Source organism: Lepidothrix coronata, unplaced genomic scaffold, assembly GCF_001604755.1.
Source record: "Lepidothrix coronata isolate B3197 unplaced genomic scaffold, Lepidothrix_coronata-1.0 Scaffold7, whole genome shotgun sequence".
In the NCBI taxonomy this organism is placed as follows: domain Eukaryota; kingdom Metazoa; phylum Chordata; class Aves; order Passeriformes; family Pipridae; genus Lepidothrix; species Lepidothrix coronata.
In genome coordinates, this window is record NW_016690187.1 from 8,893,305 (window position 1) to 9,181,662 (window position 288,358).

The window sequence follows — 288,358 nt, forward strand, 5'->3', positions numbered from 1 at the left end:
TTTCTGACCCGAAGGGGCAAAGGCAATGCAAAGAGGTCCTTGATCACTGAGCTGAGAATTGTAACCCCGGCCTGGCAGAAACTGGACCTGGATGGTGTCCTTTGATGTGTTTTATTATAAATCGAAAACAAAGCTTACTTCTGCCCAACACCCCGCGCGGGTGCATTCCTGCGCAGCCCCCGGGCCGCCCGGCGGGGAGGAGAGCCGGGTCCAGCCGCCCGGCCCGCTCTGTGTGTTACCGCCGCCCGAGCGCGTCCCCCGCGCCCACTCCCCTCCTCTGCCCGCCGGGAAACCTGCCCCCCCGGGCCGGGAGGAGAGGCACCTTGCCGGGATGCTTTTGGCCGGGAAGATTCCGGAGCGGCTCTCGGGGAAGGTGCGGTCGGCAGCGGGGATGCGAGGTGCCTCTCCCGGGTGGCTCCCTTCCCTCGGCCCGCGGAACGGACCGCCGGGCTCCCGCCGCCGCCCCGGGGCACAGGCGGTGTCGGCGCTGCCCGGCCGCTTTTGTGCAACAGTGGCGCGGAGGAGGTGGGACGCGGTTATTAGTATTCACGGCAGATGTATTTTCTTTAACGCAACGTCTTTATTCCAGTTGGTGGCCGACAGCAGAATCCGTTTCCCGATGTTATTTGCATTCCCTGTTTTATGGAGGATTAAAATATTTGTATTCATCCAATCTGTACTGGGCAGAGTAAATTAACTTTTTTCCCTCCCCCCTCCTCTTTTTTTTTTAATAACACAATTATCTCATTTAACAATTTGCCTTTTAAAAAAAATACTGTGACTGTTAGGTTGGTGGTCAGGAGACAAAGGGAGGGAAAATAATTTTCATTTCAATAATTGCCTTCTGGTCAATTTAACTGTGCCTTATTTTGAAAGAGCCTGTCTAAATGAGATTCCTGTCCCAAATGTGTTCCCAGGCCTTAGCCCAGCCTTTAATTATTCCTGAGTTTTTTTTCTTCAGAATAAGACGCTGCACTGAGTAATCACAAAGAAGTCAGAGAGCATCCTTGAACCTTTTCAATAGCAGAGCCACTGATATTCAAATAACATGCAAGGACCATTTGACTGCATGGGGACATAAGCATTTCCAATTCACTATTTGCATAGATCAACTGTCTTTGAAAAGGAAAGGAGCAGTTGTCTTCCATAACATTAAAAAGCCTAGTTATCAAATCAAGTGCTTAGTTTGGGGCTTTTAAAACGTTTACATTTTATCTTAGGTTGCCCTTTACCGTTTGACATGCAAATTTGGTGCAGTTAATTTGGACAATTAAAAGGATCTTCAAGGGAGCTTTGTCACCGAGAATATTCGGAGTTTTCCCCGTGGACCAGCTGAGATAAAGTTGGCCAGAACAAATGATGTCTAGGAGATTAATTAGATATTTGATAAGACATGAATCCCTAATAAGGGAATACAAGGCACAGGGGGCTGCTGTGTGCTCTAAGTCAAAATTAATAACATTTAACAAGATTTTCATTTAGGCATGAAATGTCTTTTCCGGAGTATTGACTCTAGCGATTTATTCCCCCGAGATCACCTCCCAGCCTAGGCAGCCTTGTGGCGCTAAAGGTTTTTTAAATTAAATAAATAGTTCCTCAGTACAGTTCCCGTCACTCGATTTTGGGGATGGTTTCGCCAAAGACACTTAGGTTTTGGCGTGGTTCCTGGCTGGTGTAGCGGGGCTCGGACTCCGTTTAAATTTGTTTGGGTTTGGTTTTTTTTTTATTGTTGTTGTTTTTTTTTTTTTAAGAAACTAAACCTAAGGAGGTTTGAAAAGAGCGAGCAGAGAGGTTCGGCGCGCCTGGCTCGGGGGCCGGTCCCTTCCCCTCCCGGCTATCATTGCTGGCTGCATTTTTAATCACAGTGACTGTAAAGAGGATGGGAAGGGGGTACGAGGGCTCCCACTAAAAACCTGACCCCTGCAAGGACTGGGCGGGGGAAAGGAGGGGGCACGAAGAAGAACAAACCCGTGAGTATATTGTTCAGAGTCCTTTAATAATACCAAAATGAAAATATGTCAAGATTTTTTCCATACAGATAAACGCATTTAATTTCTTTAAGAGACCTTAACTTACGTGTGTTTGAGTGAAGTGTTAACTCAACATTTTAAATATCTTTTACATATATACTGACTTCCACAAAGTGCATCAGAAATTTAAAATAAAAAAAAATAATCAAAACCCCAAAACCTCCCTGAATTTCAGGAATTCACCAATTAAAAAAAAAAATCCCCCAAACCCCTTATCAGATCAACATTTACAAGAAAAATAAGGGAACACGATCTGGTTTTCTTTTTTTTTTCTTCTTTTTTGAACCCTATTTATACAGATGTTTATGAGATACAGAGGGATCGTCTCGGAGTTGCAGCTGGATTTCTCACCTTAAGCCTCTCTTAGGATGCTTGCCTTCCAATAGAAAGAGAAAAGGGAAGCGGAAGAAAGTGTCACTCGGTACCTACTGGCCGGGCGGGACGGGGGCCGCGTCTCTCCGGCACCGCCGTCCGCCGGCCCGGCCCGGCCCGGCCCTGCCCGCTGCGGCCCGGGGCGCTGTCGGCGGCGGGGCGGCTCGTGTCCCTCCGGCCGGCGCGGGGCTCAGTCCGGGCGGCTCCGGCGGCTCTGCCCTAGGAGTCGCCGGGCCCCGCGGTAGGTTCCTTGCCCGGTCCGCGGGCGGCGGCGCCCACCCCCTCGTGCAGGATGAGGTCGGGGGACTCGGAGCGCGGCGTCTCCAGGTTGCTGGCGTCCGTGTCGCTGTCGCTGCCCTTTTTGCCCCCGCCGCCCCCGTTGTGCGTTTTAATGTGTTTGCTCAGGTGGTCGCTGCGCATGAAGCGCTTATTGCAGACGGGGCAGGCAAAGCGCTTCTCGCCCGTGTGAGTCCGCAGGTGCCGCTGCAGCTCGTCGGAGCGGGTGAATCGCTTCCCGCAGAAGAGCCAGTTGCAGACGAAGGGCCGCTCGCCCGTGTGCCAGCGCAGGTGCGCCTTCAGGTGCGAGGTCTTGCCGTACACCTTTCCGCAGCCGGGGATGTGGCAGCTGTGCAGCCCCTTGCGCCGCAGGCTGGCCCCCGCCGGCCCGAGCCGCTCGGCCTCCTGGCAGTTGGGGCAGTCGCAGGTGGCGCGGCCCGAGTAGCGGCGGGCGGAGCGGGCCGAGCCGCCCCCGGCGGCGGCGGCGGCGGCGCCCGAGATCATGGCGCTGGCTGCCGCCACCGCCGCGCTGGAGTCCGTGTAGGAGGGCAGCACGGGCTTGAAGCCCTCCTGGGTGAGCAGGTGCTGGCTGGTGGAGAGCAGGTGCGAGGCGGCCGTGGAGCCCAGGCCGGTGGAGCTGAAGGCGGAGTGGGTGAGGGAGCTGAAGTCGGGGTTGTAGGTGCCCAGTTGGGAGTGCAGCGAGGCCTGGGGGGCGCCCGAGTGCAGCGAGCTCTGCAGCCCCCCCGCCGGGTTCTGCACCTCCAGCCAGGAGCCTGGGTTGGTGTGCACATCCCACCAGGAGGAGGCCGCCCCGTTGGCCACTTCGCCCGCCGAGAGCGTGGAGTGGAAGCCCGACTTGTACCAGGACTCGTAGGGGTGCGCCATGCCCACCCGCGGGTAGAGGCTCTCGGCCGCCGAGCTGTGCACTTTGGAGATGAAGGCCGACTGCCCGCCGGGCTCCTGCGGGGACACGCCCGCCGCCGCGGCTGAGTTGGAGAAGAGGCCGCCGTAGTCGCTGCTGAAGGCCGAGGAAGTGGGCGAGGTGGAAGCCAGGCAGAAGGCGCTGTTGGCGGTGCCCGTGCTGCTGGCCAGTCCATTGGAGCCCCTGCTCGTGGCCACCGTGAAGCCCGAGAGGCTGGAGCCGAGGTTGCAGCTGGAGGTGGAGCGTTTCCAGGGGTGGAAGCCCCCTTTGGCGAAGGCGCTGGACTCGGGCAGGGTGGTCAGGGGACTGGTGTTGCCGATCTTGTTGCAGGTGGCGGCCAGCATGGCCAGGGGAGTCGTTCCAAATCTCGGCTCTTCCTGCGGGAGAGACAAAGCCGGCCCGTCAGCCTAACCCCTGCTGCCTCGCCAGGCTCCCGCGGGGACGCGGCAGCGCGGGTAGAACCGCGGCGCAAAGAGCGGTACCGCGGAAAAGTTTTCTCTTATTTTGGAGGAAGGCTCAGCCCTGCCCCGCTCGGCATAACTCGTTTTCAGCCGGGGACCGGTCTCGGCGCCCGAGGGGTTTTTACATCGGAAGCGGATCCCGACGGGCACGAGCGACACGCGTGTTCCGAGAGGGCTGTTCGAGCTTACTACCGTTAAACCAAAAATCCCGTGGGAACGAAATGCGGCGTCTCCTCGAGCAATCGTACAGGAGAGACGGAAAAACGAGATGGCAGCAAGGCGAGCGGTGTGCGGAGCCTTCTGACCGTCGCCACGCGCAACGCCGGGCTGGCGAAAATCTTTGGAAATCAACCGTAGTTCGAGTTATAAAAAACAAACCCAAAAACAACAAACCAACAAACAAAAAACCCAAACCAAAACAAAAGAAAGCAGAAGCAGCACGGCTTCTCTCCGGCCCAGCGAGTTTTCAGACTAAACTCTTTGGTAACGACCCGATGGGCTGCCCGCAGTGAAATCCCCCGAGGCGGGCCGGGATCACCTCCCATCCTCGCGGTTTGTGCGAGGGGCAGCCACAACGCGGCGGCGGCAACGGCAGTTTTTCCAGGGGGAAGCCGAGAGGAAGCGCGCGATGCGACTTACCCCGAGGATAGACGTAGCCATAGCACGTCCGTGGGCTGGGCGGTGGGGCGGAGGGGACGGCGCTCGGTGTGCGCCCCGCGCTGCCCGGCGGCACTAAGGACACTCCGGCGCGGCGGGGCCAAACTCTGCCTAAGTGCGGGCAGCGCCCGCTTTGAAGTACCGCTGGCGGCGGCGCTCGCCCAATGAGGGCGCGGGCGGAGCGGCCCGGAGCGGCCCGGCAGCCAATCAGGCTGCGCGGAGGTGCCGGCGCCGGGGCGCGGGGCGCGTGCCAGTGAGCGCGTGGGGAGAAAACTCCCCGGCCCGGCCGCGCCGCAATTCCCGCCCGCCCCGCGCCGCGCTCCCGCCGGGCACGCACCGACAGCCGCGGGGGCAGCGGTCGGGAGCGGGGTCAGCGCCGGCGGAGGGCTGGTGTCACGCCCGACGCCGCTCCGACGCCGCCTGTAAACTGTGCAGGAGGTGTCATATCCCCCGCTGCCGGTGCGGTCACCTGCGATCCTCGCGGCCAGTAGACCATACCTACCTCGCTTTTATTCAACAGGCCCTCTGCCTCCTTTTTCAGGCCGTTTGGAAGCTGTCCGTGTTGGATACGAATAACCTCACAGCGCCTAATGACATTTTGTGAAAACACGTTAATTTTTTGGTTTTTCTTTGCTAAATGCTAGAAGTGATTTCCGCCACAACGTATTTCTTACTTTCTTTGCAAAAGGAACCGAGAAGGCTTTTTAGTTATATAAAGCGCCAAAAAAATCCAAAGGCAGGGACCGACAGGCATCCCTTTGCTCTTGTACTGGGGCGGGAGAGAGGACAAGGGGCATATGACATCCTGTCGCTTAAGAGAGAGGATATTATTTTACAGAGTAATCGCCAGCAAAACACTTTGAAAGTCAAATTCGCAGCCGGCAGCACGTTTTTCAAGCCTCATATACTCCTGTGGAAGCAGTGCTGCTAATGGGAGAAGGCTTGCTCCCTCCTAGCAGTGCTAGGGCGCTGCTGGAATAAGCCTCCCCAGCACTTGCCTGTGGCCTCTGCACTGTGCACACTCCACACGCCCAGTGAGCGACAGAGACTTTACCTGCTCTCTGCATGTGCGAAATGTAAGTCCAAACCTCGGCTCCTCAATGTCTTGGAAGCTAGTCCCTTTGATTTGTAATTATTTGAGGCTTCTTAAGTAATTGGCTAGAACCTGCCCGTACTGTGCCTGCGGAAGATCAATAGGCGTGCAACTTTTCATCATTGCAGTCGTCTCTGTGAGGATGGGAATAGGAGTTTTTCCCTCTCCTTTCTGCAGTCCCCAGTGCAGCTGGGTACAATTCTGAACCAGAAATATGATGAGTGCGTTCAAGCAACGCCGGGCCCTTGCTCTGCATTTGAGTCAATATTTCCTTCTTCTCGGTGCCGCCTCAGCCATCCAGTATAAAACCACCGAGCAGATGCAAAATAGGCATCGCTGTGGAACAAAATGGAGAAACCGGGAAATTGAGGGGATTTCGCTTTTCTTTACGTGTTTTTATATTTTTTTGTATGTGTGTGCTTAAATAAGGCGGGCATTGCAATTTATTTTACATTGTGTTATGCAATCTGCAGGACGCCTGCCACGCTAGGGAAGGATGCCCCTGGAGATTATCTTTTATTTAAACGTCTAAGGCTATTTTCAAAGGGCGCTCGCCTTTTTGTCGCCACGTATTAAACAGAGTCGGGGCAGTAGGAGGAAATACTGTTCTGCGCTTAATTCTTTCCACATTGACTCGCAGCCGGCGCAGGGGTCCGGGGAGTGCATGGTAAACCCTTCCTCCGAAAGGTCTGCCCCGAGCAGATCCTGAGCGGCGGCTGGGACCCAGGGGGGCTGTAGCGCTCGGCGGGTGGAGGCGGCGGAAAGGCGGTGGCGGGGGGAGCGACATAACCCCCGCAGGCGAGGCGAGGAGTCCGACAGGGGCACCCGGGAGCCATCGCCCAACAGGTGACTCCTTCCTTCCCTCCTTCCCTCCTTCCTTCTTTCCTTCCTCCTTTCCTCCGGGGGGAAACCCGCTCCTTCCCTTCCCAGGAGCCTTCCGTGGTGGTCGTCAAGTAGCAGCGCGGCGCTTCTGGCCAACCCCAGGGCGGCGGGGGGAGAGGGTCTTTCCTCTTATCTTGGGGAAAGTCATCAATAAAATACGTCTGGAAGGCAGATCGAGAGAGTGACGTTTAAAAATGTTGCCTCTACATCAGCGAGTAAAGGCATCCGCTGCCCGCTTGCGCTCCCACACCAAAGTAGGGATTCTGCTGTGCTTGAAGGCAGGCGGGCGGCTCTGCCTGCCGCACATCCATCTCCTCGCCCCTTTGTAGTCGGAAAAGTAACTAAAACCCGCAGGAACGAGGCAGGCGGTGGAAAGGCTGAGGGAATGGCGGCGGAAGGGGTAACGCTGCTAAAATCTTTAGGGGGTCAAGTATTTTCTGACAGATTTTTTCATGCTCCAAAAATCGAGTTTTTAAACAAAGATCAATGTGTTATGCTAAAGTGTTGAGCTGACTGTTAAAACATTTGGGGGGATAATGACAATGTAACAAAGGCCTGGTTTGGAGTGAATCATCACCCTTTTAAAAGTTAAAGCAATTTTCAGGAGAATAGCTTTCAGCAAATGCTTTACATTATTCAAAACGGCCAAATAATGCTCTATTATAAAGCCTGAATGCTGCCAGTCAGCCCATAAGTGCAATTTGTGCAAAGGCTCGGTGCCTTATCTCCACTTCTTTATAAAGAGGTGAATATAAAACAATTTCTTCCAAACCCAGACAGAGAGCACGAAAATTGCTTCCCTTTCTGCAATCAGGGCAATTTAACTGGAGTGCAATTAGCACTATTAAATGTCGATTCTGCATAAACAAATCTGACTAAGAAGCGAAAGTGGGGTGAGAACCTCACATAAACTGAAACTGATTTTTTAAAATTATGTATCCGGGTCCTTTACAATTGATCCGTGACGTTTTCATCTCGGAATATATTTACATCATAAATACATTACAGTTAAATCAACATAAATCTTAGGAAAAAATCTCAATATGAATACTAATAAAGAATAGCCTAATTAAATGCAACAGTTCACTTCCTTTGAACAATATTGTTTCCCATCTTCTCTCTACGCGTGTCTTTTGATCTGTGCAACTACTAAAGTTGCTGTCTTTAGGAGGTAGAGCTGGGAAACAATTCGTTCATTAAAGATGGCTGGGAAGCTCCTGGGTTTATATTCAAGAACATCAGATGAAATGACTCTTCTGTTCAAACAGAGCTTGGGAAAAGAGCTGCCAAATATTTTCCAAATAAATCGATTTATTAGCAGTTAAATGTAAGGTTGCCGTACAATTTTTCCTGAATCCTAGGACGGGCATGGAGTTTTGCTCATGGATGTTACGGGTGGGAAAGGGGCAAACCCTTCCAAGTTCAAGAAAGCAGCCTCATTTTCTGTCAAACAGAAGGGACGTGGGCAGGAAACACGCAAACTGCTCATTGCCGAGATAAATAATTGCGTCCTGCCAGATTTTTTTTTTTTTGTCAACAGGACTTCCGTGCGAAACCCCCTCCCCCCCCCAATTACACTCTTCATTTACATGATCTAGAAACCACCATTGATTATCAGAGCAATGCAGAGGGGTACCTGGTGATAAATTAATAACTTCAGTTAAGGCTTCCCCACTATATTCTGCCCAGGACTAGACATTAAAAGGGGGAAGGATATATAGACAGTGTTAAAATACAGACCGTGGTGCCTGTTGAGTCCACTGAATTCTTTCTGCTATAGAGTTTTTCATTTGTGAGTAAAGATGAAGTGCAGCTTTTGATTAGAAGGAAATCTTTTATAGTTAATAAAAAGAGAATGAGCACTGGGATCAAATTGATCATGGAAATTAAATTAAAATTATGGCACTCTCCCACAATTTCTGCTTGATCTTTCATAAGATGTCTGTTACATGGTGCACTCCCCTCTCCTCCTGCCCCCAGCACACCGAGCCCCGAGGTGGAGCACCAGGCTGGGCTTTCATCTTCTCCTCGATCTTTAAGGTGACACTATTTAAGAGTAGCAGGGAGACCCATATTACCCTGCATTTGAGAAATCTGCATGATAGTTTTAGAAATCTGTCGCCTACTGAACGCAGTCAAAAGCGTGTCTGTGGAACTAATTCTCTTCCGCTAAATTTATTTGGACCGTGTATTTTAAAGCTCCCTTGTTCTGTTTATCTCAGCCGGAGACACGTTAACAATTCAAGGGAAGACTAGTGTCAAAGGAAGGAAGGTGACTGCAGACTGGATGATGATTTTAATTACTACAATTATTGGGAGATTATTCAACAGCATCATAGATTTGTTTTCTGCCTTGGTAGGAAAGTCTGAGGAACGTTGTGCGAGGAGTATTGTACGAGGATTTTATCTCTTGGTTCACATGCTCTCCAATGCTGTTATGATACATGGGTTAGGCATGACAAGCTCAGACTGCAGCAGGCTGGAAATTCAGTCAGTGCTAGCGTTCAGAAAGCTTTCTTAAAATGCAGGTGTTTCTAAATAGAAGGAGTTTAATTAGTAAACGCTGGGACCCAACGTTTATAGAGCGGAAAACCGCCTTTCCGCACAAGTCCATTAAAGCGGCTCTGCTGACTCGGTAATGAGGTGTGTGCGGTGAGCAGGGAAGCGGCGGCCGGGACGGCGGGCTCGGCGGTCCCTGCCAGCGCCCAGCCCGCCCCGGCCGCCCCCGGCCCGCCCGGCTCCTGCGCCCCGCGGCTCCCCCGGCGGCGCCAGTCGGGGCGCGGGAAGCGGCGGCACCGGGCGGGCGGGCAGGGGAACGGGCGGGTGCCTCACCGGAGCAACCTCATCCCGGAGAAGTCCTGTCCCCGCGTTTCCCATGGCATCCCGCTTCTGGTACCCTCCTAGCTTTTTATACCACGTTTTTAGCCAGGCGTGACTCAGAATGTTGGTTGTGATTAAGCAAGCTGTCTATCTGCAGATAGAGATATGTGGCAGCGTAATAGGCAGGATGATTGACATTACAAAGTTCTCTTCGGTCCACAATGACCAATAAATCCTCCTGCAGCTTTCGCCCGTTAATGAACTGCTGTTTTGGCAGAGGAAAATACGCTGGATCCCCCATTCTGATGTTCTCCACTCTCACCCTGTCCTGGGATTAGGGCGAGGAAAGACGGGGAACCGTTCATTGTGCTCTTTCTGTGTTCTGTAATTACTAGAACTCAAGCTTAAGGTGAATTTCAGCTCAGATCATGAACCATTTCACGTTCAAATGCAAGCTTGCAATACTTTCCTAGTGGCAATTAGGAGCCTATTACAAGCCATTAGATTGATCAATGTACCTTAAACAATGTGAATGATTTATATGGCAAAGAAAAAAACCTTCTTACATCCATTGTACTGTTCCAGCGACCAAACCGGCCCTATGTCTCCATTCATCACACCTTTAAACAACAAAAGTGACTTATTTAGAAAACTTACATGCAAAGAAACAGGCTCAATTCCTTCCTCTGGTAGGGCATCTGAGTTTTATCTGTCTTTATTGTCAAGAAATGTAGGGTGGAAGAATTCAGGCTTGTGGGAGAGGAAGGGAGGGGAGCATTTGCTGGTTTCCAAATGGATTAATTCACCTTGTACCTGAAAGAAGGAAACAAAGAGATCTATGACTGCTTCCTAAACAAGACACTAATCTGCTGTGCATATGCAATGCAAGGAGGAAAGCTGTGGCTTACACATAGGTGCAACAAAGTGCTGGTTAGCTTTTTGTAGCCTTTTAATGACATTGTGGACACAGAACCATGCATGAGCCCCTGGAAGTTCCAAGACCACTGTGGAGCGGAGAGCTGGCTGGGATGTGCCAGCTGATGGAGGAACAGGCTGTGTGCAGTCTTCTACACCATGGATGATTATTCTAACCACTCTACAACGAAGAAACTACAAAATAGCAGCTGCTATGAAAGCTGAAGCTGCTACCCTGTAGGCCTTGGGTCTGTCTTTGTTAGCCTTCTTTCAGAAGACCCAGGGAAACTCTCACGCCTGCGTAATTCCTCCCAGCTCCTGGCAACCTCAAAGTAAAGGTCTGGGAGAGGCTGGTGACTTTGTGCTTGCCAATAATTTATTAGGGGTACAGAGATTCAGGTCAGAAGGAATGGGACCATGATTTGCCATTCATTCAATGGACAGCCTCTGTTTCTTGCATTTTCCTTACCTTTTTGCTAACATTATTCACCTTGCTACTTAGCACTGCAAAATTATTCTCAATAGCTACCAAGTGACTGAATGAATCTTTGGCTTAGTGTTAAACAGTTCTGACATGCTCAAAATTAAAACTGCTGAGAAACAAAACGCCACACATATGAGCTAAGCCATTCTTTAAAATGTGACTTTGATGGGACCAGTGTAAATGGTAACAGTGTTTGTTAGAAAAAAAGCCAAAACATCTGTAAGTCTTGGTTCAGCTGGAAATTTATTTTGGAATATCACACAAGAGAGAATGTTATTAATTTAAGGTACCAACTATCATTTGTGTTTTAGCAACAGTCTGGTCTCTGGAAATTGCTGCAGAGCTTGTCAAAAGTCACCATTTTATCACATAATTTTCTGCGAGGAGGTAAGCATTCAGTGCATCAATATCGGTACAAAGAAGAGAAACAAGGGATGCTGTCAAGTCCTGGTTACAACCCTTTTGTTACAAAACATAGATACAGCCCTTGCTGCTTTTCCAAGTTGTCTACATGGGATTGATACTATTCACTTCTTTGGTTATTACTTCCTTAATAGAAAGGGGTTAGTAAAACACTTCTACAATGTAAAACCGAAAGATAGTTGCAATAGGAATAGGAGGTGTCCTCCCCCTTCCCTTCAGAAGATCCCACAATGCGAAGTTTCTGTTGAATCTGTCACATACTAAACCCAGTTCTTCCTTTTCTCGTAGACCCTGCGCCATCAAGAGCTTAACCCACAGAATCAGCAGTGTGTCCTGCTTACCTTAAACTTGCTCCTTATCATGGAGGAGACATCAAAGAAGAATAAAAGATGTGGAGGCCTCTTTCAAAGGTTTTGTAGAGATGGTCCATTTAGTCACATTGTGCTTTAAAGTCTTTTTCCTTTACGAGAGCTTTGTATTTGTCACTTTGCCTAGGAGAATTGCCAGGCCAGCCTGCTCAGGACATGTTTTGGCCTTTCTCTACTTTTAAGTATCGCTATAAAAACTGTCTACTTGAAGGGATTTCTGCAGTCCTTAACCTACACATGTACAAAAGCAGCCTATGCTTCCTAATATACTGCTTCGGTACCTTACGTTCCATCTGGGTTGCATTGCTCTTTGATTATCTATCTTCTTATTATGATCAAGTGAACTTTTACTAATCTCCACATTTATTGTTAAGGTAAATAGATGCTGCTTTTAATCAGTATGGAGGGCCACACCAATGCAGTTCGAAGTAACTTAAGTCAACTGTAAAGGGTTCAATGTGTGTATAATTACAGAGGACATAAGCTATTCACTCCAGTCTAATTCAGTGTCTCTTTAGAGACAGACCTCTTCCTTTTCCCTGGTCCCACTCTCACCTCCTTTGCTCTCTGCTGCTCTGCAAAGCCAGCAAGAAGAATACAGTGGAGGCCAAGCAAGCAACAGCGCTCCTGAACCTCAGGCTGGATTAATTTAGTGGATTGAAACTCCTAGGTGAGTATAAGCATACGGGTACAATGTAACACCTTCTTCCAACAAAAAAGATTGATTGCATCTTAGCCTTGGTATTAAATGTGCTATTATCAGAAGAAGCTGTAATAATGCATACAGTCACTTCAAAAGCAAGCAGGTTTCCTTTGCGAGCATACTTATTATTTCAATAGTACTTGAGAACTATTTTAATAGTGGCCAGGTTGTTGCTTACTAAAATATATCTGAATTGCCTATGTATATATCAAGGTATTTTTTCTTAATTTTAGTTTGAATTATTCCTGAAGTTCTCATTAAATTTACCATTTGTAAAGGACAGATTAAATGAAAATGGCTTTTAGAAAAATAGAGCTGGAAATTATTTTGGCCTTTGTGACCTGGAAGAGGTGATAATTTGCAGCAGCACTAGGTACTGGACATATCTGACATTTTAGGTATTCCCTCACAGTTTCAGGCCTTTGTACAGATGAACTCCACCTGGGACAACTCAGCAGTCAACTTTTTGCTACCTTAATGTAAATGAGAAGACTACAGCTGTCTTAAGCAATCTAGGTGGACACCACAACAGAAAATGAAATTTGGGCAAGGGCAGAGCTAAGAAAAGGAATGTCTATTATCCACAATAATGCTTCTAAGATTTTCTAAACAGCTATTACCTGTGTCTGTCCATAATTGTCCTTGTTACAGTAACAGTGCAGTCTTTCTTTCTGAACAGTTACAGAAATCTCTCTCCACTGACTTTTCCATATGTAAACAACCTATACAGCATTTTCTAATGTAAAACAAATGCGGTAAGTAGGTCCCACATTAAAGAATCACTTTGAGTGGAATGTCTGAAATGCTCAAGGGATTTTGGGGGGGGTGTTCAGAAAATACCACCACTTGCATTCAGTTTCTAAATGCATTCCCATATATGCAGATGAGTGTCAGTAGGACCTATACAGCACATTGTTGCTGAATTTGGATTGTCACTGAGAACCCATAACTCACTTTCTCTTTTGCAAAACGATGCAAAATAAGCTGTAGTGGATTTTTGTTATCTGATATTTCTCATGGCTTTTATTGCACATGAACATAGCTAAATTGTAATATTGACACTAAAAATATTTGTCTCTTTGGAAAACAACATGACTGCAAAATTCCCAGTTACAGCAAAACAACTAGAAGCCAAAATTTGTATCACTCCACCCCTGCATTTGTAATCTTTATAGATAAACCATGTTAGTTACTTTAATTGAAATTGGATGAATGAATGAAAAGGGCAGACCATTAAACATCTCAGGGGGATTGAAAGCAGTGAAACAAAATGCAAGTTTCACATTTTTAAAATCTCATCTCCATATTAAGAAATTGGATGTTCACAATTCCTATGCGGTACTTAACACAGTTTAACTTGATCCTCCATTTTGGATTTTGGAGGACATTTAGCAAAGCTCCAAGGTTTGTTCAGCCTGAGACAAGTACCACAAAAATGTGTGCTGTTTGTCTCGTTTTTTGTACACATCATGGCTGAAAGCACAGGTCTAAGAGGAGGAGCTGGCGGTGTCCTCCAGCTCTTTCGTATTATCACTGTACATGTGATATGTAAGATCAAGTAGCCAGACCTTTCAGTCATTACCCAAGTTGTTATGCTGTAACTTCAAAAGAAGCTTTATCTGAGTGAGGACTACATGCTCCTATTCAAAGTAAAATACAGAAGTTAGTGCACTAGAACCTTGTGCTTATTCAGAGAAATTTTTCCAAAAAGGTGTAATGTACAAAATACAATTGCAGGCTTTGGAAAGGTATGTTGCATGCTGCTTTAACTCCTAAGACTGTTTGGGAACCTTGTTTTCCCAGCGTTTGGGAGGGCGCTGATTCCAGACCATCAAGATGTGACATGGCATTTTTCCACGGAGTAGCTGTGGTACCCACAAATTGACTAGCCACATTCCATGAAGCATGAGGAGCACAGGAACACCTCTTTGTGCCAGAAGTGCGTGCTGGAAATGCCACAAAATATGGTTTATTGCCATGTGAGGGAGTGACTCAGCCTATATAAAACTGGATGTTCTAGTGATGTGCAAAAATCTGCAGTATCTGGAATTTTGCAGCTCCAAGACTGAAATGTTACAAACACCAATTATTTGCAGATGGTGTCTTACCTAAGCATGCATACTCACACTTGTGACTGCATAAGGAAGAGGGAGGGGATCTCTGTAAATAAACTGCTTAAAAAGAAAACCAAATAGTCAAACCAGCAGCTTGGTAGTTGGATATTAGATTGCCTTTTGTTACAGTATTTTTCAAATAGCTGTTACCATAACAACATAACATATTTTTTCTTTAATTTTTTTTAGCTGTTTGGAAAAAAAAATTCTTGCCAGAATTCTTCCATAATAGCTTCCATTAATAGCAGTGTCTTCTGTTGAGGAGGCCAGTGCTGATGTCTCCTGCTGTCACAAGTCACTCACAAATCTAGCAGATGTTTTGTTTGCTAAGGCAAATTTGAGCTTTATAGAACACATTGTGGTTTTTTTATCCATCCCCAAAGAGCAAGTATCAGTTAGGATGAGATTCCAAACTGATCATTTGCTAGGAGACAAGATGCATGATACCTGTCAACAGAATGTGACCCACCCTGGAAAAACTATCTCAGATTGAACTGTAAAAATTCGCCTTTAACATAGTGATAGCGTACCAAGCACCAAGAGACAGACCTTGGAGACGTGGATATAATAAGAACAAAAAGAAAAAAGAAAAGGAGAAGGAGGGAGAAAGGAGGTGTAAAGCCTTTAAGAGGTCAATATTTTTCTTCTATTCTATAGCACATATTTTACTAAACTCTTAAGGTAAATGCTGTAGATGAGAGTGGTTTATTACTATCAAACAAAAGTTACTGTAAAAACAGTTGGAAAAAGTGAAAGAAAAGGAATTCACTTTAAATATTGATGCTGCCCCAGAAACACTGACGATTTTATTTTGGATTCAAGTAATTTGCACAACTAAGAAATACCACTTTTCCAGGCCTTCCATACACCTGAATGTGGCAAATATGTCCAGATTATTATATTTAATAATTTGCCTGCTACTAACATCTTTTTTTCTGGAAACAAAGACAGAACTATTTATTTTTGCAAGGCTTATTTTATAATCACGTTTTATAATTTTATAATCAGCTAGGACCATGTTTTAGTGTAAGTTGTTTGATTTTTTTTTAAGCACTTGATGCAAAATAAGGGAAGGTTTAATGAAATACTTGCATATTATATAAAATTTCTCAGAGAAGAAGAAAATGTTATTTCTATGTTGATTACCTGGATCGAAATGACTAGCAGCCAGCCAGCCCATATGGCATTTTAGGGGAGGTGTGTAACTGCATACATCCATATGTGGGCATATGTGTGCCCATGTTTTCTTTATGCTAGCTAAAAAGAATATTTTAAAATCTTTAAAAGGAAGAAGCATTGCTAAACAGTGTACTTTAATTTCTATACTCTTTTACATAAATTTACATTCACAAGACTAGTTTAAATTCATTCCAGATAGGATATTCCACATTTGTACAAGTGTAAATGACATTGAAAAATGAAGTGGTTATCTGGTCAGAAGGCTTCAGTGAGACTACTGCCCTAAGATCAAATCTTCTGTTTAGTTTGTGAAGGTATCGACCATTTCAGTGAACATGAAAACAGCAGTGTTGCAAACAGCATCGCAAACCCTGTTGCTCTACTTAAAATTCAAAATAGAATGATTTTTTTCCTGTGTAGTTCAGATCTTTTTTCCAATGTGTAGCTGAAAATATTTCTCTAAGTAAATTGATTTCCCCCCACATTACAGTGTATTTGAAAGCGTACATGCATTGATGCATTTCCTCCTTTAAGAATGTTAATTCCACTTTTAAGAATGCAGCAGGTCCAGCGTTAGTCTGTCTGTTAGAGTTTCTGGTTTAGCAGAAGAGCTGTGTTGGGGTTTATCTAACAGTCCTTGATCACACATCATTTGACATAAAAAGGTGAAAGTGGTACTTTCACCTTTTCAAATTGCAGATACCTGCAATTTGATTGATAATGTTAAGAATGTTCATCTACACACTGTCCACTAGATTTTGTTTGCTGCAGTAAAGTTACTCAGCCTGTTTCATACAGGCAACAAACCTGAAGTTTTGAAACGGAGTGACAAGTACTACATGCTCCACTTTTATGCTCCATATTGGTTGTTTGTGCATGTAAAAAGTGTTAATGAGATGCATTAAATTTAATAACAACTCAAATCTCTTGCACTTACACCACTCTGCTGTAACTAGGATTGAGAAAACAAGCTTTAAACAAAAAGAGCTTTCATACCCTGCTGCAGGAGTGTGACCAGTCATGGTAGGTTGCTCCTGGACTCATAACTACTGAGGGGACTTTTGAAATGGGCACTATTTGAACTTCCGAGCATGGTCTATAATCTTGCTTAATAATTATATCAACTGTGACAGTTTAATTCACTGTAGGTATCCAAAACTATTCCTGAAATTAATAATAGGCATGCTTTATAGCTTATGCATGTCAAAAGTTATAAGACAAGTCTCATCATGGAATGTAACTATTTTAACATGACTTTTTAAATAGTCCAACAATTTAAAACAATTACATAACATTTTTTCCTTCCAATTTTTAAAACAAAAAATGTTTCATTGCATTTATAGGGTAGAATATAGTTAAGTGACCTCTACAAAAAACTTCCTCTTTGAAGTGTTCTCTGAAGAGAGCTTCAAGGCAGCTGAGTGTCTCAGATTGTGATTTTGTAAGGTTTTGATGCTAGAAAATTGTTTAACAAACAGCTCCAAAATATTGAGATTTTGATTAATAACACACAGTGCCATGGTATTTAAGTAATATAAAGTTTGAAATCTAACATGTGGCAGAATAGTATGTGTTCCACATGGTTAGGAGAATAGCAACGGGGGCATACCAATATCTGAGCAGGAGGGCAATCATTATACAGAGCCAATTAAGCTGTTTAGGAATATATTAAACTGTTGTCTCTACTTGCGCCAAAACTTTTCCACTAAATTTGTGGTTGAAAAGGATTCTTCTTTAGCAGCATAAGGAGTTGGGATTGCTATTAAAAGGATTCTTCTTCAGCAGCATAGGGAGTTTGGGTTGCTATTTCTTTGTTCTTCAAATGTCCACATTGTGTATGACTCTGCAGAACCCTGGATTTGGTTAACATTGACTTCTCCGCAGAGAACAGTCTGGGAATATTAGCCAAATTTATTAATGCAGTAATATATGAATAATACTAAGGTAACTCAGGGAAGCGTGTTGAGAGTAACTGTCTTGAAAAGCAATGCTCACACTGAAATCACTCATAGGGCCTCAGAACCTTTGACTGTAGTTAAACTCCTACATAATTACATAATCTTCTCAAATGCTGAAACTTTACTCATGAAAGAGTACTCTGCCAAAAGAGGTTTTACTCTGTCTAAGGAAGCAAAATACTACTGTATTTAGAGTCTTTCCAATGACAGGACTTGAACTAACATTAAGAGACATTGTACTGGCCTACACTGAAAGGGTTCATTTAAAAATCCCACCTCATTTATACTCTAATTACTACTAGATTAGGATCACATCTGATCCCATAGTAATTATATATTAGCTGTATATATTAGCTCTAGGGTGAGATCTGATGTTTGCATACAAGTATTTATTTTATTAAGTGAAAAGGAGAAAAGACCTACCCAACTATAGCATTATACATCTATACCTCATTTGCATATCTATCTTTTAAATTCCAAAGCAGAAAAAACTTGTAACTTTGATTTCTATTTTGGGATAAGCCAAAGAGCAAAAGAAAAAAGCCGAAAGCATTGATTTAAAAAAAAAAATAATGACAGAAGCAAAATGAAAACTAATGTACTACTTGATGTGAATACATTAATATGTGAATATGTAAGTTGCCATTTAACATGCCAATGCAATGCTGTAATTGTCCAGACATAAGACTGTCAGAAGATGAGGTGTACCTGTAATTCTTACCTATGTCAACATTGTTTTTTGGTTGTTTATACTTGTTGAAAGTAGTATGGAGCCACAGAGTTGTGTACAATGGAAAAAATTCATAACCTGCATTTCTGAGCAGTTTCAGATTTGATCTGTCAGTTTGAAGAAAATACTTCTATGTCCAGTTCTCCATTAGTGATGGGATGTGGTTGCAGTATGAATATGTTTTCAGCAGTGCACTATCTAAAATGGACGTTGAAACTAAAATTATTCTGTCTTCACATCAAAGTAGACATGAATCTTAAAAACGTGAAGAGCTCATTCAGCAAGCCCTACTAATTGTATATAGCCTGCATTTGCAAATTGTTTAATTGTGGATTGGTATTAGTAAATCTGAAGGATTATTTTGCAGTTGTTGGAATAAACACTAAAATTAGTCACCGTTTAATCTATTTCAAAAGGGTCGAAGCTAAATGTTACAAAAACAAAATGTAAATAACAAATAAAAGCCTTATAATCAAATGTCTTGATACCTAACCAAATTACTATCTATTGACTGGGATCTAGCTTCAGAATCAATTACAGAACTTCTTCTTTAGTGTTCATTCACCCCACCACAGAGCTAATTTAATAAAGATTTTAAAAGAACATTTTTATAAGCAGAAATGTGAGAAATTTTTGTGATTTAGGGTTTTGAGACTATAGATTACCATCTTTAATCTCAGATAAACAAAAGTCTCTCAAGCTTCTTAAGGCACAAATATATTTTAGTCCATATCCGTGAGAAAAATTATTCAGGGTTTTTTAAATCAGGAGATTTTTTTTTTTTCCAGATGGTTTCCCTGGGTGAATTTCCAATCTCTAGATGCACATACCTACCACAGCTCACAGTCTACTGCGATTTCAAATTTCAGAGCTAAGAAGGCTGATATTTCTTCAGTCAGTAATGCTGAAAGGTACATACTGAAACAGGGGGAAAGAAGGAAAGATCTCAAAATATTAAAATATCAAGTATTTTCAAAGGGCTTAACTCTTGCAGCCTCCAGAAATTCCAGAAATTTGAAACTGCAGTAGTGAAGTTGCTGACAAAATGCTTTTTACTAGTGACCTCTTTGTCAAGTCTGAGGTGGCCTTGTTGTTGTTATAGTTTCATCTTTTCAGAAAGGCTAGTCTGTGAGATACTGCAGCATCAGTTTTTCATCTGACTGATTGTTGATTTAACTGAGGAGGCTTCACAACCAAATCCTCACGGTGTGTGAGTTACAGAGCTGGCTCCAGGCAGGTTAAAGTTAAGCTATTTGTATCCATGTCACTTTGGACGTGTCTTGTTTTATGAGCAATTAAAAAAATAGGTCATGTTTTGTACTCTGGAAACATTGCTGTTTGTGGTTCTCTCAAAATTTAAACATTTTGCATGCCTCAGACCACTTGCAGGGTAAATGGAGTCCCCTGCTGAGCAGCTAATAGGGGAACTCACACTTTCAAGAAAAGTGTGTCTAATAGCAGGGGATTACTATAAATCTCCTGGTTTGATGTACACCCTCACTTAAATGTTATGGGAGTGGCTTCAGTATCCTGCAGCTTCTGCATCGCACTTGTACCTGCAGCCAGGCATATTTGTAAATTTATTGAAGGCTGACATTTTTAAAGAGGAGTTATCAACTCTCCTTAGAGATGCAAAAAAATAAAAAAATTAAGTAATCAGTTTATCTTTCTTCCCTCCTTTAAAATGCTACTTGTTCTTATTATTTTTGAGTTGAAGTCACAACTTTGGTCGATTTTCGAGTTCTATGATGGTTGTACATTGACTGCATATATATTTTTTTGACCTTAAAAAAAGAAAAGACGCAAAACTACTTTTGAAATTATTTTATAAACTATCTCAGTGCATTGCATATAATACTATGTTGTGTACTAGATAAAATTGATATGAAATTGACCTCTGAAGTAAGAGAAAAGTCCAAGCAGAAAATAATTTATTTTGTACATCTAATGATAGCGTTTGTTGATGGCATACTCTTGGACATAGCATCTCTCAGGCAGTGTTTGTGATTCACAGACTGCTCGGACCTTTGGATTATTTCTAAAGAAATCTGGGGAAATTTTCTGAGAAACTGAGTTCATCCACAGAACATCACTTGTGCAATTAATGGTTTTCACTAATTTTGTAGTTTCCTGAAACACTAGAGAAACGTTCTGGATTTTCTTTTCTAGGCCAGAGACCTCTTGAGCTTTGTCTGTTCCCCAAAAGGCCCTGCTTGAGTATTTCTAAGACAGCTTGATGTTGCTCAGCTGGGCAGAAGGCATTCAAGCAGGTGCTAAGTGTTACAAGGCTAGATAAGTGGCCAGTTCACGTTTTTAATTGCCTTATTTCTCTCCTAGCTTTGGCAAGTGGATGCTGCATTATGGCTACTCTGTTCATGCTTTCAGGTACAGACTGGGGAGGTGGCTGGGATTTGTATATGATCTATACAGACAATGTGTTCTTTTTAACAAGTGCTTTACTAAATCTGGCTATTAAAGATATTTTTGTGGCTAGCACAGTTGTTGAGCTTCATAAGTTCAGCTTCAATGCTGTGGAGGTCATCTACGCCCTCAAGTTATCGCAGCAGTGAGGTGAATACTGGCACTAGTGACCATCATCTCTTTCCTGAATGAATGCTGTTCTTAGGCATTTTGTGCTTCACAGTACACCTCTCCAGAGAAGTGGGAATCTTAAGCTCAAAAGAATCCTGAGGCAAATGGTATTTCAGTCTCATCTAATTTCATTGATGCACCAAGTACTGAACAAAAAGACCCCCAGAAATAACAGAAAAAATAATAGGAGAGACTTGAGATCACCTTTGGCCTGAATCAATAGGAGTTCTTACCCTGCCTTGCAGATAACATGAGTTTGCAAATGTTGTTGCTGCTGTTGCTAATTCCCCTGAATATATGACCCGTGAGATTGAAAGTGAAGTGATAGGATATTTCCTGTGTTGCCAGATGGGAACAACTCAAAAATATGCAGAAGATATAGGCAGAATATCATTACTAGTTTCTTATAAGGAAACGTGAGTTGCTAAGTGTATTGAGGCTTGTGTTGGGTGGACTTTCAATGACTCAGAATCTTCCTTGATTGTTGTATGCCTTTAAAAGTAGCCCATGTTTCTGCTCAGGTCATGCAGAAATTATTAGCCAACATGAAAAGTATCACGGATAATTGCTGTGAAAAGGGTTAACTTTATCTTGATGTGAAGTCATCTGGATTTTTATCTAGTGAAACAAGGCATGAACATATGAGCTCCAATTTTTATTCTAAAGTATATTTTCTAACTGCTATTTTTTATACTGTGAATATTTTTATTTTCTGTGTGTTTTAATTATTGTTTTGGTTTGAGAACAAGACATAGCCTGGCTCTTTGCATAACAAAATTAAGAACATCATGAGTCTGCTGAATCAGAGAAAACAACTTGGATACATTAAAACCTTTTATAACTCTTTTTTTTCTGTAATATGTATTGACGTTGATAGGGACAGTAGCCACATACTACTTTTGCCAGTACTGCTCTGAAACAAAGAATGATTAGGACTGGAACTTGCAGATTCAGAATATGCAGGTATGTTTCTCTAAGAGTTAAGAGAAGCAGTCATTCAAGTTATTATTTAATGATGGACTGAAACTTGCATTTGAGAAATGACTTCATAACTTACCCCAGATAAAATGAATAGAGAAATACCTTTACCCGGAAGTTAAAAAAATAGTAATGTTGTTCTCAACCATCTACTTAAAAAAAATTGGGTATAAATTGACATAAATTGATTATTGAAGCAGAGATATCACTAAAACTGACTGATTGTATTAAGTCTTCTCCCACTTTGTGCTGCAAACCAATCTCATCTTCTCATTAGAATGATTGGACACAGCCCTGTAATTGAGTGGAGATTTCTTTTCCAGAGTCTGTTAATGTTTCAGATGTGTTTGTCAGGCCATACACCAGTTAGACTTTAACATTAGCCAAAAATAATGACAGTTCATTGTTACTGAACTAACATAACACAGTTATTCAAACTTGGCCACCTACCTCCGCATTCCTGTCTACAAAACACTGTGAGGGAAGAAAATTGGAGTGGGATCATAATTTGGCAGATACATATCATAAATTAGCGATCTTCCCAAGGCTTTTCACTGAACCAGCAGTGCAGCTAAAATAGCTGTCACTGAGGCACCAAGCTCACACTGTAAGGGAATGTAGTAAGAAGAAATCATTAATAAAAGCATTATCAAACAGTCATTGATTCTTTGGAAGATTAACCGAATGGGATATAAAAGCATTCTCAGCTGTATGTTTCAGGCTAAATCAAGGCACCAAGGTAAGGAGCATCAATTACTGAAAGCTGCTTGGGTCAGGACCCCGAATGAAGTGTAAAAGCCTGACAACCTTTTCCCACTTGCCCAAGACCTTGGCTGCCTGTGCTCAGGGCAGGACTGTCACCTGGGATCAAATGCTGTGAATCGACCTGTGAGAGAGTGTCTCATTGGGAGCTTGTTTTCTGTGCTTGAGAGCTGTGTTTACACTGAGGTGTGAGGTTGTAGGTGTGCCTGCCCCTAGTTCTGTGACCTTTGTTGATGATCATGTGACCCAATCTACTTTTACTTGGCTACCTAGCTTGACCACAGACGTGTTTTGTCACTACTGACTTTTCTAGCAATTAATGGACTTCTGGCTAATTCTGGTTACCATTGCCAAACCTGCTTTGCTCTTTTTGCTCAGATATTGTGGGGAAGCTGTTCCCACTGGCCTTGCTGCCACGCTGTGTGCGTGAGTGGAATTTTGTGGGTGTCTCACCTGCACACCAACTGCCCTGGTGTGAAGGGGGCAGTGTCTCCAGCCCCTGGACAGTGAGCTGGAGCCACTAACTGGTGCATTTCACATTTCACATCTTTAGAGAACTTCAAGGAATTTGGCTACTTGTAATTCAAATGGAAAAAACCAGGACACAAACGAACCAGGTTTTCTCTAATTAAAACCACAAGACCCATTTATTTTGGTGGGAAAGACTGTAGGCAATTGTAAATGTCATTATAAATGTTTTTTTAAACAAGGGTTTACTTCTGCAAGCCGTTCCAGATCTTTAAGACCTTTAGGCTTTCCATCTGTCCTTCAGAATGAAACATTAATGACTATAATTTAACAGAGTATGTTAAAAAAAATGTTAATGCTGAAGTCATTGACATACTTGGTTAGTATTTTTTAACTAACTTTTTTCCCCCTTTACAACTACTGAAGCACTTTGTGGACTAAGTTACTGTGCCACTACTATCAAGTAAGGTAGAAAACATTTTATCATATTTTGATCCCTATTTTTACCCCAACTTATATTATGGCATATTTAAGATTTCCATTGTTCAAACTGGTGAACTGATGTTATTCCTTGAGATTTTAACTTTAAATGTTTCCACAGTTTTGGTTTCCATCATGGATTTGACACAACTCAAATGTAACTAATTAGTACTGAAGTACAACTTTTCATTTATCACATTTTTGCGGATAGATTTTTAAAACATTTATTCTGATTACTTGTTTATTATGATATGCTGCTTCAAATTAAAATGTTGACTTGTTTTAATAAGGATTCTGAAATCTATTCATACATCCTGCATGTAAAAGGCCTAACAAGAATCCTGTTAGTTCCATAACATAGTGGTATTGCTGTGAACATCACAAAGTGATTATGTTTTCGCCATTTTATACAAAGATGTGCAGTGCTAATACTTATTCCTCAATTTCAATATCTTTTTGGAACCACTATTCTGAGAAGTAGATAATGTTAGAAAGAAAGAAAATTATTAATGCAGAGCAGCATAGTCATCAATAGCCTGCAAAATACACTTTAAAAATCAAGCTTTTACAAACATGCCACAGACTCTACTGTAGCACTGTATGCTCCAAAAGCTGCAGATATATTTTAGAAAACACTGATGAAGCCATTACTGCTTCATCCATTTGTTCATAGTATGTATCATTATTCAAGAAATTTAAGAACAGTAATGATGGAAAATCACACAGAAAGAAAAGGAACATGGACTTTGCCAGAAACAAGGGCTACATTTTTATTCAAGAGGCCCATAATGATGGAAAATCACAATGAAAGGCAGAGATGAAACAGGGATCCCATAAAGGACCGACACACCACAGTGGCACAAGTAGTAGAACCGTCATAGCAAGTGGATAAAAATAAAGAAAACAAAATTAACTAGAGAAGAGCTGGAATCAGGGATGAAGCAGAAAACAGAAACAAATCACAGTAAATGCTGAAGATTAATTTCAAAGAATCTGCTGAGAATGAGTGCAGAGACAAGTTCCATCAATATTAATGAAGCTGAAATAGAACTCCAAACGACCATGAGTATAAAATGGCACACAAAGCATTTTCTTTTAAATAGATTGGAGATTAGATCATAAGACCTTCCCAAAAATGATCAGAATATACACAAAATATGTTATTATGGAAAAAAATTGATAAACAATCACAACATAATTAATATGTATATAGTTCTTTTTTAATATTTATCAGCATGTACATTTATTATAAAAGAATGGATCATAGATGAGATACTCAGGAAAGTAAGAGGAGAAGAGTATTTTTTCATGTCCAATGTTCTACAAATATCTTAAAGGGATCTTGTATAACTTCAGGTACCCATCTTTGACTTTTTTTATTTTAAGCAGTTTAAAAAAGCTAGACACCTCAAATCGTTAATAATATGGTCTCCTCTAGGTTCATATAATGTGCAAAGAAATAATATTGCCCACCCTGAAGTGAAAAAAGAATATATATTATCTATAAGTTGGCAGTCAGAGCTCTGTGCAGTCAGGAAATAAACTTTTCTTCCCAAATTACTTCAGCTACCCACTTGCATTAGACAGGCATGACTACAGGCTATGGACCTTTCAGAGATTCTCATATTCTTGACATTAAAAATTTTTGACAACTGGATTCACTTCTTGTCAGATAGCCTATGGTTAGAAACAAGGTGTCACACTTTAAGAACCTGACTTCTAAAATAGACCAACACAAATATGTAATTTCTCAGATGATGTTGTCAGGCTTTCTGGAAATTGTAACTGGCATGGCAAATGTCCTAAGACCTCCCTTACTGAGAAAGCAGAGCGAGTCAGTACCTTTTCCAATAAAGTCTGCTCTTCCCTATGGAAGTTCATTGTGACAGGCAAAATTTCGGTGTCACAAGGAAAGAGATACAATCCATCTGTTTCACTTATGTAAAAAATTAAACTATTAAAGGTTTTTTCATCTGACATGAGAGTGGTCACATGTCTTTCTTCTCGTAGCAGGTCACTGATGTTATTTCAGTGCCTTCCCCCAGCTGGTCAGCAGTAGTTCTTCTCCACTTCAGGGTTCTCAATGCACTTGCTGCAAATGCACTAACCTTTCTTTTACATTGTAGTAAAGATGTGAGGGTCTAAGTAAAGCTATTGAGAGGAATAAAAATACTTTGTAAGCCAAAGCTTTGGTTTAAAAGGGAGACTGGGATATAAAATATTGGCATAAGTGTATAAAAAGATGTAGATTAGATTTGGCAGAAAAATACTTATTTGCAATAGGCCATGCTCTTGCATTTCTTCAGCTGGACAGGAATTTTACATAGTGGCAACCAGGAGTTAAACTCTGGCTGAAAATCCCTCTGCAGAATTTATTTGGGTTTTGAAACCCTTGTTAGTGAAATCTGTATCCAAGCATTCATGCTATTAAGTCAAACTTTGGTTGTACCCACAAAAAATATTAGGGTTGTGAGACAACAGAATTTCTATGATCACGTTTTATTTCTTAACATGGTCATAATAATCTTTACCGCTTGATAAGTAACTTCTCAGTGTTTGGTAATAGGATTTCATTGTCTTTCCATAATTCCTCTGCAGAGCATGCACAGTTTTGTCCTGCTGTGTGTGCATCCTCCAGCCCAGCAACTAGCAGGGCAGGACAGTGATCTCTTCCTGTTACTGACATGAATGTAATTCTCCTTTAGGAAAACAGGGCATGGGATACAATGGGAAGCTGACTGCTAGTAGGTTTATATCAGCTGCACTGGTACCTGAACAGTTGTCTTGCACCCACCATCATCTGGCAACAACTATGACGAGGTACCCGTAGAGATGACTGCCAGGGTCTCTGCAATGGCTGTGGACTCTTGGTTTATGCTGGCACCACCAACAGTGTTCATTTACAAGTTGTTTCCTAAGTTACAAAATGTCAAATCCCACATTTGCAGATGAGAGTACTGCACAGTCGAGAACAGAAAGTTATGAACAACTTTGTAAGTAAATTATGGAAAAAACATTGGTGTTGAGTGAAGCTTTGCTGAGCTTCTAAGCTCTTCTGAATAGAGAATTACAAAGTTACAAAGCAGCAAAGAGGTCCTCTCCTGAATGCACAAGTGAGGCATAATTGCATTGTGACTCTTTCTTATAAATAAGAACACTACCATGAAATTAAAGAAAAATAATGTATATGTGATCCAAGTTTTAAATTGATTTTTTATTGGATTTTTATAATATAGTAGCTGAGTTACAAGGAAAAAATGATTGAATTCTTATTATAACCACAAGCATGCAATATCAGCAGTACGCTAGTAGTATTTATGTGTAAATACTACTGAAGGCTGAAGCCTTCTACAAAAGAAATCTCCATTGTATTTACAGAGGTCACTGTAATCCTAACGTAGAACAGAAACTGTCATCCTACCTTCTCTAGGGGTATGGTGCTACCACAGCGTTTCTGAATTGGTCTGCGGTATACAACCATCTGCTCATCCTAAACAACATACCTTCAGGAGGCAAAACTAGTTGATTGCTGTTGTAAACTCTTGAAATTTTCATATGCAATCCCATCTCGAAGGTGTAGTCTGTATCCCTGTTACCACCTTTCTACATGTACAGGTGTGAGCGCTTTGGGGCTTTAATGAATAACCCCAGAGGACATGTCACAGCCCCTTTCTGTGTACTGCACCAGGCTCCACATCCAACCATATATGCAATTTTTGCGAGAACTTTGGATGACCTGGTAAAGGTTGCAGATTTTCCAGAGTGTAAAGAATTCTTTGCTATTTTGCAAATGGTGTCCTAACTATTTCCCATGAGTAACTCTTTTTCTCAACTGCTAGAAATGTAGATGAATATTACTGAGTTTTATCTGAACTCTTCATGTTATAAAATACATTACAACCTGAAGTTATAAAGTAAAATAAATACAATATAGATAAAATTTAAAACACTTCCGGAATTGCTGCATGATGTACTTCAGTATTTTGTTTGGTTTTCATTTTACAGTCATTTTGCACATATGTAATATATAAAACATATAGTTATCACTTATGTAGTATATTAAGAAGCTCATCTTGTTCTTCCATCAAAATACAATGTATCTTATCAGGCTAGAATATAACTGTTCAGCCTGCATTAGGCCCAGAATGAGGTTTATGGTCTTTTTCCTGAGATGACGTTTTTGAGTTCAATTATCCAAATCTCTCAATACAGTTTTCTACTGTGTTCAATATATGAAGTCATTGTATCTATCCTAAAAATGTTACAAACATTGTTGTGCCCTAGAAGAGAAAGATGAAATGTCTTTGAAAGCTAGCAAGAGGCTGCTATTCTTGTGTAGACATTTAACTGCAACCAGTCAATAATCTAGACTAAATGCCAAATATTATGTTATTTTAGCTTTCTAAGTTGTAACTTCAAACTTGCACCTCGCACAAAATGGTAGAGGTTAGAGCAAATTATGGAAAAGTTTATTTTCCCTAAGGTTTCCTTCTTGCAGGTATCTCCCAGGCTGCTGAACATGCCCTAAGATTATAGAAAACAGATTCAAGAATAAGTCCTTCAGTGGGTTTATTCCTAGTCAGCATTCTTGCGGGGTGGCCTATGGTGGGTTCTTTTTGGCTTGATTTTTGTTTTTGCTAATAGGTATACAGGTATATCCCAAATTCAGAGACAGAACTCTCCCTATTTGTAGATTAGAGAATCTTCTTCCATGTTCAGTAATACCCTTCAAGGCACAAGAAGTATTTAATACTGATGTTCCTTTCTCAAACTTAGTTGTTCAACGATTAAGCATCCTGATTAATCCACAATTAAGTGCTATCATTCACAGCACTAAAAAAAAATGAAATCTAACCCTTTTTCTTAGACTATTACCATTTATTTTCTTTTAACAGTTCTTTCATGTCTTACGGTTTAATTTGTAGAAAAAAAATGATCATGCTAGAATGGTCCTAACTGCCTGGAAGCCTAGAAAAAGCCTAGTATTGCTCACCTCATGATTATTCCCAATTTAAGTTTTTTTTCTCTGTTTTTATTATTATTAATCATAAAAATATTTTTATTTTATATTGGGACTCTCATTTTGCTAAGCTACTGAAATATTCAAAGTAGACCTGTAACTTTTGAACTAAAATTTCATTAATTCACACGTTATTTCTCCTACTCTAGAACCTCTCTCTTCTTGGCTTTCTCTCTCGTCCTATGAGCTAATCTCTTTCACTATTCTCACTATGAACTTCTCAGTATGCGTTATGTCTGTTAGTGACATTGTCCACATTAAAGTTACGAAATTCAGCTGATATTTCCAGACTCATGATCTAGAAATATTAATAATATGTGGCAGATCAGACTGTCCTGATCTTTTAGACTGACAAAGTCTGGGGTATTGCAGAAAGGGGTGAGAGATGCTTTATGCCACCATAGCAATCCTGACCAATTTGGGGCAGCATTAACATCATTAACAATCATTAACTGGTCTTAAAATAAGGACAGTTACCAGAATACCAAAGCATGAAAATGACTAAGTATAAAATGCAAAGAATGAATTTAAGTGTATGAAGAATGGAATAAGGTTAAATTCTCTATGAAACTGCCTGAATCCGCAGTTAAAAGGAAAACCACATAATATTTAAAAATATTGTATTCGAGCACAGTTCAGCTGGGTGATGACTACCTTTAAACTTCACAGAGCTCGATGAACACCATTTAGTTTAGACCTGCCCTTGAATACTGTTTCTTTTTAGCACTGAGTGTATTTATTACTGGGAGTCATCCAGTGCCCTCCAAGTGGCAGAGACCCAGGTAATTCAGAGTGGTGGTGTGCAAAAGCAGCTCTGTTTTTGTCACCCCCTGGGTTGCACTGAACATTGCCTGGTCACAGCAAGGATCTTTATTCTTTCAGTTCTACAGAACCACTTATTTTTGCAGTTAACAGTGACTCTGCTGTAAATATATGTTCTGGGCAGCAAAAAGCAAAGAGTATGTTGGTGGCAGAAACAACAAAGTGTTTGTTTTATTACTGTCCCTTAAACATTGTTTTTAATCAGGTAGAGTTGCTCCAGGGCTCTTTGACTTCTGCACGTGTTCCAGCTGTACAATAAGCTGTATTTGTGCAGTACTTCTGTGTTGGAGAGTTGACATTGAGATGATTGCTCTCTAGATGTTTTTTTTTTTTTCCCATTAAGCTTATAAAACACATTTTAAATGTAATATGGTCAAGGTTATTATGGTTTAAACTACGTATGCCAGTTTAAAATGAGGTCTTCACCATTATGACAGATTTGGATAGAAATATTCAGCCAAGTAAGGCAAACCTTGACTTTAAAAGCAACTCAAAATCAAAAGCATGTAAGATGAAGTGTTACATTGCCAAGAGTCGATTTCTACCTGAAGGAATCAAATGCTTTGAAGTCCTGTATCTGTATTTAGTGAAGTGGCCATGTTAACAGTAAACTGGATATAGAGACTGGAGGGAGGGCAGGAGGGGTGGGCATTATTACAGTATGTTGTATGAAGAGCATAAATTAAAAACTTATATTCAAACTTGCAAATTTTTGCACACACAGCATTGACTTTGGTACCATATGTAGTCTTATTGAAGTACAGCAACAAAAGCAGTCAGGATCTTAATTTTGTTTGTCTTCCAGAGTTCAGCTGTTTCCCCCAAAAGCTAAAATCAGAATTATACCTATTGTAGACTCTATTATTTGTGTATACACACACATACTTCTTAATGTATCGAACTGCTTGTGTCTGTATTGTGCTTATGAACTGGTAAGCAAAAAAAGTTAGACTTGATCAGCTGCCAGATAAATACCAACTTTCCAGTCACACAAAAATATTCAGCAGAGTTAAATATTTTTATTTTAAGAAGACAGTCAAAAAGTTTATCTTCTGAGAGCTATCATGCCTAGACTGGACAACAACATTGTCTGACAAAATGTTAGGATGGTGAAAAAATTAATAAACAGAAAAGCTTCCCAAAAATAGTCTTTCAGACAGTTTGTGATCTTATTAATAGAGCTAATCCATCCCTTACTGTTGCTGTGAAACAGTTTTGCATAACCCTACTTTCAGGACAAGTATGGATAAAAGTGTCTTGAACTTCAGAAGGGTGGAAAATTAGGATGTGTTTATTCCATTCCTGAAAAGGAAACTAAATTTGATTAGTGAAGTTTGTAATTTAGGGATGTGAAGGATGCAGGAGCTGCTCTGCATTTATTTATAAATAATTTTTGTTAATTTCAATATTTCTGAATGTTTGGTGTAGTAATACATTAGCTTTATTCAACAGTGAAGTAAGTGTATATTAATCTGAATTAGATGGTTGATATTCTTTTTTTCTCCTCTTAAATGTGTAGTGATAGATCTTAAGACAGTAGAAAGACCACATAAGCATATTACCAGCAAGAACTGATTGTTATTATCACTGTACTAATAGTACTAATACTATGCTAACAGACACAGCATTCTCTTCCTCAACATTATTGTTGCAAAAATCTCATGTCACTGAATAAAAAAGTTGTAATAGCCATTTTTTATGTATAATATCAAATTAGGGTTAGTAAAAGTATCCTTTCTTAAAAAAAAAAAAAAAAAAAAAAAAGAAGGATTTAAATAAATGCTCAAAATTATATTCCTTTTATTGTGATAGAGATGATATATAATCTGATGATACTCTCACCTTGACTCCTTCACTCTGGTGTTTTTCAAGTTTTGAGAATTTTATCTTATGGACTTAAAATAGGACATGCTATAAGAACAGTTTTTACTGTCTTCTCTCCTTCAATTTTCTTAGCAGGCAACACTTGATGGTGCTTGTCTTTAATGGTTCAGAGAGGCAGAACCTGAGTTAAAGAAAATGTCTAGTTTTTTTTAAGAGTCCCAGTCTCACTTCTGTAACATTCCAAAATTAACTTTTATATATTCTAAATGTTTCATCTGTTCTTAATGAAATCTCTATTTTATTCCTAGATTATTTTATTAATTTGAGACGTAGATAGTTATAAATAAATCCCAATGTGTTTATAATGGTCTCCTCTTGACCATCTTTATAAATATCTAGATAATCATAAACAAAAATCTAGTGGTGGGTCCAACTACCAGCGCTCTTTTGAATCCCAAAAGCATATGGATGCCTAGGGAGCTTCTCTGGGCACTGGGTATTTCACCTTTCCAGTGCTTCCTGCTCTGGCGCAGGATTGTTAGGTTGGGAAACAGAAGACCAGGACACTAATCTAGAGAAGAGGAGGCTCAGGGGTGACCTTACAGCTTTTTACAAGTACGTGAAAGAAGGTTGTAGCCAGGTGGGGGTCGGTCTCTTCTCGCAGGCAAAGAGTGCCAAGAGGTTATAGCCTTCAGCTGCACTAGGATTTGGGTTGGACATTACGACAAACTTCTTCACAGAAAGGGTGATTAGACATTGGAACGGGCTGCCTAAGGTGGTGGAGTCACCGTCCCTCTAGGTGTTTAAGGAAAGGCTGGACACGGCACCGAATGCCATGGTCTGGTTGACAACGTGGTGTTCGGTCATAGGTTGGACTCGATGATCTCAGAGGTCTTTTGCAACCTCCTTGATTCTGCGATTTGTGCCCGCGTCCCTGCTCGCAGCCGAGAGCGTTACTCTTTGTGCCTCACCGCCTGCCCGCACGTCCCCATTTCCGCACGGGGGCCGTGAGGAGGCCGGGCCGGCGCGGGGGCCGCAGGGGGCGGGGCGGGAGCGCTCCCTCGGCGCCGCCCCCGGCGCGACCTTTCCCCTCGCGCCGCTCCCGGCCAATGGCCGCGCGTGGCACCGCCCCTTCCGCCGGCGTGTCCGCGTGCGAGGGTCCACGGGCGCCTCTGCTGCGCGGCGGGGCCGGGCCGGGCCGAGGTGAGCGGGACCGTCCGCCCCGCCCGGCACTGCCGCCGGGACCCCCGGCACCGCCGCGCCCCCGCCCGGCACTGCAACGCGGGCGTCTCCGCGCGGCCTTCTGGAGGCGGAGGCCCCGGCTGGGCCGCCGCGCCGGGAGGGGACGGGGCGGGGAGGGTGCGCGGGGGTGTCGCGGGGAGCTCAGCGTGCCTTGCTCTGTGCTTTCAGATGCCCCCGAAGAAGGGAGGCGATGGGGTCAAGTCGCACCCGATCATCGGACGGTTCGGGACGTCCCTGAAGATCGGGATCGTCGGGCTGCCGAACGTGGGGTAGGTGGTGGCGGGGAGCGGGCAGCGGGGTCCCGGGTTTGCCCCTCGCCGGGCAGAGCGACCTGACACGGTCTCTAGGTGAAGGCGGGTGGGGATACGAGCTGAGAGACACAGTCCGAGTCTTACTGTTCGGTGATAGACTTCCATCTTTAGCTGGAGCTGCTTACAGGTGGAGCCATGTGAAACAGGTAGCAAGAGACAGGTATGCACAAGTCTGGACAAGATAATAGTCAAGGATTCAAAGAAAGGACAAGTCTTAGCAATTGCTGACTTTTATAAAACACTGTGTGTTTTGCACTTCCTTGCTTCTACTGTTGTGTGTGTGTAATGTATATTTTCATGCAAATACATAGGAACACGTGCCTGCAAGTTTCTTTTATGTTTGGGGATGATGTGCACAGGAATGGATTAATTATTCATAAGTGTCATTAACAGTGAAGAGAACTTCCTTTCTTGAAACTTCTTCAGAGTTTGTAATGAAACATGTTGTGTAAATGACAGTTTGGGAGAGATGATGGAAGGTGAATCCTTGATTCTGTCATGATTCTCAGCTGTAGTTGTTATAACTCCTCGGAGGAGCTATACTTGTAAAGGATGATGAATTGATTACTCCGAGAATATAAACGTGTAATTTTTTGGTATTAATTCATACATCGTATTTACTAAGAGAAGTTTTCAGCATTCTCAAAGCTTTAAATCTTTAAAAAATTAGAAGAAAAGCCTTTGTGCCATGTCTCGAAGCCATGAGCATTGCTTTCTTGTCTTTTCATCATCATTTATTTTATTTTTCAGGTAGATGCAGGTAAGATTCACTCCATAAAGGAAATAATTAGGAGTAACACTGTACAGCATGTGAATGGGGATAAATAGCATTTGCGGTTATGTTTTGGTGTAACTTTTAAAGAAAATTGTGACTTTTGTGCATGTCGGCCATATGCAGGGCAGCACTCAGTTTTTTTCTTCCCAGTGGCTGAGAAGTTGTGTGCAACAAAAAAACCCCAGCAAACAAATAAAAACCCACAACAACCTGAATATTTATGGTAGAAGATTTGGGAGTTGATAAAGAACGTTCTCTGAGCAATAACTCAAGAATTGCTCTCTTTTGGTGTAATAAATGCCAGCTAGCAAAGTAATCTGCTACTTGGTTTAAGGGAAAGTGTTCTTTTTTCCTGATAGAGCACTTGTAGGCTTTTCCCACTGATATTTAACAAGGATGAAAAAGGTTTGGTCAGGTAGAACTGTATCTTCATATGCAAAAACAGTTACTTGTAATTGATTAACTGTTGTGGTTTGCTTTCTGTGCCCCTTTTTTCTCTTTTTTGATTGTTGACTTTTATTGCTTAGATACTGAAACTGTGTTACTATGTAGATAAATCTAAAGAAACAATGCACTTGTGGAAAGAGCTGGTGAGTCATGGCAAAACTAGTTCAAAAATTAATTTAAAGCATTCTTATGGGTGTCTCACTTTGTACTTGAGGAAAATGAAAAATGGTCTCAGTAGGGCTGTGCATTGCTTGAGACTTATATTTGCTAATAGGAATGTGCAATTTCGTTACTTGAGGGAATTTTGAAGGGTAGGAAAGAGAGGCAAACATCATTGGGTTTCAGTGAGACACTCCAGATACATATTTAAGAATGTCTTCTGCTAGAGTCAGGGGAGTGGTCACTGTCACTGAAGTAAAGGGAAAGCTCAGTATTACTTTCAAGTTGGAATAAGATGTGTTTTTATCCAGTCCTTTTAAATGCTTCTAAATTGGACTTCTTCAAGAATGTGTGTGTTTCGTTTATAGGAAATCAACATTTTTCAATGTGTTAACTAAGAGTCAAGCAGCAGCAGAAAATTTCCCTTTCTGTACTATTGATCCAAATGAGAGTCGAGTACCTGTGCCAGATGACAGATTTGACTTCCTATGCCAGTATCACAAACCTCCAAGGTAACTCAAATTCTTAACATTTTTCTTCAGTTAAGCAGCTAAAGTAGTACTGTGGAACTAAAAGTTTTCATAAAAGTTTAGTACAACTGTAATATCTTTAAGTTTTTACTAACATCTGTTTTAGAATGTGAAATTACGTGTGTACCTGGATTTTACCTTTCCCATGCCCCCAGTATGACTTTTGTTGTATGAGAATGATAAATGTGGGAGCTGCTAGTTACTGCTCAGCACCGTTTGGTGCTTGGTGTTCCTGTCTTTGAAGCTGGGTGCTCCCAGGTGACTTGAGGGATTCTGAAGAGATTTGGAAAATGAACAGTAGTGGACATACCTAACATGTCATGCTGTTGCTAATTTCTAAGATTTCCACCATGTATTTTGTATCATTTGGAATATTGTATATGCCGTAGGTAGCCAATACCTGTCAACATCCCTGCATCCTCATCCTCAGTCATTTGACAGTAAGATTTATGGGCAGCCTTTTTTGCCTGTGACTTTTCTCCCATTTTAATAGGCTCTGCTACTTGTTACTTGATATATTCAGGGATATTCCTACATTATGTCTCTTCTGATTCTATCATTATTCTAGGAGTGTATTAATTTTGTCCCATCAATTTTTTCTGCTGTTCACTGTTTCTGTAATCTGCTCTATATATTCAGTGTGGGAATTTTTTTTTTCTTTAACAGCAAAATTTAAGGTGCTTTCAGAAAACATACTTTAATAAGGATTTGTGAGTCATTAATTTTAGTTTGCAATTACTTGCAGAGGTATCTTGAATAAAGTGATTGTACATAAACAATAGGGCAAACTAGTGTGTATGTCTGTGCATTTGTTCAGCACCTGGGCCTCAACTTTAGAGCCAGGTCACACCCACAATTAAAAAGAAGATTGATCAGTTGCTAATGAAAAAATCTATATGCTGACACTTAATTTTCAGGTCCAAACAAGCTACTTCTGTCTGTAATTATTGTGCACTTTTTAAATACTGCATTGATACAAAGCTGTTTGCTAATGTGGATTGTTATAACATGTTATCTTGCTTTTCCTGCTCAAGTCAACATTAAGCATACTTGTTATTGCATGGATCACAAAAACTAAACTGCTGAATTAGAGACAAAACTTTCAGGCTGTTGATTGTGCAGAGATAATGGTGTGGTCTTTAAGTTTTGTTGACAAATCTCTTCTAAAGTATAGTATTAGTACCACTCTGACCACTTCAATAATCTCTTTTTCTTCTCACTTAAATATAAATGGCTGTTTCTGAATTACTAATTGAAGTGGCAAAGAGATTGTTACCTCTCCCTCACCTGCCTTAGGCCATCTCACCTTACAAGGACAGATGTAAAGATTGTGAATACTTGTATGTGTGTTCTCAGACTTGCAAATTCCCTCCCTTGCTCTTTTCTTCCTCTCTCTCATCACTCTTAAATATTGATGAAAATAGTACATTTGCTGAATCTGTATTCATTTGATAATGAGCTGGATAATCAGCTTTCATTTGAATGCTTTTTGGCAGTATTTGGTACTTATTTGCCTTTTGCAACCGGACTTGTCTATCTCGCGTTGGCCTTTTTAGCCACCAGTGCTCTTGCAGCAAATGTGGGTAAAGTCCTTCCCAAATCTTCGTTCGCGAAGCCAAGCCATGATTCTGGGACTTACAGTCAATGAGTGTGGGTATTAGTGGATAGTTATAGCTCCTGAGGTCACTTGTGCTGCTTATATGAGTTTAATATTTCACTGTAACAGTAATAAAGCAGTGATAGCGATAATTCAGTAGCACAGTAGCCTGAGGTAACTTACTGGGTTGTTTGGGCTTGTCTGCCTGAGACTAACTCAGGAAAAGAAGGCTACAGTCACAAAGATATGCTACTGAATTGTAATTTAAATGTCTTAATTTCTCTGTATAGTCTTGATTTTGTTCTTCATCTTTATGTAACACGTCCTATGTTAATTTTGTGCTTGTTTGGATTAGTAGACGTAATCCATCTGTGCACGCAGAATGTTTTATAAACAGTGAATTCTCTTTAAATTAGACTCTTGTCTAGCCTCAAGATTTTGTCTTTCAAAATCTAAAGCATTCAGGTTTTTATTTTCCATGTGTTGCACTTAGTCTTCACATAACTGCAGACATTATTGGGGAGGGGAAGGGATGACTTTGTTTTAACTAAAATAATGTACGACAGGCCAAAGTGATCGTGTGTTGGTGCCTGCTGTGAGCCAGTGGAGGGAAGAGCAGGAGAGGGCTGGGCTGGCAGCTGCTGACTGTCACACTGAACTGAGATTGCTGCTGCTACAGCGAGACTGACTATTGCCAAGGATGTTGCTGGTATGAGTTAGGGGCTGTTCTGCCATTGGAGGAAGAGTTAGACTCTTCAGGTGCTGTTTATTGCTTGAAGATCCATTCCTCTCTCCAAAGGAAGAGAGCATCAGCTTGGTTGGGACTGATGTGCTACTTGCTAGCCAGTGTGAAAGCTGGTATTACTTGATTGGAAATGGAAATGTTTGTAAATAAAGTCATGTAGGCAACAATTTAGAGACTATTATGCACAGTTAAAATCTGTACTTATTAGATTAAAATACAGTGCCAGAACTTGTAACCTGTGCATTTTTTATTTCTGCAGCAGTTGGATGTATATGATGTATATATATATGACTGTTGACAGTAGATAAGTTCAGTGATATAAACTGTACACAGAAGGTGGGCTCCAAGAACTTCCAGTAAAAAATGCTATGTCGTTACCAAATTATATAGTTGAGCAACTTTCTTAGAGCTTTAATGTTATCTGTTGCTTGCTTTTTGGTGTGAATGAAATTGTGGATATTACAAAAAAGAAGAAAATCTGCTAAAACCAATTCTTAATGCTTGTTATTTTAAGGTCTTTGTTTATATTATGTTACTAATTTAATGTATATATTTATTTGTTTGTGTTATATTTATTGCAATATTCAGTGAAAACTCATATTTGTTACATTGTGCCTAGCTTTTTCAGAAAGGAGACTGCTAGTTTTTTATTTTGTTGTCCTCCTACCCCTGTTCCCCCAACACAGGTACTTTCAGGCAGGGTTTGACAGACTAATGATTGGATTAGTTCCAGTTTACTAATTGGAAAGAGAATATTTTCTTTAAACTGATTCACTTCAGCAGGAACTAAAGCAGAAAGTGTATTTTCCCCTTCCCCCCAACTAATTTATGAATCCTAAGTAGGTATCAGAGGCTGAGATTTGTTAATTCTAAAATGGAAAAGAGGTGTTTTTCATCTGAACAGGTAACTCCTGCAATGAAAATTGTGACATGGAAGCCAGAAACACTTGATCTATTATCTGCAGTTAATATTTTATGGGACATTGTGTCTCAGAGAATAAAAGAACTGAGTGTAGTACATCTAAAGAAATTTTATTAATTCAATAAAATCTTTAATAAAGTTATTTTCTTACATTTTTTTGTTCTAAATTTAATTCAGATGCTACTTAATCACGTTAAAGTTCGACATACTTACCCTAAAAAGTATTTCTAACTCATGTAATTTGAACAAGTGATTTGTGGCATAACTTGAAAGCCTCTGACTATATGTACCCACTGGGCTTGGCCCATATGGACCTGCCTACTGCCAACAGCTGTAGTGTGCTGTGCCTGACCAGGATATGTACCTCAAGGCATTTGATTCAAGCCTGAGAATGATTTTGACTGAGAGGGTGAAGGAAACTGCATCGTCCTCTTTAGTTTATTTTGTGCCCCAGATAAACTCCTCACTGCAAATATTTGCATTCTTTCTTCCTTCCTTACCTTAAGCTACATGATTAACTAAAAGAAGTACTCAGGAAGAAGCACTGTAAGCCCAGGCTAACTAATCTACAACCTGGCTGTAAATAGTTATATCTGAAGGACTGTATTGGCTGATAGTAATCCACTTGCATGAAAACATTAGTAAAAAAGGTGATTTTGAAGTCTGTGTTTCTACTTCCTCCCTTAGTTAAAATCAAATGAGATTATAAGCAGAAATGAGTAAAGTGAGAAAGGATGAACGAAACTGCTTTAAAACTGTCAATATTTGTTTCATTCCTTGTTTGCACCTGTAAGTGGGTGAGTTGTCTTGCACATACGTGTTCACAAAACACAAAGCTTATTGCACCCACAGACGTTTCTATTTCACTTAGTCTGTTTTTAATCTATCTTGGATGTGCTTTTCAAACTTAAATTTTAAAGCAGTCCTGGTTATCTCAAAGGAGGATAATACGTAAATTGCAACTACCCCTCTTCAACTCCAGCACTGCCCATTATACTTCAGGATCTCTGTTCTTTTTTTCAGCAGATTGCTTTGGTTTGTTCTGGTGCATTGTAGGCTGATAAAAAGTCATGCATTCAGATCTTTAGTGATCAAGCGATGGTTATTGAACTAAATCTGAGTAATTTCCATTGCTGTCTAGGTCCTGAAAGTCCTCTGCAATATTAAAGTTCCCTTCAGCTCACTGTAGGATAGGACTATCATTATATGACAGCATACTCAGATACTTGATAAAGTTTTAAAGTCAGAATTATTAATCAGTTGCTGGAAAACATTATGTAGAGATGAGATCAGCAGTGGGACTTAATCTAGATTTAAGAAGAGCATATATGTAAATGGAAACTACCTGTAATTCCAGAGTGAGACACCAATAACTTAGCTGGATGTAACTAACATATCAGCATCTGTAAGCACATCCAAGCAATCCCATTTTTTACTGAAAACGACTGAAACTTGGCACGTATATCCTGTTGTTAATGTTCTTCCTTTGGTGTCACTGAATTTGCCTGCTCTTCAGTTGGTTCTGAGCCTGTGTAAATCAGCTGGGCTGCGATGTATGTTCTAGCATTGCAGATTTGCCAGCAGTTCATGAAAGACCTTAAGTACTGGTGACTCAAGCCATCTTTTCTGCCTGATGGGAGAAGGCAAAATTTCATTAGTTGTATTTTGTTGGTGTAATAACTTACTGAATAGGTGTTTGATATATACAGGACACCGACTATGTATTGTAGTCCACATTGAATCTCTTACCTTTTTGTGATTCGTATAAGCGCAATTTAATTAGCAGATTTTTCACTTCTGGTTCATGTGCCATTAGGTTCAAGTCTTGTTTGTCAGTACCATGGATAAAATGCTATTAATGAAATCATTCTTGCATAGAAATGATCAGGGTTCATCTGCAATACCTAGTTCTTCAGAAGCAGATTCCTTTAATTGCCCAGTGAGGGATTTTGCTTACATTGGTCAAAACTGCTTGCAAGATTGATTGCAGAAGCTGTAAGCGGGAATACAGTCTCCTGGAAGAGGGAGGGTTTTTGAACTGTTCATTTCTGTTTGGAAATGAGCCAAAAATAGCAGTGAGGACATACTGAAAGTTCAATGGCTCTCTAAGAGTTTATCACAATATACATGTTCTCATATGTTGCTACTTTTACTTCAGGTCATTTATGAGCTCTTAACAGATGACTCCTACTTAAGTTGTATGAATTTTCACGAAAGAAGAATAATTTCTTTTCTAACAGATTTGACATAGATGCTTTTAAAGGCGGAAGAGCCTATGCTGGAATTAGGAGATGAGTAGCACATCTGGCTTTACCAAAGAGAAAGGGAAGCTGGACATTATACTGTAGTACTGAAGAATCTGGCCTTTTTGGTATGTGGGATCTATAGGATTAGGTAGAGTTTGAGTTGAGGGAAAGTTCTTGAACTATTAAAGACATGAGTAAGAAGTATGTTATGAGTATTATCATCTAGGCTTACTGGAAAACTGCTGCACTTTGAATTTACTTGAAGCTGTCATGTGGCTTTCCAGGGTCTTGTGGTGGATGTGAGGTTTAAGTAAACTGTAGCAAATGCTGCAGAGAAACTAATGGGGTTTTGTTTGCACTGGTGAAGAGAGATTGTGGAAACCTAGAAGTGTAAAAGCCCAGGGAGAGAAACAGCAATTACTACAAAGCAATTACTAGTGGAAACAAATAAATAAATGTATGCCTCTTCCCCTCAAATTTTAGAAAAACAATACTCACAACAAATTAGAGATACCATATATGTGTGCATTTTAGAAGCAAATAGGTAACTGACTGCATTGTACCATTCAGAACTGCTGTACTGGACAACAGGTCAGGTAAAGAAACTCCTCTTGCCTGTTTAAATAACTGTTTTGGACTGAAGTTTGAAGTGAAATTTGAAACCAAGTTGGTGAAAAATAGGCCTCATCCCCTGTAAAATGTGTAACCCTATGGATGGTGTAAGCCTCTTATTCCTGAATGAAAACTGTAACCACTGAACTACAAAACTACAAAACTGAACTTGGTCTGGCCCAGCGAGTCTTTGTGCTCTTTACTGCACCGTCACTTATACAGTGAAGGTAGGACACTAACACAAAGCCACTGTTGCTGTCTAAGTGAGGTAAAAAATCCTTGCTCAAGGATTACACCTGTGATTAAAATACAGAGATACTTCTGAATTTGGTGTTCTGTTTCATACTATTCATACAATTACTATAAATTCCTGTGACATGCTTTATGGTAGGTTGGTGTTGCACTGATTTGTACAAATGATCTGCTGATGCCACCTGTTCCTGATGATCATTTGAGGCTCAGTGACATTATGCTAATGCTGACTAACGAATCTTAAGAAATGGAAATTAATTTGTTTAGAGAAGGAGGAAAAAAGAAAATAGAACAATCCAGTTAAGTCTTCAATAACCGTATTTGAGGTATACAATACTTTCCCGCCATTGCGTGCAGTGTTTTCTCTTTATTTAGTTTCATGATGTTTACTGTTTGTCCTTCGGAGTACAGGAAGGTGTGACCAGCTTGTGCCTTTGTCTGCTTTTCTCGGTATTCATCTTTCTATGATGAAACAGATATTTAGACCTAGGAGTGGGGATAGTATTAATTTGCTTGGAATGTTAGCTTTGTGGTACCCGAAGTGAAGGTGAGAAAACGTCCTGGAAACCCAGATACTTCAAAGGTCTCTTGCTTGTATTAGTCAACTGTGAAATGAATGTACCGTGGTTTCTTCCCATTGTCTAGCAAATGAGGTTGAATCTGGTGATGGAGTGGTCATCTGCATATGAAGGTATCTGCCTTGCTCTAATGTGGCATCTTTGTAGTGAAAGTGTGAATTGTTCTGATGGCTGGTCAGGAAGTTAATCCTACCAGAAAGGTGAGAGGGGAACATACAACATTTCTAACACCACCTCTGTTTTTCTTAAAACAGTTTAAATGACAATGGAGAAGTGCTTTAAAGAGCGGTATTTTTCTGTCTTGCTTTTGAGTTAGTTATATGTCAAAAAGCAAGGAGTTCTAACAAGTCTGACTGGGAAGTGGCTGCTGTTTCTTCTGAAGTATGTCAGCTTTGTGTTCCTATCAGGCAAAAGGAGTTACTGGCTTTTGTCTTCAGAATGTGAGTCGTTCTTGATCGTACCTTAGAGGAGGATTTGTTGTTTCTTAGTTTGTGTACTGGTAGTTAAAAAAAAAAAAAGGTAGTTCTCTAAGAAAACCATAGTGGGACAAAAATGAGAAATTTGCAAAATTGGTTTATTTCAGAATGTTCTTATATTACTGTTCTTTCTACTGCATTCCACAGCATTAACATGCAGCACATGATATTTGTCTTCCCAAGGATGGGCCCTTCTTTTCATGGGCCTAGTGAAGTTTAAAGCTAAAAGTCAGCATATTGTACTGATTTATTGTACTTGGATTTAAGTAACTTGTGCTACATTGTAAATATTTTCATGTGTATTTTTTCAAAATCACCCTTCAGGGTATTCATGCTTCTTTCTGAGCACATCACAAAGGTATTAGCGGCAGGAAACATGTCATTAAATTCCTAATTTATTACACCTGACAGGTTTAGTGATACTTTGAACTTCAACTTGGTAAAAAAAAATTTTGTATTTTGTCTTGTGATCTGGTATTGTGAAATTATTTTACTTGGAAGAGATTATATGTCTTGGGAAGTATTAGAGCAAGACTGAAAACAAAACTTTTAGATTACCACTCTTCCAGAAATAATTGGTGTTCCATATTAAGACAGATTCTAGTGGATCATCTCTTCCCATATTAGGGAGTTCATTTGAAGTGAGGAGGTGCACCTGCTGGTATTAAACCATGTGTTGTGCTATTTGCAGTCCAGTGGAAGTGGGATAGCACCAAGAAAAAAAAGTTGGAAATGTGCTTTTTTTCAACCTAAGCCAGTTGCTCTGAGCAGAGACATTGATCTATAGATTTCCGTAACTACTTTTTTTTCTCTCTGGGCCATAGCTGTCATACCAGGCACTGGGATAAGAAGAGTTGTTTTCTGATGCCAGTGGATTTTCCTGCTCTTACAGATTCGACAACAGTCATGCCATCAAATATTTCAATATTTGAAAAAAACAAATGTATTTATCAGCAAGTTGTCACACTAAAAAAAGTAAAGCTCAGTTTGGGCTGTGGACAGGAAAGACTTCAGAAGTGTAATGCTGCTCAGAGAAGGTTTTTGTATAGGGCTGTTTAGGAGGTTACTGGCTAGGTCATCCCTAGCCCTCATTCCCATCTTAGTGGTTGCTTCTGTCTCTGAGCAGCACTGCAAAGGCAGGTGTTTGGAAAAGACATCTTAAGGTAGACCATAGAATTTATATCTTTAAATTTGAATCTCATGTTGAAGACACTCACTATAAAACAGAACACTCACCATAAAACCTGACACTCACTGCTTTACAAATTGGCACTGTGTGCTCCTGCAGGCTGCAGAGCACAGGTCACACCCTTCACATCGGTGTGTGTATTTATGGTGGTATTGTCATTTGTGTAGACCATGTGAAGGTGCTTTTAGTCAACACCTTTTCACAAAGTTTTAGCGTGTTTTTTGTTTGTTTTTTTTTTTTTCCCTGACTGAGCTGGATTTTGAGAAGTAATTTGGTTTAGAGTATACATGAAAAAATGAATGCCTGTTAAGGTATTTGCTAATTTTAAAACAACTTGAGAATTTGCAGAGGAAAAAGGTTTGTAGTTTATAAATTTCTATATGCATTTTCCATTAGTTTAAAAACTTTTTTCCATTTTTGTGTCAGGTAATTCGAACTTCATGACTATTGTGTTGTTGCTGTATAAAATGTCATGTGGACATGTCTGCTTAACCCTTTGCTGTTCACTGTGATGGAAAACATTGCAGCTGTTTACATTATAATACAAGCTTCATCTTAACTTGTTTTCTGCTTTGATCACTGCTAGTTTTAATCACCACTGTATTAAAAAAATGCCCTTGTCTTCTTAGAAAGTTGCATAACTTACAGAACTGAATGGTAACCTTAGAGGTGTGTGATAGCAGAGTGCAATGGCCATTTGTATGTCTCATCCCTTTGGTGCTGTGAAAATTGTGCCTCACACATTATAGACTTCATGCCTGCTGAACCAAGCTTGTTGATTATTGTATAGTTGTCTGTATAGTTCCAAAAAACTAGTTTACTTGCTTCAAAATTAGTTTACTTAATTTTACATAAGTATTTACAGAGAAATTAGAGAAGGGTTAGAGTTATAAGGGAGGGGGGGATTTTGTAATACGTTCCATAGTGTGATGTTTAACTTGTTCTAGAAAAAAGAAATGTTGGATTTTCACGTTCTGAATTTATTTCTGTGCCAAAAAATTTTTACTAATATGCTTCAGTAATGAAACTTTTGACTTTCATATTTCAGCAAAATTCCAGCATTTCTGAATGTGGTGGATATTGCTGGCCTTGTGAAAGGAGCCCACACTGGACAAGGCTTAGGAAATTCCTTCTTGTCTCACATTAACGCCTGTGATGGGATCTTTCATCTGATGCGTATGTAAACTTATTTATCTGTTTTCTCTAGCATAAGGACAGCATTGTTGTACTCTAATAACTGTAGAGCACATATCCATTACAATTTTAACCTTTACCTTTCAATTGGGTTTTTCCAACCAAGATGATTCTCATCCTCTGCTATATAATATGTATGCCTTTCTTCATAAGCATTGACTGAAGACTTAAAAAGGAACTGGGTTTTTTGAAATCTGGAGTAATTGTTTGTTATTTTCTTCTGCCAGTAGTGCAGGGCAGTTTATTTAGTTTCTTAAAGGAGGAAGAATGGAATGTGATAATAAAAGGATGAAATGGAAGTAGAAAATGAAAATAGGGGGTTAGTAGCAGATTCTGTGATTCTGTTCCTCACAGGGCAAGCCTCACTTCTGTCCTTTTCCTGATGTCTGTGTGACTTGTATTGAGTCTTAAACACCCCCTTACACGTCCTTCTCCATGTGAATTCTGAACATTTCTCAGTTACACCAAAGGTTTTGATTCCCTTTAGTCACCTATTACCACAGTGTAGAACTGGCCTTCAGAGTCATATTAACAGCAATTACAACCTTGGACTTAAAATCTCATTGAAAGTGTATGTTGGTTTGCAAAATATACTTTGAGTATTGGAAAAGGTTTCTGGTCAGAAAATATCAAGCCTCATGTTTCTGCAGATTTGAGGAAACTGGACACCTTTGTTGTTGTCTTTTTGGTTGGTCACTGTGCAGGGGGTAAAGAAACAATAGAACAAAATAAACCAAAAAGGCAGAAATACTTTTTATTTGGTGATTGGTGCAAAAAATTCTTTGGGCAGGGTGTTTCTAAAACGAAATCAATACTAATATAGTAATACATCAGTCTAGTTTAAATATTTGTAACTACCCAAGAACGATTCCTACAATAACACTAGAAAAAGGGGGAGGTGAAGATGAGTTTCCCCGAATACGCCCTGTCCTGGGATTGATACTGTTTTGCCAGATATGATAAACTTTTATACTTGCTCTGTTTTGATACTTGTATCATAAATGCATGTTAAGGAACAGATTGATACAATAGCCATTGGAGAAGATGGTTCTTAATCTATATGTTGAATAATCCTAAGCATTTGGTTCAGGTAGCTGTTATAAGGGATAACACCATTTGTATTTTTCATTGGGGATTGCAAGAGGAATGAAGTTATTGTTGTGGGTGTTGATTGCCTAATAAACACAAATCTCTTTCAAAATACTACTTAGGGATAATAATAATAATAATAAAGCTGATGCAAAATTTTATGCTTGAGAGATATAAAATTACTTTTTGTTTCCCCCTGTGAAATGCATAGTAGTTCTACTTTCCCCAGAATACTAAAAAAATGAAGATTTGATACTAAAAATAGTAACAGTCCTCTGGTAAATAATTTTTTAAAAAAAGAATCTATTAGTTAAACAACACAAACTCTAGGTAAAACCTAGAACTCACTGAAGTTTTCAACACGCCATGGTAACTTATAATATAAAAGTGTATAAACCTTTTTAATATGCTGTAATGTTTTTACACCCATCCACCCGTCAGAATATTTTCAATGAGTCTATGTCATGTCTGGAGCTTGCATGGTTTCTGTTTGATTATAGAAACTACCTAAGCTGCTTTTGTAAGTCCTTAAACTTTCCAGATCCTGAGAGGATGAAGCTCCTTTGTTGCCTTTTACCAGGGTTTGGTCCAAGTTCTTAATGAACTGTGTATCTTTGGGAACCAGTGCCCTGAAAGCAGTTGTCAGTTTTCAGCCTGGCAGGTAGGCAATAAATACTGAACCTCTACAGCCACATAAAACTGACTTAAATGGGTTACCAAGGCAGGCTGCTCCTATGCAAGGAGAATAAGCAGTGGGCTGGAAGGTGAGGCTTTTATACCAGCAAGCCGGAAAGGAGGTGTTGCTGAAGAGGAAGAGAAGATGACAATGATAACATGTTTGTAAGAAGAGCTGTACTAGGAAGTGATCTGGAGACTCTGCATTTTCAAAGCATGAAAAATTTAGTGTTTGTTTTCACTAAGGTTTTGATTAGATCTGAATAAATTTTCACCTTTGAGCACCGGAAGTGTTGCTCCCTGTCTTTATGTTGTTGTGATATGTACTTCTGCTGCCCATGGTGATGGCCAGCATGGGAGCAGAGTCCTTTGGAGAACTGGTCTTTTTCTTGTTGATGAATGCCAGGCAGGAAGTCAGAAGCAGGTCATTGTGGGATTTGTGCTGTAAACTTCAAGGTCTGCATGCCTGAGTTTATTGAAGAAGGGCTTGTTTGACTTAGCTTTGTTCTGTTGGTATTTTTGCAGAAAGAGTTTGAAAATTAACTCACATTGTATTAATTAAGGTAACGATAGGCAAGGAAGTGGCTTGCTAGGAATGGAGAGCTTTTGTTGAGTATGAGCCAAACTTTGGATATCTCATCAAAGGTATTTTATAGTCTTAGGCTAAAGGTTTTGATCCTGTTTTCTTTATTCGTTGAGGATGTGTCGAACTGTGTTTTCTTTAGGACAGAAGGTTTATTTGTGTTTATTTAGCTGCCATAACAGAATACACTGTTGCTACCTCTATGGATGGCTTTTGAAGAAACCTGTTACCTATCAGTTTATCCACTACAGAGCACACAGGTGAGCTGCAGCTGTAGTACTTTCAAAGTAATTATAGTTATGTTTTTGTTGGAACTGTGGAAGTTCTGTGTGGTGTCTACCCAAACTGTTTTTTGCATGACATAAAGCTGAGGAGAAATGAAAACTGTTTCCGTGTGGCAAATTCTCTACTTTCCTTACTTCATTTAGAAAAAGACAGTAATTCCACCTTGAAATGGCTGTGTATTTTCAGCCTTCAAATTTCCTTATCCCATGTAGACTGTACTTTCTCTGACAGACATGGTATTCATTAAATCAATAAAAACATTGTTTTTATGTCTAACCTGTATTTTAATATATGCAAAGAAGTAGGCAACATCTGTGAAAACAGCACATGGTAGGGTAATAGGAAAAGTAAAAGGAGAGGTAAGTTTGTGTTGAGCACTGCTGTATTTTTGTACGTGATTAGTAACAATATGAAGCAGATTCTCTTACCTCAGCAAGCAAGGTGGTTAAGTTTTCATATACAGAATAAAGCAGTCCATTTTTGGGGTTTGATACCTCCTGTATATTTTTTCTATTAAAGTGCACAAACTGAAAATTATTTACTGATATTTAAACTAAACCATTTGATTTCCATACGCTTAAAAAGAAAAATTTCAGATGTTATCCCAGTTTCTTTGGGGTAGGGGTGTAATTTACTTTTGGCCAAATCCAGTTATCAAAACCTCAGAAAGATATACTTCCTTACTTATTGGCTGAGTGAAGGGGGAATTTAATTTTAAAGTGGTTGTGTGTCCTGGATAGTGGTGTCTACAGCATTAGTACCATAGTAACCTGATATGTGCTTTAAGGTAGTTACAGCTTTGTTCATCTTCCAAGTTTCACTGTTTAATTTGAAACATTTTTGACAGTTCTGTTTTCTGTGTTTCAGGTGTATTACAGTTTTTACTGAGGCAGCAATGTTTTTGTGGTTACAGAAGGGAGGCTATTTGAAGGTTCTGATAGTGTTTTTTCCAAATTTCATGGCTTTAACCACCTCTCAACTTTTATGGCAGATCAGTCACAAGTACTTGTAGAAAATTACTTTCTTTGTATGGTGGACTATAAATGGCAAGCTTGTTACAAGTGTAAATTTACAAATTGCTCCTAAACAATGCTTCAGTGAAGAAAATGGTAGATGTCAGTATTTAGTCCCTGCTATATAGCTCTTTCAAGCTTTTAAATGTACTGGGTGTTAAACAGCCAGAGCTCTTCATGTTTTTGAGTTTCTCTTCCCGCTGATATCCTGCAGTCCTAGTTTTCTAGAAAATATGTTCCACATTTTTTTCTCTTATTTTTAGTTTCTTTAATGAAATCCAGTCTTTTCAAAGTTACAGAAATGGGGAAGACATTTGTCTGTAAAAGTACGTTGCTATCAAATGCTTCTTTTCAATTAATAAAAAACCATGGGGGTTGGATGCCCAATGTTAGGAGTAGGGCAGGCAACAGTGGGTTTTGTGGAAGAACTTGAGAGCTCATCTGTGTGCCATCAGCTGGTGTCCCAGTCCTGTAGAGGGACATACGAGCCGCCTGTGCTGATGTGGTGCTGGGGGAGTGCGGCAGGTAGGGGTGGGAAGCTCCTGCTCTGCCTGGAAGTGCTCTGACTTTACAGCAGAGGAGCTGCAGCTGCCTTTTAGGAGCAGGATGGGGAGTTTGGTAACTGATAATCTGTGAAATCTTGTTCTTTGTGATAAGAGTGAAAGAACGATGAAGCTAGGTAAACATCCCCTGCGGTCTTATAGAAGTGACTGGTGTGACCAGTGTGAATTGGTTCCTAGAAAGCCTTAATTGTGCTTACTCCAGTTTTATGTCTGTTAAAACTGGAAATGTTTAGTATGCTCCCTGGTTCTGTTCCTTCGGGGTTTTAGGTAACTTCTAAACCTGTTTGCCATTATTGAAGGCTTTGATAGATATGAATCACGTCAGCTGAGCGTAGTTTATTCTTGTTTGAAATAAGCACTAATCAAAACTGAGTTTGACAATATTTGTACTGATTTTTGCTCAGCATTTAAAATCAAGTTAACTTGATTATTTTTTTATCAGCATGAGGATTAATGGTAACTCGCAGTAATACTGCCAGTGTTTTGATTTGCCTGTAAAAATCAAAGATGTGATAACAAAGTTATTTAACTGAATAAGATACATCCTCTTTTTTGACCTAATTTTTTGACTTTCTATAAAAATGTGTGTATTTTCTATATAAAAATACTAATCATTCTGTAGCTTTTATGTAGCTGAGGCATGATGCATTTTTTCCCCCGTGTTCTCTAAGAAGAAATCATTGCTTCTCCTGGAATCTGACTGCTACAGAGAGGAGGCGTGTGAGGATATCACTTAGCCACACTCCACTACACTAGCATTTCAGTGAGCAAAGTATGAGTTACACCTCATCCCTTCAGCATGTGTGTTCCATGCATTGGGAATCACAGTGGCTCTGTTTATGCAGCTGTAACTTGGCTATGTCACTGCTAATATCTGAAACTGGTTTTTCATTTTTACAGTGTGTCAAAAGTCACCTTGAAATGATGTAAACATAGCTGTCTTACAAATATTTATTGTCTTCGACGTATTTTGGTTCAATTTTTTGAAGATGGTTTGTTTTTGGTGTATTTTACTAAATGTAATTACCACTTGTTAAAAAAGGGTTGCTCATTTACAATACAAACCTTTCACTGCTAAGCTAACAGTTTAAAAATAGTTTGCACATATTAAACTTGTTACTGTTATGCAGTCAAGATGTATTGCTGTATGCTATCGAGTAGGTGATCGTTCTTACTGAGATTTTCTCTTCCTTCTTATTTGTTGTTAGAGTAACTAAATTAAAGCTTAATAAAATATTTGGAGTGGCTCACAGTTCAGCTAAACTTTTTAGCTGGCTTTCAGTTACTTCTCTATATTAAATGAAGGGTTTCAAATTAAAGTGGTAGTTGTGGCTGTGTATTAACCTGATGGTTGGGGTTTTTTGTTTGTTTATGGGTTTGTTTGTTTGTTTGTTGTAAAATATTGTATAGTGTTTTAATTCTGAGAAAAGGTTTTGCATGGGAGATATTTGTGATCAAAAAGTTGTGAAAATGGCATTCCTCTACTCTTTTTAGCAAAGTTATCACCGAAAGTGAAATAGTTTATGTTAGAAAGACTATTTTTGCATTGTATGTTGCAATTTCAGAATATCAGGTCACAGAAAAAACCCAAACCCTTTGCAACCCTCTTGATACTGTACCACGTTCTGTGTGGTAAAACAGGACTGGGAACAGTGCCTTCTCAAAGGCGATGAAGTTAAGTTCTGAAGCAAACAACATTACAGAGAGAAATTCTATATATGTACAAGTCTTCATTCCCCCTCTAGATAATGTGAAGTAATGAAAAGGAGACTGAGGGGAGACCTCATCGCAGTCTACAACTTCCTCATGAGAGGGAGAGGAGGGGCAGGCACTGATCTCTTCTCTGTGGTGACCAGTGACAGACAGAACCTGAGGGAATGGCTTGGGGTTGTGTCAGGGGAGGTTTGGGTTGGATATTAGAAAAAGTTTCTTCACCCAGAGGCTGTTTGGGCACTGGAACAGGCTCCCCAGGGAAGTGGTCACAGCACCAAACCTGACAGAGTTCAAGAAGGGTTTGGATGATACTCTCAGGCACCTGGTGTGACTCTTGGGGATGTCCTGTGTAGGGCCAGAAGCTAAATGATCCTTGTGGGTCCCTTCCAACTCAGCAGATTGTGTGATTCTGTGAAAAGGAAGCATGTTTGAATAAAAACTTTTTTTTTTCCTTTTTTTTTTTTATTTGGACACAGAATTTGGTTTGAGGCAAAAAACCCTCTAAATCCACAAAGTGCCCAATAAAGAAGGGATTTGAAGGGTAAATGATTCATGGAAGACAGATTTTCAAGAAGTACTGCCTTTACACAAGATTTATTGCAGGGAAATGCAGTTGTCATTAGTGTCAGGTACTAGCCTTAAGCCATCTTGGAGAGCTAGTGCTGTTGTCTTTTTCATGTGCCTATTCTTCAATACAATAATATAGGAAGAGACCTATGATGAAGGTTGATGCTCAAAAGCAGTTGTCTGCTGATGTAGTCTATTTTGTAGAAGCACCTGAAGAGCAGAAAAGAACCTTCTGTGTGCTTTGCATAGTAGTACGTTATTGTCCAAAATGCTGATAGTGGAATCAAAGGACCAGAATGGGATTCTTGTGAATCTTCTGACATGTGGTTTGAACTAGTACTACCTTGAAACCTAAACCTGCAAGAGAGAGGGAGACATTTTGTACACCAGCATCCTGTTTGATAGATCACTGCCAGTGCAGGATCAACTAACTTAGTTTGACCAGCTGTAAAAAACTTTTAACTAATCAGATTTTTCACGTAGGCAAGAAGATAATTACTGGAAGGGCAATAACCTCCTAAGCTGAACGATTGCAGAAGAACTTTGCAAGACCTGTCGTTCTTGAGCATAATATTAGTGTGTTTGAGATCTAGGAAATCACGTTGTAAAATCACCCTCATCTTCTATTGTGTTGCTGGTGTTTCTTTCCTTTTGGTGTGCGTATATTGACAAAATTTGTGAGTTTGTGCCTCAGAGCTGTTTGCAGTGTGCTGCTTGTGGCTTTGTTTCCCACAGAGGAGTGAATTTGTTTTCCTGGGCATGTGGGTGCACATTGCGGAAAAGGTGCTGGAAAATTGTCATCACTCTAGGGAGTTAGCCTTTGTATGTATCGAACAGTAAATTACATCGCCAGGCTGAGTGAAAGTGATACCTGAGCTTTAATCCATACTCCTCTAAGGCCGGGTAACTACAGTTTAAAGCACAAAAAAACCTCATGTAAGAGTTTAAATAGGCTTTATTTTCAAATTTCTCACAAGTAGTTGTTGTTCTGAAGGCTGAATAAGCCTCTCCGAATATATGGATATTAGGAGCAAAAATTTATACATTGCAGATTAGTACAGTTTTAATCCCTGATAATTAAATAAATGTCTCTCAAAGATATACTTTACTTCTTCAGAAAGGATGAGAGCTGTGAATGTTCAAACATTTTGTAACTAATTAAACACTCCAAAGTTTGTTTTGTGTTGAGGTTGCCTCTTGATGTCACTAGTTGAATTTTGATTGTATAGTACCTATGAGGTTTCATTTCAGTCTCAAATATTGTAAAGTCTGTAATTTTAGTTAATTACTTATTGAGAAGGAAAACTCTTGTTCTTGCATTCTTCTCTAGCCATTATTGAAGTTTGATAATACTAGCATTGTTAGTCTCACGCTAATTGAAGTTACAGTGGATTTTGGAGGCCTCTTTGTCATTCATCTTTAGCATAATACCCTGTGCTTCTCTCTGTCCAGTTTCTTTTTTGTATCAGAACAGATGAAAACATAAAAATTTCTTGTCTAAAGGCCACCACCCTTGCTGGAGTAGCAGCATCTAATGCCATTCTATTTATAGATGGAACTTGTTAAGTTTCCTCAGCAGGGACTTAAAGCTATGACCTCGTGGGCCAGAAACAGGAGAGCTGCCTACTGAGCTACAAGGGCAATCTCTCAATTCTAAAGAATACATAGAAAATTTCTAATATACTGTACTGTGAGTCATAAAGTACTTGACCAGTAAACCCCCCCCCCCCCAAGAATAAAGACTAGGCAGGCTATCTTTACTGAGTCATTGTTATTATTTGACCTACAACTACTTTTATTATAGTTCTGCATGTGATTTGGAAGTGTATAATTGCTATTTGGGCAATACAGACGAGTTTTTCTCTGTAATACTTTAAAGAAATTGTCAATGTGTGATGGTGTTGGGGAGTTCAGAGGACTGTTTCTGAAATAGATGTTTGAGTGGGAGTCTTTACTGATGGTATAGAGTATCCTGGCTTTTTAAAGGTGATGATAGGCTGTTCCATGGACTTTCTCAAAAGCTTGAAGGGAAAAATACTACAGATGGATTTTGGTTTTTTGGCATTTGTTTGGTTGGTTGGTTTGGTTTTGGTTTTTGGTTTGCTTATATGAAATGTGAAAGCCTGTTTTCCTTTGGTCGGAGGAAGGCTACCTCAGAAAAGGTAAAATAACAGTTCTTTGCCAGACTATAGGAACAGAAAAAGGTAAGTGACTGATCGTTTCACTTTAATTAGCTGCAGTGATTGTATCAAAAAGCTGAGTGGTCTGTAAACTGAGAATGTTTTAGCATCCCTTTCAGAAAGTGGCTTTCTCAAAAGTGCATTCCTCAAATGATATAGGGACTTAATTGCTTTTTGTTATGGGTTTTTGGTTTTTGTTTTTGATACAGAGTCTTAAGGAAAACTTTAAATAGGTCCCTAGAAGCACTTCCAATTTAAACAAAGATGGCTATGCTTCCTAATAGGCTGGGCATGGGCCTGTGCTGGATTTGTAGACAGCAGTAGAAGTTAAGCGTTGGTGCTCAGGGCTCTTTGTTGCTCCACAGTTGAGTATGGCAAGCAGATGTGCGAGTGGGTCAGTATCAAATGAGCTGATGTAATTATTTCTGAGGCTGATGTGACTTCGTATTAAAATAGACAAGGAGCAGTTGCAGAAGTGATTGTGATGCATCATCTGTGGGAGTGGTGGTGTCCAGGTGATGGAGGAACCAATGCTTTGGCTCCTGCTAGAGGTACAAGTAGTGTAGTGTAGCTTTTAGTGCCTTGAGGCGAGGAACCAAGTTACTCTGAAAATTTTTCTCTTTGTCTCTTTAGATAGGAACCAAAGTCTAAGAATTTAAGGAAAAAACCTGGAAAGATAGTAATCTAGTTGAAGAAGGGATAATATATGTTTGAAGTGGCTATGCAGAAGAGCAGAGCTCTTTGGTGCTGGTTTATTTTATTAAAAAGAACTTTGCCATGTGATGGTTTTTTGTTCAGTTTGTATTCCGTTAATGTTTGCATACATTATTGGATGTATGTTCTTTGTATTTACGTTTATAGTAAGCTTTATACTTGCAAGTTATTTTGAATGCACTTTATCTTCTACGAGGTCTTCTGGCCCTCAAAATATATGAATTAAATTCTCCCTAATTATCTGGGTTTGTTGTATTGGTATTTCCGTGGTGTATGTATGTGATTGCTGTGTACTGAACAGTGGAGCAAATACTGCAAATGAAAACCAGGAGGAACCTGGCTTTGGGTTTCTTATTCTGGCTGTAAGTTACTTATCCTAGATAAACTAAATAGGGCTCCTAGGTTAGCTAAGATATGCTGTTGTAAGACTTAATTGAAATATACCTCCTTTTTTTTGTGTGTCAAGCAAATCTGTCTGAGATCCTTGGGGTGTCAGTTTAGAGTTCCTTCCTTTTTCTTTGCCTATGAGAGTCTATGAGACTGTTTAATAAACTAACAGAACACCCTCTGGTTCACTTTTCTTTCAGAATTGCTATTTATTGGAGGAGGCCTGGTTTCCACAATGACCAAAATGCCATTTTCTAGAAAAATAGGTGTCCCTTTCCAAGTCAATACTTTGTACCAGACTCGTACACTGAATAAGAATGTCTTTTGAGAGCTGAAGCAGCTCTGCACTCCGACACCTTTTCTCTTCTATATGCTGCCACTTTCTCCTGTGCTGTTGGAATTGATTGTGGAACCACGTAGTAAGAGGGCTTTTGGTTTTTAAAAATAACCATATTCTTCTGGCTGGGTTATTTTAAAAATAGGTCATTTCTCTAACCAGATTTAACATGTAATGCAGCAAACAATCATGCTGTTCTAGCTGAGGGAGCATTAAGCTGAGATTGGTAAGTTGAAAAACATTTGTAAAGAGCACAGGTAAATAGGAAATACGTGATGCCAATGGCATCCTTTTTTTTTCATACTTTTTTTTCTTTCCAAGTCTACAAGACATAGAGATGTTTTTGTTCAAACCTTGCATGTTGTCCACTGGAGAATGAAGAAATCTGACTTTCTGATGACTGTTATTTATGCTGAGATGTTAGTGAAATGCAGGGTTTGTTTGCAGATATGCCTCTATGCTGTTATAATGCTAAAGTATAGATGTGCAAATCTGCTGACTTCTTTTGGTGAGCCTTTAACAAAGATAGTTGTGATGTTTTCAATATACTTTCCAAACTTCCTTTTCCATCCTGATGAAGCCCGGCTTCACATTGGCTGAAGATGAAGTTTTGCTTTTCTATTTGGGTTTACAGGTGATCATGTACTAATCAGTTATCAAAGCATCTGCATCCCAGCAGAAATTCTCATGGTCTGTTTTTTTTCTGTTTGGAACTTCTCTTGCATTTGCTCCTCTCAGGTTTCTCCCTGATATTTTTCAGTGTATTTCAGGACGTATTTTTATCCTGAAATCTTGTGTGGAAGAACAGAATTAGCATTGGGATGGATTTAAGTGCTGGATGTTTATGTCAGCAGTAGTTGGTAGAGCTGCTTTGAAAACTGTTGTTTTAGTTTTGATGCCAAGGAGTCTCTAGCCTCAAGCAACACCCTGAAGCCTCAGTGCCTGGAGGCAATTAGCAAAATACATGAGTTATCAGGCCAACCATTTGTTCTTGTGAAATACCTCGGAAATGCTATTTTTGATTCTTATTTTGAGTTTTGCAGTTAAAGTAGGGCTTCATCTGGTGTTGATAAAACAACAAGAAGATTCTTTAGAACCTCAGTGTTTATCATTATATATGTAATTAATTTTCTGAGTATTCAGGTATTATGTGGTTAATTTCTTTTCTGTTAAAGTTAATTTAAAAGACTTTCATTACAAAATCAAACACTCTCTCTGCTTCCTTCTCTCTGCCTTCATTTCCACCCCCCAGCCCCATCATACAGGTTTTTCTTCCAATAAGATTGATGGCAGATAAGCTTCTGTGCCTCAAGCTCACTTTACTAGTTAAACTTTTAAAGTATGTTTAAGCACAGATTGGGGTTTCACTACGTACCTAGATAGCTGTTACTGAGATATCAATTCCATGATGCTTATTGAATATTTTTATGCACCCAGCTTTGGTAATTTGATGTGAAAATTGATGTCTCAAAACTAAATAGCAGTAGGAATGGGAAGTCAAGTGTGTGAAAGAGTTGCAAAAGCAGGGAAGTGTAGAACTACAGGAGTGTAGGCTACCTGAGAGGGATTGCTTGCTTTCAGAGAAAATACAGAAAGAAGCAGAGGGAATCTGAAAGATAGGCATGTTAAGACTCTGGGTTGGGCTGTTCTGAAGTCTCATAAAGCAGAAAAATTAATCCAGTGAACATCACCATAGAAATTGTGTGTATGAGTATATATGTGTAGTGTACAAGACAAGAAATATTGATGTGTCATATATTTTAATTTTTAGGGATGACATGGTAAAATTACCATGCAGAGGAAACAGTCTGATATCTTGGTGAGTTTAATCTGTCCAAACCAGCAAACACTAAAATGTTTTGATCATTAGCAGATGATTATTTCATAGTTTAATCACAAGGCAGAATATAAAGCTGTCTTTGGTATGCTTACTGCATTTTTGTCTTCTCAACTTATCTTCCAATTTTTTAAATATGTAACTAAACCAGTCAATATCATTCTAGGTTATTTTGTTTAATTTTTAAATTTTTAATCTGGATTATCTGTGTGTTTATGGTTTCTTTTATTTTGCTTGTAAGTCTCTTGCACTTAAATGCAAATGTGAAGTATTTTCCTGGATTCATTGTAGCGTAGAGTTTTAATTATTTTTTTCTTTTATAACTCTCTGTGTGCTTAAAGAAAATAAAACTATTCACTAGATTGTGCAGTATTTAGGAAAAAACCCTGTCGTTTCTGTAATGCCACTCTTGGCCCAAAACTACATTAAGTAACAACTGAAGCACATCACTTTCAATTGGTTTCAAGACATGAAAACAGAAATTTCCTTACTACGGTGCTAAAATATTCAGCTGTTGTTCGAGATGGATATAGAAAAGACAGTCAGCAAAAAAATATAAAACTTCTTGTCTTAAATTGATTTAATTTATGTATCACAAGGTACTGTTTAAATATTGAGTGCTTTGTGCAATTACAAAACATTGTGAGTGTAGGCAGAGCTCAAGTCAATGGGATCCAGAACCTTACCTCAGTTTCTGCTTTTAGCAAAATAATGGATAATTTTCCCTGAGCCATAGTTCATCTTTGTAGTTTGTATGTTGAGCTTTTATTTGTAGAGATTGTTTAGTCATTATGATAAAACATATTATAAAAATTTTGATAATGAAGAGTTAAAAAGCTCTCAGTGTTTTCTTTTTATAAGCCACCTGTTGCCTTAGATGCATAACTGTATGAATTCGAACAAAGTGCTCATCACTTGTCAGCCATCGGTGGCAGCATAAAAATTACTTGTGGTGCTTGCTTTGCAAGAAGTTCTTTTGTGTTTGTGACATCAGCTTTGTTTTCTACAATTAAAGTATTACACGCTAGAATAATCTAAATTGCAACCACTAAATGGTGATGTAGTTCTTTTTTCATAGAGCTGAATTTGTTTACTGGTTGCGTACAGCTATTGACTACTGTTTAACATGACATGTCCCTTTTGCCTAGAACAATCTTTGGAAAAGGTGTTTTTTTGTGTCCTGTTCTTGTCTCCCACCCCCTCCATTCCTCCTCCCTTTTCCATTATGGAAAGCTTTTCTTGTACTTTTTTTAACAAGTAGATAAAAATACATGTTAGGCTTCAGTATTTTTTTTTTCACCTAGCAAATTAATGGCACATGATGATATTGCCACAGAGAAAAAAGCCTTGCAGTGGAGTGATCTGGACTGCAGGAGATGTTTTGTTCCATAAGAACACATTTTGACATGAACAGAATAGTTTTTGTTTGCATGGTTTAAAATAAAACCCCAAACCAAACCCGTTTTTCTGACTCTGACCCTACTGTACTAGTGACTGTACAGATACCTACTGAATGGCTTTCTCTGTTGGAAATACCTTAGCTGTGATGTTCTGTTCCTCTCTTATGGCTTTATTTTGAAGTCTTTCCACTTCAAAGTGAATGGGAAGAATTTGCATGTGATTGGGTTATGATTTCTTAGTATTGTTTTCCTTGTGTTAAAGCTATTCAGTGCTATAGAAATTTGTGGAAAATCTGCTGTCCCCTCCTCAAATTCTGTAGTATTGAATAGAGGGTGATTTTTGTGGAAAGTTCAATTAAGCGGGTACAATTAGTATAGTTTTTTGTATGTTGATTAAGTACACAATAGGCCTGGGGTTTTTTCACATAACCTTAGGAAGGGCATAACTTCTATTCAGAATTTCCGTATACTTAAAGTTATGTGAGATATAGTTCCCATTTGAAGAAATTAGACTATAACCAAGCTACAATATTGCTGATTTTTATATTAAATTGCTCTGTTTTTATGAAGAATATAAGACGACTGTAATTCTGTATTAATTTGCATGCAGGAGGTACTGACTCTACTGAATCTGTGATAAAATCTCTGTGGCTGCAGACTAGTCCTGGAGCACTGAAGGCTGCCTTTAGCAGTCACCCCCCCCTCCTTGGGCCAGAAGAAGGAGAGTTAGAGGTTATGCTCTCCTTGAGACATGAGCATATAAATTCAACTTTGCTATTCTTTCATGTTGATCTAGTAACTTACCCTTATGATGAATACTGCAAGTTAGAGATTTAGATAAAGTCAAAAGTAGCTTACAGTCAAATAATGACTACAGCACTGTTCCAACAGTAATCCTGTAGGGATTGGGATGTGAAAAGAATACAAATGCAAGCTAAAGACTATGTAAAAATTGTATTAAAAAAATGCAGCTGTACTCATACAGTCTCTTCTCATACAGTGGCTTTGATAAGAATATGATTATGTTTAAACTGATAAACCATTAACAGCATTCAGTTTCCTAAGGTATTTTTATTGTTCAAACATCATTTTAAGCTGCTAACTGGTAAATTGCTGATTCTTGCTCTTATCCTTTCACATGTGTTCCTGTTGTCATTTTTCATGGAATGTGTATATAAGCAAGTAGGGAGAGAGAACAAAAGTGATCTTTTATAAAGTACTTCTATATCCTTTCCAAGGGTGCAGTTCTTTTATTTACTCATACTGTGTTTGTGATTCAAATTCCATGAATTGCAGTCAAGTTCTGCTTAGTGTAAATAAAGATGGCTTGGTCTGAACCTAAACTAATCGGTATATATTTATAAAAAACCCCAAAATAAATACCCTCCCCTCTTCTGTATTGCTTATATTTGCAGAGTGACATTAATGTGACTGTGCCACATAGAATGAATAATATAGTGTATGAGTTAATTGATCATTTATAAATACAAATTCTTCTTGGGAGAAGGGGGTGGAGAATGTTTCCTTGTAGTTGGTTTGTCCCATGCTGAAATAAAAAACCAACTTGTTTAAATTTAATTTTTCCCTCTCTCTATGTTTTTACTGGGAGTGGTTTTGTGTGTTAATGAATGTAGTTGCACTCTTTGAGTAAGTAATTGTGGGATTCTGTTGTGTGCATATATTTCCCTTTATGGAGAAGTGTTGCAGTGTCATTTTTGGACTTGCTTTAGCCATTATTGGAGCTGGAGAGTGCAGTGTGAATACACCCAGCACAGCAAAGGTACCGCCAGTTGAATTGGCTACTCAGCTTTTCAGTTGTCTTGCTCACTAAACCTCAGTAGGGTTTCAGTTATTAACAGAAGAAAACATTCAGAATATTTAATAAATTCTTTTTAATGAAACCCTATACTTTTTTAGAAAGTGCTAGATATTAGTAAGTTTTCATTTTCCTCCCATATTATGTGTGTAATGTTGTCATGCTAAGATATTTTGACTGCTGCATTTGAGCGTTTTTGTTGAATAATATGATGGACTTCAAAAGGTAAATACATCGTAATTTCAATTTTCCTAATCAGTCATCGTTTCGGACAAGTATGTCATAGCTTTTCCTAGTCTTGCTGTAGATACGAATGTGCAGCTTGCTGTTTAATGGATAAAGGAAACAATTAAGTCAAAGAGCATGTCCAGGTGCATGTACTGGTAGGGTCTGGTTGTGTACACGGTGGTTCTCATATTTGTGCCCCGTGGATGTGTCTGTACCCCCGAGTGAGGGGGATTCTCTTACGGCGCAAAAGCCTGTTCTGTCTGCCCTGAACCTCGGCCTTGCTGCTGCAGGCTCTGGACGGCTTCCTTGGTTTCATCTCTGTTTTCCTGTGTCGGGAACACGTTGGGCCATGTTTGGGAGAGAGGACGTGGGATTCTCGGGAGGGGTCATGCCGGGAGCCCGCAGAGGTGAGAGGTGCTACCTGCCTGGAAAGTGCTTTCAAGCTTCCCGGGCCGCCTGCATGCAGACAGGTTGATGCAGACCACCATCATTTCCAGCTTGTCACAGTCACACAAGGAGTTCTTACTTCTTCATGTCCCTTCATCTGGTTCTCATAAGCAAAATCCAAATTCCCTCCCTGCTGGAGAGAAATGCTGCCTTTGTCAGCTAAAAACCTCAAGTTACACTTTTCTCTCATCTCTTTCTGTTTATGGATTTTTTTTTTCAGAATGTGTCTGCACGTGGTTTCCTAGCTTGAGGTCTTTTGCCTTCTTACTTTTTGTTTTCTTGCTCCGTAACAGCAGGGTGATGTTGGTTAACAGGATTTTGTATGTCAGTGGTGCTATTTACTGGAATGCTGTTAATTTACTGTACTAGAGCACAGAAAAGATGAGAAACAATGATTTGTTTGCAGTTTCACAGAGCTAAAAGCTTCTTGACTGGAAAGATAACTTTGGGACCACTGCAGCTATAAGACAATTGTTTTAAATTGAAATGTTAAATTTGGTGGAATTTGATAAGTTCTCACAAAGCAATTTCAAATCTCACCCACAAAATCAGTTGGAAGTTACATTTGTTTTTTTCCGTGTTTTAAACTTTGCCTTAGAGAACAAATAACTGTTCATTGTTTCAGAACATGCATAATTATGTGGAAGTGCATTAATTCTGTATTGTACAAACACTGCATAGAAATATTTCCACGTAACTAGGATGAAATATTCAGCATATTTGAGAAGAAAGAACCTTTTGGAAATCTTTGGTAAGGGGAAATATTACTTGTATGATTTATTTTGAACACATAAATCAGTCTCATATATCATATACCATCAGCTTTAATATCTTGATGGAGCGAGTAGATGGGTAAGCTGGGCTTGTGGCTGCAGTGTTGGGGAGAAGGGCAGATGGAGCTGCATCTGAGAGAAAGGCAGCGTCTTCCTGTGGAATGCAGGCAGGCTGTAACTGCCTCTCTTGGGAGGAGGGGATATTGTAATATTATCAGCAATGTTGTGTTGAAAATTGAAAACAAGTAACTAAAAGCATGTTGTAAAGAAACAGATGATTCAGACGACTCAGAGAACATTTTTTAATGTTAGTAATCAGCAAACCACAGAGAAGAATTAACTTGTGATCAGAGTTCTGATTTTTCACCAGAATGGAAAGCCTAGTCAAGGGTAATCCATCTTCTGTTCACTGAACATGTTTCTTCTTAGCTATACTGCTTACCAGTTTATTTAAATAAAAAGATTTTATATGTGTGTGTACTGTTAAATAAATGCTGGAACAGAAACTTAACAGCTTTATAGCTTTTTGGAAGCTTCTCTTTTCTTCAGTAGTATCTCATAAAATTTCAGAAAATTTTCTTAAAAATAAATAGTTTGAAAAATAAGCATTCAGTTAACATTGTTTAGCTGAAAGTAAAATGCACCCTGTTTTCATTATTTTCATACCATTGCAGCAGCTATGCTTTCTTCAATTTGTTTTTTTTGTTAGCGGTAAAAGTGTCTTGTTTGTTTGTGGTGTGTTTCTAACCTTTTTCAAGTTTATGCATTGTATTTTCATAAGCTATGAACATCAGGGTTTTCTTGCCCAATGAAAAAGAAAGAATCTTGAATGGGTAACATTTTCATTCTGTGTTATGTGACACAGATTTTTTTTTTTTAAATCCCTGATCCAATTCAGATTAGAACATTACATTATGTAAAAAGTACATATAGTATTCTTTATCAGGGTTGTTACAAAAAAGGAAAAATTAAACCGTGAACTGTATCTTTATAACAAAGTTAAACTGGTTTGGAATCATAAGGTTACTGAAAAACAGGGTATAACTCTTAAGAGATCTTCTTTTCTGTCAGATTCTCCTCCTTGAACTAGCAGGTGACATGAAGTCTGCTAGGACAGTTCTGGCCTCTGGCTTGCTCCTGTTGGCTCTTTTCTGTGGGCAAATGGTGAGCAGGCTGTAAGTTGAGTGAAACTTCCTGAAGGGGTAGTGGTGTTTGACTTGCTATTCTGGGGAGCATCTATAGCAGTAGTGTTAGAGGCATCTATGTAAATGCTTCAATATTGAATATGCCTTTTTCATGTGCTTTGAAATTTGGGTGGGTTTTTTGCCATCTTTCATCTGTTATGAAGAAGTTTAAGTATTGTGGTTCCGCATCTACTGAGAGTCTACTAGTTTCAGGAACCCTAGAATAATTCTGTCTTTTTTTTATGAGAATGATAGCCTCTTCAGGATAGATGAGGTCCAAGACAAATACTACATGATAGCTTTAGGGTAAAAATTGCAAGGAACCTTGCTACAATAATTGGATGAAAGTATTTTTATAGATTTAAGTGCTGATGGACAAGGACTTGCTTCAGAGACTTGAAAAATTGCCAGAAGCATTATGGCCAGCATGGTCCTTTTCTTTTGGAGAGTTTATTTGAGTGTTTTGAGATGGAGAGGGTCTTCATTCTGTCTAAGTGACTTTTAGGCTTATTTTATCAGGAAAATAAGACCAGTTTCAAACCAAACCTTGAACAAAAGATGTGTGCTGGAATTAGTGATCAACATTGTCTGTTTCAGTGTTTTCTGAAGTGTCTCACAACCATGAGTTTGGCAGTTTGTATCACAACCTATTAAAAAAGTTGTGGTAGTAGTGATGTTTAAGAAGGCAATGGTCAAATGAAGGATGATAACATGAGTATTGATTATTTTTCATTCTGAAATGTTTAAGATGCTAAAAGGCAATTCCTGGTGACCTGCTTGACTTTGCTGCATGACACAAGTGTTCATGCTGACATTCATATGTAGAGAACTTTGAGAATTTAAGTGTACCTTTATTTAAATTAAAGAAAACAACCTTCAGAGGTGTACATACCATTGCCAGCTTACAGTGACTAGGAAACTAAGGCAATACCACGGAGACAGGCAGTCCAACATCCATTCGATGTTGGCCATGTGGTTTTGTTTATGTGCTGTCCTGTGCCTGTATGTGAGGACAAAATTAATTGTGGTTGTGTGCCAAACTTTATGGTAGGCCTGATCTTGTTTACTACTAACCAACAACTACTTTGCAGCTTTAATCCTTGCGTTTACCCATCTAGTAACCGTGAAACTGTGGGGAAAGCTACTACGCCTTCATATGCACTGTGTTTGGAAAACTTAGAATAGAAGGCAAGTAACACAAAATAAGTCCTGATGTTGAAAAATTATGTTAACTAATAAAGGTATATAAGAACAGACAAGAATATATAGAAGCTGGTAAATAATGTTGTGATACAAACAGGGGGGAAAAATATCAGAATATATTTTCATATGAAAGTGTTGGTCTCTTTAGAGACTACTTCTTAGAGCTGTGTGCGCGCACACAGTTTTACCAAGCAGGCCTTTTTGGGTGTTATTGTTAATACAGATGTAAAATACAAAATATGATGTAACAAATACAAGGTGGATTTAAAAATAGCGTGTAGAGGTAAAATACTGTAAAATGTAAATGTAAAATTTGAATTTAATTGCAAACCAGAACATAATTATCTAAAGAAGTACACTGCTGGACTGGGGTTGCAAACCAGTGCATTTTGAAGAACACAGCGGCGGTCTTGGCAGCTGTGCCTTAACTCTTCAGCCCAGGGTGCCATTGTCACAGCTCGAGTTAGTCTCTGCTGCTTCTCCCTAGCTGCAGTCAGGTGCAGTGGTGATGCCAAAATACATCTTACTGCCATGAAAAAATAGTGAAACTGTATCAGTTCTTTAATTCTGCATGAATAAGGATAATCAGGGGTTGGGTGTGTTTGCAAATGGTGAGCTGTCCTGAGGGGTGAAACAGTTTGTGTTAATGGTCCTTGCCCTACGTGAACCATGTAGGGTAATCCCTAAATGGCTTACCTAACCCTGTGTAACTTGCATTGATGTTTTTAATTCATGAATTAAATGTAATTTAATTTCAAATTCCTAAGTTGAAAAGGTTTGTAACAAACTCTTCCTCATGTTACAGTACTTTATAACATCTTTGTCTTTTTCTAGCATTAAGAAAAGTGTTTCTGTAATGTTAATTAGCTAGTAACTGCTGTTTTCAGTGTGCTTTAATTACCGTATGTTGCTTGATTATATGTTATGAAATAAACTTAAGGTTATTCTAGATTGTTAAACGGTGAGCTAATATATAACTACTGTGCTTAGGATGAGGTTTCTCAGATACTGCAGTGGGGATATTGGGAAGAGGAAAAGCTGAAAGTGCAGTCTTATTCTTAGTATATGAAGACAATTTTAAGAATTGCCTCCCAGATTTTAAAATTACTATTTATAAGAAATATCTGATAAAATACCATGAAAATACTTTGAATCATAACTGTGCATCATCATAGAATAGATTGTAAAGATGTAACTCTTGAATGATTTGCATATGTGTTACTAATAAGCATCCTTTGCTGACAATCTGATTGTACAATGCAAGATAGTTACCATTGACTATTACTAAAGAATTTTTTTAAAGTGCTCCTATGCAAATTACATTTAGCAGTAGCTACACTGCCAAACTACATGAGCGTAGTTCTTTCTGCACATGTAAGCAGAGTATTACTGTAGTGACAGCTGTACTTTTTAATGAACAAGATGTTTAAATAACTTAGTACTCGTGGGCAGTTTTGTTTTCCATTTCAGCTAGAAAAAGTGCTACATGAAAGGCTGTACATAGTGGTTATATTTACTAAACAGACAAAAAGAAGTGAAGCTTTATAGATGACTTGAAACTTCTGATAACAAAGATATTTGATTGCTTCCATATTAAAATAAAAAAGTTGAAACTTTTTTTGACTAGAATTTTGAGTATTTTAAAATGTATCCTGTAACTTCTTCGTCTCCTTTAAAAAGATATTTGCAGTAGTATTTATACTGGCTATTAATTTAACCAATCTAGCACTGGAAACTGCTCAGAATTTTAATAATATTCACATATAATTGCCATAATGTCTGGTCTTTGCAGGAGATGGTACTTTGCATACTCGAGGGTTTTTCTATGGTGTTTCTTTCTCAGATTGCTAGAATAAAATCCATATTTGTTTCAGTCGATTTTACATAGAAAAAACCAGTTTACATTTTCAATTGATGCATAACTTTGCCATTTGCTTTGCTGTAAAATTCTAGCTTCATCCTTAGTTAGACTTTGTGGTTAGTGTTCACATACTTCCCCTCCGATCTTCAAGTACAGTGTAAGCTGATCACAAACTAACTTTGCAAATGGCACAACATATACGAAGATGAATCCTGTATTGTGCCAGTTTATTCCCCCAAAGATTTTCATCATCATTTCTTTTACAGAAAAAAAAATGTTTTCAGAATTATTTTGCCAAAATATTAACTCTTGGTATTCCACCAGTCAACAAATTATTATATTCAAGATCTTTTAGTTTTGTGGGCCTTTTTAATATGTTTCTAGTTTTTTAACAGTTTTTCTTTGAAGTAAAGATATGGCTCAACAGTGTTGATACCTAAGAGGGTAAGGTCAGCTGGGGGGGTTGGTTGTTTTTTCCCCTGTAGCCTAATAAAATGTGGCATTTTAAGTGCTGTAGAGAGGGTTTCAATTGTAGCCACTCTCTCAGTTAAGTAACTACTTACAGACACTGAAGATGCATTTTTTTCATTCAAAGAAAGTAAAACAAGTAAGCGTTCCTTCCTCTACAAATGTTACAAAATGTAACATACGCCTTGATTTCCCTTATTTCACTATTCATAGTGGACACTGGGGATTTGGTACAGGAGGGGCCTCCTGTTGTTCCTTTTAAGTTTGATGCATTTTACAGCAGTTGTTTTAAGTATCAAAGTCTTATTGTCTACTTATAAATGGTAATTTCATTTTTTTTTTAAAGTAAACTTACTGCTGATTTAGTTAGATACTATTAGTGGCATTTTTGTATGGAAAGTTGGAAGTGTATTCTTTAGTTGCCCAATAACTATATTAATAACACAGCAGTGTATAGCTGAGACTTTAAAACATTTTAATTTAACTTGTGTTTAAGGTTTATAGATATGAATGAATCAGCCTTGGCTTTTAGGTGAAAATATTTTCAAATTTAAAGCTTTTGTGCCCCTGATGGGATTATGTCAGTGGTTGACTGAAAAACTTAGGAGAAGGGAAATGTTTCTTTAACTCCAAACAGAGGGAATTGAGTTGGGAATTTTGAACAGAGAGGGGAACACCCCCCCCAACTTTAAATACCCTTCTGGTTATGATTATCATGAAACTGAGCTTTGCTTCAAGATTTTAGCCAATGCTATGTTTTCATAATTTAATTGGTATCTATTTTCTGAGAAGTAAGTGATTTGGCTTTCTTAGAAGATGCCTTTAGCAAACTGGATCTGTTGATAAGTAACTCATTTGCAGCATTATTGTACTGACTCGTGAGAAGTTTAATTGCAGTTTGCTTCCATCATTTTTCTTGACAGCTGTTGGAAATAATGTGGTAGATTTGGATTTATACTGACTTTCAAGAAGCAGATATTTGTTCAAAAGCAGTCGGGGAGTGCAAAGATCCATACCAATATTCAGAATTCATATTTCCCTTGAATGGAAGGTTGTGATAAAATGGTACATGGTGTGTTTTCATTGCCTGTTGAAAGACTTTCATGCAGTTAAAATAAGCATTTTGATGGTGGTTGAATTAAGAGTTTTTGTCAGTCTCTTCTCATCATGGATGATTAGACTAAAACGTCTGCTTGTCTTGACTTGAGATCACCACAGCTTCAGATAACATGCTTTGTGATTGAAGGTCGAAATATTTTGAATTCTAATAGGCTGCCAGATGAATTGCTTGAAATAGACTGTAAAATTTCAAGGCTTCCTTTTCCATCTGCTGTGAAAAGAACCATTGGGAATGGTTGAGCTTGATGATCATAGAATTACGGGATGGTGATTCTAAAACCCTCAAAGGGAAGTTGCTATGGAGATCTAGTTCCAAACTGTGAAATGATTCACCTCTGAAAGGCTTCAGGGTCTGAGAAGCTGAACACATCATTGTTCAGGTGGTCATTGGTTAGGAAATTGCTGGTGCCTGTGTAATCAGCACTCCTGTGGTAGTTAACGATCTAAAAAGGTTTGTTCTGAATGATGTGGGACAACAGCAATGTGCATAAGATGGCTTCTCTCAATCATAGTTTGCTCAGCCTGGTGCTTGTAAAAATACAGTGAGCTAAATGGCAGAGAAACGAACTGCTTCATTGAGGAGGTCTTTTAAAAACAAAATTCTTTTTTGTGATGGATTTGACATCTAAAGTAAAAGGAGAACTGTTTCAGCTTAAAAAGCTGTGGTTAGATGTTGCAAAAGTATCATATTTATATATTTATTTTGCAAAGAGAAGAACAGTGGGGCTGCGTATTTCTATTTGCTTGCAGGCTAAAGGAGTCATACAGTTGGAAATGAAGATTTCTACTCAGTCACACCTCGGGAACATAATGAAGTAACCTTGATATGTTCATATTGCCCTTTTCCCCTCCCCCTCAATATTAGGACCTACAAGAGACTCTGCTTTGGCCATCATGGAAAAAACCCACCCTGTGCATATTCAGGATTCAGGTTAATCAAAGCATATGTTTTCTTTCTTAGTTTCTAATTTATTTGCATGTTTTCAGGATAGGAAAAGGGAATAACTGGCCAGTGTTTGCATAGATGCTTAAAACAATGCATTTTGTCATCTGTTGCTAAAATTTGCCAGCAGATTGTTAAATTACTTGGAAACTCCAACATACACACAATTATTTAATGTACTTTTTTAAGGTAGGCAGAAGACATTTGCTCAGTGTACAAGTAGTAAGTGACTATAGCTATCTGTACCTTATTCAACATAAAACATTTGCTTGACCATATGAGATTCAAATAAAGAAGTTTGCATATCTGTTTAGTGTCATCCTTGTCACAACCCCTTAACACAGTCTCTTAATGGGTTTTAGTAAAGAAGATGCCAGTGGCTACTAGATGGTGCCAGATAGTTACAGAACACAACTGACATGTTCCAGGATGTAGTTGCCGTTAAACTAAAACGTAACTGAAAAGAAAAGCAAATGTTGAAAGGCTAGGGATTACTTTACTGAAACAATATACAAAATGAGTTCTTTACGTCCTATGTAATGGGCCAGCCAATCTATAGCAAGCAATGTATTATTTTTTTGTTGGGATGTTGCTTTTATCATTATAAGGAAGAGACTAAAATTCAAAGTAAAATATTAGTATTGAGTTTTATCTAGTTAACTGTTATATTAAGATTTGAACATCAAACAGGAAATACTGCAGACCCTTGTTATCAAGTCTAGCATCTCAGATAAGATGCAAATTATATATTACCTTTTGGTTTCAGTATTTCAGATTCTGTTCTGAAAAGATCATTTGATATTTCTTGTGATTCCAAGCCTGTACTGTTATGTGAGGTCCTAAGAGCTGTGACATCACCTTTAATTTGTTGAAAAGTAAACATGGCATGTGAAAAATATAAGCTCTTAACCAGCTTGTGATACATTTTAAAAATTATTATTATGAGGATTTTTATTAGTAGAAACCTATAGGCAGCACCTGTGTAAAATTTGAGTTGATTTGCAAAGGATAAACGTGAATGAATCGTATTGCTACTTTTGCATTACGTGTGTGTATTACGTTATGAATGCGGGCCAGAATGTCCAGAGGGAAGGCTTTATGATGAGACACATTTTTATAAGATAAATTTACTGAGAGGCATTTTGCTTTTTTTTTTTAAAGCTATTTTATTCACTTAGCAACACAGCACTTCATTACAAACTCACCTAGGGCATATGCGTACCTAATGGCACTGATAAAACAATTTCTGCTGATTTAAGTCTTCGTCAACTCTCATTTTTGTTACACGTTGGCTGGTCTTCTCTCAAGTATGTTTACTCCTCCATATCTCCACTGTGCAATGAAATAGATCCTCAAAAGGAGAAACATTCAGATATGGAGAAAAAGGTTCTTTGGTAACATGTGATGGACAGAATTTATAACTTGTTATAAATACCCTTCTTCTAAGTACTGTCTTAATCTCTTGGTAAACAATGACTGACTATAAACATAGATATTTTTTTTTCCCTACTCTGGCAAATTCTATAATCCATTTTTTCTAGCATTTTTGTAAGGCACTGCAAGAAGTCTGACAGTTTTGTAGTGCACTTGTTTTATTGTAACAAAAATATCATTTTAAGTTTTGTAATATTTGGGAACTGCTTAGATAACTAACTTCCTGTAGCTGAAGACTTGTCATTACTGAGTTTTGTCTAGGTATTTATATAGCTTAAGTTATTGCTTTAAATGTTTTTGAAGAGAAGTTGCTGTATTGGAATAATTTTGTAGCCTTTATTGCAGGTTCCAGGAGGGTTGTAGTTTTGCATTCTGTGCTGAATTGAACTGCTCATTCTCTGTTCATTATTTTGCAAAGACTGATAACTCTTCAAGTTGTTGAAGAATGCAGAACAGGAAATTGAGTTATCTCTGCACAAGAGCCAGAGTGGGCTCAGCAAATTTAATGTCTCGGACTTTGTTGCAGCACTGGGTATCCAGAGTGGTTCAATAGGAGTACAGTTGTAGTGACTGCTAAGTAGTGCTGTTCTAGACCCAATAAAACTTCAGAGCTCAAGTGGGTTTTTTTATATTTCTGTATCTCTGATGTAATAAATCTGTGATCCAGATAAATTGTCCACGAATAATTAAAATGTTTCCCGTATATTTGGTCATTCAAGGCCAGACAGAACTGCCCTGAGGGTTTCTGCTGATGGCTGCTAGTTGCTATACATGATCTCTGGGTATACATTGTCTTAAAAACACAGTTATTGCTAGCAATTGTGTTTTGTTATGGTGACCCTCAGAGATTCCAGTTAAGACTGACACCATAGAGCTTGGCACTGAGTATTCCTAAAGAGAAGACCTGGATGACTGACCTTTATAAAAAAGGGGTAAAATGCAGCACAGAGATTTGGTGTTGGTGGAAGTAGTATGAATGCAGATAGAGGCTTATTTCTACTTTCCAAACAGTTTCTGCTTGGGAACCGTGTTTTAGTACAGTGTAAATGCTGTCAGATTTGCAGGTACATGAGTTCCAGACCACTTCTGAGTAGGAAAATTGTCTGGATACGTGGTACGCAGAGGCATGTTAAAAGTTATCCACTGATATTTGTGGCCAGACCTTCCTGTGTGCAGTGTTCTTCATGCAGGTGGTGCTGCTGTGGAGCACTCGCCAGGGAGGGTGAGTGGAGGCTCCACCTTGTTCCTGTTTGCTTCTCTTTTCATCACTTCCTCACAAAGGAAGGTTTTCAGTCATTAGAACAGAAAGTAACATAAAATAGAGCATGACTGAGCTCAGGGTGACAAGAGCACTTGTCAGTGAAGCAAATGTTCACATTCTTCAGCCTTTTTGGCTTTTGAACATTTTGTGGTGGTCCAGGCTAGGTTCCAAATTTGCCCCTTCTTCTTCCAATTAACACAGTTGTAGTTTGGAAAAATTGGAACAGAGAGACTATTTTTTTCCTAAGGAATTCTTATTTTAAATGATTTATATGGTATGTCAGCCATCTCAAAAAGTTTTACATTGAGTGCTGCCCTTCCTAGTGTCTTCTAAAAGTGAGTCTGAGCGAATTACCGTGTACTGTGATACTGGGTAATGTGTGTTGCAAGAAGGGAAATTAAAGAGTGTGTCCCAAGCACTGTTTGGTGGCCAGTGCAGTGAGAATATTTAAAATACATGATCAAGGGCAGTCAGAGCAAGCCCTTGGCAAATGGAGGCACGAAGGGCTCAAAGATTTATTCCTTCAGCTGTCAAATAATGTCCTTTACTCAGTATGACCAACTTAATAGCAAATCTCAGCAGGTAGAAGGTTTTGCCTGCAGAGTGTTGACTACATCCCAGTGGTGCCAGGATGAAAGAGCAATGGCAAGTAAACACATTTTACATTTGAAATAAATCACTAATATTTGTCAGACAGACTCAAGAGTAAGAGCTCTGGAGCAGGATTTTACAGATAAGCTCATTGGAATGACTGTCCTGGTAACAACTTTTCTCTGTTAAAACTGCTTCCATCAGGAACTGGATTGTAGTTTCTTCTGCCGACTCTCATGTCCTGAAGTGAATCGCTTTGCCTCAGTGTTTCCCGAGGAGGTTATAATTCTCATCTCTGACCTTGCGCAGTACTCGCTTGACGAGTACTTTTATGCAAATGTAAATTCTTTGTATGCCTAAGAAGTTGATACCACAGTCATTTAGAGTCCTGTATTGCTGCTCCATGCTCTCATTGTGTGTCTGCCGGTGCAGAAATGGACATGCCCTTTTTCGTCAAATACTCCCAATAGGTTTGATAGTGAAAGGACTGCCATTCAGCTGCTATTTCAGACTTTTGGGGAGTGGTGCTTGATTTGCTCTCTCCTGACTGGTGTGGTATTAGGGCTCAGCAGGGTAAATGTAGCTGCTTATCTTTTATATAGGTAAGTAATGAATTAAGTCCTAATACTGCACCAGTCAAGAGAGCCCAAAGCAGCTGCTTTTACCGTCCTGTGTCTGTATAGCCATATGGTACACATAAACTGTAATGTTGTGTTCAAAGTCATTAATGTTGCAACTAATACTCTGAACTGGGTTTTTGTTGCTAAAAATCAGCTAAACTTGAGAATAAAAGCAAGTGTTTTAAATGGGAATTAAATTTTTTTCTTATATTTTTATGGTGCGGGTAAAACAAAATAATTATTGCCGAAGTGACTGCTTGCATTTAAAATAAATTTATACATATTATTTAAAAAAAAATCTAGTTAACTTTAAAATATGTAAGTTTTCTTGTCATTTAGGGTTCTGTGAAGCTGATCATCAAGAGGGTTGCAAATCATTGGCGGTTTCTATTTTCAGAGTTCCACATCCCAGAGTAATTTGCTTTAATTTCACCCAATTTAACCTATACTTCACACCATCACCATTCAGCTTTAATAGCTATGTTCTATGCATAAGAAAAGCAGATAAATGTCCACAATTAGACTGTGAGTGATTACAACTAGTTAGGGCTTTATGAAGACAAAACTTAAGGGGCTGTAGCACAAAACAAAGCCACAAAAGATGTCTGAAAAAATTCTTTCTTCAGAAGTCAAGGTTTACTACAGCATTTTATTTAATGTTTTTGTACTTGATTTTGCTTATGTTGAAGATGTAGGCAGGTGCACCTTCTTCAACTGAAAATTACTCTGCTTAAAGAATATTAGGTTTGTGTTACAGGTGATTAATTTCACTTGAAATTAGCTTGCAAGGGAAAACATGCTAAACCTACTTTATTTGTTGGTTCTTTGTTAACACGTGCTACATTTAAGAAGCTGTAAAATGTTGACTCTGATGGTATTATTTTGTCTTTCTAATCATAAATATGCGTAGTAAAATGTGCTACCATCAAAGTTTAGTACATTCTGTAATGTTAAATGTACCTGTACCTCAGTCAGAAATAGCAGTATCTTTTACTGTTTAAATCTTCAGAATACTGATGATAGCATGTCAAGCCAGTCTAAGTATAGATATTATTTGTAATTTAATGGTTTTTTGACACTTGTATTCTTGTTTTTTGATAGCTCAAAGAAATACCTTGCTTCTAGCTCCCCACCCAACTTACCATATTTTATTTCTTTTTGTTCTCTTCCCCATTCCGACCAGTAAGTGGCCAGATAAATATTATTGCTCTTCTATTTCAGGGCTTATAGCAGGGTGTGTACGTGTATTGTGATGTGCCGTATCAGTCTGAGATGAGCAGCTCTTTTTGATAACAGTCATTGACTGTATGCGGGAGAGGAAGTACAAGTATCAGTTATTCTCTAGGTCTGTTTTTTAGTAGTGTTATTAAACATTCCCTTAGAGCTTGTTGACAAAAAATGCTGGTCATTACCCTAAATACTGATGGGAGTTTCAGCTTGTGATGCAGTTCAGATTCTCATCAAATTGTAAAATATCCTTCTTAATTATGGCATAACATTTACCAATGCAGTTGCTTATCTTTTGTGAATGAATGCAAGATGCCAAAATGCTGTTATGTGGAGCTTAATATTAGCTAGATATTTGGTTCCATTTAACTTTAAAGGTTAACTGTAATTAGAGAAATGAAGTGACTGATATATCAAATATAAATTAATTTGAAGATATTAATTAATTTCCATAATTGCAATTAGGAGCAGAATAAGATAAGTTCAGTAGCAGTATTTTGATTTGGATTTTAGCATCTCGGTGGCAGCTCGGAGCAGCTAGAAACGATAAGGTTTAGGCTATAGGCAGCTTCTTTTTCTGTCAACTAGTTTTATATGCTATATCATAAAACTTCCAGTCCAATCAGCAACTACATTTAAATACTGCAAATTGTGGCAGCAAAACAATAATTCTGCTGATTAGCCCCTTTCCATTTCTTGTAAGTGAACTGTTTATGCTGTTGAGTACCTTTTGAAAAAAGAAAAAGCCAAAACAGCCTTGATTAGTCAAGGAGTAATTGGATGACTTGATTTTAGCAAGAGAATGAATTGGTTGATGATAGCCTGTAACTAAGTGTAGTGGTTCTGTTCAGATGAATACATAACATACAGTCATCAGATCTTGACAGGTATAACATAAGCAATGCAAAAATTTCTGGAAGCTGAGAGGTAAATTTTGTCAAAGAATTTTGAAGCTGATTCTTGAAAGAAATGGAAAGAAAAGTGCATGCCATTAGATGATGCCGTTTAAAATGTGGCATTTGTTACTGCTGTGCTGTATACATATTTATGTGCTATTACTTTTGCATGTGAAGAACAGATCTAGTCTGTGTGTCCTGGCTGCCATCAAGTCCTGACAAACACACAGTTCCTCCACTTAATTGGGGAAAAACTAGAGTCAGGTTACACATCTTCTCCAGCCCTTTGTTCTGTTTTCTGCATCTTTTTTTATCTAGTGTCATTTGAAAGCAAAGTGCAGAACTGGCTATTGCTGCATTACGTCTTTAATGCCATTTTAAAAATAATTTTGGGCCCACCACACTTGGACCCAAACAGCCCAGATAAAGTTCTCAGCCAAAGATAAATCCTTCCCTGAAACTGAAGAATATTTCAAGTTCGAACACACTGGCAACAGAAGAGGGAGCTGGATGTGGCAGTGATAATTTCCAAGCTCGTAATGTCTAGTAACTTCAGATTAAATCATTATTTTGAGGCTGTTAGATTGCAAAAATGAATTCTGCTCCTGTATTATGGTTTACTATTTTCCTGTCTAAATACTTGCATTGTTTTAATAGCAGTATCTGGATGCTACTAAAACATTATGGGAATTTACCACAGCAGATGTTTACTTACAGTGAGACTGATGTTTCTAACTCTGTAATCTTTCTTCTTTTACACTAACGTGTCAGGGTTGTGTCTTTAAAGCTGGAGTGCAAATCCATGAACATGTTATGGGAGATTATTTGAAAAAATACTTACAGCTAGGATACTTAAAATATAAAAGACGTGGTTTCTGTTCAGCTTCCTTTTGACAAGTTTCTGATAACATTATGGTTTACCTCTGGTGAGATACCCAAGACACCAGGGAAGTTATAATCAGATTTTTAGATAATGAAGTTACTTATTAGGGTCTCCCAGTTGACCTTCCTGTATTGCTGTATGATTAGCTTAGTTGTTGACAAACAGATGCTTCCTTGGGGAGATTCTTGAGTAAGTCTATTTTATGTATGTATTTTTCTCTCCCCATGTGGTAAATTGATTCCTTTTCTCTCTTACACTAGTATACCATAGTTTCCTGTAGTAGAAAGAGGGCTATTTTGGAGCACAGGCAGTATAACTTAAGGAAGCAGTCAAAAGGAAGGTAATGTGGCTTGGGGTAATGTGTGAGAAATGCGGAGTCCTTCTGTTTTAAAATCAAATGCAATTATGAAGACACAGGAAGAACAATGGATTTTCATTATATTAATTGGGGAAGGTCATTGTCCATAGGTCATACTGCCTTGAAAACACAGTGGTATGGTTAGTTTTGGAGATGTTAATATTAAATTTATTTTTTAATAAATAAAGTGGCTAGTTAAAAAAGTTTGTTAGTTGAAATTCCAAAATATCAAAACATCTTCTTTTAAAGACAAATTTTTTATCACAACTTTGAAAAAAGTGATTTTTTAAATGAAGACTTTGAAAGGTAGACCACAGAGCTCAACAGTCAGTAGCCTGGCAGGTGTGAGTGTGCTGCAGAGGATAGTGTGTGAACAAGCTTCTAACCTTGGGAAAGGTCCCTCCTATTTACAGAAGTTGAACTCTCATTATGTTGATAAGAAGACAGACATGTTGTGTTTGAGGTTCACCAAATTTAAACACAACTCATCACCAGAATATGCTTTACCTCTGGCAGGTTACCATGTTTGTCCTCTCTGTTCTTCTGCAACTATTCCATTCTAGTCCTTTGCTTCCCCACCTGGATGCCCTGTTAGGATAATTTTGGGGAACCTTTGCTCCATCATTTTTCTAACAAGCTCTCTCAAGCTGTAATCAGCTTGAGATCACAACAAGACTGCCAGATGTCTTTTTCTCCTTCTCCCCATTATTTTTTTCATTGATTCTGTTGTAATCAGAGATCAGTATCAGACAAGCAAATATAAGGATTTCTTTGTCAATGTTTAGTTTTCATTTTCCCTCTTCAATGTCTGTAAACTAACCGGTATTCTTTTTTTTGCCTGATACCCAATATAATCTTACCTGTTCTTTCAGAAAATTGAAATTCTCATTTGTTTGCTGTGATCTTGCATCTCAAGACCTACCTCCTGTCTTCCCTGTTTCTTCCATTTCAGCAGTTTTTAGTTTCAACAGGCTGCTTTTCTACATAGTGCTAGATGTCAACTGCTTAGATGACTACTTACACAGTGTTCATGGCCTGTGTCCGCCTTGTGCATCTTGTTCATTGTACAGCTATTGCACTGTCTTTAACTGGACAGTGATGTCATTCTTAGTCCCCCATTTGTTATATTTTAAAATAGAGCTTTCTGTTTTGCTGCTGTATATGCTGGAGGGAAAGTGGGATTATCATGCCATCTTGCCTAGTGAAAGAGAGTTAAAGGCCTTGCTTGACAGAGGAATTCTGTGCAAAGGCAGAGAGACAAAGTAATAATAGCAATATACTGTTAAGAATCTATTTCAGATAAGATTTGTAGATTAGTATTATAGTTCTTATTTTCATCTTTGAAAGCTGCAAATACTATACTCATTTTCTCATCTGTCCTATTTCTTGAATCTGTTTTATGATTCCATTTTTTCCTACTACTTTAAATTTTTATATAGACTGTTTTTTAAACCAGGGACTGGGTAAAATGTTATTCTAGTAGTTTAACTTTGCCAATTTCTCACAGTTGTACTTTCTCCAAGAGATCTCATTTCTTACCCAGAGCCTAATTCCTAAGGTTACCACCAGTAACAGCTTGCTATGTCTGCATGCAGCTCTGCAGACCAGAATTGAATTCCCTACAGTGCTCCATGTGGTTTGTGCCCGACTTTCACTGCAAAGCAGGCTTCAGGCTGGCATAAGAGATTGCTCAAGGTACATCCCACATGGTCAGAGGATGATCTCTTATGTTTTACATTGATGACTGAAGTAGACATTGACAGACAAGCTCAATGGCTGTTGCTTATCCAGAAGAATCTCTCGTTTGTACCACGATGTGGACATTAATGCCAGTTTGGTCTTTTGCTTATGGAAAATCTTATACCTACCACTTCCTCATGGACTGTGTCTGTCTAAATGGGAAGAGATTTAAATTGCTTTTAGATAAGTGTTCTTGATAAATTAAGAAAAAATAAAATCTGCTATGATAAATTTAATGGATTTCCTATCTATTTAAAAGAGACATGTATGGCCTTTGGCAGCACAGCTGTTGATAGGTTTTCTTCTTTTTGAGTTAGAAAAACATATTTTTCCTCTAAGTGTAGAATTGAAAATTGAAGCTCAAAATCCATAGTTTTATTGTAATATTCAAGTAGTGTTCATTTTTTACATGACAAGAGTCAGACAACCCAGTGAGGAGGAGAGAAGGCTGAATTATTACCTCGAGTGGGAAATCAAAAGCTCAGTAGAGGAGCTTTTTACCCAAGCAAGCAACTGCCTGTTGCCAGACAGGGGTCTGTTCTAATTGATGTTGCATAAATGAGCTGCAGGATGGCTGCTGACACAGGTGTGACAGGAGGAGGAGACTTGAAGAAAACGCTGGCAGGACATTGAAGTGTCCATGGGTTAGAGCCTTTAGTGGATTGGGAAGAGAGTGCACATGAAATGCATAGATTCAGTTTTATAGGGGTGGAAATACCCTGAATTAATTGGTTTTGGATGAGTAAAGAACTGGATATTCTGCTGAAAAGGAACAGCAAGGTGTGAAGAAATGAAGATAATTGCTGGAGAAGTATTTTACTGTTGTTGAAGAAAATGGAAAAGTATAAGCTGTTTTTTGTTGTTGCTAATTCATCTTACACTTGCTTTTTCAGAAAAGCATCATTCTTCCTTAAGACCGAAACAAGCTGTTTACTTTACTTATTTTTGTGTTCTAAATGCAAGATCTTTGTACTCACGGAGCTTTTCTCCTGCCTTTAACAGTGTGGGGATTTTTGTTGTTTTTTAAACCCTTGGACACCAAATGCAGAAAGAAGATGTAAACAACTTGAGAATATATTATTTAGATGGTAACAGACACTTTTTTCTTTACACATAAACTTTTTCTTGATGATAGATTTTTAGCTGCATAAGTACTACTCATCTGTTGAGAAGGCTGGGCAGGTAGAGTTTGTTGATATGCATGGTGACATCCTCCTACTTCCCCCTTTCTATTCAATGTATTTCTTGTTAATTAGAACAGAGCTGTTAAACTGTTTTCTAACAGTATTTCTTCATCTAAACAACCCATGTCCTGTTCAGTCAGGTGCACAGGTAAGTATTTATGGAAGACCAGGGCTACAGTATCTCTTCCTTAATTGTCTGTCATTGGTATGGGTTAGTGTAGTGGGTTTCCATTTGACACAGCAGCCTGTTCTCCTGTCACTGCCAGCATCAGAGCTCACTGATGATCTTTGGAGGCAAACAGTTAATGAGAGAGGAGGGAACTTGTGGTAACCACAGTTTTAACGGCTTTTCTTAAGTTTATGTGAAAATAATTTTGACATTTGACTGTCAACAACATTTTAAACCTGTGTTCCATGTGCTTTGATGTAAAAGCTTTGTTGCTAAAACCACTGTTTTCAGTAAGTTAAAATAAAAGATGAAGTTTAAGATGTTCATGACAACAAAGAACCCCCACAACCTTCTGTATAAAATCTAAGGAATTGTTTGTTGTCTACCCTGTTTCTGATCTTTCTCAGTACAAGAAATGGCTTATGTTTTTTTTCCTCTGTAAAGAATCAGTTGATTTTAATTTTGGTAATGTTAAAATTATATTACTTCTGTGGTTAATTTCTCAGGCATATCTTTAATGTTACAGACTAGGCATGCAAATACTCTGAAAATTGATCCAGGAAGAAGTAATAAACAGATTTTAACTGTTAATATTTTTTAAATAGGTATTGATTTTTGGGGGGGGCTGGATTTTTGTGTGTGTGTGATACTGCTTATCTGATAATTTAAATCCTAGTTGAATTATGTTGCCAGATTGTCATCAGAAGGGCATGAAGTCAGCACACATGCTTCAGTAATATCTGGTTGTTTTAACCTTATGTTTCCAGTTGGCAATTTGAAATTATGGCTTCAACTGCACTTTAAATATGTGATAATAGCATGTGTTTCTAATAAGGGCCAGCACCATTTTGTTCAGATAGTGTGAATGGTTGTCACTCATATATGACAAATGCACCTTCATCTGCTTCTTTGATGGCCCCCTAAAAACCATACCCTCAAATCAGGCCGATGAAATTAGCTGCTGTGTAAATTGTGTGTCTGAGTGGTTCATTATCTAATCACCGTCAGAACCACAGTGATAAAGTAGATTGAAACAGGGACGAGGTCTGCCAGATGATTTCAGGCCTTTTTTTCTAAGCCCCGTTTCCCTTGGAAACACTTAAGAGTCGTTCAGAACTTCAGAACTTCTTTTCTTAACACATAAAATTGGTCAGCCAGTGAGGTCTGCCAGGGCGATTTGTAAGGTTTTCTTTCCATGATTCTTGTAGTCATTACTAGATGTATTAAAATGTTCTCTGATGTTCAATTTAGTTACTGTGTTTGCTACTGATAGGTTGGATGCTGTTAAAAACACTGCTACCTATTCTCAGGAAACTACTCTAGCCTATTCCTATGCAGAAGAAAGTCTTAAAGATGCCTTAAGTGCTCTCCTGAAATGGCAAAGTGCTATGCTTTGTATATATAGAGCGAGCTTTGGATTTTGGAGTTGGTACATAAATTAACATACTAAGACAGTATGATATAAAGCATTGCATGTGACACTTGTACATGGGCAGTATGACAGACCTACTGACTTTTTCATCTTCAATTCTTGTGACTTGTAATAGTGTGTTCTAAATACGTTCTTCTTGTCTTTTTAGCTTAATAAGTAATTTACGTGTTCTTTTGTTTTAGGAGCATTTGAAGATGATGATATCACTCATGTTGAAGGAAGTGTAGATCCTGTTCGTGACATTGAAATAATACATGAAGAGCTTAGACTTAAAGATGAGGAACTGATCATGCAGAGCATAGACAAGCTTGAAAAAGTAGCTGTAAGAGGAGGAGACAAGAAATTAAAACCTGAATATGTAAGTACTTGACCTATAAAGGCAAATCTTTAAGTACTCTCAGCATTGAATTGAAATATTTGTATTGTTGGGTTTTGTTATTGATATCCTACGTGTATAATACAAAACATTACTAGTATTTTTATATGTATTTTAAAGTAATTATTATTATGAATTGAAAAATTACTGGAATGATTTGCTGAATTGGCAAAAGTGTAAGACTCACAGATTAAGCTAATTGAAACTTCTGAAATTTAACTGTTATTTTCTTGCTGGCACAGCTTTATATGAGAATTGACAGTGCTTCATCAAACTTACACCAGTGTTTAGTTGTAATTCAAAGTCCATCACACGCTTCCGAATTATTCTTGCTGTTGAGTTCTGCTATGATGTTAATACCAGTATTCCTGTAGCCAGCAAGGGAATATATTTTCTTGGTATGGTTACACTTTGTGTCTTTTAGTGCATGTTAAATAAAGACTGCTAGTTGAAATTAATTTTAGAATGTTGTTGTGGAAAGCTCCTTAAATGAGCTCAATTATCCCAGGGTAGTAGTGGTGTTTCTTTGTAAATTAGAAATGTATAATAATTATCAACTTCCAAGTATATTTTTGCAAATTGATGTTTTACTGCCACTTGACTTTTGAGTCTCCTACACTTTGGTAGTAGTCTAGTTATTAATTTTTCTTTATTTCATTAATCTTCTATAAATATTTGAGGTGGTATATAAAACACATTCTCTAATTAATTATTACAGTACTTTACCACTGTAGAAATAGACTATTTATGCTTAACAGTTAAGTAGTAAAAAATACTGTTTTCTCCCATGGCTTTTTTGATAGCAAGTAGTAAGAAAAACATTGTTATATTGGTACTGGTGGGTTAATTTAGCATTATTGAAGTTCAGTGGAATTTGTTGGCCCTACCTAGTATTTGGAAATTAATAGAAAGTGAAAGTGAACATCCCTCCAAAATGTTCAACTTCACGATGCAGTGTTAAAAAGCACTTCTTTGGTAATTTCTGTTGCTGAAGAACTAGTCTTCATTCGGCTTGAAAAGTATTTTATTCCCTGATTGGTCTGAGCCAGAAAAAAAGGCTATTGTTGGGTGATTTAAAGGCTTTCACGTAAGTCCAGAGAGAGAAAACCAGGTATGCTTCATTTCAGGTCTTATCTGACATGTGAACCCAGCCCTGGGTACATGTGGGCAGTGATTTTTATCTTTCACAAAAGGTTTCACATGCTCAGAGGAACAGTGCAGCTTATGCCTACAGTTCCAAATAGCATCCACACAGTCTTTCAGCTTTTAATTCATCTTAAAGAAAGGTGCAAGCAAAAATCCTGTCCCTAGCGAATTCAAAGCTCAGCCTAAGGCTAAATTTTACATTAGTATGAGATGATGAAAATGAGTGTTGTGATGCTGTTCTACCCCAGTCTTGAGCTCTTCTTGCTTACTTTTTTGTGTGGCTGTCTTTGGAAACAGCTTTGCTCAGTTCCTTATGATGAAACCTTCTTGTCAAGCTTTTGAGTGTACCTTTCTGGATGCTCTGAGGATTTCGTGTAACAATCTATGTTCTTCCTGTGCTAAGGAAGAAGTTGGCACTTTTGTAATTGCAAAGAGTCATAACTGAAGTGTGCTTGAAATAAAATTTGTAATAGTGATCATGTAACTAATGGGTGGTAGGTACCATTATGGTTGGATGACAGAGTTGCTCTTACCCATTTTTTTAACTACAGAAAGTTGGTATGTGTTTGAAAACAGAAAATATCAGATGATTCTCAAGTTAAGGAAGACAGTAAATAAAAACCTCAAATCTAGAAATGCAATTTAAATTAATTAAAGAAAAATCTTAAATCTGCATTATTAATGTCTTCACCCAGCTTCAGCTTCTCATCCATTTCTTTGCCTCTGCCTTCAGTCTCCTTACTACTACTTCATCTATAGTGCGCCTGTCAAAATGTCTTTGTCACCTTTTGTTTGTAACTTACTCTTCTTGTCATTCATTGGGGTTTTTTAATCCTTTTTTTTTTATGAACACACCAAGTTCTTGAAGTCATGTTGCCCTACCAGTTGTGTTCTCAGTAACAGATGTTACACATGACCAGTCTCAGCTGACTGTCAACAACAATAGAGGTTTCAAAGGCATTAAATTACTTTGTTTAATGGGAAGGGGTGGCTGAACAGAGTGGGGGGGCACAAATTAATGCTCCCCTTGAGACAAAGGCTGCACATAGGAACTATAGTCACTAGGGAATCTCTTCAGGAAAGTGCTGTGGGGCATAATGCCTGAGTCCTGCTGATCTTGAATCTTCTTGCTTGTCTTCCATTGTGACTTGTATGCTTGAATTGTAAGGTAGAAAGTAGGCCTTCGTAAAATAGACTTTTTTCATGGTAAAGGCTTGTGAAAGCTCTGCCTAGTTACTTTTCTTTCCTGGTAAATCAATCCGTAGGTCCAGGTACACACCTTCTACAAATAGAACTGTAAGACTGTAACAGCAATTCTTGGGCATTTCCAGCCACTACTGGGTTTATTTAGATGTTCAGCCACTGGATTGTGAGGCGCTCCTGTAGATTTTGCTTTGCCTCTTTTCCTTTAATGTTCTATGTTGCAGAGAAGGCCTGTGGTTGCATTCTATATATTATACTGTGGGATTGACTGTGCAGTAAGTGACTTACGGGTCTAGGAGGAAAACCGTATGGGATTGGTGAAAAAAGCAGTTAAAGATTATGCCTCCTCTCTAAAGCGGGAGCCAAATGTTAGGAGTGTATTTTGGCTGTTTGATCATTCTGCACTTCACAAATCCGTTGCATTCTGCAGGTAGCTTGTTGGCCACACAGTCAGTTCTGTGTCCAGCACAATCTGTAGTGTTTCCATGTGGCTTGCAGCTACTGTTCAAGGCTTCCTCTTTCCAGGGCCAAAAAATCATTAAGAGACAGTATGGACTGGAATTAATACTTTTTTCCAAACAGGTTGCCTTCAAAAAAAGGGAGGATGGGACAGGACTGGGAGAGAACTTCTCAGGATTTGCCTTTTGAAGTTATTTGCTGGTATAATACATAGCCATTGCTATTAGTCTGTTCTTACTGTAGCAGAGGTGTGGAACAAACAGCTCTTGTCTATGCTCTGAGTGTTCCCAGTTATTTTCCCTTTCAGGAAAACTAGGAGGTTACAAGGGAAAAAAGCTGGTATTCATGGATTGGTTTGGTTTTGTTTTTAAGTCACAATGTAAAAATTTTAGTCTCTCTTTTTTTATTGTTTACTTTCCCCCATCCTTTTGGGAGCAATTTAAGTGAAGAGAATTTCTTAAGAATTTTAACTGGTTGAGAGTTGTAGAAGTTATTAATCTTATTTTATAAATATGAATTGTCTGCTTTAGAGGAGTCTCTTTATCAGTAAGCCTCCACAACGGTAACTTTGTAGTCTGAAATCTCCAAAAGGTTTAAGAGGAGAAAAATAGAAAATTGACGGTGTGTATCAGTCGACAGCACTTAAATCTGAGATTTGTATTTGATTGCCCACCGCCTTGCATTGTGTTATAACTTGGTAATTATCATTTTTCCTCTGCCTAAGCCCACATTGCCTACAGTTGGTAAGTTCACCTTTGTGCAGTGACCTGGCTTTGCAGTTGAATAGTGTTAACTGTTCATCCTGTCTCTCAGAGAATTGATTTCTCAATCCCCTGTCAGCAGAAATAAAATAGCCAACTGTTGTTAAGGAACCATCAATGAAATAATTTTCAAGTTCTACTTAAAAATCAATGGCACAATATGGTCCAAGATCAGCAACATGTGATGTTGACATAAGCTTAGAATAGCTTCCTTTACACATGTATTTTTGTCTGTTTTGTTTCTACTGCCTTCTTAGAAATGACTATCTGCTATTACTAAGGGTACTAGTCTTTCAGCTGTGGCATACCTTGAAATATTATTTTGGCTATAACCTTCTGAAAAGATACTCTAGAATAAAAACGCTCCTGTTATTTACATGTATTAGAACAGTGCATATATAATTTCAGAAAGCAATCAGAGTAATTTTGATTTTATATTTTAAATCTGTCTGCAGAGACATGAGGTAGATATTGAGTTTAACTTTATTATTAGCTTATTATTCGTCTTTCATTTTGGATAGCAGGAGATTTCAAAGTAAAATTCAAATATGTATGAATTTATAGATCAGAATGTGCAAATTCTAAAATCAGTTAAAAAAAAATTTAATTTATGAGATTTTTCAGTCATGAAGACAGAAATCTTCAAGTTAATATCATCTGATATAGTTAAGTGAACATTATTACAGGATTTATTCCATTACCCTTCCAGTATGATTCAATTCTAGTCCTTAGAGACTCACCCTCTGCAAAAGATATTCCTTCAGGTCTTTGTTAGTGCATGAAATCTTGAATTCCAGCACAGAATTCAAGATTCTTAGGCAGTGGTATTGTGATTCATACATCTGACCACAAGAATACTTTGTGTAGTTGAGTTGATGCAGATTATTGATGTTAGTGATGTGAAAACAAAATCGTTAGGTCAGTGTCAATGTCTGCAGTGCTTGAGCTTCCAATTTTCAGTTGAAAGGTGGCTTTCACAGTAGGTCAGGATCACTGTTCACTGCATTTGAACTTCCAATGTTCAGTTGAACAGGGTGCTTTCACAAGTCCTGCGAGATACATAAATTCCACTGTTAAAGTCAGTCTTTAAAAATTAGCTTTTCAAATCAAACACATTTTGTAAGAACAAAAGTAATTGCAGTTATGAAAAGAGCAGTTAGAGACTCCTTTTTAATGTAGTGGTACAGGAATCATCTAGTGCATATTCAATTTAAAAGAAAGGCATCAAGCTTTGGTTTGTTACTGTGATGGGCGATGAACTGATAATTGATACTTACACTCTGCCTATGCTCACTGTATTTTTCAGCATATATGTACTATGATGAGTAAAGAAAAATCTTCCTAATTACATTTTAGGTAGTTTTAATCTCCTCCATTCTCCTCCTTTACATTTGATATCTTGGTCCTGTCCTGAAAATACAGTAACTGTTTGAAAGATATTTTTTTTGTTCATCATTTGTTGTTAAAATCACCAGTATGGTGTGGGAGATACTCATGTACAGCAGAGAGCTGGTAGATTCAGTTTCTTATTATTACCAGTATATACTAGATGAAAATCTTTCCTTCCTGCAATATTCTGATGAATGGGATGGTGCCAAGCAGAATTCGCTGACCTCGTGCTGCAAGCGCTTGCCAGAGTTCTTACGGATGGATGAACTCTTATTTCCTCTAACTGATGATGTCAGTTGGGAATTTTCACCTTTCTTTCATTCCAAGTTGAAGAAAAATACAGCAATGAATTGTATAATATTTTTTCCAGTTTCTTTGGTCTCCTTTAGTGAGAGGAGAATTTGAGAAACCTGTTTCTTCCACTGGAGATGGAAAGAAAGGAGCAACATTACACGTACACTGTTGACATACTTTCTGCCGATGGCTTTTACAATTACTAACTTAAATCATAGGGAATCGAGAAAATATTTATATTCTTAATGCATGTAATTATGCCTAAAATCTTGAGTGGACCATTTACTGTGCTTAATGTGGTATTTAGAGGAAATTAAAGTTCATTCTGGAGAACATTTTGAATGTAGCAGGAAAATATTCATGGCAGATGTTTGTGAATTAATCAGTAGTAAAGCATGACTTAAAAGTACATAATGTATAAATACACGTTTGGATTCTTTTGGTATTATCAGTAGACAAAGAGAAGTCAGTGCTTAAATACTTTCTGTCAAGGCTGATCTTTCCTGTGTAGATTTGACAAGTGGCTTAAAGTAATTACTTTTGTAAATAATGTCTGCCTGGGTATGTCTAGATCCAAACCACTTACGTACATTGTATGTACATACGCCAAAATAACTCTATGTATGCATAGTTGTGTTTTCATTTGGCTTAATTCACATTTACAACAAATGCATTCACATTTGTTTATTTGGAAATAAATGTAAGTAAGAATATATAATAAGTGCAGTAAGAAAAATTTAGTGGAACTGTACGGAAGATGTTTCATTTTACTTATCAGTGTGATTTCCCTATTCTGAATTCCTGAACTGCTAGAAATAATCACTTGTAGATAGACTGTTTTCTGTATTCTTGCCTGTTTTTTTCTTTGAGAAGCGACAAGTGACTGTGTCATTTTATGTATAATGCCATAGAGCCCACAAGGATGACCCATGCAGGAGAATTTGGGGATTATTGACATAAATTACATGGCCTGGAAAGCCTGTAGGATGTTTTGGGTGAAAGTAGTTGTTGTGGTTTCATAAATATTATTGATATCTAGCTCTAAGTAGTCTTATATCATGTACAGCTTGTACAGGCTCTGTTAAAAGGTATTAAATAGAAGAAAGGATAATGCACTTGTCCTAAATCCATTACTTCTCCCATTGTATTTTTATTAAAGTCAGTGTGCAAGGGAATTGTAAGAGATTAGACATTGTTTTGTACCACAGAGGAGCTCATTGTCACTCCAGCTGATGCAGTACCTGGCTTGTTCTCTTTCCTGTGCCCAGCTGCTACAGCTTATTTAAGCGCTTAACACCATGGAAAAACATGAACCAGCCTTTTCTTTAAACTGCAAAATTTGTCTTAATTGTCCTTTAAAATACTGTTGTTTCTAAACAGTATTTTTAAAATAAATTCTTACTTTGTCACTTCAGCCTCACACTTTTAAATCACCAGAAAACCTCCAGGAAAAGTAGAGAGCCTAGTCTATGCTTAATAGAACTGAAGAGATGTCCAAGGAAAATTGTGAATGGAAGGTCTGTGGGCACAGTGCACACCGTACACCTTGTGCTAACAAGGAAAATTGTGTGTACTCAATAAATTGCTCTTGGTGCAGCACAGTTAAACTAGCTATGAGTACCTCAAATAGCATTGTTCTATATCTGTATCTGAAAAACCATCATATGAATTTTGAAGGCTAGATGGAATACTGATTATTATCTGGTTTGATCTCTTGCATATCCCGGTTTAATTCTTACAGTCATGGTGAAAATAGAATGTATCTCTTAGGAGAAAAATTAACCTCTATTTAAATATTTTTGGGCTAGAGATAAATTACTTCAACTTACATAAGCTATGCCAGTGATTAATTATCTTTACTGTTTAGAAATAAGGCAACTTTAGCCTGTATTTGTCAAGCTTCAGCATGCTAGTGTGAAAAACCCTGTACTATGTGAGTTTTTTGTTAACTATATATATATATAATGCAATAAGTATAAAAACATAGGATTTAAGAACACCAAGTCTTCAAGTATGAGCACTTTTTCAAAACCTCTTATTTTTCTCCTCCAGTTTGTCAATATTTCAGGAGAGATAAGTGTGGAATTATTCACACTGGACATTAGCCTGTTTGTATACTCAAAGATTCTATTAGTCTTTTAGTTACAATACAGTTCACTTGCTTGTGACCTTCCAGGCTTCTCAGTCACTCTACCAAGAGAGAAGTCATCTACCTGGTAAATACCGTATCCACCCTCCCTTGTCCCCCACCCAGCAAGTGTATGAACTTCAATGTACTGTACTGAGAAGCATTGTTTGCTTTCACTAAATCTGTGTTGCAGTTCTGGTCACTACACCCAATTCACATTGTTAGTAATTTCCTATTCTCAGAATCTGTGTGTCATTAACATGGTCTTTTTTGCCTGTTGAAAGATGATTATTGGAGAAATGCAAAGTTTGTTCGGAGCCAAACTGGAAACACATTCATTGGATTTTCTATTTACAGTTACATTCTGAGACCTACTGGTTAGGTCGTTAGATGGGGTTGACTCCATGTAGTGTATGCAGTGATTTACTAATTAAATACCTTACACCACTGTAGCAGGTTCCTTAGGGAAGTCAGAATATGTTAGTTATACACCATCACCTTTAATATTGATACGCTATGCTGTTGAACTTTTGTGTGAAATGAAGACCTAACCAAGAGCTACAGGTAATGTTTTAGGTATGCCTTATAGCTTTTCCAAGCAGCAGAGCAGTAGAAATGATAAATTTTTAGGCCATTGAAACACTTTAATAAAAAGTATTTAACTGCTTTTGAAGCTTTTACTGGGAGATGGTAAGTTATTACATCTTGGAAGTTTTGAAGGAAATGAATAAATGCACTGAGAAACAATCCATACTTCCCTTGATGGGGGAAAAAGCCTACTGTACTCACAGTTACTCTTTGTAGTAGTGGAGACTTTTGCACTGCCTGCAGGATCACAGAGAATTCACTTGCACTTTGAAGTGTGAAGTGATAATCCTCACAACTGCTTACTTCTTTATTAAATTTGCGGAAGTTAATTACATGCCCTGCTAATTTACAACAAAAAAATCACAATTCTCTGATGCCAAGTAGGCAAGTGAGTTTTCCAAGCTTCAGTTTAGTCCCTCATGCTGTAAGAAGAATTTGGCATTGGCACACATTATTAGTATCATTCATCCAGAAAGTTTATTAATGTATGCACATTTTTCAACACAGTAGTGTCTCATGAGCATGTCTTGGTAAATCTGCTATATGCAATTTACATGTATTTCATTATTTTATACTACTGGACTTACTGTTAAAGTCCTGCTTAGCATTTGTGGGCTGACTACTTGTGGCCTTTAGAAAATGAGAGCAGGACATAAATTAAAATCACTGTATTGCATATGGCTAAATATACTAAGTAAGCACATGTGCTAAATATCTTGCCGTGAATATAGTCAGAAATCAACTGATTTTTAAAACAATTATATTTGACATTCATGAAATTTGCTGTATTCCATATGCCTTGACAACTGTAAGTAAATTGGATTTCGGAGGTTTTTTTGGCAGCCTTTTGAATGGTGCTTGTTATAATGTTGGTAGCTGAAAAACAACAAGAGTACCCCTCTCATCAGACAAGGCAAAGTGGATCATTCTCCTGGTGACAGATTGACCTCGAAGTGTGCAACTGGGGGGGCCAGATCTAATGAAACAAAGTGGATCATTGCTCTGTATTGTGTTATTAAGCGTCTTGAAGTTAACTAGAGTAGTGATTAAATGTGTTTAAATGACTGTTACAGTGATAGTGAAGATAAAAAGGTTAGTTTGTAGTTTTTCACCAGTCCTAGATAGAAGCAAATAGTAAAACTAAAAATGGTGCTACATGAGATATAATCTGAAAATGTGCTTTTTGCATGTTTGTTCAGAGTATTGGGGCAACTGAGTGAAAAAGAAATATATGGAAATATTTGCCTTTCTTCATATTGTCAGGGGAATCTGACAGGGAAATCTGAGTTCATCTCTCCCGTTTTTAGGTTTCTGAACTGTGTGCCTTATATTCTGCATAGTGTGACTGCTGCCCAGATAGTCCATCAGAGAAATCTTTCTCTCACTGCTTTGCCAGCTTCATACATAAATGCTGTACTTGCTTACAAGTTTCCATCCTTTTATCTAAAGAAGGTTTTCTAATATTTTGCCATCTTCTCTGTAAAACCAGAAGAGAACTGGCAAGTATACAGCTGTCGGTTCCCCCCAGCATATGCAGTTGTTGGTCTACCTTCCCCGTGGAAATTGTCCGTACAATTACTCTTTAGAACAACAGTTGCAAACAGCATCAAGTCAGGTACCTAAATGAGAACTTAGAAAAACTAAGTCAGTGCCAAAATGGGTTTAGATGTGTCACTGTGGGTAGCAGGTGAATGTGGAAGAGAGGTTTTGATTGGCAGCTCTGTGCTTAGATAGGCTTTAGAAAGGCCAAACTTTATTTGCTGTGTTGATGCTTGAAATTTTCTGGAGGTTCTGTGTTATATAGCTCCCCTTACAATGTGATTAGAAAACACTTAATTTCTGCTTAAGCCTGAAAGTTTGGCTTTGATAACTTGTGCGATAGTGGGTTTTTCTCTATCAGTTTTCTATCAACTCCAATTTATATGTAGTAATGCATTGCTATTGGGAGGAAACTGTAATGCTGAAAGCTGCCTGGTAGGTGCCTACAGAATTAGTTTAAAATCCAAAATAGTGTGTAACCAGAATTCCTTCACTGCTGAACAGGAATCTTGGGGGTTGTGTTGATTTTTATATATGTCTGTTTAAAGAGAAGCTGAAGATAAAGATCTTAAATGAAAAGTATTTACTGATAGAATTACTTCCCTTATCTTGTTTATAGTGATTAATTAAAAAATAAAAAGCACACAGGGTTAAAGATAAGATGGTACCACTGTTTTCTTCTTTATGTGTAATCTTGTTGCATGTCTCTACATAAGCTGTTCTGGCCACTCATCATAGTAACCAGCTGGGCCATTTCACCTGCTGGAGCCATTAAAGAGGACTCTCTCCCCCTAGATTAATCCCCTCCGACATTAGTTTTTTGCTCTGACAACTGGAGCAGGCATTCAGAATTTGCAGGTGGCCAGTGTGACGCACATAATTGCCTACAATTTTAGGCAATGAATAAAAATGGTCTACATTACTTGTCAAAGGTTGTATATGCAGTGCCAAGTGAGATCTATGGGAAGCCTTTTAGGGTTTAAAGAACAGTTAATAGCAAAGCTGCACAGTGCTTTTTTAATCATAATGCATTTGTAATATAGCACTTTGATCTTCTCCTTGTAGGAAATGGTGTTATATTAGCCACTTTTAAACATTTATGAGTGAAATTCAGTTATAGGAGAGTAAAAGTGATTATTCTTAGGCAGAACATGTTAGATTTCATTAAAAGTTTTAGCTTGCCCCTTCCTTGTTAAAATCTGTGGGGAGTCCTGTTCCTGGAGGGTTTCAAATCAGGATCTGAAGATTTAGAAGAGCTTTTTCTTTTTCTTTTTTTTTTTTCCCTCCACTAAAGCTACTGCAAGACTAGAAAAGATGGTAGTAAATACTGATGTTATTTGTGGTTGTTTATAAATGTACTTCAACCACACAGCATTAAGTGCAAAAAATGTTGTGTGCTCAACAGTTTAGGGAACGTTTCCTTGTATTTTAAAGATCTTAATGCTCAGTTGCGTCAATTACAACTTTAAAAAATGCATTATTTAAAGCATGATCATAAATTATCTACAACAAAAAATAGGCGACTCTAAAATGTACTACTCCTAGAAGAGCCAAGTTTGACCTTTCAGACCCAAGAGCCTTTTATTAACACCTGCCTGTAAGGAGAACCGTGCCACACGCAGCTTTCGGATTCACGACCACAAAACTGATGAGGAAAGGCTTGAAGGGTTCAGTTTGTGTCACTTGCTGTTTGCCGTTTCCATTTCACAGATGATTAATCTTTCTGTGAAGAAAGGCCAGAGAAACAAAGCACATTGGGCTCTTCCTGCAGTTACTCCTTCTGAATGCACACTAGCTTGCTAACTAAAAGGCCTTTAGATTTCCTGCCGAGAGAGATGTTCTGAAAGTGAATGCAGCTGGTTGGAGGTCACCAGTGCAAGGCTCTTGCCATTGTGTAATGGAGGCTTTGGCAGGTTTCATTTTGGGGGGGGAGGGAGAAGGTGTTGGCGAAAAATTAATGTGGAATAAAAAGGGCTTTGGCCATTTGAATTAATTTCTTGAGGGTGGATCATCAATAATAGGCTCCATTTCTTTTGCTCACAATTTGAAGAAAAAAAAAAGATATTTGTTGTGTTTTGTCCCACCCATTCCCTTTTCTTAATGGCATGTTTATATTGTACGTGGTCTCTCCCGCTGGATGTTGAAATGTCGCGTCTTACTGAGTTTGAAAAGCAATCTAAAATGTACTGATTTTTACATATATTGTATGAGCTCTGCTTATTTTCTTGATGGCAAGAGATGATACTTGCATATTGTGAATTTATCTTCCTAATTGTGGGATTTGTATGGTTTTAATAATCCATATTGCTCTTTAGTGACTTTTATAGCAGCAATTTCTGTTTTTCTGGGAGAGTAAAAACTTGTTTCTAAAAGGTGTTATCTAATTTTTAATTTGTGTGTATGTTTTGAATTTTAATGTATACATGCCTTGTTTAGGGAGAGAATAGTCTGATATCCAGCTGAGTTTTTGACTTTTTTTTTCTTGATCTTGTGTAGGACGTAATGTGCAAAATCAGGACGTGGGTAATAGATGAAAAGAAAGCTGTCCGCTTCTATCATGATTGGAATGACAAAGAGGTAGGTTATAAATATTATCCCATGAACTGACTTCTAATTTTGCTACCTGTTACTGCCTTTTTTAAAGGTGGTTGTTTGGGTTTTTTTTTTAGATTTTATAGTGTATACAATGTTAAATTTATCAGCTGATTCTGTGTTTATCTGTGATTTATATATTATACTTGAATCCTGTAGCCTTCTCAGACATACCATGAGGAAAATTATCATAAAATTAATTCAAGTTGGTATAACCTCCTTCTAAAATTCTCCTCCTATATTTTCACTTCCAGATTGATGTTTTGAACAAACATTTGTTTTTTACTTCAAAACCGATGATCTACTTGGTTAATCTCTCTGAAAAAGACTACATTAGAAAGAAAAACAAGTGGTGAGTGTGTGCAGGTTAAATGTCTAAATTTGTTTCTGTTTCACATTTTTCAATGGTCAGTAATTCCTTGCACATTTAGATCACCAAGGATATTAATTAAAATAACAATATAAACTAATCTTGCGCTTCTGTTACTTGTTATGCTCCCACTGATGTGCTGCTTGAGTACAATGCATATGGTGAAACCCTGACTGCAGAAAGGAATATGCTTTCCTTCCTTCTGTTTTTACATGAATCCATTAACTATGAAGAAAATAGATTTAGTTTGGAAGTACTGATTTAAATAAACATGTGGCTTTATCATGTTATATAATGCTTGATTGTCTGTGTGAGCAACATATTTTTTCATTCCAAAGGAATGCACTGAATGCCAGAAGACTAAAGCTATGTGAGTTGCACAGAAATGTTTCAAACTGTGGCAACCTTTTAACAGTATCTTCATTTTGCAGTTGGATGCCTGGCTTTCTTGCCATTGCTTGAACTTTGTTTATGGTTTACAAGCCTCTTTTGATGGGCTTTAATGTCATGAACAGCTCAGGTTTTAGTCAAGTATTCCTGACATCAATATTATGACTCAAGGATACGATGGTTACAAAATCAGTCTATCAGACATTCAGTGAACTGGATGAAGATCCAGTCCTAACATGGTAGACATATGGTGGGAATCCGCTGTTGAGAAGTACAGCATTTAGCATGTTGTTGGAAGCTCTAGATAGGATAAATATTTGATTTGTGGAGGAGGGAACAGATTATGTAGTTAGTATACGATTAAAAAAAATCTACAGCAATGTATTTAGTTTAAAAAAACATAACCAAACAGCAAATATTTTCTTAAAATTCAGAATTTTAAACACTGCACTTGTGAGATACTTTGAAGATGTATAAATGTATGTTTGTGAACAGATATATGCATGTAACTCATCCAAACAAATCAAAAGTATCTAAAGCGGAATATCTGAATTCTCCTAAAGTATACCCTCTGTTTCTCCCTGTACTTCATTAAGTACTTAGATGCACATGGTTTCAATTTTCCATTAAAAATTCTCATTTCCATATGATATCAAAGAGTGAGAAGGCTTTAAACTGAAAAATAAACATTCATAGACTGGAAGCCAAAACAATAATTAATGTCAGATGGTTAACTCCAATAAATCATTAGAATAAATTCTGTGAAATTACTGCAACTAAAACTGTCCTTTTGATACTACAAGACATTTTGTGTTAGTATTAAAGAACAAAATTTTTTAACGTATTTTAATAGCAACCCTCTCAGCCCCGAAGACAGACTTTGGAACAGACTTGATAACCAATATAATAATGTAAGCTCTTCGTGTTTGGCCAAATTTTATAATTTTAAACTAATTTGTTCCTTCTTTAAATGTTTTTTGGGTAGGACAATTTAAAATAAGAAGTGGTTCTACCCAAGGAAGTTTTTAAGATCAGGATAGTCATATTTGCTCTGTTATTATCAGGTGATATTCTTTTCGAAGTACAAACACTGAGGTTTCCTAAGGTTTGCTCTAACAGTACAGGCGTGGAAGTTTATGTGAAAATGGATGAGTCGGTTTCCCTGTCCAAAAAAGGATCCTCACACCTGTATTTGGATGATTACAGGTAGAGCTCACTGGCTCTAATTGTACAGTAAATACCATTTCCCAGACCCTAATGGTAGCCAGACTACTTAGGCGACGCCAGTCTGTGATTTAGCTGTCGCCAGTCACCCCATGTTTTTTGTGAGACTAGTCATGATGATGACATAGTTAAACCCAATTGAAAGCAAATCTTCAGATAAATTGCAATTTTTAATTTGTAAAAAATCAGAGGTTTGAGTTGAGGAGTCATATAATGAAACCGTTTAACTGTTTCTATTACAATTAATTATTTAGATTTTAAAAAGTATACCCAGATATTGTGGATGTGAGTGTAATTGTAGCTGAAAGATCAAAGCCTGGGTATCTGAGTGATGTTCCAGAAGAGAATTTACCACATAGCCATTTCAGTACAGTTTCTGCCTCCTGCTGTTCCTATTTTCCCTCAAGCTAGCCATTGACTACCCCCTGTGCATCCCTGCTCGTAAAAAATGATTGAGGAAGTATTTGTCATGTATTTATGAGTGGGAAACATTGTGTGATAGGGAAAGGCATCTACTAGGGCCAGAAAGATTGCCATTTCCTTTCCTTCAGCCACTCTGCCACAGCTTTAAATCCTCTGTTTATGCAACATAGCTTTTATATTTAAGAGCAGAATAAATATTTTCTATGAAGGGTGCTAACGGTAGGCTTCTGTCATTTGTGTGGTGCAAGCAGATGTAAATGATTAGAATATATTTTACTGCTAGATGCCACTTTGTGATTTTTGTTATTATTTTGAGGGGTAGAGATTCATATTTGAAATGCAAGGCACATCTAGACCAGTCATTCGTCTCAAAAAAATTTATTTCTGAGCTTAATTCATAATATTACTTTAACAAAAGTAAGGTTAATGCAGGAAATGCTCCACTGTAAAATGTTTTCATCAACTTCTGCAACTATGTAAGTGTTTAAAACAGCAAAGGAAAGGAGAGGCTTTTTGATTGTGGGTGGAGAGGAAAACTAAAATTGTCTTTGTTTTACTGGGTCACTCTTTCAGAATTAATGAACATTTTAATTGTTAGTTAAAACAAACTTACATTTAAGTGCCAACATGTTATTTTTCAATCCAAGAAAAGAAGAAAACACTGTGAGAGATAGGACTGTTGTGTGTTTGAGTAGGTGTATTGACCTTTTGAAAGATGTAAAAACTGGAATGGCTCCAAGCAGTTACTTGCTGGTTTTAACAATGTTGAATTAGTCATTCAGTTGATTTATGATTAAGACCTAGCCCCTGAAGAGAAGCTGACATGGCAGCTGTGTTAGTCGGACTTGTGTTATGATCAGATGACAGTAATCTTGATGTTTCTGGGGGAATCCACTGAAACCATTCTTCATACATATTGCTCTGCTCTAAATGAATACTTCAACTTTTCTTTTAATAATTCCTAATGGTTTTTTTGTGCATCTAGTGCCTCAACATGTTGTACATGTATTTGAGTTTTACCATGAAAGTGTTCTAGGTAAGCCTATTAATTATCAGTTGAAACTGGTTTCTGAGTCACAGGATGTCGCGTAAATCCAGGATATCAGATTTGTCAGCCCTTCATCTAATTAAAGGTTTACATTTTAGTCTTGCTAAAGAGGGTGCTTTTAGTGGCTCATAATATGGATTCCAATTATGAAATATATTGAGCTAATTAATGAGAAAATATAGTGGGCTGTGCTTAGCATCCTGTTTGGTTTGGTATTTTGGACTTACTCTTTGCAGCAAGAACCAGGAACACTACATGTGTCAAAACTGCATAAACTGATGTTTTGACTCAACTTCTCAGGTCTAGTCAAGTGAATTTTATCATCCTATGCCTAGACTGTAATTCAAAGAGCCGATTATGCTGCTAATGGTTTTCTAGTATTTCTAGCATTGTAACTAAATTGTCTGAGACATGATATGGATTTTTGAACATTGTTTTCTGTAATATAATTCAGATTTGTTGAATATCCAAATGTATGTTAATGTTACTTTTAAGGGATTGTTTCTCAAAATGTTATGGTAGACAATCTGTTAGAAATAATTTGGGTGTTGATGGGGTAGGGAAGTTAGTATCTTACTCCTGTGTATTTAGAAAAGCAGCATATATATTATAATAAATAAAATTTCCCCCTTTAGTTTTTATCGCATTTTTAATGTTCTTAAGCTAGAAGAGGCATAATTAGGTTGGATGAAAGGTCTGTCTTTTCTAGTATTATGTTTCTGACAGGCCACTAACAGATGTCCAGAGAAGATTATAGGAACAGATTAAGCAAGCAGAGTGTATGCATCCAGCTTCTTGCAATCTGTTATTGTAGAACTGACTAAGCCAGATATGATATACTTGTGGTTAATACTTTTTGACTGATTTTTATTCTATAAATTTAGCTATTGACCTTTTGAACCCAAGTATACTTTTTGGCATCTCAATATCCTGAAGCAGGGACTTCATATAGCACATAGCTTAACTATGTGCTATATGGAGAAGTACTTCCTTATGCTTGTTTTGGATCTGCCACATCATAATTTCATTTGATGCTCCTTAGATCTTGTAGTATGTGAGTGAATAATCCTTTTCTATTAATCTTTTTCATATTGCTTCAGATGTTCCGAATATTAAAAAAAAAAAATAGAGGGGGTGGGAAAATCTGACATGAAGAAAGAAATATCAAGGGTCAAGTACAAGGAAGACTCAATAGGTTTGAGTATGAATTAATCTGCTTCACTTGGTCCTTCACTTTTAAACTAGTTAGGAAAGAAAGTTATTATCTAGTAATGAATGGACACTTGCAGTTCTCAGTTGTATTTCTGTGGGTATGGATCTTTAGGCAGAGACATTTTATTCTTATAAATATATTTGAGAATGTATTTGTAGAAGTTTTAAAATCATAATTATAAGTAGTAATGCCATCATGGTATTTAGATCTTTTCTTGACATGGCTGCTTAATGATTTTAAGGTTCTCTTCTATGCTGACAGATTTGGAAAATAAATTTTTTTTTTAAAGTATATTACACTTCTTGTTCCTGCCTTACAACTGAAATGTTTTTTTAAAAATATTAGGAGGTGATTTATGTTTTCCATTATAAATAGAGTTTTGCACACGCAAGTTAATAAGTCAGATACTCAAAGTTAACTAGATTCAGAATTTAGGCATCTTGCTGCATCTTTAGTGCCTGACTGAGGGAGAGTATCTTACAGCTCAGGTTGTTTTAGCTAGAGGATTGCATATGTTTTACATAGAGCACTTACCTAGTGTAGTAGGGGATAGTACATGTTGTTTGCTTAATAAACAGTTATTCTTTATTGTTTCTTATACAAACTAATTAATGACTACAAATTAATTAATCATCCATCAACCAAATGGCACTCTGTTTTCTTTCCAGCACCATTGTCTGACATTCCTGATTGACTTCTTGTAATCTTCTATCTTACCAATTCCAGTGACTTCTCATTTAGTTGTTCTGTCTGTCCCAGATGCTTTTCCCCACCCTTTCCCTTGCTGATGTGTTCTCCATGGGTCTTTGCCAGATTCCACCTCCCTCTCCTTTGATTTCATCCCCTTCTTGCTGGCTTAGTTCCAGTCCAGTCCTCTGGTCTGGATGATTGCTTTCACCAGACTTCCTGCTTTGCTTTGCTTTCTTTTCCCTGCCCCTTTGGAGTCTCCTGTCCGTTTGAATGTGAATAGATATTGTTTGGGTAATAGCAGGTGTTGGGGACATGTCTTTAGGCATGGAAAGATGGGTCCCTGCTCTCAGTGTCAGTGTGTAACCTCATCCCAGACACAAAAGCACCTTCCAGGAGTGTAGCTTCACTACAGTGTTCATCTTTTGCTCAAGTGTGATGGTTAATCTCTGATAGCAAGTTTGCTCTGTGCCGAATGTAAAGTCTTGGCTCCGAAGTAGTAGGACAGTAAAATTTTTCAAATAAAAAGTTTCTGTATGTTTTAAAAGTGGACAATGCTGTATGGTGAAGCTGTTTACAAAAATTCTGGTCCATCTGATTACAACATGGCACTGAAGTGTAGGTTGTGAAGCCAAAGTGTAGATTGTGAAGTCAGGGAATAAAGCCTCAGTAATTTACTTGGGATATATTGAGTCTTGAACTGGTAAAAAGAGGGGTGGTTGTGGTAGAGGGGAACCTTCTGGTTTTTGGGAGGGCCTGTCCTGGGCAGATAAAGGTAGCAGCACAGTATGGTTAGAACTCATGAAAGGCTGCAGACTGTAGAGAGCAGAGTGACCAGAGTAATGAAGAGCAGTCTTTCCGGTGTTCTGAGTGACACATCGCAGCCCAGCACACCACAGCACCAAACACCAGCCCAGCATAGCCATAACCCACAGAGCCTCTTGTGTACTCTGAGAGCATCTGTGGGCACCAAGCTAATTGTACTATCAGAGTTATGCAAAAGAACTGTTTATTAACACTTCATAGCAGTAAGGCTGTGCTGAGTGAAAGCAGCTACAATAACTTTTCAACTTCATTGCTGTGTGTATGATTCCTGTGTTACCAGCTGCATATCATCCAAACCTCCCTTTGAACAATTCAGCTTTGCTTACCATCTTCTTTTCCTTTTCTTCTTCTCTCTCCAGATGCTCTTCTCGGTGTTTTTAATTTTTTTTTTTGGCTGTCATCACCACAATTTCTGAGTTGTTTATACACAATTCTGTGGGTTCAGTTGTAACATTGAACAACTGTGGCTATGAGTTCGGATGCTCCACCAGTTTTGTAGTTGGCTTGTGTAGTCTTATGAATTGCTACCTGCTAATGGTGCTTTTTTTTAATCTCTTGTGGCAGTTGAGGAATGAAGTAATTTGTGTGATATTTTATTTAGACACTTGGATTTTCATAGGCAAAATCTAAAGTAGTAGATGCTAACTTGCAACAAACAAAAACTTAACTACTTACAAAGTTATCCAAAGCTGTGCAGTGTAAAAAAGGGCATCTTTATTTGTATATACCGTCTGAACACTTCAGAAGCTTTGTTTCTTCCTGATCTTCAGTGGAATTGGGACTTTTCAATGAATATTTTTGTCACCTTTATAAACATGTGCTGCTGAAGATGAAAAGTACTAAATGAGAGAAGAGTAATGTTGCACTAGATTTAAAATCAATTAATTACACAACTTGGGTTCATCCAGTGTATAGATTACATGAGCAGCAAAGAGAAGGACCTCCACAAGAAAATGGTTTGTGGTAACATTGTCTAAGACAATGATGTAAGTTCTGTTGCAAAATCATTACAACGTGACATGTTTCTGACTCTGGATGCATAACGAGGTACAACATCCTTTGTGAACTTCAATCTTCTTTTAAACTGGAGAATGCTTAGACTGCTCAGAAGCAAACCTGAGATGCAGAGATGTCTCTTGAGTATAGATTTTGTTACTGTGTAGTGGATATGCAGAAAGCAGAGGCGAATAAATAACTGCTCTTCCTTCTCCCATTATGTTGTGTGAAGAGCTTACTTTCCACTGTTGAGAAACTTGTGCTTCATACATCAGTTTTCTTCACTATTTCCCTAAAAGTCTTATTGCTGGTGAAATTGTAGACAAAATTTTTGGAGAACTGTTCTTCACTTTAAAATCAAGTTACCCAATAAAAATATTGATATTGTCTAGCAATTGCATATTTTTTTCTGGAATGGTATCAGTGGTTTATCTCCTGAATGATATCTGCAAAGACACTATGTGTTCTGTCAGTCCTTTTTTTCAAAGGCCTTCCAAATGTGCTCAGAGTCATTTAAGTGTCTGCTGTATGTAGCTGAGGTCCCTCACTGAACAATGCTGTCACAGCCTTAGCTGGCTAATCACTGCTTCCCTTATTTATTGTAGGTTAGATCACAGTTTTGACAATGTATAGTTTTATATAGCTTTACTATATCACTTTTACTGGCAACTAAATGAGTTTGGGGATTTTCAGTAGCTTGATACCTTTTTTAATACTCTTAAGTGAGATTTTTAGCTTCAGAGTGTCTCATCTTGCTTTTTATATCCTATGTTCTTAGATTCAGACTGGTTTATATTTAGGAGAATAGGCATTTCTCTTTCATAGTACTCTGAGCCAGTGATGTCCTAAACACTGAAATGAAAAAGTGAAGGACAAAACAGTGCTTTAGTCACTTGTCCGTATTATAGAATGGAAGAAAAGGGAAGGACAACCCAGCTTTCATATTGAGGACCAGACTGTGTAATCAGGTTGCTAGTCCTGAGCATCATCTACACAACCTCATCGACAGGTCCTCAGGAGTTTTTGGAGGAGAGTGGGTACTAACCACCATGCCAGTGCTGTCATCTCTGTTCCATATTCTCTTAGATGCAGATTTCAAACCCTGGTAAATAGTACAGTAGTGAATTTCACTCTTATGTATTTTAGAGTAAAGCAGTTTGACTATGCACGTAAGCACGTAAGCCTGTAGATGTTTGGGTCAAAATCCTTTCACATTTGAAGATCCTGATGAGAAACATCATTAGTAAAGAAGAAATAAAGCACTATGTTTCTGTACTCTTTTGGGTTGTTGTGTTACAAGTACAGCTACCTTCACTGCAGTGATTTTTGGTTATAATGATATTGATGAAAGAATGAAAATGAAGGAGGGTGAAATAGTCTCCTCAGTTAAATTTCCCAGGGATTAAGGTTATTCTTTGATTGAAAATGAGTGTCTAAATCTACTAGGAGAAGACTGAGCTTTGTTCTGCTGCATTTTGCTGTTTATTGTTGATATACAAAAATATTTTGTGGTGCAAGGTACAAAGGTCCAGTTACACTTCTTTCATTGCAGTTAAAATGCTATCTGCTAATATGCTGTAGCTGTTTCTGCATATTTGAATGTCGAGAATTTTGGGAGACAAAGAGGTACAAGCTGATCTACATATGCCATGGTTTCACTTAAAAGCTCAAAGAATAACTGGACTTTGTCTCATTAATGAGCAGGTCTTATTGTGGAAAGTAGGATTTGGTTATTTTTAATAATGGGAGCTTTTGTCTTTTTTGCTTTACAAATAAACTAATAGAGATTTGTGCAAGAGATTTTTCTTCTTTTTAGTAGTTGTTTATTCTTCAGTTACTGATCTTAAGTTATTCATTACTGATTAATTTATTAAGCCCTGTGCCTTTCAGAATGAATGAGCATTGTTAGCCTGCCTTTGTCAATTAGACAGTATAGGAACAGAAGTTGAAATAGTCCTTAAAACAAATAAATTCTCTTTCAAATCAAGGGGGAAATAGGTAATATGGGCATGTGTCCCCAGTTTTTAACATCTGTTGGGTCACTGTTATGTCTGACATAGCATTTAAAAGCCAGCAGTTGTTTTTGGGGGGGTGCTATTGAGAATCTGGAAGATGGAGAGGAAGGCTGTCCAATGGCTTTAGAGAGGTGGGTGGCTGTGGTCTCCCTTGCTGTGATGGGAGCAATGTGAGTAGCTCCTCCTCTGTTAGGATCTGATACCTCCTTGCTGCCTGTAACCTGGTGGGTTTTGAGAGGAAAGACAGTCCTTCACTCTCATATTAGGCACGTCAACAGTTGCAATAACTGGCAGATGAGCTTTGATTTTAGACTTCTTTTAAAGCAAAAAGCCTATGATAATATCTCATTAAGAAATAACAAGAGAATATACTTGTATTTCTTTTGCTTTTTTGGATTTTGCGTTGCAATCAGCATTGCTATAATACTATCTCTTAAACAATGTCCAAATTTGTAAATATCTTTCCATAATGTGTTACTCAGTATTGGTGTATCTGATTTGCGAAGTATCTGTATAAACCTCTAAAATTCTGCTTATTGAATTTGTCTGGATCATTTCCTGAAACATTTCTTGCTATCACATGCTACAGAATTGTGTTAATATCATTGGGTTTTCACAGTTGAAGTTTATTTTATTTCACCTACCATTCTTCCTCTCACTGCAATTGATATTTGAGATATTTATAGGATCTGGGAAAAATACTCGTCTTGAAATTGTTCTTTGTGAATGGTCTGAAACATCTCCATGCTCTGGAGGAATATGTTACGAAACGTTGTTCTGTTTTCTATAAATAAGGTCTACAGGGGAACATCATTTATTATAATTGGAAAAATAATATTTAAGAAGGATGATTCTTTTATGGAGTTGGAAATATAGGCTGCTGTGGCTTTGGCACCCATTTTTTAGGTTTATTTTGTTCTAAGTGAATTCTTTGTTTCACAATTGACAGACATTTCTCATTGATGACTATTTTGAAAATCTAATGCATTTTTTTAAAAACAGTTTTCCTTTTAATTTTGTGATTATTTACAACTCTTTTTTTATTACATATGTGGAAATATGTTTTCATTTAACTGCTTGTGTTTCCCAAGAAATATATCTTACCTTCTAGAGTTTTGGCAGAGTATTTTATTTTCACGACTTGAGTTTTTTCTAATGACTAATACTGATGACTTATGTTCGGATATTGATAGTCACTAGTTTTACAATGGATAGAACCATGTATTCTTGCCTTGAAACCAGGAATAGATGCATCTTCATGTTTAAACTGGAAAGTCTGTACGTTATATATGTTTCATGGAAGAACTGTCGGATGAGACATGCATATCTTATTATCCTTTATTATCAGTGCTTGAGCTTAATTATTGTTAATTTGAAGAGAAGTTAAATAGAATAATGTTTGGGATTGACTGTTCTCTGACATTAGTTTCTAAAACCTGAAGAGAGATTTAGAAGATAAGTACTTGAAAGAGAGTTAAGTGCATGTGCTGGTTTTGTACTTCATTGACTCGGACAATGAAAATGCATTAATCAGATTCATTGTATATCGAGTCTCACTCTTGTTCTCATGCATTGGCACAGTAGGACATTTCTGAAGCGAAAATGTATTTAAATCCAAATGGCTTTTATTAAAAAAAAAGAGAAAATCTTACACCTAATACATTGAAAACCTGCACCATGTTGTCAATCTAAAACATGTGATGGTACTTCCAGCTTATGTTTTTTTTCAGAGGCTCATTAAATCCATACCTGTTTTTTATTTAATAAAACCTTTATGTGCCAGGATACTCAGATTAATGAAGTGTGCATGCAAGTGCATGTGTGTTCAGTTTCCCATAGGATTTTTAAAAATTATTGTTATTACTATTATTTAAAAATAACTTTATGGAGGGTAAATGTTTGTCTTTGGCTCCCTCTATCTGCCTGTCTTGTCTTTGTGAACTAATGCTTTTTCATAACTTGATCCATCAGATAGATTGGAATCAGCAGATAAGATGTCTGCAAGTATTTTGTATAGGCATTTGGTAAAATAAATAAGTAGAAATATGGTCAAGAGGCATGAAGGACTACTAAGGAATTTAGTTCTCAAGCTTAAAAACAAGGCTAATGAATTTGTGTTCAGATAGTATCTTGCTAAAGTACATTTCCATTCCAGTCAGAGTCTAATGTCTATACTAGGTTTTCCATAAAGACACAGTTATATGATCAGAGTATATTAAATAGAAACATAGGTTTAGCTGCCTGTCTTGCAGTAGCGTGTGGTGTCTGATAGCCTTTTGTTTCTGATTTCTAGTTGTGTTAGTCCCCTATTGACATAGAAGATAACTAGATTGTTCTATTAGTGATTTCTGACAAACAGAAATTATTTGATATGCTAAAGCTATTTCTGACAGAAGATAGAAAGTTTTGACAAACATGCATGGCACAGCAAGTGTCCAATTCTAAAGAGCAAAATAAATGCAAACCACCATTATGGGGAACACAAACAGCCTGAAAGCAAGTTATCAGTAAGCAAATAATTGTTGAACTGTTATGAATGGAATAGGATGTTGAAATAGGGCATGATTGGCTGATGTTACATATGTCCTTGATTACCTTCCTTGTGCTTTTATCCTAATAAGTGACATTCTTTGTATTCCCTTGGATGGCTAGACAGTCTGACACTGAAGAAGAATAAATATTGCATGTGGTACACATTAAGCTGTCATCTAGGACAGCATTTATAAAAAGTAACTAGAAAAATTCATAAGAAATTCTGCAGTGCTACAGTTTCCTGGCTCCAGTCATAATTGTCAAAGTTCTTGACACATTCAGGTCTTCTGAAATGATTTCGGTTTACAGCTACTTGGTGTATGAATAATTATTAAGGATTCATTTTTTCTGATGATGCAGACTGTTGAGGTTCTCAAAATGATGCATTTTCATTAAAGACCATGTAGTAATAAAAAAAAAATAAATACAGATGTGGTGTATGTAGCTAGTTCTCTTGCAGAAGTCAGAACTAGAAGATGCATAGGTGTGAAATAGAATTAACTGATAAAATTAAAGAGCTCTCTTTCAAATGCTGTCTTTGAATCTTGGTGAAAAATCCATTATGAGCCCATGCATTGCTGCAATTATTCTAATTTGGAAATAGACCTTTTTGTGTAAAATATCAGCCTTCTGTTTTTCTTCACTGACTTGAAATTAAGACTCAAAAGCAACGTAGCAGGATATCATCATCTCTGCAAGGGCAATGGCGAAAAACCCTTTTGAACTATCTAAGCTGATGAGTTAGTGTTTGAACGGTAATTATTTTAATCTTTAATTTCAAGAAGAGGGAAGTCTAGTAGTTATATTCTTGATACCCTTAAATCTCCGAATTTCTTGTGATGGCTTGTACATTGACCGAGAAATATTCAGTGACTCCTTTGTCTTTCCTTTGTCTGTTAGTCTGTTGACTAAGATAATACCATGATACTTTCTGGAGTTTGACACAAAATTTCACAATAAATATTTTAAGGGATTCTCACAGTTCTGTCACTGACCATGTCATTGGAACTGTATACTGTATTCATGGTATAATCTGCTTTTGTTGCGTATAAAAACACAACCTTCTTCCATTTTGTTTAATTCATGTGATTGGGGGATTTTTTATTATTTTACTGAATTCAGAATATCCCATAAGGAAAAAGAAAAAAAAGCCTGTTACCACTTCATCAAGTTACTTGAGGACTAACATAATTTTATAGATGACACTGTGCTTATTCTCATCCCTCTTCCAAGAAGCGTATAACTTACAAGATCTCATTGTGAGTAGCTTGGAATGGGAAAATAGGACCATTGACTCTTTCATAAATTTGCATTGAATGTTAATTGAAAAGTCTTAAAAGAGGTCTTAGAGTTGGGAAAAAAAATCTGTATTCATGGGAACAGATAAAGCTGAAACACCTGTTTAGGTTGAAAAAAGTTTTCTCCAAGTATAACACTGCTCAAATGTTACAGGTAACTGTTAACTCTGTGGACCACTACAGAGCACAAAATATTTGCCCAACTGGTAAATTGAACTGTAAGTCCCACTGTGGGAAATTGCTTTGCTGTGCTCCAAACAGCAGTTATCTTAGTAATTGTACCTGAATTCTTTTGTGGCTAATAGATAGTTGATGTCCTTTTTATCATGATAGAATTAGGTTATTGCAATATTTTTAATTGTAAAAAATTCAGGTAAGATGTGTTCATGTAGTTTAAGATGGGCTGAGTATGATTTTTAATTGGTGCTCTGAGAGCACAGGGTTTTGAGTTGAGAATGTGCATAACCCTGCATTTCACATTCTAAACCGGCACTCGCAACAAGGAGCTTATCAGAGCAAATTGTCTAGTCCATCCCCTTCCTCACTCAAAACCTAATGACCCTTTATCATCATGGTTTAGATTGCTGGACACAGATGTGAGAAAATACAAGTAATCTACAGGTAACTACAGTAGCTGCACTGATGTTCTCAGAGAACTGACTGCTGGGAAGATAAAAAGCTTCCCACAGAGCCTGTGACTTTCCAGCAGCAAAGCACATCATGAGCTCATACATGAAGTTTTATTTGCTGAAGATTCACAATAAGATGCATTAGGACATTCAGCAGGGTCCCTTCTTAGATGAGCACAAGAATTCAGTGGGGTTGTTAGTTGATGCACTAGTGCATGGCTTCACACTAAAACTAGAAAGTCCAACAATACCAATAATGTTTCTTTTTGAGAACATCGCAAACTACAGCTGTATGTGATATTAATGTTAACCTAGTTTGTTCTTGATAGTAAGTGATCTAATGTCATTGGACTTTTTTTCTTGTCATGGAAAGTATTCGGATGTGAAGCAAATGTTTGTTAGGAAAAGAAACTGCTGACTGTTGAAATAGTTAAGAGTACATTCTAGATAGGAAGGTAGAAATAAAGTCTTATATGAAAAGATGTATGATTAATTACCATTTTTTTTACTCAGCATCTTTTCTTGTAATCATAAAGTAGATCTAAAAATCTTTGTGTTTGGATACTTTGCCAAGGAATGGAAAGGAAATAAAATATTTTTCAGATAAATTTCACATGCCTTAAGGTTAATAAGGTAATGATCTGTTTACTATTTTTAAATATTATTTTTGGTAATCCAAGAAGCTACTGTAATACAGTTTTTAGTGATTCAGTAAGGTTGAAATGTATCTATTAAACCATATGGGAATGATCAATGTGAATCAGTCTGTCTGCACTTTCATTCTCGTCTAAGTAACTTAAGTATTAAGCAAGTTACTTACATAGAAAAAATGAATTTGGATGCTGACGTGCCTTTTTTTTACCCCCTGTTTTTTTAATCATCTGTAAGTATGGGGTTTGTGAGGAGAGAGATAACATGGCATGAGAGGTACAGGTCCTCCAGAAATGATGAACCACAGAGGGTGATATTTAATATTAACAGCAATAAGTATTACAGTGGTGGTCGTTACAGAAAATGGTAATCCTTCAAAAAGCCTAAAACCCAAGCCAAAGAAAACCTGTGAACAACCTCCTGCCACCCAGAAAGAAACAAAATATAAATTCCACAAATAACATCCCCCCTCCTCTGGTAGCATGAACAAGACAAACTTCTGTCTGTTTTTTAATTTAAGTCCTTCCACCCTTTTTGATCACCCTCAAGGCTTCTGTGTTCTGTGGTCGATCCTGGGGAGCTGCTCCATCGACGGTTGCTGCTGTCGGTGGCAAACCTTTGAGCAAGAGGGCTGGCTGTAAGGCTGTGCTTCTCAAGCTGAGCCAGTGACCAGAGCAGCGGTCTCCTTAATTTTCTGTTCTATTGTTGATCCTCCATGAGCGAAAACTACAAGACACTCTGAAAACTATCTATTCTTTGCTCTTCATCACTGCCACTTACCTCTCTTCTACTGTTTTCATGCCCATTTTCCAGCTTATGCCAACCTAAATGGTAATAAGCAGAACTCTTTATTGCAGAGCCTAACAGACATGCTCTAAGAAATTATTTTCAGTGTTTACATATATCTTTTAGTTCACAGTAAAGACACGCAGAAATATTTTCTCATTTTCAACAGCAAATAGGAGCTACAAGAAAAGAGGTATATATTCCCTTGTTCTATTTTGTCTTTTGATTGAGGAAGACAAAAGAAGTAAAGGGTTATACATACTGTAAGAATGATTCCCCACCCTTTTTTAATCTTTAATTAATTATAATGAAATCCATGTACAAGTTGCAGAAAACATTTGATATATCCTTTTTATTATACATGCTGTGTTTCATATTCTGTAGTGGCTTTAATTCTCAACTACAGTAGACATATGGAAAACCAGAAAAAACGTTGACTGTTACAAAGTTTTGTTTGAGCTTTTTAAACTGAGTGATTAGCAGAAATAATGACCCTGTCAGCCTTAATCACATTAAAATGTGGTTAACATCATTTAATTTTTTCCACTTAATATGCGAAAATTTCCAGTAGATTTGCAGTGAAGGCCATTGAAATTCCATTAGAACAAGAATAAAAATTTCAGGCATCATTTATTCAGAGAGGGAATAAAGGTCTCGTCTGAAAACTGCTGAATCTTTCTATTAGCGAAACTATGAATCATTGCATTGAGAGTACCTTTAGCTTCTATAGTACTGATTCTGGGTTGCTTCTGAATGAATGGGATGCATTTATAGAGTGGTGCTTTTCTGAAAATTGCAACATACAAAGTTTTTAACAAATTCAGTAAGAGCTTTCTCCATAAAGGATTATTATGTAATATGTTATAACTGCTGTAGTGCTGGAGAAATACTTCTGGTTTAGGCATCTCATCACAGTGAAGTTCCATACTTTGCATTATTTTTGTTAAAACATTAAAAATGTGTCCTCTTTCTGATTGATTCATAATGTATAGTTGGGCTTTCTTTGTGGTAAATAGCAAAACTGAGGACATGCATGACCAGAACTAGAATATTAAATCATATAAAGTCTTTTGTACTCTTGGGGTTTGTTGTTGCACGCTCCACAGGTTTGTATCAGAAGTACAGCATGCAGTAACTAGATGAATGCACAACAGAAACTATCAACTACATATTTTTCTGAGAGAAACTTTTCTTCCCAGAAAAGATACAATATTGGTTAGTGTTACCATGTTTCAGTTTGCTCTGTTTAGATTTCCATTTTTTGTTCTTTGCCTGTGTAAAGAGATTTTGTCTGATAAGTGGAGGCACTAGAAGTACAACTGTATGCTCTGTGCTTTTCTACATTCTACTGAAAGACTTGTATTGAATATTTCTTTATAACAGATATTACTGTATATATCTGATAAGATATATCTTTATTGTGTCTCTGCTACTTGAGTAACTATATAATGGATTGGTTTTTTGTTTGGTTGGTTTTGTTTATTAAATTGGTATTTTGTTCCTGAGCCTAGTTCATTTCAGCCTATTAGTATACATTGGATTTGTGCAGAACACAAATTTTAAAATGTTAATATTTGTATGATTTATTTTCTAAAAAAAAATATAAGAAAGTGCAGTGGTAGACGTTTAATGTAGTGCCAAATACTGTGAGATACACAGTAGCTAAGGAATTTTTCTTTGAAATAGCTATTGTTCAGCTCTGGACCCCTCAGTTCAGGAAGGATATTGAGGTGCTGGAGCGGGTCCAGAGAAGAGCAACGAGACTGGTGAAGGGACTTGAGCACAAGTCCTATGAGGAGAGGCTGAGGGAGCTGGGGTTGTTTAGTCTGGAGAAGAGGAGGCTTAGAGGTGACCTCATCACTCTCTTCAACTACCTGAAGGGAGGTTATAGCCAGGTGGGGGTTGGTCTCTTCTCCCAGGCAACCAACAATAGGACAAGGGGACATGGGCTCAAGCTCTGCCAGGGGAGGTTTAGGTTAGATGTTAGGAAGAAATTCTTTACAGAGAGGGTTATCAGGCATTGGAACGGCCTACCCAGAGAGGTAGTGGATTCACCATCCCTGGAGGTTTTTAAAAAGAGATTGGACGTGGCCCTTAGTACCATGATATAGTAATTAGAGTTGGATCAGGGGTTGGACTTGATGATCTTGAAGGTCTTTTCCAACCCAATCTATTCTATGATTCTATTGCTAAATTTAAGAATTGACCAGGCCTAACAGGAATTAGGAAGTGCCTCTGATGTACCTCTGTATGTTAAGGCACGAAGGAAACGGAGCAGGAAGTGGGTCCCTGACCAGGACCAGAACTGGTAACCCTGCAAATGAGATAAAAGGAAGTAGGAGTGTGGGAGTGACCCAAGCTAGGGTAGGAGGGAGGACTCAGTTTTGTTGATTGCATTTGGAAACATCTTGCTAAAGAGCTGTTGTACCAAGATGGAAAGCTTTGAAGACTGGAGGACAACACTGGGAAAAGAAAGCACAGTGAGCAACAGAAGGCGAAGAACTGTTGGATGGGAAAGTGGACATATTTTGGGAAGAAGGGATCAGAAGAGACTGTACTCACTAGATTTTATTCCTTACAAAGCATGGCATGAAATTCAGAGGTACTATGTGCTTTTGTTTCTGTGTTCTTAGTAGTGTCTGTGATATCTTACAGTAGAATAGCCTCTAGTCTGTTGAGGGGCAAGTACTCACTGTAGCTCCATTAGCTCAAAGATAGGTTTGTGTAATGAGTATGTAATGAGTACATTCAGTTTAGAATTTAATGTGTTTATTGGTTGCTTTTTTAGAAATTGGAAATCATGTGCAGCTGTATTAAGTGTCTTAATGTTGTAATAGGAAACACTTTGAAGTTCGAAAATGTTCCAACAAAGGTTGCAAGTGCATTTCAGAATCAGTGTCCTGCCCCAAAGGGTTGTCTGTTTATGGGTGTTCCTTTCCTTTACAGCCAGCCTTGTCTTGCTGAATGCAAAGGACAAGCTTACTCTTGAGGGTGCAGTAGGGTCGGATAGGATAGGAGACTCATGATGATGGGATTCACTTTCTCTGGAGCAAAACTTGACAGTGATGTGGAACTTGAGAAGGATAAGGGATGGCTTTATATTAAAGGCATTTTACATGCCTGGAGAATTGCTGATGGAGGACTGGATTTTACTTCTGTCTCTTTTAGATCTCTGTGATGCCAGGTAGGAAAATTTCATTTTAAATATTTACACATTTTAAAGTTAATATTCTTAATTTTCTTCATTTAACCAATTAGGATAAAGAAGTCCAGTGTTCTCATTAGTGCTATTTTAAAAATTGTACCTTGCCCAAATTTTGATATGACTTAGTGCCAACTATGACACAAGTAATGCAGCCACCTCTTCTGCCTCACCTGTGCTCTCCTCATGAGTGATACTGGTAACTGTATATGGTATAATGAGCTACTTTTGACTTTAATTACATTTTATTTTGGAAGAACAGACTCATGAAGTCTAGTTGTCCAAGAGTTTGAGTCTTGTTTCCTTACAACAATGATCCCTAATTTATACTCCTTCTTTAAAAAGCAGTGACATGAGGCACTGAACAGCAGGTAGCATCATATTCTGTGGCTTGGGAGGACTTTTTACATAGTGATCAGTCTGACAGCCCTATTGCTGCTGGTCAGCTGGCTAACACTAGCCGAGTCGAGTATGTGGTGGTTGAGTTCTTTGTGCCTTCTCCCCAGTGGAGGTATTGGTTTTTACGTATGAAATTGAGACCTTTGTCCCCCTTTTGCATTTCTGCATAGCCTTTAAGTACTTCTGAATTCACAAAGTGTAGTGCTTCCATGTAACTATACGGTAATCCCTAAATTACTGTAATCCCTCCTCTGCATTCAGCACAGAACCAGTTATTGTTGGTAACTACACAGTATAATGACTTTCATAAATTAATTAAGGTGGTAGAGGTTTTTTGGTTGTTTTTGGTGTGTTGTTTTTTTTTTTTCACAGTAGCTGATTGTTTTGCACTTTGTATTGGGAGACTGCTCACAGAACCTTGCTGCTGCCTAGGGTTGAAAATGTTCAGCTAATTTCCAGTCTCTTTTTCCATGACTGGCTTATTTCATTGGTGGTTCGGGCAGCTTTGTCCTGTAGACTAAATAGTATCTTATCTAATTGGTGTTTACTTCCAGTACTTATTTAAAGCTGGCATTAATAATTTCTTTTTTCTCTCTGTCATATACATGAGGTTCCCATTCCTCTGATAATCTTAGACCTGTTCTGAATTTAACTGATCACAACTGCATGTAGTACTCCACGTGCTTTCATGAATACCTTATGTGCAGATGTAAAGCATCCTGTTAAACAAAGGGAAGCATTTCCAGTAGGATCTGTAGATTACATTTACCTTTTTCCTGTTGCATTGTGATGGCTTAGAGTTGCTCTGAAGAACACTAACCCCTCATGATCCCCCTTCCGTCCCTTCCAATTGATGATGATAGCTTTCCTTGAGGAATATGTCTCCTGCTTCTGTACTGAACATAAACTGCATGCAACTAATGTTTGTATCAAGGTCATTAATATATTTAAACAAGATCAGTCCTAAGTTTGATCCTTGTGAAGCTTGATTAGCGATAGCCTAAAACACCAATTTGTTCTCCTGTTAACATATCCAGTGCATTACTTGGTCCACGGTCTGTACAAATCCACTTTCCCCTCTTCTCCAGTTGAATGAGTAATTTCACACACAGCACACTATCAAATATTTTATAGATGTATTTTCTCCTGCATAGAAAATCATATGTCATATCAATGAGAGAATAAATTTATCAGGACATGGTTTATTTTTTCCTTTAAACCAAATTACTTGGGTTTGCCCAAGGTTATTTTCTGTCATCATTTCTTCTTTCATGGTGTCATTGCTCAACCAAACTAAGACTGAAATTACATTGTATATGTTGGTTAAGTGACTCTTTGGTGGAGAAATGAATAGACTATCATGTCCCAGAATAACTGCCCACTTTGATATTTTAGTATTTTTCCTTTGACTAGGTTTGCTTTTAACCATTTATTACTTACTAGGGCCTGTTGAGCAGGTCTTTTACAAACTTAGATTCTATGCTACTTCTAAAACAGAAGAAAACATTTGAGCATTAAAATAGGAACGGTGCTTTTCATTGGTTACTGAAACATTTCTCACAGCTTATGTCCTAGAAGAGTGTGTAGGTGGTTGCCTCAAGCAAATAAACAGTGTTTCTAATGATAAGAAAACATCTGGATGCAAGTTGAATAATTTCACAATGCCACTAATGCTTTGGATGTATGTATTATTTTAGTCTTCAACTGCATAATTGGGTGAAGTGTTTTCAACTGTTTTGGATAGAAAGGATGAATATACAGAAAGTAGAAATTATTTTATAGAGGCTGTTAGAAGTCTAGATTTTTTTTTTTACTTGGGAAATGATTGATGTTTTAAATTTTTAATGACTGTGCATTTATGTCATAGTTTTCTCCTTTTCAGTTTAACTGTAGATCACATTCCTTATAGTATATCCCATGCATATTTGAACTACTTTTAAAAAAGTGAAATGATGTGATGTTTAGCTACAGAGAAATGTCAAAAACAATGCATTTATATGATATGAAAGATTTGCAAGCGCAAGCTAGCAATTGATAGCAATATTATAATTAGCTCTTTATACAGCCTGTTTTTTATTCATGAACATTTTCATTTATGTTGACAACTATCATGTATGCCACCACACATGGAGCCTTTTCTTTACTCAAGAGACTGAACATGAATTAGTATGTTTTTGGGCTAATGCTCTGACTTTCTATTGAAAAATGGTTTCTGGGCCAAGTCATAAAAATAAAAGTAGCTTGCTTTTTAGGTTTGGCTTTTTGATCCTATTGTTAGTGTTTGTAAGGGTAAAGCCTACCATTGTGCTGTAACTTCAAGGTGGAACTTCTTTTTATTCAAATTATTTTTATATTGTTGAAATTGCTAGGGGCATTGAATGTTTTCTAATTCCATAACTGATATGAAAATGAAAGGTTAACTAATAGTTTTCTAATAAATCAAATTTTAGTTTTGTGCTTGCAAATAAAAATGTTTTAGGCACACCCACCCACAGAACAGGAGTATTTATTTCTGACAGAAATTTACTTTGTCATTCCATTTTCAGCCTTAAAAATCTGTGTCTAACAGATCCTTTAGTCTGTCAGATAAATGGGGCATGACACTGATCCAGATACTTATTCCTGCTTCTGAAAAAAATCAAAGTTAGTGTTCCCCTAGGACAAGTATGTTTTAGTAGATTATTCAGACATTGTTAATTTTTTTTTTCATTTCACCATAGTTTAGACAGGTAAACAGACTGTGTCTGTGAACATTTTTGTGACAGCTTTTCAAATTAGTGAAGTGCATTTCATACAAGGCATCTCTGCACACTGAGAAAATCCCAAACTCATTTAGCATTTTACTTGGACACGGACATGTTCATATGACAGTATAGTATATGCTGTTGTATTTATTAGACAGTATTTTGGGGAAATATATTAGCAGGAGGTGAGGCTGAGGCACACCACATAATTTTATGTGTCTTAGGCACTTAAGGTGAGGGTTAGTTTCTAAAGTAGCCTATGGAAAGGGGAGAGGGAAGATGCTTTAAGAAGAAAGTGAGAAATGGAGCCCTAATTTAAGTACTTTGAATTGCCCTCAGAAAAGCCTCCTGCTTCATTAACTAAACAGGGAGCAGAGCAAGATTAGGTATCTAAATCAGGTGTCTGAAATAAAGCCTTGTATTCTTTGAGTTGCTGTAGTTTGAATATTAACCATTCAACTCAACTCTTTTGTTGTTATACTGAGAGCTTAGATGATGTTCTTTGTCTGGATAAATACCAGTTAATTTCTCATTTATTGAGTAGCATATTCCAGCCTAGTGGCAAGTTTGATCTTTTTTCACCAAAAATCCCACAACTTAGCCCAGTGTACACCAGCTTCTATGATTCTTTTTACTAGTCTCGTTAAAATTGTTTCTTAAAACATAGAATTGTAAAATTGTAGTATTGTGTCATCACAAAATGTTAGTAGTTGGTAATGGCCCAAGGGGGCAGAAGGAATAAGCAGGGTTTATTACTTTAATTCAAATATTCTTATTGTGGTAAATTTGACTCTTGCAATTTTAATACTTACATAATTTTTAGCAACTGATAGAGGAAGGAAGAGAACATTCATGTGAATTCTGTGGTCTAGAGAGGCTCTGCAATTAAGATCACACAGGCTAATTCTGGAGAAGTGAGGAAGACGTTTCCCACTATTATTTGTGAGAAGGAGAGGATATTTCATTAAGAGAACTAGAGGGGAATATTCTTATCCAGTTTATTTAGGTTTCATTAAATTGCTGTGTGCCATCAGCACAAGCCAAAACTAACAATGTTGTAGTCTGCATTTGTGTTACTCATTGCAGAATTTTTAATTAATGCTAGTGAAATACATTCCCAGTTGGTCTTTATGGTGTCTTATTTCAAGTATTGTTTGTAAATATTTATTTCATTACATGGAAGTTTTATATAGATAGTTTTGTTTGTCTGGCAGTATGGCTTTGTAATTTGCTTGCATGACCGCAGTGCATAAAAGAATTAAAGAATATAAATTTAAAATGGTGTTGTCCGTCATGTATTTCATGTAAAGTTTATCTTGTTAAGGCATCACCTGTTTTGTTTTTTTAATCAAATATTCTATTTATAAATGGCTTATAATTTTTTGAGTTTATATATTTGAGACTTTGCTATAACTGTTGGTATGAATTGTCCTACTTTGTACAGGACACTTAAGAATACAGTTTTCCATGTGACATAAAGAAGTCCTTTCAAGAGACAAAAGTTATAAAAGTATCAGGCCATGGGATGAATATGGAATAGGAGTTCTTTCTACTAATTTGTAGCAGTATCTCAGTCATCATTTTGCACATAAGTCTTGTAACTGAGATTTGCCTCTTCTTGCTATAATTTATGAATGATCATTTGTTAAATTATATTGTTATAGTTTTCAAGAAAACCTTTCTAAACTATGCATTTTATAAATGATAGTAGAAGGAACAACAAGATGTGACTTCAAAAGGCATCTTTCCAGTCCAAGGTACACGTGCTGCAAGTAGAGCCTGTTCTGCCCATAACTAGGAAATGTAATGTGCACCATTTGTTGCAGTTTGTATTGTTATGCAGGTTCATCAGTAGTTCAGTCTTGACTGTGCTTGATCCTTGCTGACAACAACAGCTAGCTGTCTCTTTAGTTAAGACAGAATCTATGTTTGCAATTGGCAGACCAAGGAGAACTAGGGTCTCTAAGCCTGTCACATACCAGCAAGGTGGTACAGTGGCAGTGTAGTAGCATTTTCCTTACTGTTTAAATCATAATTAATTTTGATCACTTTAGTGAGGATCATAATTTGGATAGAGATATTACTGCAGTCCTGAAAATTAGATCAGAAACTAATGTTTTAAAAGTGGATTTTAAGATCTATATTCTTCCTGAATGATGCTTCTTACAAATGTTTAATATAGGGTTACCTTGACTGCCCTTTTGTTAGATGGAATTATATAAGCTGTATAATGCACTGAAAAAGCTTTTCTTACTGGGAGCTCTATATATATAGATCAGCAGAAAAAAAATCATTCTGGATTATTTTACCTCTTTGTCTTTCTACCATCTTGATATTTTTTAATTCAAACTGTTTGTAGGTCATGAACTTTATTTTTCTGTTATGCATGCTTTATTTCTCCTAGTTATAAAAATATTTTGTCCATTAAGTACTGCCTGTCCTTGATTTACAGGTAATATTATATTCTCTGGTATTATTTCTTTCACAGTTCCCACATCTAACAAACTGGAAAAGTTTCATGTCAGTTAAGCCAAATCTTTATGTGAAATAAATTCAAAAACTAGTCAGTAGTATAAAGCTGTAAGTGACAGGTTGTGTCCTTATGTGTTTTTAGCATACCATTAAATAGACAGTGTCTCTAGGTAGTTTTCTACACCAGGTAAAATGAGAACTGTATATTAATAACATCTCATGTTAGACAGTTCGTTAACAGAATTATATCTTGAGGGCATGAAGTGCTTTGATATGAATTTTCAGAATATTGCCTTGATTTTTTTTCTTCCCGTCAACTAATACTTTCTGCCTGAAAGAATCCGTTTGTAAGTGATCTCATATGGGATAATTTTACTCAGGAGTCATGCCATTTATGAGCATTCTCCAATAACAAATAACAAAATTTCTGATTGAACTTGGCTCCACGGCATCACTCTTTTTTTGGGGGGGTAGGCCAATTTAGACACCCCGTCCTTAACAGGCTTCACCTGTTCCTACACCACCCTTCAGTTATATTGGCACAGACAGTTGATAGGGTGTGTGGGAAAGTGAACTGGTCCATCTTAAAAGACAAGGGTGGGAGAGGGGAGATATGAAAGAATTAAATTCTTCCTCCCAAACCTGCTTTTCTGCTGGGTTATTTTTGTTGGTGAACAGTTTGAGTATGCAGGGAGTGCTGGTAGGGTCCCTGCTCTGTGTGCAGCTGGTAGCAGAAAATCAAGAGTAACATCTGGATGGATAAGGAATGGGATGAGAAGCTCATGTCCACATTATGAAAATGTTTCTTTAGAATCTGGGATACAACATGAACTAAAATAGGTGCAATACTAGTCACCCCATCTAACAAATGATTTTGCAGAATTACAGGGGATTTAAGATAATGGCCATAATAGAGATCAAGGCCCTGGAAGAACTTGCTTTGACGCACATGAGGCAGAGAACCTGGGATTACTTACATTTCAAAGGAGAATGTTAAGGAAAGTTATAAACCCATCTATAATAAATGTCAAATGACAGTGTTGATCAGGAACTTCTATGATTTTTTTTTTTGATACAGTATAAGTTGAAATTACAATGAAGTTAAAAAATGTGGAATCTGAATCTAGTAGAATGAAATACTTTATATATATCCATTTTGTCATAAGGTTCCTGAGATCATGGGGTGTGTTACAAGTCCCCAAAAATGTTGCAGTAAAAATTTTAAAGACTATTTCATGGCATGTTTCAAGGCTCAAGTCAATCTGTGTTGGGAGATACAACATCTAACATGTGAGACGGGTTCTCCACGTTGGTCTCTCATAAAGTCTGTCTGAATGCAGTGACTACTGGGGGGGATATGGACATTGAACTGTAGACAGGTGTCAAGGAACTTAAAGTGTTCAGGATAAATGCAGTGCTGAGTCCCTGAAGCTGTTTTCCTGAGAGGCTGAGAGGACACTTCTGGCCAGGGAGCAGCCCAGTAGTACAGTGAGTGTGTGGAGGCAGTGTGTTTGTTCTCAACTGTTACTAGAAAGTGGGGGCTGGGAAAGGGCTTTTGAAATCAAAGGATTACTGTGTTCCATCTGGCCAGCTGGGAACAGGGAATAAAAAAAAAAATTCCTAAGCGTCACTGATGATTTGAAACGTGGTTGCCAAGGTCTGTAACAGGTACTCCCAAACCTCCTGTAGATTTGTGATTTTTGTAAAAAGGAAACTATCATGGTGAGGAAGAAGGTACCTTTTTGTTCCTTAATGTTTTCCTGTTTAGTCACCTTTTCTCATTATGTAGTGCAAGAAGAAAGGGATACCCTAAGAGAGGCCGGTAGCAATAAAGAGTTACAGCATGGTACTCTGATAACAGCAGAGTGAGTACCGTGTCACTTTTACCATTCCATTCTTTGTTATTTATAGAAATTTGGCACGAAAGCTTACTGAACCTGTGCATGTTTCTGATTTATGTATGAATACATACACATACTCACCTATACATATGTGCAGCACTGAGAACAGTGGGACCTGATCTTTGTGGATTCTGTGCATGCTCACAGAATAGAAGGGAAGGACATCACCTAGGAGCTGTGTCATGCAATACAGATGCTTAGGTAGATTAGATTTTCCTCTCCCATCCCACCAAATCATCTAAACCTAGTGGTCCTCACAATTTTTGGACCTGGCAAAAAAATAATTGTTGCCCACTTCATCATCATATTGATAATTTGTGGATAATGAATGAGGCTTCAAAAGACAAAAGAAAACCACAGAGGGAAGAAGAAACAAGATATTTTAAAGTCAATGTATTTTCCTTTGGTTTCAAGAAAAATGTTGGAACAATTCAACGTTTTAATTCTCTTAAGGCAACCCAGTAGTCTTCATGAATTCATGTTGTCTGTTTATGACTTGTCTAAATTGTCATGTGACTAATATTTTGTTTGTGATAAATTTAATGGTCTTGCATGTAGTGAAAAAATATCCTTTACTACATATTGGGATTTTTATTAAGCCTTTAAAGGTTTTGATGGCTTACAACATTCTCATAAACAAAATAGGAAATATTTGAACAAGATGGGAACTACTGGAAGTTGAGTGTGCGAGACTGGTTGGAAGATAATACATAGAGCATAGTTATCAGTGATACACTTTCCAAACAAATAATATCTCATTATGAGAGCTGCAGAAGTGGCTGCTGGTTGAATACTGTTAGGTATTTCCATTAATGAGCTGGATTGTGAGCATTCTTGTTAAATTTGTAGATGACCCCCAAACTAGGAGATGTCCACGTATGTATAAAACAAAATGATAATTTAGGAGCATATCAAGAAATAGAAGAAATCATTAGGAAAAAAGCAGCTACGGACAATTCCTGAGACAGATTTTATGCAGGAATAATCAACTATGCAAACGTAGTATTAAGAATAGCTAGCCAAGCAGGGTCACACAGTAAGTTATAAACTGAGCGTGAGATAGTGTTGCAGTGCTGTCACAAAAAAGCAAATGCTAGACTGGGTTTAATAAACAGGAGAATCAACTGAAAAGTTGAGTTAATCCTCTAGTATTTTTAGTGCTTGTAAGACATTATTATTGAGAGCTCTGAGGAGTGCATTAGGTAATGTATGCTTCCAGAAACTTTTAGACCAGTTGGAGAGATTCCAGAAAAAAGGTTCAAAGTTAGAAGTAGTATGTGGTTTACAAGGAAAGCTCAAAATAAAAAAGACCTCAAGTTTTAATAAAAAATAGGGAGTGTGTATTCTCAGTTCATAGCCTACAGGCTCAGTTTAACTAATGCATTTAAATTGAAATAAAGGTGGCTTAGGCTACACATATGGAAAACTTTTGCAAGCACTAAACAGACTGAGTTTGGAAGGTTTTAAAAATCAGAATCGCTCAGAACTGCCAACAAGAAGAGCCTGTTGGAATTTCAAGGTCTTCTTGTTCTCACTCCTATCTGTGGATCTTTTTTTGAGTCTTTTGTATATTTTGATAATTTAGTTTGATCTTACCTATGTTTGTTTCTTTCCTTCTTGTGCTGCTTGATGTTTTCTTTTTCCTTGCCATGCTCTTCTGTTTCTGCCGTTTTCCACTCAGTTCAGGTACAGAACAGAAAAACAATTGTTTCTCTTCCATGAGTTAGATGGGGGGTTTTTTGGTCTTGCTTGTACAAAAGCATACTGTCACAAATCACCTTTCTTCTCAGGGGTCAGTTTTTCAGATCATCTTGTCTTGCAGGTGTCCACTGAGCTTAAGCTTTCTCTGCAGCTTCTCTCTTCCATTACTACTTCAGATTTCTATCTGAACTCTGTCTCTGTTCCCAGCTGGATCTCTCATGTGAAATTCTCTCAAATATTGATTTGTAGTTAATGTACATTCTGCAACTTTTGTACCTTTTTATTTTGGTTGGCTGCAGGTTTTGGTTTCTTCTGCCTCAGCAAGCATCACCATTTTAAAGCAAAGACATCCCCTTCTTTACAACTCCCCTTTGTGGTGTTCTTTGTTTATTGGCCTTCTCAATGAGTGCCATCATTTTTAAACCTTTCTCCAAAGTCTTCTGCATTCTGATTTACTTTCAGGAGTTAACTCTGGTAGTTGTCCTGATCCTTCTGCTCTTGAAGTCGCTGGCACCTTTTGTTTAGTAGATATGCTGATATGCTTCTGATACTCCTTACCAAATAACAGTAACAGTGTTAGGTGGAAGGGAGCATCTGAATTCCTCTCTGCTGTTTTTCCTTGTCAGGATTTTGAGTGCTGCCTTCACTTGCAAGCTGATAAAATCTGTTTTTGCACTTGCCTTGGTTTTGTTCTTGTGTCAGATTTTTAGGCAGTTGTACATATGATTTTCTTTTTACCGTCACAGAATGAATGGATGTCTTGCTGTCTCTTGGGTCTGTATTTTCTTTTCAGAAAGGATATTTTGTCCATTTTGTGGCGAATAGAATCAGATTTCAATTCAGGAACCCTCAGTAGTTGCTGTTGGCACACTCCTCCTCTCTGCATGGGAGGGAAGAACCAAGCCACCTCAGTAGGGAAAGGCTGTTTGGATGTCAGAGTTCCCTTGCTATTATTATTGAGTAGTACTAGAATAAGCTTTCTTCTTTCTGATTTATGTTGTATAATCAGAATTTAGTTGTAACTCCACTAATAATGACATTTTTAGAAACTTAATTGGGACAGAGGGTATTTTAAATAGCTTTTCATGTGTACACTGTTTTCACAGTTTTCAGTTTACTTTGTGAAGAAGGGTTTTCATCTCGAGTAGTTACTTGTTTCTTAAAGTAGTTTCAGCTGTTAATCATGGTCATTGGTGCTGCCAGTTCTACGGTTGGGCAGTTTTGTTTGGTTTTTTCTTTTTTACTTTTCATTTTTTTAGTGTGGGGTGTTTTTGTCTAAAGTGTCAAAAGTCTTTTCTCTAAGCCTAAAATCCAATACCCTTCATCATTCATTTTCAAGTATAGCATGAAATAATGGAGAGATACTCCAGGATTTGCTTATCTTAACAAAGGCCCAAATAAGTGTACTAATGCTGTCCTTTTACAGACACACATAATTTCCTTGGAAAAATTATGTGCTCAAGTAAAACAGACTTTGACATTAATTGTTACCATTTGTTAAGACCATTTTGTTCTGTTTAGCACACCTAGTTATCCCTAATAGGAAAGCAAATTTGCACTATTATTTTATTGATTATTAGTCAAGCCTTTCGCTTTGGGGAAAATGTAATTTTGAAATATATCAGTATTTATATTTGAGTGTTTACATTTTTTGTTTTATTTATTTTTGTCACCTTTAAGGGAATTCCCTGGTACTTTTTGGTAATTCCTGTGACATTGAAAGTCACAAAAGTGAAAGACTCTGGCAGAGAATCTGTCTGTACAGAGTGGGATGCAGTACCTTATTCTTTTAGTGAGGCTGTAGCAGGTCTGATGTCAGTCACTTCAGAGACCTTTAGACCTCAGTGCTCATTTATTGCTAAAATGTACCAGCTCTGCTCCTGCATTATGAAGATCATCTGTCAACACTTTGAGATATTCTCCTTTGTTATTAAGCTTGTGATGCTCTACACTGTCAGGTTTTTTGCCAATTATAGTTAAGGTACAATGGTGTATTCACTGGATCAAAGTCTCACACTGGCGGTAGAGGAATGATTTGTAAGTCTTTATTCATCTGAATCGTACAATAGAATACCTGAGGAATGCAAATAATCCCTCTAAGGACTCAATAGAAAAGCTGTTAAAATGACAGTCTAAGACTATTATTATTCTGAATTGGTGTTTTAGCCAAAGTAATTATTTCTTATCTTGTTGTTCCACAATAGTTCTTAGTTTATTAGTTATGATGACCATATTTACCAAACAGAATTTGAATCCAATTTTTGACATTACTTTCATGCTCATTTCACTTTTTCAAGTTTGCATGTTTCATTCTGTCTTTCACTTAGCACATTATTGAATTAGTCTAGAGACGAATGTTAGATACTTCCTTAAAGAAATCTCTAAAGGATGTATGGACAAATGTTGAAGTACACTTATGAATATTAGATTCATTTTGAGATATATTTTCTGTATAAAGTTGGCATTTATAAGCTCAGAACTTTGATACCCAGTTTGTTAGCCAAAATAAATTAGTTAACTACAAATGGTGGTTTTAGAAGTGCTGTTAAATGTTACATTCAGAAACACACCTTAAGTGTGATTTTCAATTCAGATGTTTCTGAAAGCAGTAGTGTTTAAATATCAGTCCTGGATACCAGACTATATTTTCATTGGGTAACTGGAGGAAAAAAAGATTAGTATAATGAGGATTGAAAAACACTGATGGGTATTTACATAAGTAAATGATAGAAGACAAGCCTTATATAACAAACGTGTGAAAACTGTTGAGTGAACTTCTATATTCTTTGTCCCATCTAAAACCCTACTCAGTGGGCCATGCACTTAATCTCATAATAGCTCTGATCCCCTGCTATTTTCTTTGACAAATGTGTGTTGATGAACTTGTGGTTCAGTTCATTTTTTTCTGAAGTGACATTTGCATTGATTATTTAAAGGTTTGCAGGCCACAGTTGCAAAGCACTTTAGTATAATAGCAGTTAAAACCTTAGTCTAAATCTTGCAGATTAGCAGGACTAAGAAAAAGAACTCAGCAAGCATTAAGCCCTGTGCTGTATCGTGGGTGCTTCAGGTCTGAAACATCTCTGGCACCCAAAGCACCGTTTTGTAATTTGGTTATTTGTGTACAGGAAGTATTCCCATGCCTCCTGTGTTTTCTTACTGAGCATACAGAGTTGTCATTCTTACTATTCACATCTGTTCAGAAATAGTGCCCTGTTAATAACAGGGAACTCTTTACAGGTAGTTTATAAATGTGTCCCTTAAATTTAAAATAAATAGTACTTGAAGTCATGAATGTGTTGCCTGCGTTTAGAGGTTTTTTAAATACCAGCTATTGCTGTGAAGTTTTCACTGAATCATAGAATATTCTGAGTTGGAAAGGACCCACAAGGATTATTGAGTCCAACTCCTGGCCCTGCACAGGACATCCCAAGGATCACACCTTGAGAGTGCTTGAGAGTATCATCCAAATGTTTCTTGAACTCTGTCAGACCTGGTGCTGTGACCACTTCCCTGGGGAGCCTATTCCAGTGCCCAGCCACCCTCTGGGTGAAGAAACTTTTTCTAATATCCAACCTAATCCTCCCCTCACTCAGCTTCAGATCCTGTCACTGGTCACCACAGAGAAGAGATCAGTGCCTGCCCCTCCTCATCCCCTCACGAGGAAGTTGTAACTGCAATGAGATCTCCTCTCAGTCTCCTCTTCTCCAGGCTGAACAGACCAAGTGCCCTCAGCCACTCCTCATATGGCTTCCCCTCAAGGCCCTTCATCACCTTTGTTGTCCTCCTTTGGATGCTTTCTAATAGCTTAATATCTTTCCTATACTGTGATGCCCAAAACTGCCACAATATTCAGGTGAGGCTGCCCCAGTGCAGAGCAGAGCGGGACAATCCCTCCCTCGACTGGCTGGTGATGCTGGGCCTGATGCCCCTCAGGACATGGTTGGCCCTCCTGGCTGCCAGGAGGCTGCCAGTTTTGCTTAACTCTAATAGGATATTGAACATTGAAAAACTACCAACTGTAGGTCTAAATTTGTTGTTTCATTCAACTTAAAGGATGAACACCAAACAACTATGGATGTTGCCAGTTATATGAAGAGAAACAGGAAATTTTATTGTTTATTTAAAAATAATCATAGTGTAATATCCAGAAGCTTTGTCCTGGGTCAACAGTAGAAAGAAGGGAAAAACTAGTAGAAACACAGCCCTGTATTCATCAGCTGTGGCATATTCCAAGATCAATAGCCAGAAAAAGCAGGGTGTGACTTGCTGTATAGAAGTCTATGGTGTTCTTTTCTATCTGTTAATATCAGCTGCCCCAGCTACTGAGATGCCTTTTTATTTTATTAAAAAGAAAAAAAAAACTCAGGAAAAACTGAAGGCCTTCAGTTTTACCGTATTTGACAAATATCACTCTTGGAAGTACATTTTTCTCTCAGAAAGTTTTATTCATACATTTCAGATTGCAAGTATTTAACCTCTACCAAACACCTAGTTATTGTCCCAAATTATGCCTATTTCTGATAGATTAAATGCCAAACAGAAACCAAGAAACAGTGAAATGTTAATGGAGTACACCTGAAGCAATTGCTGCCTGTTAATGCCTTGACCTTGGAAAGCAATACACAAAAAGATGGCATCATAAATCCGTGCAATTCTTATGAATATGTATGTGCTACTTGATAATAATGAATGTGGTACAGCCATGCATGCACTACAAGATAATGTTGTGCCCTTTGTTGTCTACAGGTTGATAAAAATTAAAGAGTGGGTGGACAAGCACGACCCGGGTGCTTTGGTCATTCCTTTTAGTGGGGCCTTGGAACTCAAGTTGCAAGATATGAGTGCTGAGGAGAAACAGAAGTATCTGGAAGAGAACATGACACAAAGGTTAATTAGCATTCATTTTCCCTACACTTTATTATCAACTATTTCCTTGCAGTAATTTAATTGCTTGCGCTGATAGAATAATAAATGACAGAGTAATTACCATTATAAAGAGAGAATCTTCTCCTTTCTTTACCATGAGACAGAGTGAAAAGATTTATTTTAAATTAAGTTTTTAACTGTCATCTGTCATCTCTGTACAGTGTTTTAATTATAACATAGGTATTAGTTATGTATATTTTTGAGAAGGAATGATCACCAAAACTGTTTCGTCATCCATGGGGAATGAGGATGGTGGAGAAAATTTTGCCATAATTTTCTGAAGAACTGTAATAAATTGTTTCAATATTGAATTTCAGTCAAACAGATATGCTTTCATGACCTGGAGTCCTGAAAATTGCATGAGACCAAAAGTGCTGCCTGATAGAGTGATTTAAATTTATCCCATGTTTCTGTAGTCTGCCAAATAAACAAGTCAAAATACTATATTTATGATTCTGCAGTAAAAAAAGTGGTTCTTCTGAAGAGAGTTCAAAGTAAAAGGCTACTGCAATTATTGCTATGCTTAAAAAGTAGACCTGGTATCTTCAAAATATGTGATATCTTTCCACGTAAATTGATTACTTGGCGCATTTAGCTGTTTTATGTGTATATGCTGAATGAATTGGATTCTTTCTTTTTTTCTTTTTTTTTTCAGTGCTTTAGCAAAGATCATTAAGGCTGGATATGCAGCACTCCAACTAGAATACTTTTTCACTGCAGGCCCAGATGAAGTGCGTGCATGGACCATCAGGGTAAGATTCATACTTATTCATCAGCTATATCCAGTTCCACACTATTGAATTCAGATTGATATCACTGACTTTGAAGTTTGTCATGGTGGCGGTTAGCTAGTCATTACAGATGAGGTTTTTGTCCAGGATAACTTTAATTATTTGTGAGCTGCTGAACAGTGAAAGTGGAGCTGCATTGATTGAGGCAGGTAACAATTGATTCTGCCTATTACATAGTCTGAATTTCTTCATCCTGTAGAATCTGTCTACCCTCCTCCTGTGGTCAGAGATAAGACGTACCAGTATTGTGCTTGCTTAATCTGTGTGACTGGGTTTGTCTGCAGTGAAATTGATGTTGCTTTTCATTTTGTATTCACTAAGTTTGTTTGGGTTGCGGATGGTTCATTCCTCCTTTGCTTTGCTCGGATTACATTTTCAGCAATAAAAGCAATATAACGTCATTATATTCCTCATGGATACACAGTTGGGCTCAAAAACCTAAAATCAGTATACAGTAATTCAGGTCTTTTACTGACTTTACTATTTAGACCTAGTTTATTTTGGTAGTTTTATATGTTTATCTGGGAACTTATTTAATGCTGAAAATGATATTATGTATTTTAAATATTGATGTAGGATGATTATAGCCATAGAGATCAACTAATTTATTCCCAGAGGACAGTAAGAGCTGAGCCTTTGAATGTAAATATGTTATAATATAAAGATCAATATTGAAAAATATTTTGAAATGCATGTAGTTAAAACTCTTAAAAATTACAGTAATGTCAACTTTTGGAGATGCAGCTCTGTCTTTGAGCTTTTATTGTTTGCATCAGTGTATTTAGTGCTGTGCAATGAATTTCAGTGCTGTATTTAATTTCATTCAATGGAATTAATTTGTTTTCATTAATCAACATAATTTCCTGTAAATTTATATTTTTAATAGTACTGCTACAGATGTTTGTGTATGTGTTTTAGCACATTAAACTTATTTTCTTATAAGTGTGTTTATTTTTTTTTAGTTTTCTCCTCTCATCTTCTTTTACATGATAACTGCTAGCTGAAGTCCCTGAAATAGCTACCAAAATAATATAAAAGCAGAAGTTTTGTTTTTCTGAGTCCTGTTGTAGTTTTTAAAAGCACATTGTGAAACTCCACTGTTTTCAGTAGGAGAAATGCTTGCTCTTTATTAGAAAATTTGAAAGCTGGTTTATCTTAAGACTGATTGTAAGTATCTTTGATTTAATGTGCAAAGATATTTAGTCAGGTAAGCATCAGTGAGTAGCCATATTAACCCAATACATCTTTTATTGTAAAAACTGTGCTTTACAGTGTCAGACTCCTTAGCACTTTAACATGCTTTATTAAGCAGCCTTTAGGTCACCATTATTTCTCAAATTTCTCTCCATGGTTGTATGTGCACAGAATGTATGTCCTTGTAATTTGAAGCATGCAGTTATAATGCATTCTTCTCTACTGCATAAACTTAAATTATCTTATAGTTGCCTGTGATTTTTTATTTTTTAGTGATTCAGATGTTGATTTTTTGTAAGAATACTTAGTTTGTTCTATATCAAACTTAATAAAATTATTCTGAAATAAAAATAAGCTAATGTATAAGGCTTGAGATCCATAAATCATTTCTCAGTGCAAATTTTGGTTCGCCAGTGAATGTTATGATTTAGTTGAAATTATCTGGATGTAAGTAAAAGTCCTGAGTAATTCAGATTTTAAAGTTGTTTAAAAATCTTTCAGTGTGGAAAGCTAGAGATCGAAGTGAATCTCACAATAAAACACAATCAAAATCAATACTGCTGTTGATACCTATTAGGAAAAACAAAGCTGCTGCTCTTTAATATCGGTTGGTTTATCTGTGACGAAGGTGTCTGTGTGTCCCAGTATTGAGGATCACCCAGCTGTATGCCTGACATTTTAGCTGATACGAAACAAAGTTTCAGCAGATCTTGAAAGCATATAAAAAAGGAGAAACCTCTTTCCTGCAATCAATCTTCTTAAATGCAATTAATTTTCTTCTGGTCTTTCCTTTGACAGAAAGGGACGAAGGCTCCTCAGGCAGCAGGGAAGATTCACACAGATTTTGAAAAGGGATTCATTATGGCCGAAGTAATGAAATATGAAGATTTTAAAGAAGGAGGTTCAGAGGCTGCTGTCAAGGTGAGCTCCCCATCCTTTTCTACTCCCTTCCTCCATATGTGCCATTTTTCCATTTCAGCTCTGTTTTTCACTGGGAAGAAGTTCTTAATGCTAAGCAAATCTTAACAGTCACCTCTAGCAATAGACAAAAATCTATTTTCATCTTTTACTTAAGAAAGAGTTCAAATGCACCAACTTACTGGACAGGAATGCAACTCTTTTAGTATCCAAGATACGACAGTGTATGGACTGAATATCAGCACAAGACCAAATGCTATACTAGTGTGTTAGGTTTTTTTCTCTCTTTTTACATGTTACTGTTCAGAATTTAATAAGCTTTAAATTTAGCTTGTTTTTGGAAAATCAGATTTTCAAGATGAGCGAGCAGACTTTTTAATCACTTCTGAAAGGAAAATCAAGAAATGCGGAAAATCTGTTTCTTCTAATAGTGTGTCACCTTGTTTTGAGTTTGGAATAAAGATTTTTACAAATGTCAGATGCAAATCATTAAGAAAATATTATATTATAAAAATATACCCCTTTTTTCAGTATTAATGGGTTCCACTTCTAGGCTCTGCTAAGCATAATTAGGATCTTAAAATTTACCATTTCAGTGTTTAATTCAATTGGCCTTTGATGTCTTACTCAAAAATGCCATGCCTTACTTTGATCGTTCAGAGTGACAGTAATAGTGAGTCCACAAAATATGATAGGTGAATTTTCCTGGCTACTGTCTGCTGAAGAGACAGTGAAGATATTTAATGAAAAACTTTTTTTCTTGAGCTCACGGTTCTTTGTGGTTACACTTGTATTGAGAAGAGTTTTATCTGCTTTCTCAACACTAGAGGGCAGAGACTGCTTGGGTGCCCAAACTTGTGCCCTTTTAGAGCTGACAAATTATATCTGATTTGAAGTTATTAAGTATGAAATTAACTTGTACATGGCAAATAAATTTATAAGAGAAGCTGTTCTTCTCTGTGTTGCTAATGCATTATATCCACCTTCTTTAAGCAGAGAAACTTCCCTGTNATTTCCTACACATTTGATTTCTCGTTTGGCATTTTTGACGTTTTCTTAAGATTTGTATTTTAGAAAATTGCAATTACAAAGCACATTAGTTTGATTTACTCAGTCTCAGTATTTGAAGGTTCCTACACACTATAATGTGTTAAAGAATTTAAAAGGTTCAGCTTTATTGTTTGCTATTTGATAGCTTGAAAGGTATGCAAAACTATGATTTCGAATTCAGCCTATTCTCAGTGGTATCACTAAGGAAGATCATACTGAGCAGCGGGACTTTAATAGGTTTGTTTGAACCCCAGGAAGTGAGGGGAAAAAAATCCCGTATAATTGGTTCGTTGAGACATGTGAACTGCTTTATGAAAAGGGAAGTAGAGTTGTAGCTGTAAAGTGAAACCACAGCTATAAATAAATCTAATATTCTGCAGTCAGAAACCACTTTACGTAACTGATTCAAATTTTGCCAGCAACAGTTTTTGATGCTCGAATATGAATGTTTTCCCCGAGAAGCTGCATCAGTTAACACCTATTAAATTAATCGGTATTTTGCTTGTATATTTTTATTTGCTTTTCACAATGTGAGATTCTAAAAATCAAACTTCCATGCTCAAATTATATTTAATTATTAAATTTTTATTGGTACGAAGTATCTGTACAACAAGCATATTTGCATTTGTTACTTAGTTTTAAAATCAAGGTTAGAAAAAAACCTTGTTCTTAGAATAAAGTGTCATACTCCTCTGGTCTTTTCTAATTTGCATTTAATACAATGTTTCATGCCATACACAATACTAATTACTTTTATATTGATGGTAAATTTCAAAATTAAATTTAGGAGCTTCGAGGAGTCAACTGAAATAATAGTGGTAATGGGAGTTGCTTGCTTTGTATGTTATCAAGTTGATCGATTTTTAAGTTTGATTTTGTGTGTGTTTAACACCAGTACAGCATAACTAATTTAATGCCAGTGCTGTGAACTATACACTGAATAGCTCTGTGTGGGCTTTGTAGTCTACAGGGATATCACATTATTAGCAATCATATCTGCTTAGGCAAAGCTGGCTTCTACAGATGGCTGCTTTCAAGTGCAAATGAACTGGTTAGACGTGTCTTGTTTAATACATACTCAAGATTCACAAATGGGTATTGATTTTTTCAACCAGTGTTTCTGATAGCAATGGAAATGGATTAAATGGTCTCTAGAGAATTTAAAGGAACACTGTCACTTTTAATTAACTGTAAACTGGTAACAAAAATACATAAACTTACATTAGTGTGTCAAAATGTATTTAATTAAAGAAGTCTATGCCACTTTGACAGGATGCACTACTCTGCTAAAAAAATCTATGTTGTTAGTTTGTGGAGGTCAGTTTTTTTTCTACAAATATTTGTGAGTAATAAATGCATTCAACTGTAAAATGTCTCTGTACCTGTGCCTGCAGCTTACACTTGCTGATGATTTTTACAGCACTGTTTTATTAGTGTTTATGCCATCAATTAGTCTAATTACTCTTGACTTTGAGCATTATTAGAATTTTCAAAGGAAAGAACTTGAAAGGAAACCTTTTACAGTCTAAACAGATTTCCAGGGGAAATATAAAAATATTTGCAAGGTACTACTTCTTGTTTATCGATAGTATCATATGGGGTAAGGTCAATTACTGTTTCACTATATATTTATTGTTGAGGTTATCTAAGCTGCAGTTTTCCATATGCTGGCATCACTGGGGACAATGTTTAAATAAGGAATGGCAGCAAAAAGGTTGTCGAGCCTCTACATTTCTAGACAGCAATATGAGGAAATACATTTCCTTACAGAGCAGGTTTCCTGAAAGAAAGGTGTCTAAGTTAACTGTGTACCATTAATCTGATCTGTTCTACAGCAACTAAGGTCATTAGTTAACAGCTTTCCTGTAATGGGATCTTAGGATGCCACCACTGTGATAGTGTCATTGAGAATAATGGCACAGTGAGGTCTTGCATGGAAGCACTTTCTCCTGCAAGCGAAAACTTCAAAACAGGGATGGTTATTGAACTAAAGCAGAAGCTCTCAACTTTTCCATATTGTAGACACTTTTTAAGATAAATGCTTCAACAGACCACCTCCCGCCCAGCCTGTCAGTCCTAATGCCACAGCCTCTGTAATACTAGGTTTAATTACAACGAGATAACGGTAGAAAAATATAAGAATAAATTCTAATGCAGAGAGTACTGATATTTAATACATTCCTTGCCTATTTTCTGCTCTCCTCAAGTACAACGTTTTCATAATGAATTTCCTTTTCATGTCTTTGGTCCTTATGCCTTCTCCTGTATCCTGGTTTCACAGCCTATCTGCTCTTCTATCTGTCCTTCTGAAGCAAATTTCTTCTAAAGGAGATTTCTGACAAAAAAACTGAGCCTGCATTTTGTGCTCCTCAGCCCTTCATTATCTGGGCACAAGCAGACAAGAGAGCCGCACTCGAAGCACGAGGCATGTGCAGTTGAGACTTTTGCACCGTGTTCCCATCGTTAGTTTTGACAGTGCTCTCTCGTCCAGCCGCTCAAAAGTAGTTCAGGTATCAGTTCAGGTATCACAGGTAAAAGCTGTGCAGACTGTTGCTGATCACCCTTTCCAGCAACACTGTTTTATATTCCTGCCACCACTATTTGCTGTCTGCAGGTTTTTCAGATGAAGAAAAAGAAAGCGAGGGGAAAAAAATTGAGCTGTTTTAGTGTCCTTGATCTTAAGATTTGCCAGGCTTTACAGGGTTTACCACTATATAATGCAGATGCATTTTAAGCACTACAGATCCAGCGGAGGTTAAATTACTTTTGTATATATTTTATATGTACATAAAACCAAGTGATGTCAAACTGAGGAGTATTGTTACTGTCAATCTCTGAAGCTGAAGTAGTACCATTTCTTTACCAAAATGTATTTAAATAATTGCCATTTGAAAAGACTGTAAAATGTCTAATGAAATAACCCATTTTCCTTTTGTCTGTTCCATTTACAGGCTGCTGGAAAATACAGACAACAAGGCAGAAATTACATTGTGGAGGATGGAGATATTATCTTCTTTAAATTTAATACACCTCAACAACCCAAGAAGAAATGAATATCAGATGTTGTTCATTCAGAAATAAACTGTGTTGCTTCAAAAAGCATATGAATTTTTATTTGGGATGGAATATCTGGAAACAAAAAGCATACAGTTTCTACCTAGGGAACCTCCCCTCCCCCCAGTGAAATTATTCTTGTTTGTTTTGAATTAAAATATGGCACCTCCAGCGAACATGCAAGTTCACTAAATGTGAACAGCTTTGCATTTCAAACGATTAAGACCCTACTCCAAATTGTAGGAGCTTTTCGGGAACCATATTACTCTCATGATACTTCATTAATCTCCATCATGTATGCCAAGCCTGACACGTTTGACAGTGAGGACAATGTGGCTTGCTCCTTTTTGAATCTACAGATAATGCATGTTTTACAGTACTCCAGATGTCTACACTCAATAAAACATTTGACAAAACCAGCCTTGGTGTGTTTGGGGATGTCTGTATTGACTGACTGTGGTGTGCTGAATGCGATACGGCACCTGGTGGATGCTGATTACAGAATTTTAAGACGTGTATGATACAGTAACTGGCAGTGTGGGGCAGCTGCAATTGTATCTTGAAAGTGAGTCTTTCATGGGAATCAGAAGATTAGGATGCCAGTGATTTGTCTCAAAAAAGTTAATGAATTTGTAGATGGACATTCACTGAAAGATGATAGTAAGGATAATAAGAATGGTGGCATCATAAATGATATTTACTGGAGAGAGGAAATACATGTGGAAAAATCATGTTATCTATGAGACTGAGGATTTTTTTGTTCAAATAATTTTGAAAGAGTGTTTCACTCTTGCCTTGAAATTAATAAATCATTGAGGCTGGAGCAGTGGTGCCTGATGTTGCGTGTTGTCCTTCCAGGTCTGGTTTACAGGTCAGCGGAGGGTGACACAGATAGTGCTGTGAAGGGAGAGGTCACGCTGTGCTGGATAGGTAAGTTGTTCTGCTGAAATGAGGTTGCAGCTGTGAGTACTTTTTTACCCCTTTACTTTTAACCACGAAGGAGAGCTGGTCACTTTGGGTTACATGGAAAAATAAGGTGTTGGCAAAAATAAAACCAAGTTTGTACTTTTAACGTGAGCTGTAGAACTGCCCTTTCTCACTGTATGTTCAGTGTATTTAAAGCAGCCTGGCTTTTTCTGAGTGCCTGTATGCCTGGGGTTTCAGCTACAAGTTCAGTGCAGTCAGGGCTGGGAGAGATGCTGTTGTTACCTGTAGCTTGTTGGTGTGCCAGACCTCTTGTGTCGTTGTGGTAAATTCACTTGCTATAAACTTTGAAAAGGCAATTGCCACTGGCTAACTCCCACTTTGTGTGTAAGACACTCGAAGCACTGGTCACATCCTGTTCTGAGGCTTCCCTTGAGATGCTGCCTTTGAGCTTCATTGCTTATTTCTGAGAGAGTAAGACATGGTTCAGCCAGAGCCACGAGCCTCATTGTTGAAAAGTTGGCATCATGCCTTTAATTGCACTGAAGAGAAAGAGGGAGGGCAGATGACTTCAATACGTAGTTGTTGATTTTGTTTTAAAGAGCATCTCCTTTTTTCATGGTGGCAGGAGGGGGGGAGAGTATTGTAAAGCAGAGAAATTAGAGCTTCAGATGTTTTGGAACCCTTGAAATTCTCTTTTGTGTCGTCTCCCTGGTGCGGCTAGTATTTGTTCCTGGCGTTATTTTGATGTTACATAATTGAGAAAAGATTAGGACCATCAAATCTTGTGTTAGAAGTCAAATCCAAAAGAAAACAGAGCCTACCTGTTTCTCTTGGAAGTCAGCAAGGTGCTAGTAACAGAGAAGGGCTCATGCTGGGTTTTAGACACAATGAAAGGTGAGTGAGAAGTGGAGTATATGTGCTGCTGAAAGAGAAGTAACCTCTTTACTGCACTAATACCCACTGAAACATGTTCTCTTGTCCTGTCAGAAATATGTTCTGGTTTCCTAAATATTCCCATGCTCCCAGATTGTTTCAATTTGAGTGTGTGTACTTCATGATACATCCCTGCTCTAAAAATAAAAATAGTTAAAAATCAAACTAAGGTGTTCTTGGTAGACAGGGTTTTTGGTGTTACTACAGTATTCTGCAAATAGAAAATGAACTTAGAATATTTACCTCACTTTAAAAAAATATATTCTATAACGTTTTATGTTTCAGTTTATTAATTTGCCTGCATAGTTCATCTCTTCAGCTGTTTTAACTAATGTTCTTTTACCTACCGAAGCTAATCAATTATTCCAGAATAAACCCAAGTTTTATTAAAAGAAAGAATACTCTGATAAGCTCTGTTACTTCTGTCACTGGTGACTTGTCACAACGGCCATGTTAAATATGTGCAGCCCATTTCTCCTCAGTAGGTCTTTGCATTCAAGATGTACAACTCCTAAAAATTTCTAGATATATGTAGCAAATGTCAAGCACTCTGTTTTAAATAGAACTGTGATTTAACATAATCCAGGCACACATTATTTATGCAATTCAACCTGCACAGGTGACTCCAAGTGCAATGTATCAGTCCTACTCACATTTGCTGTTTAAGAAAACACCCATGAAATCTGCCTGCATGCTTTTCACTGCCATTGGCATGGTGGCAGTGAGTAGAAGGAGACATGTTGTTTCTGCAGCTGGAGAAGGGTGAGAAAACATTGTAGGCACTGCTCTTCCAAAATACAGAAAGTAGGGAATTTTGCAAAGGAGGAGGAACCCTTTCTCTTCATTTGCATGCCTCAGTGCCTAATAGCCATGACATTGATGCTTCTGGGATTAGACACTAGTGGAGCAGGGAAAAGGGTGCCACCAGCCTCCAAACTACCAAAGAGAGTGCCTGAAAGTGATGTGGAGATGTTGGTGAAAGGGGCTGTGCCTGCACTGCCCCTTGGATTGACTCTAGGAATAGATCTGGAGAGTGAAACTCTTGGCACAGGGGACCTGATGCCCCCATGGCATGTATTGGAGGGGTACCTTGGACTAGTTGCAGGCTGGTCCCATGAGTTAGAGGGCAGTTTCCACTTCAGTCTCAGGTTTACTGTATGATTGATACTCAAGGGATAACCAGTTTGTCTGCTGTGAGAGTCCTGTGGAATGCAGGGCAGGGAGAGAGTGTGTGTGTGTGTGCGCGTGTGTGTGTGTGTTAGTGAAGAGGTGTGATAAGGAGATTTACTTTTAAAGGTATGTGCCTGGTCAAATAAAAACATTGCTGTAGACATATAAGGGCTTATTGCTGCCTTTTTTTTGCAGCGTCAGTAGCTGTATCAAGGTGATGTGCTTGGACACCCCAAGATGTGACATTTCAGGCCATTAAGAAGCATAAAGAAAAACAAATTTTAATTTTGAAGTCTTTTTGTACCCACAGATACCTCTTGTATAGGATATAATTATCTGTCCTAATAAGTGTTTCCCAGAACAGCATACAGGAAGCAAGCTTGGGCTTTCTGTGTGGATTAATGTAACAGATAAAATAAAATGTTGTTTCCACACTATGTTGCCTAAAGTAAAACTGATAGTGGGTGTGCTCAGTGGTCAGTGATGAACTAGAAAGAGTCACTAACTGTCTGAAACTCTGGTGTGTTCATCCAGCTATTGGAAAACTGAAGTAAACATTTCAGCAGGATGAGAGGCACCAAGGTATAGCTGGCCATCTCTCAGCTGCCATTTAAGCATTTTTGGAGTCAGAAAATTCCACAAAGGACTGAAGGCTTTCCATGTCTTCATAAATTCAGTGCTCAGGCTGGTGTGGGTGGCAGGCTAAAACAAATACTTATTTTGTATGGTTTCAGCTGTGCACTTCTTGCCACAAGATGATGTGAATGCTGAAGGTTGCAAGCATTCAAAAACGCTTGGGCAAAGCTATGGAGGGGGAAAGAAAAATGGGGTTGATTGGGAAAGAAACACCCTGTTAAAAAAAGAGATATAATCTCTGCACTTCGAGTGCCCTTAAGTCATGAATTGCTGAATGCTGGGAAAAAGACTGGTATGTACATCTTTATCTCTGTCAAGCACTGTCAAAAATTGGGATGCTGGACTGGCTGGGCCTATGATCTGACCCATTACCTCCTTTCTTGCCTCTTCTCCAAAACAACTTTTCTTCAAAGGCTATCCTCAAACACCAGTAAAGAGAATGATCTCTTTAATGTCCTTCCCAGTTCTGCATTTTGTTTAAAATCTTTACTTGAAAAAAACGTATTTTCTTAATGTCACATCTATTTGTTCTTTCATTTACTCTGTTCAGCCCTGTAGAGGTTGGTAGCATGATTGTAATTGTTTTAAATTTCCTTTTCCTCAAGCATCCTTTCTTACCTGCTGCAGTTTTCCATCTATCTTCCACCCTTCATCATCCAGATTCACCCTGATCTCTTCCCAGATCACGGGGCCTGTCAAGGAGTCTGTATGCCAGAGCACCTGCTTCAAAAACACCATGTTGTAAGCCATATTTTCCTTCCACTTTTTCCACAGAACAGGCTTATGGCTGGAGTGGCTGCACTGTAGCTGGGGTAGCTTGTCTGAACACCTCCTGGCACTTTATTGATGCTTTTGCCCAGCAGTGCCTGCTGTGGGCAGGGGCGGCTGTGCTGAGTACATGTGTCCCAAGGCATTCAGCCCTGTGACAGTGCTCTCCTCCTGCCTCTGCACCAGCAGGCTGGCAAATCACCCTTGTAGCTTCACATGCACCGGGAAGGTGAGTTCTCAGTGCAGTGTTTTATGTTCTTGTGGCTGCCAGGCCTGTTCAAACTGTCCTTGCAGAGCACAGTTGGTCCTTACCGAGGTGGTCGGCGGGGATGCTTTATGCTCTGTTACACCAGGTGCTTTAAGCACTGACCATTTATTCTACCAGCTGCAGAGTAGGACTGCAAAACTGCATTCTGAAAGATCAACGTGTGTGGCAAGGTTTGCAGTTTAAAGAATATTAGCTAAATTTTACCATATCTCTCCACCCATGAATTCAACTCACAGAGGATGAAGCAGGGGAAGTCATTAGAAGTGTGTAATTGTTTAAAACTAATATTCATTTCTTTTAGTTTTTACTCCCACCATACTAATTCCATATGTTTGATTATGCTAATCCACCATTTCACTTCAATTAAAACAGAAAAAACCACCAGAGGCTTTGGAAGAAAATAAATAATAATAATCAAAGTAATGGTATTCATCACACTATCCCTGTGGATTGGAATAGCTGGTTGGGCTTTGAAAGTTTTAAAGTAAATTTAGCATTTCAAGGCTGTCTTTGAAGCAGTTATTTCTTGGCTTCTATCTACAGGTAGTGCCCATTCCGGATCCATTGGAATAGACACATATGGCAGCGTGTTGCATATTGTGAAATATATTACATGTGTGTGCTCACTGTCAGGAACCAGTGATTGGGTAGGTGCCTGCCCATCAGAGCTCATATGGCTCTCTGCAGTTACAGAACGCCTGTAGCATTTTATTTTCTACATGCAAAATATGTGTGCTCGGCACAGAAAAACTTCATAAACCACACAGAAAATCTAATCTGTGGCTGTTGCAAGGCTGCGTGGGATGTGTAAGTTAACAAAATATATGCACCTGAGTCTTGGAAGGTAAGTGGACCAACAGCCCTGGGCTGGCTGAGCAGGAACGTGGGGGGTTCCTATCCTTGGCAGCTCTGCTGCTGCTGTGGGAGGGGAAGGACTTTGGCACTGCTGGGCCCTGTGGGGCAGGAACTCTGCGCAACAGGGGGAATTGAAAAGCCTGAGATTATATATGGGTGTTTGGACAAACACAAGTAATATATCAAGGGCTATTTTGGTACGAGTAGGGATGGAAAAAGTACTGCTCTGTGTTGACCGTGTTTTCATCCCCAGTGACCCAGACCCTTCAGCTCAAGCAGAGCTGGGTGTGCACTGGCTGCACAGCTCCCACCACCACAGCCACAGGCAGAGACCCCCTGCCTCACCCACAGCAGCACTGCCAGACCTGCAGGTACAGCTAATTTGAGCCTGGACTTAAAATGGCAGACTTAAATTCAAGGGCATGTAGCGATAGGACAAGGGGCAATGGCTTTAAACTGAAAGAGGATGGGTTTAGATATTAGGAAGAAATTCTTCATTATGAGCATGGTGAGACACTGGAACAGGTTGCCCAGAGAAGCTATGGATGCCCCATCCCTGGAAATGTTCAAGGCCACATTGGATGGGGCTTTGAGCAACCTGGTCTAGTGGAAGGTGGTGTCCCTGCCCATCACAGGGGGTTGGAACTAGATGGTCTTTAAGGTCTCTGCAAACTCAAACCATTCTGTGATTCTATGAAATCTCTGCACTGCTTGTACCTCTTATACCAGGTTCACTTGCTGTATTTTGGTGAGCCTAATGATCACAGCAACATGCAAGGGGGAGGCAAGAAGGTTTATGAGGATGATTTTGGAAACTCATTTGTGACAACCTTCACCACCACATGACTGTAGGTGCAAAGGAGCTGCCTGCACCCGAAACACAGGATGAGGTAAACGACTGTGGCCCCAGGTTTAGTACCTGCACCTGACAACAGAGAGTTACATTGTGCAAAGGGTTCATAGATCTTGATTTACAGTAAACATGTAATAATTTAAAGGTTAATAAAGTCCTTGCTCGGTATTGAGGAAGGCTGTCGCCCACATAAAAAGGTTCCCAGGAGAAAACCAGAGCAGCAGTACAGGCTCTGAGGGAGGACACTGCAGATTGGTCTGTGAATGTTGGATGTTTTGACTGTACCAGGCCATTGCAGCTAGCCCCAAGCATGGACAGGGCAGATGGAAGTGACGCAGTGACGCTCTTGCTCTGGCCTAGGACAGGGACCCACTTCCCTCTCTTGTCCTCTACTAGGAACAGTCACCCATGCTGTGTAAGGACAAAACTAGCTCTAACTCTAATCAAGGACTCTCATGCTGATGAAGGTCCAACTCGCCAAATTTGTCAGCAAAAGATACTTTGAAAATTGCACACAAAACCTTCTAGTTGCTGAAGAGTTAAATTTCCCTGTAATATGAATCATGTGCTAAGTATCCAAATTTGGTTAGAAATCCTATTTAAGTTTCAAAGCACAGCATTATTGGAGGTAGCAATACTAACATCAAACAGCCTTGATAAGATCAACAAATTACTAAGTATAATTGTTTGTGCTGGGGTGTGTGCAAGGAGATAAATAACTCATAAATTAAACACCAGTGCCTGAGGGTGAGTCATTCATGGATTCAGAGCTGTCCTGACACTCACAAGCAAAAAGTAATTTTCTCTTAGTTCAGTAATTATGCATTTCAAGATATAAGATCAGCAATCAGTGCTAGGTGCGCTTGCAAAGGTGGAAGGGTACTTCAGCTACTGGAGTTTCCCATACATTGATTAACAAGAAAAGTCTGTTGCTTGTCCCTGTAGTGGGGAGTATTCAGACTGAGGTACAATTCTTCAAAAAGATAATGAATAATAAAGGGATTAAAAATAGATTAAGGGTCAGCTTTTGCTGTTATAAATTGGCAGCATTCTCTTGGCTTCAATAGAGCAGTACTATTTTATATCAGCAGAAAATCTGTCCCAAATTATTAAAGAAAATCAACAACCCCCTGTGATAACTGCTGTTAGTCATCCAGACTAGTGCCTGCTTCTGAGAGGCACCTGGCATCTCGCTGGCTGCGCTGCAGCTCGTACACTCTCACGTGGGGTCATTAGAGCCCCTTCCTGACTTATTCATAAGACCCCATGAGGATCTTGCTCTAATCAGGGTTTTCCTAAGGACAGGGAATAGTAATGTAATCTGTTATTGTAACAACATCATCTTGATCTGCTTTTATTTACTAATGTTTTGCCAGCCATTAAATATTTTTCTGCCAAATTCAGACAGAGATCACACTGAGAAATCATATTTTTGAAATGTGGTATAAATCTCACAGCTACTGAACAATAGTCACTACTGGGATAAACCCTCAGCCTGCAGGAAACAATTTGATGTGTAACCTACACCCTCCTGACCACTCGGATCTCAAATAGCCTTGACCCCATCAGTCTGTGGAGTGTTGTTATGGGGGAAGAGTGGTGGGAATCCTCCTGGAAAAGGGTGAGAAGTCTCTGACAGTCTTTTGGTTCCTTCAGTCAGCAAGAGTACTAATAGTGCATCAGTTTTCATCTACAGATATATATAGGCGAGATGGAAACATAACTGGTTTACAGTTACATATATGACATATGTCTTCTCCATTAAGTGATACTACATTCTTGTGACACCTCCATCCCTTTGTACACAGCCTGGCTTTTGAAGGCAATGCCTACCAACCCAGCAGTACAGTCACCAGGGTATCAGGAACTTGCCACCAGGTAAGGACACTTCTCCTCTTGCAGGCCACCTTTTATGTGCTGTGTTGCAGGAAACCACCTTGGGGAGTTTGGTGTCTAAACCCAGTGTGCTGTTTTGAGATGTGCTTGTGGAAAGTGTTTGTGGTCAGCCCTGGCTTCACTGGCAAGCAGCATTCTGGGAAAGGAAGAGAAATGTTTAATTTATATTTACTATTTGAGAAAAAAGCTGTAAGCATGCTCTTTTATTCCAAAATAAAAATGCGTTAATGACTGGAGTGTTTGGCCCATTGGGGCTGTCATTGTTTTCAATTAGGTGCCATTCTGATGGGAGAGCACAGATTCTTAGGCTGAATGGAGATTTGTGCTGCAGCTATTTGTGCCTTTTAAAACATTTTCTTTACTACTTTAAGAGAAAACTGTAAAATGGCAATAATGATATATTATTACAAGTAAATTACACTGTAAAATAGCATTAATATTGCAGTTGAAACCTAGAATTTGAAATAAGATGGAAATATTCATTTGCACACAGCTTTTGTTCTTATCAAAAGCGATTTAGATTAGGAATGAGATTTACTTAGCGCCTGCACTCACAGGCAAGCTAATGCTCAGTCACCTGGACTGAGCAGACTGTCAAGCTCATCTGTCACCAGCCACCACAGGAGCCTCAGGCAAAGCTCGGCACACCCCGGGGTGGCACAAAGCACCATGAGTTCCTGAGGGAGCAGAGATGCTGAAATGCAGCTCAGAAAGGCCTCGTGTGTGACGATGCTTCAGGCTTGACCTGGCGATTGGGCTGGGCAGCCAGGGCTCCTGTGGGACTGGGGACGGCCTCTGGTCTGTCTCCACAGCAGAGGTGGAGAGGTGGAGCTGTAACACAGCACATGAAACCCACTCTTCTCCCATCTAGTGGATAAAGTCCAATAGGAATTAGAAATTAATAAAACCAAAGTGAGTGCAGAGTAGTAATTGGGGACCTTGTGCGCAGGGAGAACAGTGAGCAATTAAACACTCCATTTTGTGAAGATTGTCCTTTGAATTTGACAACACTGTTCTTTAAAGGTCAAGGTGTTTGGGTCATATTTTTCTTCTCATCCATTCACAAAGAGGAAACTATCAAACCCTGGAAGAGCCTCTTCTGTACAGAGCAATTTTGCACTGGTAAGGGCTGCAGGAGAGCCCCTTCAAAAGGATATGTAGAATTGATGGGATATCAAACTGCATTTAAGACACCCTCTTTTGGGCTGTGTTGACATTAAACTAGGTTGGCCTTTCAAGTAGGATATGCTATTGTACATTTAATCAGGACCACCCACAAGGCCCCATGAACTACCCATGGTAATAGGCCTTAAGTTTTCCCCTCTCTCCGTGCTTCATCCCCAAACAGAATGGACCTCCCCTTGTTCACACTTCAGGCAAGGGCAACCAGCTCGCCAGGAGATCAGCCCACCATCTGATGGTCACAGAATGTGGTAGTTTGCTCTAGACCTTCCTTGGTGACCAGTTTGTAAACAGGGAAGGGCCCAGATTTGCCCAGTATTCCCTACGATTTTTAAGCCGGGGTATAAGAAGAAAGGAGGAAAGGCCTTCGCTCTCTTTCCTTCCGGCGGCTTGGAGGTGCAGGTTCCCTGCTGTTGAGTCTGTCCTATTGGAGAGTGAGGCCTGGTAAGGCCTTGCCAACCTTGGGAGGCAGGGGTTGCCGGCAGTCGTTCCAGCGTGACTTTCTGTTGTCCCAAGGAGAGTAGCAAGATAGTCTTTTGCTAATTCTTTTAGTTGGTAGATCTTGGGCTACTGATCGGGATATATATATATATATATTTTATTTTGGTTTTGTTCCTTTTTTTCCCTTCCCCCTTCCCTTTCCCTTTTCCTTGTGAAATTGTATATATATTTCAATTGTATATAACTGTAATATAAGTGTAAATATATTTATATATATATTGCTTTAGCTGTCTCTCTCTCTCATTTCGGTTTTCTTTGTTGTTTTTCTCCTTCTTCTCCCTGAGGTTTAGGGTGGGGGGGACGACTTCTTGACACCTTACCACAGGATGAAAGGGGAAATCTCAGGAATCCAATCACTTTTTTTTATCATGCCTTTCATTAGTTTATATTTGCATCAGCACCAAAAAGAGAGTGATAAATATAGAACTGATCCTACAGGCAACTTCTATTCAACGTTACCTTTCTAGCACTTGTTCTCTCTGCCCGTCTGAATAACACAAGGGAGACACAAAATCTCTGTATGTGGTATGAGGTGGAGAGTCTCCCATATTTCTATAATCCTTCTTTGCAGCAGTGATATATCTTTATTATTTGTCTTTGTAGTAACGTTGCTGTGGAACAGAGGAAATGAACTGCTAGTAGCTGAATCCTCTTGTGTGCTCCTCATGGTCCCAGACAGGGGTGTCAAGATATCTCTGGGAAACAGGATGGCAAGGCAATCCAGAAAGCGCTGCTGGGATGCTGCTGCCATCCTGGCTCTGTAAGGTAAGCCCCTGGCAAACTTCCCTCTCTGAAGGATAATGGGGCTGCAAGGAGGTCCAGGCTGCTCCTGGTCCTGCAAACAGCCTGTTTACTCCTCTCCTGCTGATGCACAGGGCGAGCTCAGAATAAACCAGTGTATCCTTGTTGGAAATATTCCATAATTCCCAGGCTGTGAAAAAGTACATTTGGAAAGGATGCACAAGCAACTCGACCAGCAACCTCTTGAAGGTACAGCAACCTCTGTACCAGTCCCCAACCCAGTGCCTGGGAGAGGAGCAGTGAGCATGGCAGGGCTGAGCTCCATCCCACCATCCCCTTCCATTCCTCCAGTGAGAAGGGGTGCTTCTGTGACAAACTAGGCTGTGCTAACATGTAACATGTAACGAGGATATAGGAGCACCTTGAAATTATGTCTAAGCCATTAAAAAAAAAATTACAAGAAATTAGGACAGTGATGAGAGTCGGAGGAAGCAATCCAAAGTAGTCCTGCCAGGGCTCAGGAAGCTTGCAGGGAGCTTCTGCTGCAGTGGGTCTGCCTAACTCCCCTGCTTCTGGCATCAGCTCTTCCAAATTTGATCCTAAGTATCCTGCGTGCTCCTGATGGCATGGTCCCAGTGACAGCCAATTGGCAAAGCTAAGTGACACTCAGTATTGCAGGGATTCTGCTGCTGGGCTGCTGTTCCTGCAGGATCAGGAGTGTTTCTGATGGGCGAATGACTTATTTTGCAAACTGCAGTTTTAAAACATTTTTCAGTTCCTCCATGAGGGATAACATGAGATGTCATATAAGACAGGCTCATAAAATGCATGTTATCTCTTAAATAAGCTCCTGGAGTGGTTTGGAAGGGCATTGGCATTGCAGCCACTCTGAGATGAGTATGTTCACCCTGAAATTAGTGAGGCAGTGGAGGTCTATTTGCATGACTTGTATTTTAATACTGTGTCAAATTGTATCTTACAAGTACTCATGGATTATTTCTAGCAATCAGTAAGAATACATATGTTATTTGTATTCCATTTGATGTCTTCATTTAGGACAAAATATCTTTAAATGCATTAGAAATCAAAACATACTGTATCCCTGACAGTCAAGGTGTGCACCTTCGAAATAAGAGAGCTTGATTTCTTTTTGGGGCTAAAAGACCAGCCCATGAGGTCAAAGGCATTTTAGTGCCTGAACCTTGCTGGGGGCCTGTCTGAGGACCTCAGTGCCTGTGCCTGCCTGTTGGTTCCCTCAGAAGTCCCCACCAAGCACTCTCTCTTGTCTCAATATGTGATTTCCCAAGTAGAAATACCCATCTGTCACACTACTGGTTCCACGTGTCCCCTTTGGACGTAGGAGGTGACAACTAGGAATCTGTTTGCAAACATGGGGTGTAAGAATAAGTGTACTTCCTTTGATGGTATTAAAAAAACCAAACCTCAGCTGGTTATTCAGGTTTTTTGAAAGTGTCTCTAATAAGACAGATATTCAAAAGCACTTTGACAAAGTTACCTCATTATAACAATGAGAAAATAAGCAAAAATAAGCAGAAGAGGTCCTGAGATAGGAGAGAGAAAATGCTGTCTAGGTGTCCCATGCTAACAGGAGAGTTTTTATGCTTTGTATCTGAAATAACCAAAATGGAAGGCCATATCTCAGGCCAGTTCTGTTATGGTTTTCAGGCAAATGCAACTTTAATCACAATGATCCCACTGTATTTCGTTGTAAATCTTTGTTATCCTAGTAAATCTTTGTTATCCTAGAAAGGAAACCTTTCTGGGTCAGAATCAGAATAGACATATGTGTCTTGATTATCTAAATATTTTTAACAAATTTGATATTTACTAGTACTCTAATGATGATTGTATATGTGGTAAATGCAATGAAATATGAAAATGTTTGTGACATATTCTTGTGTGTTTAAAGATTTGAGGATTTTGTTCAGCAGATGGGTTTATGAGCCTGCAGTACCAACATTTGTACTTTTATTTCTTCATAAATCCATGGAAACTTTTCACAAAAGTTTTAACTATGATGTGTCAATGAACTATAAAGGAAAGGTTTATTTTGTATATACCCTCTTTACCTGAGGTCCATGGTTAGACTCTGCATTACAGCTTCTGGATCTTGTGTGCTCAGTTTGCGCTTTTGATCATGCCACTCTTTGCACAAAGCTGAGAGAATTTCTGCTTCATAAAGAGGAAAATACAGACACGTTTTGATGTCTATAGAAATGCATGTTTGCTCTTATTTTTGAGGTAGGGGAACTTAGGGTTTAACATCTCTACAGTTCTTCCTAGGTTTCTGTGCCATCAAAGTTTCCAAGGAGGACTTAATGGGGAATAGAAATCATTTGGTTGTGGTGGTGATGGTGTATTTGATACCTTTTTCTTTAAAGGTTGTACACTGATAAAAATAGTAAGTAACACAGTCTACTCATAACCACTTCATCTTCAAGTTCATGCAAGTTTAGGAAGCTGTAAGTGACTAAAAGGATGAGTGGCTTAAGATTCACTGAGTGATACTGCAAATACAAGAACTGAAATACCAAAGGAGTAAAGGATATATAGACCTTTGCCCATTACATCAAGAAAATGAAAAAGTTAAGAAGGGGGAGGGGGGGAATCCTGTGCTACATTTTTCAAGTCCTACTCCAAAAGGGGTAACCAGCCCATTAGTATAGGTGCCAGGAAGCTTGCTTTTGTGACATCTCACCAAACACACCTACTTTCACTGGACCATAGAAAGATCAATCCTGTCTGAAAACCACCCATTACCTAAGACACCTAATTTATATTAGAAGCTCACTAAAAGGCACTGTCTGGCCCCCAACCTTCACTGCCAGCGATAAAGAGGATGTTTTACACCATATGTGACACTTAATCAAAACCGATATTCTTTAACAAACCCTTAACCTCTAGCACACAGGAGTCATATGAGGCCAAGGGACAAGACACAGATCCAGCTCAGGGTGGCATATCCTTTGATTAAGATGATACAGATTTCCCATTTTTATCAGGGTTACGGATTCTGGATATATCCCTTTTTGATTTGTCAGCATTAAATTTCAGTAGTGGTTCAAGCCAAAGAGAGACCAAGACTAGTTCTCTCTTCAACTGCGTATTAGGAGATAATTTCTCTGAATCCTCTGCAGTAATGATCCTCAGATCTTCTCATCTTTCTGTAAGCAAGTTTTCCTGGGAACCTGGATTTAAAGTATGGCACAAACCCTCCTTGCGTCTGGGTCCTTTCTTAAGGAGGAGTATCTAAATACACTTATTCTGTGAGCCCTGAAATGGACCTTTTTCCCTTCCCTCAGGTCTTTTTCAAAGAGACAAACCTTCAAGTGAGTTCTTTCACCCTCCCTTGGATTTCTGGGGCAGGAGGTTTTACTTACAGAGTATACAGTACTTTAGATGAGGATTGCAAACTTCAGGGGGTTAGACAGTTTTCACTACCTGCAGTACATTGGAATCTCAGTATAGTTCACTCTACTCCTGGGTGACTTCCCCCCACCCCAATTTTTTAGGTAAACCCTTGTTCTAGCATTTGCGTGTGGCTGATCTGGGCATGGGGAAGTATCTCAAATTCCTTGACACAGGTAAGTTTGGCTGTTTTCCCCCTTTCTAGTCAATTTTTTCTGCTGGAGGTTTAGATTTTGTTATGAACATGGTTCTGCAGAAATGATTTCTAGTCAGTATTCCTTGAAAATAATGGGCTGCTTGATTATTAACATGCAAAGGAGATCTTCGAAAGGATTTTGCTTTTCGGTTGTATGTTTTTAAACACTGAAGTGGCACATCTGTTCTGGGAGGCTCTGTGGCTGGCTGGAGGATGGCTGATATGGGCTCACTTCTGCCGAGTGCTCAATATCTCGCTCAGCACACAGAAATGTTTCTTGTTTAGACTGTTGGCGTTATTACTAATACGTTTATAAGAAAGGCTCTTTTAGTGAGGAACTACCTTTCTCCTACTTTTCCGCAGGAGCAAGGAAACCCCTCTACCCTTGTGGAGAAGCCAAGATCATCTACGAATTTCTCTAGCAAAAAAGGACAAGATTTTGTACAAGTTTGGGATCCCAGGGAAAAGAGGCAAGTAGCAAGCGATGGCTTTCAAAACTTTCAGGCCTTTTTTTTTTTTTTTAACACCATAAAGGAAGAAAGGGGCAATGTACACAGGCTACTTTTAAGAGAGAACTTCAGTCATAGAGAGACCTGTAATCATGTTAAACTGTATTCAAAGGCAGCTTCTGTTTCATAAATGTAAAGCTGACAAGCAAAAATCTGAAGGACTGGTTCTGGTTTATGGCATATCACATACATCAAAGGCTAGTCTTTTATTCTGCCGTACCTTGGTTTTTAAAACTTCTTTAATAAACAGAAGCACAATCAAGGAGAAAGACTTGCATCTCAGCTGCCACTCCCAATTCCGTACCCATCTTGACTTCTTAATCAGAAAATTAATTGGAACTTGGAATGTTAATTTTTCTTAAATCCCTTCAGATTTAATCAGTGTGTTCTGCTGGAAGCAATCTTTCACTTAAGATTTCATAGCAATGTAGCTAGAGAAACCATGTCATTTCCTGCATCAAATACATCAAAGTTGTGTGTGTTGGGGTTTTTTAACTTTGTCCCATGCTTCAGTTTTGGTCTGTTTGCTCTAAGGAAAGAGTGTATTTTATTTCTTGTTTCTACTGGAGGCGAGTCTTTTCTACTGCAATGGAGTCTAAAATTCACAAATTCCCATGGAAGCAGGAGCAGATGCCTCCTCCTGTGCAATGTGCTTATCTGGGAGCTGACAGCAGTGGAAGGGGCGCTTTTCAGAGCCAATGCCTTCTCTGTTGCATGTGGTACAAAGGACAGCCTCTTTGTATCATTGTTTAATTAAAAGCCAGAAGGCAGACTGTGCCATGACTGAGTGCTCCCACTATTAGTAAACGACACTTCCCAAACGAGTGCTCTCACAGCAGAGAGAGACATAGCCTTCCTTACCCCTAACTTGGGCATTCAATTTACTGTGTCCCAGTGAATACTTTGATTCTCTAACAAGATGGGAGGGTAGTTTGTGTTTCCAGATTTAAAGCTTGCTGTAGCAGAGATCTGGCTCTGGCATTCACAGGAGGAAGTTGCTTTGGGGGCCAGAGGGCTGCATTAAAGCATTTAACAGCATGCTTGGGTTGCCATTACAGATGGGATCAGCTAAAAGCAGTGCAGTCCCGGTGGCAAGGTGCCTGCTTTGTGGTTCACCTTAAATTGAAGCTTTCTAAAGAGGCTTATGAATGTTTGGAGAGTTTTCCTTTTTGCCTTTGTTTTAAACCCAAGATTTGGCCCCAGCATTAGAGATACTGCCACATGCAGAGAGGAATCTTCCTCAGCTTTGCTGCACAGGTACAACCCCCATTTCCTGCCCATGCTGCAACTTTGGGCTCCCTCTCCTGACTCTCTGCTTCCTCAGCCTGGGGGGGCTCCTCAAGGGTGGGGGGTTCCTCTGAGGCTTTGTTAAACATGATTTTAGCCCAGGTGAGGACATGTGGGTGTGCCAAGGGTGCTGGGGTGCAGCTCACCCCCACTGGGACGATAGACACAGACATCCCTACCCAGGTGAGAACTTCCTGCAATTGCCCTCTCATCTGTTTACCCCCCGGCTGACTTCCCGAGGGCTGGTGACCCTGACATGTGGGACACTGTGGTGTTGGGGGCATCTGTTTAATCCCAACAATCCTTTTCCTGTGCATGAAAGCAAGTACTGGATATTGAGTGTCTGGAAGTCACCTCCTGCTGCTGTAACACAAGCTGTTGGACTTGAGTTCCCTTTCTCTGCTCTGGTCCCAACAGGAGCCAGCAGCAAATCCTTGTCTCTTCTCTCTTTTCCTCTCCTTGTCAGCTCTGTGAACTGCTCAGTGATGGGAATACAGAAATGCCTACACCTGCCCTCTGCTTTGCAAGATTAGGAAATAAGTAAACACCACTTGTGTGTTCCAGTGATCACAACAGTATCCACAGAGCATGGATTTCTGTTCAGAAATAATTATAAAAAACCCACTCTTTCATAATTGCCCAGAAAGCAAGCTGGAGCTCATTAGAGCTGCATGCTTTATGGGAGTTTTATAAGTGGCAAGTACAAGATACCTAGTAAAATTTTAACAACATCGAGTCATATATTTTCTGAAAATTTTCTGTATGTTTTCTGAAAAATACATTGAATTGGCTAGTTTTGGTGCTGGGATTAGACTGTAATACAGAAAGCTGACAGTTTTAAGAAAATTCAGGAGTGAAAATACGAAACAGCTTAATACAGACTAATAGAAGAAGAAGAAGGAAAAAAAAGGCTCTCTTATATGCTGGTGGCAGGCCAACACCAATATTTAGAAATTGAATCCTAAATCTGATTTGAGGACTAGCAGCAGCTTGTGATAAGTGCTGAAGGGGGCAAGGGGCAGCTTTGAGGTCTCTGCAGGTCCTGGCTCTCCGTGAGGTTTGCAGGTGCCCTCCTTGCTGGCAGCACCCCAGTGGCAGTGCCAGCTGAGCACGGAGCTTGCAGAGGGCTGCTCTGCCCTCTTCACCCCAAACCTTCTGGCAGATTGGACAATAAAAAAATGATGGCTGTGGAAGGATTAAAATGTCTGTTGATGCCCAGTTTGGCCACGCAGCTACAGCCCCTTTCAAAGCAGAAGCCCTGCTGTATTGGTTCTACCACTCCTTAGGCCTTGCATGCACTCAGCTCCCACAGGCTCCTCTTCATTTGAGGAGAATGAGGATTTTAGGTCTTGCAAAACCAACTAGGAAAAAAATTTAGAGCACCCCTAAAATGTACCATGAGCCCATCTACAGCTGGTTGACGGGTGCAAGTACTGAGAAGGAAGCTAACTCCTTCCATGGGAGGCACAGGCTATAGCAGGCACGAGGCTATAAAGGCTGAGGGCACGTCACCCCAGTGCAGGAGGAAGGACAGTGCCTCTGAGGGCCTGGCACACCTGCCTGCTGTCAGGCCTTGGCTGCGAGGTTCCCTGAATCCCCATCACTCGTTCTCTTTCACTTTCACTGCTAATTGGCACTTTTTACCCATTTTTGCATGTGGAGTGTGTTAATACAGGATAAGGTTATTATCAAATTAATTAGGAGCTCCCTCCAATTATTCCTGCTGTGCCTGCCGGGCTCTCCCCACTCCCTGCGACGGGCTGATTGGCCACTATAAACTCTTCGGCTTTGAACGACTGGCGGTGCCACGGGCTCATCGAGGCTCTGCCTCACTGGCAGTGCCAACTCTGCCGCTGCCAGGTTGTCTCCCTGGTGCCGGCGAAGCACCCGGGACCCAGCGAGCCCGACTGGAGTTCAGACGCTGCTCCAAGAGGTGAGGGCAGCAGCCCCCACTTGGTCCCAGCGGCCTCAGGGATGGCTCCAGCCAGTGAGCGACACTTCTCCTTGCACAGGTAATCACGGGACTTCAGGGTGGTCCTGCACCCTGGCAGGCCCAGGGGGGTTTGGGCAGCATTTTTAGCTGGGGGATGCGGGAGGGCATAGCAGGAGATGACTGGAGTGGAGAGGTCTATCCCAGCACCAGCCTCCTATCCAGGCTGAAGCTGCAGTACCTGGTGTCAGAAACAGCTGAGGCTCTCAGGCAGGGGAGAGGGATTTATACACTGCATCTTGCAACATACAAAACCACAAAAGCAGCTGATGCCAAACAGCGTGTGGACATTTGCTTAATTGAGAAATAAGCACATAGTTGTGGGTCAGTGACTGTACAGCTGATTGGCTGAGGCTATTTTATTTTGGAATAATTTACAGTTGTTAAATGGATTTGGAAAAGCCTTAATAGTGGTTATTAAACTATTGACTTAGCCTGACGTGTTTAGTGTAGTAATCCATGTTTGTGTTTGTCGCCGTGATGAGGCTGCCGGAGCTGGGAAAGGTGCTGGAGCATTGTCAGCCCCAGGCAGGAGCTGCAGGGCTGCAGGGGCAGGCAGGCAGGACTCCTCCTGTGCGGACATCAGCAAAGCTCTTCGGATTTTATCTGGGTCAGGAGCAATGCTTCGCTTCCCCATAGTTACAAATTCATCATGTGCATCTCCATCATCATCTATTGAACCTAATCTAATGTCAAAACACTCTCCTGTACAAAGAGTGGCTTTTTTTGCACCTGTGCAGAATCAGACTCGTTTTTAACTCATCTGCGCAATAAATAACTTCAAGTGCAGCACTTGTTGAGTGCCCTTCTGGCCAGCAGTTCAAACTCTTCACATTCATTTATACCACAGCGCAGGACACATTAGCTAAGGACTACAGAGCACATGTTTTACAATGCATAGAAGAAATGCCTGCAAATGAACTAAATATCTCCTACTCATTGTGTCTCCTGTTCACAGGTGGTTTACAGAACAGTTCGTATTTTTTTTTTGTTTTCTTTTGTGCAATGGTTAAAAAGGCAGTGGACAGATACTTAAAAGACAAATCCTCTTTTTTTTTTTGCTTTGTTTAACCCCTAAAATGTGCACAGTACTAAATGCTGGTCTTGCGTGAAATACCATTCTGTGGGCTGGCAGCTGTTTGTTAGTGTGGAAGCTTTGCTAGGAAGAGTGGACCTCTTGGATATTTTATAACAAGATTTTTTCTCCAAAATGTCCGTGGATGACCGAACTCCAGTAAACATCAACTAGGAAGAAGGAATGCTAAGCAGTCAGATTAAAAACAAAAAATAAATACAAAAATGTGTTTCCCCTCCAGACTTTGACTCCCCTGTCTCAGACAATATTATTGTTTCATTAGCTGTCCAGTTAGCCAGAAACCCTTCTGGGAGAGACAGGACCTACATTTCAGAAGGAAAACAAACAAATAAACAAACCATCCTGTAAAACCTCTCATCTGTCCCTGTTAGTTTTCAAAGAAAAAAAAATTTAAGACTCCTTTAAATTACGATACAAGGGCGGAGGAGGTCAGAGGCTCTAAGGGTACCTTTGGAGGTCACCTCGGAGGTGAGGGCTGCTGTGCTGCAGCTGATGGCTGCAATGTTTTTATTCCCCATCCTCTCTTAAGATCGTCACTTTGGAAACACACCTTGAGTGTGAATGACTTGCTGGACTGAAAAGGGATTTTGAGGTTGCAAGGGAAAAGAAACCCCCCCCCTATTCAGTAACAATTACAGAAATGGTATGAGGCCTATTGGTGGGAGTACTGGTGTGAAGTGGGACCATCTTTCCAGTTTTGGCAAACCTTGACCTGCAATGGGAAATTCCCTGTTGTGGCCGATTTACAGCCTACACCAGACCAGCTGCCTGGCACACTTTGTTGGTATGCCAGCAATCACATTATTGCTTTTCCAACCATTTCACAGGCCTAAGGTTAGATGAAAAGAGTCCTTTCCTGGGAGCATTCCCAAGTTTTTGTGTGTGCTTAGCAATGCAAACTCAAGTAACAGCAGCGACAAAGCTCAGCACATCCCCATCTGTCTGTTGCACTCAAGCAGTTGCATCTCAGTACGCCCTGGTGATGAGGGAGTTCACGTGCAGTGTGCAGCCAGGTGAGAGCTGTTCTGTTTTACTAATTATTATAAATAATTATTATAAATTTTTATTTACTAATTATTTTTTAAACATATCTGGACATATTTTCTTCCTTTTACCTTTGTAGCAATGGTCATTAGTATTTCTTCTTTAAAAAGACCATGTTCCCATTTCAATTATGCTACAATTGTTTTTTAGTCTTAGAGTTGAGAGGTATTTCTGTATTTTAGATATATAATGTATATACATACATGAATACACTCTATGGATATATACACACTACTGCAAATGAGAGTTGCTACTTTCCTCACATACTTAGCTGGTCAGTAGTGAAGAACCACGTGACAGTCTTCTATCATGAAATTAAAAGCACACAAAAATTTACAAGCTCCATGTATTTCAGAACTGTGTAATGTCATTATATTTACCTCCAAGTACTCTGTGAAGTATCCTGTGTGAGGGCACTAACCTAGATAGTTTATGTAAGACCCTGGAAATTCAATTCCAGAAATGAACCTTTGCATCTCTAGGAACAGCTGGAGAGGCTCAGGTCTACTCATCCTGCTCAGAATGGACACGAGGAATTTAGATTAGATGCAGATGGAGTGGGGATTTTGTTAATGACAAAAAGGGAGGCAAACATGTTGAGGCATAACTGCCTGAATACAAATGCATAATATATGTGTACATATTTCTGACTTTAAACTATGAACACCATAAATATGCTATCATGCAAGAGGCGAAGCATATGTAAACTTAACAATATCCCATTACCTCTCCAGCAAAGAATTTTCATAACTCATTCATATCCCATTGAATAAGCACAAAGATTCACTGCTAGCTGTTAATTATCCTCTACAAAGACCTGGTTATTGTGTTCAATTTTAGTAAAGGCGCAGTTGTTATTGCAGTGTACATAGGGAGAATGGTACCTGAGGGAGCAGGAGGAAATATGCTTGTGTAGAATTTTAACAAGGAAAGCTTGGTTGCACAGAAGGGATTCATTGGGTGGGATTTTGATATGTGCTTCAGGAAATTAACCATTCTCAAGACAAAAACCTTGCTGTGACTCTCTGAATACATATTACTCAGTATTTCAAAGACATCAGCCACGTAAAAATTACTTGCTGTTACTATAAAGAATTTTTAAGACTACTTTTATTGAATGGTAGCCTGTTTTTCTCTGAAGTTTATAACACTCCAGTCATATCAAGGAATGTGTATGCAAGAGCTCACAAGGCCCATACATCCCTCTGGAGTTTTTGAGGGGCACATGGAGGTCACCAGCCAAAGGCAGCAATCCATTTCCTCCACACCAGCATGGTGGAGGAACTGGGACAGGAGGTGTAAGGTCCTGGCAGGTCCCAGTGCAATGTCACAGTAGGAGAGTCCCAGCTGGAGCCCCACTTTGTGCTGGGTGTGATGCGGGGGTTACCAGGATTCAAAAGAATTCAGGAAGAGCTGGGAACAATGGTGAGTTATCCAGGGAGCTGTGTATCTTCTGCACTGACCTGTTGGAAACACTGCAGCTGCTTGGCATTTTAGAAGGTTCAGAAAAGATCCACTGAAGGTGTTATTTTAATGGGCGAGTTCTTTCCCACATGCCCTGCACTATCTGAACGTCAGGCAGAAGGAGGCAAAGCCTTGTGACATTTAGGTTGCTAAAGTCATTGCTGTTGGTATGGGGCAGGTAGGAGGCTCTAGGCTCATGTAGGAGGACTAGCCTTGCTCAGAGGCACCACAGCAGCTGCAATGAACTCAGCCTCATTCCCTATTTCTTTTTCTCATTTCTACTCAATGCCTCTCTTCTCCTTGGTTGTGCAGGGACAAATACAGAGTTCACTCAGTGGCTGTTTGTTCCAAATGTGCATGTTGAAAGGAGAGGAGAAAGCATGTATCTTTGGGTGGAAATACTGAGAACAACACAAAAACAAAATAAATAAAGCTGAACAAAAGAGAATTAAAACTTCTATAAATACCAAGGACAGCTAGGGATGAAGGAAACAGAAAGAAGATATCATAGGTCAAGAAAGGGAAGCAAGAACTTCGTGGTGGGATATAAGAAACCACAAGGCATGACAGGATGATCCACTGTTGGTCTGGCTTACCAAGGCTGTGGCACAGCCCCACTGAGGTGCCCATCCCTGCCAGGCCACTTGGATATGACTCTGGTAGTCCTGCCACTGCCTGCTTGACTGGGCTTCAACAGAATGGGACAATTTCTTTTGTAGTCCCTAGTGGCTAATCCAGTATAGCAGCTAAGAAAGCACCACCAGAAGGCACAGTTACTTAGGAGATACTTGGATCCTTGCCTTGAATTGCAAAGGAAATATCTCTGTAGGCTCCTCCCAGAATCCCAAACAGTCTAACAGTGAAATAGATTGATTATACCTTCTGCTCATCTGTTAGCACTGTGTTCAGCATTAAATCCTATCCAACCTTGGAGCCACTACTGGCTTTCTTTGCACCACTATAATGAGAAGACTAATATTGGCTGATGCTCAGAAACTTCCAACTTAGAGCACCTAGAAACAGTTCATTAGTAAGAGTATAGAGAATGTGGTATGCTGTTTCATTCACTTCTTTTAACATAATTGAGACCAAGACCAAGGTGGGAGACACCCACTGCCAGGTGTCCAGCAGGAGCTGTAGAGTGTCTCTCCTATGATGAGACCTGATATTTAAACCCGATGTTTGCTGCTTAAACCATGTCTGTGAACAAGCAGGATCCCAATGCATTTCCACTATTTGCAGCTTGGGAAATGTTGCAAGACAATTTTGTCTGTAAGTCTTCTTGTTACCAGAATTATTTTTTGCATTTTGGCACATCCCTGGGTTAGAAGAGAAGACTGTAAATACTTTTATGTTTTAATAGTATTACTACAAACTGTATAGTATTCTAATAGCTGATTGTAAAGTTCTCGTTTATTTGGGAGCAACTTGTATCACATCTGTATAATTTTTAATGTTTAATGTTAAAAACATCTTGAGAGGATTTTAAAGACTTTTTTTCCTCTATTGCTTTTTTGTGATGAGTCAGAAAATAGTTTTGATGCCCCTTCTGCCTCTGATTTTCTTGACCCCCAGCTGTTGTCCTGCAGCTGGAACAGACACACACTGCACCTCCTGGGGTCTCACTGGCAGTATGAGGGAAAAATAGCCCTCAGCAAAATTCCATGGGAGGCATGCTGTGCTCCATGTGTAAAGCTGGTGGATCAAAGATCTAAACTAGGAGTATGTGGCGTTTTCTTTGAGTTCCTGCGGAGGGGTAAGATTTGCCTTAACTAGATTTACCTTCTAGGAATGCAATGTCAGTGTGGAAGTACACTGGATCTTCCAGTTTCCTCAATGTTCAGATTGTATTTATCAGCCTTATAAGAAAAGGATACCAAAATCAATATCAAAATGTTGCAAGACAGAAGCAATCAGCTGGCCAGCACTTTAGGGATATATTTGTATTCATGTCTCAGAAGTGTAAGTGTGATCATGTTCAGGTGCTCAGGCAGAGCAACAGAGCGGGCAGACTGTCAGTGCTCTGACCCAAGGGGCAGGGACAGTTTGCTTCTCCCCTCATGTCTGTTTTTTTTCCCTTCATTCAACCAAGCAGCATGACCACCCAGTGCTGCAGCATCTAAGTGCTATTTTGCAACAGATGCACACAACCCAAAGCACAGGCTTTTCTGGTATATAAGTTGCATCTTCTTATTATGACTATCCCAATCTATTTCTAAGTGTGCTAATTCCAGTAAATGGCTGCCATTTTCTTATGGCTCATTTCATACCATGGTTAAACACTACACAACAAATGAACGGTCCATTTGCTTGTGTAGCCTTTAGTTTTGGCCTGAATAGTGGCTTATATATGGTTAGTCTTTATGTATGAGGTAAAGAAACACCAAGGCAAATGTTGACAAAGTCTAAAAGCTGTTGAGATGACCTGGGATCTCTGAATGTTCAAGCAGATGTGCATCAGCAGTATTTGTGATCTTGCTTTTCACACTTTGTGTTGCAGCAGCAGAGGGAATTTGCTCAAGGTCATTGTTTCCTGGCGAATGTTGTGCCTTAATGGCATTCAGGGCAGCACTGGTGGGAAGGAGCAAATGAGCCCAGCTGGGACCACCAGCTCTGAGGGTTTGGGGCCCCCACAGCGAAGCCTGGATCAGCTCAAAACACCTGTCAAGGACATACCTGAAGAGAGAGAAGTTTAAGCAGTGCTGGCAGACAAGGTAGGTGGCTGCAACTTCAAGCTGGTTTGGACTACATAACAGAGCTCACTTGGGACTTTGGCATGGAAGCAAATGCGTGTCAAATGCACAGGTGATGGATGGAGTGAGCAATCTCACAAGATATATGAGAAAAACACAGAGATGAGATCAGCCACAGAGGAAGCAGACCAGGGACTGGGCAAAAGTGGAAAAGAAACACAGGGAGAGAGAGTTATTCCTCCTTTTTTACAATCATTGAATTATTTAGATTGGAAAAGTTCTTTAAGATCAAGTCTAGCATTAAACCCAGCACTGCCAAATACACCACTAAACCATGTCCCTAAGGGTCACATCTACATGGCTTTTAAATCCCTCCAGGGATGGTGTCTCCACCACTTCCCTAGGCAGCCTGTTTCAATGCTTGATAACCCTTTCAGTGAAGGGATTTTTCCTAACATCTAATCTAAACCTCCCCTGGCACAACTTGAGGCTGTTTCCTCTTGCTCTGTTGCTTGTTACTTAGGGGAAAAGACCAAACCCCACCTTGCTACAACCTCCTTTCAGGTAGCTGTAGAGAGCAATGAGGTCCCCCCTGTGTCTCCTTTTCTCCAGACTAAATAGCCCCAGCTCCCTCAGCTGCTCTTCACATGACTTTCTGTCTTGACCCTTCAGCATCTTCCTTGCCTTTCTCTGAACATGGTTCAGCACCTCAATGTCTTTCTTGTAGTGAGGGGCCCAAGACTGAACACAGAATTGGAGGTCTGGCCTCACCAGTTCCGAGTACAGGGGTATGATCACTGCCCTAGTCTTGCTGGCCACAGTTTTTGGGACTAAAACAACTACCCAGTGTAAGGACTGAATCAGAAACATTTTTTTCTTCTTTGTGTGAAAGAATCTAGAATGTTTTTTAGATCAAGAATTGCCCCTAAAATGCAAGACTGCTTCCTTGGAGGGAAAAAGGAAGCATATACAGCAAAAAAGGGATTAAAAATTAGCAGGAAGGACTTTATCCTTCTCCTACTCATGCTTTACTTTTTCCTAGGAACTACCTTTCCTGATTATAGGATATGTTATGTAAACCATGCAAATTAGGCAGTTTTTTATATCATTATTTCACTTCAAACGTAAAAATACATGTACTGCACTGCATTTTTTTCTGGACTTCTCAGGTGAGTGTGTGTGCCTAAGGCATGCACTGTTGCTTTACCCATCGCTCTGCAGTGCTTGCATTGCAGGAGCAGCCAGAGGGCAACACAGCAGAAAGGCCAGGGGCCAAGGGAGCAGTGGGTGCCTGGGTCTGGAGCCCTGGTGGGAAAGGACCTGATAATATTGTTTTCTATCTAACCGAGACAAAAAGTTGAGACTGACCATTTCTGTGATGGCCAGATATGACGACAGTGGGAACAGCAACTGTGAACCGCCAGTGCCTCTTTGCTTTGGTTACTTTTAATATCTTCCTGTTATTAACAGTGGTCCTGCTGAGTGCCCCTTCCTACATGCAGACAGGCTGCTTGAACGCCGGCGTGCCCGCGTGGTCTATCCCATAGCTGGCAGCGTGTGTGTGTGGATACCTCTACTCCCCTGGGCAGTGTGGTTCTATCTCATACGCCTACCTGTGCGAGTAAAGTGAAGGCTTGTATGGCCACCAGGTCAGGCTGTGTGGGCATTTTGATTTAATCACGTCTCATATGGTATCCTTGTATTTTTCAGCTTTGCTTTTTCCATCAGTTTTATATACCTCATGTGGGGAAAGTAGTATCCTTTAAAGAATACATTCTATATTTGGTAGTGAGTGATTTGAGGCATGAATGTGTCTGAAGGAGAAAGGCTTTTCAAGCAGCATGCTGCTGGCTCAGAGGTTCCTCCACAAATTCTGCTGGGCTCTGCCTCTGAGCTGTGCTGCCCTCTCACCAGCCTGATCCTTGAGGAATTAATTCGGGAACTGCTTGAGACTCTGCACGATAGTCTTCAACGGTCCCTTTCTTCTCTGAAAGAAAAATACAGGGAAATGTCACAGAGAATTAACAACTTAGATGGGCGGATGGCAAGGCTTGAAAACCGTACAGAGATGATTGAGAGAAGTGTACTGTCCCACAAGGAAACAGCTACTAATACTGCACAGGTGGTGGGCTTGGAAAGATTAGTTTAGGGGTTTTATTAAGTGCAGCACAACCTTAAAAAAAAAAGAAAAGGTGGAAAACCAGATCTAAGTTGTCTCCATCCAGTATCTTGGTCGTAGAACTAATTGACAAAATGTTGGGAATGACTTCTATTAACATCCAGGCTGAAAAGCTCAAGTTGGCTCTAACACCATAGGGCTGTAAAGAGACACTTCCTACACATCAATGTGTGCAAAATGGTCCAAAGCAGAGAGCATGAGGCAGGCAGCAGCAGGATCTCTATGGGCTTTGCAGGATTCCCTGCTCAGGCATTGGGGCATCCAAGAGGACAGTGAGATACTGCTGAATTCAGAGCATCTCTCACCATTAATGCCTTGAGTTTTCTCATTCCGCATCACTACAGATGCACAGTACAGACAGAACCTGGGCTGGTACTGCTTGGGAGCTGTGTCCACAACTGGCCTGCTGCTTCCAGGGACACTAACTGATGCTGTGTGGCAGGAATTTGTAAATTGTGAAGGTATGGGGAAAATCTACAAAAGTAAGGAAAAATGTTTTCTGAAGAATGGAATAGAGCAGTAGTCAAATAATTAGGCTCTTATTCAAAAGAGAGGACAAGGAATAATGTTGATCCATTTTTCTTCTTTGAGGTAAAAAGATGGTGAAATAGAGGATGGACTGGGATTAAAAAAATGGGACTTTATTACTTGGTCCTGCCATGAGACTTCACGTCTAACCTCTGGCAAGGCTCTTGACGTTCTTGCACATCTCACTCATGTCCGTGAAATGGGGATAATCTCTTCCATGACCAAAAGAGATTTCATGAGGCGAACATCCTCAACAGATTGAGTCCTCAAGCAGGGAGGTAGAGCAGTATCAGAGGGAGTTCTCTGATTTCCTTCTAGTACAGGCACCACTGAGTTAGATAAGCAACAAGCCAGGATTTCAAACAGCTTTGGAGTTGAACAGTGTTGGTATCCAACAAAGAGCAAATGTTTTTTATTGGAGATAAGGATATTTTGTTTCTAACAGTGTAAACACAATAATATTTGTCTTCATAGATTAGCTGCAGCAATGAAAATACTTACCATACTCTCTAGTTGGGGGTTCTCAGACTCGGTTAATACATTCTAAATTGTCTGGTACAGGCTGAAATGGGGAATTGAATTAACCATGAAATACTGGGCAGGTTGAGGCTTTTTCACTTAGGACACCGCAAGTTATGTTCCCTGTGAAGTCTCTGCTTGTAATCCTGATACTGATGACCTGCACAGCAAATGTGGACAAACAGTAGACAAACCAATGAGGAAATGGGAGAAAGGATCATCAGCTCACTGTTGTGTTGGTTGCTGCTCATTTTTGATGAGCAAATGGCTGCCTCTTTGCCCCTGTGGGAAATCATTAACATACAATAATTCTTATAGATTTCTATTTGACAAAAGTGGTGTTTAACTCACACTTTACAGAAGCCAAAAATGGGAGTCCTTTATGCTGACTTTTACCAGTAAGTTTCTTTTCCCTTTGGAAAGCCCCAGGGTAGATTGCTAAATTTCACAGGTAATTTGTAAACCCCTGAAATTGTTCTCTGCTGGTTTTTTTTTTTTCTGTGACCTTTAGAAACCTGCTTCCCAGCCTGTCTCTTCTGTTGCCTGAATATCAGGGGTATAAGGAAATGTTTGCTGACTACAGCACGTCCAAATGTGAATTACAACAGAACTGTAAGGGTCTGGGTCCCAGGAACTCAGAAATCAAATGTGAGTTTAACTTTTAGTCCGTACAGATTCCTACTGCTCTGGGGCCTTGACTCCTTAGGGAACAGTAAATAAGGAGGCAGCTTTCTCCCTTTGCCCTAGAATTAACTTGCAGATTTAACTGACTTGTTTTATTACACGTGTTTATGTTAAACTGTCCTACTACAGGAATTACATAATTCATCCAGGAAATGAAATGGCTCCAATGACTAACTTGAGAGTCACATAAAAAACCTCAGATGAATACTGCCAAATTTCTAAGGTTTTATTATACTGCTCCCTTAGATTGTTAAAATCAGAGCCAATTTGTTAAATATTTACTTAGTTAACCAACATGCTGTTCTAACTTCCTCTCTATATCCTTAAGTAATGAATGACAAAGCACAAAAAGTAGGCTACTCATCTAACTTATTTTACACTAGGAAGAATGGACTGATAGATATAACATACTGAATTGAATGGGTATTTATTTTCCCATAAAATTGCAAAATATAGCTAGTTTAGAAGATTGTTAGAGTTTAGAAGTTAAGGGTTCAGAAGACTTTATTGCTCCAAGATTTGGAGATTCTTATTACCATTTAGGTCATTATTATACTCTTTGCAACAAAAGACCCCCAAAAAAATTTCATAGAAAATATTTCAAAATAACCTCACAAACATGTAGCAGCAAGAATAATAACAATACCACACACATCCCTTTGTCGCCCTGCAATAAGAATGGGCACTTCTCTTTTTCTGGAGTTAATCTCTTTCGGAAGAAGAGGGAAATAGCAGGATTTGGCTGCTGAACTCTTTCATTAGCTCTCCTTCCTTTGTGTGGGGTACGAAGGACAGTGTATCAGAGCACTGCAAGATATGGCTACAGGCATCCAAGGCAGCCTAGGTGCATTGATTGCCTCAGCACCCAAAAGTAAGACTGCCGAGCTTAAGAGACAAGTTTCCTTGCTACACAACAAGAAGAATAAAGAGTTCCTGGATTGTATTTTTAGAGATGTGAACGTGCCTAGCAAAGAAAGGTCTGAGGGTACACAGTGCCTAAGAGAGGTATAGATGAAAGGTGACTTACTGTGACTAGAACATAAAAAGTCAGGCAGTCATCCAGAAGGGATTGTGAATGTTGGAGTGCCAGAGTTTGTCCCTGGATGTGTGACTGATAGGTGATGAACACACAACTAGGGGGTGAAGCAAACAAACTTTGTCAAACCACTCCCAAGCTATGAACAGGGAGGAAACGTGACTGAGACAAACACTATACTGGGTGTCTTCTTGAAGATAGTCTGCTTACTGATCCATGGTGCATGACTGGGTTTGGGTCCTCTCTCGCTTTCAGCTTTCCTTTACCATCCACATGATGTGCCAAAGAGATGTGACACTGGCAGGAGTGTCTCTGGAAGACCAGCAGAGCCAGGGACTCTGCACTGCACTGGCAAGGTCAACATTGCCAAGAACCCTGACTTAACTCCCTCCTCCAGCTGTGTCCTCTGCACAGATACCACACCTGTATTACAGAAAAAAAAAGGAAAATCTAAAGACCGAAGATGCGTGTCCCTCACCAAACTTTTGAGAATGGACATAAGTGATGTGACAGGTCAGAAGGTGAGATGAAAGGCTTTTTAATAGTACTGACTCTTGCTAACTTAAGACCAAAGTCCAGGCTGACAGAGTTTTTCTCCAGTCTCCAGTGCACCAGAAACTGAAGATGCTGTTTTCTCTTTGTCTAGGTGTGCTGTATGTGTGAATTCTGGTGAGGGTATCGCATGGGGTTTTTAAGAACCAATTCTGGTCCTTCCTTTCATCTTAGGTTTCAGCTCATCAGGTTTGAGAAATCTGTATTAAAAAAAAAATAATTTTTTTTTCCCCTGAAGTCAAAGGGCAAAAATGGAGTATGTTATCTTCAGAGCAGGACAGTGATGGATTAGAAATCCAGCACAAACCAGTAGTCCTGTGAGCTGCAAATCTGATAGGGCTTTGTTTCCCTTGGGCAAATCTTTGGATTCTCCTAGGTCTACATAGCTGGAAGCTCTGGCTGCAGCTTTTCCTGTGGGTGGGTATTCATAACATCTTTCATCATTGCAGCTTTCTTGGTGTTTAATAAGGGTTTAACTCAAGCTGCAGTGGGTCTCCTTTTTCTTAGCAGCCTGTTCTTATGAAATGTATAGGAATGTAGCATTTTCAGCATTTTATTGCTCTGTCAGATGTGGTTAAAATTGGCTACTGTTTGTTCTTGTTCCCTTTCTCTTGCACAACACACAAGCATGTACAAGCACGTATGTGTGCACCCATGCGGACGCACACAGAGATTTATTATACATATGAAGAGATAATGATCTCAAACCCCTTTTAATTTCTATAGGAATCCAGGCTAGGTAAAAAAGTATTGGAATGCTATTTCTTTGGGAGAGAAAAAGGAGGATGAACTAATTTTTTTCTATGCAGCAGACAGAATATTAAATTACTGCTTTGTTTAAACGTAACATGTGTTGCTGAAAATCTGGCACCACTATTATAAAGTAAAAGATGTAGTGGGCTCTGTGCCCTGGAACTGTACACTTGTGCTTGTGCACGGCACGCACGCTTCGCCTCCAGTGCCTGAGTGGTCCTGCTGAGACTGGAGGAATGTGTAGGGAATGTAGGTTTGCCACGACATCCCGTCTCCATTACATCTTTTGGAGCTTTGCCACAGAAAAGAAGGCATTTTACCCTTCATTTGTAAGTAATTAAGATGATAGTGGAGTTAGAGTTTTCCAACTTTGTGAAAACAAACTAATAGAAATGATCCACTTCAATAACTCAGATATTAATTGAAACAAGAGAGAGAAACAATACATTAAGAAATAATTAACTTTCGTTAATTAATTTTTAGAAATAGGAAGGACACCTGCAGCAAGTGCAGATCTTTGCAAGTGTCATTAGATTGGGAAGGTTGTGCAGTAATTTGGAAATGGAAACAGGTCAAAAGGACCAGGAGCGATCTGCAGCATGGTCTGACTAATAGTATAAACTATGTGATTGCTAGTGAGCAGCAAAAAAGGTGATGAAGATGTGCATTTTTTAAAGGATATTTATAGAAGCCAGAGGTTAATTAGCAGTTAAAAAACATCTACTGGTGTTTTATGTCAGTACCATCGGTGTGTTAATTATTGTCATTTTCAGCCTCAAATGTGCCTCTTTCAGACTTCAGATGAAATAGGCTGATGATTCTTTTACTGAGGCATTTCTTAGATAAATTTTAATTAGTAACTTCCCCCTTTCCCCCTGTCAAATCAGTTTTCTTCTATGACCAGAACTGGAATTTCATCTCTCACTCAGCCTTCTCTTTTTTGGTATGTGTGATGCAGTTCTGGTTGTCTGTGGTATTGCAGGAAGGTAAGGGGAATGCATGTTACCATAGTCTTGTCCAAATTTTAAATTTTGACTTCTCTGCAATGTAGAAAAATGTGAAATGATCCCTAGAACTATCCACCTTCTTTTTCAAAGTTAGTAAGTAGAAAGGCACAAACCTAATTTGTTCTGCTCCTCTTAGTGCTTTTGTCTACTTTAATGAAATGATGCTGGTAGGAAAAACAACAAAGGTTTTATATGCCACTCTGAACATGCCAGAACTCTGTTCAACAACTGGAAATCCTCATAGGGTGAGTAGACCAGGCATCTTGGGGGCATCCAAGCCAGCCAGTTGAGATGACATGGGCTGAGTGCAGTCTCCTAGCACCGATTAAAACAAAATGCTGAGAACCACTATGAGGTCAGGTTGTTCCCTCCACCAGATACCTCTCAGGGAAGGTTCTCCTGTCACACTGTCTCCTGTCCAGCCCTCTTTTGCAAGTCACTACCCACAACTCTTCTTTCAAAGATTCAGTGAGGGATTTTTGTCTCCTAAGCAACAAAAAACACCCCTCACCTAAAGACACGTAAGAATTTAGAACCGCTGTTCAGGTTTGGAATGTCCTTAAACGGACACTCATTTGACCCCTCACTGTCTATTCAGGCCTTTAGGCTGCTGGAACTGAGAAATGCCAGAGAGAGCACAGGATGTGGTTCGGACTACAGTCCCCCACTTCCTTCTTCTAGAGGGAGCCAGAGAGTCCTACTTGCTTTTGTTTTGGGAAGGAAAATTCAGACTGAGATTCATAAAAATAAGTCATTTCATCCCTCCAGAAGTATTTCCTTTCAGAATTCGTAACTCCTATTAAGTTTTCAATTTTTCAGTAAACATATGTGCAAGTATATAATTTGCCAGGCTCTTTCATTTCAGTGGCCTACTTTTCTATCGGTACTATTAAAAATAAAATGCCAAATTGTGAGAAAGACAGAATTACATTAGACAAGAAGTATACAAGACGTGTTTTCCTTTCAGGTGACTTTATCTATGTATCTATTTATTTACTTCTATTCCAATTTTGCGATGGGCTCTAGAGAAAGATCCTTAGATGCTCTATTACTGATTCTGCAAGTCATCATTATGTGGCCTCTTCCTCTGAACAATTTTTCTAACCTTACCTAAAGGATCTATGATTTTTTCCCCCAATTATTTCTATAATTAAATTTTATCTGTTCTGATGACCTTGAAGGGTAGGAATTAAGCATAAACAAACAGGATAATGATGGGGCCCAAAGGCAGTAACTTTCAGGAAGCTTGAAAAAAGAGATATGTATTTCTAATTTAAGGGAGGTAAAATGAAAGAAATGTCTAGAGTGATTAACCCACTAAACGGCAAGTTTTCAGATATATACCCATCTGCTTTTTCCTGCCACCTCTCCCCAAATGGGAGGGAGCTTAGATGAATTCATTTTATCTTCATAAGAAACAAATATTGTTAATGAAATAAATTTTTACTTAGATGGACTATGCTGCCAATTGAATAAAACCCACACATTTTACAGGGAAGATTTAATTAATATTCTCTTTATTTATTTTGTTACACAATTAAAAGGAAAAAAAATTAATGGGGGAAAAAAACCCCAACTTGTGCAAAAACACTGAAATTTATCCCCTATCGTAGTCACATAGTTAAACACAAGAAAGAAAGAAAAAACAGCAGAAACAGTTTTCTCTAACATGTTATTAAAGACAAGAACCTGTTTATGAGTCAAATATTAGATGTTCTCAGGGAATTTGACAGTTTGCAAAATATACAAGAAAATATCACCTGGGGAGAGTTACAGCTGTAACAAACGAGGAAGAATTTCTGACTAAAAAGGAACATGACTTACTTTGTCTCAATTGCTCCAAAAAATTCATAAATACAATGACTAGGCTAGAAACAATGTTGCAGAGGATTGTCCTCACACACTGGCGGATGTAGAGCTTGGACGGACTTTCTGTTGGCCTCATTCCTCGAAGATCTGTCATCTGTGTCGGAGAACAGTCATGGCCTTTAGGTTTGTGCACAGACTAGGTTGTTAGGCTACGGCTACTTATTCACAGGTTCTTCCTCTTACTGTGGCTAGGCTGAGTGTCTGAGACCTCCAGCCAAGCCACAGTAAGTGTCTGGAGCTGGCATGTCCCTGCTGTGGCTGCTATACTGTCCATCAGTTTGCTAGGCCTGCCTTTATCCCATCAACAGTTTCCACTGGATGTGAGCCGACCACTGGAATCAAATGTCTGCCCTGCTAACAGCTGGATCCAGATACCACATTTCAATTTGACCTCTCTTTAACAGAGTTGTTTCAAGCAGATACTACTATTTTTATAATTGCTTCCCCATTTAAAACAGAAAAATTGCTCTTCTAAAATCCAATTTCACTACTAATAAATATTATTTGTCTTTTAGATGGTTACACTTGGATACCCTCATACTTGTGCAGCAGACTATACAAATATCTTGATATTTCACAAGCTCCCAGGTACCGTTTGTGCTCCTTTAAGGCTTAAAATCCTGGGCTACTGACAGGCACTTTACAAAAACATGGCCAAAAGCAAATTCCTGTGTTGTCTAGCAAGCTTGATACATGGAATTAATCTACTTGCTGCTGTTGAAAGGAGTCTTAACTCTCTTCATCTGCTCCCACCCATGGACCACTGTTCCCCACTGTGTCTAGTTTGACTCAATTTAGCTCACAATAAGGGGAGCAGTATTCTTGCAGGGTTTATTTTCTTATGGTGATGTCTGTGAGCTATCAGGTTGGCTCAGCTTCTGGGCAAACCACACCTACTGCTCAAGCCTGCTCCCGCCTTGCAAAATTTGTGGTCTTGTAGCCACTCATGTCAGAACAGGGAGGTGCTTTCTGGGGGATGATGACACAATGCCAGTCAACACCTTTCTCTGACCACTGCTGATTTTATACCGGGCAAAAGCTCATTTCTCTGTTTATTTCTACAGTCAAGTCATGCAACTATCTCCAACTACTGTGTGCTGACTCACGAAAGCTCGCAACATCCTGTCAGTTCTTCCTGTGGCCCTCTGTAAAGATGTCCCAATATTTTTAAGCAAATGGACCCATACAGGATGCAGAAATTAAGAGTGCAGTATCCAGGACTGGTAGCTACATTCCTTTTCCTGTCTGCTGAAAGACTCAAACAAATTGCAAAGGAAGGCGAAAATCCAGAATGAAGATGAATTCTAGTAAGTTTAATAGGTCTGATTCAGAACCTTATAATTATCTTGGGTTTTGTAGTACCATGTAAATATTTGTCACTTAGAAACCAAAACATATGGTCTTCTGTATTCTACTTAAATTTTAAACAGATTATTATAGCAAATTCAAAAGGATACCTCCCCTGAATTTTTTTTTGTGTCCTAGTTACTTTCTGAGGTACAAGATTTGCAGATAATGCTGCTTGTTGTCTCCCCAATGCTTGTTGAATGCAGTGTTAAGGTAGCTTGTTGAATGGAATCCCTACTGATTCTTCAGTGTAATTTTAAACCCAGCCTTTCAAACTAAAGCAACCTCAGCCTGAGTTTTCCCAGTGGTACAGAACACATCACAGCAGAATGCATTCCTGTCCGTCTTGTCCAGTTGCATTCTAGCCTTCAGCATGGCAAACCCACCACTTTACAGAGGAACAGAGTACCACAGCTGTGAGTGAACACTGAACTGGACCACATACCAACAGCCCTTCAATAATACATTCCTTTAAATAAATGCAGGGTTACCAACAGAAGGGACTATTAAAAGACAAAAATATTACGTCATAGCTCAGAAGTTTCAAAGGACTATTAAGACAGAAACAGCATTTCCAAGTATAGCAGGCACTGTGCTGGTTGGAAATTGTGTTAGGTGGTGCACTTTCTTCTGAACTTGTACTGAACATACTCACACAGAGACTGAGCTCCAAGACTTACACCAATGAGATATAACTTACAGTGGACAAATTCAGCATTGAGCTGAAATACAGGGTAGGTATCAAGTTCTAGTGTTCTTTCTGTCAAAACCTCCTCTCAAGTTTTATCAGAAGCAGGTAGGCATTACTTCCTCTCCCAAAGTACACTGCTACTTACCACTAAGGCTGCATCTCAGTTCTGAAACTACTGCATTCTGGTATCTGCTGGAGGTATTCTCATTATGTATAGACCAGTGTTACTTTCTCTGTACGTACACAGCTCAAATTGCAACACGCCATTTTCAGCAAATGGATTGAGAATTCATCCCAGGACCTGCAGTTTACCATGAACAGGCTAGAAGCAGGAGGCAGGGGCTTAAAGAGGCAAAGCTCTTTAATAATAAACTGGTCATGGTTAGTTTATTCAGATCACATACTGATACAGTACATCTGGTGGGTAATCTCAAGAAAGAGAAAACAATGACTCCTCTAATTGGGCATGGAGCTCAGTCTCCGTGGGGATATCAGAGCAGTGCTAACTCAGCAGGAAGATCACCCCTAACAGAACTTCGGTCCAGTTCCAAAACAGTATCTCCCCGATACATCCAGAATTTTCCTAGTGAACGTCTTGATGCTAGTATATTGATAAGCAAAAAACTCCGCAAATAATGTATTTTCTTTCCTTTTTTAATTTTTTTTTCCTTCTCACGTGTTCCTAATCTCCACTGGGAAGTGCTAAGTAAACACTTGATTTCTATTATGAACCACTTTCTATTTAACATTTAACATATTTCTGAGTCTCTTCACACCTCTTTTTTATAACGGTACATCTTTTTTTGCAACTTTCTTGTAATTTTACTTTTTAATTGTATACTTTTAAAATGGTCTACAAATGTTCTGGTTTGCTTCTTTTTTATCTGAATTTAATGTTACCATAACAGTGTCCTCCCTAATTTTAGATACTTGACTAGAAAAAGATGGTCCTCAACTAGTGCTGTTAAGCCTAATTACCTCTGAGTTGTACTGCACTGAAAAACTCTTTATATATAAACTCAATCCCATTATTGGTATTTCAAATACTTCTATCCTAAAGCACTGCAGTTACACCCCAAGCCTGCAATCAGATCCATGCAGGTAAACTGCTCTATTGACAAGGCCTCACTTAAGTCAGAGAGCTCTCAACATACACCCAATTGTAGAAGGCAGACCAACTTTCATATTTAGATTAAGTCCTAAACAACATAATTGTCCTAACAAAATGCCATTGACAGTGTTTGGCAGATACCCTGCTAAATAGCAAGGGCCAGTTTTTTACTGTCATTCCCTCTTTCACAGCATATGAACAGGAATTATTTTTCTTACACATCAGTCTTTAAACGAACGACTTCTTTACTGGAAGTCCAAAGTAATCTGTAATAGTTCTGGATCCAGGATGACAGACTATCATATATTTCACTAGTAACTTCTGACACTGCATTTTCATTTATCTCCTAAAATTTCCTTATGTATGCCTACTGACACATCTTTAAACGTTGCATACTTTAGCTTACACTGGCAAAAAATTATTTCCGACACTATGTAAAAAAAAAAAAAAAAGAATTAACTTCTCTAACTAGTTACAACTTTTGCTTCTCATTGTTTTATTATTAAAACAAAAAATACAAATTGCAACCAAAGCTGCTTCTTTATGGCTACGTTATTTAACTTGCCAACAGCTGATTCTAAAGTAGAATGACAAAAGACTACGTAAACAAATACAGATATTTCACAAACAGAAGTGGGATTTTTTTTTTTTTAACTGCCCTGGAAAAAATGAATTGTAACGAACAGCCTTGGGATTTAATTTACAACTTACTATTAAGTTACCTGAAGGTACTCTCAACATACTGGCAAAAGTAAATTGGCTTGAAATAAGACTAAACATCACACAGTAAGAGCAATCTTCCACTGACAGTGAAGATACAGCAATCTTCTTTCATCATAACTTCCTGATATTAAGTTCACATTTTCTCAGTGCATTTTTTCCTGTTCAGTAATAGTTTCTAAGCCAAGACTGGGCAGTTACTGCAAGGTCATAGTGCTGGACTGATTAAAAAGCACTGTTTATTCTCTGCTCAGAGAAGCTGTTGAAAATCCTGACCATAATTCTAGGTTTCCTAGTTACTAACCTCACCTGGGTTTATCTGCATAGCTGGTGACTACAAATACTCAGCATAACTATTGACATATGAGAGACTGTGCTCGCTGTATCTCCCAGGTAATCCTCAGTGCTAATTACATTAAATATTGTAACAGTATAGTAGGTTTGTGCTCTTCAGTCTAACACTTTTCCACCTCATTCAGACTGTCTGGAGCACCATACTAAAGGTAACTAAGAAAAACTCATTCTTCAGGGGAATTTGCAAGCTAAGGGTCAAAATCACTGCTTCAACCCTCGCACTGTCCTGTCACCCTGCACATGCATTTAGACGTAAGGGAAGGCCAAGCCGACGTTGCTCCCCTTTACAGAAACCCTTCATAGCTACGTGGTGTAACAGAGAAACAGGCCCCACTAATAATCATTCCTGTATCATCATATACTTATGTAACGCTTTAAACATATTTCCTGCCTTAGTTTAACAATCCGAGAGCTCCCAGTTTCCTTTGTGTTGCGTAACACGAGGGGCAGAGCAGCAAACTGACGCTGAGGGGAATCTTATTAATTCTCCTTAACATGACCAAAATAAAACCTGCTGGCACAAACACCCGATCCGTGCCAAGGCTCGGCTCCCCAGTTCAGGGCAGATACTCCCGCTGGGAGGACGTGTCGCGCTAAAATCTAACTCACGGCCCTACCCTCGACGGGCTCTGTTTTGCAAAGGAGGCAGAGGAGGTTTTCATGTTCGGCCCGGCCGGGTCAGGCAGGTGCGAGCCCACTGCAGCCACAGCGCTTATGCAACCGCGTCACGACAGGGCCGCCCCACTGAGGCGTGAGAGCGGCCCCCGGCGCTGGCCCGGGTGCCCTGTCCCGAGGGGGGGGGCGGCCCGCGGCACCCGCCGGGCAGGGCCCGCTCCCCTGGGGACGCTGCGCCGACATCTTAGCGCCGACGGGACAAAGCGCTGCGGCGGCGGCGCTGTGTGCAGGCAGGACGCAGCTCAGCCGCTGCCCCGGAGCCGCGGCTGTCGCCAGCCGTGACTGACAGCCCCGGCGGGAAGATTTCGAACGAGCGCGGCCGCGGCCCGGCGCCCCCCGGGCACAGGAGCGGCGGGGGCGCGGGGGGGCGGGCAGGGAGGAGAGAGCGCCACCGCCGCCGCGCAGCTGTGGCTGTGCGCTGACCCCTGCGCCGCGGGCGGGCGGACAGGCCCCGGGAAATCAAGGGGGCGCGGCGGCGGGGCCGCCTGTCGGGGCGACGGCGGGGCGGAGGGGCCCGGCGGGCACGGGCCGCGGGCTCCCGGAGGGTCCCGCTCATTGTTCCCCGCACCAGCCCTGGCAAACAGGAAGCCGCCCCGGCATGGGGCGCCCCCCCCGCCCCCGGCGGGTGACTGGCAGCCCGGGCGGCCAGTGCGGGCGACGGCGGCGGCGCGGCGCAGCCAATGAGCGCGCGCGCGCGCGGGCGTGGGCGGGAGTTCCGGGCTGGCAGGCGGGCGGGCGGGCGGCGGTGTCGGCCGGGCCCCCTCTCCCGCGGCAAGCCCCACCTTTCGGCTTTCCCGCACCGTCAATCAAAATAGGAAAAAAAAACCGGAGTAGGCTCGGGCCGCCGCCGCCGCTTCAGCCCGCCGTGAGCACAATAAGCATGTCCCCGGCGGCAGCCGCCTAGCCCCAGCCAGCAGGGCCTGTGTGCGAGCCAGCCAGCCAGCCTGCCTGCCTGCCTCCCGCCCAGCCAGCCAGCCAGCCGGCCGCTCGCACTCACACCATGACCGGTACGTACGCACCGACCGAGCCGCCCCGGGGGCTCCCCGCTCCTGCTCCGGCCCTGCGCGTCCCCGCTCCGGCCCCGGAGCGTCCGTGTGCGAGCGAGGCGAGACCGGCACTGAGAGCAGCAGCAGGAGGAGCAGGGGGAGGAGGGAGAAGAGGGGCAGGGGCAGCAGCACGGGGAGGAGGAGGAGGAGGAGGAGGAGGGCTCCGTGCGGGAGGGCGGGGGGAGCGCTGGGGTTAGGGGGGGGGAGAGGGAGGGAGGAAGGGAGGGAGGGAGAGGGAGGGGGGTGATCGCTCCCGTCAGTGACTCTCCCCTCCCCCTCCCCGCTGTGCCCGCAGCTCCCGAGAAGCCCGTGAAACAAGAGGAAATGGCTGCCTTAGACGTGGACAGCAGCAGCCACAGCGAGTATCTCCAGCACGGCAACGGCGCCGCCTCGGCCTCCGCCGGGGCGGCCGCCCCCCAGGTGAGCGCAGGCCCAGCCGGGCCCCTTCCCCCCCCCTCCCCCGGGTGACACGTTGTGAGCGGGTGCGGAGCCGGTGCCGCCGCCGCCGCTTCCTGTGTGCGCGTCTGCGAGGAGCCCGGTCGCTGTCCCGCACTAACCGCCACCCCCCTTCTCTCCCTGAACCCGCCCATTGTGGGTAGGACGCGCAGCCGTCACCGCTCGCTCTGCTGGCGGCCACCTGCAGCAAGATCGGCCCGCCGTCGCCGGAGGAGGATGAGGCCGCCGCCGCCGCTGCCTCTCACTCTGCCGGAGCGGTGAGTGCCCGCCCCGCCGCTCTCGCACGGCCTGCCGGGGGGAGAGACTGCACAGCCAGCCCGCCCGCCCGGGGGGAGGGACGGGACACACGGCACTGCCCGCCCGGGGGGAGGGACGATAGCAGGGCCGACCTGCCAGGAGAGGGGTCCCCGGGCTCCCCTGCCTCTCCAGGAGGAGCCGGGCTCCCGGGAGGAGGAGGGAGCCAAGCTCCCCCCTCCCCCGCCATTGGGAGCGGCGGCTTCATTTACTTTCAAAAAGGGGGGGAGGCGGGAAGCCTCCCTCCCCCGACCCGGGCACCGGAACGGCTCGCTCGGCACCCGGCGATGCTGGGAGGCATCTCACCTCCACCTGAGCGCGCCCCCGGTATCCTCTCCAGGCTGTCAGGCGGGAACCGCGCAGCCAGGCAGGAACACAAAATGAAGGCTGGCTGTAGGGAAGGATGTAGTGAAGTAAAATGGCTGTTTAGAAGCGAACGCAGTGGTGGAAAGCAGCTTCCTGTATCGACGCTGTTTTTTCTAGGGAGAGTTATCGTGCGGTTCCTCGTATTGCAAACCGAATTTCTGTCCTTATCTCTCATGCGCTGTCGGCTCTAAAAGGAACCGTGATGACCTTGGGACCTTGCGTGATGAGAGGGATCTTGCAGACTAGAAATATATTCGTGCTGAAGCTAATTTAACAATCCGCATAACAAAAGCCTAATGGAAACTCACATGTTTCTTAATTGGTCTGGCTAAACTCTTTTGTTGGCATAAGCTCATAGAACTCAAAGCTCTTGTGCATTTCCAGCTGAAAATATTGGTATATTAAAAGAGAGTTCCAAAATATCTTCTAAAATGACAAGCTGAAGTAGTTTTTTTGGCCTTGGAAAACCGGACATGTTACCTCTAATTTTAGTTTTTCTTTACAAAAACATTTTTAAAATTAGCAAAAAAACCTTTTTTCTTTTCTTTTAAAACAAGTTTTGTTTTTTAAACTTGCCATACAATAGCCTTGTATGTTTTAGAATTCTGCAAATAGGAAGAAAAACTCAAAGCATTATACTGGTGCATGAAGTGTCTATGGCAAGCTTTTAACAAATGTGGAAGTGTTAGTGATATTGTTAAGTTTCTAAATACTTGAGTGCTAAACTTTAAAGCACTTTACATCTGTGCATTTCAGCTTACTTTACATAAAGGGAAACTGAATTAAAATAGCTGTCTGAGGTCATACAGCAGGTTGTAGACTAATGATAGAGCTCAAAAATATATTAAGATTCTGACTCCCTTTCAAGCATCCTTTCTGCCAAACTTGTTTATTTGCTCAAGCAGTATGTTTTTAAAAATCTTTCTATTGTTGTTAGGTGCCTGATACCTCTGAGATTTGTTTCATAATACTGAAAAGTATAAACATACGTATTGAAAAATGATGTTTTATCGATTGCTTCCTTTCCTATGCTCACCTTAAGGTTGTGCTCATTGTAAATCTGGAATTGTGCACCTTGAGGAGGGGTTGTTCACTTAGGATGAGCAGTACTAGGTCTGACAGGATACTAGAATGGTAGTACAGGACAAATGGTTCCTGATTGTTCAAAATGGGCAAAGCAGTTTTGAAATGGTATTTCTTTATTCCTGTTAAATTAATCTGTTGTTGTGTTTACGTATAAGAAGCTTTTCAGGGCAAGGCAGATGCAATTCAAGAGAAGCCAAAATCTTACTTAAACCAAATATGAATATAAGCTCACTCACTACTTTTCATACATGCAGATAGGCCCCTCCTACATATCTTCTGTGAGTTAGGTTATAGCATTCTGGTAATTTTTACACTCCTACAACATAACTCTTGAATGATTCAGAATATTTTAGGTGGAAACTAAATATAAATTGGAGGAGATACCTACAGTAGCTGAACTAGACACTGGAGTTAATTAAGATGACCTTAATAAAGAGAGGGGAGGGACTAAAGGCCCTGAAATACATTCCTTGTGAAAAACAGAAGGCCAAAAGGGATTTAGTGCAGTAAAGATTTTTTTTTTCTGGTCCCCTGAGTTTATCTTATCAGAGGATGGAAGAAGGAGGAAGGAGCTAAAAAGCCTTAAGTTGTAGGTACCTCATAATGAAAATGAAATCTATACGCATAGATAGTGACATAAGCATCTTCCTGCAGTTTGTGATGCTCCTCCCTTTCCCAGGAGTATAGATGAATCAGTTTGATATCTGTGTATTGGTGATAGTGCCTAATGTAGCGATGGGGAGGCAGCCCTTTCCCAGTATGTTCTATACCTGGACTGCAGTTCTGTCTGCTGAACATCTGGTAGAATTCTCAATCCATACAAAGAGATAGTAAAAGTTAAACCAAGTATTTCCTCTTAGAAGTGTTTGAAGAGCCTGCATGTGTAGGGCTAGTGGCACTGTGGTTTGGGGGTTGTTTTGTTACTGTTTTACTGACTGACACTTGCTTCCTAGGAACTGGCAGGGCTGGAGCCCATATGCTGGGCTAGCACACTGCTTTCCTGGCTGAAATGGAATGCTGCAGCTGCTCCCCAAGAGACCAGCAGTATGATTTAAAAGCAACAGAAAAACTCCCATAGGAATGTAGGGAATATTGCATGTATGGGATTTGAGGAAGAGCTGGAGCAAATGTGATCTTGTTTGTTGTGATCTAGTTGTCCCTGCTTTAAACCCAGGGGTTGGGACGGATGACCTTCATAAGTCCTTTCCAACTGAAATTATCCTATGATTCTGTATTGGTATCTGAGTCCAGGCCTACTGTTTGAGTGGACTTTGCTGTTATGCCACTGACAGGATTAGTGGCAAAATAAAAAGACTAATGAAAATGGCAACTGCTTGTAATGGAAAGCACGTGAAAACAATTGACAGAATTAAACTCAACCCTCTTCTTCTTTCCATCCTGTCAATGACCTGGCAGGCTGTCTCTAGTCCACAAGGTTTTCAGCTTGGCCCAGTATTCTGGTTAGAACTATATTTGCTTTTGAATGAGAGGCCCTAACAGGCATTACTTTCCAATCTTGTCTCTCTGTGCGTTGGTGAAGATTGAAGTCTTTCAGCTTTGATTCCATGATTTATTCTGCCTGTGTGTTGCTTACTGCTTTTTGATTTTCAGGTACATGGCCTTGAATTTGTTTACCTGAGAATCTTTTCCTCAGTTGCCATACTGCTGCATCTGTGGTTTGTTCAAATGCTTGCCGTGGAAACTTTGCCTTGAATATTGCTGCCTTCTAGTATGTGTGAAAGCCTTGCTGGGATGGTATGCACTACTGCTTGACCTAGAATGACAGCTCATGTTTTGGTCTCTCTGGATGTCTTTCCCTCTCCTGGGAATTTAAAGTCTGAGAAGTTTTATTTTGGGTCTTGCTTTTTCACTATTTATCGTTGACTAATAATTCTACTTCCAACTGTCACATTTAGGATTCTTTTTCGTTTAGTTATAAATACTCTAGTTTCATTCCAGTTTAAACATCTGCGAAGATTTTAGCATTATATGGAAATGAGAAACAAAGCAGAAGGTGGCAGAGCTGTGCATAGGGGTGAAAACGAAAAGCAAACAGATTTAGGTCAGACAAAGCTTTGATGGTCAGCTGTATGGTTGGTGATCAGATAATTGTTTAAGAAGCCATAAAGCTGAGATGACAACCAGTTGTTTATGTTCTCTTACTTCATTGTAATGCAAAACTAAAGATTTACTTTAACTATCCAAGAGCATTATTAGCATTCTTATGGTTGTCTGTGTGGCGCTGGCATAGGTGAGGATGCAGTGCAAGACTGATGGGAGGTTGTTTGGGAGGTCTGGAAGGTGGGGTAATTGGGAAAAGCGCAGGCTGGCTGATAACTGTGGGCTCTGGCAGCCGCCAAAGAATGGGAGCTGTCAGAAATGACTGCCCCAGTTGTGGTATGTAGTTGCATCTAGTGTGGTGCCGGGTATGCTAATTCTCCAGTCTTAAAAAAAAAAAAAGGCTGAGGGGAATTATTTATATGATTTGTTGCTTACCAACATGATGTGGAAAACATTTGGACAGCTTAATAATTAGCAATGTGGGGAAGATGAGTATCATTTATCTGGTGTAGACAAAGCATTTCTTTGTATCTTTTACAAATAAAGGTTACAGTGCTTTAAGACTGCTTTGGCATAACTTGAGTTTTAGAATTGAATATCACTGCTTCACAGAACTTAATGAAAATCTGGAATTCCAGTTTGTTTGTGCCTCAGAACATTACTGTAACCATCTGAGATGCACCTAGCTCAACCTCAGTTTAGGGGGAAATACTAATAGTGATGATAGCATAGAGAAATCGGAAGGCATTTTAAATTTCATGTTTTCCACTAGGCAAAAATATGCATGAATGCCACGTGTCAGAGTTAACTATACCACTTGGTTCTCTGGCCTATATGATCATTTTGAGGAAGTTCAGAATTATTCTGACATCCATTTTTTCCTTTGTGAGTGATAAGATAGCTTCCTGATGCCGTGTTTCTGGATGTGAACAGATGTACCAGAATGTGTTCAGCCACTATAGAAAAGTCTGCCTGAAATTGTCTTGCTTTATTTTGCAGAATAAAGAAGTTTCAGGTAGAATGTAGTGACTAACAGTGTATTTCCCCTGCTGCTGTCCAGGGGAACACAGTCTTTCTAGTACTGGATTAGAATCAAGTATAGAAGTTCTTCTAGAAGAAGTTGCTTTAAGGATGTTCTTTAAAAAAATTATGTTTTATTTTGCTTTATAGTTTTGGAGAAAGTAAGAAAATGTACATTTTAAAACATTTCCATATTTAAAGGCATCATAAACCAGAAAGTTCTCTCTGTAATTTTAAACATTAGTAAGAAGTCTAAGATTTCATAGAACAGTTGAGGTTTGAAAGGAGTCTGGAGAATGTCTGGTCTCTCCCCAACTTGCTCTAAGCAGGTCAGTTAGAGGAGATTGCTCAGGGCTGCGTCCAGTGAGTTTTGAAAACCTCCAAGGATGGAGACTCCACAACCTCTCTGTAGCCTGTTTCAGTGTTTGATCACCCTTATGGTAACAAAAAAAAAAAGTTTTTTCCTACATTATGGGGGACAGAGTTAAAAGCCTGACTAAAGTAGTGATAAATAATATTCCTTGCATAACCTTATCTACCAAGCCAGTCATCTGATCATAGCCCATTGTCAGGTTAGTTACTTAGTTATTTCTACTTTCTAAATCTAGGCTGGCTACTTCTGATCACTGCCTTCTCCCCTGCCACACCCCCTGAATTTATTTGAAGGCTAATTTTTTCAAGGTTATTTTCAAGGTTATTTGCTCCATTGCCTTCCCAAAGATCAAGTTCAGTCTGACTGATCTCAGGTCCTCCTGTCTTGTCCCTCTTGATGATTTGAATGAGCCTTCAGCACCTGAGTTAAAAGCACGAGGAAAACAAACCATTTCACACAATGCTAATTTCTAGTTTGGCATGTAGTTATATTGAGATTTATACACATATATAGATTAATAATTGATAAACAAATGAAGTTACCTACAGTCTTGTTAAAAATGTCTCCTTCCTTAGTATTGCAGCTTCCTTGTTTCTACTAACATCAGGAATATTGTATTGTCTTAATTTGGGCAGATTCTGAACTTCTGCTGATTGATAAAAAGCTACTGAAGTTTTGACTCCAGTTGTCTATGTTAAGAAAAAAGATGATGCTCTTTAAAAGAGACACAGATGTATTTCGCCAAATTAGCATGTCTTTTAAAGTAACATTTTAAGCAGGCCCAGATAATACTTTTCCCCTGAAACATTCTTTGTTTCTCTAAACATTTGATTTGGGCATATGTATTTCTCTGAATTGAGTGGCTTCATTGGCAGAGGGCTGAAACATGCAACAGAATTAATTTGCCTTAACAAGCAGCTTTGTGTCAACTGAACCACAGTGACGGATGTTTAACATGTTTTTAACCTATGGCAAATACAAGATAGAATGTATTAGCTCATACTTTAATGAAAGAGTCGAAGCAAATGCATTTTATCTAGTATTTGTAATGACCTAAGAATGCACAGATAGTTTACTGTAGCTTGGTAAACACATGGTATTAAACTCATGCATTAGAACCCTAACTCTTTCATAAAACAACAATTTGGATGAGGCAGTGTCCAATCTTCTTCTTTTGGTATGTGATTTTTAAATGTTTAGGAGCTCGTGACTCATTATCTGTCCACCTCTGCTCATTTTGTTGATGCTTTTGCTCCAGGACTAAATGGGGCAAAAGTGACTTTCCAAAAAGTGCAGTAAAAAGCAGTCCACAATAGACCAGCAGAGATAAGCATTCAGTAGTTCTTTAGCAATAAAATACTGATGGCTAAAGGCATGTACTCAGTTGGTCACATTTGACACGTTGAAATTCAGGTGTCTACAACCTGGCAGGTTCTCACAGGGATATTTCTTCCGTTCCAATTTTACTTTGGTGAAGGATATTTTATTTTTTATAACCCAAGTCCTATCATTCAATATGGTTTAGATCACTTTTAAAAGGTATTTTATCTTCTCTATGCCTTTCTTTTATATCCTTCCACATTTGACTTAATGTTGCTTTAATTTTCTCTAAACACATTGAACAAGACAATTATTAGATTTTTATTTATCATGACCCCTGATTCTTCAGGGATGGGATTTTTGGCTCAGAGACATCTATTTATTTTACCCACTAGAAATTATACAAGGCCTGTTAAAGGATCAAAAGACAAGCTGAACAGCGGTTGTTGCTTCCACTCTTTGTTGCTACTTGACCTTTCTCCAGGTGGACATATCATTTGATTTTAATTCTTCCCATGTCTTGTGTCAGCTACTCTCTTTGCTCTGTTCCTGTCTCTTTCTCTTGTTTCCTGATGCTGCTTCCAGTGAATTCCCCATTGCTTCCTGTTCTCTCCTCCTTGGCTGGCTAGTGCTGAACTTTCCTCAGATCTTTGTCCCTTCCTCTTGAAACGGAGCCTTTGGATTGCAACCGTCCAGCCTGCTCTTAAAGGAACAGCTTCCAAATAGCTGCTGCCTGAGTATCAGTTGATAAAGAAAAGAACTGTTGCCTTATCTCTACCCTCTTAAGTATTTTTCACGGATGGCTGAGAGACAACAAATAAAACTGGGAGGATTTCAACTACATTGTAAAGATCAGTAAACGAGTAGGCTGCAGATGTTACTGCTCATATATCAGTTGCGGAACTTTTGAGTTACTACCAAAATGCTTAATTGCCTGAGGATGCTGAGAAAGGTTATTACTCTTTAGTTAGTAGGAAAGAAGTCCAAGAAATGTCCTACTAGCTCATCAGACTTTGAGAAAGGGTATAAGAGTCAATCTTGTTATGTCAGGTTGATGACCATTTGAGGTTAGAGATCATCCTTAAATACTCTTTTCCATACAGGTTTTTTTCATGCTTTAATGCTAGTAATTTCAATAGCTGCCAGATAGCTTCTTGAAAGCCTCACCCTTTTTTTGCCCCTCCCTCCTCATGATTCGTCTGGTGGTGTCTGATATAGCCAGCTGTAAGAGCAACATGTGAATAACAGGCATTTAGTGCTGTGTGTAGCAATGGCTTCAAATCCTCATGCATGGCTGCCCTGAACTTCTCCATGGACTGACAAGTACATCTACTAGAAGAGTGGCTCTATTGTGCTAAAAGTCTTACAGAGCAGGATTTGAGGGAAGATTTCACTAGATTGTGAAAAGGTGAGAAGAGATGTGTGCCTAACATGAAAATGGCAATATGGGAATCTACATGTTTTGGAAATACAATAATGGAGGTTATTTCCATATCATGAAGGATGGAAGGTTCAAAGGTTCCCTTTGAACTATTTCTGTGGAGGATGTTCATACGTATTACATAAGAGTACGCATAGACATGCTGTTGCATACTAGATCAGTCCAGTTTTAACCTAAGCGTGCAACATTTGCTTGTACATAGTTTTATATGTGAGGAATTATATCAGACTTGTAATGGTTTCCATTACTTTTTCTTTCTCTTTTGTTCTAACAGCTACTATCAGCACGTTATATTATACATTTATTTTATAATTACACACTTAAACCATATAACAATCATATTTTTGCTTTTGATATTTTCTGACTGATGTTTTACCTTGTAACTTTTATGGGTGTTTTGTTACTTTATAAAACCTTCAGTTAATAAGTATTTATATGCTTGTGAATTGAGTAGTTATGAACTTTCTTAGCAGCATTTCAGCAACTGGTAACTGTATGTAAACAATATTAAATGCAAGTGTATAAAGCTCATGTGATAGCAGAGGAAAATGGAATTTTTTGCTACCTTCTAGATAAGATATATGATATGGAATATTACTTTTTTTTTCAAATATCATAAGTTACAAGCTTGAAAGACTAAAGGATTTAAATATATTCTGTAAATGACAGGTTAATCAGTATAAGAGGAAAATAAAATAATAAAATGGAATTACAATTACTCCTTTTACTCTTTCTCTTCCTTGAAGCATTAAGGCCATAAAATTAGTTTTGTTCTGGTGATGCTGAATCTGTTTACTAATAAACTGCATGAAAGGTTATGAATCACACTTATGAAGCAGAGTATCTTGAGTTGGAAGGTACCCACAAGGATCATTGAGTCCAGCTCTTAAGTGAATGGCCCATATCTTTGAGGGCTAAAGAAGGCCAGCATTCTTTTTTTTTCACAATCATTATTTGTACAGTTCTTGAGAGGTATTTAGAACCAAGATATGTCTTTCCTTGTTGGAAATGAAGCTTGACAAGCACATTGAAACTGTTTTTTAATAAGCACTCAGAAAATAGAATATTTTTTTTGTACATGTGAAGATTTTAGTGTTGTTGGCCAGAATAGGATAAGAAAGTGAAACGAGCAAAGTCCCATCCAGTGCTGTGGAGTAAATTCACTCAGCTGCCACAGGATTCATTCAAGCTGGCTAAGTCTCAGTGCTGTGTTAGGAAAGAGTTAGATGAATGCTATATTTTGCATATTCAGGTTTTATTGTAAATGAAGTCAGAATGCAGCATCACAAAGAAGTTGTGATATGCTCTGATAATTTCCCTACCAGGAGTGATCACAGTATCAGTGCAGAAGGACAAACCAGAGGTTTTCTTTCTATGTCTTCTGGACTCTGACAAAGGGACTAAATTTGTTTCACAAAGCTGAATTGGTTGTAAGACAAGTTGGTTGCTTGTTGATAAATATTAAGTTATTCTATTGGTTTACTGTAGTGTGGTAAAACAGATAAAGAGAAACTTGATATTCTTTAGATTGATTATTATTTACAATATCAAGTTGGTTGACTATGCAAATCTGTGCTAAGCATTGCAGAATGTTAAATCTAATTCTTAATACCCTATTCTGAAAAAGCTTGCTTTGGTAAAGAAAGGTAAGTGCTTTTTACCTTTTCTTTGCTGAATAAAATCCAGTAGCATACTAGGTTCTTTAACCATCTAGGGGGTCTGCTCTGAAACACTGGTCTTTTCTGTTGTTCCAACTTAATTAAGAGAGATTCCTCCCCTCTCCAAATGATACATATGACTAATCCAACCATGATATCAGTGTAAAAATCCTTAGTCTAGAAGCCTTCTTCCCTAGTGAAACAGTAACTCCTATAAGCTTCTAGATAGTAGGACTTTGTGTTAGTGTAACTTAACTGAGGCTGTCCAGTCTTTCCAGCTGTGTGACTGTGTCACCTCTTAACATTCTCTGTACTGCTGAGAGTCACAACATGCACACCTCTATCATATATAACAGAGTCAAAAGGCAGTGGAGCTCCAGGAGATACAGGCAGCACTGGCTGCACAGCGATTCCTCCACTTCTGTGTGATAGGTGCCAGGCTGGGTGCAGGGGTAAATTGGTGCTGAGATCTCCAGGAGCCCCTGCCAGCTCCCTTCTTCCCAGAGCCAGGGGTTTAGATTACCCAGCAGCCCTGCCCCCCCAGAATAACCCTGCTGCTGGTCACCTGACATAGCCATGACATAGGAGCTGTGTTTGACAAGTTTGCAAGCAACGTGCAGCTCAAAACCTACAGATTGGTTACCTTGAGTTAGGCATTAGCTCACTTTCAAAATCTGTATTTCATAGTTTTAATCCAGTTGCTGATGTTCATACAGGCTGTACTGCGTGTTTTCCAGTAGTGTATCAATATCTAGTGTTGAATTGCGTGATTGGTCTAACACATAGTCTGTACATCACTTGTTTTAATTTTGTCTTTTCTTTTCTCTTTTTATTCAGACAGGGGATTTGGCTTCTGTGCAATTAGCCGGAACTCCAAACAGATGGGAGGTCTTGTCTGCAGCTCCTACCACTATAAAGGACGAAGCTGGTAATATAGTACAGATTCCAGGTGCTGCCACAGTAACTTCAAGTGGGCAGTATGTCCTTCCTATTCAGAGTTTGCAAAATCAACAAATCTTTTCTGTTGCACCAGGATCAGATTCGTCGAATGGTACAGTGTCTAACGTACAATACCAAGTAATACCCCAGATCCAGACAGCGGATGGTCAGCAAGTTCAACTTGGCTTTGCAGCCTCTTCTGATAATAGCAGTATAAATCAAGAAAGTGGTCAAATTCAGATCATTCCTGGCTCTAATCAAACCATCATTGCCTCTGGAACATCTTCAGCTAATATTCAGAATATCTTATCTAGTCAGTCTGGTCAAGTCCAGGTTCAGGGAGTTGCAATTGGTGGTTCATCCTACCCTGGCCAAGCACAGGTAGTTGCTAACGTCCCTCTTGGACTGCCAGGAAATATTACTTTTGTACCCATCAATAGTGTCGATCTAGATTCTCTGGGACTTGGCAGTGGTTCTCAAACCATGACAGCAGGCATTAATGCAGATGGGCACTTGATAAATACTGGACAAGCCATGGAGAGTTCAGATACTTCTGAAAGGACTGGTGAGCAAGTTTCTCCTGAAATTACAGAAACCGCGACTGATAATGACTTATTTGTGCCAACGTCATCTTCATCACAATTGCCCGTTACCATAGACAGTTCAAGTATATTGGAACAAAATGCAAATGACTTGACCACAACCAGTGCTCAAGTTCATAGTTCTGATCTTCAGGGAAATTACATCCAAACGTCAGTCTCTGATGACACACAGGCTCAGAATATTCAGGTCTCCACAGCACAGCCAATTGTACAACACATACAGCTACAAGAATCTCAGCAGCCAACCAGTCAAGCCCAGATTGTACAAGGTATTGCGCAACAGACAATCCACGGTGTACAAGCAAGTCAAAGTATTTCTCAACAGGCTCTTCAAAATCTTCAACTACAGCTGAATCCTGGAACTTTTTTAATTCAGGCACAAACAGTGACCCCTTCTGGGCAGATAACCTGGCAGACGTTTCAAGTGCAAGGAGTTCAGAACTTGCAGAACTTGCAAATTCAGAATGCACCTGGTCAACAAATAACTCTGACCCCTGTGCAGACTCTCACTCTTGGCCAAGTTGCAGCAGGTGGGGCGTTGACGTCAACTCCAGTTAGTCTAAGCACTGCTCAATTGCCAAATCTACAGACAGTTACAGTAAACTCTATAGATTCTGCTGGTATTCAGCTGCATCAAGGAGAAAATGCTGGCAGTCCTGCAGGTATTTATTTTATTCTTTTTGCAGAAAATTCTTTTATATTACTGCATGTCGTTGGTTTAAACTGTGATTATCGGAACATAATTGTTTTGCTGTGGAAGCCTACATAATACAGTGGGTTAAGCATAGTGATGATAGGTTTTATTTGAAAGTACTGTTCCATTAGAATGGTAGAACATAGCCCTACTTCACTTCTTTTCATATAAGCTCCTGTAACTCCCAACTGGTCCTATTAGTTAACAGCACTTCAGTGTTTATAGATGGTTACAAGACTTACCATGCAGAAGATCTGCATACTAAATTGAAAGAGGGAAAATCTGGCTTTCAACTGCCACTGTTCTAAGGCATACCCATCATAAGCATACCCATTCTTCCTAGTCCCGAATAGATGAAGTTTCTGTGGAAAATCCAAAGATATCTGTTGATGCAATTTTTTTCCCTTGAAAATTTTCAGACCCCCTGTGGTGCTGTTATTCATTTGCTCTTTTGTTCAACTCATTTCCTGCTGATTTAGTATCAGTGTAACTATGATGTAGGAAGCTCATGTAAGCAGAAGCGAAACAAGCATGTAAATATCGAAATGGAGTCTGTGCTTAAGAACATGTGTGAATTCCAGTACTACTTATTTGCAGTATATTTCAGAATGTACAGTCATGAGTGATAAATTTTCGTATTTTATCTCTGTAAGCAAAGAAGTACTATTTTCTTAAAATAGGTGTTTCTTAATGTGAGAAAAAATAAAAATGCTTGTTTATCTTGGTAAATTTCATACAGTGCATTCCAAATTTCAGGGCATTTTCTGTTTCCAGTGAGAAGGTCTTTGTCTCCATCATACTTTGTTACCTATGCGGACATGGGGTACAGACATCAGTAACAAAAAGCACGTATTGTGCATGTTAATACAGGTAAACTCAGATGTCAGAATCTAAATCTTGGAAAAAGGGCCTGTGGCTAATACCAAATACAAGAAGGTTGAGAACTTATTTCTGAGATTTATGTTTGGTGTGTAGCTAATATTACTGCTTGCGAAGAAATGTAGCAGAAACTTGAGAAGAAAGATAGAAAAGAAAAGGAGAAAGGAAGCAAAAAAAAGACACGTGAAAAAGAAGTTGAGCCTGCTCTGTGCCATGTGTATCACTTTGTCTGTTGATGGTTCTTGAGAATATTTCAATAGTGTTCATAATAAAATGCAAGGGAGTTCCATCAAGGATTCTTTAACTGTATTTTCCTATGAGAAATTTCACATGGGAAGGCAAGAGACTAAATGGGATATATGAAATGTGATTAAATAGACAGAAGTACTAGATGAATAGCAGAAACTATTGCCTGAAGTGAATAGCTATAAATACCTGATTATATTAAAGATAAGGTGGAGATTTATAGTGACATTCTTCCTACTTGTCTAGAAGTAGTAAATGGACTGGAAGGTATTAAAACTACCATCCCCTAAATTTGGGGAGAATGTAGTTGGTCCCTCTTTATGTTAGAAGAAACTCACTTTTTCAAAGTAACAGAAAGCATTGTTCTTCCCCTTCTTGTTTATAACCCCTCACAATATAGTATGGCACCCTTTCTTTTGGTTGAAAAATAAATATGCAGTTAGAAGCAGATAATGAAATTATAAATTTTTTTTAAAGTCAAAAGTATGTTGTTCTTCTGCAAATAAGGAAAATGGTTTAATTTTAAGCAGAATGAGAGAAGTTAAAGGGTGTGAAGCTACTTGATTACTTTTTTTCTGCAAACTAACAACAAACTTTGAAGCAAGACAGAAGAGTTTCCCTGTATTTTCTTCCCTCCTAGCCAGATAATACACTTCCTTTCATAACAAATAGAGTCAGGCTGTAATTTCTGTTTTCATTTAAGGAAATTTTTCTACCTGAGGCAGAAATAGAAAGAACATATTCCTAGTCTTGGGTCAGAGGTGGTTGGTAACTTCCTGAGGTCCAGATAATGTATTTTGCTCTATTAGCAGTGTAGCTGTGAAAACAGTTAGGTTTTAGATTTTGGTTGTTACAGGCCTTTGTGTGAGAGGTGTTCTTCCAAGGCTCACTTCCCAGGTAAGTTGCAGGGGACATCTTTACTGTACTCATGAATGTGTGAGAGATTAAAAATGTCTATACCTAGGTCCTACATTTTATTTGCATAATGGAAAGCCACCAGAACCCTAATACAAAGCCAACAGCTCTGTCCAGTAAATGTACAGTTTTCTTTGAAAAATGCCCAGTAATTATTTTTCTACCAAAATGTCCACTTTACCGGGCATACATATGCAGAGACTTCCATTGCACTGAATTTCTCCTGAAAAGTCTTGGCTGAGCGTTTTTTAATCTTCAAATGTTTATTAGAGCTCGTATTCCTCATTGTGCTTAGTGTTGTCTTGTGGTGGCAAAGGGAAGGGTATTGGTTAGTCATAGCTGAAACTCTCTTCAGCATTGCTTTTCTAACAAAACCTGTATCAAATAGTATCTACATGTTAAACACTGGCATAGAGATATCTTTCTCACCTGTGTTTTGGCTTCAGTCTTTTGATCTTGAGAGGAAATTAAACCTGAGAAAGCTCTCTAGCAGTCTACTCCTTTTGTTGGCAGTTTGTAATAAGATACTGTGTTGTATGTAACAAAAAGAGCGATTACATGCACAGTTCACATTACTCGTTAGTGACTTACTTCTTCAAGAAAGGTTTTTCAGCATGTTTATCTTGATTTTTTTCTTCAAACATTTAATATAAAGTAGTGTTTCTTTTTGAAAAATATTGGGTACTGAAATGTACCAACATGGTTTTCGTATTTCTGATCCTGTAAGTTTTGTCATATGGGAGGAATTTGTAAGTTTTTGGATTCCCGCCTGCACTGCCCTTTCTCCCTCTGCCATTGTCTGGACAAAGGAAACTTACTGTGTCAATCAAAATCTAATCATAATAGCATCTCAGCTAATTTATTAATGTACTGAATCACAGTTTTGGATTGGTTATTTCCTGGAAAAAAAAAGCAATTTTACCAGCTCTTATATAGGTTGCTTAACGTTTTATAGGATGCTGGATACATTTTTTTATATATACTTCTTTTGACTATTCCAGTACCATCTGAAGAAACTAGAAATTACCTGAAAGAAAGTAGCATTGGCTTGAGAATGGACTTTGCTACTTATCAGCCCAGACACGCTCACCTGGAAGATTCATTTATTTAAATAGAAAAAACCCTCTACAAACAGTTTTCCAGATTGGTCTACAGCTGGAATCAAGTCAAAGGGATTCCTTTCAAGAGTTGACTCAAAGTGTCACTGCAAAACTGGGGTCTGCATTTCTACATCTTTCTTCCCAGCTCCTCCTCTGCAAGAGTGTACACAGCTCCTTGTCGGACTCATCTGCCTGCTGCCATTGAACTTGCAGTCAGGGCTGTTGGTCAGCTTACACCAGTTGATAATGAGTGGGAGTGGTTGGCTGTTTGTGGTGGCGACTTCATTCCATTCCTGCCAGATATCTTATGCTGGAGTAATTTAGCTACTCTAAATTTGGCCAAAAATTGCCTGACAATTTTCAAGGTAAATAGTTGCCCAGGTGACAATTGATCTTTCATCTGCTGGTATCTTGTGAGGCTTTGGTCTAACATCTGTTTCATAAAACAGTCTAAACTCCCAAACAAGCAAAATTGAAACAACCATCCCTGCAAGTAAAACTGTGAATGCTCCATTTTTAATGTTTTAATACTTCTGATGAGATAGCTATGCTTTAAGTAGTGTTCTGCACTTTCTTCTGGCATTTAGAACTTTTTAAAAAGTTTTGGCTGGTTTTCAGTATTACACAACTTAGTTTTTTCTCTTCCTTTCTAAGTTCCAGTTTTTAGCCTTGTTAATTTTAATTTCAGTTATGCAGGTTTTCCTTCTAAGGCATTCTTTATACCAAGCTTTTGAGACAAGGGCACGTTATTATTATGAAATTAAATCTGATTTTAAAAAGTCTTGTGAAATGCATGAAGTAAACTGAAACAATGATGTTGAGTAAATATTTTCATCTCACAACATCTGTTTAGGGCTATCCAATTTTCATTTGAGGCATTTAGTTTGCATGTTGTAGAATCAAAACAGTTAAAAACAATTCCCCTACTGTTTTATTTTTTATATGAAAATTAAAATTGGAAACTGATGTATTTAAGTTAGTGCGGGAATTAGAGCTATTTATGTACCAATCTTGTGTAAATAGTTTGCTTACAGCATGCTTAAATTACATTCCTTATTTTAGCATCATTTTCAAAGGAAATTAATAAATTGTGGAAGAATTAGATGATCATGCTGTATGTGTTTCAGAATCGTGCTTATAACAGCACATAGTAAATTATCTCAATTCAAGTGTAAGAAAGTTAGCAGAACTGTGGTTAGTCTGGATAATTTTTTAATGCAAATCTATTGCTGTGGAGTAGAATTACATTTTTTTTTCAAATTCTTGAAAAGATTGAATTGTTGCATCCTTCCTGTTCTGTGCTTCATGTGCTATTCTGATCTATGTTCCAAAACAGCTCAGTCTTCCTCAATTTTCTTACAGCCCCTAGTGGTAAGGTGAAACTTTGTTGCACATATGTACCTCAGTAAACATCTGTCATGAATGCCAAGTGTCTGGGGGTGCAGCTTAGATTCTCGATGTTAAGGACGATAGCCTGAGTTATCTTAGTCTCAGATATCCTCAGGATGTTCACAAAAGAATATATTATCCAGTTTCAGGTGCTCGTTTCTCTTTCATTTTTCAAATACTCTTTCTGCAAATACTCCTGAAGCAAAAGGAAAACTCTCATACACCTGTAGAAGTGTGCAGCACGTATCCATGAAGTGAAAGAGGGAAGGGATTTTATTTCAGTACTGCATCAACTTAAAAAGGGCTAGAAACTCATCTTCTGTCTTTTTGCAGTCTCAACACTTTAGGTCCATTGTTTCAGGTTCTGTACAGTTTTCTTGCCTTTGGAACCTCCTGGCATGATCACATACTTTGGTTCTGATCTCTCAGATCAGAACAAAACTTATCAGTGCATCTGGTTCGTAAAAAGTATCTGAAGTTTCTTCCAAGGGCAATGGCAGTCTTTTCATAATACCAGGAATGCTCACCAGGATCCTAGCTGTGATTGCTCTCTTGAAGATCAGGCTGGGTTGTTGGTGGGTTGTCTTTCACTGCTTGGAGAAGGCACAATTTTTTTTCAAAAGGTAGTAATTTCTAAGGACAAAAGGAGATAAGAACAGACGTCAGTGACATGTTCTTGTAATTTGTCATATAGAAATGATAGTTCTCAATCTGCATCTAAACTTCATGTCAGTCTTTAATTCATGTATTCCACATATGTTTTGTACTTCATTTAATCAAAATGTTTTCCTTTATCCTAATAAGTCACTTGCTGTGCAGAACTCTCAAGTATATTATATCAACAACGGTGTCATCATTGATTAAAAAAAAATTTACTTTTTAGTCTAATTGTTCACATAATCCCATTTTGAGTGGCATTAATTCTTTCCTTACTTCTTTGAGTCTTTGATTACCCTCTTTCAGTATTATCACAGTACTAGCTTTTTTCTAACCCACTGGAGCATTCACATGGTCAAAGGCTTACAGCATTAAAACCACAGAGAGCTCTTCAGCCTTCTCTTAAAAGTGTTGAATGAAAATTATCCTAATCTGTTGATTTATTAAGTGTTTACTTCAGTATCTGTTTTTACATCTTCCTGACTTGTTGTCAGTGGGAAGCTTTTCATTCTCATCTAGTGATAGAACCATTGTTTGACTTCGCCTAAATACAGAACAGAAACACTTGCTGAACAGTTCTGTCTTCCTGAATTACTGCTGACAGTTCTGTTTGGCCCTAGTAGCAGTCTGATACTCTTCTGTGTTGAAATAGTTGATCCTGCTGATCTGTCCTCTTGCTTTCCTTACATATTTATGGAGTTCATGGCTTCTGTGTCAAGCATGATTGACTTCTTCCCCCTTTTTAGTTAATCCCTGCTTATATTTTCAACTGTGAGAAAACCAGAAAAAGTAAGGGCATGCTACAGCAGGCATTACTGTCTGTAAGAATCCAAAATCTTGAGGATCTGTAGATAGCACATCTCAAGGGAGTACAGTTAATGTAGGGGAAGTAACTGTTCTTTGACGCATAATGTGTGTTGTGGTAGCACTGGCTTAAGTGCTTTCGTGATTCAAATTCTTAAATAATTGGCTTAGAATATTGTATAGGATCACTTGGAGATACAGTTTGTGGCATTTCTTGCAAGGAAAAAAATCTCTAGTTCTGTTTTTAATCATTTTGCTGGTACTGCTTGAATATTCAACACTGTGAGGTCCTGCTCCTAGACTTGTACACAACAGTTGTTTTTCCTCAGAAAATTAAAATCTGATTTAGAGCTATTGAATCTAGTTGACAGTCTGTCTTCTGAGTTGAGGTTCACCAGTATTTCAAGAAGACAATCTGTAGTGTATCTTATGTTGCCTTGTAATTTATTGTGTAATAAAAATGCCTAAATTTACACTTAAGTTTTGGGGGGCAAATCAGAGTAAAAATCATTAACTCTGGTCAGTTTCCCATCTGAAAGACTTGCACAGCTGATCAACTAGTAGAGAGAGTTTAATTTAGATAGTTTAATTTAGAAAGTTTAGTTTAGATGGGAATGAACAAGGATAGTGTCTTAAGAAATTTGACCATCTTTATTAAAGCTTCCTCATATCTAGAGATTAAGGCAAGATGAGTCAAGGTACTGAGGGAATGTGGGTTGCACTGTAGAGAAAACAAAACAAAATTAACAAGAGAAGACAGAAAGGAAATGGGAATTCACATTTGTTTTCTTGGGAGAGGTAGGAAGAGAAGCCTCTATTCGGAAAAATAAATGAATAGACATGTCTGATTACAAGATGTTGAAATGGCAGACAGTCAATTTGTGATGCTGTGAGGAAATTGGTGTGAAGGTATGTGCAGTGCTGCTGCAAATCTGTTTTCAGTTGAAAGACCGTATTTCTGCTTTTCCAATCAGGAACTTGTAAAGCTTCGCTGAATAAAAAGGCTACCTTTGGAACAAAATTGTACACCAAGATCCCAATTTCCATCTGTTAGAGAAAAGTAAAACCTAAAACAAATCTAGAATGCTAAATAGGAAGAAGAATTTGAACAGAATATATGAGTTTCAGAATCTGTTGGCAGTTTAAAACAGCATCTCTGTCTAAATTTCATCTTCATACTTACCTAATAATAAGTCTTGAATTTAATTAAGAAGTAATAACATATAGAAATTTGAAGGCATGGAAATAAAATAGTAGTAAAGAAAATGTAACCTTCATTTAGCCTATGTCTAAGTGGTAGAAGACAAAAAGTTGTCTCAAATTTACTAGTGTCATTTACTACTAGTCAGCTTGTCATGACTTTAGGGATTATGTAAATTCTTTTAGTTCCGTTTTTTTGCAGAATATGTGTAAAACCTGTCAGTTGAGGCTGAATTAGAACAGAACACATCTAGAAGAACACGAAGAGAGAAATGCAGTCTTTGATATCTACATGAATTTGCATAATCTCAAATTCCATTGCATTGGAGAAGACTTAATCTTTTAGTCTTCTCCATGGTTTGCCCTTTCAACACCTTCATGAGTGGCATGCCCTCCTCCCTCCAAAAATTAGTCACAGAATTTTACTTTATCTCTTGCAATAATATAAAACCTACTTGGAGGGCAACAGACGCATCGGTTCCAAGTACCTCATTTAAGGCAATTAAGGCACATTCACTATGAGTTTTGATGCAATCCACTCTCTGCTATACTTTATCCTGGAGAGGCTAGATAAACACTTAATCTATTGATGTTTCTTTTAATTGTTTTTTATTTAAAGTATACTCTACATAATTAAGTATTAAGAAGTCCTGTCTGTATATTGGCAGTTTACGTTGTACTTTTCTGTGTGCCTGGAGTAGAAGATAGTCCTTCTGAGGATTAACTAAAGCAATAGCTAGACTTTCTGTCTTACCAAGATAACCAGGAAACACAGCACAAAATTACAAACACAGTACTACTTAGCCTTCATTTCAGTTTTGCATTTTTTGAAATAATAGTATTAAGTATTGTATGCCTATGTAAATTGTTATTTTCTCCAGTTCCTCAACTGTTAGGAGTGCTTTGTCTGTCCCTCTTTTTTTTGGTCCAAATAAATGTCTTAATTATGCCTCTACCATTATAAAGCTATCAGGAGTCTTTGTGCTGCTGCAATAATGGTGGTGGTTGGGAGAGACTGGGAATAGAGACATACTGATGGAAAAGGGAAAGGAACTCATGATGAAAGTTTGTGAAATGAAACAAACACTGCATAGAAGAAGGTGTAAAGTCATGGATACTAGCATGCAGTAATAGACTTTCTGGGCATGCTTCTATTTTTAGGTGTATCTCTCTTACTGGAGTGTGACTTTGGAAGGTCAGTATAATAGGAGAAATCATATGTTATATGGAATGTTTGACTTCAGTAGTGGAGTTGGGTCTTGGGAGCACAGATCCATACCCTAATTTGATCCATTCATCTTTGCTAGGACATACCTCTTTCAAATTATATATATGCAGTGTTAAGTGGGCTCAGCTACTGACTTTGCAAACACACTAAATGTCAAAGTCTAATGTTAGTGAGATCATACTGAAATTACTTCTTAATACAGTGTGTTATTTTATTAACAGTACTTTAATTCTTATTTTGAATAAAAACAATTTATACAGTGTATGCTTTGTAGAACCTTTGATTGGTAAAAGAATTTTGAGTATGGTGTGTAATGTATCCAGTCCAAATGAACTGCTTGGAGACTTGCATTGGGCTGTGCTGGCAGCCTTGCTGCTTTGCTGTATTTAAATTCCTATTATGTGCCCTTTTGCATAAGAGTGGAGCAGACTTTTGTTTTTTTCTAAAGTTCCTCTAAGTGAATGTATTAGTATACTTGATAGTATCCAATTTGAAAGATAATTCTATAAATTTTTTGATGTATACTGTTTTAATATTTGCTTATGTAAAATTAATTCTATATATATAAATTGTTACAGATAATTACTTCATAGGTGAGTCTCAGAAAATTACTTAATTTGGTAGGAAAGATAGTTTCATGCAGAAGATAGGCTCATGCAGAAGACCAGAAGTCACCACAGGTTTTCTATGTCTTCAGGTGAAAGATTTGTTATGATGCTGTCTGAAATTGTGAACTTGTTATGGTAACAGTGAAGAAGCTTAGTGTGCAGGTGACTTTGAACAAGCTTACCACAGTAGTGCCGCATGTGTACAAGAGTCAGCAAAACTGAGTGTGCTAGCTCCTGGATTCCCACAGCCAGAGCCTATCATATTCATGCAAACTTAGTTTTGGCATTGACTTTTGCAGCCAAACCAGATAAATATTCTAGACATCAAGCAAATTTTTGTGACAAATTTTAGAGACAAATCCTTTGTCTCTAAACAGATGAATGCTGGAGATGATTTTGAAGGTAGACCCCATAACTATTACTCTTTATGTATTTTATCATCAATTTCTTTCTTAATCTCTACTGGGACAAGAGGCTCTTTATGATATGACCCAACTCATTTTTTCTCATATTTTATCATGCAATCTGTGTGGTGTGATCTTCATTACACAGATAATGGCTGATGCACTGACTCCCAGAAAGAACTTAAGAGTGACCACAATGCTCAGTTAAAATTTCAGTGCTTAAGGATAAAAATCTTTATGATAATTGAGTTTTTTCCCTAGAGACAGTAGTTTCTTGAACATGTCCAGAAAGATACACAGCCTTTAGTTTGAAACTTCAACAAAATTTAAAGAAAAAAAAAAAACCTACAAAAATCATGGTGGTTTGCTTATTAGTTTGTGCTAGTGACTAATCATTTTCATAGAAAAAATACAAAGTAAGTTACTCTACTGAACTGAACAAGAGGTTGGGGTTCAGCTTTCTAAAATTATGTATCTAAACTGTCTTTTTTTGGAATCCAGACTTTAAGCTCATTGGGAATACAGAATAGTGTTTGAGGGGAAAAGTGTTCCTATTAAAATGTAAATTTGTTAAAATAGTTGTTGTTGTGATGCTGTAATTAGTTCTTGGATTAGATTGAATGAATGCTCTGTAGGGAGAGGGTACACATACTTGCAAACATCCATCCTCTGAGGAATAACTAGGAGCTTTATTGCATCCATGAAACTGCTAAGACCTATTTTGACTACTGGCACATGAAAATGTTGAAGTGGTTTGTGAGCTGCTTACCTCTGTCTAATGCTGAATAACATTCTTCCCTAAATATTTTCTTCTCTGTATATTGTGGAAAAGACATAAATTTCAGGTGAGAAGGGGAAAATGGAACGAAGATATAAATTTGTTTTCCTTAGGTATCTCAGTCTTTCTCAGGCCAAAGCCTTTTATTAGATTGATTTCTCATTTTACTTTATATATCATTGTGCATACTGAAAACTTCTGAAGACCACTGAGAAAGGCTGTTTCTACTGCATGTGACACTAATTGAGAAATTCTGTGGAAAGAGAAATGGCTACTCAGGGTCATTTGAAACGTGTTTACATTTTTTCAACCTCTGTCCAACCTCTTGTTCCTCAGTTTTTCCCAAGTTTCAAGCAAGCAATATTCTCCTGGTGGCATCGTTCCTCACCAAGAACAGTTCAGACTTAAACTTTAATACTTCGTTATAGCTTGCCTTTAACTTTGAAATGTGCAGTAAGATAAACTTTTTAAATACATTACAGGTTACAAGGGCACAGAAGCAATGTCAGTATGCACTAAAGGACGTTGACTTCTGACTGACACAGTGCTCTTAAGAGTAAAAAGATTTGATCATTATGGTTTCCTTCTCTCTAATGGGCTACTTATGGATCTGTGTTTGTTCTTTTCCTCAGATATTAGGATTAAAGAAGAGGATCCTGATCCAGAAGAGTGGCAACTCAGTGGTGATTCTACACTGAATACCAATGATCTAACACATTTGAGAGTACAGGTTGTAGATGAGGAAGGGGACCAACCACATCAAGAGGGAAAAAGACTGCGACGAGTAGCATGCACATGTCCCAACTGCAAAGAAGGTGGTGGAAGGTATGTAATGTCCTAAAATGCATATAATGATGAAAAACGAACAAAGGGTGAGGAAAAAAAGGAGCCTTTGTTAAAAGCAGTTGTCTGCAGTGAGAGGAAACTAAAGCCTCATGCAAAAGAGCTTATGCAATAAAGGACTACCACTTTTATTTATGGGTTTGCAGATGGACAGGCAGATTATTCCATCCTTTCTGAGTTACTCCACTGAGATTAGTTGAAAAAGTCTGGAGTTAGATGTCACCTAGTAAAACTGAGGGAGATAGAACATTGCCCTAAATAATATGAAAATGAAATATTTTGGAATATGCACATCTGTGATTGGCTTCCTATCATATGTCAAGGACTTGATTAAATCCTGTGTTCCTGCATTTCCTCAGTGATTGAGCATTTTTTCCCCACAGTTTGATTGCTTTAGAGTGTTACAAAAATACAGTTATCCTAGTTTTCTTAGTCACTGGTTGCCTAGGAAAAACAAAGTTTGTATAATAACTCTGAATACCAAATTTTGAATTGTCCAATTCCTTTCAATCAAAGTTAGTGGTGATTTAACTAACAAAGAGGTAGTAAGTTCCAACTCATAATACTTCAGTGTTGCATTGGAAGCCATGTTTTATTGTGCATCTCATTAAAGTATTATTCAGGGTTTTTTTATTATAAAGATTTTATTCTGCTCCAAAATACTTCATTTTAAACATCTCAATTATGGATATAAGAGGGGAAGTGGGGATAATAAGCTACCTTTTGCAAGTGAAAATATTTAGGTGTGTTTGTTCTTGGCAGAATTGTGCAAGGACTTCTTTCCAATACACTAAAATTTTTACATTTTGATAGTAGTTTCTTTTCTAAAATAGAAGTCTTTATTTATTTGGGAACTGTAGTGCAAATTACTAAAATCTCTTTAAAGAACCTGTCAGTGTCCAGTGGCACTAAGAGTTCTAATAGTATTGGCTGAATTATGTCTATTGTCCAGTCTCTTGTGTGTTCTTGCTGAATATCCTAGATACCTTCCTTGCAAGCACAGAAAGGTAATATCTTAGGCAGCCATGCCAAGTAAGTTTTAAGTGTTTAAGACAGAAACGCTTTCATACATTTACATCACAAACGAAGCTAGTGAAAATATTTGTGGGTTATACAGCATCTTTGTCCATCAGTGTCCTCTTGTTAAATTTCTGTGGGTACTTCACTGCAACATGGCACAGACATTTCTAAGTTCTTGGTGAACTTTGGCTCTGCCATGAAGATCTGCCAAAAGTACACCCTGGGTTGAGATTTGTTTTAATTAGGGAAAAACCTCTGAAAATGTGATTTGCACTGCCTGTGCTCCCAGGAGAGATTTCACATGCTTCATCTTCCTCATGCCCTATTCCAAACTACAGTGGCTTTAATTTAGAAATTTGTACTGCAAAATCCTCTTCCTCCTGAGTGGAGTTGCTGTAACACAAAAAAGTTGAAGCCCAAGAGGGAATCTTTTTGAGAGATGGTTTTGATGAAGTCTGGAGAAGGGTGTGGTCTGATTGAAACTCAGATGTGCAAAACTCAGATGAGAGATAACAGCTAGGACAGTTTAGTTAGATGAGAATCTGAAATCCATTGTAAAGGAGGGCCTGGGCACATCAAATGTACAAAGCAACTAGGAAAAGTAGGACAAGGAGTCAGGATGTGAGAGGAATTAGAACTGGAATAGAATGAAGGAGACACTGGTAGGGAAACAGAAAAAGACTGAAAATGCTTACAGTTGCTAGAGCAACTTTAGAATTCCTTTAGAGTCTAGGAAAAAGGAGTAAGCCCACTTGGAGGAATTTTTGAGCACTGATCATGTTCTGTAGCTGCTACAGTTACTTGTTTAGTGCTGTAATGCTGAGTTTTGATTTGTCTTTCAACTCTGATGATTTGCAGAGTTTCATATAATAGGACATTTGTTTTTGTAAATTTATTCCAATAGCATTCACAATTCTTAAAATGATGTTAAAGATACAAATTGAAAATTGAGCGAATGCTGATGTTAAGATATCCTGGGCAACTTTAATCCCTTGTGCATATACATTATCACTTAGTTTCTATTTACATGACTGCATACTATTTTTTTCATATGATCCCAGTGCCATTCAGTGGATGGGATGGATGATGCACAGGGAGTGAGTGAATCAGGGCTGTGTAATGATTGTCACCTGCTTCACTTATTGCAGAAATTGGGAGGCGTTTAGGGAATGAGATACGGGACTGCAGCAACAGGGCTCTGAAGTTTTGGAGGTGTTTGTCTATCCACCCCACCTTGTCCACTGCAGAAGTACTGAATTCATTCCTGTAAAGAAGTCGATTGAGCTGAATTGTGAACATCTACAGTACTCTAAGAAAATATGCTTCTGCTATATTGAACTTGACACCTCAAGCTGGTGGGTGTTTGACAATTTTGGCCTTAATCTCTTTCTACCTCTTATCTGGATGTACAAAGTGATTGTACTAGTTCAAGTTCACTACACAGGAGTGTTACAAGATGATAAATCCATTAATGTTTGTGAATTGCTTAGATACTGTGAGAGAGTATTGTCAGTACCCATGGCAAGGAAAAAAAACCCTGGAGAAATGAATAATTCTGTATTTAACATAGTACTTAAATAATATGTTACCAGTAAGACAAGAAAAGCACATTAAATTGGTATAAAAAAATAGTGTTTCACTCAATTAATATTATTGCTCCTGTGCACTAAGTGGAGTAGGAGAAGGTAGTACATGGCTTCACATACAGACTTCATCATAATTTCATCTATTGTATAGCCTTAGTTTTTGTATTTCTTGCATTTTGTATTTTCTGGATGCAAAGGGGAGTTGAGAGGTTCTTTCTGGGTTTTGTTGTTGGCCTTTTGGGAGGTTTTTTGACTCTTGATACAAGAACTGGGACTACATTGCAGTCTTCAGATTTGTACCAGTTCTTTGAAATGGGAAGCCTATTATCTTTACCTTACTTGGCAGGAGGGAAGGTAGGAAAGGAAGAGTATGGTATGTAAATCACCACTATATAGCCTCAAGCTTATGTAGTAATTGGGGAATAAGCAAGTGGGCAGAGAGAGAGACATACCTCAAAGGATGACTCTGATTTCAAACAGGCTGTATGAGGCTTTTAGTTAGGGTGTCTCAACTTGGGTAGCAAGTGCAGCCTCCTTTCAGTTACATCTAGAGATTTTACCCTCCTCTCAATTTACATCTGGAATTAGATTCAGATGTACCTACTCCTGTCTGGATCTATAGAGGAACAGTGCTTCTGAGTATGCTTTCAGGTACGTAACTCTAAAATACACACTCTTAAAATAACGAAAAAGTGTATGTTTTACCTTTGAAATACTTGATGTTCTTCTTGGAAATACTGCTGAACATAGTCTAGTTTCTCAGTGAATGAAGGTGTTTCCTGCTGAAATTGTTGCAGTCTGTCTGGTTACTGAGAAACTTGGTTTCCAATCTCTGTAAAGCTAAAATGTATTATGAAAATACTTAAATATTAATTGATTTTAAGACTCCAGTCAAGGAGTAGGCCTGAGTCGCATCCTTTTACTCAGTGATAATGGTTATTGGCCAGTGCAGCAAGAAAGGCCTCTTAGCATGATGTGTTAGGGCATAGTGCCAGGCTGTCACAGCTGTGAAGTGTCCAGACAGATTTTGGCTCCTATCCTGTCAGTTTAGAGCACACATGAAGCAAACATGCAGATGGCTATATGAAGCTGTGTAGAATAAATACACTTAGTAATTCACAGTAGTCATGCAGGTTTCATTCTGGGGATCCCTAACTTTGAACTTTGGAATCTGCTAAGGAATTCTGTCACCAATTAGGTGAGGTGCTTAGAATTACATATTCTACACCACCTATGCACAGGAAGCTGATCATGAGTTGAACCTTGGTTTCCTTCAGTCTAGACTAAAGGTGCAATGAAGAAACTTCAAATGATTGGGAATTTTGATGTGATTTCATTTAGTTTATATTCTGTATCATGCCAAGTTACAAAATATTTGTACTGATTACTATGGAAAGGAAAACTATGGTATATTTGGAGATGGTGTGATGATGAAATATCAAATACAAAGAGATATTCTTTATACAGAAATACATTCTCAAATGCAGAAATATATTCTGTTTTACTGAGTACAGACTGAGCGCTTCTTAGGGCTACATGGAGTTGGACAGGCAACTAAAAACACAGAATAGTGGGATCCTGTGGAGAATTCTTTCAGTTACCAAGACTGCATAATGGAGAAAAGTTCCCTGGCTGTTCCTTTGCCTTGCACTGCAATTGCCAAATGCATTTAGCCACTGAACAAGAAGACCTGAAGAAGAGCTGTCTAGAACTGAGTCATTAGATAAAGGTGAATGTAGATCCTGAGAGCAGTGGAACTGGTTATAGTGAGGCAAATGGAGGAATGCGGAAAATTTTGTCCTTGGAATCTGGGAAGCTGGGTGCTTTGGGCCCATAGATGAATGCCCCTGGAACTGCTACAGGTACAGTGAGTTTTGTGTGGTAGCCTAGCCATCTTTAGAGGCTGAGAAACTAGAAAAGAAGAGGAGCAATCTAAAGACATTTTGCTGAATGCCTTCGAGATTGACTGAATGTTCAAAACTTGTGAGTATTGAACTTTTGTGTAGGTGGCATATAATGCCTGATGTTACAGTTAATTTTGCTTTTTAATCTTGGTTTGAGGGAAGGCCACAGAAGAGTGTAAAGCTGACAGTTTAGATTTAGCAAAGGTTACCAAAAATGGATGTTTCAGCTGAGGTAGGAGATGTAAAAAAGGCAATATTTGTCCTACCCAAAAGAAGTGGTGATCTTTCAGGACATTTGAAAAAGGTAAATCAAGGCGAAAATACTATTGCCAAAACTAATAATGAGGAAAGAGTTTAAGATGTCAGGTCAGGTGTCAGAGAATTTTTTGCATGAAATTTATAGAGAAGCTGGATAAAATAGGCAGATGAACTTTCTTTGAGGCTGAGGATTGAGTGGTAGCCATAAACCCAACAAAATTAGATAGATAAGCAGAATCTCTTCTGTCACTGTGTCCTAGGCTCATATGATTCTCCTGCGACAACAGCAGAGTCAAAAGCCTTCTGGACTCTGCTTCTACTGCATTTGAATTTTTTCTGAAGTCAAAACATATATTGTCATGACAAATAATTAGTAGGTAAAAGTGATATTTTTTTCTTCTGAAACAAAATTACTAATGAAGTACTATGAAGATTGCTCTATATTGAGAAGTCTTAAATACATTTTGTAGGACTTGATGGGATTTTATCTCCTTACTGTGCTGGGCTATCTGGAGTGGTTTAGGTACATATGCGCTTAGGTTGGAATTCCCTTAGTTTCTGTTCATGTCTGGAAATGCTTGCTAGGTCCTTGAAGTGTGTATGCACTTTACCCTGAACCCTCATTAGATGTAAACCAGAATTGTTCTGAATGCAGGGATGAGAATCTAGGTTTAACAGTTACTTGGCAAATCCTTCAGCCACCGGACAGTTAAACAGAAGCTTAGCACACAATTTAAGGGAAAAAAATTGACCTGGGGAGGCAACTGAAAATTGTATAATCAGTCATGGAGGATGGAGCACCCAAGACTGTGATTTCAGAATCCACTTAAGATGTTCTGAGTTAACGTTGCTGATGAATAAGGTGGCCTGATGCTTGGCTGCATTTTCCAATCTCCTCCCTTGTACCAGCATTTACCATTCATATAGCTGCGTTGTCAGCCAGACCTATTCCCTGAAGTGCTTCTTTCAGCAGTAGCAAACACTTAAATTGACTAAAATCAATCATGATGCCCTGCACTGGCCAGACTGATCTCTTTCTCTAAGTCTTCAGAGGCTCTTATCTCTCGTGGTTTTATTAAAAAAAAATTAGACTTTTGTGTCAGGTGCTCCCCCTGAATCAATCACCTGCCATTTTGGTGAGGCAGCATCTTAAAATAATCGTCAAGCTGACTAGTTTGAGTTATAGTATCTGTGAATTCTGTGTTCATTGTGATGGATTTTTATTTTCTTTTTCCTGAAATGTGAAAGAATTAATTTAAATGTCAGCAAGATTAGCTTCCACCCATTTTAGTGAATATACTCAGATTATTATGCTTGTCTTCAAACCCTAAACTGCTTCTCAGGTTTCCCCAAGATGCCAAAAGTCCCATCTGTTCTCTTCCCAGTTGCCAAAATCTCCAGTGTCCATTTTGGCAGTTGCAGTAATTTGTGTTTTTCCTTGCCAAAACTATCTTTGGTATGGTAAAAACTGAAACTGGGAGAAATTTAAAATATGGGCACTTCAGCATCAAAATGGTGTGAACTGCTGTAATGACTGTATTTCCAACTTCATACACATGTATGCTTCCTAAAGATTATGCTTCTATCACGTAAATTTTACACATAGTTGAAACTGAATTTATAGTTTATTGCAGAGTTGGGGGATAGCATTATAGGATTTATGTCCAGCTTCTTCTGGAGTGTACTGGACTTGGACTGTGTTTGAAACAAAAACAGAAAGCTGCTTATGTTGGTTTGCAGATCTCTTGTGGTGTGTGTAGCCCTGTGTATATACGTAACCAGTATTTAGGAGGAAGGTATTAGAATGAATAACTTTTTTTTTTTTTTTTTTTTAATGCAGAGGCTCCAACTTGGGAAAAAAGAAGCAACACATTTGTCACATACCAGGATGTGGCAAAGTATATGGGAAAACTTCACATTTGAGAGCTCATCTCCGCTGGCATTCTGGAGAGCGTCCATTTGTTTGTAACTGGATGTTCTGTGGCAAAAGGTTCACTCGCAGTGATGAGCTTCAGCGACACCGAAGAACGCACACAGGTTTCAGTCTTTGGTTCTGGTGTATTTTACTGCAGGAATGTTATTGAGAGAGCTTTGGTAAATAACTTTTAAGAGGAGAACATATCTTTGAAATGGATTAATTTTAATGCAATGTGACTTTTCTAAAATCAGCTAGTAGTTCATTGCTGTTAATACACTTTAAAATCTTTGGTAGGTCTGAGGAGAAAACAGCTACCTCTTGATTCAGAACTGACATTTAAGCTAATGCTTAATATAGTTTAATCAGAATACTTTGATTCAGGTTCAGCAGTGCATGTCATTGTTTGAACCAGATTAGAACTGTTGTTCCAGCTCAAAACTTCAATAATTTTCCCTTATTTTAAAAAAGAAAAATAAAAATAGAGGACTAGATGGCCAGGAGATTAGATATCATTCACAAAATCAAGGAAGAGCATGTGATGGTGGTTCATTCTGCATCTTTTAGTTTCATGGTTAGACCACCCTTTAGGAACTCCAGGTTCACATTTCTTCTTTTGTCTAATATAAAGAAAAGAAATAATTCTAGATATTCCACCTTTCCAGAGAAGTTAGTTTCAAATCTGTTGTCTGTTTTACCTATTTTCCTACAAACTGCATTCTACAGGATGCTTGCCTTTTAAGATTATAGTATTTGAAAAACCTCATGACCATAGATAAGTAATTTATGTGCTTATCAGCATTTGCATTGCTTAGAAAAATGTCTCTGCAATGTCTATGGAAAATGTTTTATGTTTTGTTCCTAACGTCGTGCTTTTGTTAGACATCTTGGATGCTCTAACCCAATCTAGGATGTTACAGTTTTTCTGGATGGACAAACAGATATGACTTTAAAAAGAAAGGCAAGTTGAATGATCCAGATCAGAGGATATGGTTAATGGCTCCTGGTGCATATCAGTAAAAAGCAGAGAAATGCAGAGATCCATCCTTTGACCTGTTTTAACATCTTTATCACTGACCTGAGGAGTCAGCAGAGTTCACTCTTCTTAGCTTTGTGGATGAGTCCAAACTGGGGTGACCAGTCAATGCTTTTGACAGCATGGCTGGTATTCAGAGGGATTGAGGCTGAAGGAATAGGCTGATGGGCACCTTAGGAAATTCAGCGAGGATAATCGCAAAGTACTGCTCCTGGGATGAAATTAACCCTTACAGCAAAACAGGTTAAGCACGAAGAGTTGGGAAACAGCTCTACTGAAAAGTATCTGGGAGTCTTGATAGGCAACTGGAATGTGAGCAAGAGCCACGAGCAAAGATGACCAGGGCTGTATCAACAGAAGCAAAGACACTAGTTGTAGCAAAGTGATTATCCCTTTCTCAACACTGGTTAGACTGCATCCAGAATATGGCATCTAGTGTTCAGCACCCAGTATAAGAAAGACATTTATGACATTACTGAATTCACTAATGGGTGCCCAAGATGATCAGGAAGCAGAAGCATTTGCCTTATGAGAAGGGGCTGTGGGAACTTGGCTTATTAGATGCACAAAGAGAACAGTAATGGCAGGGGGGAGCTTAGTAGCAACCTTCTAGTATCTGCAAAGGCTACCATTAAGACAAAGACAAACTTTCCCTGGTGGTGCGTTGATTGGAGGATGAGACAACAGATATATGTTGAAACAGGAAAGATTCAGACCAGCTATAGACAAAACCTTTTTCTAATAGGAATAGCCAGGCACTGCAAGAGGATGCCTATAGAGTTTCTGCACTCTCCATCCTTAAAGGTATTCAACAAAACTGGATAAATTCCTCAGCAACCAGCTCTGACCTCGTAGGTGACTGCTTAGAAAGTGATCGTAATAAAGACATTTACAGGTCCCTTCAAACCTGAATTACCCTATGATCTTCTTTGTCTGCTGGAGGTGATAGTCTTCCATGTCTGTCATTTCGTAGGTTTTGTTCTCCTTCTAAAGGTTATTTATTGGTAATAATTGCAATGAAACTTAGCAACCTAAGAATATGAGATGGCAATATTCTTTACATGCCTGAAAGATCTCCACAAACTCAGTTAGACAAAAAAAATAATTCAGTTCCTATAAAGGATTTGTATGGGTGTGTAGAAATTTAACACACGTTGGATCGCTTTCTTCAGTATAGATGTTGTTAAAATTCTGACTCTTAAAGGCAATAAGTTGTTCCAGTTTTTTGTGTATGTGTGATATTTTTAATGTTCTTGAATGTGGTTTTTTTTCTTATCTTCTGTGACAGGTGAGAAGAAATTTGTCTGTCCAGAATGTTCAAAACGCTTTATGAGAAGTGACCACCTTGCCAAACACATTAAAACACATCAGAATAAAAAAGGTATTCACTCTAGCAGTACAGTGCTGGCATCAGTAGAAGCAACACCTGATGATACTTTGATTACTGCAGGAGGAACAACACTTATCCTTGCAAATATTCAACAAGGTTCTGTTTCAGGAATAGGAACTGTTAATACATCTGGCACCAGCAATCAGGATATTCTTACCAACACTGAAATACCTTTACAGCTTGTCACAGTTTCGGGAAACGAGACAATGGAGTAAATATTACACAAGATACCTATTAATTGTGGTTATTTTTATACAGTAGTGAGAAGAATATTGTTCCTAAGTTCTTAGATATCTTTTTATTGATGTGCAAAAATTTTTGGATTGACAGTAACTTGGTTATACATGACACTGAAATGCCTTACTTTGTATGATATTCCATAGTATATTAAAATGGTAAAATTGCATGGGTTTTGTAGGTACTTTTGGAATCTAGAAGAGATGAAATTTTACCAAGTTATATTAAAAAAAAAAAAAAAAGAATTTAACGATGGAAATGGTAGTCTAACCAAATGCATCAATCCTGTGTGGTTTAGTGTAAAAAAAAATGAGAACACGTTGGTATTTATCTATTGTAAGATAAAAGAAGTTGATGGGTGAAAAGAAATCACATTATGATAAAAGAAATTTTGTAATTTTCTTGATGACTGGAATTTTTATTATGCATAACTGACAAATCAAGTTTCCAAGCAAATGTTACATAGTGTAGGCTTTACTTAGCTCATCAACTTGTCATTTTGAAGCTAATTATTTTAATTAGGTTAACTATGTACAATATTTTAAGCGTTACTCTTGTAAGATTTTGAAAACTACATTTTAACATGGAACTCTAGGGATAGTCACCTTTTAAATCCTATTGAAAAGCCATGTTTAAGATTTAATTTGCCAAAATGATGTCTTGTTAATATTCTTTCAATAACCAAGGTGGGCAATATAACCAATGTTTAAAAAGCTTAAAATGTTAAGAAAAATAAATATGTATAGGTTGAGGCATTTGGGTGGTAAGGCAAATGTTATAGTGAAGTATATCCCTTCTTTTGAACATTGGAGGACCAAAAATAAGGTGTATTGCGTCTCAGCAGTGATTTTTTTTCAAATCTTTTTCCAAAAAAACATGTGTCTCCCAGGGCCTTAAAAGCCATCTTGTAAATTACCAGTAAAATATAACATATGCAAATACAACAGAAAAATCACTTCCATATTGACAGTACTCCCAAACATATGGATATAGTCATAGTGAACTAGGGGGTTTATGAGGTTTTTATTTGTTTGTTGTTTAGTTTTTGGTTAGTCAATCTGCATTTAAATATCAGCCATCTTTCCTTTTTTTGCTTCTTCCCTTAAAAATTGTATGTATCCAGTACATTTAACTGATAAACATATATGTTTTTTATTATGCTGAATTTTCTTTTTATTTTTTAATTACTGTTTATATTTTCAATTATAGAAAATGTACAAAATGAAGTTATATAGCCAGTCTGTAAGTGCTATACCATTTTCAAAAAATGTACAACAATAATTACTGCAGTTCACCTATTTACAAACATTTGGAAATCTATTCATTTGTTATTCTTAAAACCACCTCAAATTTAAAGGCTACCTTATTGTACGTTTAAAGTGTATTATAACAGTGTGGTAGTTAATAAAACACTATTTTTTTTTCTTTTGACATGAGTTTACTGTGCTTCTTGTTAACTAACAAGGTGTAATTTCATAATACATCTTGGTAGCCTGACGTGTTTTATTTTGCTCTAGGTGGTGGAAAGTAGAAAAGGTCCTTCCTTTCCCTATGGGCGTAGAGATGATAATACACCACCTTCTCACTCCGAAAAAAGCCCCATGTATATGTGCACGGACGTGAATGTACTATATGCTGTGTTGGTGTAGTGGTAACGTTTTGACCTTATGCTGAGCAGGGCATGAAGGAAACGTAGGCCCTATCCTAGAGGTTGCATCTAAGTCCTCTGGCACATGCCATAATACAGAGGGTACTGATAAGGAACTGGTGACTAAATGGGAACTGTGAGTTAATTAGAGTGATGGTTGTATGTGATGCTTAATGAAAGTGAAGAGCTTTTATTTGTGCAGTCTAAAGTCTTGGAGTATGAAATGGCCAGAGGACAGACCAGAATAATTTTGGATAAACCAGGTAGAGTTCAGCCTAGAAAAGTGAGAACTGGAAAAAGTCATGTAGGTAAGATTTTCCGAATTTGCAGTTTAATGGGGAAAGAAAATTAATGCAAATCTTTTGAGATCCAAAGCAACAGGAATTGACAGGTACAGAGAAAAGGAAGTTAATTCACCATCAGCTTAATATTCTGTTTAATAAAATAAAAGGGGGAAATTGGTTGGGAAGTCAAAGGGCAGCAGCTTGTGAGAGAACAGAGTTCTGCTCAGACTTCAGTGTTCCATGGATGTTGTCAATATATTAACATACTCTGAATCCACTTCCTTTAGCCAGGTGAAGGGGCTTGGTTTCCAAAAGCTGTTATAGTTCACAGAGCATGTTAGTATATTTCTAATACTTATGTACTGTTTCTCATCTTACTAGCCATTAGTAGCTATATTAGTGCATTATTTTAAGTGGGAGGGAAGAGGGCTACTTTCTTAAACTGCTTTTCACAAGTTTTATGGAATGACACTTTCACTGAAGTCCATCTGTGGATGAAAGTGTTTTAATGCCTCGTTGCTGAAGATGAGATTGCTTTTTTTCTCAGAGCTTTTATGCTCACTACATCAAATGGTTACTTTAATTAGTGTTTATGTAGCACAGTTTTTAAAAGGATATTTTGGTGTTAAGTCAGAAGGTAGATGTTTTGGAAGAAAGTAACTCTGGAAATGTGTAGGAAAGTGATGGAAAGCCTGCAGTCTAAGGGCTGTCTGCCTGATGGCTCACAGCCATCGTTTCTCTGTTGTGTGACAGTGATTTTTGAAAACCCTCTGCTCACCTCCAGGGCAAAGGGTTCACAAGCCTAAGTATAAGATCTTTGGTGTATCTAGGGTTGTTGCTACCTCATGGCATGCTTTCCTGGTCCTCTAGTCACTCATGCAATACTAAGACAAAATTGTGTGTTCTGTAGAAGGCTTTCCAGTTCTTCATGGATTCCTGACAAGGGTTACTTGGTGTGCTTCTTGCTTTTTATTAGTACAGTCTAGCATTTTACATACTTATTTTCATTTTCATGTCAGGCTTCCTTGCTTGTATGATTTCTTGGTATAGTAGCCTTTAGATCCTTGGGCGGTTTGTACCTCTTGCAGTCTGGTGTAATCACTAATTAAGAAGACTCTAAAACTGGCTCTGCAAGAGACAGTGAGCTTGAGAGCATCAATTTCAATAGTCAGGGTACTTACTTTCAGTAAGTACAAGGCCTGTACATACATACACTTGCTATAATCTAAGTATTCTTGGGCTCATTCCTGAATGAACTAATGGTTTGATCCTTGCAAGTTACAAACGACCACTGATTCCTGCAGAGAAGGAGGTTTTAATCAGTTACTTACCAGGCCAAGGGGCAGTATGACTAAGAAGAGTATCATCATCACTGAAAGACTTGTGAGGAGCAGGATTTCTGGTTTGATGATGCAGATTTTCCTCTGGCAAAGGACTCAACAAAGCACTTCTTTGGACTTGTCTGAAGAAGAAATATCAGGTCTTGATTTCAGGCATTTTGAGCTGCTGGAATCAGTAAGATAAGCCTTCCCAATGGCTTTAGGAAAGCTCTGATATGTGCTCTCACAAGTTGTACTGGGGAAAGAGGGAATGGAGCTAATAGTCATCTGTCAAGAGTGGTTCTTGTGTCCTTTAAGTAAAGTACTAATGAGCAGCTGGCTGTCTTTCCTCCAACTTTTTGCTACTACCATTACCACCACAAATACAGAGCATGTACCACAGAAAAGGGCAGAAGAAGATAACATGGCTGACTCAACTAGACAGGAATAGTAGCCATTTTCCACACCAGTGGTTGGCATCAGGTTATTCTGTGCTCTAGTTTCTAAAAGATGGTATCAAAAGGAAGAATTTTTTACAAGTGGTTTAACATGCAATTCCTTCTTTAATCTTGGAACAAAAAAAAAAACATTTCTGTTTCAAAACAGTCTCTTATGTAACTCCAGAGCTCACTTTGGCATCTTGACACTGACCAAGCCTCTGTCTGGACAAGTCAGTACAGTTGGCAGAAGAATGCTATGAAAATTACCTGCAAGGAAATAACCTTTCTTCCCCAACTATGCGTTCTATTTAGTCAAAAGGCTCAGTTACACAGATTTTGAACTCCACGTGAGATGGACACCACCAGAAAAAGGTTCCAAAGCAAGATTCGGAACTATTTGTCGCTTGAGCATAGCTTTTCTTGTGGCCTCCGAAAGCTCAAATCTTGACCATACTACTGTCGTGCCTACAGGTAGAATAAGATTTACTTCTCTATGTATCTTACAACGTATCTGCATTTTTCACAAGACTACTTCAAGAACCTTTGCAAGGATTATAGGCTACCAGATCACAGTAGCAAGTAATTTTTAAGCAGCAATGATTAGTCAATAAGTGGTATCACATAATCCAGCACGCCTTTATCCAAAAAGGTCTTTCAAGTAAGGATATCATGGCCCCTGACAAGAAAAGAACCATCAGAGAGAGGGTTGAGCTGGGTTCAAGGCCTGGACAAAATATCACTGAAATCTTACATTATCTAAAGGAGTCCCTGACTTTCATGTACACTGGGCCACCCACCCACCCACATTATTAAGTACTGCCTTCTGTTTCTGTGGAACATACTCCTTCATGCAAGGTATTCACAGAATTTTATTTCTAATTTATGCACAAACCCCACAAGTGGCTACTTCATCACAGGTGCTTCCTAACCAGATGTTATTCTTCCATCAGGACATGTTTTGATTTAACAGACAAACACAGGAGAAAGTCTACTCCATTATGTTGCAAGCCACCATTGCTGTGTCTGAAGAAATTACATGATGGTAAGGTTTGCAGGGAAAATCGATGGGATTCTGTGCATATGTTTACTCTTTGGTGGAGACATTACGATGATGTTTCTGATGGGACTGATCTACATTTACTGGTTAAATTGATTTCCGATTTCTGTGCTCTTTGTCTAGGCCACTGCATGAATCATTATTGGTATGTAGGGAAGGTATTAGAATACAAAAAGATCCTATTGCTTCTGCCGCTGAGGGTTTGGAGACTTTTTTTTTTTTGTGTTCTATCAGCCATTCCTCTCCCTGGTACTAGAGTCTGATTTTAGTACTACAAGTGGTACTGCTGAAAGGTTTAGTGGTGAAAATGATGGCTTCTGAAAGGGAAGTAGCCATGTCTTGTAGTGTTAGCTTGGCTGCAACCTACCCTGGGGCCTTCCACCAGTCCTTCCACTTCTCTGATCTCCTGCTGTTTTTGGTCACACTCTGCCTGTTTCAGAGCTGTTGAGGACAAGCTAATCTGGCACAGCTGTATCCCTTACTATGTAAGCCTTGGATCTCTGTTGGGACCTCAGCTATAGCCTTGCATAAAGGAACATTTCATGCTCAAGGGTGGTTGAAGCAGGCAGACACAGGTCTGTATGGCAACACTTTGCCATACTTTTCAAGAGCAGCATGGGGGAGTGGGTAAGAAGAGCTCAGGTAAGTGAGCAGGTATAAAGCAGCTTGTTAGTACCAGACACTGAACAAGCAGTTAAGAAAAGAGTGTTCTTGTGGCAAATTTATGGGCTGGAAAAGAAGACTTGTGAACACAGGAACAATAGTGGGAAGAGGTAGGAACAGATGGGTTGGAGCAGGGCTGCAGAAGGCTGTGGAGTCAGACAATAGTAAGAATTGATATATGGGTCCTAATCCCTGGTGCCCTTACTGAAACCTTCTAGGGTCCAGTTTCCAGACAAGTGTCACAGTAGCTATTTGGGGGGAGGCCATCAATGGGTTAGACAAGATGCAACAAAGCAAGGAAAGGGGGCCAGAAAGAAAAAGTTGAGAGCTACATAAAGCTTTCTAATATTCATGTTGCTTTCGTAGCAGTCTTTGTTGCCTTTTGGTTCTTCACTGCGCCTCTTTCCTGCTGTAATTCTCCTGCTAGGTCATCAGATACCATAATCCTAGCAGGAGCCCACGTGCTAGACTGGGGTTTGCCATACTATGCATTATTCCTTGAGAACTAATGAAGCTTGTATCTGGCAATATGCACTACTATAGGTGATTTATGATAGAGGAAAACAGATGTGCATTAATGACTGAACTGGGCTGCTGCTTGAGTGGTGTCTTGGCTAAATCCTTTCATTTTAAGTACAAGAATATTGTAGCTAGTTTAGGAACTAGATTGGAGGCTAAGAATGAGAGAGGGAGTTGGCCTTGTGGTAGCATCAGGCTTGGTTGACTCTTCCATAGTTCTTTTGCACATTGGTTTTATTTATTGTCAGAGGAAAAAGTTATTTCTCAGTTCCCCAGCCCCATGGGCCGAGTCTCCCTGCTGTGGTGAGGGCTGGTCTCCACGGCTCTGGTAGCTGGCCTGTGGTGGCCCAGGCCCACAGTACACTCGTGCCAGGTGCAGGACCCACAGACCCCCACATCTCCACAGCCCTGTGGCTCCCGGGCCATCACTCCACTGCAGCCACCTCCACGGGGATGTGCACACACAGAGCACAATTTCATGGACATTATTTATTTTAGAGACCATCCCAAAGGGCTGGCCCAGGTCCTGCTCGCAGCGGGGATCTGTGGCCGAGCGCAGGGTGGGCACTGTGGCCCCAAGCCCCGTCTCCCTTCTGCTCATTACCAGGTGGCACAAGGCCTGCGGGGCTAAGGAGGGAAAGGGCAGGTGGTGAGAGTGGGCTGTGGGTGCGAACATGTGGCCTTTGTTTTTAAGTGATGTTTGTCCAGCGTGCTGCCATGCCAGTGAGAGGTGAGGGGGCGTCATAGGCAGTCACAGGTGCCATAGCCTTGTGTTCTTGACTTAAATCCAGAATTCTGTCTGGGGTTTTTTGTGCCAAAGCTGCTGTCTGAGATAACAGGATTTAATCATAATTTTTCCATGTACATTTGTAGCTGTTTTAACTACATGTAATGTATCCTAAATACATTATTATTTAACAGCTCAAAATGCTTCCAAAGGAGCTATTCAAGTAGTTTCTGTAAATAACACACCTTTTAAAGTTATGTGGAATTCTTAATGTCATTTGGGGACTTCTCTTATGTTTCCTTAGGAAGAAAATGACTTCTCCAATCAGTATTTACCCGAAGAATTGAAATAGTACCATTTTCAGTTGTGCTAATTACCTCTTTATATGACCAATTATGTATTTGCTCATCTGAGATTTGGAGAGAGCTTCCCTGAAAGTCTTAACAGTCCTCAGAGGAAGGTGTAGCTATAAGAAATATTTTAAATGCAGGAGGATTGAAGGATCTGGCATATTTTACAATTTTCCCGCGTAGTACGTGTACGATACCAAACACTAGTGAGTAGGAATAATTGTGGATGAGCTCTGACTTCAGGAGCAGAGTATGTGAAGTGAACTGTAACTTCCCAGTGTTAAGCCTTCATTTTCAGCCTCACTCAACACTTACCTCTTCTGCAGCTCTCCAAATTTCTTAGAAGCCCCTTTGCTCCTCCTGCCTCTTCAAGCAAGAGCAACAGATGTTTCCTGTCTGTTTATTTGTGGAAGGCACCGAGCATTGGAGCAGAAATGGTCAAAACTTTGTTCTGTCCTGCTTATGAGTGAGATAGTGTGAAAAAACAAACTAAGGACTCTGCTCTTGAATATTGAACACATAAAAAGGGAGGCAGAGTTAACTGGCCTGATGTCACTGCAAGGGACCTTTGCATCTGAGAATGTTAAGGTAAAAGAGCTGTTTGTGGATGTCCCCTGTTCAGTCATCACACAGGTTTTTAAAACTGTGCAAGACTACATTATCCCATCTATATAACTTCATGCAATTAAACCTATAAAATTAGAAAAAATTCTCAGTTTTATAAAAATACATAATTAAATCTACAAATTCATAAATAATTTATTGCTTGCACAAAAGTTATATTCTTTTGTTTTGCTAAGTTTTTTGACAAAAATAAGTGATTGCCATATTAAAGCTCGGTTCAGTGTTATGCCACAAAAAATGAGTCAAGTGAAACACCTTTATTATTTTGAGTAAGGGCTGTGAATTTTCTTTCAATGTTCATGACTTTTCTCATGCTTTAGAAACAGGCTAGTTTTGAAGTTCAGCACCAAATACTGTAAGAAGATTGTAGATTTCAGAACCAGAGAATGTTAACAGCTGTAAAAGATTACAAAAAATTAATAGTTATCTAAGTTATAAAAAAGTCAACACCAACCCTCCCCCCAACACTTGGCATGTCAAATATAAACAGTTTCCAACCTGAGTGTTTAAAGACTAGTGTGTGCATGCAAAATGTGATTTGTTTTTCAAGTGCACCATTCAGCACATATTAGTGATCCCTGCGATTTAAAATGACATTTCTCTTTGAGGTATTTTAACCTGGGCTTAATCTGAGGAACACTCAAAGTATCAATAACTGGAAAATGCCACAGAGGCCAAAAGTTTTCTACTCTTTTCTTGTTTAGTTTCTTTGTTTGGCAGCACACTTTTTGATCTGTTCGTTTAGTGTGTGCAGACAATTTGTGCATAGCAGAGAAGTGAAATGTGAACCTGCAATCCCAAGACTTCAAAACCAGGCTGAGATACAGCTACTGTATTTGATGATTATCAGATAATGTGAGGCTTTGTTGTTTATAAAAGAGATCTTGTATCCATTGACATATATTCTTTGTATATGTAAACTTACTAAGGCAAATATATTATCACTTGTTACCTTAGATTAATATTTCTTGGAGCATGAAAGTTTTGCACATTTTGAGGAAGAAAAGGGTCCAAGGCTAATTACAAGCAAGCACTTGAGCGAGGAGAACTTACTTTCCTGATTCTCTTCAGCCAGGTAAGCATAAATACTCGCATGAGACTGTTAAACTATTTACGTCCATGCTGTTCTCTCTCATTCTTTTCATTTCAAGAAAGACTACAAAAAGCACACTAACAGCAGTCTTAAACATCTGTACAGTTATTTGGTTTATCTCAAAGACTGTGATGGAATCTTGTCCCCCTTGATGTTTAGTGGATGCAGAATTTCATTCAAGGTATTTGTTAGTTTGAGACAGTTGCTTTAATGGGAAGCATTCACCACATTTGGGTCAGAAGCGGACTGTTTCTGTCAGTCATCTCTGTCTTAACATTTTATTTTTCTGTCTCCTCCCTAGTATTTCTTTCCCATTACTTTTATCACTCTGGAGTCTTTCGTCTTTCTTCTCTCCCCGTATAAATAGTACATTTTTTTTAGCCTTTCTGGGCAATGTTTAGTTCTTACACATAAAAAATGTTATGCAGTAAATTATTGACTTTTGCTAGACTCCTCTTGATAAAATTTCTGCTGTTACTATCCAGGACTTCACCAAATTCTGGAATAGTTTTCTCTTCCTTTTTAAAAGACTCTTTAATTCAGAATATGACATGAACATGTGAGCATATTTGAAATGTTATGGTTCCAAATTTGTAGTTTACACCGCTGAAGAACCAAGTATCATCTGTGAGAGATCAGAATCCATCTCAGGCTCAGCTTGGCTGTCTGAGTATTCAGCCATATGAAATGGCCATTAATTTGAATGTTGTGATCATCTATGAAAAGAGAGATGGTTTTGACTGTCACAAACTTTATGGTTGGAAATCTGTTACATAAATAAAGCTGCATAGGGGAACAGAGGAGTACTGGCTACAAAGGCAGCCCAAAAAAGCAAACCGTGATCTACCAGCTTAGAAATCTGCTAATTGCTGTTGCAGAATGGGACTATTTTTGAAACTATAAAAGCACAGAGACACAGCAAGCAAATAATAGATTCGGTACTCTCATGGAAATAAAATATTTCTGAAATGGAGGCTTCTATATCCACACTGAAGAGAATGAAAAACCAGGACAATGCACAAGGATAGCAAAACTCTTCAGTTTAAAGGAAATCATATAAGAATCCTAGTCTTCCCTAATAGAAAGAAGGAAAAAAAGTTTCAAGAATGTTATATGATTATTAAGAAAGAAAAAGAAAGTTAAGAGGAAAGTAGTTTTCTGTATAATTTTGAGTTTCTTATATAATAGGGTTTTTCTGGTTTTCTACTTTTTTCATGCTGTCTCTATCTTAGATTCAGTTATGTTCTGACTTCTTTATACTTGGTTTGGCCTTGCTGGAAAGAAGTTAAATGGCATGGTCAGCCCACACATCTATTACAGAGATTCTGGCTAAACCTTTTTTAAATGCATGTCAGAAATAGACTTTGAAAGAAAAGGTGGAGCTACCTGAAAAATGGTGTTCGTTCCAAGAACATGGATAGGGGGAATGCTTATATAATGAGAGAAAAAATGTAGCAGCTTTGTCTCTGGCAGCAAAAATGGAGAAAAGAAGCTGATGGAAACAAATTGCTAGATGAAATAAAAAAATATTTGGCAAAGAAGCAGAGGAACACAGATTCTGAAAGAACCCTCAAACAGCTTACTATCCTTAGAGGCCAATTAAACCTGAATCAGTCAGGAAAGACAGAAAGAGCCCTCCTCAGGCTTAATGAAAATTTATATCAGGCAAAATAAAGCCCTGAGATTATTGGCATATAAGGCGTAGAATGCTAAGAGAAACAAGCTAGCTTGGCTATTAATGATACCAGGGTGGTATTTACATTTAAAACAAAATAAATTTGTACCGTCTTTGAAGGTTTTCTGTGTCCATCTGTGTGTTAACAAAAAATCAGCTCCAGCTGACAAAATAGTCTATGTAATGAAGCAAATATGCCCCCAGGTTCCAGCTGCCCAAATCACCATTTGAAGCCATCTGAGTAAGAAACAAAGTAGAAAATATTGTCAGAAAAATGTCAGCTAGCCCAGAGATTGTGTCTTTTAAATACTTCTAAACACCTTACTTAGCAACTTGTAATAGCAATCACTATGCTTTTAAAGACTTGTCAGCCTTTGCTTTTGGAAGCTGATACATTGCTTATCAAGATCTTGCTAAAGCATCTGTGTTAACTGTCATTGTTGTACAGTATATTAGAAAGATATAATCATCAGCATAAACCTGTTTTATAGTAGGGTCACCAGTTACTCAAAATAGTAGACAAAGCTCTGTGTCTCTTGCCCCATGTCCCCATACCTTGGACCTCCTGCAGCTATTTAAAGAGTGTGGCAATTGAAGGCTATTTTACTAGCATACCACTTCACACAAAAGGAAGTTTACGTGGGAGACTCATATTCTAATTCTCCCTATAAATCTCCCTAAAGAGTCAAATACAAAAATAAATTGGAGAGATTTGTAACTCAGAGTTAAAATCAATACTTCTCAAATTTCCACTCTTCAGACATATAATTTTAGCATCCTTAAATGAAGCATATACCAAACCCCATGTGACTGCGGTCTTAGCTGTCTTGAAAGTCAGTTGTAGTCTAGGTTGGTAGACACTACCGACTCTCTCCTTTCACAGGGTACTCATATCATAGTGAAAAGTTTCAAATAGACTCTTCACTTAGAATTTTTAAGAGGCAGGATCTAAACACCCCAAATTACAAAAGGCAAAAGGAACCAATGAATAATTTATATTTGATCTAGAAATAAATATCCAAATTAGATTCCATATTTTATTGATTAGCTTTCTTAGGGGCAGGGAAAAGCCTCTGCATATGGGCTCAATAGAGAAGATTAGTCATCATCCACAGGCTTTTTTTTGTGGTTTGCATAGGATTTCCCATATTTTCTCACTATTTCTTTCACAATTCAATGGCAAAATTTTGAAACATTTCTTGACCAATTCCTGCATGCTTTAGGGTAATCCATCTTATCCCTCTTTTTCTACATCTATCTGTTGAAGTACTTCCTATGGATATACAATGCTCTAATTGCTTTTCATGCTGTACAGTTTCTGATACTCTTAGAAATAATATATAATTTTAAAACTATTTTTAAAGATTGAGAATGTACATATATCACTGTATACAAGTAAAAAAATCAAAATTGGAATAAATTTTATTTGTTGCTTAATTTCTCTGTAGTAAAAACTTATTCTAATCCTTTTTACTTTATTGATAAGAACTCTCAACTACTTGGAAGTTGAGATATAAGCTAGGTCTGGGTGCATTTTAGTCACCTGTTAGGATGTTTGATGATCACCAAAACTTTGGTATTCCTCATAACTGAGACTGTTTCTCAAACTGTCTTAAGTCCTTGTAGAATGCACTGAACCAGCTTTCTCCTTTTAACAGCTGGCTTGCCTTATGTAAGTACCTCCAGTAAGGTGTGAATCAATGCTATCCCTCATGGATATTTTCGTTGCAATCCCAAGTGCTTCCTTCCATGTATAGGCATTTGACAGAGTACATTAGTCCTGCAATAAGGCATGTCAACTAATGACTTTGTAATAGGAACTGTGTATGTCCTGTCACAAAACAGACAGAACATACAGAATATAAATTGACTCTTTGTATGTGAACAGGTGGAGTGCAAGGTGGAGGTTAAATGTATGCTACCATGTTATCTTGGTGTTTGTACTGTCATTGTAGATCTCTTATATTTTCCCCCCATCATCTCCCAGATTCACATTTTAGAACCTAAATTATGTCCCTGCATTTGACTTACTGACAGATTCTACTTGATGTTTCTTCCAACTGAAACAATTACAATGCTTGGCCACACGCAGTACCTGAGGATGTGCAAACCTATGTGAAAATGTATTTTGAAAAGCAGCAAAGTAAAGCAATCTTCTTGAAGAACTTATTTACCTTTCCCCTAATAGCTGGGAACCATGGATGGAATTGAAGTACTCATTCTCTGTACTGTAGCTGGTTATCGGTATGACAAGAAGACACATACAAAATTATCATAACACTTTTTTGTTTAGTTTAGTGAAATTGAATTAAGGCTTTCGTTTGTTTTTATAAAGAAACTGTAGGGTTTTTTCCTTGATTTTTTTCACATGATGACCAGTGACACATGGCAACAGTACTAAGGCTATGTCTGCTGTATTATAAATATACCAAGGCAGCAATTGTCCTGTAGGACTAGAATAAAGAAGTTTATATCCATATATATATGAAAATTATAGATAGAATATGTATGTAAAACTTGGGTGGCAAGGACTAATTTTGTTCCTGAGATATAAATTTGAAAGGGAAATGCTAAAGACCTGCAAGTGGTTGCAAAATATTCAGATCCAGGACAGATTATTATTTTTATCTTATTCACCCCTCTAGAATTCCCAAAGGAAGAAGATCCCAATTTGGGGCTTGTTTGTTTTTTTATTTTACTCCACAATCTAAACAGTTCACCTTTCTCTTAGGCCTCATCACAGAGTTGCATAAAGTCCATTAAATGAAGTTCCTTGGGAAAAATGAAGATATGGAGGAAGACAAGTACTTAGTAAGGGGAGGTAAGAGTTAAGGCCTGGGACCACAGAACAGCTGGAATATGTTAGTTTTACAGGAAGGCAGCCTGGAGAGGGAGTGTGAACTGCCAGCAGGTGGCTGGGAATGGCTGAATAACTCAGTGGTGGAACTGGAAGAGAGTTCTGCCTCTTACTGTGATGACTCGGCCAACTTCAGCCTGTTTTTCTTTATAACAGGGGACCTTTGTCAAAGCCCATTAAAGTAAATTTAGCATTTCCTTTAAATAGAATAGGTTCTGGATCTGGCCCCTGCTTGTTTTGACACTGTTTTTGTTCGCTCTGTCTCTTAAAACTTTACCTTATTCTTTCTCTGATGAGGAAAAGAAAGCTGGTTGACTGCTAGACAGGCTTCAAAGGGTGAGACACTGATATGTCCCTTGGACAGACTGCCTCCAAGTCAAGCAGACACTGTTTTGTTAAGAGAAGCTGCAGCAGACAAGTCTGGGAAGAAAGGTCTGCTGGGGTTTCCCTTCTGCATCAAGGAAAGTTATGCTGACAAAGAGAGCTGCTCTTACCACAGTGATGCTTTGCTGTGCTTTGCAGTACTGGTCAATGTCCTCCAGAAGTTCTGGTCATAAAGTGGGCTTTGCTCTGGGTGGCACTATACAAACACAAGAAGCTGGCCCTGCCCAAAAGTCCTTGCAGTGTAGGTATAACCAGGAAGCAGAAGACCCAGTGGCAGTGCGGGGCTGAGAGTGTAGCACAGCAGTTTTCTCAGCATTTAATTGGCACAGTGTAAGAGAAAGTTTGAAGGAAGGATCTGAAGGTAACACTATCCTTTACAGGTATTTCTGAAAATCTCCTCTCAAGTGTGAAGAGCAGTGTAGGCTAAGGTATATGTGTTATTATTTGACCATCCAACAGGATGGCATTTGGGCAGGATTTGAAGAAACAATACTGGAATAACTAAGATGTGAGATGATAAGAGTTTGGAGAAGAGTTTTACCTACATGGGTGTGTGGGAAAACTACCTCATGCACTAAGCAGTAAGGTTCTGTAATCTTTGTACATAGCTATTAGGAGAGGATCTATAGAGAGGTCTAAGTTGAAGATGATATCTGAATTGTGTGTTCGAGTGATCATAAGGATGGCAGTATTACAACAGGAGACCCTGTGCAAGGATAACTTGAAGAGAGAGAAGGTAGTAGAGAATAACAACTCTATTTCAGCCATACTGATCATCAGCTAGTGATCCAGAGAGAGCTGTCACAGAAAGATGCAGATAGTGGGGAACTGAAGTAGTTTGTGTTGGCACATGTACACTAGAGGGATTTATATTTGAAGTCAAGAGAGGTGGTTTTTAAGGTGGGGTTGGGGAAGACTAACCAAGGACAGAATCCCAAAGAAGTTGCAGTGTAGGTGTGAGATTAGAGGCTTCAGATGCAGACAGGGGAGCACAAGGAAACAAAACACTTGACAGAAAGCTGGCAAACTGGAAGGCATAATCACAGGGATTTCTTCACACAGCCCCTGCAAAGGTGCGCAGATATTAAAAGTAAAAGAAAATGTTAAACCTCAACTCAAGAAAGACCAGTGTATCAAGAAGAGTGTTGCTGACTGTTGATGCTGACTAAGTCAGGGGTGGGGTACATCAGAAAAAAATTCAGGCAGAAGAGATGAAACAACTTTAGAAAGTATATACCAAGATCATATGAAGCTGAACGTACTGAGTGTTGGTGGTAGTTAGGAAAATGTTCTACAGAGATTATGAGAAGGCTTTTTACAGACAAGATCTTAAAATTTGAAGGAACAAACTACAGCTAGAAATCCAATTCCCTCGTAAATTAAACACTCGTCACTAATGTAATCTGTATTTCTTTACATGGCTATATCCTTGTTGTTATATTTTACTGTGTCTTTGTTACTTTCCCAGAGTAGTATGTAGAATGTTCAGATTTTTGCTAAGACTCAGCATTTATTAATCTTGGTGTTTTGCCAATAAAAATATCTACTTTTTCAGCTTTATGTTCTTGTAAGTGGACAAAAGAAATGACATCTGAGAATTTACAGAGAGGTGTTTAATAGAATATATGGTTGAGAATTGATAGTTATTTTTGTTACAACTAGCCAAAATTTTTGTTGCAAGATACAATCAATTGAAACAATAGCACTGTACTCCAATGAAATTGTAGTTATCCAGTAGAGGCATTGGCTATCTTATATTTTAACAAAATATTCAGTACAGATTGCTTTCTAAGAGGAAAACCCAGTAACCTATTACAAAATAATTTTGTAAAATGTAAAATGATAAGCTGCTTGGCATTTCTGATCAGGCAAACTACTGCTTTAAACTCATGTATAGATAATGAACTAGCAGTCTGCATAAGAGCTTTCATGACAGTAAGATAATAAACACTGAACTGACATAGATAAATTGGCATGAGTTGAACAAAAAAAACCCTGTCAAATTATCATTTTGATTAGGATGGTGTATTTGATTATAATGAAAACAAATGTGCTGGTGGCTCCTTGCAGCAGTAATTTTGCTGTCCAAGATGACAGAGTTAGTTCTGAGAAACTTTTTAATTGTTTTATCCACATAATGGCATACTGATCACTTTTATGTCACTGGGCAAGGAAATAATCTCAACAACAAAAGCTAGATTTCATACCAGAGGTACCACTTTTATATTTAATTCTTTGTTTGTGGCAGTACAAATGAAAATAGTTGTATAGCACAATGGCTGGCACGGTGGAATCCATATTGTCCCTGTTTTTGAACTGGATAGGAGAAGATAGAGAGAATATGTACATATAAATTACTTGTGTTTAAAACAAAAATTTTTGCAGGACCCTTGATAGTGTGGCTATGTAAAATACTTCCCTTGAACTGTTCAGAGGGTCTGCAAACGATTAGTGGTTTCACTGTAGTTCCGCAGGATTCTCCTCAGTGTCTCAGCAGATGCTTGTTGCCACCTATGTCCCTGACCACTATGGATGCTGTTGTATGAATCAGAGCTTCATTCCCAAATGTATCAGAGTTATCCAGGTGAGGAGTCCAAGTGGCTGGATGACGGAGCCACATCAACATTTTGTGTATTGTTTGCAACAGAAGCAGATCTGCTCAAATCTTTGTTTTATAGCTTAATTAGCTCTGGTTAAATCTTTACTTTAGGGTTGCACTGGGCGTCTCTAAACTCAGTGCCTGAAACAGGAAAAGAGACGGTGTCTGTCTCGGGTTTTTGTGAGCAGCACTACATCATATAAAGATCAGTGACTTGAACTGTGTAGCCTATTGATCATACACCTGAATTAAGTCTGTTATCTTTTTATCATACTTAGGAGGGTGAAAGTTACAGGTGACCATACAGATAATAAAAATAATAAGAAACAAATTACCCTAGTTTCATAAACTTATGTTAAAAATTAAGGTAGCAAAGGGCCATGATTTTTTTTATACAGTGTATACTCATTTGGAAAACACAGGAAAATATTTTGGAGTATATATGGAGAGAAAGTGCACTGCTTGATATCTCATTTCACTAAATATTTCAGATATTTTTCTCAAAACCACGGGTGATTATATTTATTTGATTTAATTTCGAAAAATGTTTTGCTTATGCTATACCTTTCTTTGGTTTTAGTAATCTCAGAAGCTGAAGAGACTGACCAGTTTTTTTGTCCTTTAACATGTTACATTGCTACTGAAACTTTCCAACACTGAACATTTCACTGATTCCCTTTTCTCTGCCATCTGTCTGATCTGGCCTCTTTCCAAATAATACTGCTTTCCTAGTGGATACGGTTGTCCTGGTACAAGAGTTTTCAGTCAGAGTAAGGAAAATTCACATTGTGTTCAGTTTTTTCTTTGATAGTATATATAAATATTGAATGGCCATGTACACTTGCAGTTTGTAGATTCTAAGATGCACACAAGAAAAAAACTTGTTTGTCATAAACTCTGACTTATGCTCTGCTTTATTGAAAACCTGACACTCACTGTTAAAAATATTTGTGTTTTCTGTCATTATGTTCTGTGTTAGTATGTTTATTTTGACAATTACTTTATTACAATATCTGAAGAATGGATGTTTTGAAATCTGGCTGTCTGGTTAAAAAACGTAAAGTTCCAGATTATACACAACCTTGCAGAAGTGTTAATTCAACATTTTGGAAACAATTGTCTTATCTTAGAAGCTCAACATTAAATGTCTTAGGAATGATAGTATATTTTAGAAGCTGAGCACCATGTGCCATTTAATGGATTTTCAAGTTGGGCACAAAATCACAAATCTCTTCTTGACCAATATCTTAAGAATTTTAGATTTATTTAAATTATATGCTGTCATCATATATTGCTTTAGGTATTACATCATATCTAAGGACATCAATAGAGAAATTAGATCCCACAGATCTAAGAAAATGCAATGCATCATTAAAAATACATATGAAAAAGCATTGTATTTTTACGTGCACAAGTGCATTAACTGTTGAAAAGGTGGAGAGGTCTCATTTCCCCTTCTTCCTTTATGCTAGAATCACTTTCATGCTAGTAATTAAATAGTGCGTTTTATAGTGAGCAATAGTAATAAAAACCCATCAGATACTGACAACTTCTTTCAAGAGGAGCATATTACATTATATTCTGAACTATGTAGATCATCTCTGAGCAGTGGTAGAATTTCTTGTCAAACAATTAACGCTGAGTATTCCAGAATATATCTCACAAGCTTTTTTTTTTTTTTTTTTGCTATTATATGCTCTCTCTCACATTTAAGGGAGAACACTTCGAACACTTCACTTTTTCTTTAAGAGAGAGAAATGTTTCAGGTTATCTGTAGTCCAGGTTTCAAGAAGTGATTTTCATCCATTCGACTGAAAGACTGAACCTTTGGCTTTCAGGATCTATCGCTGTGTCAGCATCACTTCCAAACTCTTGACTAGGAGCTTGAAACAACTGTCTTCTCAGGTAGCAAGCTCCAGGGTTAACTCTGAATCCTGTGCGTGCTGGGACAAGACGTTGGGAGTTCAGTCAGTGGTTTGAGGATACACATGGAGGGTAACTCAAAGGTGTTGGCACTATTTAAGTCTTCCCTAGGCCATAACTTGAAGACTTGCATTTGATTTACACAAAGGCCCTTTTCCAGTACCCTGGCAGTACAAAGGTTGCATTTGCTTAGCCTGTTCTGAACTGGAATTGTGGGAGTAGTGAATGTAAGCACGTGTTCATCTTTTGACCTGTGCTGATACACTGAAAGAATGGTTGGTAACTGGCATAAGGAGATTCAGGAGTGGCTGAAATCAAGGCAGCCAAGGACAACAATTTCACTCCAAAGACAGATAAAACTGATAAAACTCATATGTTAAATTACTTCCTACTGAGTCTCTACCTTGATAATGTCTCCTGGGAGAAATAGAAAATATTAATTTTCTGGGTTTCATCTGCAATTCTAGAATGTATATTTTCTACCCTCATGTAGTTTTTTGTAACAAGACAACTCTTTCTTCTCTTTTGGGAGTGAATGTGTTCAGTACAAAAAGCAATTATTTTTTAGTTTATTTATAAGTTTATCAGTTTTTCCAGTGTTACTGTGAGTTATTAATACACTGTCTGAAAGATTTAATTTTTTTCCCCAGTGATCAGCATTCAATGTAACTGTCTGGAATTGTATCTGTATTTCATTTTGTGCCATTATGATATTGGTTTACTGTATTTTCTTTACTAAGCAGACACTCAGCACCTAACTCATAGTGCAGGGTGTAGCTTTACAACCAGATGATATTTATTACTGTGGTAAGCTATTTGAAAAAAGAACCCCAGACTCTAACTTGCATGAAAATGAACATATTCTCATGTAAATTCCTAAAGAGGAAACTGGCAGAATTAACAAGTATGAAAAAGTATCGCTCTCTTCACCAAAGTTTGCCCAAAGGCTGGGAAGCAGCTGAATTACTGGATAATATTAATATCTTGGTTTTACTGTGAAACAGATGTATGCTGCCTGATCTTTTTCCTGTGGGAAAAAAAGAACACATAACAACAACAATCACAGTGCCCCTCCTTCTGCCCCAAACTTAGCATTTTATATATGTTAGATATAAATAAACTGTGATTTTTTTTTTAAACTTCAGCTAGCAACTTTGTCATCAATTCTTGTGAGATGAGAATCAGGCCTTGTTATTTAATTACATGAATGTGGTCAGAAAACAGTCTTTCTGACCAGAAAGTGGAAATAGGATTGTGATGTTGAATATATGGTTTTGTTGCAAGCAGTGTTTTTTCTATTAACACTGTTGACCCTGAGCCCTGATTTTGTAGACACATAACTTGGTTGCTAAAAATAGGAAAATAGGCTTATGTATGTAATTTATTTTAAAATGTTTAGGTCTTTTTTTTATGGAAGAGAGAGAGATATTTGGAGAGGGGGAAATATGGATCACGGTATTTGTAACAAATGCAAAATGTTTACTAATACTAGTTGCTTTTGTAGACTTTTAATTTCCAAATAAATTTGAAAAGTGGTTAGTTTGTAGCACTGGACTTATTTTATTGTTCTGTCGTTCCTGGCAGTGTTTAGAGCATGATCATTCCAAATTTCAAGAGGAAGAAAGAGAATTACTGCCAGTGATTGCCATCTTACGGCCTCTGCAAACCTGGGTGAGTATGCTTGCTCCATGAAGAGTCTATGTACGAGGAACTACCTTTGCCTTGTAGAGTGTTCTTCTAGTAGAGATGTAATAGCTATAATAACCTCAAAACTGTTGTCTGAATGGTCTTGTTTCCCTGTTCTTTTTCTTTCATGCCAGCATCACCACTGTTGGAGCTCTCTAGAGCACAGCTGCAGCATGACCCACAGTGTTTCTGCCTCCAGTGTTCATTGTTGCCCCTCCATGGTAGAACTCAGAACCTGTTAATCAGTTTGAGGTGCCTCAGCAAAGCTGGCATACCTCCTAAAATCTGGCCATACAACTAAGCCTATGCCTTTCCATATGAATGGCTCCTTCAAAGCCAGTAGGACCGCTCAGAGAGGCTAAAGCTCAGCATGTGGGTCAGCATTGTTAGTGTATATCTTCCCCTTTTGGAAATGGCTATGTGGATTTGTGTTTTGAAATGCTCTGAAAGAGAAGCCCCTCCCACGCTAGAGCCACGAAAATATTCCAGATAGCAAAGACAGCAGAACATGTCAGTCATGCTACCCTTGCACTACCCAGACATCTGTGAAAATTTCATGCTTGTGTGAGCAGATTCTGCAAAGGGCTGAATTTGGCTGTATATCTTTGAGGGAATACTTCATTTTCCCTGCTGTGCCTGCCTGTTATATGCTTTTAATTGTCCTTGGTATTTGGGGGAAAAATAAAAGGCACAAATTAAATAAAATGTGTAAACAACAGGAGAGGGCAGGCTTAAACTGACAAAAAGCAAAAAAATCAGACTAGCTGTAAACCTGGAAACACTGTTCCCAACTCCTAGCGTGTGCAGGAAATGCAGCACATATGGCACATGGAATCACCTGGAGCCAGGCCTCTTTGTTGCACCTTGGCATAGGAGAGCAGGAACAAAGCAGGGGTGCAGATTTTAACCCTCAGGTGCCTGGTGTCTGGTAAGGATCAGCTTAAGCCTGTTCTTGTACTTGGCTTCCCGTTTACAAATATGTGATGTTAATAACAGAATCATTACTGAATGATCTCTTTTGTACTTAAACATGGATAGCAGTACATTTTTATTGGTTAAAACCTTTCAATATAATTCTTTCTAGTCTGTAAGAAATGCATATGGATGTAATAGTATCCTTTCTTATAGAAAACTTGAATTTTATTATAATGACACTTCATTTATGATGCTCCTTGCAAAAGCTGTTTCTGATATTATGCTTTTAAGTGAGCTTCTCAGTGTTCCTTACAATCATTAATGAATCAGACTTTAGATAAAGACAGTGTAGGTATGGCAGCATATCATTATACAGGGGAGTAGAGTGAAGCATGAGGATGTAAATATTTACTACATCTTGCATGATGTTGAGGAAAAGATAGCTCTAAGAGTAGGATGATGTTTTTTACTGTTCATTGTGTACTTATCATAAAAAAAAATCTTTGAAAAATTCAAACCTTTCCTAACTTCTGCTTAACATTGGCAAAAATGTTTGTCTGGAAGAAAACTAAAGCAAAATGAAAAAAAAATCAGAACATCTGATATTAAGGATTCATTCTGGTTTGGTTTTGGTTGGTTGGTTGGTTGGTTGGTTTTGTTTTCTTAAAAAGGTTTCTTTGGGTTTTTTTTGTGGTTTTGGTTTTTTGTTTGGTTGGTTAGTTTGGTTTTCGGCTTATTTTTTGGTATGGCATTTTTAATTTATTTGGAAAAAAAAATATAAAAATCTTCAGAAGGATAGAAGAATACCTGCAGATTGATGCCAATCCATGGGATATTTTTACACAAGACATCCTCCTCAAAACCCCAAAAGCTGCTACATCTGCCTCCTTTCCTGCTCTAGAAATTTGTTTCATTTGTTCAACTTACTCTACTACAGATCACTGTGATACCACTAAGTATGTGCCCTGAATGTTATAGTAATGCACATGCATCTCTGGTCAGTTTGTCTGTCAAGACTTATATGTTTTTCTGTATTTCATGCACTTCTAGAACAAAATGGATATTAATTCACAGATTATTATACATCAAGCATTGTAGAGCAAAACAATTGTTACTCTTTTTTTTTTTTTCAGGGGCATCATCACTATCACAGGCTGATATTGCACAGCTATATGATCAACTGGAATCTTATTTTGAAATAGAGAAGTGCAAGATTTCAAACTTACGGGTATAATTGTATGTATTTTCAGAAATTGAAATGAACTTATGCAGAAATATTCAAAATAGACCTTGAAGGAGGAACCAAAAGTGTCCAGTGAAGTGTATACATTAAGAAGTTTTAAGAACGTGTTTTGTATTTAAAAGGCAACAATTCCTTGGAACCCTAGAAAAGGGGCAGGTCTTACCCAGTGGGACTTTGCTTCTACACTGGCATTTTCTGTTTAATGAAATTTCTGAAATATAATGGTGTAACCACTTTAATATTTACATCTATACACAGTTAAATAAAATTTTATGTCTTACATTTTTTAAAAAGAAGTGGACTAGGAACATAGTGTAGCCCGTGCTGCATTAATTGTCAGAAAAACAATATGTATATTCAGTTGAGACAAGGAAAGCCAGAAAGTTTTGGCTGTAATTAGCAGTTTTTAGGGAGGAGGACTCTACTTTTGGAAACAACTTGTTTGCAGTAGTTGAAATTTGATTACTCAAAATCACATTATCATATTGTTGCTACAGTCTGTTTTCAAAAACGTAGCTTTAGTACAGTGAAACAGATTTCAAAGTTACCAGGAAAGAAGAACATTTAACTATAAGCATGTGAGTCAAGCTATCTCTCCCTGCGTAGAGTGATGTCAACAGCCACAGGTTCTTCTGAGCTGGACAGAATGCTTCAGCACGAAAGCTTCACAGCTGTTTTAGTCCTTCCTTTTCCTGAGCTTATATATGCTGTGACAATATGGGCGGTTTGGATCAAAGCTGAATTGCATTTGATTGCCCTGAAGCAGAGAACAGAAGAACTCGCATCTTGAAATTAGACACAGTTGGATTTTCAGTGAAGGTGTTTCAGTGAAGACTTAAATTCTTGAATCTGACCCTAAGTGCTGTGGTCTCATTTTTGTGTCTGCACTGAGTTTGTTACCTGGTGCCAAATGATCCTCTCTTCATCAGGATAAAGTCACTACATTATCAGGTTTGCATTCTGTAGCATTTACCTTTTTGCATTTATTACAAGAAGATTTACATTTTGTAAATGTGTTGGGGACTGCTTGAATTACGAAAGTGAGCTCTGAGTTTTGATATCTTAATGGAAAAAAAGGAAGTAAATGACAAATGAATTCTTGAAATTTCCCACCTGAAATCTCAGAGAGAGTGGGGGGAAAAGTTCTCAGAGAAGGCACTCTCTGAAGAGGGCAAATGGGGGACAGATGTGTGACTTCAGATACCTGCAAATTCCTGACTGAGTGCTCTAGTTTTTATATGATAGAAGGTACAAGGAGTAGGTTGCCACCATTAATGCTATTTTACATATAGCATTTACTAAAGTGAAAATGTTGTAGCCAGCCTAAACTGTTTACTAAGTGGATAGTTATTTTTTTGGTTGTCTCAGTCTGCAGCTGTTAGCACACACACTTATTTTCCAGTGTTAGAGAGACATGAATGGAGCCACTGACAGTGACTGAAGGCACTTCTGCTGAAGTAGCCAAAATTAAACATTTTATTTGTGAAAGAGGATAGAAGAACCTTTGATGTCTCAAACTCTTCTGCTGTTCCCTAAAGCTTTTCACACCAGGTACTCATCTCAACTGGAGAAAACAGCACTTGGGAGTCAGAGAGGAAAAGTGTTCAGTGAAGAAATTCAGTGATGAGAGAAGAGTTTCATTGGTGTTGGAAGGCAAACACAGAAAAGTAAACACAGCCCAGTGGATTACAACAGGTTAGTAAATACAAATGCTGTAACATTTCCATAGAGCTCTTTCTGTAGAAGCAACTGTTATATGCAATGTAGGGTGTTGTTTTATTATTTTCATCACATTTTTCTAAGTTATATGCCTTTCTTCATTTTTAGTGTGCTTTACTCACAAAAGTTGTTTGAAGTTACTGAATAATACTGGTAGACATTAAAGTTTCAGAAAAATGTGGAAAAGAGGTGTTACAATTTAGGTAAATCAGTCATTATCAAGGTGTTTTGGGATTTGCTGTTTCGGCTTCTCATGTGCTAAGTCTCCTGTAATGTGTTACAGTTGTGAAACATATTCCGACCTCTCACAACAGTGCTGAGAACCGAGACACCTCTGCCCCCACTGAACTTTACAGGAGGGAGAGAAAGGCCCATTATTAGCTTTTGTGAAGTGCAATGAGGTACTGATGAAATGATCTATACCACTCTGAATTGCCTTTGTTCATTACACACGGAGTAGTCCCTGAGCAGAGGAGAGGGAACATAAATGAAGTATTTATTTAATATCAAGGTGCTAAAATCTAGGCAGCACATTGTAAGTAAAAAAAAAAAAAAAGGCATTTGGGAATTGACATGCTAACATTTGTTCCTTTCAGCTTGTCTTTTTTAACTTTCTGTTGTTTCTTTTTATCCATGCAAAATTGTCAAAATGTAAACACCTCTCTATTGACAAGATACACTAATGTCAGTAGTAGTAAAAGAAGTGTTGACATGAAGGCTAAACTAAAATGGAGAAGGATTTCTGAACTACTCTAAATTATTTTTTTTCTGACTATTCATAGCTATGGGCTGACAGATAAATTCTACTCATTTGCAGACAGCAACTTCTTAGTTCTTCTGCAGAGAAGTTGAGAGGAGAGGGTCGTATTTTGCTATCTGCTTTCCCTGTATTTGAAGTATTTAATTGTATGTCTCTTGTTTGAGACTTCCATAAAATGGAGAAAACCAGAATTGTTCCCCAAAGAAAAGGATTGTGCAGTTTTCTAGCATTGCCCTACTTGCCAAATTTCTTGTGACTATCGCTGTATAAGATGATATACAAAGATGAATGAAGGAGGTGAGGGTAAAAGATTTATAACCCAAATAATACCAGCACACTTACTTCCACCTATACCAGACTCTGTCATGCATTAATAACATCTCCTTGTAAAAAATAGATCCAGACTTCCATTCTGACACAGTTAACTTGCAGGACTGGTAAGTTGACTGGGGGGTCAGTCAAGCTAATGTACATATATGCGTACTGGTTTTATATATGATAAGAAATACAGTGCTTATTTTTGCTTTTTCTGAAAGATGAAAAGAAATCTTTTTTATTTATTTCTATTTTCTCTTAGCAACAAAATCTTAATTTGATTTTCTCAGTATGGTTAGCTCATATGTGAGACTTTAGGCACTCCTGTACTTTCACTATGTCTTTTTATTCTAGTGAAAAAAGTACTTATTTTAGCAAGGCCACTTACAATACTTGATCATATGTGAATTGACAGAACAACCTACATCCTATTCCAATTCCTTTTATTCTGTAGATTTTTGCCTATGCAACTTGCAGTAATTCCTATGAAGCTGTCACAATCTGTTCTATCAAAATTACTTACAGATCGTGTTGTTCAGGGATCGTTGAGATGATAGATTGCTATGGTCTCTCCTGTTAATGTGTGCTTAGGGAGTCCTTCATTTACACAATAGACTTATTCAATTTTTGGTGAAATGTGATTATTACTCTTGCACGGAAGACATGCTCAATCTAAATATGGCTTGCTTATTAAAGAAATTGTATAAAAATAGGATGTCCCTCCACAAAGCTCTGCTTTTAACCTTACAAACTAATTGCCTTTACCTTGCCATTTGAAGGACTGACAATTTTGCATAGCACTGGACTGTTAGTGAGGGCTGGCAAGAAGTCCAGCTGCAACAGAGGCAGATTGAAGCATAACTGATGGCTCAGGGTGACTCGAAATCATGAAAAGCTCACTGGGAAGTGTAATCCTCTTTTCACCAGCTCAGATGTGCTCATTATATTCCTGGCTAGGTGGCAGAAGTGTGGTTAGAATGGTCCATTACTGGTTGTGGAGCTGTGTATGAGAAGATTTTAATATTTGAAGGTATCAGGCAACTCGGACAACTGTAGTCTAAATCTAACCGGTTTTATCCGTAACATTTTTATTCAGCCCTTTTTAATGAGAATGGTGATGACTTTTAAAACTTTTTCTTACTCAAGTGCTCCTTTGATGTTGTTATCTTGGTTAGAATCCCATTTCTTGGTAAGTCATCTGTACTGTAACTGAGTAGTGGTGGTCTGAAGATCTAAAACTGAGGCAGGAAAATAGAGGAAAAATTCTAAGTATAATCCTGCCAGTGTTTGTTTCTGTCACATTTCCTCTATTAGGACTGTCATGGCAGTAGGCTATACCTGCTTAAGTAGTAGCTTATAAGGTTGACCCTCTGTTTGCGTCAGGAGCCTCCTAGATTATGAGCATATGGGAGAATATGAACTGAGGAATGCAGGAAGATCCTGGGAGCTGCTTTTTTCATAAACTCAGCAACTGGTGTCTGCACTGTTGACTGCACCTTGTGCAGTATCTGTTATTTAGGCTTTTGTATTCTCACTTTTAGCTTCAACTGGGCATGTGAAACCACATACCTTATAGAAAGAAACTAAATAAATGGATTGTGTCATTCAGTTTCAGGGGATTTATCCACCCTATCTTGTAATTTTTACTTACATGAATAATCTTTGTTTACACGTTCTTAATTTGAATGGGATTACTTGCATTAGTGATAATGTGAGTAGCAAGTACAGGATTAGTTCCTGTATTTGTCAGTGGTGTCAAAAGCAACAGAATATACAATAATTTGGTTACATTTTCAATTATAATCTGAAATTAAAGAGCTTTATTTTGGAGCTGTTGCTCTGAATAGCAAGTATTGATACTTGTAATTGAATTCTGAGATAGAACTTTCCATACATTTGTAATGCAGAAAGCTCTCTCATTATATGAAATTCACTTGGCAGATGAATGGTCACCACTTAGTAACAACATTAAATCCTGCCTTTCAAGAGTCAAAAGGACTGGAATCTGCTTCTAAGGTAAAATATTTAATCTATTTCATATCTCAAAATTCTATAGTCTGAAATTACTAGGTTGAGAAACATTTTGATAAATATTTGAGTACATGCTGTGATTAATTTGTATTAGAATTGTACTTTGAACTAGTGTAATTCATGTTGGTAGGACACCTGATGAGGTGATCCTGAAAAATGCTCCAGGAAAACCTACAATGAAAATTTAGCTGCTTTGAGCAATTTTCAGGACTCAGAGGTAAAATTTGATATAGTGTAAATAAGGGTGGCAGAATGAAAATAAATTATGCTGTGGCTAGCCTGTTTTCCACAGCTACAGGTTTGGGGGATTAATTATTTTTTTTTCTATTTTTTGCTTTGTAGAGCTTAATTTAAAAAAATTTATTTATATTTAGTTCATGCGTAGCTTTTGCCCTTCTTGTAATTAAACAGAAAATGTTGGGAAATCAGTAATTTTAGCAAATATTCTTTTTTCAATGCCCAAGACTTTTATGGCTGGATAAGTGCTATCAACTTTTATATAAAGCTTTCTTCCACCTCGAAGGGATGTCTCCTCAGTAAAGAAAAAGTAGGGAAAGAAAATCTGAAAAATGGAAAAATTAGATATATCTCCTTAGCCCAAACTAAAATCAAGCTATTAGCATTAATAACTGAAAATATGTTTACAATACAGCCTTGCAGTATTTTGAAGACCAGATGTATATCATACCAGGCATTGTGGCTGTAAGTCACTTTATATGCAGGGACATACGGTGACCCTGACTCCAATCATAGATTATTTGACAAAGAAGCAGCAGTAGACAGTGAGTGTAGTCCTGTTGTTTGCACACACTAAGTGATACTGCACGTATTACCTCTCTGAAATATGGGATGCAAAAAGTTTTTTGCTTTAAATACCCTGGCCTTTTCTGGAATCTTAATTCTCTTCTCCATAGCCAGCTTCCTTACAGGTCTGAGAAGGTGACTCAGGACTCTGCTAACACCTTAATCTTCACTGGAAGTGTTCAGGACCACAGCAGCAGTTGGCTGCCAGTAAATTATGATATAAAATCCTTCCATTATTTTTTCCCTTGAAATTACAGAAAAGATAATCACAGTCTGGCCTTTAATAATGACTTACACATTCTGATTTAGGATAGGTATTTCTAATGTTTGGTTTTGTATTTTGTAAACTGCTGGACTTACTTTAAAAGCAAATATGACAAATAATGAAAGCCTGTTGTCTTCAATTGTACTACAAATTGTAGATATGTGAGAATTGGCTTGATGTCTGAAATGAAAAATGGGTACACAAATTTCCAGGTTTAGAGAAACTGCCTTTATAGATACATGAAGAAGAAGTTAAAAAAGGACATATTCTTTAGATTACCAAAGAATAACAGCAGATTTTAGTCTTGCTGCAAAGAACACAAGTTTAAGTTATAGATGAATGTGTTATAAGACTAAAAGCTCAGCTGTTGTTCTTAGTTATATCAGATAGTCTATAAGAATACATTACTTTTTCAGACAAAGCTTCCTTGTCTTATAGCTGTAGACACCTGGCTACTACTTAAGACACAGAAACACTGTCAAAGAAAAAAGAAATTATATATGAAAAATTAGATAAATAATATGACATTCTAGTAAAAGTAGGAGTTTCTGCTGGATGAGCAATAAGTAGTGTGGTAGAGTTAGATAATTGTCTTAGCATCATTAGTAGCTTGAGTTAGAAGAGAGAATTTAGGAAATTGAAGTTGATATGTCCAAATACTGAAACAAAAAACAAGATTTGCATATTTTTGTTCATAGACTCATTTATTGTTCAAGTTGTGTGTTCATCTGCAAAAGATGAGAGAACACCACCATAGGTTGCATTGATAAAAGCAAGGGCAAAACTCAGGGACAAAACTCAGGGGAAAATAACTAATCTTTCCTAATTTGTTCTGAATTTGGACATGCAGACCTCAAATACTCTAATTTCTGTGAAAATGGTCCCTCAGCTATTAAAAGTCATAATAATGCAAGACCATGGAACCAGAAAATGCTTTTAAAAGATTATTTTTCTAAATAAGTGATTCTAAACTCAGATTATACTCACTAGACCCTGTATTTTCTGAGTTGGCAGGAAGTTAGCCACAAAACTCACATTTAAGTCAATGGGAGTTACTGAAATCAGTGGGAGTTGTGTACTTTGATCTCATGTAAACTCAGTGAATTTCAATGAAAATAGCAGTCAAAATAGTGGTGGTAAATATAAAGTATCAGAGTAGATAATATATGAGTAAATGAGCCAAATATTTAGCAAAATGAAAAACATGATGGAAAAGAGAAGAAGGGTGGAAAAGAGATGATTGAAAACATTGAGTTATGCAGGACTAAAGGAGGATTTGCAGGGCTTCAGTAAACACAATTTCTTGAGAAGCTGAGGGAAAACGGAAAGAAAGCCATCAGGTATAATTGCTGTGAGGAACAACTTGGGTTTACTTTCAGTGCTGTACAAATGCATCCCAACAAGTACAACATACAAAAATAAAATCAAGAGTTAGGAGAAGGAGTTTGTATTATCATACAGACATATCATGTGTAATGGAGAAGAGACAGAACAAAGGAAGAACTGTGCGAGAAAAACAGAAAACATGGGAAAAAGTGGACACTGTACTATGGCAGAGGAAGAAAGCAGACAGTTGATAGGATATGACTGGCTGAGAAACATGGGAAGCATGTAGTCCCTCTGCTGAAGAAGGGTGATGCTGATGAAAGTAGTTGGTGCAGGGAGAAGTTAACTCTTCACAGCATGGATTTTTTTTATTATGCAGATATGTTCAGCAAAATAACTCACTAGTCCCATAAAAAGTATTACAGTAAAACATAGGACTTTCCCTGACATAAATGTTTAGATTTGAGTTCTCTCTAATTCACTAAGATTTCAAACCTGTTAGAAAGTTTCAGAAGAAATAGAGGGCCATTACCTACATTCCTTTTAGTTTTACAAGATGCAGGTGCTTATGACCCTTATAAAATGTCCACCAAAGAAAAATGGAGAAAACCTCTCTCCTCAAAAGCTACTACTTAGAAATGGTCTTCCAGAGAAACAAGCCAATAAATAAAGAGTTGTTGATAAAAATATCTTGGAAACATTAAAAAAAAACAAGATTTTGCAATGGATATGAAGAATGATAAATGTCACCAAACAAAGTTCACTGACTGTTCATATCCATGCAACTGTTGAATAGAAGCATGTTATTTTATGCCTATGGTGAGATTGGGCCACAATTTCAGACTCCAGAGGAAAACCAAAGTTAATTAAAAACAAATTAGAAGACTGTACTTTACTCTGTAGAGCAACACAATAGATTGTATTGCCAAATGAAGGCATTTTAAAGCTTTTTAGATCTAGGAAAAAAATCATCTTTCAAAGAAATTCAGAAACAAGTCAATGTAGCTGTTATACCAGGGATTAAATTTAGATGCCCTATGAAAAGTTCCAATTTTTATGGATGCTCTATTATCAGAACCAGTGAAGAGACATAAAAAATCAAGACATGAAGTTCTAACAAACAGTAAATGGACAGTATGCAAACCAGTTGAATTATGAATTGCTTATAGGTAACATACATGTTTACTGTGACATTTTATTTAAAAATTTAACTGCTAAATTAAAGTGGCTTTATGCCTTAAAGAGCATATTTATGAGCAGTATTTTACAGTTGGTCATAATTGGTGATTTAATACACAGGCTATCGTTGCAGCTATGTAGCAACTCAGATGAACAATCTGATGTCATTGAGAGATTGCATAAGCTTTCTAAACTAATGAAGTTGCACGTGAAAGTAAAAGATAATGCTCTGAATACAAAGCAAAAGAAGCTACAAAAAACCCCAGAACAGCAGGAGAACACAGGTAAAGGTTTTGAATAGATGCCAAGTACTAGAAGGTACAACAGAGATAAATAAAATACACAGTAAAGATGCAATATAATAAAACACTGTAATTTGGGCTGTCAGCATGAGTGTAGTGAGTTCAGAATAGAAGTGAGTTAGCTTTTATGGGATATTTAACCACAAACTGCCAGAAACTGCGACTGCTGCTGGTAATACATATTCAAATACAGCAAATGTGTCATTGGGAAAAATTATATAAAATCACACTATGAACTTTTTGGTTGTATCTCTTGAATTTGTCCACAAGACATCTGCAATTTGCCTTTTGCAGAGTAGACAGCTGAAGAAGTGGTAGCTTCAGTGCCATTTCCCACAGTATCATGGGAATAATTATAACTACATTTACATAAGGTGTCCCTGCCCATGGCAAGGGCTTGGAATTAGATGATCCATAAGGCCCCTTCCAACCCAGGCCATTCCATGATTCTGTGGTAGTAAGAAGACTTATTTTGGACATGAACAAACTGAGACAGATTCAACAGTTAAGAATTCACGACAGTTCACAACAGTTAAGAATTTCTAGGAATACCTCCTATCACATATTTTTCCAAGTGTTGTTAACTGAAAGGTACAAACAGTCAGCGGAAAAAGAATTTTTCTTCTCTCAGTCCATCAGGACCTCCGAAATTATTTGAGTATGTGGAGAAACTATGACAGATGTCTGTCCTGTGCTTTAGGACAGCTGTTTTCCTGTATTCTGCCAGAATGGTTTCCTTAGAGCTTTGTACCACTGTGTACTGGGTTTGTCTGGCCAGGTTTTGGTAGCGGGAGGGCTACAGGGATGGCTTCTGTGAGAAGCTGCCAGAAGCTTCCCCCATGTCTGGCCAGCTCCAGGATGGACCTGCCACTGCCAAAGGCCAAGCCCATCAGGAATGACAGTAACACCTCTATGATAACGTATTTAAGAAGGCAAAAAGAAAGAAAAGTTATTGTGCAGATGAAAATTGCAGCCAGAGAAGAGCAGAGTGAGAACATGTGAACAACTCTGTGGACACCAAGGTCAGTGGAGGAGGGACTCCTCTCCCTGAGCAGTGACAGGAACAACCTGTGATGAACTGACCGTAACCCCCATTCCTTGTCTCCCTGCACCACTGGGAGGGAGGAGGTAGAACTTGAGAAAAAGGGAGGGGTGAGGGGAAGGTGTTCTTAAGACTTATTTTACTTCTCATTCTCCTGCTCTGATTTTGTTAGTAATAAATTTAAATAATATCCCCACTTTGAGTCTGTTTTGTCCGTGACAGTAATTGGTAAGTGATCTCTCCTGGTCCTTATCTCAACTCATGTTATATGATAACTCTTTGTTATATTTTCTCTCCTCTGTCCAGTTGCAGAGGGGAGTGCTGGAGCAGGTTGATGCGTACCTGGTGTCCAGCCAGGGTCAACTCACTACACACTGGCTTTTTAACCCATTGTTATGGCTTAAGAGCTACAGAGGATAATATCTAAAGAAGCATCCATTCCTGGCCAATACTGCTTGCAAGGCTGCAGTATTGTCTTACAATTCTGCTTCAGAGTGCTTTCTCATATTTAATGATTGCTATTTCAGTGTCCTGTGCTTTGGAAATGGTTAAATGCAAGTTAGAGGGTTTTGCCATCCTCCCCCAAGTACTTCATACCTTCTTAAAAAGTATTTTTGGTTGGTTGTCTGGTCTGATTTCCAGTAGCACAAGATATGGGTCTTTCACATTGCTGTTCCAGCCACCATTCTTAACTGTCTTTCAGAACCACTTTCAAATAGAACAAAGATAAAGTTTATTCTAATAATTAATTATAGAAATATAGCATTTTCATATCTATTTTTATACATATATAAAGTTAAATCTTCTTTTGTGATAATTTTGTTTCTATTCATTCTGAAGCTACCTAGATTTTTCCATTGTTTTTGTTTTTCTATATTTGATTTTTCATAGCTTTATTAAACTAGTTAGTTGCCATCATGCAGTTCTTAATAATCTCTTCCTCAATGCCATTACTATTCACACAAAATGGTGATCTTGCATATGAAGAGGTAATAAAGGTAACTGTAAACCAGGATTCTATGTACATTTCTTAATGCAATTCCTAGTTTATTTCCAAGCCAAAACCAACAACAAAAGCAACTAATTAGCAGATTATTCTGCTATTTTAACAGAATAACTTCTGGAAAAAATGCAGGGTTTAGATAAAATTTTTTAGAATAAAATTACCATTCTTTATTTATTGTTCAATAAATTTTCTGCAAATTTGTAGATATTTAGTAATCTACTGGAAAAGTTGGCCACCAGTTCTAGCTTTTATCCCAAGTTTTCTGTTGTTCTGACGATATTTGATGAGGAAATTACCTGCTACAAGGAGATGTTTAAAAATCACAGACAGTAAGTAGTGAAAATCTCCCTTCTTTTATTAATTTTAATCATTCTTTTTAAAATTATTAATTTACCTAAACTATATTATTTATTAAATTCATTAATCTAATATAGCTTAATAATTAGTATCATTCGTTATCAGGTTTTTTTGCCTAGAGAGAAATATTTTATTTCTATTGCAGTTTGACATAAGTTTTAAGTACTTATTTAGGCATCTTCCATTATTTTATACATCCTTTACAATTTTATATGCAGTTTCAGAAATACAGTAATTTTCTTTGCCTGTTTTCTGGGTATTACCTACTGATTTCTCTCTTACTGTTAGACACGTGCTATATTTTCATAGGAGCTTAGTTCCAAGGATTTCTTTGTTTTCTTCTGTGCTGTGTTTTTAGTACACATACTTGTGTACCTATTGTACAATAACAAAAAGAACAAAATTTTTTTTCTGTCGATTTTCACACCTTGGTGATAGAAATTAAAAATTTTTCTCCTTGAAAGAAACATTAAGATGCTTAGAACAGTGTCTTCATTTTCAAGCCTGCAATTACTAAGGTATAAGAGATGAAATTTAGTATGTTCTCTGTTTCTAAAGTAATAACTCTGTTTCTAAAATAATTAGAAAGTAAGGAAACATATTTCCACACATACTGAAATTAGTTAAATGACTTAGGAGAAAGCTGAACAGAAGTCAAAATAAACCTGCAGAGGATTTTTGCTGATCTTCTCAAAATGCTTCCATGGCTTTTGGAACACTGCTCATTTTCATGTATTGTCAGGTTTGGCACTTCTGGCTTTGAAACAAAACCAAAATTAGAATTATTGAAAAACCATGAGACAAGCAGTTTTTCAAAGTATTTCTAGCTTGATTACAAGCAGATTTCATTGGAATTTAATGATTTAGTTCATCCTGAGATTTACTGTATCATTCAGAGTATTTATATTTTTCCAATCCTTCTGTCAAAAATGCAGGCTTTGGAAGGAAAATATTTTTAAATTCTCTCTTTACAGATCAAGTTTGTAATGATATCTATTGCCTGTGTGGAAATGAGACATTCAGGATTATGAAAGATCTCTTCTCCCTGCACTAGGATTTGAAGAAGGAGATACTATAAAAAGGAACTTGACAGTATAGCAATAGTAGCAGGAAACTGGCAGATTTTTAAAAAGCAGATGCTCTTGTGAACCGAAACACAAGTTCTGGAGGCTGCTGAAACGTTCATGAGAAATTTAAAAATACTTGAAATCTGAACACTTTCTCATCTTATTTCATTGAAATTCAAATTATGTTAAACTTCCAGTTTAAAATGAGCATGCAGATGCTTAGAATTCTTTTTTTTTCTTCACAACCAAATTACCTTCTGATGAAATTCAGTGAAAGCAAACCACTTAAACTTCAGACAAAAATTTAACAGGCCATATCCAGTTCTTTAGAATTCCAGTGGAAAATAATTACAGCAGAGATTGCATAGATGTACAAGAAAGCTGATGTAGCCAGTGACATTTTGGTTCTATTTCCTGTCTCTAAAAGCTCAGATCTGCACATCCTTATATAAGCAGTTAAAGGTATACTTTGACATGCATGACAAATATGGAAACGTGCTCATAAAGTTCTCAGAGGATGCTTTTTCATTTTTATAATCTGTTCTAAGTATCCTCCTGATTGATTTTTTTTTCTCCTGATTTCTCTAATTTCTGTAGGGACTATGTGGAAGAGGAGGAAAATTTCTGCACAAAGTGTGAAGAAATTTGTCTTCTTTAAGAAAAATATAAAGAAAGAGCAATTGGTTGTCTTGGCAGTTACAGCAGAAATTAGATTTCACAATGCTCTTAAAATAAGGGTCCAAATCTGCATGGTGACAAACCACATGAGATCTGATAAATCTCTCCTCTTCATGAGATTCATGACTATAAAACAGTCTTCATTTGTGTTTGCAGCCCACTGTTTTAGTGTCATCCATGTTTATTGCTGAAGTTTTGCCAAAAGAACACCCTGCAGTTCTCCAGGCTTAAGAAGTGTTGCCTGTCAGAAAAGCCAGTGGAACTCCTTAACAATAACTGGACTTGCCTTCAGCCAGCATAAGCCTCGTTCTTCCTAAACAGATGGATGTTTCACAGAGAGGCAAATGAAAGCATCTCTATGAAGCACCTGAGACTCCTCTGTCACCCAGTGTAACTTGTCCCAGGAAGCCCTTGGGTATTTGCCTAGAGACAGAGATTGTGAATCTGAAGCTGATACCTCTTTAGTCACTGAGAGTGGATTTGGGATTTTATGTGCTGCTTATACAGTGGTAAAACTGGGACTATCACCATAAATATTTCTGTTTGTTTAAGTTAAAGAATGGATGTGATACACTTTATGAAAACACACCAGTGACTGCAGGCAGTTTAAAATGGTCTTATGAGTTACAAGAGGCTTCTCAGGCATGGAACACATTTTCAACACATCAATTCTCTGTAAGTATTGCTGTAAAACATTGTACAATGGGGCTTAAAACACTTCAGGCACTTTCTGAAGTTATAGCCACATTGTGCACTTAGAAATGACATTGAGATGAAATCTCTTTTGTCTCTGTAGAGTTTTCCAGATAGGGGAAACAAACTGTGTTTTGCAAAAATATGAATATTGGAATAAATGTATTAATATAATGAAGAAATGGACCTCTGCTAGACATGGGATCTACACCTTCTCTGTGCCTCAGACCTCGGTGTAATAATTCTCTGGAATTTGGATGGTATGAGGTAATTTTAGTCAGAAGGTTACACAGTAGTAAATTTCACTGCATGACATTAAGAATTTCTTTTAATTGTTTTAGTAATTATTTTGTTTTATGGTAAAATTCTCTTTCATTCTAGAGAGAAGCATAAGATGTGTATCTGTTTTCATGAATTTTTACTTCAGCGTGCAAAAAAGTGTAACAGGATTGTGTGTTTGTATTATACATGTTCCCTGAGAAGCATTAGAGGTTTAAAATAAGAGAAATGACATTTAAATTTCATATTTCATATTTATATTGTACATGGGATCTAAATGAAAAGACTAGAACTGCAGGACACAGATGGCAAAGACTTGTAGCTCTTGCTTTCAAGAGGCTGCTATAAATTCTGCTTCAGTAAATTCTGTAGTCATGATGAGGTAACTTGAGATAGCTTTTTACTTGGTGTCTGATTGCCCTTTTCTGAATAACAAAATCTTTTGTGATTCTGTAGCTTTCTGCTATTTCTCCAAGGGATGTAATATCTTGAAATTTTACAACATCCTTCTAACACCCAGCAGTTTCACTGCTTTCATATTGCAAGAGACACACTAGGTAAATAAAGAAGATTCTTACTGACAGATGCATGTGAATATAAAAGCATACTAGGAAATCGACATAACCATAATAAACTACACTAAACTAAACCCAAACTGTTTTCAACTATTTTTTGCAATTATCTTGTCTGTGGGATGATTGTTAGTCTGTTTGTAGTTAATCATACATTGTAGTCTTATTGAGTGTATGTTTACTTTTCTTTGAATACAAAAGGGTGAGCTCTAATGCATTAATTTATTAAATGCATGGACAGAACCAGGTCCTCCCATCAGGAAATTTATGGAATCAAGCATAAGTGGTTTAAAAGACTAGTAAAGGATGATGGAAGTTCTCTTACTAGGCTATGTAGAATGCTTTTCAGGGACTGGAATAAAATCCATTGTTGATTTTAGTCCAGTTCTCAGAGATATATTTTGACAAAACTACTATCATTACTGGGGTAAGTACTGATTAGAAGAATCGGCCTCCCTTGTAGAAACAAAGAAAAAAGTAACCTAATGGGACTTCTTCCTGCTGATGGAAATGGCATCTCAGGAACTGGGCAGACACATATTGGACTTCTCTGTAAATGTTAGAATGAACCTTTTCAATCAAAGTTGTGATGTTAGATTGATTTTAGTTAAAATAGTTCTAGTTTGCATATGGACAGCTAGTAAGATAGACTTTCCAAGGCTCTAAACATATTGTTATATAATAAGAACAAGCTGATATCATCCAGTTTTGAAACAGGGTAATGTCCTCACTGAGAATTTTACCAGTTTGGCTGCACTGTCTGTGAACTAAAACCCGAGTATTTCACAAAGAAGTTATGACAGAAAGACAAAGGAGGAGCTGCAGTAAGAGAAACTTGTCCTGCTTTTGTCTAGTCATCCATCTCATGGAGAGCCAGAAATGTTCAGTGTTATAGTCTATCCTGGCACTTTTTGTATACGTTGAAAGCTCTACTAATGTACAAATAGGATGCAGACTCTGCTATATATAATAAGAAGAAGGTTGAATCCATTGAGAACTTGGCAGATATTTTTAAAACTAGGAGTCTGAGCATATTTGATTTTCATTCTTTTCTCCCAAATGAAAAGACCAATGGTTTATTGCAGCATAACAGGTAAACTTGAGTTTGGTACAGAACAGACTGAACAAAGAAGGAAGAAATCTGTTTAAAAATATTTCTCATAACCTTAGAAAGAATAAGAGTTTTTCTTACTCTCCTTATACTGCAAATTTAACTGTAATTACAAAGCTGTGCCAGAGGCTGTGAAAGACCATGCTGCATGGAGAGTTTTGACAAACAACTGATGCTGCTTCTAACTTGGCAGAGTGCAGATCTCTGTGAGTGTAATGAACAGGCAAGGAGACCTTGCTTAAAATGTGGATGAGAGAATCAGAATATTCAAGCATAATGTGAAATTGGATGTTGTGTAGATTGAGTCAAACACTTTTTTTATCAAGAAAAAAATGGCAGAAATCTTTTCATCTATCCTTTGATTAAAAAAAAAGAGTGAAATGTTCAAACTATGGAGTATGATTCAAGAAACAGTAGAAAAGATTTACCAGATAATCAACATGACAGTAGATCCAGTGAATATTTTGTTCTGGGAGTAGCTATTGTCACTAAGTAGGTGTCAATACTTAGAAAAGCCAGGATTAAGTAAAAGCTAAAACTGTTTTCAAATATTTGCACTTGCTGATGTAAATCTAACTCCAAAGGGAAATAGTTTTCAGTAACTAGTTCCAGGTGTACTTGTAAAAGTTACAATGGAAAGGTAATTATGTTGTAAATAGTGGGAATGCACTTCATCAAAGTGAGAGTTTCTTTATTCCTGGACTCAGTTAGCTGAAATAAGGAATACACACTGGAAAGCGCAATTCTAAACCCCTGTTACTCTAAATTACTCTTTCCAGGACAATCAGTATTTGCTCCAGGCAGATCCTCTTTCTGATGAATGGAAACTCTACACTGAATACATACACTACATGATTGTAGATGGACTGTTCAAAGCTATCAAGTGTTCTCTTCAGTATCTGACTGAAAACATTGAGACAACATTTAAATCCACTACTTTATTTGAAGTGCAGCTTTTTCTTAATAGCAGTGAAATGACTTTTAAACGTTCTTTGTACTTAATGTCAATGGCAATTTCTGTGATACTATGGAGAGTCTAATCAAAACCAGCTATGATACTGCATCATCTGTAGACAGATTTGTCAAATACCTTGGAAAAGACTCTTTTCAGTTATTCTTACTTTTGCTACTTTTCCTTTTTAAAAATTTTTTTGTTAATGTCACAATTGACCTTTCCTCTAGGCATTTGAATGTAGTTGTTTTCCCAGTCCAGTCACCCTTATCCAGTGGCTTATGTGAAGAAGGCTAGTATCTGAAGAGAGGCTGTGAGGCTTTTTCCCATCTGTTTTCTGTGAGCTGTCATATTCTGCTCTCCTTAACCTCTGCCTCTCTTGTTTTATGAATGCATCCAGTCATTTTCATCAGCCACCAGCATATATTCTTTGAATGATATTAGCTAACTTTTTAACTCTTCTGGTTCACTTGCCTAATTGAGAGTGCCTTTCTAATACACACTGAAATCTGCAGCTGGATGATGGACTGTCTGCAAAGCTGGTTCATGAACTTGCCTTCTGCTTTTGCTTGTGTACTGTGCCCAGGCGGTCTTTGGCTTTACAGTGCCTGTATTACTGAGCATTTGGTGTCAAATGACTTCTGTATGTTCCAGGTTGGGCATTTCTCAAGAACTGTGGGTTTCTTTGTGATTGTTGGTTGAATATTTGCTTTCTTGGTGCCTCATTTCTCATTAGGACAGCTAATACTGTTTCTGCTCCCAGATCTGCAAGTACTACTGAGCTTATTTATCCACAATTTCCTTCTCTATAAACTGTGAGGTTATGTCCACAGATGGCAGAAAAAAGTGGTTTGTGAATTGCAGTGGAACACTTTTACTAGAAATTTAATGTTAATGCAAGTTTTTGTGCAAGAGTATTCTTGCTGGACTAGCAGGACGTGCAAAATGCTTTGTGCAATTTCTTCCTTTTGCAGGTCTTTTTTAATATCAGATGGAAACAAATATCAATAAATAAATATATCAAAATCACCGCTTATCCAGGGGAAAATAGATTAACTGTAAATTGGTTACACTGTATAATAGTGAAAAATAAACAAAGGATAAGGTTGGACTCAATATTACAATTTTTGGAACCCTGTGAAAAATGACACTGATGGTCATAAGGACCTGAATCCCAATCCATCTCACTAGCTAGTGCTGGAAGTTAAATCAACGTGTTGGAGGATGTGAGTAATAACAAGTGCAATGTTTTGTGTCTGACTGATGACAATAGGTACTTTGAATTTTTGATGTTAGTGTGATGCATGAAACAGAAATTATAATTCTGGAGAAACATGTATCCAAGCAGTCATTCCTATTAACTTGTTTCAGGGAGCAGACAGGAAACTTGATGTTAACTGACAAGTTAAAATTGCCATTGCCATCAGTACAGTATCGTGGGTCTTGGCATGTGACTTAGCTCTAAGGATGTCTTTTCTTTCTTGAATTTACTCTTTGCCTCCACTGCTTTTTCACTTTTGGATGTTCATTTAGCATGACTTAGATCAGATGGATACCCTGGAAGAAATAAGTCAAGTAGCTCTGAGGAACAAAGAGTGGTACTTAATGGATTGATGATGAAATTAGATGTATAAAGCAGTTTCTACTCTGTGGACAATTTCTTAGTAAAGAGGAGGTGGAATTTTATGAAAATTATGAGGTTCATGAGATTTAGTTCATTCTAAAGAACAGGTATTTCCATTTTTACCTATTATACCACCTTGTTCCTATTAATAAAATATACTATGTCTATTAGTGAAATATAAATAATTACATTACTTTGTTGATTTGTTTAAAATTTAGTGTTCATCATGTTTCATTTTGTTTGTTTGTTTTTTTTTTAGGCCCAATATTCTAAAGAACTTCAAATATTCTCAAGAACCTTCAAATCAGAAGAATTTTTAATAGTTATTTCAAATCAAGTTGGCCATATAATTAAATATAATTTAAATTTAATTGGTGAATTTAATTTAAAAATTAACCTGAAAATTTAAGGAAAACAGCTCAGCTTTAGGCAAGCTTCTCTAGTTTCTCTATCCTATATATTTTTTATGTATACACTCATAAACACAAAAATGTATATATATGTAATCCTTTTCTGTATATGTGTATATATATTTGTATTTGTATTTATATTAAGAAGGATGGACTGAAGGATCTCTTTAAGTCCCTTCCATCCCTTTTAGCTATGAGGCGATAGAGAGATTTTGCAGACTTTTGTCTCCCTGCTGCCTTAGGTGTTTCCTTGGGACAATAGACATAATGTCTTTGGCCTTACATTTCTTCTGGATAAACATCAAATTCTCAAAAATGTTGCTGTTTTTAAGGTGTTCATAATATCTTAGAAATAGTTATTTCTTCTTTGATTGTTGTGGACTGTATTTTTTACTCATTACTGTATTAAGGATTTTTAACAATTCTGTCATCTTTGGTATAAATTTATATCTACAATGCATTTTAAAATGGCACTTTCACCATGCTGAAAAACTTCATCAGGACTATTTAGAGCATGAGAGCTGGTATCTAGATTGAAAATTGCCTGTTTGCTATTCTAAAGATCCATTCTTTGAGAGAAGAGCTCTTTGAAATTAGTGGCAACCCTGGTTTCTTCTAAAAGATGGATGTGGATCACAGTGCTGTACTCATCCCCTCAAATGCCCATCTAAAGTATTCAGACAGCAAGCCCCTGCCCCCACCCCCAATTCTGCAGCACTGAGAACCTGAATAGAGTTATTACTTGAACCACGTGTGGCAGATGCAGAAAAGAAAGAGATGGTCAAGTGTAAATGAGACCATTATATTTCTCAAGAATATCTTGTCATATATTTCTCTCTTGTTTAAAAAGAGGGGGGAAAAAAAGAACCCACCAACCAAGCCTTAACACCATGCTTCTATGTTTTATTTGATTGAATTTACTTGTTCATTAATATTTTTATGTTTGGTTTGCTTTAAGTTTTCATGTGCTCTGTGCTACATTACATTACATATTATTAGTGCTACTGAATGGAGAGGCTCATTCATGAAATCAGAGACAGGTTTGACTAAGAAAGTGTGAGGAGAGTACACAGCTCTGGGTGAAATAATGTAACATCCATAGAATCAGAAAGGTTGGAAAAGACCTCCAAGATCGTAAATTCCAACCTTTAATTGAATACCATCATGCCCACTAAACCTTATGGTGAAGTGCCATGTCTACTTGGTTTTTGAACGTTTGAAGGGATGGTGACTCCACCACTTCTCTGGGGAACCTGTTTCAATGCTTAGCCATTCCTTCAGTGATCCAGTGTCTATGCAGGACCACGAATTCATAGAATACATTTTTGAAGTCTTAAAACTGACCTCTTGAGAACTTGTGGATAGCAGCTGTCAGAACTGGGGGTGAGGATTCAATGCAGAACCGGAAGTAAGGATTCAACATAACAGTTATAAAACTTTGGCACATACTTAAATAGAAACAAGTATAAAAATAACCCTGGATGAAATTGTATATTTTTTATTTTACAGCTCTTTACATTAGACACTTTTTTAACTGGATATATTTTTAAATATAGAATGATATCTGCTGTATGTTCCCAATTCTAAGGTAAATACTATATTGACTTAATCGGGTCCAAAATAGGGACATTGTATATTTTTCTTAGTGTTCTCAAGTTTCATTCGACGGACTTAATGAAAAGTGTTTATCAATGCTGTACCACCATTGTCCTCCTAGGAATCAATTAAAATGTTTAGANCAAAGTTATTTGTCTGTGGGAGGTAGTGTTTTCACCGAAGTAGTCATACACTAAAGGCAGTTTTGATGTTAAGTTTTAACTGTGGATTGCCTTTATTAGTGGAACATAGATTTCAAAACCAGACAAGACCTTTAGTTTATGTGGTCTGCCGTCCACAGAATAGGATTTCCATGTTGCACAAATATGTCTTAGAAGGACCACCAAAAAATTTTTACTTTTATTTTTTGTGTTTGTGCTTGTTAATCCTGAAATGCAGCCATTAATGTAACATATGCTCCTATCCAACCCTTGCTGCTAAGATCAGAGCTGAGGGATACAGAGGGATCACATGGCTCAAATAGCTGAAGATTCTTGGTCAGGAGTTCAAGGTGAGATGTGTGATATAGTGGACTTAAGCCAATGTATGATTTACAGCAGAACCTTAGTCTTGGTGGTCTCTCACATTCCAGATGGATGCATGAAACATGAGGAAATCCACTGCTGCATTTTAATATATACAAATTTTATGTAAAAGCTGTTGAAAGGTTGGTTCTGTCTACTGTCCTGCTGAGACAAAAATAATTTTTGAAACATGAACATTTCTGGTTAAATGAAAATTCCTTTTTCAGATGATCTTAGCTAAGAAACTCTCAGGGAACATTTGATTTTAGTTTTCATAAATAAGACCTGGCAAACAACTACTGAAAATGGCTCAGTTCACCTCTGTTCACAAAATTAAAAGGTTTTTCTGTGCATAACCTGAAGCTGGTTAAATCCTGATCCTGTAAATATCTACAGGGTATTCTTAATCTTGCAGGATCAAGGCATTCCTTTTTTTTGCAGTAAATCAGGTAATTAGCAGCTTAATCACTTTGCACGTGTACAAACTCTCAGGGTCCTGTGTGCACTAATAGGGCTTTAATGGCCAGCTCCACCCCACACCCGGAGGACTCCACTTAAGCTTAGCCCTGAGCTTTTGGTTTCTCTCAGAGGCACGTGGTAGGTGTGCATGTCTTACAGCCTTCCTCCGGCCTTGCCACCTGGCTGGACTTGGACCTAGATCTGGACCTGTGCTCCAGGTATGCTCTTCTGGATAGACCCCCATGGCTGTCTGTACGCTCTACCTTGTCCTTACCTCTGTCCCTCCTAACTCTCCTGGCTGTACCTCTTGGAATGCAGCATCTGGTTTATTGCTGGCTGTGTTTGGGGCTATTGATGCACCCAGTTACAATCAATCAGCTCTGCTACCGTGCTTAAAGCCCTCTAGGATTGAGCCCTTGGTGGATGAGGGTATTGTCTGTGCTGGGGTAACTTTCTCTTCCTAGTTTACCTTCCCTTGGGAAGCAGCCAGCTTTTGCTGCTCTCTGAAGAGTATGTGCCTGTTTGCACACAGAGGTGCAGAAGTGGTCTCGGATGGTACATGCAAATTGAAGGTAATCCTCTTGAAAATTTGAGCCATGTTCTTTAATGTAACTTTAATTAGGAAAGTGTTGACAGACCAAAAGTTGAAGCAGTAAAAATAGCACTGGTATAATATTTGACTGGTTTAGCATGTAAAACACTGGTTCTTTATGAATCAGAGCTTTGCTTTCAAACCTGGTTTTTCCAAATGATTAAAGGTGTTTCAGAAGATATTTTTTTCCCTATCAAGATTTGGAGGAAATGTAAAGACTTACACGGCATATGAAAATGGGGACTCTTTCAAAATAATGTCTTTACTATTCAATTCTAAACTGTCATGCCTCTTAATGCAGGTGAAAAATAATCTTCACCATGGAAATATCCTTTTTTAAAGTACAATTTATAGACAGGTATTTTATTGTGTTCTTAGTTATGCATTGTCAAAGGATTGCTTTGTGTTTATTAAACTTCTAGTCACTTGCTTCGAATAGTGTTTGGAAACCTTTCCGAGCAATATGACTTTCAAGGAGGTAATGAGGTTCAGCTGTGTCACAGAATTGTGGAATTAAGTAGAATGAGACTCAGAGTAAACACAAATGTTTGCAAAAGCCCTGTGTAAGTTTTTCAGAACAACAACTGGAAAAATCTCCATTTATCTTTGTGTAGTTGCCTTTAAACTATGGTGTCTAATTATGCGTTTTGTGAGCAAGTCCACGTCCACATTCAATTACACTTGAGGCAGACCTTTTTGTCAGCAACAGGTATAGCTTCTAGAGTAGAGGAGCCTTTGAGATGTCTAAAAGCAATATGAGGAATATATCCCTTTTTTGGACCAAATTGGGTTCGAGCACACCCTTGTTAAGAGCTAGGCAGGTTAAGCAAAAGGGCTTAATATATTTGGGACTTGCTAGTACTTTAGGTTGTCACTATATGTGCATTTTTACCCCCTTCTTACGGGTGGATCAAAATAATGGATTTGTCAAACTATTTTATCACTGGGGTGTTTTTTGTATTTTGAGGATTATTTCCAAATTTAATAAACATGTTCTAACTAGAAAATGCAGGATGTTGTAAACATACTTTAATCTTTTCCATAAATTGCATTTTGAGAATTACCTTGAGTAAGGAATCCATGTTTGTCACTGCATCAGGATGTAGGGAAGGAATGGCACATACTCAACTAATATTTTTCAAAAAAAAAGAGAAAAACAGGGAAAGGAGGGGAGAACGAAAGTATGTGTTTGTGTGGACTGGTTTTTGGCTCTGCAAACTAACAAACAATATCTACTTTTAATGTGGTTAGCAATTACCTGAAACGTGGAAGAATCTTCACTGTAAAGCAGAGAAGTAGTACCTCTACAGTCCAGAGAAGTGCTGGTTATCAGAAGGAAGCATGTTCTTTTGGAGGTGAGATCAGTTCTGTGCTCTGAACCAAATGATTTTTCATTTTTTGTTCTGATAACAAGCTGGTAGCAAGCTTCACTGAACTGAGAAATTGTAAACTCTTAGAAAAGGCTGTCTAAAGATAACAATTCAGTGTTTCTCAGTAATGTATTCTGAATGAATCTGATAACTTAAAGCCCACCTCACCAAAATGGGAGTGATTCTTGTTGTCCCCTTTATCTTCAATTACGTCTAATCTGTTTCTAATTCAAACAAGATGATGCTGTTGTCAGATCAAATGTAGATTTTAAATGTTTTATGCTTCTCCACTGGGAATATTTTAAGTGTGTGCAGGCTGTCTTTCAGGGCGGCACTGACCGAGGCTAGCAAAGTTTTAGATAAATGTAAAGGAACTAAAAGTTATTAAAAATGAAATGATTCATAGTTCATGAGATGGAACACATTAAATGAGTGGCAGCAAAGGAAAAGTTAGGGAACAGTCTCCTTGGATTACCTGCTTAACGCATAAGGCACCCTAATTCAATAAACAAATTATATCTTTCAGGTTAAGCAGCATGGGTTTAGAAACAGATTAAAAAAAACCCAAACAAATGAAAACCCTCACCCTTTTGTTCGACACTCAAGTTCCTTTCCAAGATATGGATAAGAATAACCATGATTTTATGAACTGTTAGGACATTTCTTTCACTGTCAATAGCTTAGAGTACTAATCAGAGTTTACAGTCAAAATAAAAATTTCAGCATTATTTATCAATGTATATTCTGAAGTATTCCACAATGTGACAATGAAAAACATAACAAAAAAAGCTTTCCCAATTAGAAATAAATTTTAGAGAAAGTTTAGTTTGCCTAAGTACATTGCATTTTGAATGTCCATTCTCATGATCTCTACCTTGAGGAATGAGTATTCACAAGTCTCAACTAAAAGTCAGCAACTGGTAGATTATTTAAATGAGCATTTGTTTCTCTGCCATGATCAAGAACTAAATGAAGAATCCAACTGTATTATTTGAAAATTCAGTTGATGAAACACTGAAATGATTGTAAAGTATATTCTGATTGCAGGCTGATTATGAACTTTGGTTTAAAGTTAGAAGACAATTTTTTATTTGTGCATTCTCTTTCTCCTTTGATTTGTCCCTGAAGTGTTGTTTGGACCTGTGGGGCTGAGCAACTGCTGAATAGATAAAAATAAGGGGAGAGACGGTGATGGGTGTGGTGTGGTTATTTTATTGTTTACTTATTTGGGGTTTTTGGCAGGGTTGGGGTTGGTACAGAACCATTGTTCATCTTTGTGTAATCTGCAGACATGTTGAAGGTGCATTCGATCTCGCTGTCTGTACCATTGATAAAGATATTAAAGAGCACCTGTCCCAAGACAGAGCCCTGAGGGACACTACTTATCACTGGTCTCTACCTGAACATAGAGCCATTGACCACAGATATCTGACTGTACCCATCTAGTCTGTTCCTTTTCCACTGAATAGTCCACCCTTCAACACCATATCTCTCCAATCTGGAGATAAGGATATCCTGTGAGACTGATTGAAGGCCTCACAGAAGATTAGGTAGGTGACCTCGCTTGGTCTTCTGTTGCTGACCATCGCAGTCACTCTATCATAGAAGTCCACCAGGTTGCTCAAGCACAGTTTGTCTTTAGTGAAGCTGTGCTGACTGTCTTGGATCACCAGCTTGTCTTGTATGTGCCTTAACATTGCTTCCTCGAGGATTGGATCTTCCCAGGCACAGAGGTGAGGCTCACTAGGCTGCAGTTCCCCAAGTCTTTTTCTTCCCTTTCTGAAAACAGGAGTGATGTTTCGCTTTTTCCAGTCACTGTGGTCTTTGCCTGATTGCCATGATTTTTCAAATATGATGGAGAGTGACTTGGCAATAACATCAGCCAGTTCCCTCAGGACACTGGGATGCATGTCATCAGGCTCCATAGACTTGTGGCGGTTCAGCTATTCAGAACCTACCTTTTGTTTACATTGGGAGGGACTTTTCTCCCCCACCTAGAGGTTTAGGGATTGGAGAAGTGTGGGAAGCCTGACTGCCAGTGAAGACTGAGGTAAAAAAGACAGTGATCCTGCTTTTGAACATGATGACCTACCTCACTAACTAGCTTTGCCATCAGGACAACCACTAATGACAGAAAAGCCATTTTGCTAAAATCTGTGTCATATAGTGCTCTTTCAACAGTAAGACCTCTCCCATAATGGGAAAAAGAGGTGTTCATCCTCCCTGCTTAAGGAAAAAGAAGAGAGAATGTCACCAAAAAAAATACAGAACTTCAGGTGTTATCGTTCAGTTTTGCTGAATTAGAGATCCCTTAGATAGTATAAGGGCAGAAGAGGGAAAAAGACCTTTGGAAACTTATTCCATTTAATTTCTTTTTATTTTCTTGTAGTTACTACTTGCTTTAAAAAAAGAAAACCAAACAAAAAACACCACCCTTTTTTCCTCATTTGAATAATAGTGTATTTAAAAGCACAACTCTAAATTATTTATTAACATGTAAGCAAAGATGATTGCAAAGCAGACAAAATAAGGAAAAAAATATTCTCGACAAACACATCAGTATGTTGCTTGGTGATGACCACTCTCCAATGACGCTGTTATTTTCAAGTTGTTTTTGTTTTCCTTGACATTTTGAAAAACTAGAGTTCTGAAACACAATGATAAAAATTCCATAAAGAATTTGAAGAATAGCTTTACTTTTTTTCTATTCTTGCCTTGCCTACATAGGCAGTTGTGTGTTATTTTTGTGTATTTATATTTCTATTGATAAATATTTAAGTTTGTAATAGTTAAATGAAAGACTGTAGAGTTTAGTAAAGGTATCTGTTTTCAAAATGAAGTACTTATGTTTTAGTAATTTGCACCTTTCTTAGGCTTTCAAGAGCTATAGTGGAAACATATATGGAAGGAATCTCTTTGTGAAAATAATCTCAGTTTGCAGCGTCATTCCTGTGATTTCCAAAAAATAAACCCAAGTCCTACTTGCTAGAAGAAAACTTTACTACCACTTGGCCTTGAAAAGCAATGCTGTGAGAAAGTGTCAAATTATTCTGAATGTCTTTACACTTTCATATGGAAAACAGCAGTGCTGAATAAGAAAAATAAATGCCTTAAAGATACAAGTAGTTGGTAATCCATGAGTCTGACTCCTTAGCTGCCAAATGTTCCCTCTGAGTTCAGAGGGAATTGATCATAGCCTGTCGCTGCAGAACAGAACACAGATCACTCTGTTATACCGTGATAGGTCCAGATAGAAAAGAGCTGTAGGAGACTGGATTGGGTCCAGAGTTCCCTAGAGCTGGGGTATGTCAAGCCTGTGTAGCTGGGCTGCTTCATTTTTTTTTCCACAGATAGAGTCCCTGAGTTTCATAAGATTTAATAGAGTAGAATGGCTGTTTTAGTATATTGTTTGGTATAAGAGCCAGGAAAGCCTCTTGGAGAGAAAAAATATCTTCTTGAGGTTTGTTAGTTCTTCCTCTGTGGGAGAGCCTTTGTCCTCTTTTGAACACACTAGCAGAGTTGATAAAATGGGCCTTATCAGTTGAAGTGTGATTTGGGTTAGTCCTTTGGGTAGCAGAGAGCCCTGTGTTGAAGGGACCTGAGGTGTCATGTCTTGTGAAATCATTCTGTAACAGTGTAACTCCCTGCTTATCCAGGTAAGTCTTGTCCTATCCTAAACAGCAAAACCATTGTAAGGAGTTTGAATTGGGAACTTTTCCAAATTATGAAAAAGTTGAGATCCAAACTCGAATACTGGTGTTGGCACTCCCTTGGCCTTTATGGCGTCTCTGCTTCTCCGTGAAATTTCTTCAGGAACTCTGAAATGAACGCGTTTTCTCTTGTTAAAATAGAAGCATCCAAATATCAAGTGACAGCAAATTAAGGACAGTTATTGACACCTGAACTAGTCTTTGTAGACTGTGTTTATAGTCTGTGGAGAGGAATGAGGAGTCTGGGTGCAGTGCATCTGACCTCTTTGGATATGCCCATTGGGACAGGATGGTTTACATTCTATCCACTGCTGACTCAACTAGATATCCTCTAACTGTAAAATTAATTGTATTAACTAGATTTTTACAGCAACTTAGCTAACTAGCTTGAGGTAAGACAGAGTAATTTTCTGCTAATGAAGATGAGCTTAAACATCCATGCACAGATTTTGACTATATTTATTAACATTCATCTAATAGACTCTATCTGCTATAAACTTTTATCCCTTTGCACATGCAAAAGGTTTATGCATTTGTGAGCCTAATGAGGATCCGATCATGAACAAAAATAACTGAGGGTGACAGTTGCTCGTTCAAATTTGTGTATAGATAACTTTTATAGCCCGATCTGGGTGCTTTTGAATGCCAAATCCATGAAAAAGATAATATACATACACTTGGTGGACAAAGGTGGTGTTTAGTATTTTATTTATAATAAAATAGCATAAAATTATATTCATTTGTATTATGGCTACAGTTCTCATTTTTTGTAGCTGCCTTACATCCAGTGCAAAACAAATGGTTTTGCTCTGTTATTTATGTGGAAGAAGCTTGTTTGACTGGTTTGCACAGCAATGGTCTTATTCGTTGCACTGTTAAGCAGCAAAGTAGATCGATAAGTGTGTGACACACTGAGAATAACAATTGGTTACATGAATAGGAATGAAAAAGATTATTCAAAAGAGGAGTAACTTTCTCAAGTTTCCCCTTATTGTCTTGTGTAATTTGAGTAGGTCCTAGAAGTTCATTTCCAAAGGGCTATATGCAGCAATTAACCTCTAATTAAACAAATGAACAAACAAAAAACACACTTGTGACCCCCAAACAGATTTGTTTAAACCAAGTCACTTAATATTTGTAATTCTGTGAACCTGTCTTCCTCTTACCCCTTGCTGTATTTGAAATATTCCCACTTGTCTGCCACTTCTGTTATTAGACCAGATAGCAAGCTGTCCAGATCAGAGAGTATCTGCTTTGTATTGCTTTCGTATTAATTTACAAGCTTCATGATTTTACAAGTGTGTGTGTGAAAAAGAGAGCATGTGTATATGTCTAAATATGTATATACTTATACATTTGTTTATAGTGACATGGTTGATGACTCCAGCAGTTTTCTGTGAAGTGTTGACAGTGAGCGGACCTTCGTTTATTTGCAGAGAAAAAAATTCCATCATCAGTACATTGCAGGGACCTGGCATTCATAATCCCCTATCAGCTTTATGCATTACTGACCTCCACAGGCATTTTAGGGGAAGACACAGTAGGAAGAGATGAAGGTCAGTACAGAAAGTGTTATTGCTTTTGCAGGCATGTAATGTGTATTTAATCATTGTCTTACACCATTTTGCATATAACACTTGGTTGCTCTTCCTGGTAAAATTATCGATCCATAAGAATTTTTTTCCTATTTCAATCTAAGGGTCAGTGATAAGGAGCACTGTCAAGTTCCACTGGCTCCATGTCACACTATACCTCACATACTATACCTCACACTATACATCAAGTGAAGCTGTGATCTTTTCAGAGTTCTCTGGGTGCCACTGCATCCAGATCAAGACACAATTGTATGCAATATTCTTCCTTATTGGCTTGTGCAGAGTAGTTTGTGTATATGAAACCCAGATTTGGAAATGTGATGAAATGCAAGTTGAATCCCTTCTTGTCCCATTCCAATAATCCAGCTGGATTTAATATGCATATTTCCTGTTTGTATAGAATTTATTAATAATTAAGCAAAGTGTTGGGATACTTGCTAACCCATTTGTAGTTACGTTGTTAATAAAAAAAGGCTCTGCCTTATCTAAAGGACATTAACACTTGTAAAAGTAAAGTGAGGGAAGTCAATATGTCCTTCACCATCCAGATTCAGACTATAGGAACAACAGGAAAGCAGAGGGGAATGTTTGAGTTTGAATAGACGTCCAGGAAATGTTTGAAGGTGTAAAATTCTTTGATTATCTGAAAATATAAATGTATTAACTAGATAATAGAAAATATGGAATGGATCCAAAATCTTAGTGAGTTTTGTTATACTTCTCTAACAGCAAATACACTACTTAATGAATTTTAAAGATTTTTCTGATGCTTGGTGTAATTTCTTGGTGACTGAGGGCCATCAGGTTCCCAGGTTCCCATGACAATGGGCACTGGGCAGCAATTCTCTTGAGTCGAAGGCAGTAGTATTGGCCAAAGGCACCTTAGTATAAGGTGCCTCAGTAGGACCCCAGAGACGTAGTTCGGCCTTTGAAGGATGCCCACAAGTTTTAAATGTATGATTTGAACTGTAGCTCATTTACACTGATACTGATTCAGAGCGCAAAAATCTTGGCGGGGAAACACAGACAAATCTTTAAAATTCAATCTTCAGGGCAGAATTGCCACTTCTAATTGGACAAAATGAGGAAATCAAGTTAAGGGTCTGACTATGCTCTTCATCTTGCATCTCAAATAAATAAATACAATCCATGCCTGTATGATTGCACGAACCGAGTTAAGCAAGCTTTAGGTGAGGTCCTAGGTGTTTATAGCACTAAAGCCAGAGAAACACGACTCGTCAGCAACAAACTAATACAGACATAAGCTGTGATTAAAAAGAAAAAAGAGGAAAAAGTGTAGATTGAGTATTGTGCAGTAGGAAAACAAGGCTTTAAGTGACTGGAGAGTATTCAGTTCTTGAATGGTCAGGATCAAGAAACACCACAGAGGTATGGGGATATGAAATAAATAGAAGAATCTGTGGGTATGCCTCATGATTAGCACATGTAAATAGAACAAATATTTGAGGAAGGAACTTTGAAATAATGCTGTTTGGGTTTTTGCTCAAGTTTTCTGAACCTATGAACTCTATTCTCGAGTTGTTTATGAAACAATCTGAAATTATTCTGTCTGTGAACTGTACAATATTACAAACTTAAGACTTAGTTTAACTCACCTTGCAAAAAAAAGCGCTGGTAGTTCTTTATCATAACCCTCCTTGCATGGAAGTGCATTAGTGGTGTCTGCACAAATAAGCAATGAAGAGTAGTGAGAAGAAAAAGCCTCACACAGTACTATGTGCACCCACAGTGTCATACTGTCTGCCTCAATTTGTACCTTTTCAGTATTTGACAGTGAATGAGAACATTATTGCAATGGTATTTACAAGCACTGCCGGAGTACGGGGTCTGTCATTTTTTTCTATTCCGAATTGTTGTGCATGGCTTTAAAAAGTACCTGAGGCTGAAATGTGTTTCAGAGGTCGTCAAGGAAGAAACAAAGTGGTTTTTTCACTACTTTTTATGAAATTCGGCAAATCATTTTGAAGTTGGAGGAGTTCCAAACCTAAATGCACGTTATTATGGATTCAGATGGATAAGATGGTTCCTGGTGGGGTTAAGTTTGTCATAGTGTCTTTCAGGAAATTATACAACTGTCTTTCGTTTTCCTCTGTATTTCTTTAGCCTAAAGAAAGGAGGTTTCAAAATGGCCATTTAATAATCCCCTAGAAGAATAACCTTTGCAGCAGTCCTATTTTATAACATAAGAACTATGAAAACCTGGCCTTGGATGGATTATAACAGAATCCTGTCTATTGACTTATAGTTTATGATTAAGTCACTAATCTGGCTTCCAGCTTTACTTGTATTTGTTCAGAATGACAGGAGTCCCTTTCAGTGGTCATCACAGATTTCTCTTTTCATCAGCTTTTCCTCAGAGGTAATTGCAGCTGTACACAAGCCATTCAGTCTCCAGAAGAGGACAAAATTTATTTTAATGTCCATGAGTGCACAGTTACCTCAGAGATGAAGTTATTGTTGTAGAAGAATAGCAAAAGCTCCTTCTACTCTGATGAAAGAGTGCCTGACGAGATTAGGAAGCAAGAAATCTTCCTGGTATTTATTTATTTATTTATTTTTACATAAGTAAGCCATGGTTCAGTTTTTTAAATATAAGTTGATTTAAGCTTCAACTCATTTTATCAACAGGACCCAAATCTTTCATAAAGCCTCTTTATAAATACATTCTGTTGGTTTTAGTATCTTTTACCATAATGATTTTGCCATTGCAACAGAATTGCATTAACTGTCCATGAGAATGTTACAGCTAATTGGTTTTGGTTAATGAGAATTTTTGATATTTGTGATTTAATTGAAATTTTGAATTCAATGACTCCTTAGTCCCAAAGCAAAACCATATGTTTCTGCATGTTAGGTGGACTTTTTTTACATTCTAATCCACTGATTTAGATGTAGGAGATACCTACAATTGTGGTTATACATCTCTGCAGGTGTCCATAGTGGAGTCATTTCTCGGGAATAAAGTCACTTTATACTGGTGTAGAGCACCCACACAGTGAGTTACTCAGCATAGCAGTACTGCAACATTGTTTACTGGACACATATTGCTGGTGATTTTTTCCAGAGAAGATGTTCAAGAGAGAACTTTTGCAATTTTTTTTGTTAATATTACGAGATAAGCAATTCCATTAAAAGATCCAGATTTATTTGGAATGATTGCTTATACTAAAGCAGGTAAATAATGTATACTTTTGCTTTCAGTTTCCCTGAGTATCAAACATTTACCTTAATTGAATTTTCTTTGAGATTCTTGAGACAAATTCAACCATGAATAAAGCAAGAATACATTTTATGACTGTAGGAGAGATACACCTACTTATCTCAGGTTTGAAATTTAATTTTTTCTTCTTTGTTACTTGCACACCTCTCATCAATTAATGCTGCAGAAAAGTCATTGTATAAGAAGTGAAGTGATTCCCAGTTCTGGAATGTTAATACTTTAGAAATGTGTTTTAAACTTTGAAAACAAACAAAAAACCCAAACCCATGAAGTTAAGGATTCTGTCCCTATAACAAACAGAATTCTAGCATAAAGAATAAAAATCCTTAGATTAATTTTCAGCATCAGTAGGTTTTAAATGTTGAAACTGATATTCTTGCATTTGTATACCATACATATTCATAAATATTCACCTGCTGATGAGTTGGAAACCTTCTTTCCATTTTCTCTTGCCTCGGGCATTGCTTAGAATGTAGTAGGAGCTGTTTGTTTATTTTTTTAAATTTTATAGACAAGTATTAAAGATTGGATGAAAACTCCATGGAAACAAATAAATGATGAACACATGGAGATGGAGCTGAGAAGATTTGCAAATGTGATCATTTCCCTAATGAACGGTGTTTTGCTACTTGAAATAATCTCTCCTGTTCTGAGTACTCTGCATTATGTAGGAGCCTGTAGCTTGTTAAATTCCCTTCATTAGAGGGCTTTTGAACTCAAAGGATTTAAAAAATTGGGGAAACAAGTATTACAGCACTGAACTCCCAGATCTCAAAGTACTTCTGAAAATATCCTTCTGAGTTTATTTTTTCCTTCGATAACCAGCAAATTACACAGCTGGCTTTCATATAAGATTCGGAAGTCATATTCCAAGATGCAGTCGCTGCCATGCTTACTTCTTTATTGCTTCTGTCTTTTTTTTCACGACTGTTTGCTGCATTAGAAACGAAGACCTGTCAAAGCACTATGGACATGGGGTATGTGCTTCTGAATCAATGGTTAAGCATCTGAAAAGAGATGAAGTTTAAGAAAATAAACCTTCCTGTAATTCAGAACCCAGCAATTATGACCACGATAGTCTTTATGTTCTGGATTTGTAGAATTTTGGATAACTTTATTCCTGACTTGTTTGTGCCTTTTTTCTAAGGCAAAATTTGTCAGGTGAATAACACATGGAGAACTTTTTTATTCTTCAGCTGCGCAGACGAGCTGCGAGATAAACGGATGTGTAGCTAAAGCAGTAGGAGAAATGGCAGTAGAAAAAGATAGATGCAGACAATGGTGACTGTAAACTAACGTCCTAAGGACGGTTTATAGGAATTAGAGATGATCTGGGTCCATGTCAATAACCCAGAATCTGCTAGATGTCTCTCTATTCATACCCTATTTTAAAAACTGAACTGTTAAATAAAGTCCCAGTGTTTTGGGAATATGAATGATTGGGAGGTGAAAGAACTGCTAAACGTAGAAGAAACAAGCATAGGAGGTAGTAATTATCATTCTTTCCTATCTTAAAAATTTCTGCATGTACTGGGGACTTATATTAACTTCAAGATATCATTGGGCAGTTCTCCAAATGTTGAGAAGTAGTCTATATAGATGAAAATTTCACTTTGATTTGGGGCAGAAGGATGAGGTCACTGAGAATTTAAATATCTTATACGGTGTGGGGTAACATCAAAGTAGAATTGAAGAATGTCTCGGTAGTTGGGGCACTTTCTAAAGGCTGATGAGACAATGGCCGAGATCTGCTTAGGGGAGAAAACTGAATGGGAGTCTATCATATGATTTTGTTTGAATGTAAGTCTTTGAGTCCCAAGTGTTTGAACAGAAACTTTCTATTGAATTTTACACAAACTTTTTATAGGTTTTAGTTTTCACAGGAAAAGCTTTCCTACTGTATATCTTAGTATCTCCTAATATTTCTCAGTATAAGAAGTATATTTACTTACCCTCCTATGAGCTTCTGTGGATAGGAAAGTGCTATTTATCCCTGTTTTACAGCTGAGAACTTCAATATTCTGTGATTTATCAAAGGTCACCTTCAGAACTTTTGTGAGAGCAAACCTTCTAAGTTCTGGTCAGAGCTCTTAATGTTGGACTAGCCTTTCTTGAAAACAAACACTCCATTTCTATTTACAAATCTGCTGTCACCAGTGCAATGAGTTAATTTCAAATTCTGTAGATAACCTTAATATCTTATCAAGATGTAATGTTCAAGTAACTTCTTATTTAGGAATTGACAGACAAAAAATGTTTTCCATAAATGAGTTGGCAAATACTGTGATTAAAATAATATCAATCAGGCCGGAAGAAAAGATGTTCTTGCTGGTGAATAGTTTACCAACAGAATGATTTTGTTATGTGCATGCTTCAGATGTGCATAACAGACAGAAGCAACTGTTCCTTATTTTGAAGACTAGCTGTGCCTATGTGCTCAAATGGTGTCACTTGTATTTCAGCAAAACGGGAATTGTTCTGGTACACAGAGCTGTTTTTCAGATTAGCACTTAAGGATTACGATGCTTTGGAAACACAGATGATGTTAAAACAATGGAAATACTTTCATTTTTACAGCATCTTTTTGCTGGTGGTCTCAAACACCTGTTAAGACAGTAACATTATATAGAAAGACTGCAATATAGAAAGTAGAAGAATGACTTGACTCTGTTTGGCTCCATTAATTTTGTTCTTTTTTGGTTTCATTTGTTATTGCTTTTGGACTGATTTAATTCCTTCAATAACAACTAATATTTCTAACACACCTACTGCGGTAGTTCTAAAAATATTTCTAAAAAGTGTTATTACCAGAAGGATTCTCTGATACCTGTGGAAGATGTGAGTGTCACTTCTCCATTATGCCACTTCCTCTCTGCAGTTGTTTTACTGAAAATAATTTCTGAGGGAAACCGTTAAAAGCAGGGAAACTTTCATCCTAGATTAATATGTTCTTTAATCACTGTTCTTAGCCAAATGAAAATTATTCTAACTGTAGATTTCTTCAACATCTGTCAACAGATTGCAAAGTACTGAAGTTATTTCACAGTGTTACCTAAAATTTGACAAGAGTAAGAATCTTGCAGTACCAACAGCAGTTATATATACTATTTTCAATGCCCTGTGTTTTTTGAAGAACATACCAGATTACTGAGCAGTGTATTTCCTTGCCTGATGTTCTGCTGGATTAGAAAGATATGACACAAGTTATTCTAGAAACCTTAGGCTCCCTGTCTGGACCACATTATCTGCCACATCTAATAGGAGAAGCTCCATCGATCCTGAGGTCACAGCCAATTAGACAACATTGTCTCAAGGGAAAATGTGTATCTTTGTTGTCCATTCTCTTATCCTGGAATGATTTGCTAATTGTACAAACCATGAGTCTTGTCTGTATTCTTTTCTCTCTCCCCTCGAGGTTCACTGAAGTATAATTGTATGCAAAGTGATGGAAAGATTGTTTGTTGAAGCCGTGTTTGTAATCTCAGAATGTAAAGACTTACCTTTCAAGTTAAAAGTGTCCTTACATACTGGAAATGAAATAACTTAGTTTGAGAAGCTAGTGTAACCAAATCCACCTGGTTTAGGAGCCAGAACAAGTGTGTACTGATGTTTGGGTAGAATCACCTGACAGGCAGCCTAGGCTCCTCAGAGGAGCAGGAAGAGTTTGGACAATCAAAAAGAATTTTTTTTCCACCCCCCCCCCAAAAAAAAAACCCCACCCACCCAAGCCAAAAAGCAACCAACAAACAAACCAACTACCCACCCAGCCCCACATCACCCTCCAAAAAAAACCCCCCAAAACCAAAAGACATTAACATTTTCTGTGTGAAAATGATGCTTTGGGTAAACTTCCCATCAGGAAAAGTAAATCAAGCCATAATATGTCAATCAAAAATAGCAGCTGCTTTTGACTGAGTCATTGACTCAGTGGCATGAGGCAGAAGTCACAGTGATCAGTTCATGCTGTTGATTCTCTTGGGCCTATGCTGGAAACTGTAGTTAGTAATTTTTATTTCCCACTCTTCCCCAATGGAACTTGAGTCTCTGCTGGATTGTATATCCCATTACATACCATGCTATGTTTCTGTAGTTGAGTGTGTTTCTGTGTCACACAGTCACAGAGTCACACAGTAATGTGCAATCTGAAATGCAGGCTGCCTGCAGAATGTAGGCTATGGAGGATCAGAAGTTAGGATTGTGCAGATGGATGCAGAGATTAATACTGACTCAAAAGTTGGAGATTAATATTGGCTCAAAATTGGAAAGATTTTGTCTTTTGGGATGATTATTTAAAAACCAAAGTTTTGTTCTGCAGAAAGTTTGCTAGTATAACTATTAATTGCCATTCTGAAAAAAACCCAGTATCAGACTATACTACCACAAGGAGATTTCATATTTGATTAAATCAAATTGGAGATAGAAAAGGAAAGAAAATTAATAAAAAGAAAACTCTTCTTCCTTCAGAAAGATAAATTTGTATTCTCTTGAGAGACCCTAGTTTCTCTTTAGCTCTTGCTAACCTCCTTTCTTCTCTATTCTCTTGTCTTGCCAGTGCACTCAGGTGCCTGATCTATAGGCTAGTTTAAGAAATTTCAACGGGAAACGAAGAAAAGTCTCACCTTATTTTCCTCCTGAACTTTTCATTCCTGCCTCAGCAACTTCAGTCACTCACTTATAGCACCTGTGCTTTTGTCTGAACCCAAGGAGCAAAGGGGGCAGGGGGAAGGTAGATAGGTTGGATTTTACCTTTTTTCCACAGAGATTTTCATTTTTTTCTACAGTAAGTGGCTAATTTAATGTTTTGGGTAAAATTCAGGTTGTCTGAGAGAATAATAAAGTCTTATCCATATGCAACTGCAGGTCAGTCAGCTACAGTGTCATCTTTCCCATGCTGCTCAGCTAGTGATTTTGACCTTGGTGTGAATGGATCATTCACTCAAGTGATGAGAGTTAATTTAGTCTTCGTAATAGCCCAGAGCTCAACCTTTTCAGAGCTGCGATTGTTTCAGTGATGCCAAATTATATGCAATCACTGAGTAATATGAACAGTGATCCACTGCTGTGTCTTTGGATGTAGGCCACCAAAATCACTCTTCTCATACTGATAGGAGGCAGGCTACAAATCCACTCAGTGCAGTACATTGCAGAGTGTACAAGCCATTTACTGCATAAATAGTATACTGAGAGAAAGTGAAGTTTTGGGATTTTTAGCCCATTTTTTTGTTCTATAGCTCTTTTCTCCTTTGAGGCAACACCTTGGGTTCCATCTAAGTGGAGCCATTAATCTCCATTAAATTCTTTCTCTTGGGTTCATAAACTTTTATACGTCTATTGTTAGAGCTTCGGGAGAGAGGCACAATTCAAGACAAGCATACAAAAAAATGAGTTATTTTCATCCATCTCGGCAAATTCACACAAGGCGTGAAGTAGGACTTTTTAGTCAAAGGAGACTGGGTGAAAAGAGAAGAATACCAAGGTTTTAATTCATAACAAACCTGTGTTCTGAGCAGGCAGCGTATTTTACAGACTGAGATATTTCGCAGTCGTGTAGCTCAGAGCCTGGGGTTAGGATAGAGGTAGTTCTGTCCTCCAGGGTGCTGAAGTGCAGTCATCTGGCCTGCCCAGGTTCCAGGTCTATATGTTTTGTGTTTTGCCAGGAAGCAGGCAAGCTTTAGCAAGACAGATCTTCAGAAGCAAAACGACAAAGTGTGTGATGTTATTACCACTTCGTAATGATTTTCATATAAATTGCTTCCATAAGATAGTATAGCATTATATATTAGGTAAATAGTATTTGCATTAGGTAGAATATTGGTGTACTTAGAAGAAACTCTGCAACTTTTTTTCAGAAGAAAATCATTGGAATTGCAACAGCATGTGAGAATAAACTACAAAATCAGTCAACACAAATGATTTGATGGATATTGAGACCGTGCTGAGGATGTTGAAATCTTTGAGAATCTAGAAGAATGGTTGGAAATCAACTGAAAGTCTGCAACCACAAGTAGGCACGTGAACCTGTTGTGGCCAAAATGCATCAAAATAGTAATTTTAAACAAAGACATAAGTCTTATGGGGTAAGTAAAATCTGTGAATTTATAAAATTCAAATATAAAATCTAGTGATCTCTAGAGGACATTACACTACTTGCCACTGTATCAGTCTACTGAAGATGTTTGTGTTTAAAATCCTATTTCTTTCATCAGTGCAAACATTCCCCTGTTGGCAAAGGTGCGATTCTGCATGAATTAGCTTAGTATTTTTGGCAGTCTCTGTCAGAAAGATTTGTCTTGCAACCATTTAAAAAGCAGATTTGTGCTTATTATTATTTAACAGCTAGTATAATTTAGAAAGACTGTTCCAGTGTCCCCATCCTCTTCCCTCCCTCCCACCCCCACAAAAAAATCCAAAATTACTTTATTGGTTTTGTTCAGAAGCATCACTTAAAAAAAAAATCTCCAGATGCCTGGGAATAAACCTAATTCTTAGTGACTGCCAGTGGCTTCTAGGGCCATGAAGGCAGGCACTCTGGGCCACCTTTTCAGTGTCACCATTCCCATCAGGATAGGGAATTACATAGCAGTCTGATGAAGGAGGCTGTTCAAGGATCCTGCTTTTCATGTTCCTCTGACACAAAAACGTCTCGTGATCAAGCTGTCAGTCCCCAAAGAGTTGTTGTTTCCCTCCCCTCCCCAGCCCCCGCATTTCCTGTAGTAAACGTGAAGTATATTGTGACTGTTTTGGAAGCAGAATTTAAAAGTATATTTGTGGTACTTTAAACATCTAGTAGCTTTATCACGTGTGCCGTTTCAGACTAGCATTCCAAGTGCAGTATCAGACTAGTGTTTATCTGTTCTGAAATTAAGTTCAGAACCAGCTGAAAAGTGTATTTTTGTTATTAAGGAATAAAATTAAAATTGTAAGAAAACAACACCATTATTAGTTTGCGAAAGTTATTTGCTTTGATTAAAAGCACCAATAAATGTGTCTTGGTTCTATAACTGCTCCATTTAGCACTTGACATATAATAGGTTTTTTTCCCCACAGTGTAATATCTCCATTGAAATATAATTATTTTGCAGATTGCTCAGCTGAATGCCCTTATAAACATGCTGTTAGGGGAACTCACCCCTGGTGATCATCAGAACATCATGACAATGTGCACAATTGATGTACATACAAGGGATGTTGTAGCCATGCTTATAGCACAGAAGGTAATTTGTTGCACAGCAATTACACTAATGCATTTTTAAAAGCATAAAATAAAGAATAATTTCATTTGTTGAAAAGATATTCTGGTGATTTATGTATGGCAATGACAGAATATTTTGATTAAATGCATTTTTTTCCTTTTATATTTTTTGCTTTAGAGTTAGATAATTACATTTACTAGTTAAAGAATTACCATTAAAAAATATATAGATATTTTGTCCAAATATTTAAAGACTTCTGTTAAAAATGTACTCTCTAATGTGACAGCAGGTTTCTCATTAATTTGCCACCAATTACTGATCTGTTCAAAATTAATATAAAACCTCACACTAACTGCAGATAGCTTGAAAGTTTAATATATACAAAATATAAAACAGCAATTGTGTTGTGTTTCCAGATAGCTTTTGGATTTTTTCTATAAATAGGTTTTATTCCTCTATCAATTTCTGAGGTGGAGTCTGTACTGCTAACTCTTTCCATGCCTGACTTCTGCACTGCAAGGGCCTATTTATAGTAATTTGCTGCTCCATCTCCAGACCGTGAGCACTCAGACAGGAAGGAGGTGGTGAGAGACACCATGCAATGTCTGCTTCCTTATGCATGGTTAAGCAGGTGAGAGATAGCTGTTGTATCTTCCATTCCTCCTGCCTGCAACCAGCTGACCTCCAAAAGGGGCACAGAGCCCCCAGTTTGAATGAGCAGCTTCATTCCAGAGTCAGACACCTAGAGCTTTTCTGTTTATTCATGAGGAAGGGAGAAGAGAAAAACTGCGTAGGTATGAAGTGTGTGTGCGTGTAGTGCATATCTATTCATCTGCTCTCTATAGCCTGTCATCCTTCTATGCGTTTGTTGCATTTTAACATGTTTACTCACAGTAAAGTCAACCTTTTGGCAACACATAGCTGCCAAGAGCAAGGATTATCCTGTTTCTCTGCATTTTCAAACACCCTCCCATCACCGGGAGTGACTTATTATGTCATGCTTTTGCTGCAGACCAGACACACCGTATTGAGGTTTCTCAGAAATCCAGTCTTTAAATGACTAAATGGCCTAAATGTATAATTCAAGATGAAGTCCACAATGAATTCATGAAAGTAAAAATTGTTTTACTTGAAAGAGTGAAATAGAAAAAATTCACAGTAAGTTACCATAGTGTGCTGTGAAACCTTCTTGTCCAGGACAAAATGGTCTCTTAGCCATGTTAACTGGTACTCTGTAAAACTGAGGAATAAAAAGCAAAACCAAAAGCGACTCCAACAACAAAAAAATTGCTCAACACTCTTACAGTTGCTGAACAAAATCCATTATACTGAGCGTAATCACTTTGTTGTGGTGTGATGCATAATAGCAGTTGCATCGAAAATTTGCAGCAATTTAAAATATTCTTTTCACTGAAATTGTTTATCCACATTGCCAAAGCCTTTAAGGAAGTACTGATGTTTTTCATATTGTCAGGAGCAGCTGTTTCTATCTGCTGTGGCTGTCTAAGCGCTAACTAGGCAGATGGCACACAGTAGCTGAGGTGTGTCTGTTGTATACAGGACCAACTTTTCTGGCTTATAGGAAGCACAGCTGCCATGCTATTATGATGATGATGATCCTTATGTATTTCAGACATTGGAGGCCTTACATAGAGCTGCATGCTTTGAAGGGGTGATTAGGGTCTTTAATACACTGAATAAGTACTTAAGTAATCAAACTGACAAGCTGTGTGGAAATATGGAATCCCTATTAATGAGAATTTTGGGTAGGGATCCTGAGAGAGGGGGCTCTGTAAAACCCAAATAATATTATTTGTCACAGATACAATCATCTCAATATGGTATAGCATGTAAATATCAGTGCAAAGTACTTTAACAACTACTAGATACAAATATGTTTATGAATGAAGAAGTATGTTTTATGTCATTATCTTTGGTCAGTTATTTAAAGAACATACTGTAGAAAATATTGGACAGTTAATACAAGAGAAGGCCCAAGATTTTTGCCTCAATTGGCAGAAACATGATTCGTAGAATACTGGAATCAGCAACACTTCTTTTCATGTGTCTCACGTATAGTAATTGATATATTAATATCTACTTTTTTCTTCTAAGTAACTCTTTCCTTAACATTCTTGTGTTCTGAGATATAGCATAAGAGAGCTGGAAGGGGTAGTAAGGCATGCTTGGGACTTAGGGAAGCCATGAAATGTTGACCAGATGCTGTATTTCCTGTTGATTTAAGGCATTAGTTCATTAGGCCACTAATCAAAACCATGTGCTCTGCTAACAGACCATTTCATCACCTGAGAGCTGGAGCACGCACATACTGTTCCCAGTTAACTGGGACCTGATCCAAGTCAATGAAGAGTTTCTTGTTGGCATTCAGGGACTGTAGAAGAGGTTGTCTGTGCATGGTTGTCCTTGTTTGTGTTTTCACATGGCTCAGCTAGATATATTTTAGCCAGAAACGTAGACTAAGTGTATCTTCACTCTATCTTGTTAGTGGAGTTTATGTTCCATAAACTATCACAGTTGTTACAGAGTTAAAAAAAATAAAAAAAATTGTAACTAAGGCTGCACCAGGTTGATGTGCATAGGTGTTTGTGTTTCAGAAGCCCCATCGCTAGCCTTTATTTTCTAAAGAAAGGGTTCAAAGCAGACATTGAGCAGACATGGAGAATGATTCATCGCTTTAGCCCTGAGTTGAGAGTTGAGATTACTTGAAATACAGACTGGGCAATATTACCTCAATAGTGCTTATGTTGAAACATGACTGTATGTATAGCAAAATTGTCCAATTTCAAAGCTTACAGCAAGGATTATTCTCCTTGCTCTACATGGCAGTAGAAATGATTTAATAAAATCATATTCTGCAGTACTTTCTAAATAGCTACAGCCCTAAAAACATAAACAAATATAACATGAAATTAGAATTGCAATTGTGAAACTAACTTCTGCTTAATGCAATGCTATCACTCCTAAATATAGTTTTGTAATTTTTGGAAATAGTTCTAAGAACAGTAACTTCCTTGCACATGATAAAAACAGCTGATGAGAAAAGACAGGGAAATTTGATCACTTAGATTTCACCAAATGGAAAGATGGAGATATGATCAATTATCTCTTAGTAAAGCTGTGAGATCAATGTGAGGGAGAGGTGTACAAGAACAAAAAAAGGAGGATGACTTACGGAGTGGAAGGTGGAAAGACAGAGCATCTTGATCAGGAAAGGACAAAAGAAATAGTCCGATTCCTCAGAAGCCAATGGAGGCAGACCTGCAAGCAAAGTACAAGGTGAGCAGTTTACAGCAATAACAAGAAATACTGCAGGGTTAGAGGATCATGCAGAGATGGTCACAGAAGAAAGCAGAAGTACTGCAGTGCTAAGGGAAAAGGTTTTCAGAAAGTCACAGATATCAGAAAGCACGTGGAAGACAATCACAAAGGTGAAGAAGATGAAGATCAAGGGCGGAGAACAGGACTAATGAGCCTGGGAGATTTAGCGCAAGCAAGGAGAAGCACTGGTGCCTGCTAGCACGGGAGATAAAAGAAGAGAGATTGATAAATAGGAGAACAGATTTCTTCAAGCAGGTGAAAAATATCACTGGGTAGGAAGTAATGAAATCTGCTTTGATTGAGGCCAGAAAAATCTGCTGGGGCAAAATGAAAACAGAGAAATAGGTGAGAGTTCTTCAAGAGCATTTACATATGGTAAGAAGACAGAAGAAATTCCTGCTTTATTATATTTGGAGGGAGTGCTGGCATATGCTGTTCCTGGGTAAGATGGCTTTGTGGTTGGAGAGTTGGGGAAGCAGCACTAGGGGTGGAATTATGGAAACACGTAATGAAAGAAGAGGTACACATGATGGAATTTGTTCATGGAGCATCACAATCAAAATTATACTGTTCTGTTTGCCTGTGTTCGGTGTTACACACCTGACTGGGAAACAACAACTTCTGGTAAAATCAAACCAACCAACCAACCAACAAAACCCTTGCAAATTCAACCAGAGTAATTTACCATTTTTTTGAGGAAACTATGTATTGTGACATGAAACATGCTCTGGGCGTGGCTGCTGTTCTTTCTTTGGGTTCAAACTAACAGTGTCTTAGGCTTTTCTCTTTTTTACTGTGTTTCTCAAGCTAAGCAACCAGAAGACTGAGGCAGAAGCACGTAGAATCCATGTGCTATGTATGAATTTTCTCTTTTCTCTTGATTCTGTTTATTCAGTGTAACAAGAAATATGAAGCCAATGACAGCAGTGTTCAGGAAACGCAATTGGTATCCTTTGATAAAATCAGACTGTAGAAATGCACTTTACTCCATAAACCTGTCTTTTGAGATGGAAGAGTGCCATTCCACAGTCATGAAACGTTCTACACTTCCAAGTTACACTGTGTTCTAAAATTTGGTCAAAATGAAAGGTAAGATGACCATAACAGATAGATATTTTCTTTCTTCATATGCATTATTTTGTGTAACAGACCCACCTCAAGTTTAGTAAGCTAAACTCACAGGTATGCATTTTTCAAGAGCTGGGCATTAGCTAGCATTCCTTGACTTCTATAAATCAACTGGAGAAAGAAGAACTTTCATCTGAGGGGCAAGGTATAGTTATGGCCGAGATAACTATTACTGAAAATTTTGTCTTGACCGTAACAGACAAAAGTTCAACAGCCAGTCAAAGCTGGTAGAAGCAGAATGTTCCTGCTTGTGGTTAAAGTCCCTGTCTTTGCAATCAGTCACATTACAATTAGATTGACAGTAGGCACAGACTTGAGATCAAAGCAATTGCAAACACCTAAGAGACTTAATGTCGGTGGCTATGACCAGTTCTTCTATAATATTATGGATATATTTCCTTTTGATATAGTTGCTATGCTTTCAGTGATGATTTTTGTATACTCCTAGCGCTATAAATTTTATCATGTAAGTATTCACTCTAATTTTTATGACGTTCTTTTTTTTGACATGTTCTTTGCTTAAACTAGCTCTGCATTTTTATTTAATGGATGCGAGACTTCATATTTTGCAACTTAAAATGGTTATTTCCTCTGCTAAGAAAAACACATAATAGTCCATCAAGAGGGTTGTTTAATTTTGTTCAAGAATTTTTGAAATGAAAACAGTTAGTAAAAGAAGGTAAATCATCACCTATCAAAGCGGTTCTAATGTTGTCATGACTTACATCAAGCCTGGTAAAATAAGGAAATCAATTATTGCATTGTCTTAAATTCAGAAGTAATACAACTCCCTTCTTACAGTAATACAACACACATAATCTCATGAGGAACACTGGATATATAAATTAAGAGTATACAATTAATCAGACTATTTCCAAATTAATTATGTAAAGAAAAATCTGTAGACAAGGGAAGATTGTATATAACACTACACTTCTCTTTCTGCTAATGATGCACTTTACGTAATTCAGTCTGATTTTAATTTTAAAACAAGGCAAGCTGTCTCCCTAGGGCAGGTTTAGTGATTAATTTTACCAGTATTTTTGGTATCTGAATTATTTTTGTTTATATAAGGCATCACTCTTGTGGCCTGTTTCTCCTGTTGTGTGTATCATGGCGCTCTGCTGTGATCAGTTCCACTTATCTAGCATATTTCAATATATTATATGTAATAGTCTTTAAGGGTCTTTTCCAACCCAAATGCTTCTATGAGTCTATGCTTGTGTGGATATCTGGGGGTTATCCTTCTCATAAAGGCAGTCTACTTTCAAATATCTGTAGAATACTGTGTTTCCAAAGTCAATAAGTCCCTAAAAAGACACAATGGAGCCCTTTTTAGAAAGGTACAGTTCTCACTTAACACCTCACAGTGAATAAATATGTATCCCTTTGTCTATCATCAATCAGAAAGGATGTGATGTGCCATTGGAGTTTTTCTGCTGACAGGGTTGTCCTTCTAACATATATAGCAGCAAAGATACCTGTAATACTTCTTGAAATCTTTGTGAATCAAATTAACTATGTTTAGAACACTCCACAGAAAAGTCTATCTTGGTGTTCTGGGCCCTCATCACTGCAGCTGTCCCTTTTTCTCTTTTACTGTTGCTAGTTTGAAGTATCTGTACAGCTTTGTGCCAAACTGGAGTGTAGGAATGTTTTTATGAACTCAGTTGCATCTCTTTAGATTTGCTTTCTGTTGTGGTACTTTAAGACACTGCAGGATGGGGTTTGGCCAAAGAATAAAGTTAAATTAGAAATAAAGTGATTTTTCAGGCTTATTTTTGTGTTATCCTGTGGCACAGTAACCTCTTTCTGATTTTTTTAAGTGAGATTATTGAATTGGAAATGGTAGATTTTCATAATAGCAAATCCCGGGGAAAAAAAAAAAAAAAGAGATCTTCCAGAAAATATCAAAGCTATTTTGTGATGGATATAAAAAACCCTCTTCTTTCCTCCTGCCACCGCCCACCCCATCCCCCCCTTTTTTATCCCTGGATTATAGCACTAGGTCTTGAAGTAGCTACCACTTATAAAAAATAGACAAAGACTAGAGCTGAAGGTCAAGAAACTGATATGAGGACAGATTGGTAGAAAGATCTGAAACAATTAAAACTATAAGGTATAATGGCATATTCCGTTGCAAAACAGATTACAGAAGACTATGAGGGAGCTAAGAGTATTAAGAATTTGAGCTATATGATACTGTGTGGCAGAGACAAAACTTTTCTTTAACTTAAAAATAATCTGAAAATGTCTTCCCCCTTAAATGTCTGAAATACAAAGGTAAAGGATGGGATAAGATACTGAAACGTTACTGGTTTATTAGAAGATATTTTCTGACTATTGCAGGAGAGATTTACCACACATTTTCCTGTGTGTATATGCTAATTCAGGTTTTAATGCCTTTCTCATTTTATCAAATCATCATTCTAGAAAAGCACATGGGCCTTCTTTTTTAAAAAAAATTGCCTTAGTATAAAATTAGTCTTTTGTGCTTATCAAATTCCAAAACAGTTATGGTCTTTTAATCTCAGACAAGAAAATGTTTATTGATCTGTGAACCAGTAGTGAGGTTTTCTTAATCTTGTCTTGTTTATTGCTAGTATTAACAATTTGTTTCCTGTCATTTGTTTCCTGCATTTTTAAGTCTGAAAATGTCCAAGTTCAAAGGTTACTATAAAACATCCCTATTGCTCATAGATGTCTTACTAATTAATTTGTTGTCACTGATACTTTTGACTGATCTATGGATTAGGCACAAATTCTCATAATCAACAATATAGTGAGAGGATGGTGGCAGTACAGCTCTGTCTCCCATGTTCATGTTTTCTTTCCCCCCTGCGGAGCTTATACAATGGTGATTTCAGACTACTGTGTGAAGTAGCATTGACATCAGAAGAGCTGCAAATTCAAGGAGACTTGTGAGAAAGTTAATCTATCTCTTCACATTGTGTTGTATCTAAATGGGTGCTGGAGGAAAAAAATTAAACTTCCTGGTAATGCTGCTGCTAGGTGAGCATACTGAAGAATTTGGGGGGCAGGGCAGTATCCATTAGAAATGGGCTATAGAGGATTCCCAGCATATTCAGTAGCAAGAATGTGAGAAATACTCTTGGCATTGTACTCGAATGCCAGCAGCAGTAAGAGAGAAAGCAGGCAAGTCATTAGTGTACACTCCTGTATAAGCTCAGGTCTTGATTATCTCTTTCCAGTACCTTCAGAGAGCAGAGGAAAGAAGGCTGCTAAAAGACCTGTCCTTTCTGAGAAAGCTGGGGTGCATAATTATATAGGTTTACCTGGCCTTTTCCAAAGGGACAAATGGCACCACTTCCCCGATCCCTCTCCTTACTAGTCTTTCTGTTCTTCTCTTTTTCCTTAGCTCTCAATTTTTGTAAGTGCAATACTTTTAAAGTCCTTCCTGGTGCAGAGAGTTAAGCATGTCTGGTTGTGTGAGGGGACTGGGTCCCCCTTGCTTCCTGACACTGATAACTTCCTGACATAACTGCAGACAGTGAGAAGATTTTTCTCAGTTTCTTCCTTCTGCACAAAGATTCTTCTAGTCTCAGTGAAATGCAGTGTTCAGTCCTACCAAGCTGTAGTGCCATGTTTTTAGTCTGAGTGCTCAGGGCCAAATTCAAAACAAATATAGTGTATTTGCATTACATTAAGTGCTTATGTTAAGTAATGCAGTAAGATGCATCTCCTTACTAAATAAAGCTGTCCTGCACTCTGTAAGTTTGATTTTGATGAGGCCATTGGCTTTATGACTGCATGAATGCAAGTTTCCTATGCATGTGGCATTTCCTGATGCTCAGATGAGAACATCATGTCAGACATGTTTAATCATAACAGTGTTTATTCCTTTTACTCAGAATGTACCCTCTTCATGACAAATGTATGTAAATGCTGAGATAAAAATAGCATTTGACAAGATAGTTGGGTATGTTTCATTTTATTAACGCATTAGACAACTTATTCTGCTCAAAGTAATGTGTGAATAGTAGATACATATAAGATTAGCATAATTTTTTCAGTCAACATTTGTTCTGTGAGGTTTTTGATTACATTATTTTAATTAAGCAATAAGTCATGACAAGCACAGGATTTCATGGTGAGTATAGCGCTTCTAACAAGGTATTATAAAGCATGTGGGTGAAAGCTGAATGATTGTAACCATTCAAAATGTGCATTAATAATTCCACTAGACTGGCTAGAGTTCCCTTTGGTTTCTTTAATGAAGTATTTATTATTGAATAAGGGAAGCATTTACTGGTCACAGTCATCAGGGCCAAGACTCTGCTCTCAGACAGTGAGAAAGCTTCTTTTGTGTTCTGAAGCCTCCTGTGCTGTCTCTGGGATTAGTTTGCTCATGAAAGCACAGCATAACTCTTAAATAGATTCAGAGCACTCCATAATGTCTGTGAAGGAAGCCAAATGTCCTCCCTAGAATCACATGATGTAGTAGATGTCCTAAGTCAGAAATACTGAAGATAAATGAGATTATGGACCCAAAGGAAGTACATATTTTTTTAAATAATGCCTACCAGTTAGAGATTGGGAAAGTGAAAATGTTTCATTTCTTTGTACCTGTCCACTGGAGGAAAACAAAGGAGAACCCCAAACCAGAAATGCTTTGTATGTAATGCTGGGGATAACAAGTGTCTGTTTATTTCAAACAGTCATTACATATTTCTTTTGCACTTTCACTTAAAGATGCAAAGTAACTTAGATTTCTATAACTAGAGTCTCAAAGTAATTAAATATCTTTGTTGTGATTGTGCTCCTGAAATAAAAGGACTGAAGTAAACCTGGAGCTTATAGAGCTGTTTTGGGTTTTGATATTACTTTCTGATACTTAAACAGGAAAGAACAGATGATAATTTCCTATGAGCATGTCAGTGTCTTAGGTGCACTAAATCCTCACATTGTTGTTCATGGTGTGGTTTACTAGTCCTACCTATGTTTAATATTTTTCATAACCATTTAGTTTCCTTGAGTGCCAGTGGTTATTCAGCATTAAAGTTGCAACAAATGACCAGAATGCCATCTGCCATCGATATCCTCTCCTCCCTCCAAAACCAGTCCTCTGATAGGTACGTGATTCTGTGATACAAGAATATCCTCAATCTTTCCTCATTCTAGCAGGTTGGTCTGAATAACGAGTTGAAATAAATCTTGAGATAGTTCTGAGGTACCTATTGGTCTTCTTTCATGTAACAAGTCCCTTTTTGTAATGTGTATATGTTATTAATTTCATTGTTCGTGTTTTTTAAAATCACGTCTGTTCAGAGAACAAGAACAGTGATGAATTATATTGTTGTATTGCCCAACTGATTTGCTTATAATGGATATAAACCATTTTAGGAGAATCTTCTAGATGTTCTAGGAGAACAGGTTGGACCCCAGAACTTCGTATGAGGAAGGACCAGGTATTAGCTTGAAATTACTTACAGAGTCTACACAGGACTAAAATATTAGAGTTGGATTGGTCTGGGTTTTTTTTCTTTTGTGGTTTTTTTTTTGTTGTTTGTTTGTTTGTTTGTTTGTTTGTTTTTTGAGATTGCAGCATCCCACATCATTGAATTATATAATGTCACCACGTGTGACATGCTATATATGACAAAAGAGGGGACTGAACCAGAATCTCAGTGCCAAGTCCTCTGACAGATTGAAATCTGTCTGAATGTAGGTGCAATGGAAGGGAGAAAGTAGTTGTTCTCAGAATCCGAACGCGTGTGCTTTAAGTGATAAAAAACCCTCCAGAATTACTGATTTAATCAGTCTTGTACCATTCATTGACATCTAAATCCTAAGAGTCCTGTTTGTAGAAAACCAGTCTTTGAACCCAGTTTGTTTCTTGTATTAACTGTAGTAATGAGTGTGAAGGTGATTCACTGTTTCTACATACCTGAAGGTAATACAAATGCGATGAAATAGGGTTAAAAAGTATCCTGAGATTTGGTAAGCATTCATGCATTTTATCTGACTTGGGGCATTGAATCCATGGAAACATTGGCTTTTACACATCATTTTCTCATTCACAAAATTAAGTAATTACATCCTGGGAGAAATGCACTGGCATTGAATATACAGTATCCAGACTATGTCACTACAGGTAGCAGATTGAGTTTAACTAGCCATATGGATTGTAATTGTCTAAGTATGATTAATTCATAATGTTTGTTAATTTTATGCCTTATATTATGGTTTGTTACTATAATGTCAGTCTTTTCTCTCCTTTTTTGTTTCTTTTTAATCTAGGTTTTGATGAGAGCCCTCAAGGGATTTTAATCTTATTATGATACTCACTAATGATGTCCTTATATTCCTGGGTCTCATCAATAGCTTGTTCCCCTTGCTGGAAGTTTCACGGAAAAGGGTTCTGAAGTTAGAACAGATGGTGCATCAGTCCATTGCAGAATTCTGTTTTCAGACAGAGGAAAACTTTATATTGAAGGTGGAAATAATGGTTTTCTGCTTAGCTTATTGTAAATTCTAAATGGGGTGATTGAAGACTATAATGATCACTGTTGTTTGATGCCTGTGAGTTTCAACATCTGGCTAATGCCTTTACTAGCTGTAACAATCAGAAAAGGCACTGTAGGCTTTTCTGCTTCTTTCTCTTAAATAGATTATACCTTGTGTCTATATGTTTGTACATATACACACGCATACCTAAGTTTGATGTATGCATATGAAAGTGTGTGTATATACATATACTTTATATATGTAAATCATTGTCTGTATTAATATCTGATTTGCACAATACTGAATTGGAGTATTGCATAATAACACTTAGATGCCAACACCAGGCTTTCTGGTTTTATTACCTGAATTTCATTTTTACTTTAACAATTGGAATTACTTTAAATCCCCTCTTTATCTACTCTTGCCCACAGATTCAAGCCATTAACCCAAAGTAAATTAGCAAATATGGCTTTGCTTCTCATGTAGGGTCCAAGAAAAAGCACTAGTGAGACTGACAAATATGGCCTCTGTAAAGGAAGCTGAAGACCACTTTCTTGGACCTCATTGCCCCAACTTGTGTCATACTTGACTTTTCAGCAGGTAACTCACTAAATCACCAAAGTCACTAGTCTGTTCTGTCATTACATTATAATTGACTTGGTGGAATATTCTTAACAGGAATCATGATTGAGAAATAATGTTTTCACAGAGAAGTTAAAAAGTGATTTCTCTCTTTATGTTTTTTCTCTGCTTGGTTTTACTTCAATCTAGATAATGAAAACAGTTTATGAAGTTTCAGTTTAGAAATGCAGATGGTATTGTCTTAACATTAATCAGCTTGGCCCGTATTCTTGAAACAAATTGACGAAATGTCTAACAGCATTGTACTTTTGTTGTTTTGTTGGGGTTTTTTTAACAGTCTAGCTACATTCAAAAAACCCCTATGGAAACACTGAACTTCAGGCACATGCTGTGAATGCTTTGATTTCAGTGGAACCTTAATCACAGGCTTAAAATGTTATGCTGAATTTGGATTGAAACGCCTAAAAAAACCACTCAAACAACATCCTGCAGTCTGGTCAGTATTTATCTTTGTCATGAGTTTTTGCCCCTGAAGATGTGATGCTTTGTAGGTTTATGCCGCACTGGTCTAGACAATGAACTATTCAGACCAGGCTTCTAAAGTACCTGTTGATAAAAAGAGTGGTCAAAGCATTAAGCTTCTGATTAAAGCTATCAGAATCTGACACATTATTTATCCTTAGAGCCTCTATCATCTTCCTTGAAGAAAAGTTTGTAAAGCATATGCTGCTTATATAGGGAATTTGCAATTAGTTTTTAACTAATGACAAGTTTCAGTTCTGTAGTTGCATGACATTAAAACCTTCATTATTCTTTTTCTGTAGCTTTGTAATTTCAGAATTATCTTATAGTAGGACAAATGTGTACTTACGCAGAGTTTTATTTGTAATACAAATCTGAAGAGAATGGCTGTGATGTGTAGAAAAGGAAAGACAATCATAGAAAGCATTTGAAATAACTATATGGGAAGTTAAAATTATTATTCTATATTTCTTCATTCTTTTCAAATTGGCAGTGTATTTGTAACTAATACTGCCTAATGTCAGCCACAAGAGGGTATAAGGATATATGCAAGGGATTCATTTACATGATCAGCTGGAATAGGAGGATGCTGGCAGTAGCTTGGTGATCAAAGGACAATGCTGTTGACAAAATAAAAAATCAGTGATCACAGACAGGACTGTGATTCCTATTAGGTGGGGGGTTTTTATATTGTAAGTTGCAAGACATTTTGCTCTACACATCAATTTGTGGATTTAATTTCTGTATAATCAAGTTTTATATTGGACTGACACTTTTCTTTCTCTTATTTTCCTCACAGATGTAGTGAATTTCATAGCAACACCTACAAAATAAGGTTTGATGCATTAATTTCCTTTGCAGAGAAACAGTGATAGTGGCATCAAATGCCATTCATCAATAAAATAAAAACACTCTACTGATTCCAACATGGTAAGGTCCCTAAATGGACTTTCATGTGAGATATATGTGTTCCTGTAGTGATCACCAAGACATATAAAATATAAATTAGTGCACAGTAAAGCATCTGTGACTTGGTAAGTGGTCTTTCTGTTCTACGCTCCTCTACAGTGCTGGTTAGTTATGCCTTTGTGCCTTCCTCAGGCATCACTGGTTTTTCTCACATGGTGACTACAGTGACTGAGATAATTAACAGTTGCTAATGTTTCAAATTAAATTATATCAATTTCAGGGAATCCAAATTGGACTTGGAGCTTCTCAATGGGATGAAAAGTAATCAAAGAAGAAGAGTGTCAAAAGTACTGGAGGGATGACCAATGCTACAAAGAGGAATGATACAGCAGCCAGTGCTGTTGTGAGTAGCTAGACCAGCTGAATTTGTTACACAATTCTCAAAAGTGGGTTGAAATCCAGGGACATGCTGGACACATCCTGTTATCTGATGATCTAGTAACAGACCAGATGGGGAAAGAGAACAAGATATCAATTTGCAGCATGGTAGGGCCCTTAATAGGTCAAAGAGTATGAACACCTACTAACTGTTTCCCCTACCTCTTTCTTTACTTTTTTTTGCCACTGCTTCGTGACTAACACCTGAAAGGCTTATTGAGCCTTCTCCCCACCAGGCATACAACCCCCCTTCTGTCTGCAATCCTGGCTTGCTTATTTATGCTTCCAGTTATGGAAACTAAGCTATTTTATATTTTGCAGATACTTCCTGGAAAAAAAAAGAAAAAAAAAAAAGAGGTGCACGTAGTGAGTGTTTCTGTGGATTTTCGTTTGACCTACGATGAGAGAGCTCTAAGAATCAATTGAGGTCTGAGAGAAGCTGATCTCCATAGGACGTTCATCAATTCTGCTAAGCCACATCTTGCAATATGAGTGCAGAGACTCTCTGGTGGAAAGGTTTACTATATTGAGTCCTATTAACATGCATGGCAGTACTATATCTTAAGATCATAGCATTTTATTGAAATTGCAGTAGGGGTGTCTGCCTTATGTCAGGAAGATATAAGCATCAGGGTACATCAGTTCTGCCTTTCTTTCTCTGTATTTAAAACACATCTAGATCCTTTTTAGCTCAGCTCTTGGATAAATCCCAAGTGATATTTATAAAAAGAGAGTTCCTGCAAAGAGCAGGGCTGGGCAGTAACTGCTTTCAGGGGACTGTGTACACTACATGATAATATAAGTTAGGAACATCTGAAAACATTGTGTCAACTCTAGCCCAACCTTGTCTAGAGAAATAAAGCAATTGTTTGAGAATTTCCATTTCTATATATCACCTCTTTCTGAAGTAGCTTAGTTTAAAATTCACAAGAAGACAATCCTTCTTTGTGCGTATTCCTTCTCCTTCCCTTAAATAAATGTTCCAGGATTGTTATTGGGGGTGGGGAATTCTTAATACAAATAGTGGTTCTTTTTACAGTTTTTAGTGCTATTGGGATGTTTGTAAAATATATCTGTCTGTGTCAGGTTATCAGTTATCTTTAATTTTAAAATCTTATGACTGTTAGTTCTCACAACTAGAAACACTTCTGACTATGACACTATCTTTGTGGTTGGAAATGCTGGAATGATCAGGTAAAATAAATTATATTTTCAAATACAATCTAGAACCACTTACTTTCCTTGCTTGGGCTTTTTAAAGGACATATTTCGGTAAAATAGTGTGTGTTGCAAGTTCAATACTTCGAAAGCATCAGCAGCATAACCTCAGAGGAGAACAACAGATTCTATGAATCACAGTGTGAACTCTAGGTAAGTTAAATAAAATTGGTGCATTATGCAAATGCCTTTGGTTTTTTTTTGGTTTTGGTTTGTTTTAGTTTTAGTGTTCGGTTTGTTTTTATTTTTGTTTGGGGTTTTTGTTTGGTTGGTTGGGATTTTTTAGTAGATTAGGTAAGTAAGGTGTAATGTTACCTGTAGTTTAATGTCTTATTTTATAGTTTATTTTTAGGGGATATCTTTTCGTTCTTTTTGTCTATGCATTTTCTTTGCATTTCATGTAGGCATCAATCCATGCTTTTTTGAATTTATTGTTCTTTTTATTGTTTCTTTTTTGTTTATTAAGGCAAACCCTCTTAAACAAATACCAGCAACAGAGAAATTCTGTTAGAATATATTTCAGGTATTGCAAGTTCAATGCTAACCTTCTAAATTAAATTTTTTAATGCTTCTTTTTCTACTTATATTTTCTGCACATGGAGTGATCACAAATCATGAACTTACTTGCAATTTATAGCCAGATAAAGAGAAAATGTAGCTATGGTCTGGCATTGTTCTTGTCATTAGGGGCTAAAGCTGCAGCATAAAAGCTATACCAACTTGAATTTAATGTCCTTATGAAGTGACATTAACTTTAAGAATGTGAATACAAGTGAACATTTGAGGTTTCTTCATCCTTCAGTGGAGGAGCTGGAAGTCTCTAAGATATCTTCAAGTAAAATAGGATAAATGAATGACTAACATATTACATGTCTATGGCTAAAGGGAATCAGTTTCCAAACTTCAGCTGAAAGGTTTGTTTTCAATAAGTGTAAAAAAACCCAAGTCTGCCACAATCCATGATATCCTGCAATAGATGGTGCTTGATGGAGATATTGACCACGGTCAACTGAATCAGTGAACTGTCGTGGATGATAGTGAGGTCAGTGAATTGTATTACTAGTACTTCTATGCAGTGCACACTTTACATCAGTTTCACAAATACCTTTAATAATATTGGCGTAATCAAAATAAATGTAATCATGGTCAGACTTTAATACATATACAAAACCGATACATATCATTCTATATAAGCAATTGTCCAATACATAGAGCAATCAAATTCATAGCTCAAAAATCTTCACTTTTATGGTGGATCTCAAAATGGGAATTCTTCTCTCTCTACATGTATGTTTGGTGTTTTCTGTGAGGTGCCTGTCATTTTAACAAAAGTGACATGCAGAGTAAAGTGGAAAGGTCCTGTTTCAACCTGGGAAGAGGGTGGGGCAGACAGATGAATTGTTCCGTATTTTCTATGAAATCTTAATTGATTAGACGATCACCTTTATTCACCATAGAAAGACTGTCTTTCTTTATGATGGATACAACAGCAGGAGAGCAAACTGTTGGAATTGATATACTTTGTTGCTTATCTGAAAGGAGATTTTTTGCCCTAATTTTGCACAATAGTAGAAACTTCCTTTAAATCCCATTTTCCTAACCAGCGCCTAGAATAGCTCTTGTTGTTAGATTCTAAGGACTCTATTGTGGCTTTTAAGCCAGAGCCCGCAGTAGGGGTTGTGGAAGGATGCACCGCCCCCAAGAAACTCCTAGAGGGTTTGTACTTGAGGACAAATCCGATGATAGAATTTAAAAATGGAACAGACCATTGTAGATCACCCAGTCCTCCTATCTGCCAGTGCAGGATTTTCCCTCCCAGATATTCTTAATGCATTGTTTGATGTAAAAGTCTAAACTCTGGGAGTTTCCAAAGCTTTGCTTGGAAAATTTTTGCCTCCTTTTTTCCCTCAGAAGTAGGAGGACACAGCAGCAGCCATGACCATGTCTTTTAATATATATCTGTGTGTACTTTGGACTGGCTTCTGCCTGCTGGCTGGTGTGAATAGGGGGCAGATGGATACGACATTTTGCTTTACAGTCTTCATATGACTTAAACATACCACGTGATCCCTGTGCCCTAGGAAGAGATTTGGAACTACCTTAAATCATCACCTGTCCTTTAATAAATGTCTCAGATTTTGTAAAGTGTGATCTAAAGTGTAATTGCTCAGTTCTGTAATGCAGTACAGTTAATTTGTGGTTCAGTCAGAAAATTTTGTCCTAATTTTCTGGGTGTTGATTACTCTCCCAACCAGTGAAATTGGCTTGAATGTTCCAGTGCATTTTGTTTACTGTTGAAAGGCTGATAAAACTCTCATGTATTACTTCTTTTTTTTGGAGAATAATAGAAGTGCATTCTTCAATCTTGGTAACTATTAATATATCAGTCTTCCAGAAGTATTTTGAAAGATTTCAATTATCAGATATTTCACAGCACTATTGTAGGTGCCATTGGAAAGCAGACACTGAGTTTTCAGAAGTAATTCAAGTCTGCAGTGTAGATGAAACCCCAGTCTGGCAGAAATTACCTTGGGTTTAACACTGTTACACATAAGCAATTCTATCAGATTTATAAATATCAACTCAGAGCTTGATGAATCCATGGGATAAACACGTTAACACTGAAGTATGTTGGCATTTGCATTTCAGGCAGTATCTATCAAGTCTCCAGTGTCTTTGGATTAATGTTATGAGTAGTGTAAATGGGACTCTGTTCCGTAAGGAGAAGTATGGGAAGTCAGTGTCAACAAAGTCTGCCGGTAGTGACTTTAATAGTCATAGAAAAACCCGAAGGTGCCATGAAGATTAAATTTCCATTGGTGTATTTGCCAGTGGTCTTTGAGAATCAGTATATGAAACAGTACGAAGTCTTTAATCCAAGTGATTGGAGCTTGATGTTCAGCAAATACAATTTAAAGGGGTTTTTTTTCCAGTTTCAAAGGGTGTTAAGCCCTACTTGTCTACATGTTCTTAAGTGGGGAAAATTTCTCTAACATGGAACTAGCAAAGAGAACTATGTAAGTAGAAGTGGTAGAAGCAGATGAAAATCCACTTAAAATGGAAAATGGGCCATTTCCTTGATCCCATGATATGCACTACACCTGAGAAATCATCAAGATGTTTTCATTGAGTGTGTATTTTGCAAGATATGCAGGACATAATTGTTCAGTTGATAAACCACTGTAGTGTTTTGTAGGAAAAAAATTGGTTTTACTTGGATTCTCTATGAGCCTTGTTCAAACAAACATTGCAGCTACTTAAGAACATACAGGTGACCATGGCGATGAGGTCTTGCTTGTTTTAGTGAAGTTCTGTCAGCACCAAGTAATGAAGGTATTTCAGTAAGACTTCCAGGAATTGAAATTAGCCATTTTTGAGCAGTATCTTTATCTACAGTATCCAGAGGTGACACTGTCTGTGTGAATACACTTGACTCAGACTGGAGCTAATAGATAAAATTACCAGATTAATCAAAGCATCAGGCTAGCTTGCTGCAAAAGCAATGTTTAATTTTAGATGCAAAGGTATTTTGTATTTTAAAGCTATAGACAGACTTAAGGTACGAAGGCCAGATCTCAATATCTGTAGTTCTTTGTCAGTTTAATTAGCTGTTGTCTGTCTTCCTAATAGTTTCAGAGTCTGATTTCATGTATTCCAGGTTGATTGCTTTGGCTCCTGAGAAGAACCACAGAAGAGTATCTCCACCAAAAGTCAAGTAAATTTTAGAGCTGTTCCCAACAGGCATTTTCTGTCCACATCATTGTCCTCCTTCATTTTGTGCCACTTTCATTTTCCAGGTAGAAAAAGTACATGGAGCATTGCATAATTCCTGAACACAATTTCTTTCCAAAACCTCTTTCAGACTGTGTGCCTCTCTGCTTCCTGTTAAGTGGCAAAGACTTAATGGTTGTCATGGTCTGGGAGTGAAGATATAGGTGCCTTTCTATTTCTGTGAAATGGCAGCACAGACAGGATGATTCTTTATCTGTATATTCTGCAGTTTACTTATCATTTGTTTACTGTTTGCAAAGTATTTTGAAAACTGTATATACCTACATTTCCCAGCAGTTCCTTTACTACGTTTTGCACACTTCTACTCACCCCTGCAGTGACCTCATGGGCTTTCTGCCATCTGTCATTGTTCCTTTATTCTAATGTATGGTGCAGACTCTTGTAATTTATGACTTTCCCTGATATTTATTAGATAGACAGGATTATTGCCCACAGATGGCTGTGGTTCACAGCCAGAGGCATCTTCACAGAACTAGTGGGAAGAGATTTATTCATGTTGCCATGTGACTTCTACTGTAAGCTAATTTTAGCTCTGAGTTTCTCTTGATAAGTTAAAATGAAACAAGAACTCTGGGTCAAATTTATTCTTACATCAAGTGATGCAGTTCCATTGACTTCTGTTGAGTCATACCTGTATGTCAGGTGGGAAATTAGCCCTCCATTTTTTTCCTTAGGAAAATAAAATATATGAGAGTACATTTTAACTACAATGCACGTGTGCGGTTACAAATATTTCTGCACCTTTTGAGCAGAAACAACAGAAGAGATTTATAAAGTCATACAGTTGTTGCCGGTAGATGACATTGTCTGCCAGCTTTCCATTTTCTCTGCTTCTTTTTATGGGCCACTGGAGTCATATATTCTGTCGTTCACAGTGTGAGACTCGGAACATTTCTTTGGCAAAGTCAGGGAGACTGGCGTGTTGAAAGTGAGCCAACACAGTCAGGTGGTTTCATTTGTACTTGATTTTGAGACTAGTTCTTGCAGCAGATAGGACATGAAAATTGTGTTGTATCTCTTTGGTGTGTTTGTTTCATTGCTAGTGAAGTAGTCGCTTCTGGGAAATTTAAGCGATCTCTTTGATAATAAATACACTGAGTGAATCAGCGGCTTTTCTAATATTTACATATTCTATTCAGTATAGTGCACCCTTAAGAGGGTCTCTGTTATAACACTACAACTACCAATACACAAATTAAAGTGCCTGCCGATTTCCTTGCTGTAGACTGAAGTAGAAATTTTCAGCCTCCAGATTGTAATCTATAGGGAGTTTATTAGCAGTTGGGCTTGGGAGGAATGGCACTTGAAACAAAAGCCATCTGGAATACACATTAGGAGCTTCTGCTACAGGAGAGCTAGGAACAGAAACAGGCATAGGAAAATGCTGCATTTTCACCCTGCAAAGTGCTAGGTGTCTTTTTCATTGCACTGGGAAGTCAATGGGAATTAGGAACACTCTGCACTTTTAGCTTTATGCTGTAATTCAGGAATGCCATACGTAGTTAAATATGTTAGACTAAAGGATCGTGTAAGTAAATGTGCTAGGTGAAGTTCTGCCAGCAGAGTTGTAGCATTGATATAAATTCCCACTGTTTGTCATTACTACTTTCATTACAACAGAGATGATGTTAGTAGTATTTTTAATGTTTTGCATTTCTGCATTGAAGCAAATCTGGACTGACCCTTTTGAAGTGCAAATCTGGTCATACTTTCTGATGTGTATGTCCCCTATATTTTGATAGTGCAACTTTAAAACCATTACTCTCATTCCTTAAAATGGCACAGTGTGGGTAACAGTAAGAATCTAATTTCCATTCTACTCCTTATTGTTCCAACCTGTTTTTCAAAGGTGCTTTTTATAGATGAGAGAACGAAAAGGTAAAGAGAGCATACTTGCATGTGAAGGGTTTGCAGTTGTTTGCTTTTCCAGTATAAACTCAACACCATTTTGTCCTTCTGTGGCCGCTAAAGTTGAACCGGCATAGAAAAGAATGCAATGTATGCCTCGCTGAAGGCTATAAAGCCTGTGTAGATGGGTCAGTGCATCTGTGTACAAGTTCACTGTTTCAGGTGCAATGCCTGCAGGATTTGACCCTACAGAAAGGCATTTCCTCACCTTTTACTACAGACATTTCTAGAAGGCACAGGCTAATTTCAGATTTGACATGTCAAGGCACGGAGAAGAGTCATTGACATAGCAGGTGCACTTAAATATAACTGCCTAATTATACAGTGATGCAAGTTTGCTCCCAAGAAACTAAATGTACAGTGCCGTGGAAAACATGGTATCTGCCTGTCATGCTGTTAAATAGAAAAGCAGTCTTCAGCAGTCAGGCACGTTTCATGTATGAAATCATAAAAATCATGGTGTGATAAACATCTGCATCATACCCATTCTTAATTGAGTACGTACACTTATTTCCCTTCTGCAGACTTGGGGGATTGTAACATGTATGCAGGTTGTTCCAGAGTAACATAACTTCTGAAACTTGACTAGGTATGTTAAGGTCTGATTTCAAGCTTATTTGTATAGTTTTGATTAGAAAGTTCTGCAGTAGAATTTCTGAATTAGTTAAAAATTGTCAGTGAGAGTGGAGGATAACAGCAATGTTGTTCTGCAGCTACTGTTAGTCTAATTCTGGCACACAGGAAAGTTCATTGTTGACTAAATCTAAGCAGAGCCTGGAGTGTGGTGGCTTGCAAGGGGTGTGAAGCAGATAGTTTACTAACATGGTCCTGGCTCGAGGGCATGTTCCAGTAGCAGAAGTGTTTTCTTGCCCTTCCCACATGCCCTATAGCCAAGTTCTTTTTTTTCCATTGGCAATTCTGTCCTAGACTAATAATGCTGTATCTTAGCTGTTAAAGTCTCGGCAAGCAAGCAAATGTAGAGAAATGGGAAATGTAATAAAATATCATCTCAACTGATAATCAGAGAACAGTTGTTACCTATGGAGAAAATCTGAGTAGTAAATAATAGCTATTGCATCTGAAATAGATGGTGTTATTTATTAATTTACTTGCACAGTGAAGTACAGGCATTCATAATCCTGCCTTACATGCCAAATGCTACAGAGTAAGATTGCAGTAGGTCTGTCCTTTCCATCTTTTGCCAAGTGTCCAGTTCAATATTGGTCACATTTACCAATTTTTACTGTACAGTCAGCCTTCTAGGGTTTTTCACCTGCTTTTGCCATGCTTTCTTCTTTACACTGACCAAAATTGTATTTAGCTAGTAGGGTTGACTCTGCAATGTTAACATCGTTCGGAATTGCAATAATTGAACCCAATAATCAATAAATATTTTGAGATAATAAATATTGCCCAAACAGCCATTACAAAATTCAGTGAATTTGCTTAGTGCTCTCTGAAGTACCCCTGCTGAAAAGTAAAATGTTCCTATAATATACACATTCAGTCTAAGATTACCTAATTAATGACTAACTTTAAATTTAAATGTCATTTTCTCTTAGCCATGATGGAGAAAGGTGTTTGTTCTGGATTGCTTTGACTATTTGTTTTGTCATTCAGTAACTTTCCTTTTCTGCTCAAAACAAAGACAGTGAACAACATCTAACAAAGAAGATGAACATTCATAGTGTATCTTTTTAATATCTGAGTTTGAGAACTATCTTCAGTGAGATACTTCGGTGTTCTCATATCAATCAACCAGACAAATATTGCAAAGTGAAGGGAGTGACTCATGTGCTCACTTTTGGTATATTCAGCCAAAATTACAGAGCTGAGCAGATCTCATCATTTCTTGCTTTCCAACACTGTCTCTGGCTCCCAGCATCACTTCACCATCATCACCCTGCCAAGAATTGCTACATTCATCAGTCGCTAAAATGTCATACATGCAGAAACCATTCATCAACCCCAAACTTACCTTATATAGGCTTTTTTTTTAAGGCAAACATCAATCCCATCTCATTTCTGTTGCCCATATCCCTTTATATACTCACTCTGTAAGATTCTGCTGCCATCTGTAGCCAGTGCTTAAGCCACAAATTAATTTGAGTCAAGATACTTCCTTTGGAAGAGAAAAAAGATTTTGTCTGTTTTTTTTCATGTTAGTCATAACCTGAAGAGTCTGTCCTGGAAAATCTACAGAACTGTGAAAATGGACTCCTTTATGAGCAAGAAATACAGCAGATGATTATTGTGTGACCTGGTATAATTTCTGGGCCAGGGATTTATATTTATGTCTTTATTCTTGTGTATTTTTCTACTTTATATTCAGTGTTGTTTTCCCTCCATTAATTATTGCTATCTCTGACATCAGTTCTTTAAAATTATGTTTTAATTTGTCAGGATTTTATTGCAGATTGCTACAGTTCCTCCCCAAATTTGACTAAAATATTGCTGTGCCTAGTTTTTCAGATTCTCCAAAGAATTTTGCTAATTAATTTGTTGCTTACCAAATGTTGATTTGCAGGTCACATTAGAAACACCTTTTTTATTCATCTTGTAGCTATTTAGAAAATAGCTATATACAAAAGTATTTTGTTGTTTACTACTGTTTGGTGGGACTGTGTATGTCCATACTGTAGACATCTTGCTGAGCACAGTTTTGTGCAAGGCTGAATCCTTTTAAAGACCAAGGAAAACTTTGGGGAATCCTGTCTTTTCTGGAAGAGAGCAGTTTGCTGCTCTTCACAAGACTGCTGATTCTGGTCATAGCCATAGAAGGCGTAATCACAGCCTTTACTGGAAACCCTGTGGTTTCCTGGGCACCACTGCTGCCACACAGTGAATACTTTTCTTGCTGCACAATGGATCTGTCCTTTTCATTGCTTGACAGTCTTCCTCCTCACACCTTCAAACAAATACCATTGTTTCCTGGAGAAAGAACATTAAAAGGGTGAGGTAGCATTCACTTTTCCAAATGACAGAGATGTCTCCATAGAGCTCTGTCATGCTAGAGGGCTCATTCTACTATACGAGCACTTCCTCCTAACGTAATCAGGAAAGGGCAGCTACACGTAATTTCATGTTTTAAGTTGTGAGATGGTTCTTGGCTCTTTAGAAGCTCAGTTCATTCCAAAGAAAACAGCAATTTGTTCCTGATGTTGAGACTACACTATCTTCCTCTACCCCCCCCTCCTATTTTTAAAGGGAAGGGCAGAGGTGAATTCTCAAGACAATTACTGATTATTAAGTTTTCATTGAACTAAGAAAACTCTGCAGGTGTTTAAAGCAATTTGCTCGCACTGTTCAAAAGTGGGGAAGGTTTCAGTTGATCAGATCCAACCTGATCAGAAAA

The 288,358-nt window shown here is 38.3% G+C and overlaps 3 protein-coding genes and 5 long non-coding RNA genes across 11 annotated transcripts; 7 read left to right on the forward strand and 1 right to left on the reverse strand.

Annotated features, from left to right (window-relative positions):
• Positions 1-2,621: 2,621 nt before the first annotated feature.
• On the reverse strand, positions 2,622-4,869 carry SP9 (Sp9 transcription factor). Its single transcript, XM_017838288.1, has 2 exons — positions 4,701-4,869; positions 2,622-3,977 (listed from the first exon to the last, which is right to left on the reverse strand). Exons 1-2 carry the CDS (start codon positions 4,719-4,721, stop codon positions 2,622-2,624), a joined length of 1,377 nt encoding a protein of 458 aa, XP_017693777.1. The 5' UTR covers positions 4,722-4,869.
• A 7,485-nt stretch (positions 4,870-12,354) lies between these two features.
• Positions 12,355-132,124, forward strand: OLA1 (Obg-like ATPase 1). 2 transcript variants are annotated; one of them, XM_017838307.1, is made up of 11 exons: positions 12,355-12,373; positions 32,744-32,844; positions 34,636-34,779; positions 44,463-44,590; positions 79,971-80,146; positions 92,168-92,248; positions 92,518-92,615; positions 124,519-124,659; positions 125,354-125,450; positions 127,482-127,604; positions 131,603-132,124. In XM_017838307.1, exons 2-11 carry the CDS (start codon positions 32,744-32,746, stop codon positions 131,702-131,704), a joined length of 1,191 nt encoding a protein of 396 aa, XP_017693796.1. In that variant the 5' UTR covers positions 12,355-12,373; the 3' UTR covers positions 131,705-132,124. The 2 variants fall into 2 exon arrangements, with proteins under 2 accessions (XP_017693796.1, XP_017693788.1); XM_017838299.1 differs by lacking the exon at positions 12,355-12,373 and adding an exon at positions 32,451-32,536.
• A 21,306-nt stretch (positions 132,125-153,430) lies between these two features.
• Positions 153,431-161,504, forward strand: LOC108508736. The gene is made up of 3 exons (XR_001878486.1): positions 153,431-153,508; positions 155,954-156,164; positions 161,345-161,504. It is a non-coding gene; the product is annotated as an uncharacterized LOC108508736 (long non-coding RNA).
• A 9,407-nt stretch (positions 161,505-170,911) lies between these two features.
• On the forward strand, positions 170,912-205,352 carry SP3 (Sp3 transcription factor). Of its 2 annotated transcripts, XM_017837771.1 has the most exons (8): positions 170,912-171,175; positions 171,510-171,634; positions 171,814-171,927; positions 182,127-182,217; positions 182,323-183,492; positions 194,365-194,557; positions 201,184-201,380; positions 203,583-205,352. In XM_017837771.1, the coding sequence occupies exons 1-8, from the start codon at positions 171,169-171,171 to the stop codon at positions 203,897-203,899; spliced, it is 2,214 nt and encodes a 737-aa protein (XP_017693260.1). In that variant the 5' UTR covers positions 170,912-171,168; the 3' UTR covers positions 203,900-205,352. The 2 variants fall into 2 exon arrangements, with proteins under 2 accessions (XP_017693260.1, XP_017693252.1); XM_017837763.1 differs by having other exon boundaries at positions 182,127-183,492.
• Positions 205,353-211,265: 5,913 nt separating this feature from the next.
• Positions 211,266-225,920, forward strand: LOC108507331. Its single transcript, XR_001878088.1, has 5 exons — positions 211,266-211,516; positions 212,510-212,627; positions 217,052-217,141; positions 223,668-223,754; positions 225,818-225,920. It is a non-coding gene; the product is annotated as an uncharacterized LOC108507331 (long non-coding RNA).
• Positions 225,921-226,650: 730 nt separating this feature from the next.
• Positions 226,651-240,333, forward strand: LOC108507318. 2 transcript variants are annotated; one of them, XR_001878078.1, is made up of 6 exons: positions 226,651-226,878; positions 227,466-227,622; positions 230,663-230,737; positions 236,881-237,005; positions 238,935-239,453; positions 239,575-240,333. It is a non-coding gene; the product is annotated as an uncharacterized LOC108507318 (long non-coding RNA). The 2 variants fall into 2 exon arrangements; XR_001878081.1 differs by lacking the exon at positions 236,881-237,005.
• A 23,029-nt stretch (positions 240,334-263,362) lies between these two features.
• LOC108507335 lies at positions 263,363-269,121 on the forward strand. Its single transcript, XR_001878090.1, has 3 exons — positions 263,363-263,583; positions 264,589-264,720; positions 268,934-269,121. It is a non-coding gene; the product is annotated as an uncharacterized LOC108507335 (long non-coding RNA).
• Positions 269,122-275,537: 6,416 nt separating this feature from the next.
• LOC108507327 lies at positions 275,538-278,020 on the forward strand. The gene is made up of 4 exons (XR_001878083.1): positions 275,538-275,623; positions 276,121-276,234; positions 276,554-276,712; positions 277,538-278,020. It is a non-coding gene; the product is annotated as an uncharacterized LOC108507327 (long non-coding RNA).
• The last annotated feature ends 10,338 nt before the right edge of the window (positions 278,021-288,358 follow it).

Coding starts and splice junctions, on each gene's coding strand:
- OLA1 (XM_017838307.1), top strand. CDS start 32,744: ATGCCCCCGAAGAAGGGAGGCGATGGGGTCAAGTCGCACCCGATCATC. Junction 124,660..125,353: donor GAAGAGAACATGACACAAAG/GTTAATTAGCAT, acceptor TTTTTTTTTCAG/TGCTTTAGCAAAGATCATTA. Junction 125,451..127,481: donor TGCGTGCATGGACCATCAGG/GTAAGATTCATA, acceptor TTCCTTTGACAG/AAAGGGACGAAGGCTCCTCA.
- SP3 (XM_017837763.1), top strand. Junction 171,635..171,813: donor CCGGGGCGGCCGCCCCCCAG/GTGAGCGCAGGC, acceptor CATTGTGGGTAG/GACGCGCAGCCGTCACCGCT. Junction 171,928..182,126: donor CCTCTCACTCTGCCGGAGCG/GTGAGTGCCCGC, acceptor CTTTTTATTCAG/ACAGGGGATTTGGCTTCTGT.
- SP9 (XM_017838288.1), bottom strand. CDS start 4,721: ATGGCTACGTCTATCCTCGGG. Junction 3,978..4,700: donor TGGCTACGTCTATCCTCGGG/GTAAGTCGCATC, acceptor TCTCTCCCGCAG/GAAGAGCCGAGATTTGGAAC.